Source organism: Ceratotherium simum, chromosome 3 (genome assembly GCF_057802395.1).
Source record: "Ceratotherium simum simum isolate JZ-2026a chromosome 3, ASM5780239v1, whole genome shotgun sequence".
NCBI lineage: Eukaryota > Metazoa > Chordata > Mammalia > Perissodactyla > Rhinocerotidae > Ceratotherium > Ceratotherium simum.
In genome coordinates, this window is record NC_141902.1 from 47,265,304 (window position 1) to 47,528,953 (window position 263,650).

Genomic DNA, 263,650 nt, shown 5'->3' on the forward strand with positions numbered 1-263,650 from the left:
TATATTAGTCTACTTAGCTTATAGAAAACTGTTTAGGATAGATAGCCTTTATAAAATTGGCCATTTGCCTATAAGTACCCACATCTGTATCTCTAAAATCCTTTGAAACATCTCATTTTCTTGAGAATATTTTACACTTTTTGAGGGAATAATGAGCAGAACATGTTGACATTTTGGAACCCTAAAAATTCTTTAATTAGTTTTCTACTACAACTCCCTATCTATATAAAAAAAAATAGTAGATATTATTTGATGGTTTTCAGTCTTACTTTTCCTTCCCTCTTACTCATTTAGGTGTGGTATATTGGAGCTGACTCATACAGGCTTATCAATTATTGAATTTCAAGAATTTTGCAAACTAGTTGTAAACACAGCCATTATTAAAAATTAAATGACATACGCTTACAGTTAAATACGTTATGTTAAAAACAAAAGTAATACTTAAAAATACATTTTACTGTTTTCTGTGCTCTTGAGATTATTTGCATCTATTGTGTCTGTATGGCAGAAATACTACATAATGGTGTACTATTGTACATCTCTTCCCAACTCAGAAGTTCAGCGCTTCTTATTGGTAGTTTGAAATTGGCCATGGTGGGAGTATTTATACCATGGAAATTAGCAAATGTTACAAATCAGGGCTTTCGCCCCCTCAGGTTGCTGCTTGATAAACATTCATTAGCACACCACTGGGTGAAATGTATACAATTGTTTTTTTGTATACGTTTTGGTTACCATGTTGCCAAAGGGAAGAACATTTCTCTTAGGTGTCTTTCTTCTCTGCTTTAGATTTGTTGCAGATATGTTTCAGTGCTGAGTCCCTAACATGCCCCTCCAAGTAAGGCTTCTTCCTTTCTTTTCTCATTCACTCTCTTTCTTGCCTTCATCCCTAAGAAACCTTGGATCCTACAGAGTATTCTTTACAGCCCCACGGTGCTGTGGACTGGAGCTAAAGCAGTTACTACCTAACAAACCCTGGCAGAAAGCAAGGCAAAAAAGTCAGAATTGGATAGTGACTGTACTGCAGTTGTTAGCAGTATTAAAACAAGATAATGGGGCATTATCAAAATTTAGCGCTGTTTTTAGCTTGTAAAATAGTTGGGTCACATGTAATAGAGTCTGTGAAATCAAATATTTATTGCTAATCTGTTTATCTTATCGTTATCTGTGTTTTTAAAGTAGCTTCAAGGGTTGCATTTCCACGAGTATTCATATATATATATATATATTTTTTTTTTTTTTTTTTTTTTGTGAGGAGATCAGCCATGTGCTAACATCCGCCAATCCTCCTGTTTTTTTGCTGAGGAAGACGGCCCTGGGCTAACATCTGTGCCCATCTTCCTCCACTTTATATGGGACGCCGCCACAGCATGGCTTGCCAAGCAGTGCGTCGGTGCGCGCCCGGGATCCGAACCAGCGAACCCCGGGCCGCCGCAGCGGAGCGCGCGCACTTAACCGCTTGCACCACCGGGCCGGCCCCACGAGTATTCATATATTAAAGATAACTATTAGGAGACCAACTTACATTTTTGGGAGCCTATAAATCATTTAATTAGCCTAGGACTTAATTTCCCCATCTGCCCAAAACGTGTAAGTGGAAGCTCTTTCAGGATCGTGAGCATGACTAATCCTTTACCATCCATCATGGTGGGGCATAATGTACATAAAATATTTTTATGTGTATGCATTTTGCCAAATACTATGTCGAGATATTTGGCAACATCTGTACAACGGATTGAAGGGAGATCTTCTCTCCCCAGACCATCTCCTTTCCCCGTTAGACTTGTACAGGTCCACGCTAAGTGTGCAATCACTCGCCTGGACTCGCAGGCTCATATCACCAACACCCATCACAGCGTATGTGGAAGATGACTTTTAAGAGGTAAATTTTGGAAGTCTAGAGATCATATAATTAGTCCAACACTACATCTCCCCATCTGCCTGAAGTGTATAATAGAGGCTATTTTATCCTCATCAGCATGATTAAATCCCTTCCTTTCATCTTGGTAGGGCATAATGTAAATAAGTGTGTATGTGTGTGTGTCTTGCCAAATATCTAAATAAAGAGGTATTTGGCTACATCTGGACAACTGATTGAAGGGAGATGCTATCTCCCCAGCTCCATTTCCCTTGTCCGTTCTAGAGTTGCTGCAGGCCCAGGTTAAATGTGAGATCACTCCCTGGAGTTTGTGGCATTGGTAACCAACCACCAAATTTCACAGAGTATATAGAAGATAGCTCTTAGGGAATAAATATTAGAAGCCTGGAAATCTTTTCATTGTTCCAGCACCAAATCTCTCCATCTGCCTAAAGTGTATAAGGAGAAGTGTTTTCATCTTCATCAACATGTTTAAGGCCCTTCCTGCCATCTATGTAGGGCATGTTGTATATAAATATTTTGTACATAAAGATCACCAAATACTGTAAGGAGGTATTTGACTAAAGCTGGACAACTGATTGAAGGGAGTCTCGCAGTCCCTCTTCCCGTACCCCTCTCAGAGTTGCTGCAGGCCTAGGTTAGATAGAGAATCACTAACCTGGAGGGGCACATGGAACTCACCCATCGTAGAGCATGCAGTTCATCTTACAATAAAAGCCCATCTCCATTTAAAAATTCAGAAGTCATCCCAATGCCTATACTCCTCAGAACAATTTCCCTAAGGGAAGCCTGGTGCACCAAACCAAAGAGAACAGCTGCTTCTCTTCCAGACAGAAATGTGGCCCCTGGCAGGGCACCAGCGTCAGAGAAACCAGTGTGCTCTGAATAACTGCCGTGAGAACATTTCAGACACTCACACTTGAAACTGGTGTTAAGTGTCTGCGTGCTTTAAATGTAAGAGAGCCCTTTAAATTTATGAGAGTTTGCAGATATTTATTTTTTTGTGGATATGATGTACTTAGCCCTCTCCTAGGCACCGTGAAGGAGATAGGAGAAGTATAAGAACTGTGGATTGATATAATTTCTGGATTTGGGGGTAGAGTGCCTTTTTGCAAAGTGGATACCATCTTTAGTTCAAGTATTGATAGCATCAGCAAAAATGGGCAGGGGGCAGTAAGTTGTGAATACTGGGTTCTGTGGTATGTGGTATGTTACCTATGCTCATTTGGAACTGTTTCTGGAGTCGGGTTTTAAGTCATGATCCTGAAGCTTCCTTCCTCTCTTCCACTCACGATGCAATAATAGCTATTTTCATTTTAATGAGCGGAGAACTAAGAGGAAATGTTTTGGCTCTGCCTTGGAGTAGCAGTTTCCCCTTACTGCTCCTAATTTCAAATATCCGTGCCACTCACCAGGCCAACCTCAAAGCTAAAGGACTGAGCCACATGCAAAAGAAAGGTGTGAGAATGCTTGGAAGCATCAGGCTGAGCCCTCTGGATGAAAAATCACATGATCAGGCCTCCCAGTAACAAGCTGGAGAGAGAAAAGTACCCAGAACATCATGGATGTATTCATTGTTTTCTTGCTCCCAACTCTACATCAGATTGGATCTTGTTTTGTGGTTCAGGAGTTTAGTAAAGTGGAGGGGCTGAGTGATGTGGGGAAGGAAGATGGAACTTAAAGGTTTTCATTTGCTTAAGGGCAGAAGTAAGCTCTGCTCAGCTTACCTCTTTCCCATGTGCCCATAACAGCAATGATTAAACATTTAGTAGATGGATGGAGGAGGAGTTCCAAGGTTTAAATTTGTAACCTGCCTCTGCGTACTATTCTAGGAAGGCCATACATTACCAGAGGTTATCCCAGTTTTGTGATGCGTCATTGACTTGGGAGAGGGTGAAGGAGGCTAGACTTTTCTCTGACATCTTCCATGATAGTCATTCTGAGCACATTGGTTCTGCTAGTTGGTATGGTGGAAAGGCACCATACTGACAGATTTGGTGACTGACTCCTAATCCCATCACCAACACTTAGCAGGTATATGATCATGGGCAATTCATTCAATTGCCTGACAATTATAGACTATATAGGGGGAAGAGCACTGGATTTGGAGTCAAGAAACGTGGACACTTGGCTCCACACTTTCTTAGCTGGGTGACTTTGGGGCAAGCCACTTAGTCTCTCAGGCCTAAGGTTCTTCAGCTATATTATAATGGGAATAATATCTTCACTAACTACCTCACAGAGTTGTGTTGAGAATATCATCAGATAATGGGATGAAAACACTATACTGGAAAGGGCTATACAAAAGTGGGAGATCATTTTCATTATCTATTCACTAATGTTTTCCACTGCCTCCTGAATCTGTTGTATTTTCTTCTGACCAACAATTACATCTCTCACATCTTTTCGAGTATGGGGAATTGAAGCATGGGTATGGCGTAGAGGACTGGAATTATTTTACTTGCAACATAGAGGCGGGAGAGGTGGCTGATAGGGGTGGTGAGTATTATACACCGGTGATATGAGTGGTAGGGCATTTTCCTGGGACATGGTGAGGACCCTTGCAGATAGCCTAAGGCTGGACACAAGGGGGAAGCAAACAGTGATTAAGAATTGAGGGGAGGGTCTGGGGTACTGCTGCCCTCCTGTCCAGCTCTGTCACCCCTTGGGGGGTGGGGTAGGCTATGACTTGAGGTGTGACTGGAGGTGCAGGTGAGGAGACTGTCCTGAGGGCTCCAGCAGCAGTGTAACAGGCTCGAGCCCTGATAGAGAAGGGGCGAAAGTGTCAGTTGCCTCTCCTGGGCAGCAGCTGCCTCGTTATCACCAGCAACCTTAGCCCTAGTCAGTATTATTTTCTGCTAAGAAAGATATCAAAACATGGCCTCATAGGAGTTTCATGAGCACTTGGAGGCAGGGACTGTCTCATCAATCTTTGTGTCTTCAGTAGCATCTAGTAAGGTGCCTTGTACATAATAGGTGCTTAATAAATGTTGCTTGAATTGAATTCTCCTTCAGCCTCACAAGAATTATGCTCCATTTGCCACCATGTGATATTTTTAGAAAACAATGCTGATTTGGATGTCAGCTGTGTGTGACTTTAGGCAAGACTTTCCATCTGTCATGTCTTCATTCATCTGCAAAATGAAGTGAGTGGATTAGATGCTCTCTAAGGTCCGTTCCAGCTCCCAAATATTACAATCCTGTAATTCTAAGAGGTTTCCATTGCCTCTGAACATGGGTGAGTAACGCCTCCATTGCAGCTCCATCTCTCTTCTGAAGGCTTTGTTCAGAGAAAGAGGTCTGAACGTTCCACAGACAGACTTATCTGTTCCTCTTCAGTGGTTTTTACCGTCTTCCGAGTATTCCTAGAGGAGCAACCTTTTCTGAAAGGATATTTTAAAATATATAATATTTTCTCCTCAAAATTGGTGGAGGAGGAGAGGAAGAAATGCAAAGAAAGAAACTGAGCACAGTAAACACAGCATGTTTCTCGTAGGCTTTTATTTAAAATGTGTGTGCGTGTGTGTGTTTCTGAGCACATATTGACTGGATCACAGAGAGAAGCCCATCAGAAGTACACTGTGCAGTTGAGAGAAGCTGGCCCAGGATTAAAAATTTCCCATGGTTAATCTAAATGTGGATAGATAGGAATTGGCCATATGGTGAAATGAGATGGATAGAAAATGTGCTTTTTAAGGAAATTTTATTTTAGTACCAAACGTTGCCAGTGACAATCTTTAGTTAAGAAAGAAATTATTCTGACCTAAAATTCTTATCTCTGCCACTTTGGTTTAAAAAAAGAAAAAAAACCCACCATATTCATGGAATAATATTTACATTTGGATTAAACCTTTATCTTAATTCTGTTTCATCTATTCAAAGAAAACAAACAAGCAGCATTTTTCATTGCATTTAAAAATGTAAAATACTTGCATGCCACGGATCTGTAATGTTTTACCGGTTCAGATGCCTGTGATGCGTGACCTTATGTGTACCTGTATTGTTTTGAAGAGAACAAAGGAAATAATACTTTGTAAACTGTTTAAACTTACATTGGCAACATTTATTTGGCTAAGCAGTTATTGGAAAATTCCACCTAGTTTCATTTTGAAACTTTTCGATCAAAGGTGAACATTTATTGTATTCATTAGGGAATTAAAGACTAATTTGCCTTTTAAATGTGAAATTGAACATTGTATGGGAAATAAATGTGTAATAAAGCAAAATGTATGAAATGTGGAATACTTTTACCCTTCTACTTAATAAAGATCCCAGTTGGTACAAATAGGTGCAATGTTTGACCCTTTGGAATTAGCCAGCCAGACCTAATGCTAAGGTAAATGTATACTGTTTTAACTAATCAAGATCTTTCTGCTTTCAAAGATATAATGTATTCATTGTATCTGGAATGCAGTTTCCAAGTGAAAATGTACAGAACATTAGGAATGAATAAACTTTCCTTTTAAAATGAAAATGAAAACTGACTTAATCTGGCTAACTTTTAGACATATTGTCTCCTTAAAATAAATAGTTGGCACCATTTCTCATATTAGATGACTATATTTGCAGAAATATACTATAAAGGACTATAAAGTGCCCTTATTATGAAGAAGATAAGAAGTAGATAGACAACAGGAAGTAGCCAGAGGGGGAAACGAGAACTCATTATTAAAACAAAAATGCACACATTCAGCTAAACAGTTAAAATTTGTTAGAATAAATGGGAGCAGGAATACAGATAACCCAAATGGGTTAATTTTTTTTACCTTGAGTTTTTTGTATTAACTTTGGACTCCCTTTTTTTTTTTTTTTTTTTTTAAGCTATGCTAGGATTGATAACACAGACGCTAAAAATCATAAAGTTACATTGTAAAGGTTTGTCCTGGAAAAACAAGAAAACCTACTCTTCCTGCCCTCCTGCTGAACTCTGCCCTAACTCTTTGTCACTTAGGCTGATGACGAGGTCCAAGAAGCAGCCTAGGAGGCCTGTGTCTAATTTCTATATTTGCTATTTCACACCCTCTCATGGACAAGGAAATATAGTAATTGTTTTCTTTAAAGGATTCTTTCAGTCTATGGGGCTGTAATGAATAGGAGTTACAAGTGTGCACTTTGGGGTCAGACTTGCCTAGTTCAAATCTCACTTCTGTTAGTTGTGTGAATTTCTGCAAATTACCTAGCTTGAGTTTCTTCATCTGTAAAATTGGAATCGTAATCATACTTCCTAGTCGTACTGTTATGAGGATTAGTGTGTAACACACTTAGAACAGTGCCTGGCATGTAGAAGGCACTTAGGTATTGCTATCCTAAATTCTAACCTAAATAAATGCCAACAAAGTTCTCCATTTTATGCTGACAAGGTCAGGAATTTAAGCAGGACTGAAGGTGACTCATTTTTGTGTTTCCACTGTCCATTCCCTTCTGGCAGACCAGTCCTCCCCCATCACTCCAAGAATTGAATATAAACAAGATAAAGCTGACCCAGGAGTTCCTCCTGATCCACCCTCTCCTTTAGCTTGGCTCCTCATGACTTTGCTGATGTTTCAACTTGTTTGTTCTTGCTCTGCTTTCTGGGTGCCTCCTTTGGATTTGGCAGTCTGGCTTCAGGAGCGACTCCTTGACTTTAGGGTCTGTTGTGTGTTAGCCCTGACTCTGTTATGGACCACCTCTGTCCGTTTGATCATTCAGCCTTTCTCTGTGGCTGTAAGAAGTTGTTCCCCACAGCCTATCTGCCCCAGCTACCAACCCATTTCTCAGTCCTACCAGTCAGGGAACATGATCAAATGCCGACAGCCTCCAGCAAGTGTCCCACACGTCAAAGGACCAGAATTAGATAAATGTGTGCTTGAATAAGGTAGGGCTATGCTTTGGGCACAATCAACCTAAGAAGGGAGATGATGTAGGAAAACCCGGCAGGTGCATGACTCAAAATTTTGGCTGATGGTGGGGGAGGGGGAATAGGAATTCTCCAAATTATAGACCACTGAACTCATCAATCCTCAGCAAAATTTTAGAAAGGCGTATTTTTGACTCTTGGTAATAGGTAAATGCTGATGTACAGAAGAATTTCAACCAGAAGGGCATAGTAGCCACCACAGGGCTCTTTCCTTGACATGTTTTGATCAGCAGTTTATCAGTAATTTGGTTGTGATACTGACAAACACCAACCGAGTCTTTAGCTGATGGGCACTGGGAGGGACAAGGAGTACTTTGACAGGTTGAAAAACATCTGCACAGGCCAAAGGACAAGCCTGTATCTAATCAGATAAAATTCAATAGAAGTTACAGTACAGTATTCTACTTTTAATCCAAAAAAACAACTACAAAAGATAGAATGGGAAAAATATGATTTAACTGCCATCTGTGTGCATAAAGACTTTGGTGCTGACAAAAACTTAACTGTGAATAAGAAGTAGAATGTGCCTGCGTAAACACTAACGCCATCTTAAGTGACATTAGACAAAGAGTCTTGGTATTTGGCCAAAAATCTGCTATTTGGCCTGGGCTTTGCGCCTCAGCCTTTGAAATGTCTACTTCCATATTATCTTCATCATCCTTGAACTTTGGTACGGTTGGTGTTTAGGTGTTTATAAAGGTTATTCTTATATCTAATCAGTCAACAGTGTCACTGATAAGAACAAAGTGTGTGATTTAGACTTGCCTTATTATATGAATACTCATTCATACTCATATTCATTATATGAATAGCTCCCAGAATGAAATTCTTACCTTTTAGTTTCAAGTGTATGTCTTCAGTTTAAGTTTTCTCAGCTCTCCTATAAAATACTTGGTTAAAAAAAACCAGCTTAAGTATATGAAGGAAATTATTTCCTAAAGGAAACTTTTAGTAACAAGAAAACTGCTGCTGGCATTGATTTGCAGATGATGATTCAGTGTGACATGCTTTATTTGTTACTCTAGCTGGAAGTTTAAAGATAACACTAATTAGGGCTTGTAATGTATTAAATATAGTTACAGTGTTATTTTATCAATCACTTTCACTCTAACCAAACCCTGAAAACTAACAAGAACTGTACTCTATCCCTTATTCAGATATTTTACCTAACAGTCTCAGATTTCTTCTCTGTAGTAGGTTGAACTTAAACTGTCTCCCATTACTTTAATCTTGAAGTGGGATTAAATGCATGAAGGAGGGGTGCCACACCACTTCTGTTTCAGAGGATGCCTTTCACTGAACAGGCACTGCAGTAGTCAGCTCTTGCTAGGTCAGTCTACAGTAACAAAAAAACCTAAATCTCAGTTTACTTCTTGCTCACATTACATGTCAGCACCTGTGTTTGGCTGAGGTGCTGACCCATGTGACCCATTCTGGGACCCAGGCAGAAGGACCAGCCTCTATTTGGGACATGCCATTCTTTCGGTGGAGGGAAAGAGTAAGCACTATGCTGGGAAACAGCAGTGACTCTTAAAGCTCCCACTTAGAGCTGTGGAATTGTCACTTCCACTCACATTTCATTGGCCAAAGCAAGATTCATGTTTGGAAGCTTTGTGATTACAGTAGGACAACAATTGTGTGAAGAAAGAAGGAAAAACCCATTACCAGGCCATAGCCAAGCCTGAAAATGTCTCTGGGAAGGCACTGCAAGTCACAGGGCAGTGGGTAGGGTGTCTTTTCCTCTAGAGGAGAGCAAATATTTGGGAACAATATTTCAATCTTCTACAGGCATTTAGTGGATTTACCTTTTCACTTATTTACGTAAATGCAATTTTCAGGTTTTTCCTTTTTTTATCCTCTTCAAGAATTGTGTTCTTCTAACTATAAGCTGATAATGGCAACTCATAAAGTATAGTCTTTTTAAAAGAGAGCTCTATCCCCATTTCAGGATGCGTTTCTGTGGGTCTCGTTGTCCTGTGGTGCCAACCCTCTTGCAGCTGGTGTGTCTATCTGCATCAGGTCACTGGCTGGCATTCACAGGCGAACCCTCTGGTTCTGTGTCCCAAAATGAGAGGAGGAGGGGGAGGGAAGGATTCAATATTTGTTTATTTACAAATATTTATTGAATTCCTACTGTGTGTCAGGCATTGTTGCAGATGCTAGAGATAGAGGGGTAAACAACGCAAAGTCCTCCTTGAGCTTACACTAATAAGCAAGACGATGTTAGGTAGCGACAAGTGCTATGAAGACAAAGTACAGAAAGGGGAGAAAGACAGGGTAAGATGATCAGAGAAGGCCTTTCAGAGGTGACACTTGAGCAGAACCTTCATTAAAACGAGGGCATGAGCCATGAGTATTGGGGAGGAAGAGCATTCTCCCATGTAGTGCAAAGACCTCGAGAGGGGAATACACCTGGCAGGCCTGAGAAACCTGCTGGAGGCCGGTGTGACTGGAGCAGAGTGAGAGTGTGGTAGGAAATAAAATCACGTAAGGACTTGGAGAGGTAGTAACTTGGGATTTTATTTGAAATGTGATGGGAAGCCGTGAGTGGTTTGGGACAGGAGGGTGACATAATCTAATTTGTTTTAAAAAGATCATTCTGGCTGCTGGTGTAGAGAACAGATTGTAGCAAGAGAGGGAAAGCAGCGAGGAAGGTTCTATTTTTTTTACGGTTTTATCCAATACTAGGATATCATTCTTAACACCTCTGGTCCCGTATGTGGTATTGAATGTACATGGGTTTAGGAGATTCATGTTTGTAAGCCTCGTGATTACATAATGATAACATTTGTTGGAAGAAAGGGAAAAAATCCAGCACCAAGTCACTCTATTTGAGAAAAAAGAAACTAAAATAAGATGCAGACATTTGTTAGGAAAAACTTAAAATGAATAGCTAAAAGAGAAAATATATTGCATGTATGCCTAACACTCCATATTGGAAGGTCATGGAGGAAACATGTCATGGATTAAATCAGTCATTCATTCATTTAAAAGCCTTTCTGCCTAAAAAGCAAAGCAAAAGAAGCCATATTGCAGAGGAAAGTCCTTCTTAAAACAAACCATTTCTGGATGGCCATGGTCCTCTGTTCTGCTTGCTCAGGAACTCCGTTCTGTCAGTTTCCCCAAGAGTGATGCCCCAGAGGTATAGCAGGAATTCACAAGAGACTTGCTGGTAGGCCAGAATACCTATATATTAATTGATAATAAAATATAGAGCTATCAAATGAATCCAGATATGCATCTCCTCCAGTTAGAGTACCATCCTCCTGGATTGTGTTAGAGAATTTTTTTCATGTACCACGGACATGGTCACAGATTATCTCACTTTAAAGAATTTGATGAAATTTAGGAGAAACATTAGTCTGATCAACAGTGGAAAGCACACTAGAATTTGAGTGAGGGTACCTAGCTTTATTTCTGGATCTCCAATACTGGCTGCGTGACCTCGTGTAAATTACTTAACTTTTCTGAGTCTTAGTTATCTCATCTGTAGAAATGGAGGATAGTAATATATTCTCTGTAGGGTTACTTTGAGGATTGGATGAGATATTATAAATGAAGTGTTGGCACAATGCTTGGTGTGGATTAAGTACTCAATAAATATTAGTTGAACCTGAATTCTGTAGGAAATTGCTCTCAGAAAGCTGTTATCTCAAAGAATATTCGAGAAATTGATTCACGCTAAGATGCTATAGAAAATAAGATGCAATGACCACAAGATTTAATGTTGATGGTCTTCTAAGAGTATTTGCAATTTAGGAGGGTTTTTTTTTCTTAAAAACTCCAAATCATCAGTGATCTTCATTGTTGGGATTAGTGGGTGCCAGTTGCTTGAAATTCCCGAGTGTTTACCTAGGGTGCTCCCTGCTCTGAGGGGAAGAAATAGATGCCAGGAGAGGTTTAACCATTAGTCGGCTCCCACACTGGGTGTAGCTGGAATGTACCTCAAGCAGGAACTTCAGTCCTCTTTCTGGCTGCATTTTTGAAAGAAGATGTATCAAAGCTGAGCATTATCCCTGGGCATGGTTTACCCCTGAAGAGAAGGCCAGGAAAATTCCCAGTGACTGACTAAATGAATGAATGGAAGGCAATCGCTGCTCCCTCTCCTCAGGGCCCTGCACAAAAGTCAGCCATCGAACTGTCCTCTGAGGTGTTCCCATTCTCTTCATCCTCCCCTGCAGACTACCCATCTGTCCCAGTCCCCTTCTTTGAGCAGCGCCCGCCCACATTAGCCCAGCTCCGCCGCCTGGTGTTGAGCTTGAAGCTGGAATGGAAGGATGGGATGGAGCCGAAACTGCCGGGGAATATAAGGGCTATCGCTGCGACATCATCCCTGGTTGCATGCCTAAGGAAATCACTAGGGTCACCATGCCTTTGAGGTGACATCCACCTGATTTATGCCCCTTTTGGCCTTAGCCTATATTTGCTTACTTTTCGATGGCTTTTCTTGATAAGTTTAAAGGGCTTGATGTCATGTCCTCGCATTAGCAACCAAGGGTACAATACAAGCCCTGCCTCGTATGCCTTTTTAGTGAAAGTCAAAGTAAAGAGGAAATCTATACCAAAGAGCTTCTAGCTGCTGTTTATAGCTCCCAGAGGGTGAGGATAAATATTTCCGCGAGTAGAGAGCGTGATCTCAGGCTGGAGTAAGTCTTGGTATCCGCAGCTGCTTCCAAAGTCCTGCAGATTGTAAAGACCGGGGTCTTCGCTGAGCTTCCCCCTCCTCACTCGAACTACAACTCCCAGGATGCTCTGCGACCTGGGAGTGCGCACGCGCGTCGGTGGCGGAGGGGGAACCAGCCGCACGGACAGCGCCGTCGAGTTAGGGGAGCTGCTGGCGGGTGGATCCGGCAACTCCCTGGGAGGCAGGCGCGGGCAGACGAGCGGGTGCTGGGAACCGAGCGGCAGGCAATCCACGCGGGTCTGTGAAGCAGGTCGGGGACCCCAGCAGGCGCCAGTCAGGTAAGCCCAGCCCGGTGCTTTCCAGGAAGTCCGTCTGCGGGCGCGGGCAGGGAGTCGCACCGGCCATGGTGGCTGAGGAGGGAAAGGTTGCTGTCTTCCAGCCGCCCGGCTCCGGTCTCCTTCCCTCCTGGTCCCTCCCGGGGAGCGAGGGGACGCTGGGGGCTGCCTCGGGGCGAGCGGGCCTGGATGGGGGGCCGTGGGGCGCGCTGGGCGTCGCCCGCGGTGGAGGCGCGCGAACCCCGAGTCGCTGATGAATCACTACGGGGCCCGGCCTCCCCGGGTTCGGGACCGGCCCCTTCCCCTCCCGCCGGAGCCCGCGCCCGCCGCGGCCGTGCGAGCTCGCCCTGCCTACCCGCGCTTTCCACCGCACCGAGGCGCAGCCGGGACACGATCGTCTAAAGGGTTTTTTCACCACGACTCCTTCAAAGACTTCTGCTTGTTGAAAATTGGAAAGGAGAAAAACAAAAACAAAAAACCTTAGGGGCACACCCTTTTTTTTTTTTTTTAATTGAAATCTGGCTTTTCTTGCATTCGCCGTTTTTATCTTTCTGCCCTGTCTTAGAATAAATTCCTGGCTCCCGTGCAGCACAGCTGGATCCGGCTGTGAAGTTTTGTGTGCTGGTTTGTTTTGAGGACGTGACTGGGTCGTTTTATTTTTGCTAACAGAGCTTGTGTGTTTCCTCTGCAAGCCTGCATTCTGATTACAAGCAAATGGGAAACAGCCGCAGATTTATTTATTTATTTTTTATGTTTAGTTAAGAATCGCATTTCCAACTTGCCCTTGGCCTCTCTTAAAACCAAAAGTCGTCTGGTAATGAACAGTGCAGTAAAACTTATCCCAGGAGGTCATACTTGAACAGGAAACAAGCCTGTGGAGATTTAAGTTCGTTATGTGCGGTCTCCCTTGGTTTGTAACATTTTCATGCAGCTGGTGTTTCTTTTTCTGAGAATCCTACAGATTAATTTTTCGGCAGATTAAGTTCATTAATTAATTGGCCTGTCAAAAAAAATATATTAGGCTTAGAAAAATTGTTTTGTCCAGCCTCATTTACCTTTGCCGGTCTCTTCTTCCTCGTGCTTGACACCTTTTTACCCTCTCATTTCTTTAAGAGCCCACAATCGTTCTACTGTAATACTTAGAATACTCTTTATAATGTAGTCCTACAAAAGGAACAAAAAGGGAATTAAAATGTGAGATCCAATATATTCTAACACTTTTAGCTTGCTTACTTTTGAACCTCTCAGGATTTCTAGTTTGCTCATGTTTAAAAAGAGGTTATTGGACCAGATGACCCTGAGATTATTCCAGCCATAAATATCTATGATTTTTAAAATTCATTTATTTTATTCATTTAGGAAATGTTGGCCATATTTGTCGTTCCTAGCCCTGTGCTAGGCATAAAGGAACAAAAATGATTTTCTGAGGATGTTACTGACCTAATGCTCAATTTCCTTTAATCATATTTTTATGACTAATTCCAAAGTTTTGTGGTATACCTTTTAGGCCAAATTACTCTGTAATTAATAACTTCACCTAAAGTTAAATAGGTACAGGTCAAATCCCCCGTTACAATGATTGGTTTCACCCTAATCAGATTTTTCAAGCCTCAGCTCCTGGTCCATTTAAATAAAACATAGTTTTAGCACAACAGAAAGTACTTGAATGGTGTACGGTGATGCTTCTCAAACTTCAACACGCAGAGATCACCCAGGATCTTGTAGGTTTGAAGTGGGGCCCCAGAATCTGCAAGTCACATAGGGAATGCTGTAATTGCTATGGGAGACCACACTTTGAATATCAAGGGTTCGGAGATGTTTTAAGGTGTTTATAATGACAGTTTCAAGACTGGTGCTGATAGCTGTGATATTAGATGCATAGTGATGGCTTTTTCCAGCTCTCAGTTTTTAAAGATAATTCTGTTCACTCTAACAAAAATAATTGCTTTCACAACAAGTTTTTTCTGTTCTTTTCTTTTTTCTCCTCTTTCTTTCCTTTCTCCTTTCTCTTTGCTGTTTCCTCTCAGCTTTTTTATTTCTTGTCCTCTTCCACCTCAGTTGTTTTCATTCACATTTAGTCAGTAATTCAGCATGTGTTTTATCCCATCCTGCACGAGGCACTGTCTTAGGCTCGTGGTGAACACAGACATACAAGACATGGTTTCTGTCTGGGAGCTTACCCTCTCTGAGATAAGGCGTGTGTACTTCTTTATAGTTCACAGCACTGCAAGAACCATCTGAGGGAATACAAACGTGCAGCAGGAGTTCAGAGGGAGAGGTCTTTTACAGTTGTGGAGATGGGAAACAAATGAAGTCATGTTTTCCCCACTCACTGGTCATTTCTGTCCCCCCAGGCTATACTCTCTATTCTGTTTGAGTGTATATGACATATCTACATAGAATACCGTACAATTTTGTAAATTTATTTATTTGGAACCTGGGGTGAGCTGGGTATAGGAAAATCAGTCAGATCTGAGCAGTATCATAGGGAGGGTAAGAGGTGGTGGGGATAAAATGTACCTGCATAGAGACCAACAGAGGGAGGAGACAAGGTGAAGAGGAAGGAAGACAGAGGAGGACCTAGTAAAACAGTAGGAGAAAAGGGCTCAGGTTTTCAGGCGTCAGTTTGATGTACACTGCTTTTGTTATTTTGGCTGTGTTATCATCTTTTAGAGATCAAATTAGCTGGCAAACTATTCTTCATGCTTTTCAATTTCTCTTAAATTTAAATATCTATCGGCTCACTCTTGATTAAAATAGTTGAGGAGGACATTATTCTCTAGGCTGTAATAGTGGCTAAAGCACTATCCTCCTCCTGTCATGACCTGCCTTGCTGACATTTGATTTACGTGCCTTACTTATTCTTGTTTTATCTCAGATTCTCTAAAATCACAACTATAAAATCATATTGAGGGGAAAATGGTATAGAAAACAGAAAATTCTACTGGACCTCTAACAGTCTGTTAGGTACATATTAAAATCGTGAAGAATCAAACTCAATTTGGTATTTATGAAAAATTAAACATGAACACATATGCTTATATCTGTCTACCTGTGTCTATAATCCATTAGGTTATTTACAGTAATGAAGGACTACAGATCTGAATAATCCAAAGTGGTGAATAATTGAAAATGTATGTGTGGTATTCTAGAATTTCATTTGAAACAAAATCATTAACCTATGTCTTGAAGCAGAGTGCTACTTTGTATTTTTTTATTGAGGTATAATTAACATTCAGTGAAATGCACATATCTTAAGTGTCCAGTTCAAAGAGTTCTGGCAATTTTATATACTACTACCAACAGGATAGACAACATTTTTATCATCATAGTAAGTTCCCTCATATCCCTGTCCAGCCATTTATTTCCCTCACCCACCCTCCTCCAAAGGCAGCCACTTTCTGACTCCATAGTTCGGACATCGTAGATTTGTTTTGCCTCGTCTTGCACTTGACATAAATGGAATCGTACAGTAGTATGTGCTTTTTAGTGTCTGGCTTCTTTTGTGTAACAGTGTTTTTGAGATTCCTCTGTGTTGTTTATAGCAGTGGTTTGTTCTTTTTTTATTTGTACAAAGTATTCCATTGTATGAATATGCTTCAATTTGTTTATCTGTTTTCCTCTTAATGGATATTTGGGTTATTTTCAGGTTTGGGCTATTAGGAATATGGTTGTTATGAACATTCTTTTACAAGTCTCTTGTGGATATATGTTTTCCTTTCTCTTGATAAATACCTAGGAGTGGAATTACTGAGTCATAGGGTAGATGTATGTTTAACTTTATTAAAAAACAGCAAAACAGTTCTCCAAAGTGGTTTATATATGAGTTCCAGTTGCTCCATGTTTTTAATGTTGCCAAATTTCAGTTCTGTCAGCCTTTTTTATCTTAGCGGCACTAGAGGATGTAAAATGGTACCTCATTATGGTTTTAATTCGCGTTTTCCTGATGACTAAAGGTGTTGAATGCTTTATCTTGTGCTAATTGGCTATACTGTATCTTCTTTTATGAGTATCTATTCAAGACTTTTGCCTGTTTTTCCTTTGGGTGGTTCATCATTTTACTGCTGTTTATAGGAGTTCTTTATAAATTCTGAGTACAAGTCTTTTGTCAGATATATGTGTTGGCAATATTTTTTACCCAGTCTGTGGCTTTTCTGTTTATTTTCTTAATGATGTTGTGATGAGCAGAAATTTTTAATTTTTATGAAGTCCATGTATTAATTTTTTATTTTATGGTGTTTTTTATCCCAGTCCTCAGGGTTGCAAAGATATTCTGTTTTCTTCTAAAAGCTTTCTTGTTCTAAGTTTTCCATTTAGGTCTGTGATCCATTTCAGATTAATTTTTGTGTTATGGGAGGTAGGGGTTTAGGTTCATTTTCCGTCCATGCAGCTATCTAGTTGTTTCAGCAAGATAGGTTAAAACAACTTTCCTTTCTGGGTTAGAATGATTGGCATCTTAGTTGAAAATCAACTGAGCTACTTTGTATTTTAGTTGTGCTTATATTGTCAGTTTCTTAAGCACCCAGCCTGGATCTTTAACAAAAAAACAAAAAAACTTGTATGCACCTCTTTCAGACTGCAGCTAAGCTTGATCCTGGACTGGTTACCGCATATTTCCTGATGGAGGAATGCTAATAATGAATTTGAATTTTAAATGGCTTTTCTGTGGATTGAGTTAATGAAGGCAACCTCATTTCAGTAGCAATTGCACCCTGCCCATAAGCCGGGCAGATTTTGGGGAGAAGGAAGAAGATTCCAGCCTGGAGAGATCACCTAGGACTCTGTTAGAGCAAGCTATAGACACTTTCATATTGTCTTGTTTATTGCCTTGGTCAAAATAGATGTAAATATCTATAACCTATGAGTTTTAGTTTCCATCTTCTACTACACTACTCCAGTCCAATCCTTTGTGACACACAATTCCTGAATTAGTCATGGAACGATTTCTAAGGAGACAGGTTGGTTATTTTTTCTTGCAGATTTTATTGGCTGATAACACAATAAAATGATAATATTATCTTTAAAAGAACATCACCTCATCCGTATTACATAGTCTAATGTAACTATTTTAATTTTTCCTCATTTCCTTCCAGGGTTTGTTCAACCACATACATATCTTTATACGGTTGTAATCATAGTGTACGTGTTCTTTTCTGTTCAGACAGTGAGTGGTACCCAGTGAATGCTGTCTCCCATATGTGGGTCACCCTTGTTAGGAAAGACAAATAAGGCCGGAGACAGAGGAGAGACCACTAGGGGATTAGCAGTGGGAAATCTTGAATCTAAAGCTTAATTAAAATAGAATCAGAACAAAGTTAAGATTTTCAAAGACAGAGTTGCCCTTCTGTGGACATGCAGGACAACTTTGGTTTCCTTATTCTCTCTCTTTAATGTATAACTACTTTATTGAAATATAATTCACATACCATATGATTCATCCATTTAAAGTGTACAAGTCAATGGATTTTAGTATATTCACAGAGTTGTGCAACCGTCACCACAATGCATTTTAGAACATTTTCATCACACCAGAAAGAAACCCCTTACCTATTAGCAGTGGCTACCCGCCTCCCCCAACCCCCCCCCCACACCCTAGGCAACCAGTAATCTGCTTTCTTTCTTTATGAATTTGCCTATTCTGGACATTTCATCTAAATGGAATCATACAGTATGTAGTCTTTTGTGACTGGCTCCTTTCACCTTTTACTCTTAATAGTTTGTTTTGAGAGTCACTGAAATACAGGCAAGGTTCCTCCACAGCTGTACACACCTTCTGACCTGTAAAGATATACGCTCCCTCAGGGACATATGCTCTAACACCTACGCCCACTCACTAAGGAAGAAGCACAAACACACCAAGACAAACTCACCTACTGAGGTGACTGCCCCACAGAGATAACCCTTTACAAACAGACAGCTTCCTATCTGGGCATATCTAAGCACTGATATCCCTACAAGTACGTACACATCCTGAAGCGGGTGTGAGAAAATGGGTGAAAATGTGGTGAGCTGGGAGAAGACGAGGACTGAGTGGACAAGAGTGAGTGAGAGTGTGATGGCAAGTTGAATTTATTTAAAGTGTGTTCTCCTGGTGTTTAAAACACTTCCTAGAGCTTTTGGTTAAATTTTTTTAACCAGTAGCAATTGGCTGATATTTATATATTATTTAATATGCATATAGACTTGTAGGTAAGATTGTTGTAGTTCCTTAGCCTATTGCATAGCAGTCGCTTTGAGCAGGATTTTTTTTTTTTTTTTGAGGAAGGCTGGCCCTGAGCTAACACCTGTTGCCAATCTTCCTCCTTTTTTCCTTTTTTCTCCCCAAAGCCCCAGTAGATAGTTGTATGTCTTAGTTGTACATCCTTCTAGTTGCTGTCTGTGGGACGCCACCTCAGCATGGCTTGATGAGCAGTAAGTAGGTCCGTGCCCAGAAACCAAACTGCCAAAGCGGAGGGCGCGAACTTAACCACTGTGCCACCGGGCTGGCCCCTGAGCAGGATGTTATTAATCATAATTATAAGGTAGGGGATTTCCATATGAAAAATCATAACCAACAAAAATATTTTGGTTCCCTGGATGTGGTGTTATCATTTTAATGAGGAGTCATTAAGGATATTTCCTTGATATGCATACGAGTGAAAAGAGAGGAGCCCCCTCAGATGTATACATTATAAGTCTGGCATCTAGTCAGGCAGCCCTTACCCTGGGGCAAGCATGGCAAGATTTGATATATCCCAAGAGTTATTTTTGTTCATGGTGGGCGATTATTAACCCAAGTTAGTATTCTTCAATAACTGTTTTGTTTTGTTTTGTTTCCTCTTCAGTGTGGCCCTGGGGTGCTGGACCTGCCTGGCTGGAGGATGGGAGTGGGTGGGTGGGGGTGGCATACAGCGTGGGGAAGTAAGCTTAATTTGATTGCAAAATATCAATAAGTATGTGATTATTTGAAAGTCAAGCCTCGCCCCTCTCTGTTTTTCCACTCTTTGTCCCTAAGATCTACAGTTTCTTGAAGAGAATTCCAGAACCATACACAGAAATGTGTGGCAGATTGGCACATTTTCTCCTCTGCAAGGCCTTCAGTGCATCTTGAACCTTCTCTAACCTTCTGTCAGTCATCAGCACACCCTCTACACCTGCCCCTCCTTTGCCACTTTTTTTTGAGCCCCCATTATTGCTCGCTCTTGTCAAAGGATCTCAAGTCCTACTCTCCAACAACATCTACTCTCCAGTGACATCAGGCGACATCCCAAGTGAACTCCGGTAGGGTTTGCTCTCCACCAGAGAATATTGCTTGTCACTGCCTTCAGCCCCTTAGCTTTCCCTCCTGCAGTAGCCTCTTTCCTTTCTACTTTTTCCCACTGCCCAAATCTTAGTTCTGACCTGTATCTCCTTTTGAGTAGGATACCAGGGAAGCCTGTTCAAAGAATTGTTGTTTGAACTGGTCCCTGAAAGATGTGAAAGGATTTGAACGTGAGAAAAGGGGGAAAAGGGTATTTCAGGTGTCGTGAGCGGTATGATGGAGGGCTAGAGGCATGGAGCTGTATTTACTTCTTTGGCTGTAATCCCAGGTGTGTGAAGATCACTCCTTCCTCTTTACTCTCTTCCTCTCCTTTCCCTGGCTCCCTTCCTGACTCTCCCCCACCACCTTTAGCATGTACTTTGATCTCTTTGCTTGGTATATACTTCTCCTCCCCGAGATCTAGCTAAATCTGTCCTTCTCTGACCACCCACAGTGATCTCTGAACTTCTGCAGCACTAATTGCCAGTACCATTCTTTTGTCACTTAATTATATATTGCCTTGATTTTTTTTAAAAGAAATAGCTTTATGTGCATGTCTCATTTTCCCAAATAGAGTGTGTTAGTCAAGGTTCTTAGGTCTCAGGGAACACAGCCCACTTAAGCTAGCCAACGAGAAGGTGTGGTGGCGGGGCTGGGAGTTGCAGGGGGTTGTTTTGGTAAGGCAACTGCCCTCTCTGAAATGAACTACAGCTAGACCCAGAGCAGGCACTTGAAAAGCCCCTGTTCTCCCTCCTCTGCCTACAGCTTGCGTGGACTCTCATCGGCTTCTTTCTATGCCTCTGCTCCATTCCAGGACATTAATTTGGATTTTTAAAAATACCATGCATTGGGGCCGGCCCGGTGGCGCAAGCGGTTAAGTGCGCGCGCTCCGCTGCGGCGGCCCGGGGTTCGCTGGTTCGGATCCCGGGCGCACACCGACGCACTGCTTGGCAAGCCATGCTGTGGCGGCGTCCCATATAAAGTGGAGGAAGATGGGCACAGATGTTAGCCCAGGGCCGTCTTCCTCAGCAAAAAAGGAGGAGGATTGGCGGATGTTAGCACAGGGCTTATCTCCTCACAAAAAAAAAAAAAAAAAAATACCATGCAGTACTGTATTATCTATCTTGATTACTGAGTTTTTTGGCATTCCCTTAAATCTTGCACCTGAGGTAAGTGCCTCTCTCCCTCACCCTAACTCCAGCCCTGCTCCATTCTCTCCTTTATGGACTGGCTTTCTCTTGGCTTCTGCTTTCCCCTTAGCTTCAGCTCAAATGTGACTTTGGCTGGCTGTGATGCTGCCTCAAGACTGGATGATATATGATCTCTCAACTTAGGTTTTGTCTCCCAGCTCTCCAGATTCCTGGAGAATAATTGGATTTGATATATCCTGCTTAGGCTAGGGGTGCCCCTGAGCAAACATCAGTGAGGGCGGGGGCATTGTTATGATTCCTTAGGCTGCGTACTTCACAGAGCCTTGGGTAAGCGTGGTCCCAGACAATGGGGTTTAGGCTTGGTCATCCCCAAACATGCTTATTTTGGTACCAGAGGTCAGAGGAAAGTTACCGTTCTGTATCTTTTTTGTATCTGCACTGCATCTAGCAGATTAACAGCTAAAAAGTAGGTATGTCTCTTATTTAGTATCTGTTTATTGCTCTGACTCTGACCATTTGACCATTAGAATTAACTTTTGGGCATGAGAGGCTAATCAGAGCAATATTTTTAATATTTAAAATAATTTACTAAAATTTGTTTTATCATTTGAAAGATTTCTAATTTTAGAGCAAATTAACAATTTTTTTAATGTTTTTCAAATTTATTTCCTAGTTCAGAGAGAATAGGGGAATAGAATATGGATAATCAGTTAAACAAAAAGTGGTACTAGGTCAAGCCAGCCCTGATGGCCTGGTGCTTAAAGTGTGGCGGCTCTGCTTCAGTGGTCGGGGTTCTGTTCCTGGCGCAGAACCACACCACTCGTCTGTCAGTAGCCATGCTGAGGTGGCTCACATAGGAGAACTAGAAGGACCTACAACTAGAGTATACAACTGTGTACTGAGGCTTTAGGAATTTAAAAAAAAGAGGGGAAGATTGGCAATAAATGTTAGCTCAGGGCGAATCTTTCCCAGCAAAAAAAAAAAAAAAAAAGTGGTAATAGGTCTTGACTGCCTCTGCCTCTGCCCTCAGCCCAATTAGGATATGGTAAAATCAGGTATTCCCATCCTTGATCTTAAAGCTTACTGATCCATACATTTATTTAGTATGCAGTATGTTGCAGGCACTATGTTGGGCTGATAATATAAAAATAAGTGCCTGCCCTCAGTGTTCACAGCCTATGGAGAAGATAGATATTTACACAACTGATTATAATACAGTGAGACAAATGATAGAAGTGTGGGCAAAGTGGTGACTTAACACCTCTCTTCTACTGTTCTCTTTGTGTACATCCATCTCTCACTTTTTTATATTCTCTTTTTTATTCATCTCTCGGGGCCGGCCTGGTGGCGCAAGCGGTTAAGTGTGCGCGCTCCACTGTGGCAGCTCGGGGTTCGCTGGTTTGGATCCCGGGTGTGCACCGACGCACTGCTTGTCAAGCCATGCTGTGGTGGCGTTCCATATAAAGTAGAGGAAGATGGGCAAGGATGTTAGCTCAGGACCAGTCTTCCTCAGCAAAAAAAAGAAGAGGAGGATTGGCAGATGTTAGCTCAGAGCCGATCTTCCTCACACACACAAAAAATAGTCTTCATCTCTCTCACCCAATCTCTGCAGTTAATTGTCTGCATTATATGGATCACAGTATAGTAATATCTCATTTACTTAGTATGACCTAATGAAGTATTTCTTAAAAATGAAGTTTGAAGATAATGATAATGAATTTATTCGTTGATAATGATAATAATGAATTTATCATAATCATTATTCATTTAATGAATTAATATATCAGCCCCATGAGATAGGTACTGTTATTATTCTCATTTTACAGATGAGAAAACTAGAGGGACGAAAGATAGTTCACTGAAATCTTTGTGAGAAGATTGAAATCTTTTTTTTTTTAACGCTATTTTAAATGTCATTTTTTGTAAAAGGTATTATAGTTTTTCTTGGTCTTCTTAAATGGAGTCTTCCGAACTTAATGTAACCTGGATGATTTGGAGGATATAGAAGTTAGCCTTCATTGTGTGCATCAGGTGTGCTGTGCTGTTGACTTGCCTGCTGATGTTGTGGCAGTTCATAGGCTGTTGGGAATTGCGTTCAATTGTCCCACACTTTTGTGTTTTAGTTACCTCATAGTTTTTCCTTCTCTTGCCTCCAGCTGTGGCTTTTTGTTGCCAGTTACTTTCGCTTCGCTAATTCACTTCTGTTAATGTGTAGTGTGTAGTTACATCAAAGTAAAAACATGGTAGGAAGTGAGTGTTTTATAGAAGTAGTGTGATGTAGTGTAAAAAGCATGAATTTTAGCATCAGGTTCAAATCGCAGATCTACTGTTGAGAAAGAAGTTATATATCCTTAGGCAGGTTCTTTATCCTCTCTGAACCTCAGTTTCTTCCTCTATGAAATGAGATAGTAATGTTTTGCAGAGTTAAATGAGGAGATATGTGGTAAAGTACCTGACATATTACAGATATGCAAATAAAAATGGATTCCTTTCTTTTTCTCTTCATTATATTGGAATATGGCATGTGATCGCTGTTAATCTTGAGAAACTCAGGTAAATGAAAGAAATGTGTTTCTAAGATGTAAGTAAGATATAGATAGCTTTATTCTATCACTTAAAAATAATAGTTTACAGTGGGTGTCGTAAGTGTTAATTTTAGAAATATTATCCTGAACTCCTGTTTTGGGTCCTTATACTAAACTCTCAGCAGCCTCCTTCCTTCTCTGCCTTAAGTGGCATTTTACTTCTGTGTGGCTCTCTTGATTTCCCTTGTTTGCTAATAAAGGAAGAAGGTCCTTTAGCCCTTGTTAAAGAACCTATGCCAAGGCAGACTTACGACCCTGGGCAGTAAACCAAGCTTCTTGGCCAATAGCAATGATTTCTAAGACTTCCTTTCTTTCATCAGTTCTGCTTTTTTCAACTCTTACCAGTCTTAAATATTAATTTGTCTTTCTTTCCACTTCCACTCCCTTCCATTTCTCTTTTCCTAGAAACTATCCCCACTAGCCGCATGGTTCTCATTATTTCAGTAGATTTATATGGTTTGTTGTATGTGTATATGTATTTTTCAAAGGCTATATTTTGGTAGTTTTCATTATCATTTATAGAGAACTCTCCTGTCTTAATGTCATGAAAAATATTAGTTTTTGTACCAGAGGTTTTATGCCTTTTGTCTTGAAACTCCAATAAAAACCTGTGAATGCCCTCTCCTTACTGGACTGTCAGATGCTTTGCCACATGCAAATACTCCAGCTCAAGTCACCAAATTACCTTTTTTTTTTTAAAAAGAAACAATTTTAGTGAGGCATAATTTACATACCATAAAATTCATCCATTTTGAGTGTACAATTCAATAATACCAAATAACCTATCAAGAACTCTTGTACACCTGAAGTTACACAATGTTATAAATCAATATGACCTCAATAAAATAATTGGGAAAAAAAAAAAAAACTCTTCAGTGCTGTCTTTGGTCTGTAAGAGGATAGTCCTCTTGCCCTTTTCCCTTTTTGTTCCCAAGATCACTTATGGTGGGTTGTGTGGATGTTGCTCCTGGCTGCCACGTGGTTGCTTACAGGTACCTCATCTGTTGGTTATTCTTCAGTTATTCATTCTGGATATCGTAGTACTTCATTAAGAATGAGGTTCTCCATAGTTGGGTCACAGGGTCAAGGAGTAGTGGGGCAGTGCCATTTTCTTGAAGGATGGCTCCCCTTTCCCCAGCTGTTAACTGAGGGAACTCATTCTCTCTTCTTAGGTATTCTCCACTTGATGAGAATTATACCCTAACTCCAGGGCCTACCAAATCTCTTCGATTGGTTCTACATTCCTCACCTCCCCCTTGAGACATCAAGACACATTATGCAAATTATAAGCGTGTCTCTCTTCCAACGTTTTAACTGCTTCTCCATGTTAGTCTGAAAATTAATTTAATTGCTATAGTGAAGCTTGTTATGTCCCCAGGCCCCTGAAATTGATTAGAGTACAACCAGTGGTATCCCTAAAAGTCACAAGTATGCTGTTTCCCTGAAGGTGTGTATGAAATGACTTCACCCTGTAAGAGTGAGGCATGGTCCACTGGGGAGCATGCATTCACATCAGTCAGGGCACCAGACATCTGAATCAATGACAAGTCTTGGGGCTACATGATGTGGTGCACCCTGAGCATTGTTAACCTTCAGAGGAGAAAGGTACTAAGTAGGGTTGGAGGAGCTAGGAAGGACTTTGGAGAGGATGGACTTGAGCTAGTCTTTGAAGGATGTGCAGAGTTTGGATAGGATAGTGAAGTGAAATTTGGGGCTGGGGTAGGGAGGATTGTGGAAGAGAAGTGTACGCCGTTGTAGGAAACAAATGAGGCAAAGAGGTGAAGGTGAACTTAGGATATTTGTGAGACCCTGAGGAAGCCAGCGTGATTAGAGCAGAGGATTCCTAGTAATTCTTAGCGAAAGTAGGAAGGAGGAGTTTTATCAAAATCACCTGAGAAACTGTCAAAATACAAACACTGACAAATAAGAAAAACTTCTAAGCAAAGGAATGAATGTTAAAAGCACTGTTTCAGGAAGCATAATCAGATGACTATAAGCAAGATCATTAGAGCAGGAAAATGAGCTTAGAGCAGGCAAGGAGTTTGCTTGACCCTGGGAGAGAGGGCTTGGCAAAGCAATGTTTTTACTTTATGAGGCTCCAGAAATGTCTCTGGATACTGGAACCTTTCCTGGGAAAGGACAGGGCCCAGAGACGCAAGGCTTTGAAGGCCTGCACAGAACTTCAGGAAAATTAAAGTTGTTTCTCCTGATGTTTCCTTGGGGAAAAGGAAAAAACACCCCCAAACTGGCCCTAATCCCAGCTTTAGAGTTTCAATATGTACGGCCTTTGGTTCCAAGCTGTGAAACTTGAGAGGGTATATAATTGTATATCTGTTTAAATGATTTTTACTATTGATCTCATAGATTGTTAGTTTTTTTTAAATTAATGTTCTGAAAGTCTTTTAATAGAATTCTTTGATGGCTAATGCTTGTTGTTGTTTTGCTTTTCCACCAAAGCACTTTTTGCTTTACCCGGGTATGGCATGCATAATTCAAAAGTCAGAGACAATATTTGTTACTGTTTTTTCATACACAGCATCAAAATGCAACAAACGATTGAGTTGTTCTTTAAAAATAAAATAAATGCATCTGATACAAAATTCAAAAGGGACCACTGGATGTATAGTGAACACCGAGTGGACACTCTCCCTGTATCTTCAGCTCTCCAGTTTATCTCTGTTTCTTGTGGATCCTTCCAGAGTTATTCCCAAGGTTGGGTGATCCTAGACTTATAGATTTGGAAGGACCTTGGGGGTCATTTGTTAACCTTTACGGTATCTTGTGGTAACAGAGAAAATTGGGCCAGATTTGAGGAATGGACAAGGATGAATAATACAGTTGGATGATCCCTCTAAAATTCCTTGGAATATCACCATCTGAAACTAAAGCCTTTATGAAGGCTGTTTCCGAAAGGCCTCTCTCCTAAATTCCAAATCTATTTTCTTTGTTCTAAAGTCTTTTTTCTAATATCTTCCAGTATTGTCCTATTCTTAAGTGTCTTGGTTTTAAAATTTAATTAAAAGAGAGACAATAGTTAGATACTTTAAAATTTATTTTAAAAAGAGAAAATGAAATAAAGAACATGGCAGAAATAAATGTGCTACTTTAGTATTTTTACTGTATTAATAAAGTTTATATTTAATTTTGTGATTAAAACTTTTTTGCATTCATTCATATGGTTTATGATGCATTGGAAATTTATGTTTTCATAGAAACATGTCTAATTTTATGGGAAAATAGGAAATGATCTGCAGAAATTTGCTTTATTCGATGACTTGACAGGAAAGCATTATTAATATGGTCATTCCACTTTAACTTTTTTTTTCTCTAGTACTTAACAACACTGGCCCATGTTTGACTTCATCATTTACTTTTTTCGTTGTTTAATCTATCTGTTCTGGTTTTTCAAGTCACTTTCCTGAAGTATTTTACTTTATTGTTTTTGTGCTTATCTAGCATGATTCAGCTTTCATATTTTTCCTTTCTACTCGTACATTGTTCATCTTGGCAGTGATGAGGGCAAGCTACTATTTTTTCCCAAGGTTGGGTTAAACAGCGTTTCCTTAAGATCATAGACTATCAGAGCTAGAAGAGACCTGAGGCATTGAGCCCAGGGATAACGCAAACAGGCTTCATCTTTTTGCCCCCTCACTTCTCATCTACTGGGAGTGGCTGCCTAAGGACTGAGGGGGAACCTGCAACTCACTGGGGAAAAGGCTGTTTGATTTGCAGTGTCTGTCGGAGGTGGAGGAGTCATTGTCAGAACCAGTGCCATATTTTGGCTATTCCTGTTCTAGCCCAGGAAACTGAGAAGTGGAGTGACTTGCTCTGAGTCACAGAGCCCGTAAGTCCATAGGTTTACTGACCTCCAGTTCAATGCTAGGAGCTCAGTGCTAGGCTTTTTCTCCCTGAGAATTTTGGTGTTCCTTCTGGATTTTGTTTGTTTTATCCTCCTTGAGTGACAATTGAATTCTATTAGATACTTAAGTTCGTCACAGTTTGTCATATCTTTGGGAAAGACTCAGAAGTATTCATCAGGCAGTCTAAAGATACAGAGGATTCTCCTTATTCTAGCAAAGAAAAGGGCTTGAGTTACATAGTCTAGCTAAATTGGGAACTTTCTTTTCATTTATTTTTAAGACTGAAGATTTTTCCATTAAATTTTAAAAACTTGTTACTATCTTATCCCCATTACAATCCAACCAGACCCACCCTCCCAAAAAAGGGGAAAAGTACAATTTTATTAGAAAGAATGAATTTTATTAGAAGAGAGATTGTTAGTTCAAAAATCTGGTCTGAAAGGATTTAAACACTAGTAGAAGGAGACAGAGTAGGGAGATACTTTAAGAACTTTTCATTTTAGACATTTGCCCACTGTACTGTTTGACGTTTTGGCCAAGATCAGGCATTATTTTGCACTTACAAATACAAATAACACAATATACAACACAAATAACAGTAGTACCTATACACTGTGTGTATGTTAGTATTTATTTTTTGATCACCGATTTGGGAATCTTCCTATAAAAAATATCCTCTCTGACATTTTCCACATCTTTTGGAACTATTTTGGTGGTTTAAATTAGTTTTGGTGATCCCTTAGAGCACTTTCTCCCATATTTTATCAAAACTTTACCTTTTTAAAGTCTCTAGAATGCTGAGACAGCTTTCATACAAAATATTCTGATGCCTTATTAATTGTTAATCAGTGGATCTGCAGGTATTGCTCAGGACAGTCATGGACATCTTCATCTAGGCACATTTTGTTGAGAGTAGTTGATTTCTCCCAGGATAGTTTCCTCATTTGGAGGTATATTTTTCTATATAAAATATAAATTTTCAGTTGAACAGTGATGTACTTCTTAATCTTTATTGTGGCACAATTGTTGATATATAGCATTGCTGGAGGATAGGCTTCTGCATACCCGTGGATATAAAAAGGGAGCAGAGAAAGGAAAGAAGAGACATCTCAGTGATGGATTCTTTTCAGTGCGCCACTTGGGCTGTACTCTTATGATGGAAAGTGGCAAAAGATTTACTTTTGCTCCATGCCCAACTTTGCTGGTCACCACTTTTGTAAATTGAGAGAGAGCAACAGTATATCAGAAGAAAATTAAAAGGATTAATTTGTACCTACATTTAACATTAAATCTACGATTGAGTATTACAGTCTCTGTGCCCTATTTGTGCCATATCTTTGATTCTTGTGATCTCTTAAATTCCAGTTTGAGAAACATTTTAAAGTGGGGAGAGAGAACAAGAATCTGTTCCATGCAATTTTCTCAAATTCTTTTCCTCTCATTTCCATGGTCCCTTTCCTCTCCTCATGTCCTACTCCTCTAGTCCAATGTCCCCTCCCCAGGGCAGTACATTAAACGTAATAGGCCCTTAATAAATGTATACAAATATGTATTGATTTGAAGATGGGGAAATTGGTAAGGTTGAAAAAGGAGAGCTTTTCAGAATGAAGAAAAAAATGTGGTCTGAAGCCTAGGAAATTCAGAAGGGATGAAACTGAGGAAAGATATTATTGTTTACCTTTCGTTCACTGCATAAAATTCTACTTGTTATGAGCATGATTTCTTTTAGACCTAGCCTAGTTTATTTTAGGATTTTGTATATAGTTCAGTGCTTACTAACTTGGTGGATTAAGAAAATTCTTACAAGAGGAAGAATGAGTCATAGCGATACTTCCCCTTGGGAGAGAAAGAGAAATAAAACTCTCAGATTAGTTTCTCCATTATATACTTGGGATGGATTCAGCATTTTGATTGATGGCTGAGCACTGATAAGCTTTCCCTGCAAGCCACCTCATATTATATTTGGTTGTGTCCACAGTATGGCTGGTAGAGGGGTCTCTTAGGTTAATCAGCAGAGATAAAGAGCTCTATAACCTTATTACCCCAAGAGACTTGTTCATATGATGTCATTTCCATTTTAAGATTTTTTGAGTTTGCAACAACTTTTAGAAAAGCTTCAGCATTTCGTAGTCTACCCAATTTATTAAACAAACCAAAGAGAAGACTGAAAAACATTTGATACTGAGAAACTGGGTATGCTAAGGGTGTGGCTGTTGTGGGTTCATCTTTGGTACGCGCAGAGTGGATTCTGCTCTGACCTTGCCTTGTGTCTCTGATGCTGCACCTCCACCAAGAAGAAAAAAAAAAAAGGAGGTGGGATAGGACTGGGAGCTGGTTTGGCTGCTTTGAGCCAGAAAAGGAAATGGGGTACTCACAGGGGAACCACAAAGTCTCTCAGTAGAATCTTGTTGAAAGATTGTTTTTGAAGTGGTATGAGTAACCTATGAAGTATTTTCTTGTAATAGTCACAGAAATGATCTGGCTGCTTTCTGCTTTAAGTTTGCCCTCAGTAACCTACTTCCAGTTAAATCTCTTCTTTGTTCTGGCCCTAACAAGTTTTTCTGGGCTGCCCTTAGACTTCAGACTTTATTTTATTTTCCTTATGCTTTTGAGATCTATAGATCTGATTTTTAAAAATTCAAGGTGGCAGGGCCGGCCCCATGGCATAGTGGTTAGGTTTGGTGCATTCTGCTTCGGTGGCCCCGGGTTTGAGGGTTTGGATCCCCAGCAGGGACCTACACCACTCGTCAGTGACCCACATATAAAGTAGAGAAAGATTGGCACAGATGTTAGCACAGGGCTAATCTTCCTCAAGCAACAACAATAACAACAAAAATTCAACATGACATCAGTAGCAATGGTGGGAAAGACAGGGATACTTAGCTAATCTCACACTTGGGTTGACTAGTTTCCATGGAACTTGTAGAATAATCAACCATCATTTTCTCAAACTTCTCTGTGCAAAGCAGCTACCTCACTCAGATGTGCCCACATCTGGGTCAACCGTAGCATCCCAAGATCAACACAAAAATCATTATTTAATGTACTGTCTTTTAGGCTTCATTGTATAGAAGAGGCAGTGAACTGAACAGAAGGACGTATTTCACATCCAATTTATTTCCTTTAAAAAAAGTTTTATTTACTATAAAAGTAATACATATTATATACAACTAAAATAAAATGTTTTTCAGTTTTTAGAAGATCAATACTGTGTGCATGGTGCTTTGGATGTGGTGGACACTAAGTACATTTTTTGGTTATAATTAGTGTTATCTAGAATCATAAGCTCATAAAAAGGAAATGACCTTATGAAACTTTTAAAACTCCCTTGCAGTTGAGGAATCTGCTGCACACTATCCCTGACAGATATTCATACTCAGCCTCTAGCTTTAACAATGCAGGGTATAAATAGATAGCTTTCTTTGTTTCTCCTTCTCCTCATACCAGCAGAGATGAAACTCAAGCCTAACATTAAATAAAGAGCATTTAGATGCTTTAAATGTTAAAATCTCCAGGCAGAGATAACTTATTTTAAAACTGTTTTCAGATTAATTCAGAAGCCAGGTCCAAACACCAAAGGGAAAAGAATATTGATTTGAATTTTTTTAACCAAAGCAAATTGAAGCAGATGCTTATGAAGTTATTGGATGGTGAACCATATCCAGTTCAAAAGATTACATGGTTATTTATCTAGAGGGAATATTTTGATCCTGACTACTATTATCTAATATGTATCAGCTTGAAATACATTTATTTAATAGTAAACGTATGTAATCACTTAAAGTTTTCTTTAGCATAAAAGAATGATGAGATTACCAATTTCTGAAACAAAAAGACTGGGCTGAATTTAATACTCACTATAATAAGGGAGAGCTATGCTGGTGTGGCACAGTCTCTATGAGCAGAGGAGACCAATTTCTTATAGAGGGTCTTTGGGAAGCATGGAATTCAGGGCCTGGCAAACTTTCTGAGGCCTTAGTGACATCATCTGTAGAAGCATGAGGTTTGGATGAGTCTGTTGATTGGCTGGCACTCAGGAGTGTTACTGGAGAGAGTCTGTTCCTAATTGGCTGACTTGCAGAAGTGAGAGACTGACAGTGACTGATGGGATGGCAAAGGCAGATTGTTGATCATTTTTTGATGACTACTTACTACTATCACTACAGAAAAATCAGTCTTTTCTAAGTTTGTGGAAACTTTAATTCTCAACATCAAATACATATAATTACTTCCACAAAGCAAGCATATATTTTAAAACTTTTTGAGGTATAACCTAGAGTAAAGGGAAAAAATCTTAAGTGGACAGCTTAATGAATTTTCTACGTATGTATATATCTGTGTGACTACCACCCAGTTTAAGATCTAGCACATTGTCATCACCCCGGAATATTCTCTGGTGTTCCTACCTAGTCAATACCCCCCAATAGCTGTTCTGATTTCCATGCCCATGGATTAGTTTTGCCTGTTCTTGAATTTCATATACATGAAAACATATAGTATGTACTGTTTTATGTCTAGCTTTTTATAGTCCTTTCAACATGATGCAGGTGAGATTCATTCATGTTTTTGAACATATCAGTAGTTGCTCTTTATTACTATGTAGTATTCTATTTTATGCCTATACCACAATTCATTTGTGTATTATACTGGTAATGGACATTTGGGTCATTTCCACTCTGGGGATATTATGAATAAAGCTGCTGTGAACATTTTTGTGTGTCTTATTTTGTGAACATAATTATCTCAATAAAAACCTCAATTAGAAAGAATAAGATACTTCTGGTACTTTGGGAAGATAGACTATAGACTGTACAGGCATTGCAGTGGGACCAGGGTCCCTAGTCGAGAGGCTATTGCAATAGCCCACGTAAGAGATGATGATGACTTGGACCAGCATGGAAGCAGTGGAGATGGTAAGACATGATGTTTTAAAGATAGAGCCAACAGGATTTGCTTGATGGCTCAGATGTAGAATGTGAGAGAAGTCAAATTAACTCCAAGATTTTTGACCTGAGCCTCTAAAGGAATGGAGTTGCTGTTCATTAAATGGGAAGGACATGGCAAGAGCAGGTATGGGGAGAAAATTAGGAGTCTGTTTTGTGCATTAACATTTGAGATATCTGTTAACCATCCAAGTAGACATGTTACATAGGTAGTTAGTTTTAAGTCTGGAGTTGAGGAGAAAGGTCCAGATTAGAGTTTTAAATCCAAGAGTTGTCAATGTATGAGATCACGTAGGAAGTATAGAAAGAGAAGATGTCCAAGAACCTAAATCCTGGGGGCACTCTGACATTTAAAGATAGGGAAGATGAGGAGGAACTAGCAGAGGAGAATGAGATGGGGCAGCTGGAGAGATAAGGGGGACCAAGAAAAACTAAGATCCCTAAGGCTAAGTGAGGAAAGTGTTTTAGATGAAAGGAGTGCTCTATTGTCAAATGCTGCTTCTGAGAGGTCTCATAAGATGAGGACTAAGAATAGACAGTCGGATTTGGCGCTGTGTAGGTCATTGCTGACAAGATCAGTTTGGGTGGAGTGAATGCTGGAGACAAAAGCCAGTTTGGAGAAGGTTTGAGAGAAAAAGAAGGAGAGGACGTGGGGTACTGAGTTTTTCTTTAAAGGAGTTTTGCTGTAAAGAGGAGCCAAGAAATAAGGTAGTGCCTGGAGGGAAATGTGAAGTCAAAGGAAAGTTTGCTTTTAATTTGGGAGCTATGTTACAGTCTATATGCTGATGGGCATGATCCTGTAGAGAAAAGGCACAATTGCTGGAGCAGTCTTGTATAAATGAGCAGGGATGGGATCTGGTCATAAGAGGTAGGATTGGCCTTAGATAAGAGTCTGGATAGTTTATCTAGAAAAGCAAGAGAGTTGGTAGAGTATATGGGTACAGGCACAGTTTGGTTGGTAGAGGTAGCTTAGATGTCCTTTTATAATTGCTTCTATATTCTCGGTGAAATACTAAGATAAGATCTTCATCTGAGAGCAAAGCGTAAGAAATATTAAAGGTTTGAGGGAAAAGAAGAGGTAAATTAGTCAAATAAGAGAGTGGGAGATTGACTGGACTAGAGAAATGCAATTGGTTTACTAGGCAGCACTCGCAGAACTCAGAGACTAGGTATTGGAAGGGACAGCTATGTGGATCTTGAAATCACTATGATTGCTGGTTGCTGAATTCATGACCATCTCTTCTTCAGCAGTTTGACTGTAGGCATTGAAAATATTGCAAAGAAAATAAGTTAGAAACAGTAATTGTATAATATTTTTCTAAAGTTATGACAAGTTATTTGCTTGTTTTGCTTTTTAGACTCAGCTCTTTGCAAAAGATGATACCAGAAATGGTATTATCAAAGACACGTGCTTTGGTTCAGCCTGCAAATATATTAAAGGCCATAGCCAGCAGTTGTTTTAGTTAGTAATTTTTAATTGGTTTATTCTCTTGTGTAGTTAATTGGTTGTTATCAATGGGTTTGTTCAAGAATTGTCATATTAGAACAGTTGACTTTGTGAATCTCAAAACAAACCATTATGAAAACATTGAGAAACTTTTTTTTAATCAAATCTAGAAATATGTGGCATAGGACCATGTTTAGCTCTTCAGAAAAAAATAGGTCTGGAACAAAAAAATATTATTAAATACTAACAAATTAATGTAGGAGTCATTCCTTAGTGCATCTCTTGTCCTTGTCCCCTCACAACCAATCTGTGAACAAGTCCTTTTGGCTTTCCTTCCAAAATATATCACACGTTTATCCACTTCTCTCCATCTCCACAGCTACAACTGCAGGCAAAGACCCTGTTTCTCACCTAGATTGCTGCTGTTAGCACAGAGTCCTGTGAGAGCTCCTAGGGACCTTTAGGTCCTGGCTCAAAAGTCACCTTTTCAGAACAGTCTTTTTTAACCACTTAAAGTAACCTACCTGACCCTCAGCTGCCCCATAGCTTTGTCCTGGTTGTTTTCTTGTAGTATTTATTGCTATCTGATATTATCTTGTTCCTTTGTCCATTGTTTTTTGTCTGTATGCCACCTTTAAAATAAATTAGAGCAAGGAACTGGTCTGTCTTGTATGCTGCTTATGAACAGGTCAATTCCTGGTATAGGAAATGTTCAAAAATATTTGTTGAATGAACAGTAAATATATTGGAAAACAAATATTCATCAGGAAGTCTTGAGATAGAAAAAAAATCTCTGATCTGGTGGGTCAGGTTGGTTCAGTAGCCTGGGGTCCTAGGAGAAGCCAGCAAGGAGAAGACACACAGTCTTGAGCCCCGCACATCTGAAGAGTGAGGCTTGGTGTCTCCTGAGGAGAAAATTCATTTCTTTACCCAAAAGAAAATCAAATTTCCATCAGGGCTTATATTTCATTTCAGAGGTCTGATGACTGATAATCAGATGTTTTTTTCTTTTGTTTTGTTGTAACTGGGGAAGATTAGACAGCAGAGGACTCTGAATATTGAGCCAGAACGGGTTGGCATTGAGGGAGGAAAAGGTGATTAATGCAGAGGCTGCAAAGGATTAGCAGAAATATCAAAGACTAATTATCAGTGCCTTGTTAGTTGTGCTAAAGGGAATAGAGTTAGAGAGCAAGAAGGACACTAGGTATGGGGGACTAGGGGAAGAGGGAACTACTAAAGAGGGGAAAAGGGAGACTGGGATGTGATCCAATTAAATCAAATTTGGCTTAACTATGTGCCACCAGGTACTGTCCCTGGTGATGGCAACCCAGTAAGGAATGAGATCTAGGAGAGAATCTCTGCTCTTCAGGGGGCTTATAGTGTCTAACAAGGGAAACATACAAAAGATGACCTCTAATCCAGTGTCATTGTTGGTTTGACATGAGATAGAAGGTGTCTTTAGGAGTAGCTGGCCAGCCAACTCTTGGATAGGATTTCACATCCTCAGGTTTGCCTGGGCAGAGACCTGATTTCAATCCACCAGTAGGTGCCTACTCTCTTAAAAAGTGGCCTATACTAACCACATTCATAAAAGACTGGTACATAAGGCAAAATGTCGATTTGTTACTTTAAAGTGAGGAAAGCTATGTGAGTAGCTAAGTGTTAATTAGAAGATTACTTGGTGAGCATGGAGAAGAATAAGAGGAAGTAATTGGGTGACGTAAAGGTTGAGTGACATCAGACTTTGGTCACCTGATGCTTCTCCATACCAGGAGTGCAACTGCAGTGGGAACCAGCCAGTCACATCTGCTGGTCAGGACACCATGCCACTCTTGTGCTTAATGAATATGGCCAACTCTTGATGAACCCCATTTTCTTACACCTGTATGCTTACTGCCTTCTTTAGTTATGTCACCATCATTCTACAGTAGTTTGTTCTATCTGCTTCTTTGGGAAACATTCTTTTCCCATTGTGTGTTGATGTTATCAGTTACACCCTTAAGTTTTGAAGATACTAATATACAACCTGTGGTTGTAAGGGAGGTATGTACAAGGATTATGGCAACATAGATAAGGAAACCATTAATCTTGCCTAGGGGTGGGAATGGAGACCAGGGAATTTTTCAGGGAAGATATGTATGACATTTCAGCTAAGCCTTGAAGAATGTATAGGGGCTTGACTGAGGACAGAGGTAGATGAGAAAGAATGCCTTCATTCTGGAGAGAGGAAACAATAAGCAAAGGAATAGAGACCTAAAAGTTTTTGCCCTATTTGGAGTATAGGCTGTGATGGGGAGCAGCTGGAGATAGTATTGAAAAGCTAGCTAGGATGAGGTTGTGAACTGCGTATCTCATGCTGAGGAATTTAGACTTTAGGGTCAGGGGTTGGGAAACTTTTTCTGTAAAGAGCCGGATAGTAAATATTTTAGGTTTTACAGACCATCTGATCTCTTGGATTTATTCAACTTTGCCATTGTAGCACAAGAGCAGCCATCAACAATACATAAATGAATGAATGTGACTATGTTCCAGTGAAACATTATTTACAAAAGCAGGCAACAGGCTGAATTTGGTCTGCTGACGCTGTGCTTTGCCTATCCCTATTGTAGGTCATATGAGTCTCTGAAGGTTTTTGAACCAGAGAGCAACAGGGTCACGTGTGTACATTAAAGAGAGAACAAATAAGTCTGAAGACGCTAAGCCTGCCTGTTGAAAGAGTGATGAAATGGGGGTTAACACCTTGTGTATTGAGGGAATATATCTCTGAATCATGTAATTCCAGTTTGTTTATTTGGTTTTTTAAAAATATAGTCAGTGTCAAGAACTTACTCTCTATAAAAAATGTGAATCTGGAAGAAAATAAGTGGAGATTGGTTAAATTGAGTAGAACAGTGTTTCTCAACCTTATGTAATTTATAGGGCCCTTTTAAAGGAAAAAAATTATTGTGGATCCTAGTGTTAACTGATGATTTTCACAAAACTAAATTGCTCTTGAATGGGAATATGGTGCTGACTGCTTCCGTGAAAGCTCTCTTTGAGTTCTGTGTGCCTGTCCTACCATCTGCCATGTGCAAACTTAACTCTCCCACCACTTTTCTATGTTTGAATCTCAGGGAAACGTTTGGTTACGTAGTGGTTTGTCTCCATTTGTGCAAATGCATCTCTTAGGTATTAAGACTGCCTCTGTATTCGTTTAGAACAATTAAAGCACTTCTGCCCAGTGCTGGTGCAATGATAAATGTAAATGTAAACATGGCATCTGAAATCTCACAACAGTGCTTCATTTTAAGTGATCCAAAAGATCTAGAATATGGCTATTAATTTTTTTAAATTGTCCAAATAGAAAGCTGAAATGTAAAACATCTCATGAAATGAGATGGCTGAGAATCTATCTGAAAGTTAGCAGGGTCCTGGAAGTCCAGTTTGAAAACTAAGGAGGATTCTAAAGATAAGTAATAAATGGAAAGGAGGTTGGTTAATGGAATGAAGGCTTTTGGCCCAGAATATTCCAGGAGTTTCCCGATGCCCTGAGTATAGTCTCTATTAACTGAAGTCCAGTGAAGCAGTGGCAGAGTGAAAAGGAAAGCATACCATGGCAACAGCCCGTAGACTTTGGGGACTATCTTAACAAAGTTCTTCAGCCTGTGAGTAGGACAAGATAGACTGCCACAGAGTGTTATGAGACCTAGTTGTCAGAACTTAGGAAGTGAGCTCCTCCAGAGCAGTTGCACTCAAAGCCTACTTCCTGACCAGCCACATCAGCACCCCCTGGGAGCGTGTTAGAAATGCACATTTTCAGTCCTGCCCCAGACCTTCTCAATCAGGAAACTGGGGGTGGGGCCCAGAAGTCAGTATCCCAACAAGCCCTCCAGGGCATTCTGGTTCACTCTAAAACTTGAAAACCACTGCTCTAGAAAGTGAATTAAGGATGAAGAAGTAAACAGTCTGATCATACCACAATTTCAAATTAAATTTTTTTCTACTTCTTCCTTAAGGTTTGCCTGGCAAGCCTTATCTGGCAAAACTAAGTTTTGCTTATATACACACTTTTTTTTTATGACTATGAGAGCATCATGCTTAAAAATCTATTCCTGTGCTGTGTAAATTATCTTTGTTGCTTTTTATGAAGTATATTACATTAGCTTGGGGGTTAAGAAAAATTCCTGTGGACACAGTGTAGATTTAAAATACTTTTCTAGGGCCGGCCCCGTGGCTTAGCGGTTAAGTGCGCGCGCTCTGATACTAGCGGCCCGGGGTTCGGATCCCGGGCGCGCACAGGCGCACCGCTTTTCTGGCCATGCTGAGGCCGGGTCCCACATACAGCAATTGGAAGGATGTGCAGCTATAACATATAACTGTCTCCTGGGGCTTTGGGGGAAAAAATAAATAAATAAAATTAAAAAAATAAATAAATAAATAAAATAAAATAAAATACTTTTCTAGCACACTGTTTTCACCTCTTCACCATTCAGAATTTTTTCTACTTCCAGTAGACAGATGTCAAAGGACAAGCAAGAGAGAAGGACGTGTTATCCCTAGGACAGAAAGCACCACTTCCAGAGCTTCCCTTCCTAGGGAGTTTCTGAGCTTCTCTTGCTAACACTTGGAAGTTTGTCGGTATATGGATATTCCTCAGTAAAGGATGAGTTGAGAGGGAAGGTATAATAAACTAGAGACTCTGAGAATGTGAAGACCTGCTGAAGGAATGCTATTGGTAAGTTTTGAGCAACATTAGGTGGGAGGAACACCAGTTGTTGGCTTTTTGTTGAAGCAGAATTGAAGCATCTGGGAAACTTTGGTATATTGCCTGGAAGTTCTTGCCTCTTGGCAAAATTTTATAATCTGAATCTGAAGAAAATGCCTTTCCATTGTTTTGAAAAGGAAAAAATAAGCCAAAGAAGTAAATTTCTTAAAAAATTAAATGAAAAACACTTAGAAACATTTCCCCCTAGAAAAACTAGTAGGAGTTGAGAGAAAATGAAAGAAGAGATTTTTTCCATATAACTGACAAAGATTAGTATCCAGAATATAGTAAGAGCATCTATTAAAAAAAAAAAGATAAACAACATGATATTGAAATGGGTAACAGATTCTTTACACGAAAGGAACACCATCGGCCAATGAACATATGAAAAGATGCTCAACCTCATCATCATTCAGCAAAATGCAAATTAAAACCACAGTGAAATAACATTTTACATCTACCAGAATGACCAAAAATAAAAAAACTCTGATAATACCAACAATTAGCAAGGATGAGCAACATGAATTGTCATGTCCTGAATCTTCTAGGAATGTAAATTGATACAACCACTTTGAAAATAGTTTGTTACTTAGTAAAGTTGAGTAGTACCCTACCCTTTTCCCAGCAATTCCATTTCTAGGTTTGAACAACTTGGAGAAACTCTTGCACGTGTATACCAGTGTGGGAGATCAAGATTTGGCCACCCTGAAATATATCTCTTTACCTTGATTGTTTTCTCTGAAGGACATTTGACCTCCCCCACTAACTGCCTAAAGAATTTGACATGGTGGCTCCTTCCTGGAACAGATTTTCTATCATGATGGCTGTAAAGATAATGTAGGATAGAGGTTACAATAGGAAAGGCACCAAGCCCCTTTTATCAAAAACTCTGTCTCTCCCTGACCACATTATCTATAGATGACCCTGAAAAGAATTGTCCTCCTGCCCTCTGAAGTCCCAGGCCACTACCCACCCCCAACACGCTCCTCGCCTTTAGCTGCAATACTTAAGCAAACAGCTTAGACAGAGGGACGAGTTGCTCATTTCTGAGTTTCTCCCATGTATACATGTTATTAAACTTGGTATTATTTTCTCCTGCTAACCTGTCTTGTTAATTATTTGGCCAGCCATAAGAACCTTAAGGAAAAGGGCAGAGGGAGATTCTCCCTCTTCCCCCGACACCAGGAAATAGGTAACAGGATTGTTTATAGCAGAACAATAGAGAGGGACAGACTACAAGTAACTCAAATATTCATTTATACCATGGAATATATAGAAATGAAAATAAGAGAAGTATAGCTCTAAGCATCAACTGAAAACAATGTTGAGTAAAAAATAACAAGTCACAGAAGGATACATACTCTATGAGTCCGTTTATATAAAGGGCAAAAAAAGGGCAAAACTAGAACTGTTAAGGATATGTACATTTAAGGTAAAATTGTGGAGGAAAGCGAGAGAATGATTACTTCAAAATTTAGTACAATGGCTACTTCTCTTGGGGAGGGAGATGCAACTGGAAAGGGGAACATGAAATAGTACATATTAGTAATGTTTTCTTTCTGCAGCTGGGCAGTGTGTTCATGGCAATACTATAAACATGCTTTGTGTGACAGATTTTACTTTGGGATAAAGAGCAATCTATTAGAGTAAGCTATTTAGTCACTAAGGAATGTCATATTCCAAACCTATAGAACCTGGATGGCATATCACATTGCCTTTGCTCTCAATATCTCATTCCTATCATCTTGTCCATTATAGTAACTTATTAGTAGGATGACCATTGAAAGTATGGCCTGTACTGGAATACTTTCGAGAGTAAAGGGAGGGGATACTCAAAATAATTAAAATAATATGTATTTTTTTGAAATTTTTATTAACTAAGAAATTAGCTTTATTATATACTATAAACCTCAAAAATAAATATTAAACCACATTAAAAACTTTTTATATTGATCATCCAGTCATTAAAAAATAGCATAAGCTAAATAATTGCTCTTGGTATGTATTCATATATTTATATCTGTCTCAAATACTGTATCATTGGTATTTTTATGAAGGGTGTGTTTTTTCAAAATGGTCTTATTTTTTATTTTTTCCTCTAAAATTGCCTGCCATCTTCTTTAAAATTGCATTTTATGGTTAATATATTTGAAAGTGCTGATAACATCTATTGAATCTTCTCTGCAGACTGTATTATTTTTAATTGAAAAAATACACTCTCAGGATACTTGGTAAACTTACTGTCCTAAAGTTGGAAGTAAAAAGTGGGGGTTTACCAGACTAAATAATGACAATGATAAGTTGTCAAAAAAAAAAAAAACCTAAAAATCCAGGATAATTGCTAAACCAGATGAGATGCCATGTAGAACAGGTGTAAGCCAGACCTGTCTTGGGCAGTTACACAAAATACCTGCAATTAGCATCTGCATAAGCACAATTCTGTTAATTTGCTTATTATTGGACCCAGGTGGTCGATAGATCACTAGCTGACAGACCCCTATGGTGAGCCTGTCTTTCTTCTAAGGAGATGAAAACACATAAAAGGATCCATAAAATGTTACTGGTTTGAGGAGGAAAATATGTGTTAAAATATTAAGTTGGGAAAACTTGGGAGAAGGGGGTAGTAAAAGAAATATTGGAAGTACTGGGTGCTTTGCAACCAAAAAATATTGAGCCAAATCACTAGGTCTAAGGATTATTTCTTGTTCACATGAGAACATTTTATGAAACAAATAACTCACATATATGGCTAGAATTTATAGAAATACTTTATTTTTACTTCACACTTTTGGTAGGACTTATTTTAAGTATCCTTTCCTGTACAACAGTCCTGCTCTATCTGGAAAAATGCTGCTTGTCGAGTCATCTCATAGCTGTGTGGAAGAGGGCCACATGGAATGGGGAAGGTCCTTTCCTGTAATCAGACCCTCCTGACCAACATTGCCAATCAATGGGGGACATCTCCCAGCATGGCTTCAAGTCTTTCACTGAAACATTTTCAGAATGCCATATTTTTTCCTTTAAAAACACATATTATAGTTTCTTTCCTCCTAAAACTCATATATCAGAAATTCTCAGTTCTGTGAAGTAGTTGTTCTAATGGATTTGAATTTTATTCCCTCCTCCCCCATTTTTCCTCAATTGATTTTTTTGGGGGGGGGTCAACAAAAGACAAAAGGTAAAGGGGTTGAATGATCCATAGACAAAGGTAGTATGGATATATAGCCAAAGAATATATGACACATGGAAATTACATTTTATGTAACCTAATAGATCTAAGTAGGGGGTGATGACTTAATATTTAAATATGTTTGTTTCTTCTCTCCATAGCTTTAAGAAACAGTAAGCACTTCTGACTGTACTGAATATAGAAAATTAGGTGACTTCCTACACTGCAAATCATGGCACTACCATTCCGGAAGGACTTAGAAAAGTACAAGGACCTCGATGAAGATGAGCTCCTTGGCAATCTCTCAGAAATAGAACTGAAACAACTGGAAACTGTTCTGGATGATCTTGACCCTGAGGTAGGTGCTAGCTAATGCCGAGAAAGGAAATAACTTTTCAAACCCTTTGAAACTAAGTAGCTCCCTTTGAGCAGTTAGCTTTTTCCTGACTTTTCCCTGGCACCCCCATCCCCTCCTCCTCTTTATCCAGATGAACTTTTTCTTCCTCTCCAGTTCCCCCACTTCTGCCTCTGTACCTCTACTGACATGCCTGTTCTAAACTATTTTCTCCAACATCCTTATTTTCAAACATCTCCAGAAATTTTCTGCCCTGTAAGAAATCTTTTCTCTCTGGGCAAGGAGGAGTGCTTTTAGTAAAATGCAGCAGATGGTTAGCTCTTTGTGTGTGTGCCTCTTCGGAGCTTCTATATATACCATGATGGCTACAGTGTAGAATGTCTCTAGAAAGTTCTTTGTGGCCTTAAATCTAATTATTACCTTTCTGAAAGATGCTGACCGAACTGAATAACTTTCTGTTTGACCCTTGAATTGTTATTCTCTGGTATGTATGGTCGTGGGTCCGGGGGAGGCAGTTAGGAGAGAACTCTAAGGTTATGGCTACTTAACCTGAAGGTAATGGTTATTTGCTAGCCTTCTTTTCTTTACCACATGTTTCTTTATGCCGAGCCACTGATTTTTAGTGCCTTTTAAGGATTGAGCTAGAGTTTATTTTTTAAAATTATTTTTGTTACTACTACACATTTATTTCCTGCTGGAAAGTTTTTTGAATTTTTGTTGAGAATTATACTCCTATTCTCAGCATTACTTTAGCACTTGGATCATGTGTCTGTACCATAGATCAAAACCCTTAACTGTGATTGTTATTATAAGGAAAAGTTTTCAGTACACCTAAGTCTGGGGGATAACTCAGAATAACAATGCTGTTTTGATCCTGTCACAGCAATATCTTCTACTGGCAGTTCAACCTATTAGACCTATTTGAATCCAGTGGTTGTAGAACTGGGAGGAGCATAAGAGCTCATCTATTCCAGAGTTTCTCAACCTTGGCGCTTTTGACATTTGGGGCTGGATAATTCTTTGTTGTAGGGGGCATCCTGTGCATTGTGGATTGTTTAGCAGCATCCCTGGCCCTACTCACTACACCCCCCTGTTTTAAAATGTACCTGGGATTTTGTTTTAATCAGGTATGGTAGGATTACAGACATGGAGACAACTGCCTTGAAAGAAGAGTTTATTACTTATGGTTCCCAAGAGTAGGAAGCACACCATGCACACAGGGCCACATGGGGAAGCACCAAGGTTGGTCCAGAGGCAGAAGGAGTGAGGAGTAAGCATGGCCCAGAACCCTGATTGTGGTTTCTGAGGGAAGGAATGGGCGAAGCAGGATAGGCAAGTCTGAGCAAATTTAGTATTGGATGGCTTAAATAATTTCAGTGGGCTCTAGGCTACAGGAGGAGTCTCTAGTTGTCCAGTACCTGGCCCTGGGTGATTTAGGGCAGGGCAAATGTTGGCTTGGTATGTGAGAGATAAAGGAGGTGGTTGGGGGTATGGGCTCTGGATTGGTTAGTTTTCATGTAAAAGGCACACTAGTGGTGAGGGGGGGTTGTTTGCTATCCTTAGGAATTAGCTAATCTGGGAGGGGCAGTCTTTCCAAGATTAGCAAGGCCCTCAAGATGTCAAAGCGTCGTAAAATACAGAAAATAAAAAACATGATTAATACCCTCTCCCCCCAGTTGTGACAAGCAAAAATGTTTCCAGACGTTGCCAGTTGTCCCCTGGGGGAACACCCCTAGTTGAGAAACATTGATCAAGCACTTGCTTTTTGTTTTACAGGTGGAAAGCAAATTTAGGTGACTTGCGTCAGTTATTACAATTAGGGAAAGAATTGAGACTAGATCCCTCACTGCCTTATTGATCCCTGGCAGAGTCTAGTGGTCTCTCTGTTAAACTACAGTGAGTCCCCTATTAACACAAGTGCTATGCTATGGATCTAAAAACTGGTGCTGTATATTTTCTTATGTGCAAATCCATGGCCTGCTTCTTGTGTGGGGAGGCTCACGTTCTAACCTCTGGATATATTTTGCTGGCTCCCCAACCCCAGCTGCAACTCCCCCAACCTCAGATACTCCTAGTTGAGGCTGGAAGAAGGGTGATGTTTATGGACAGTGTGCCACTTGTTAGGTGAAGTTTTTGGAAAGCATGCTAGTAAGGGACCAGGAAAGACAAGAGGCAAGGGTAGCAGCTGCTTCAGCCAGAGAAGCACCATTGTGTTTACAGTCTCAGAAGGGAGATAAGAGAAGAGCAGAGGAATGTTGTTTATGGTGCCTTGTTGTATTTCGTAGGGCTATTGTACTTTCCTTATGCTGCACTCAGTATATTTATTTGCTAACTGACTGCATTTTCTCAAAGCATCAATCTCCAAAAGACAGCCAGTCAGCCTAGGCAAAGCTATTTTTTCATTTCCAAGCCTGGGGATATATTATTACATCAAAATTCCACTGCAAGGGAGAAACATGTACTTTTTAGTGGCAATCATTTAAATGAGATTTTTATCTGTTTAAGTAGTTGAGATCCATTAACTTACTTAATTGAAGTGTACTTCTAATAAAGCTTGATTCATGGGTTTATAGCCTCCAAAGCCAGTTAGCTGTCATTTATTTTGTGGTCAGAAACTGTATTTAAGGAGCCAGAATTCCAGCTAACATATCATTTAAAACCTGTACATTTCCCTTGGGCTTGAGTGAGGGGGTGGAAGAGTGCAGCTCCGACACTGCTGCTGTGGAATAGCGGTGTGTACACATGTGCCTTATTGATGATGAAGGAAAGTAACTTATTAATTTGCCTTAATGAGAATTTTTCTTTAAAAGCATTCTCAAATATTTATTCAATAAATATTTGGGGGGCAACCTATAGAGCCCAGGTACTATGTTAGGCTTAGGGATACAAGAATGAGCAAAACAAATGTGGTCTTTGCCCTCATGATGCAGCTGGTAGGAGTGGGGCGAGTTAGACATTAATCAAATAATCATGCCATATTAATATAAGAGCATATAATGGGAGGTCAGGAAAAGCCTCCCTTGCGGGAATGGAGCTGCGGTCTGAAAAATGCGTAGCAAAAAAGTATGAGCCTAGCATTCCAGGGAAGGCCTTGTGGTTGAAAGAGGTATATGGCAAGTACAAGGGAGGAACAAAGGTGAGTGTGGCTAGAATGGAGAGGGTGAGTGAGATGAGGCTAGGATAACAGATTGTGGGGTGGGAGTGAGAGATGCAGAGTATCAGGCAACTGATCCAAGGAGACCACTTGAGAGGCTAATGTAACATTCCATGCCAGCTTGGATCATAGTTTGGACCAAAGTATGGTGTTGGAGATGAAGACAAGTAAACAGACTAGTGAGTTTTTTGGGAAGTAAAATGGATAGGACTTGATGGTTGATTGGGAATCAATTCTTCACGTGTAGTTCTTGTCTTGATTTCAAAGTCTGTGGGTAGAAATCTTATGTCTCTTTTTTATGTTCCCATAGACAATTCTGTGTAACAAAAACATTCTTGATGCAGGGTTAGGAACAGACCTCCTTTGTGTTTAATCTTTATAGGTGAGCTTTCTGTGTAATGCATACTATTACTTGAGAAGAACACAAAGGTGAGTTTTATGAAAATTACTATGGATCTTAGCAAATGGCCAAAGTTGAAGTGCTAGATTTTCTAGTTATAAAATGAATATTTCCTATTATCATTATTTATATAAAATCTCCTTTTGTAATAAAAAATTGTAACATCCATGAGATTGAGCATCACTGCCAATATTGGGAGGTATTGCAAAAGAGAGTTGGCCCTTTTGTGTGCCTTCTCTGGCTGCCTCCCATTTTCAAAGCAAAAGAATACTCAGGAATAGTGAGACAAGGCAATATCACTTCTTTGGCTTTTAACGAAAGGATGGAGCTCACATTGTCTAGTCACTGCTTGTCATTCCCGGGCTTAGTGAAAATACAGAGTAGGGACTACAGGAGACAACTTTAATCCATTGCTTCCCACCATTGCCCCACTCTCAGTCAGTCCATGCACTCAAAAAAGACTGTACCCACGTGGAAACCCAGAGACAGCTCTTGCTGTGAGTATCTTGGGGTGCCTTGGTGCATGAATAATAAAGTGGTTGCTGCAAATACGTCCTAGCGCTGATGTGTATATACGTACATACACACAGAAGTTGAACCTTTCACATTGTATTTAAAGACAAACAAGTAAATGTTAATCTCCTGATATCCTACTGTATGGTATGCGTGTTTTTATCATGAGAAAGTCTTGACAGTGAAATAGAAGTCATTATGAAGGAATATGATATATACGGTCATTTAGCATTCTTTGTAATAGAATTATTTTCTGTGTACACATATATGCTGAGCAGTTATTAAGCATTAAGAAAAATATTTATTACCATCCCAAGACATTTAAAAAGTAAAGAGTGTTTCCTCCTAGTAGAATACTTTCTGAAGAAAATGTGTATGTGCCTGTTTTTATAATATAAGTGAATTCTACCTAATAAAAAAACTTTGTTTGGAACACTTTTACATAACTGCCCTAAAATCCTGTGACAAATTGTTTAATGCCTGTATCACTTTCTAGTCGATAATTCTTTCTTATATGGGTAATCTGTGAAAGCCTATAGCGTTGGCATTCTTGGTGGTCGTAATGGCTGATTCATTCTCTCTGGCAGAATGCCCTTCTGCCTGCAGGATTCCGGCAGAAGAACCAGACATCCAAGTCCGCCACGGGGCCGTTTGATAGAGAGCACCTCCTTTCGTATCTGGAGAAGGAAGCGTTAGAGCATAAGGACAGGGAAGACTATGTGCCCTACACTGGGGAAAAAAAAGGTAAACACAGACTTTTGAAGTCATTATTTGAAAGCACTTGATTTTTCTTTTTATGGGTAGGTCTGGAGAAAATAATATTTTTTGAGTTGCATCATTGGTAGCCTTAGAGGTTATGACACTGTTGACTTAAAAATTTGTTAGATAAATTGGCACTTCATTTATGTTTTTCATCAACTTGGCTAATAAGTTTCTTCTTAATGATTTGTTAGTGAGGTTTTCTTACACCATGATTTTATGTAACACTCTTTGGTTCTCTGTTGTAACAAATTTAAAAGTGTGCTGAGGTAAAATTTTAAATTCACAGAATGCAAGTGATGTATAAGCACTGCTTATTCTAGCTCCTATCTTTAAAGTGGAATGCCATAAAATAATTCAGGCCATATTTTCAAAGACTCTTTAAAGGATATCCTACAGCCTTCCTTAGTAATTCATAGTTATAATCGTCAATGCTTCATAGTCATTACGTTTGGGAAATTTTTCTAGTCCAAGTCCCTCCCATTGCAGAGTTTGACCTTAGGTAGCCTCAGTGGAGACTGAGTACAACTATGTTTTTTTAAGTTCCATGTATAAAAACACTTAGATGAAGTAGGTTAAGATTCTCAGCTTTCAATACAGAGTGGCCTAAGAAGCCAGATTCTACTTGCACTCTTATTTAGGATATCATGCGCGGAACACTGAGGAATGGTGGCCGCAGTAGTAGAGCTGAAGATCAGCTCTCCCAGGTACTGTTGTTACTTCTGAATCCTTAGTAGTCTAGGCAGGGAGAACAGTTAGAGCACAGTGCTTTCTCCTAGTGAATTTAGCTTTTTATTTAGGAAGGAAGCCCTTATCAAGAATTTTGGCCACAACTCTGTCACATGGTGACCCCTTAGTTGGTAAAATTTTACCTTGCCCTTAGTTGCAAGGGAAGCTGGAAAATTCATTTTAGCATTCTAGCCTCTGTAACAGAGGAAGGTGAGTGAATGACTTGTGAGTAGGTATTCCGCAAAGTCTGCACCAGGCCTTTTCAAAATTATCTAGCATCCCCAACCCCTCTGCTCTTTCTGTAGACCCCACCTCCCCTCATCTCTAGCTGAGCATCACTACCTTAGCTACTTGTATTAGTCAGGGTTCTCCAGAAAAACAGAAACAGAGCCAAAAGGATGTGTGTATTTGTGTGTGTATAGAGAGGAGGGGGGAGATTTATTTTAAGGGATTGGCTCATGTGATTGTGGACACTTAGTAAGTCTGAAATCTGTAGGGTAGGCTGGCAGGCTGGAGACCTAGGGAAGAGTTGCAGTTCAAGTCCAAAGGCAGTCTGCTGGCAGAATCCCTTCTTGCTCAGGGGAGATCAGTCTTTGTTCTATTAAGGCCTTCAGCTGATTGGATGAGGCCCACCACATTATGGCTTCACATTATGGACCACTGATTTAAATGTTAATCTCATCCAAAAAACACCTTCACAGAAACATCCAGAATAATATTTGACCAAATATCTGGGCACTATGCCCAGCCAAATTGGCACATAAATTTAACCATCACACGACTGTTAGAGATGGGAATGTCATCTCCCTCAGGTGTTTGGGGCCAGAAAAAGGACTGAAAACCAATGCATAGTTTTGAAGTATGGAGAATCACAAAGATAGGCAAAAGCATCACTTCATCAGTATTTGTCATAGAGAAGACTGCTGGCTATATTTCCATCTGTACAGCCATACCTGTAACACCATGTTTATAGTTTCAATCCTGATTATATAGGAAAACATAATTTTATGGGAATAAACATTGGTTAATGACCTTTTACTATTATGTATGTTTAAGGTGGATTCTGGGGGTATAGTTAGGAAGAAAAATGTAGGTAGAAACAAGAGGGAGAGATATGAGAAAAAGAGATAGCAGAAAAAGCTATGGAATTTGAGGACAAGAAGAGAAAATAAGTGATGTGAGAGAGCTGCATTTGTCCTAAGCTGACCCAGGAAGCCTCCCACTATGCTCGTTTCATAATCTGCAGCTACCTAGGAAAAGATGTTGGAGGATTAGAGGAGGTGGGAAAGAAGGTAGAGAAGAATTGTGGAAAATAAGAAAAAATCAGAGGGGAGAAACAATAGAGTGAAGAATATGGATGACAGTAAGGAGAAAATGCTATATTCTGAACTGTAGTGTAAAGGTTTTTGTTTCCTTTTATATATTTAAATCTTTTTTTCTTATTTCTTAGTTTAGATTTTAGATGAGTGTGAAATAAGTGAAAGTAGTTGAATTAAAAAGAAGGTAATTTTGTGGCCGGCCCCATGGTGTAGTGGTTAAGTTCGACCTGCTCCACTTCAGCGGCCTGGGGTTCACAGGTTTGGATCCTGGGTGTGGACCTACACCACTCGTCAGCCATGCTGTGGCAGCAACCCACATACAAAACAGAGGAAGGTTGGCACGGACATTAGCTCAGGGTGAATCTTCCTCACCAATAAAAAAAAAAAAAAGAGGTAATTTTGCATTCACAATGAGTGGTTTTCTTTTTTTAATACATTCAGTATTTTTACTGCCTTTTTTTGGCTCTATATGTCTGTTAAATACTATTTATGGGCAGCTATGATGCAGTGATTAAGACCATGGCATTTTTAAAAATAGTGAACTTTGTATTGAAGTGTAACATGCTTAGAGAAAATGCACAGATCAGGATACAGATCAATGAATTATTTAATAAGCACACATATGTAATCATCACCCAAGTCAAGACATTATCAGCACCTCCAGAAGGTCCCTTCATGCTTCCTCCCAGCCACTTTTCTCTTTCTTCTTCTCGAAGGTAACCACCATAATAGCTTCTAATACAATAGATTAGTTCACTTGTTTTGAAATTTATATAATGGAATCATACGGTCTGAGTATCTGCCTTGCCTACTTCATATAGTTTTTGTGAGCATCAAATTTGTTAACAAAATGGATATAGTGAAATCACTGAAAAATTCCTTTATAGTGTAATCATTGTAAAAGATCATATGGCGATGTTATTACCAAACAAGACATTTCCGTTCTCTGTCATGGAGTGGTTCAGAACTACAGAGATGAGTTTTTGAGTTTCAGCAATCCATCTGATGGAAGCAAATACTACCACCAGAGCCTGGGTGGGGTCAAGCCCTAAAAGCCCTGTTACAGTGCCGTAGACCTGAAGAAGGGCAAATTCATCTTCAACAATTGGGGAACTTTGGTTGTAGAGCTCTACTTTGAAATATAGCTAAAAGCCAGCTCTAATCTTCTCAAATCCACCCTAGCCTTTCATCCTTGAATCAGTTAGCCTTGGTTACTTTTAGCCACTAATATGCCTTCCTTCTTTGGGTCTCATTCCACAGATCTTAATCACATTCCAAAAGGCAGAATAATTCATCTACATCTTATTAGCATACTTCCCAATTAAGCTAAATGTGAAGTCCCCTCCTTAGCTCTGAAAATTTAGAAGCTTGTTTTTTTTTTTTTGGTCAGAAGGACTGGCCCTGAGCTAACATCTATTGCCAATCTTCCTGTTTTTGCTTGAGGAAGAGTGTCCCTGAGCTAACATCTGTGCCCATCTTCCTCTATTTTGTCTATGTGGGACGCCACCACAGCATGGCTTGTTGAGTGGTGTAAGTCCGCACCCAGGATCTGAACCTGGGAACTCCAAGCCACTGAAGCAAAGCACGCTGAACTTAACTGCTATGCCACTCAGCCAGCCCCAAAGCTTGTTTTTTTTCAGATGCCTCTCCCATGATGCTTTACCCTGAACACCTGGGTCAAGTCCCAAATTTCTTACTTAATAGATTATTTCAGAGGCAATAGACTTTCAGATTGAGCATGCCTTCCCAGACAGTAGAGGTTCTCCTAGTTTTTTGTAAAACAGTTGGCAAACCTACCTCTGTTAAGAAATAAAAGCGTTATACTTTTTTTGATGTACTTGGACTAGTTAGAATCCGTAAAATGTGCCATTAGTTTCTAAACTAAATCATTTTTCATACTAAGATGTCTGGTCTCAGAGTTAGTACTGATGGCAGTCTTAGCTTTCTGTGCCAGAGAATGTTGTAGTGATGTCACTTAGTTCCTTGGACTCCTTCCAAGTTATATGCCAAAATCACATAGTGATCTCACTGTAAATTATTTTTAAAGACTGATCAGATGACTACTCAGTTTTTTTCTTTTAACAAAAAATTGGGAACCACTAAAAGGAATAGTTATCCAATCATTAAAGTCAACTACTTTCTCATATTCTGAGACTAATTAAATGATGAATAATTATTTGTTATTCTTTCACTTAAAGGCACACCCTCTTTCTGGAGCTAAAATTACATGGAACTGGCATGACAAAGGGAATCCTACATAAAACCGAAAATTAGATATTTCAGGATTTTTCCTTTTGACCTCAAACAAAAACTATATACTCTTGCCAAATTTCATCTTTCTAGATCATCTCTCAATGTTTGAAAAAGACCTGTCAGGGCTGGCCCGGTGGCTTGGCGGTTGGGTGTGCACGCTCCGCTGCTGGCGGCTCGGGTTCGGATCCCGGGCGCGCGCCGACGCACCGCTTCTCCGGCCATGCTGGGGCCACGTCCCACGTGCAGCGGCTGGAAGGATGTGCAACTGTGGCACACAACTGTCTACTGGGGCTTTGGGGGAAAAAATAAACAAATAAAATTATTAAAAAAAAAAAAAAAAAGGAAAAGACCTGTCAGACTAAGGACACTTGAGAGTTTTATATATAGATAAATCAATAATTTTATTTTGTGATTTGTGAAATAATTGTTTATAATTGTACATTTTACAGACTTGAAAGCGTATGTCAACATCTGAGAAGGAGGAATTAATCCTAACTAAGTGAAGTTCAAGGCATTGTCTTTGATGCATTTTGGGGGACATTTTATCATATACTAGTAAATGTTCTGCTTTTAATAGTGTAGTTTTATTAACAGCAAAAAGAAGGTATTAGGCATCTAGTCAGGCACAGCTGACAAAAGATGTATTAAGGATTATTTTTAAGTGCATTCTTTTTTATTTTTTTTTAGAGATTTTATTTATTTATTTTTCCCCCCAAAGCCCCAGTAGATTGTTGTATGTCGTAGCTGCACATCCTTCTAGTTGCTGTATGTGGGACTCGGCCTCAGCACGGCCGGAGAAGCGATGCGTCGGTGTGCGCCCGGGATCCGAACCCAGGCTGCCAGCAGCAGAGCGCGCGCACTTAACCGCTAAGCTATGGGGTCGGCCCTAAGTGCATTCTTTACAGTAGAGTACACAATATATATACATCTGTTAAGTTCATCTAAATCCAACAAACTCATAGTAGGAATGGTATCGTGGTATTGAGTAATCTTGGCAAAGATGAAAGGAAATGTCTTTCCTCTGAGTCTACTATGTTCAAAATGTTGAGAAACTAAATGTTTAAGAAGATTAAAACAATAACATAATTCTAATATACATTCTTTTTACTTGAAGATATAATATTAAAATGTTAGGAAGCTTTTTACCTTTTTCTCCTTGAAATTTTACAAAATATTTAACTCTGAGGCATAGACAAAGACAAGGGTAAAAGAGCATCTTCATTCAGCTCTTTCTCATTCCTAAGAATAGTGAAGATGCAGAGTGATGACTATATAGCTGGTTATTATTTCCCATCATATTTTTACGCATCTTGAATATTCTTTCTCCAAGAAGATAAGGCATAGAGCCTTGCCATGAATTTGACACTGGGGAAATAATTTGCCCTAGTCTTTAATATTTTGTGTTGACTATCCTCTTGCTTTGCTTTGCTTTGCCAGGAGTCTTCCTGCTTGTTTCTAGTATCACACTTCATCCTTACCTAGCCTAAGTAGGGTTTTTTTCCTGAGTGTCCCTTATTTTATGGATGGATGAGAGCCGTGCTGCACCTTGTACCCTACACTCAGGTGTGCCAGCGAATTCCATTTGAGCTGCTGACTCACCCAGGCTGGGCTCTTCCCTTCCTTGCAGAGCACACGTGTTCTCCCTGTTGGCCCCGGGGCTAGAGCCAGCTATGCTTTTTGTTGTTTTCCCTTCCCCTCCTTGAGAAAGGAGTGTCCTTGAGTTTCCTTCCCTCGAATCTCATATGCCCCACCCTGCTTCCTAAAGGTGAATTTAACTAGATTGTCTTAAACTAAGGATTTCTCATATACTTTCCAACTTATTTATTCACAATTACCTTAGCTTTCCAGAAAACTTATGGTAGTCCCTCTTATACTAAAAGAAGCTTCCCTCACCTTGCTGAGTACATGATTTCTTTGAAGGAAAGGCAGAGCTGGTTTACTCTCAGTAAACCAGAAACATTGTGGTTATAACCTGCCTAAATCTACAGGATTATATAACTGCTAGTGGGCAATTGATTTCCATTAAGTTCAAGGTAAAGACTGGCTTTTATTTTTGTACTCATAGCTTATGAATTCTTTTTTTTTTAAAGATTTTATTTATTTATTTTTTTCCCCCCAAAGCCCCAGTAGATAGTTGTATGTCATAGCTGCACATCCTTCTAGTTGCTGTTATGTGGGACTCGGCCTCAGCATGGCCGGAGAAGCAGTGCCTCGGTGCGTGCCCGGGATCCAAACCTGGGCCGCCAGCAGCGGAGCGCGCGCACTTAACCGCTAAGCCACGGGGCCGGCCCATCTTATGAATTCTAAATGTCCCTTTTATACCTCCAAAAAGTGGTCTTCCGAGGTGCTGAAGCTATTTGAAATGGGCTACTTAAATTAGTCATGCAGATCCCAGCATCTCCTTTTCTGTCTGGTCACTGTGTCTTTTGAATGATTCACTCATTCCTCCTTTGGGATAAGGAGTCAGCCAGATGGATTGTTCATCACTCATGTTAAGACCTTGTTTTATGGGAAACTGTCCCTGGATAACCATACCCACTCTGAATATTCCTTTCCCTCCCACATCTCTGTGTATAATTTACATACTATAGAATACTGCTTTTAATTGTTCCACAGTCATATACTATGAGGCTCTGTTATTAGTTTTTATTCATTTAGGATTGTTATGTCCTCTTGATGAATTGACAATTTTGTCATTATGAAATGACATTCTTTATCCCTGGTAATAGTCTTTACCCTGAAATCTACATTGTCTGATGTTAATATAGCCAATTTTGCTTTCTTTTGATTAGTGCTAGCATGGTATATCTTTTCTCTTTGTCCCATCAGTTCTTTGTTCCCTTTTTCTTCTATTTTTTTTTTCATATCATCTGTGTGTCTACTTAACTTTTTGAACATAGGGAATATAATTATAATAACTGTTTTAATATCCTTACCTGCTAATTTTACACCTGTCATTGCTAAGTCAGTTTTGATAGATTGATTTTTTTTTTCTTCCCTATGGATCGAATTCTCCTGCTTCTTTGCATCCTGGTAATTTTTTATTGGATACAGACATTATGAATTTTAATTTGTTTGGTGCTGGATATTTTGGTATCCCTATAAATATTCTTGAGTTTCATTCTGCGACACATTTAAGTTCCTTGGAAACAGTTTGATCCTTTAGGTTCTTGCTTTAAGATTTGTTAGGTGGGACTGGAGCAGTGTTAGGTGGGTCTGGGGCTAATTATTTCTCCACTGCTGAGGCAACCTACCTAGTGCCCTGTGAATTATGAGGTTTTCCTGTCTGGCTGGCGGGAACAGGTCCTATTCTCAGCCCTGCATGAGCACAGGCACTTTTACCTGTAATCTTTTCAGATGGCTTTTTCCTTGGCCCAAGGTAGTTTCATCACAGACATGTGCTTATGAGTACTCTGCTGAATACTGAAAGGCAGCCATCTACAGATCTCTAGAGCTCGAGCTCCCTGTAACTCTCTGCTCTCCGGTACTCTGTCCTGCAAATGCTGGCCGCCTTGGTCTTTCTGGACCTCAGCTCCGTCTCCTCGCTTCAGAATGTTCACCAGGCCCTGCCTGGGTTCCTGCTCCCGGTGCTACAGCCTGGACGCTTTCTCCAGGCAGTATCTGAGTGATCATAGGACTCACTTTCATTTCTCATCTCTCAGGGATCACTGTCCTTTATTGCCTGATCATCAGTGTCTTGAAAACTTCTGTCATATATTTCGTCCTTTTGAGGATTGTTTCAAGCATATGTGTAAATCCTGTTCCTATTACTCCATCTTGGCCAGAAGTGGAAGTCTCCAGAATTATATCTCCCCACAGTAGTAAAGAATCTCTTATCTTCCTTAGTGTCTTTCTAGCTCATTATCTAGTGTACACAAACCCGCTAAACATTTGTTGAATAAATAAGCATTTATTGGTGGTCATATTGCAGTGTTGAGCAGGTATCATGTGTATCATTGGGTAAAAACAAAAATGCCTTTTCAGGCTCTGCCCCTTACCCTTTAGTTTAGTTGATTTGAGGTTTGTGTGCTTCCTGTCAAAAGGTATATCCCAAAGCCCTTTGGAGGTTATTTAAGGCCTGGTTGCCTTAAATCTTTTCTGGAACAAGGTAGCTTATAAACAAACAGTAAAATTAGCTAGAGCCTTTCACCTCTGTAGGAATGAAATAAATAAAAGCCATCTCTGTTTCTTGTTATTATACTTTTTATGTACTCAGCAAGGATGGGAGCTATGACTAAGATAATTCTTAACATTTGCAGTAGCTGTAGCTTGATATCAGAGGAGAAGAGATGAGGACTGGTGAAGAAAGATTCTGGCAATGAAATTGTTAACATGGTTCACGGTATCTCTTACTGATTTTGTGACAATAGCAAGGATCTTGGCAAGATATTCCTTTTTTTTTCCCCTCTTGGCACAAACATGGGTTTGGATAAATGCCATGCATTTAAGTTACTGTTCTATGAATTCATATCTTCGTTTCTTCTATTTCCTTAGCTGCCATTTTGTAGTTTCAGAAACATTGCTGAACTATTTTAACATTCTTAGCAACCAAGAGTCATAGCCCTGTTTCTGTTTGTCTTGTTTCACTTGGGAGGCGGTAGGGGGGTGGCATGTCATTTCATACTTGTCTGAGAGATTTTTTTTCTGGTCTAGTCATTGCTTATTTTCTTATTTTGCTACAATGTGAAGAATTGTAATTTCAGTTTAAAAAATTTCCAGTTTTGGACTTTGCTGTGTTAAATAAGGATATTAAAGTCATTTAGATAGATTGCTGTCTACTGAAGGATAAAAATGAGTAGCTGTTTTCTCAGACATTATGTTATTTGAAATAAATACAAATATTAAAAGTTATGTGGGGTTTTTGACCGTATTTCAAGGAGAAGAAAAGTAAAGTTAGATCAGTCCAGGATAGTTCATCCTAATCTTTTCAGAACTATGATTATACAGATTAGTGCTTATCAACCTGAGTAGGTAAGAATCAGAATCACCTGCGGAGGTTTTTCAGCCATATCCATGTCTAGTCAATCCTCATTCCCTGAGTTGAAGAACCACTAATACAGATAGTTGGGACTATGTGGTTTTCAATCTTCTTGGGTTGTTTGTTTTGGAAAACTCTCTCTGTCTCTATGTCTCTGTATCTGTCTCTGTCTCTCATGCAAGAAATTCCAGGAGAAATAAGAATAAAGAATTGACACGTATCTATTATGTTTACGATATGCCAGTTCCTTTATATTTGTTAAATCATTTTATCAGAATGAGATTGAGTTATCTTTAAAGAAATAACCCATGATTTTAAAAAAAAAAACCACATCAGAATCAAGATGATCAGGGGCTGGCCCCGTGGCATAGTGGTTAAGTGCCTGTGCTCCGCTGCTGGTGGCTGGGGTTCTCATCCCGGCGCGCCACCTACACATGGCTTATCAGGCCATGCTGTGGCGACCTCCCACATAAAAGTGGAGGAAGATTGGCACGGATGTTAGCTCAGGGCCAGTCTTCCTCTGCAAAAAGAGGACGATCGGCATGGATGTTAGCTCAGGGCTGATCGTCCTCACCAAAAAAAAAAAAAAAAAAAGAATCAAGATGATCATAGTAAAGTGAACTACTAATAAATTTGTTAATAGATGGTTATGGATAAAAGTAGTATCCAATTTGTTGTGCATTTCCCTACTCTCTGCAAAACAAACACACACCCCCTACAAAATATTTCTGCATCTAATAGAAGCCTGACATTTCACCCATCCTGCAAGACATTGAGGGCACAAACCAAACTAACCATTATAAAAGAGATCTATTATAGTTGTCAGCATTCTATAGTCATGAAGATTTTAAACTTAAATCTAACTGATATAAGATGAACTTAAATTAGGATACATATTTAGAAAGGCATTTTCTGTTATATGGAATCAATCCAGCAGTTTGCTAATTTTGTGTTTCTCAGAAAACAGCTGATTTTCACTAAGAAGCACAAGCGTGCTGTCTGACTCAATGTACCTCAGAAAATCATCTTTTTTTTCCCCCTTACATTTTAGGGGGCAATTATAAATTTTGCTCAGGAAGACAGAAAAACCTATATTTAATACATTAGCCTCTTAGTGGTTTTTTGAACATTTTTATTAAGATGCAATCCACAGCATAAAATTTACCCATTTAAAGTATACAATTCAGCGGTTTTTAGTATATTCTCAGAGTTTGGCAACTGTCACCACAATCTTCAGGTTAGAACGTTTTCATCACCCCAAAAAGAAACCCGTACCCATTAGCAGCTAATTTCCATCCTCACTCGATTTCCCAGCCCTTGGAAACTACTGATCTATTTTCTGTCTCTCTAAATTTGCCTATTCTGGACATTTCATATAAATGGAATCATACAACGTATATTTATGATTGGCTTCTTTCACCTAGCATAATGTTTTGGAGTTTCATCCATGTTGGAGCATGTATCGATGCTTCATTCCTTTTTATGGCTGGATCATATTTCCTTGTATGGATATACCACATTTTGTTTATCTGTCCCTCAGTTGATGGACATTTGGATTGTTTCTACTTTTTAGCTATTATGAATAATGGTGCTATGAACATTTGTAGACAGGTTGTTGTGGAGATACATTTTTCATTTCTCTTGGGTGTATATACTTAGGGGTGGAATTGCTGGGTCATATGGTAACTGTGTTTAACAATTTGAGGAACTGCCTAACTGTTTTCCAAAGTAGCTGCACCATTTTGTATTCCCACCAGTGGTGTATTAGGGTTCCAATTTTTCCACATCCTCACCAACACTTGTTGTCTGTCTATTTGATTATAGCCATCTTAGTAGGTATAAAGTCGTAATGCATTGTGGTTTTGATTTGCGTTTCCCTAATGACTGGTGATATTGAGCATTTTTTCCTGTGCTATTAGACATCTGTTTATCTTCCTTGGAGAAATGTCTCTTCAAATCTTTTGCCCATTTTTAAATTGAGTTTTTCAAAATTACTGATTGGCATCAATCAGTCAATTCATTTATTATTGATAAACTTTATATAGTCTAGATACAAGTTCCGTATCATATATGTGATTTGAAATAATTTTCTTCCATTCTGTAGGTTGTCTTTTCAGTTTCTTGATGGTATCATTTGCCTCACAGAAGTTTTCAATTTTGATATAGTCCAATTTATATATTTATGTAGTCCAATTTATTTTTTCTTTTTGTCACTTGTGCTTTTGATGTCATACCTAAAAAACCATTGCCTAACTCAAGGTCATGGAAATTTACTCTTATATTTTTTTTCTAAGAGTGTTATAGTTTTAGCTCCTTACCTTTAGGTCTGTAATCCATTTTGAATTAATATTTGTGTATGGTATGAGGTAAGGGTTTGACTTCATTCTTTTGCCTGTAGCTACCCATTTATTCCAGCACCATTTGTTGAAAAGACAGTTCTTTCTTCATTGAATTGTCTTGGTACTCTTGTAGAAATTCAATTGACCATAAATATAAGGGTTTATTTCTGGACTCTCAATTCTAATCCATTGATCTAAATATCTTTCTTTATGCACCATAACACTGCCTTGATTACATTTATCTTTGTATTAAGTTTTGAATTTGAGAAGTATAAGTCCTTCAACTTTGTTCTTCTTTTTCAGGATTGTTTGGCTATTCTGGGTCCCTTGGATTTCCACATGAATTTCAGCATCACCTTGTCACTTTTTGCAAAAAAAGTCACCTGAGATTTTAAAAGGAATTGTTTGAATCTATAAATCAGTTTGGGGAGATCCTCTTAGGTTTTGTACTCATAATACTAAACTTCAGTTCTGCCTACTTTATCCTTTCTTACAAAATTAATTTTCCTTTCTTTTAGCTTTCTATAAATAGATTTTGTATATACACATTACAACATATTAGTGTTAAACTAGTCATGAAGAAATATGAAGTAAAATTACTTTTCATATTGTTAAAAACACAATACTGTATAGGCTAAATACCTCCACAATAAAAATCTCTACATACAGACAAATCATCATAAAGATGAGTGCCAGAAGAGATACCAAAGTATGTCAGAGCTATGTAAAATAGAGCAAAATTCTATAATCACAGAAGAATTTTCATAAGCCCTTGGAAATTTTGTTGTGTTTTGCTTTGTTGTTTTTTTCTGATGAGATTTATTTTGTATTTGTAAGTATTAGCAGAAGTTTGTGTATGGGGAAAAATTAGATTTGAACAATGCCTTTATGGAATGTAGATGAGGATTACAAAAATAAACATTTAAAATTTTTATAATGCTTTAGATTCCATTCGTCCCTAGAATAAGGCATGGGCAGCTATTTGATAGCTTGTGTAGTTTTGTTTAGTAAGTGAATACCATAATCCAGTGGTTCTCAACCTTAGCTGCTATGCATTAGAATCCCTAAGGAGCTTTTAAGAAATCCAGATGTTCCGTACAGCACAGCAGACCAATTAAATCAGAATCTCTGGGGATGGGACTTGGACATCAGAATTTTTTTAAGGTTCCCAGGTGAATCCAATGTGCAGCCAATTTTAGAACCACTGCCATAGACAGTTGAAAATGCGGTGAGATTGAGCTCAGGAAAATGTAATTATTCTGAAATAGCAATTAAAGGCATGCCACCTGAATTGTATGCCACTTTAATTTTAATATCAAGCACTGAGAAAAGTACTATGGAATTATTATGATGTAATGATTTAGATTTGCCTTAGTCTGTGAACCAATAATAAAAGATTATCTAATAATCATCAGAACTCCAAAATTTGATACTGACTAAAGAGATCAATTATGCACACCACCATTTACATAGGTATTTGTTTGAGAGGAAAAGTCCATTGCTAAAATGTTAAGTTTGAAAACCACCAGTTTATTGGAAGGAGCATTAGGTTAAGAGTTTAGGAAGCTGCCTTCTAGTGTTAACTCTGCTGTGTAACTTTGAACCAGGGTATTTAAATTATACGTTATAAAATGAGACAGTTGAACTGGAGGTGATCACCAAATTATTTATTCAACAAATTGGATTGCCTACTGTGTGCTAGGCAAGGATGCAGGGATGAACAGAACATAGGCCATGCCCTTGAAAAGCTCACAGAAGACAAACATGCTGAATGTGTATGTGGAGCTATAGTGAAATGAACAGGGAATTAAGAGAGCACAGAAGTGTACTTACTTCATCTGGTTCAATACTGGGACAAACTCTATAGTTGCCTATTCAGCAACAGTTCACAAATCCCTTCTTCCTTACTGGAAGAACCTCTCTCTGAAACAGACTGAAAATGCTAGGTGCTTGTCTTCCTCACCACCGTTGCAGCTGGGGCATAGACATGTGACCCAGTGCTGGTCCATGACACCAGAGGAGAAATCTACAGGACAGTTTTCCCTGTAAAAGTTGACAGTTGAGGGGCCGGCCCCGTGGCTTGTTGGTTAAGTGAGCGCGCTCCACTGCTGGCGACCCGGGTTCGGATCCCGGGTGCGCACCGACGCGCTGCTTCTCCGGCCATGCTGGGGCCGCGTCCCACATACAGCAACTAGAAGGATGTGCAGCTATGACACACAACTATCTACTGGGGCTTTGGGGGGGGAAAAAAAAATAAATAAAATCTTTAAAAAAAAAAAAAAAAAAAAAGTTGACAGTTGACAAAGTGCCCTTCCTTCCTGTCCTGACCTTATTGAGTGAGGACTTGATACTTAGTGTTACAAAGGTCATCTTGAGACTGATGGACTGAGGAGCAAAGGCCTCCATGCTGATTGTAGCCAAAGTGAAAAATGGAAAGAGCCTGGATCCTTGATGTCAACATTGAGCTGCTGAACCACCCTACAACCACCTACCAGTGGACTTATTGGGATTATAAAAATGCTTTTTTGAACCTTTGCTACTTTAAAAGTAGTCTGTGGATCAGCAGTATCAGCATCACCTGGAAGATAGGTTAGAAATGCAGAACCTCAGATCCCATGTCAGACCTACTGCATCAGAATCTGTACTTTCATAAGATTACCAGGTGAATAAAATGCACATTAAAGCTTGAGAAGCACCAGTTTAAACCACTTTTAGTTGGATGCTCTGTTATATGCAGTTAAAAATACCCTTACTAATACAAATACATTGTGGATTGACCAAGTGCCATTTTTTAAATAAGAGAATGCTTGACCAGAAAGACTTCTGATTGAGATGTAGAAAGTTGTGAGAGACTATTCTTCTCACCGTAAAAACCAAAACAAGCAGTATAAGTGTGTGATCTTAGTTTTTTAAAAAAACAATCAGACATAAAACAAAACATAATGGAGACAAAACATAAATGACTCCAGAAAGTGACAAGCCATCCGTGAGAAAGGTGATCCACTCCTACTCTCTTTACTGACTGAAATGTAGGGAAAAGGAGAAAACCACCATAGAGAGGAGTAAGGAGAAATCAGCCTAACTTTTAACAAACTTTTGATGACTGTGTGTGGGCTCACATGATAGATTAGAATCCAGAGGAGCCCTAGACCAGTGCTGCCCACTAGAACTTTGTGCCATGATGGTAATGTTCAATATCTTTGCTAACCGGTTTGGTAGCTACTAGCCAAATGTGGCTATTGAATACTTGAAATGTGCCTAGTGTGACTGAGGAACTGAATTTTTAATTTTAATTAATTTAAATAGTCACATGTGGCTAGTGGCTACCATATTGGACAGTGTAACCCTAGAGACAGAGTGAGACTGCACTACCTGTCCCCCCCCCGCCACATTCTTTTCTACAAGTCTTCATTTAGTGCTAGGGATACTACTCCAAGAACAGAGGCAGTGAAGCAGAGCTGAGAGAAAATTCCTGAGGCATAGGTTTTCAGCTGGGAGAGACTGAAGGAGATGCAGGAGAGCTGAGAGAAATCCCCTCCAGGCCATCCCCAACTTCACAGGGTGTAGAGCAGACAAGGCAAGAGTAGGGCTGAAAGATCTGTCAAAGCCTAAACATCAAGGACTGGGACTGGAAAACAAAGAGAGCTCCCTAGTCACCCAGAAAGCTGGTAGCCTGGGCTACACATCAGAAGAAATCTCTCACACTTCACATCAAAAAAAACAGGCAGCTCAGGAGATCTCCACAACTCGCACCAGGGTTCTAACCCCAGGCTTTGCTGGAGAGAAAGTCCTGATCTGTCCTCAGAATGTTTGAAGCCATTGAGGAACCGCATCAAATAAAGTTGCAACCAAGCCCAGATGCAGCTCAACTGTAGAGCGTTATTGATTCAGCCCTGACTTAAGGAGTGTGCTCCTTTCTGCGAATAATATCATGTCCTCCAGTCTAGGCTATACTTTAATACAAAAATGCCCCGCACGCAGTCACATATCTTAAGACCCATGTGACCCTAGTCAAGAAAATAAACAGTCAATAGAAGACTCAGAGATGACTTAGATATCAGTGCTATCAGTCAGGGACTTGAAAATAACTATGACAAAAATGCCAAAGAATCTGGCGGACAAGGTGCACAGCATGTGTGAAGAGATGAGGAATTTCAGCAGAGACATGGAGACTCTTTTTTTAAAAAAGAACCAAATGGAAATGCTAAAAATAAAAAATATAGTATCAGAAATTAAGATCCTTTATATGGGCTTAGCAGAAAATACCTGACCAGCCTTTGCCAAACTCCTGGGGGCAGTCTGTATTATGGAAGGATTCTTATGGTTACACTGATTGATATTTACCTTGAACAGGAAGTACACAACACTCGATACACTAATTATAAGCCCACAAACATTTCTTTTGACAGAGCACTCCATAGGTTCATCAAGCCACATATTCTCACTAAATCCCCTGGTAGTTTCCTGATAGAAAAGAAAATAATTGGCGCTTCTGTGAATCCATACATAGGCCTTTCCGGATCACTTAGTTAGAATTTTCACCTGTCCTGAGAGGGAAACCAGAGGCAATCTTAGTCACCCCATCCACACTGTGTGCTTGTTTGGTCAGCTTATGATCATTATCATTTTCCATTCCCTTCCATTCCCAAAGCAAGATTGAACATATGGTAATAAAATACTGATTTTCACATAATAAAGATTTTAGGTTTCTAGAATAGCTACTTTCTTAACAGGTAACCTTGTTAGTGTCCATTGATGCTTAGCAGAACAGTGATCAAAAGTTTCAGCATACCACTTAGGACATACAGGAAATTTTTGCAATTAGGACTTGAATTTCTGGAATCATAATTGCCTCTGCCATCCCCCATGACTGTAACAGTTTGTTGCTTAAGAATAAGAAAGTAGATTCTGGTTTTTTTAATCTCTTTGAAGTTTTATAGATTTTTTGTTCATTCCTTATGTATCTTTTAATTCAGTTTTTGTAGAGCAACTCATAATTACTCTAAAAAGAGCCTATTTTTATTTCCACAAATAGGAAAATTTCTGTTGATTTTTTTTCTTCGTTCCAACTTGTACAGCAAAGTATTGCCCAAGAAACTTATAAATATGGATTGAAGATGAAACAAAATTATTGTAGTTTTTTTTTTTTTGAGGAAGATTGGCCCTGAGCTAACATCTGTTGCCAATCTTCCTCTTTTTCTTTTTTCTCCCCCAAGACCCAGTACATAGTTGTATATCCTAGTTGTAGGTCCTTCTAGTTCTTCTATGTGGGATGCCGCCTCAACATGGTTTGATGAGCAGTGCATAGGTCCACGCCCAGGATCCGAACCAGCAAACCTTGGGGCCACCGAAGCAGAACGCACAAACTTAACCGCTACGCCACCGGGCTGGCCCCTATTGTAGATGTTTATATTGACTTTTTCCTTCAGCTTCAATTGTACATACTTTTAATACTTTTTGTTAGATGAGTAAAATGGTAATGAATTCATTGCAGTAGTAGTGGAATTAACAAATTGCTTTATTTTACAGGGAAAATATTTATCCCTAAACAGAAACCTATACAGACTATTACAGAAGAAAAAGTGTCTCTTGATCCAGAATTAGAAGAAGCTTTGACAAGTGCTTCTGATACAGAATTGTGTGACCTCGCAGGTATCTCCTAAAACAAATTAATTTGTGAATGAGTGTGGAGGGGAGGGGGATACCAGCCCACACCTGTATAGTTTATACAAATGCTTTCTTTGCCTAGCAAAGTGCTGTTGAATCAGTGACCCCATATTTGGCTTCGTATAAATCTGACATAAAGGATTTCATTTCTTTAAATTTTCTCAATGGTGAAACTTTTATATTAATGGAATTTACTGTATTATTTGACATCTTTCCCCATGTTGCCATATTTGAAAATCTTTATAAAAATCTTTCATCAGCTGAGGCTCAGCTGGAAGCTGTCCCATCTGAGGACTAAAAAAAGATTCTCCAGGGTCCACTGCTGTCCCATTTTATCAGGAGACCCCAAGATGGGTAACTGGAAAGCTGATGAAACAGTCAGTCCTGAGCTGTACTCACCACTTTCCCAACTTTTTGGAAGTGTATATGGAACACTCCAAACCTCCCTGTTATTCTCTTCATTGCCTGCCCAGTATCTCCCCCACCTAGCTCCACACACACCCATTTTCCTAGACAGAAAAAAATATGATGCATGGGGAGATCTTAGTACCAAGCTACGCCAAGAAGTAACATGTTCGAAAGGAGCAATGATGGTTCTACAGGAAGGACCCAGGAAAGGGACAGTCAAGGTGTGGTACCACAGCAAGAGCAGGTGTCTTTTTCCTTGGGAGGCTGAGGACTGATGGGTTTGTAAATGGTGCATTCATCAGAGTGGAATGGGCCAGGGGCATGCTGTAGCTTCTGCCTCATTTGTGCAAAAAGGTAGCAGAAACAAAAACCAAATTTGTTTCTCCTAAGTGTCATTTTTGAGGGGTGCCACTTTAATCTTAAATATGAGAATTCAACTGTACTTTTAGTTTTCTACTCTTAGCTAAAATATGAATGTAAATTAATATGAGAGTTAACAAATGTAAAAATAGTGAAGGTTAAGTTGAAAATCTGCCTTTTATCACATCGTGTTCCTGAAAACCTTGTGGGAAGGATGAAGAGCAAAAGGAGATCGTTTCAATTTTCTCTTAGCCACCAGATGGAGCTAAGCATGGATTTACGTTTAGGGTTAGGCTGGCTCCAGCTATGTGTCTGAATTCAGAAATGTAGGGAAATCTAAATTAACAAATGTGGGGGAAAATAGCAAAGTATTGATGAGAAAGAGATTGTAGATGATTTTTTATCATGTTGTCTCCTTCTTTTGGCTGCAAAATCTCTGTTTAGTGAAGTAGGAAAATGTCCCGAGAATGTTAAAACCATGGATAGAAAATTTGGTTGTAAAATTAATTCTTTATGTTTAAAAGTGATGGAAATAAAAATTAACTTTCTTTTTCTATATTTATAGCTATTCTTGGGATGCACAATTTGATAACGAATACACAGTTCTGTAATATAGTGGGAAGTAGTAATGGTGTCGACCAAGAACATTTTTCAAGTGAGTACTTATAATGCTTTGTGACTTTTAATTCTTTGTTAAATATATTTTGTTTTCTCCATATAGCAACTTCACTATATACATACCAAATGTGTTATGTATATGTACTTGAAACCTAAGATTCCAGTTAGATGATATTGACATAGAAAATCTTTGAAAATAGAATATTAAATATTTTATGCTTAATGTGTCAGCAAATGTAATAGGAACAACTCTTATGTCACTAAATAATACAATGGTAAACAATATAAAAACTAATCAAACTTGGCTTCTGTTGACATTTTATTTTCAATGTTACTGATTTTCAAGAAATCCATAACAATGCTGCCAAAGTATATTATAAAATCAGATTCAGGAAAAACCACAGAACTATTCAGCCCCTAATGCTTTTATGCAAAGTATTAAATAGCCTAAAGCAAAGCTTTTTTAAAAATTTGTTTATAGGGTGTTTTAAAATTACCAAAACAATACATACTTTGGTGGCACACTTAAACAATACCTAAGTGTATAAGGTCAGAAGTAAAAGTGTCTCTATTCACAGACATCATGCCTTCTGCCCCTGCACCTCACCCCCACCCCTAACTGTTAACAGTTTGGTATATATCCTTCTAGATATTACACTATGTTTACACAAACATATATGTATACATGTTATACATAAATAGTCTTGTTTTTTACAAAAATGGGATCATACTATAAGTATTTCTTGCAACTTAATTTTTCAGTAATAATACTATTGGCTGATTTTTTGAATGCTGACTATGGGCCATGTTCTGTACACAGCTCTTGAATGTGAATTGTTCTCATTTAATCCTTACAACAGTTCTATTAATGTGAACTTAATTTGCATGTGAGGGAGCTGAGGTTTTAGAATGATTAAATAACTAACTTCAGTATCACACAAAGTCAATGGTGAGGATTTTAATCCATGCTATATAGTATATCACTTAGCAATATATCATGTCACCAATTAGTACGTATAGATCTGCCTCATTCAGACATCTGTATAACATTCCATTTTTTGAATGTTCTATAATTTGGCCATTGCCCCTATTTTTTTGACTTTTTATTGTAGAAATGTTCAGGCATACATAATAGGAGAGAGCACGATATATCCATCACCCAGCTTCAGCTGTTGTTAACATTTTACCAGCCTTGTTTCATCTATCATCTGCCTCCCTCCCCACCCCTTCCACTATTTTTTCCAGAATATTTTAAAGCAAATCTTGTTCACCTGTATTACTTCACCCATAAATATTTCCAATGTGTCTCTCACAAATAAAGGGTGTTCTTTTAACATAACCACAATGCCATTATCAAACTTAAATATTAACAATAATTCCTCCATATCATCTAATACCCAGTCTATGTTCAGATTTCCCCTATTCTCTCAAAAACGTCATTTCACAGTCAGTTTGTTCAAATCCGGATCCAAATAAGGGTCACATATTGCATTTGGTTGTCATTTGGTTTCAGTTCCTCTTAATTTCTTAACAGTTCTCCTCCTCAACCTCTTTCCCCTCTTTCTTCATGCCATTTATTTCTTGAAGAAACTGGGTTATTTGTCATGTAGAATTTTCCACATTCTGGATTTGGAACCTTGTGGTATCATTTTACGTGTTTCCCTATCTCCTATGTTTCTATAAACTGTTATTTTCTAGAGGCTTGATCAGATTCAGGTGCAGTTTTTTGGTTTTTGGTTTTTTGGCAAGAATGCTTCCTAGGTGGTGATTGAATCACATTAGGGAGCATATTGAGTCTGGTCATTCCTCTGTGGGGAATGTGTTAAGATTCATCAGTGAGTTCAAATGTCGGCAGCCTGGTCCATCCATTTAAAGTTCCCCATGAACCTTTCTTAATGATTTCAGCATGCTGTTGACTGGATCCATTATTTCATTAGGGAACAATGATCTTTATTTATTTATTTATTTATTTATTTATTAACAATTTATTTATTTATTTATTTTCTCCCAAAGCCCCAGTAGATAGTTGTATGTCACAGTTGCACATCCTTCCAGCCGCTGTATGCGGGACGCGGCCTCAGCATGGCCGGAGAAGCGGTGCGTCGGTGTGCGCCCGGGATCTGAACCCGGGCCACCAGCAGCGGAGCATGCACACTTAACCACCAAGCCATGGGGCCGGCCCATCAATGCTCTTTAAATACACACATTCTGTGGAGTGAAGAAAGAAATCTTTTGGTTTTTTAAAATTTAGAATTGAGGAAGAACTCATTCAGTTTTCCATTCAATGAAGAAGCTCTTCTCCAACCCCTATGATCTACCATCTTGAAGAAGATTGCCTTGCTAAGCTTACGTGAGAGGGAGCCCGCTCTGTCCTTTTAGCAGAGCTCTGTTAGGAAGCTTTTTCTTGTATCAAACCAAATTCTGCCTCCTGGCAATGTACACCTCTTTTAACCCAGCCTTTCAGAACAATATGAACTTTCTCTCTTCTCTTTCTACAGGATAAGTCTGAAAACAGCGGGCATACTTTCTTTTAACATATACTTCCAGGTTAAATATATCTAGATCTTTCAACTGTCCTCAGGAAAATAATTTTCAGACCTTTGTCTAAGTTGATCTCCTCAGCATGCTCTGTGTGTGTGTGCATGTGTGTGTGTGTGAATTTGAAAAGAACAAAGTACTCTAAGAGGGAATTTATTGGATGATTATCAATTTACCTTGTCTTAGGATGAGTTTTGCTCCTAAAAGCTCGAGGAGGGCAGAAGGGAAGAACTAAGCCAGACAGTGACCCTATCAGTCTTTCCATGTTAGTTGCTCTTAACTTTTTTGTGGTCATTCGCCCCTTTGAAAATCTGAGGCTAAAGGTGTTCTCCTCAGAAAATTTATCCATAAAAGTTTGCCTGTTATAGATATTCATAGACCGCCACACACATCAAAGTGCACTTGTATCTCATTAGAGGGCTCAAGGCTTCCGGGTCCTCGTTCAGCTTTGCATAGTTGTGTGCTGGCTACATGAGGGTGTAATATGGTGAAGGATTGGGGGTTGGAGTGAAGGAAGGCAGTAACTTTTGGACTTTGTCTCAATCGCTCTTCCAAGCACTTTATCTCTCTGTCTCCCCATTCCCTGGTCCTACTCTTTTCCTAATAGTCCCCCCTCTCCCCACTGCATAGTGCTCCCCATAAGAGGAGGAGGTAATGTGTCCTTCCATCACCTTGCTCTTCTCATTGAGGCTGCGTTTCTTCAAGTCTGTGATTCTTACTGCCTTTACAGTCAAGTACAGTCAAATCTCAGAGAAAATGGAGATACGAGATGTTAGTTTTGATCATATTAGAAATTTATCTTAAACATTGCTAAAAATAAATAAGATCATTAGCTTCTGTTATCAAATATATTTTAGTGTAAAGATATCTCGTAATACACCAAGAGGTAATGAAAATATTTATTTTTGAAGGCTGATACATTACAAACAAGTTAAATGTTGAATTATGTTTGGTGTATAGTCAATAAAATTTCATTTGATTTCTATATGTGTTAATGCATAAAGGATATTTTAGAAATTGTGGGGAAAAAACTTTTAAATTAGCTCTGCTCTGTGTGTGTGTGTGTTTTTTATGTGTTACCAAGTTAATATATGCATCCACTGTAGTAGTATCAACCAATGGGACTCTTGCTTTTTTCATTTGTTACTACAGATGTGGTAAAAGGTGAAACGATTCTTCCAGTATTTGATGAGCCACCAAATCCAACCAACGTTGAAGAGAGTTTAAAGAGAATTAAAGAAAATGATGTTCGTCTTGTTGAAGTTAATTTGAATAATATAAAGGTAGGTGTGCTAAGCACATAATAAAGTTTTAAGTTGCTTTCAGTCAGCTGGATCTGAGATGAGAGCCGGGCAGTTTTGATATAGTGTAATTCTTTCTACTTAAAGGTAAAGTTTTTGCTCCCAACAGTATGCTAACATAGATTCCTTCATGTTTTAGAAATTAAAGTAGTATAGTATTTTTCTGACACGCTTTTTAAAGAGTGTCATATAAAAATGTAAATGCTACAGACTGTTAGCGTAAATCTCTCTGGCGTCCAAAGTACTGCCTACTTTTAAGAGCATTTAGTCTTTTGGGTTTTGTTTTTTTAATCAGGTTTCTTGAAGTACAATTTATACGTAGTAAAATTCTCCCTTTTTTAGTGTACAGTTCTATGAATTTTGACAAATGCATACAGTTAAACAAACACCCCCACAATCAGATGTGGAACATGTCACACCCCTTTGTCATCATTCTCTGCCCCCAGCTCTAGCCCCTCACAACCACTGATGTGTTTTCTTTCCCCATCATTTTGCCTTCTCCAGAATGTCATATGAAGAGAGTCATATAATAGTACATAGCCTTTTGAGTGTGGCTTCTTTCACTTAGCATAATGAATTTGGGATTCATTGTGTTGTTGCGTCAATAGTTTGGTCCCTTGTATTGTTGAGTGATATTCTGTTGGATGGATATGCTGCGATTTGTTTCTCCATTCAGCAGTTGATAGACATATGGGTTACCTCTAGTTTGGGATAATGATGAATAAAGCCACCATACACATTCACATGCAGTCATATGTTTTGTGTGAACATATGTTTTCATTTATCTTGAGTAAACACCTAAAAGTGGGCTTTCTCGGATCTTAGTGGGTTATAAAAATGCAGTTCTTCCTTGGAGTAAAGAAAGAAGAAACGAGTTCAGAGGGCATAGGGACAATTACCAAAGAGTAAACTCAGATTATCTCTTGGGTATTGGCCATTATATAATAGCTTCATTACAAATTCTTCATTTTAAATCTTGATTTATCTGAATTGGGGGTAGAAGGAGCATCTGGATTACAAGAACCTAAGGAATAAGACCTCTGTGCTCCTTTAGTGGGTGTTCCCTCCTGTGAGTGGAGGAAAGAAAGCCTTGGAAAAAGCTAATATCCCTAGTTGATTGCTAATCTTCTTCATTTTTTAAAAATTAGGTCCTCGTGTATCTCTGTCTCTAAATCAAGAGTAATAATCTGAAAATAACCAGGCTACAGGGAATTGAAGTCTTGGTACTAAAGGGAGAAATTAGTGCCTTCTAGAACTGTACATGTCTACATTTTAAGTTGTGTAGGGTTAATCTCTCTTAATACTTTGTACTTAAACTAAGTGACTAAGAATAGTATGTCATCTCCCTCAGGAATCATACTCACTAGAGGTGGCTCCCCCATCTCTCTCTTTGTAGAAAAGTGGATCCACTTTGAATACTCAAGTGTTGAATTCTTGTAATACAAATAATTAAAAGTAGAATAGTGAGAGTTTCTTTAACCTAAATAGTAGAGAAATGGTAATATATACTCTGCTGTAGGTCAACAGTTTGTGCAGATGTACCATAATGGAGAAATCAGATAGGGAGGAGGCTGAATTGTTTTCATTTGTAGACTAACTGTTGTGTGTTTATATAATTTCTGAATACATTTTAATGAAAAAAAGTAAGTACAAATATATTTGATTAATGGACTGAATTTCCTGAAAACTAAAATGTAATAATGGTCCACATTATTTGTCTTTCAAGAACATCCCAATTCCAACCCTAAAAGATTTTGCGAAGGCTTTGGAAACCAACACACATGTGAAGCATTTCAGTCTTGCAGCCACCCGGAGCAATGACCCTGTTGCTGTTGTAAGTAAGCTGCTGTTGATAACATGGAAATTATGACTGTGCACCAGCGTATGTTTCAGAGGGGGCTAAACTGTGATTTATGAACAAGATGTACTCCTTTTTTCTGATTGATGTTTAGCTCATTATTTACCACCCTTTTATGTTTACTTTTCCTGTATTTTTTTCTATGAGTTTTTAAAAACATAAATGGAGTCATGTTGTTCTGCAACTTAATTTTTCACTGAACAGCATATCTTAGAGATCTTTTCATATAAGCACATTCAGTTCTACACCATTCTTTTAACATCTGCGGAAGATTCCATTTGTGGATCCATGGTGGTAGGGTGTTGTCAAATGCTTTTTCTGTGTTATTGAGATGATCTGTGGTTTTTGTCCTTTATTCTATTAATATGGTATGTTACATTGGTTAATTTTTGTATAAATCAACCTTGCATTCCTGAGGTAAAACCCACTAGATGGGGCCGGCCCCGTGGCTTAGCGGTTAAGTGCGTGCGCTCCGCTGCTGGCGGCCCGGGTTCGGATCCCGGGCGCGCACCGATGCACTGCTTCTCAGGCCATGCTGAGGCCGCGTCCCACATACAACAACTAGCAGGATGTACAACTATCTACCGGGGCTTTGGGGAAATAAATAAATAAATAAAATTTTAAAAAATAATAAAATAAAGTGTTCTATATCTTTAAAAACTCCACTAGATGATGGTATGAACCTTTTTCTTCACTTGGCTTTGAGGACATCATTCCCTTTGATTCTCCTCCTGCCTCACTGGACCTCCCTTCTCTGGTCCCTACACCAGTTCCTCCTTATCTTCCCAATCTCTGAACATTGGAATGGCCCAGGGCTCAGTCCTAGGCCCTCTTCTTTTCTCTATCTTCACTCACTTTCTGGGTGATCTCATTCTGTTTCATTGCTACCTCTTATTTACGTAAGCTGATGACTCCCAAAGTTATCTCCAGTTCATACCTCTCTCCTAAACTCCATACTCATGTCCAGCTACCTACTTAACAGCTTTACTTGAGTGTCTAATAGACATCTCAAATCGATGTCCCAAACCAAACCCCTGACTTCTATCTCGTACCTGCTTCCCTCACCCTCGTTCTTCTCTCACTAAATAACTTTATTCTTTCATTTTTTCAAGCCAAAAAACTGGAGTCATCCTTGACTTCCCTTTCTCATAACGTTAAATGTATATCCAGCCCTGTCTTCAAAATATTTCTAGAATCCAACCACTTCTCACCATTTTCACAACTACCACCCTGGTCCAAACCACTGTCTCCTCTCTTCAGGATTATCGTAAGAGCCTCCCACTTGAGCTGCCTGCTTCCATCTTACCCACCCCAAAGCCAACTCTTTACACAGCATCAAAAGTGGTTCTTTTAAAACTTAAGCTAAATGATCTCCTTCCTACACTCAGAACCCTCCAGCAGCTCCCTATCTCACTAAGAGTAAAAATCAAAATCTTTCAGTGGCCTCATAAGGCCTTCCATAAGCAGACCTCCTCTCCTTTGCTTGCCCTTTCATTCCACTCTTAGCCATACAGCCTTCTTGCTCTTCCTCACACATGCCAGGCATGCTCCCAACTTAGGGCCTCTATACTTATTCCTCTTGCCTAGAACTTTCTCCCTAAAAATATTCCACACAGTTTCACCTCATCACTTTATTGGAGTCATTGTGCAAATGTCAACTTGCAGGTGAGGCCTTTCCCAACCCCTCATATGCAATAGCAACCCCATCCTTACCCCCAGCACTCCCCATCTACCCTACTTTGCTTTTTTTCTTCCTCTATAGCCCTTTTTACCATCAGACATTACATTTTCTTGTTCATTATTTGGGCCCCCCACTAGAATGTAAGTTCTATCAGGCAGGGACTTGTAGGTTTTATTTCTGAATCTGCAGAGCAGTACTTATCAAATAATAAGCCATCAGTAATATTTGAATAAAAGTTTGTACAGATGGATGGATAAGGGATTTGTTCCAGGCCACATAGTTGATTGTCGCTAATAGAAAGTACAAGTGTGTAGATACCTATCCCAGGTTCTTTCTAGTATCCCTGCCCCCATTGCCTTTTCTTTAACTTGACTTACCTTTAAGCTTGATCTTACCCATATTTTCTGGAGTTTGACCTTGCTTTTGACCCCTCTACGGAGCTGTTTTATATAAATTCACACTCATCTTCTTCCTCCTCTCTCTCTCTCTGTCCCCTCGATCTCCCCCTCACTCCCTCTCCCTCCCCCACCCCCTGCTCACTTGCAGGCATCTGTTAATCAATATGGTGTTTAGTAAGCACTGGGTCAAATGCTTAGCACTACCATACCCTGTGAGAACTGTAATGGGAGCAGACTGAAGATATACCACTCCTTGAGGAATTGAATATTTAGTTAGCCCCTACTCTCCACAGTCTTTGTGCTCTTGTAGGTCTAGTTATCTGTGATCTTTTCTGGCCTTCTGCCCTAGGCATTCCTTTTGGTCTCTGCCTTAGAAATTAGTCCGTAATTTACCCTCATTTTGGCTTCTTGGTAACCTAGCTGCAAAAGGACCCAAGTAAGAAAAGATGTTCTAAAGTGGCATTGATGAAGTTAGTCCTACACAGAAACGGAAAGTGTGAGAGACACAGGAGAAAGAAACATGAAGTAGAGTATGAATGAACATAAGAATGTGACTAGCAGTAGAGAATGTTACCAACAGAGAATTACATGTGACCAAAAATCTAAAGATTGTGACAGGTACATGTGAAAAGTAGATACCTGTGAGACCTGAGGTAGTGTGTGTCAAGCTAAAACAGTCTAATGAGAAACATTAAGGCAGTTATGTTGGTTAGTGTATTTGTTCATGGCATGTACAGTTTGTAATAGGTGCTATCAGATTTTAATCTCCAAATATTTTCTTTAATTTTTAGGCTTTTGCAGATATGCTGAGAGTGAACAAAAATTTGAAGAGCTTAAATATGGAGTCCAACTTTATTACAGGCGCTGGGATTCTAGCACTGATTGACGCATTAAGAGATAATGAAACCCTGGTCGAGCTCAAGATTGACAATCAGGTCGGTGCTCTACAGCGGCAACTCTGAGGAAGCTACAGCCCCCACGGCTGTGTAGGGCGTGGGGACTCAGGAGGCAGGTGGGAGGAGGGCTTCCAGAGAGCCCTTTGGGAAGGTGGGGACCTGAAAAGGGATGAGAGGACATTTGAGGGATACAGAATGTTAATATTTTTAGTGTAGGTTTTTGGTATATTCATAGAGTTATGCAACCATCACCACTGTCTAATTCCAGAACATTTTCACCACCCTGAAAAGAAACTCCATACCCATTAGTGGTCACTCCCTATTCACCCCCCCACCAGCCCCTGGCAAACACTGATCTGCTTTCCGTTTCTATGCGTTTGCCTCTTTTGGATAGTTCATATAAATGGAACTATATAACGTGTGGTCTTTTGTGTCTGCCTTCTTTCTCTTAGCAAAATGTTCTGGAGGTTCATCCATGTTGTAGCATACATCAGTACCTATTGTTTTTTTATGGCTGAATAATGTTCTGTTACATTTGGGTTGTTTCTGCTTTTTGAATATTAGGAATAATGTTGCTAAGAACATTCATATACAAGTTCTTATATGAACATGTGTTTTCATTTCTCATGGGTATGTACCTAGGAGTGGAATTGCTAGGTCATATGGTAACTGTGTGTTTAACTTTATGAGGAATGACCAAATTGTTTTCCACAGCAGCTGCACCATTTTACATTCCTACCAGCATGTCTGAGGGTCCCAATTTTTCCACATTCTTGCCAACACTTGTTATTGTCTGTCTTTCTGATTATAATCATCCTGATGTGTATGAAGTGGTATCTCACTGTGGTAATCCACACTTTTTGATGTCTATATGATCATATACCAAACTTTAAAATTTTGTTTCACTTATCTATGTTGTAAGAATTGGGAAAATTTTTTTGTGTGTGTGTGAGGAAGATGAGCCCTGAGCTAACATCTATGCTAATCCTCCTCCTTTTTTTTTTTTGCTGAGGAAGACCGGCTCTGAGCTAACATCTATTGCCAACCCTCCTCCTTTTTTTCCCCCCAAAGCCCCAGTAGATAGTTGTATGTCATAGCTGCACATCCTTCTAGTTGCTGTATGTGGGACACAGCCTCAGCATGGCTGGAGAAGTGGTGCTTTGGTGCGCACCTGGGATCCAAACCCGGGCCGCCAGTAGCGGAGTGCATGCACTTAACCGCTAAGCCACGGGGCCGGCCCCAAGAATTGGGAAAACTTTTGAAAGACCAACAGAATCAGCATATACCTGAACATCTTAGTCTGACTTACCTTGAAAAGTATTTTGATCTAGTTTATTAATACTATTCTTTATTTCGATTATTCCAGAGGCAGCAGTTGGGGACAGCTGTAGAATTGGAAATGGCCAAGATGCTTGAGGAAAATACAAATATCCTAAAATTTGGATATCAGTTTACACAGCAAGGACCCCGAACCAGGGCAGCTAATGCTATAACAAAAAACAACGACTTAGGTAAGACAAATACAGTATCAAATCGAATTTGTGAATTGTATCATTAAGCTAATGTATTGGAGGAACTTTTTTTTACTTTTAAAATAAATTTTAACAGAGAGATTACTCGGCCTTTGTTTCTAAAGTCTGCACTGTCCTTTTTATAGTGATTGAATTCGAGTTCAGTTTAACTGTGGTTGTGGTGATTATTGGGTTAGTGGTAAAATCTGCTGCCTGTGACAAACACAGCTTGAAGTGAACAAACATTTTTCTACAACAAACATTATAATAAGTGCTTCCTATAACAAATATTTTATTCTCAGTTACAACTCACCCCTTGGAGCTATTAAAACAAAGATTTCAACATTACAGGAAAGTTTTTTGCCCTTTTTATCAAACAGGCCTAGATGGAAATTCAATTTTATGTGATAAAATATAAAAAATTATAGTTTTAACTGAAGTCTTGTAGTCAGTGGTATGTAAATGTTGGCTCTGTCTACCAGTCTCCCTACCACAGCTGTCACTGGGCAGTGAGTCCTCTCTCGGCACACGCTGCGGGCACTCGTTTCCCTTCTTCCATGGCTCCTATTGAACTGCTGAGGCTTGTGGCTTCTGTTTGAAATAAATTTTCCAGCCAAGGCTGAATTAAAGAATATGATACTTATAATTTTGTTTCTACATGTTTCCAAAAATTGACTCTTCTTTTAAGTTTGGTGATTGTCACTGAAATATTTTAGAATATGCATTTAGACAAGAATTTAAATGAGATTTTTTAAAGGGAGGAACATTTCAAAGTGATGCAGTTCTTTCAAGCTTCAGCCGTATCTGAGTTTGCGTTCTTTAAACGTTTCTGGAGCAGAAAAAATACAGCTTCATTCTTTAACTGAGGTCGCTGTGAAAAGTATTAGTTCAAACCCTTTCTGTCCTTTGATGACTGTAGTTTCCCATAGAAGAATTTAGCCTCTTGCTCTTTAAGAGAAAATTGGTGTGTTTTGGTGTATTATTGATTCTGGACATAGTCTGCAAAGTCATGCTAATTGTTTTAGTTTTGGTTCACTAATTGGCTTCTATTTTTTTCCTTCAGGTATTTAATTTTTCTTTTTTAGAGCACTGTTTCTCAGGTCTGACTGAACTTCACAAATAATTGGAGAGTTTTAAGGATACATAGATTATTGGCTCTAATTAGTGTTTTACTTAGTAAGTTAGTTATACTTCATTGTAATTGTCGATTTTAAAGACTCCAGGCTATTTGAGGGCGGGCGGGGGCCGTGACTAGGTGTTTTATCTACAACTCTCTTAAAAGCATGCCTGACAATAGTAGGTACTTAATAAAGATTTATTATGTGAATAAAGAAAGTGATGGAATTTGAACCCTGCTCAAAGTACAGTTTTCTGGTAACTGATTAGCCATAAACTTAAACCAGAGGTATCCTCCATTTTTCCTCTCCTCTGAAACTGCCTTAGCTCTCCCAGGATCTCACCAGCAAATTTGTAGCCCCACCCGTCTCTGTCATCTGTGTTCCTCTCAGCAGCGGTCATGCAGGAGCAGCACAGCAAGAGCCTGTGTCAATGACAGGGACCCCAGCCTTTGCGAGGCCTCAGCCGTTGTGATCTTCTGCCGAGCCGATCGTGGCAGGCACTTTGCCCAGATTTCTGGGCAAGGGAGATTTTGGCAGATGGAAGATGAGGGGACAGATGAAAACTATCTGCTAGGCTGCTTTCTGCTGACATGGAGCAGTGGAGTAGCTGTCCACGGCAGCATGTAATCAAGGATGGGGAGGCCATGTTGCAGAAGTTGTGGTCGGACACGAAGCAGAGTGGAGAGAAAGTAAACAGCTTTGTGCTGGTGGCTCTCTAGATATCTCCCCTGCCACCCCATCCCCAGGGCTCTTTCATTCTGATGCAAACTAGATTTCTAGACATGGGTCTCAGGCATGAAATGAGAATAAGGACATTGCTGTGTGGGGAATTACATGGATAAAAGCTCAAATTTTGGAGCAAGCAAGTTATTTATATGCTGAGGACAGCCTGCAGATTTTGAGAACTGCCTCTCATAGCAGGGTGCTGCCTCCATAATAAACTTTCAATAAGTACTTGCTGCTTGAAGCTAATGGAATGAAAAAGTGATGTCAGCAGATTAAGAGGAAATGCTGGTAGAAGGCACTAAAATTACATGGTGAAGAACTTACATTTTATGTGGGAGGCATTTGAGAGCCATTATAGGCCACTGAGTGCATGATTAAAATGATACTTCAAAAAAACTATTCTTATTACTCTTCTAGTGATAGGATATGAGGTTAGTTAGGACTTATTCGCAATTGATTGATCATGAAGTCTTGAGAACTTATATTAGTGGAGTGGGCTTTGGAAATAAATTGCCAAAGAATTGTTAATATGCCACATTTATAAGCCTCTCATTTGGAGGGTGAACTGAGGAATTGCTGGAAGGTAGCGAGTGGGCACCAGGTGACAAAGAGGAGTCGGAAGTGGCCCTTTGCCCTATCTTCTGCTGTGTTGTGCTCACGGCCCTCTCAGCTTGATCTTTGTTTTTCAGCCCTACACTTTGATCTCTGCCTATAGATCAAGGGGGCAGGCCTGAAGACCATGTTTTCTTACATGCAGTTGAATATGTAGTCACTGGAAAGAGATATCAAAGAACGAGACTTGCAACTTGTACATACAACTTGGGCATATTTTTCTTCACCTCACAAATGGGGCTGTATCAGATCTTTAGTGTTCTGATTTTGATAGCCTTTCCCTCTTTCATTGTTTTCTTAGCCTCAACTATTCACTGAAATAATCTTACCTACTCGCCATCTCTCCAGCTAAGATGTGTCACAGCTGTAAGAGCAAAGAGGTTATATGGTGTTCATGCAACATGCAATTGAACTTTGAGTCTCATTTACTGTCTTTACAGCAGCTAACCTCATCATCAATTTTCTACACCTTTTTTGTTTGCCCCACTGTCCTATAGGTCTTATTTATAACAAGTATCTTTTTATAACATGCATTTTAACACCTGAAATGGTCTGCCAATAACATCCAAACTCTGCTACAATTCAAAATTTTCTTGGAAATCTTCTACCCTAAAGAATTATCTGGGTTGTCTTTCAGATATTTCTATATTTTTCAGAGATCTCTATACAAGAATTAGGTTTGTATTTGAGGACTCAAGTCTCCATTTGATTTTTTCCCTTAATATTTCAGTAAACACATGAAACTTGTTCTTTGTTAACATGGACTAAAATTAGAGTTGGGGCGTCCTTAATGAGATAAGTATAAAAATGTTCATGGGAACTTGATACTTTAGTCCTCCTGGTTTTTATTTTCTAGCTAGCACCCAGCCAGTGGCTAGACAAGCTTTTATGCCCATCACTTGAATGTCGGGGCTCATCTACTGAAGGCCAACAGACAGAAGCCAGCATCAGAATAGCATGAGAGCACCAGGAGGCCTGTGCCCCTGTTGGCTTTTCATTCCTCTGTTCAACAGCCAGTTCAGGCTGAACAAAGGCAGTTGCCTTCCTACTGCTTCCATAGACAGAAGAGAGTATAAAATTAATAGACCAACAATCTAACTTAAACAGAGGAACTTAGTGGTAAGAGTGTCAAAACCAATAACACGTAAATGCAAATCCTCTATAAAAGCTAAATTGGCTTTCCTCATCCCAAAATGGTGGCTGACCAGGGCCTCAGACCATCTGTAACCCCACTGTGGTGAGTGATGAAGCTGAGTCTTGTAGTGAATGCTTACTGTGTTCTCGGTACTACACTAGGCAGTGTGTCGTGCCTTTAATTGTACAGCCGTGAGGAACAGAGGTTATTATTCTGCTGTTACAGAGGATGAGTTGAGGCTCAGAGAGGTTCACTTCCTTGCCCAAGAACACCCTACAAAAAAGTGACAGAGCCATGATTCACGCTCTGTTTGTCGCTGACTCCAGAACCTGTGCGTTTTGTCCTCCCTAAATAGTTATTGGCCACAGCGCTGAGGAGCCCCGACTGGTGGCTCTCAGTGAGTGGTCTCTGGTGGCTGATCGGTGAGCGTGAAGGTAGCAAGATCCTGAAGATGAAGACCTTGCGCTGCTACTGGTGAGCGTAGTGGTTCTCGGTCACCAGTCCATGAGGAGGCTGGGGGGGGCCTGAGATATCCGCGCCTTTCTTTACTCCATCAGCTGAACTGGTTGGCTGGCCCTTCCGGCAGCCACAGTGTATGGTAGCCAATGGGACCTCACCACATTACCAGGGTCTAAGATTTTCATCACTCTGCATTTGTTGTTTTGTCAGAGCCCTGCACCGGTTCATTTTGTAGGAGACAAGAGAAGGAAATTTTGGAGAGCAATAGCAAGTCCTTTCCCTGTAAAAATGACAAAAATGTTTTTAGTTATGTTCTTTCACAGACTAAGGAAATACCTTGTAGTGCCTAATCAGAAGATCATGCAAATAGTTACTTTTAATACTTTCTTATCCCAGCTGCCTGAATGTCATTTCAAAATTTAACACAGTAATTTATTAATCATTTTTTTAATGGAGGTATAAATTATTTTAATAAGCAAATGAGACAGGCACTATGACTTGAAGCCGATTGCTGACCATTCTGTTCTAGCTTTCTAATGGAAGTTGCTGCTGTGTCAGCACAGGTGAGCTCAGGACACGTAGTTCCCATTTGGAAGCTCCTCAGTTTTCAGCAGGTAAATGACAGTGATGAAGGACAGGAATTTTTTTTTAAATTATTTTATTGAGGTCATATTGGCTTACAACATTGTATAAATTTCAGGTGTACATCACTATATTTCCATTTCTGTGTAGACTGCATCGTGTTCACCACCAATAGTCTAGTTTTTATCCGTCACCATACACATGTGCCCCTTTACCCCTTTCACCCTCCTCCACCCCTCTGGTAACCACCAATCTGTTTTCTTTATCTATGTGTTTGTTTTTTTATCTTCCACATATGAGTGAAATCATATGGTATTTGTCTTTGTCTGACTTATTTTGTTTAGCATAATACCCTCAAGGTCTATTCACGTTGTCTCAAATGGGATGAATTTGTCTTTTTTTATGGCTGAGTAGTATTCCATTGTGTATATATACCACATCTTCTTTTTCTTTCTTTCTTTTTTTTTTTTTTTTCTGCTGAGGAAGATTAGCCCTGAGCTAACATCTGTGCCAATCTTCCTCTACTTTATATGTGAGTCCGTGCCCAGGATACGAACCTGCGAACCTGGGCAAGCAGAACATGGAGAACTTAACCACTACGCCATGGAGCCGGCCCTGATACTACATCTTCTTTATCCATTCGTCTGTTGATGGGCACTGGCTTGCTTCCATATCTTGGCTATTGTAAATAATGCTGTGATGAACACAGGGGTGCATATATCTTTTTGTTTTGTTTTTTTTGTTTTTTTTTTTTTTAAAGATTTTATTTATTCAGCTTTTTCGCCCCAAAGCCCCAGTAGATAGTTGTATGTCATAGGTTCACATCCTTCTAGTTGCTGTACGCGGGACTCGGCCTCGCGTTGGACGGAGAAGTGGTGCCTCCGGGCGCTCCCAGGATCCGAACCCAGGCCGCCAGCATCAGAGCGCGCGCACTTAACCGCTAAGCCACAGAGCCGGCCCGCATATATCTTTTTGAATTATTGATTTCAAGTTCTTTGAATAAATACCCAGTAGTGGAATAGCTGGGTCATATCATATTTTTATTTTTAATTTTTTGAGGAATCTCCATACTGTTTTCTGTAGTGGCTGCACCAGTTTGCATTCCCACCAGCAGTGTGTGAGGGTTCCCTTTTCTCCAAGGATGTGAATTTTTAATTTTAATGGCCATGTGAACTAGAAATGGACATTTCATTTTCGTACAACCATAACTGGATTATACAGAAACTTGTTTGTTACAAGCAAGTTAACACTGTACAAACTAACAGGGATTTCTAACATACTTTCTTTTATTTTTCTCTTAGTTCGCAAGAGACGAGTTGAAGGAGACCACCAGTAAATCCCACCAAGGTCTACTCTTTGGGAGACTTCGAAAGGTCGCCAAGGGCTTGTGTTGGTGATATCAGATGTAAAATTTTCCTGGGTAGAAGGGAAAAGACTGGAAATCTATCTTTCTTTCTTTTTTTTTTTTTTTTAACTACATGTATCTTTTTTCTAGTTTAACTTGTTACCAGTTTCAAATTGTAAAATCAATAGTAGGTGATATTTTGTATTTTAAAGCATTATTTCTACTTTCTGCTAAAATCAATTTTAATTTAGCTTACTTGAATGATTTATGATGAGTCTTGGGTAAAAAAATGCAATTGTAAAAACGTTTAGGAAGTCATTTATGTAGAATAATATGAACATTTTAAGGACCAATCTTTTTTAAATCAAAAAGGGACATGGCTGATATCAGAACTGCTGCTGCACCTCTTAGGTACAAGGCACGTCAGAGCTTTCCTTATTCCATGACATGGAGACTTTTTAGAACATTTGAACTTGGCAAGAGTGTGCTTTTTGCTTCCATCAAGAAAGCAAAATACCAGAATTTTAAAACAGATGACTCAAAATCTGGTCATCTGTTTAGGAGTAAAAGCAGATCTCTAGGACAGAGAAAATGGTCCTCTGCACATTCCAGGTCACTGCGCTGGTCTGATATGTCTCAGCAACACCTCGAGTTTTTTTAAACAAAGTCATCAGCTTGGCCAGGTTACGTGCTTTGTTTAAAAGTATAGTTATGTCTAAATTCATCACAGTTTTTCATGTTAATAATGTGGGCATTGTTAAATTTTTGTGAAAGCTGATAGTAAAAAGCATCTGAGTAGGAAAGCAATTTTCCTCCCTGTAAAAGGCATACAGCCAACTCTCGGTTATTTAGAGTAAAAGGAAAAAGAAGACTTGTTAAACACATGAAATCAAAGATGATAAACATGATGGAGTTTAAGTCTGAGGAGCGTGCAAAACGGTCATTTAAACTGATAGTTACTGTAAAGTAAATTAGAAAATGACATGAGTATAAATTAAGTGTTGCATAGGATAGTGAGAAGTTCCTATATGCAATGCAGAATTGCTTAAACGGTATTTAATCACCACTGTCTACAAATTTTCCAACCAACAAGGAAATTGCTATTCTTCATAAATCTAATCTGTTTCCTGTCATCTTGTACTTCTTTGTCCGTATTGTATAAAAGTAATTTCTCATAACAAAAGTTGTCTTCCTATTGGTCAAAGTATTAAAGTGGACAATTGAACAGTGGTGGGAAGACTGACTCTGGAACCAAGAGTGCAGTAGAGGATTTGGACCTGTATATTCATGCCCTGTTTCCAGGCACCCCTGGAGCGGGAGAGGGCAGAGGCTTTACAGCTACAGAAGTCAGTGGGGAAAGGAATCTGAGTAATCCTAGCCTCAAAAATTCAGGCCTGACTGTATCATTTACAGGAAGATTTCTCTAAAGGGAAGAATCTTATTTCAGAGTAGGAGAGAGGTCTGCTGTTAATTTTTTTTAAACTTGGTGAAATTGGATTACAAAAAGTCGGCTCCTTCAGCTTGGGCTGAATAGTTTATCTAATGAGCTAGGCAGCTTCTTATAGATGATGGTAATAAGCCTTCTTAATAGGCGAAAGCTTCCGTGATGAGACCTGGGTGTATTTGTCTTTTTGAATCGGTATCCACTGTTTTTAAAGGCGCCAAAGATTGACTTTGCACTATTCCCTTTCAGTTATAGGTCGCTGATTTTTTTTTTTTTTCAAGTTAGCAAGTGTTGCTCTCCCGCTCTCTCCCGCTCTCTCCTGCTCTCTCCTTCTCTCCCTCTCTCTCCCTCTCTCTCTCTCTCTCTCTCTCCCTCTCTCCTCTCTCTCCCTCTCTCTCTCTCTCTCTCCCTCTCTCCCTCTCTCTCCCTGTCTCTCCCTCTCTCCCTCTCTCTCCCTGTCTCTCCCTCTCTCTCCCTCTCTCTCTCTACATTACAACTTTGGAAATGTACTTGATTTTAGAGACTGCATGGTTCCAGCAGGGTGGGGAGTGAGCACGGGCAGGTCTATAAGGCTACCGTTACACTTTGAGCAAGGCTTCCTTGCTTGCACTGTCCTGTAAGTCAATAAATTAAGTATGTTACCCCTTCCTCCCCTAAGTTTTTTTAAAATATAAGTAAATGGGACCCTCCCTAGAATTGTGTGTCATACTTATGGGTGGTGTCTTTTTCACTTATTATTTATCAAAGTATGAAGAAGTTGAATGTTTTGCTTGTACCATTCCAGTTCTGAGCTACAATCGTTCATTATATAATTGAAGAAAAGATTTCTTCATAAATAACTTTAAAGATGAACATTCATTCAGTTGAATACAGAAAAATCTTTCACAAATTGTAATTACAAGGGAGAAAACTGGTGTTTACTTTGATCTTAAGAAATCTGGCACCTTTTGATAACTTTCAGTATTTCTATATTGCTCTAAAATTTTATAATAGATTAGGGTTGTGAAATAGTCTTGATTTTCAAACCAAAGATTTTCTAAGACCTTAGGTTTTGTAATCTAACCAATTTAAACTTATCTGGTTATCTAATCAAAGAATATTCTTTGCATTTTTAAATTGCTGTTTTTAACTTCCCATTTTATAAAATTTGATATTCATATTTGTCTGGAGTTCTCATTTTTCCAGTATGTCTACATGAAATTGTATGTATTAAAAAATCAATATTAATAACTAATATTGATATTATTAAAATGGATTTTGGTGCTATAGACTTGTAGCCGTCTAAAGTACAGGTGAAATACATTTTCTAAGGGTGCCTGTCATTTAAAAGACCAAGTAAACATTTTGTGTTTAAAAAAATTAGCAGATTGTTAGAGATTTCAAGGAGAATTACCTTGGTCGCTAAACTGCAAATTCTTGTTATTTGAATGAAATAACCCACACACTTGCTTTGTGCAGTAGGTGGACTCTGGAAAAGTTACATGTAAATAGAACTTTGTAAATTGTTTTTTCATTGACAGTATCTGATGTGTTTTCATTTAAAAAGGGGATCCCATGGTATAATAAAAATTATAAAAGAAAAAATGTTTTGATAAAATGTTAGTCATATTCTATTGTACATTATATTTAACCCTTGCTGCCATTAAAATAAGGTGAAAAGATTCATGAGGTTTCATAAAATCTTATATTTTGGGCTCTGTGTTTCCGGGGCTGCCTCGCTTTTTCCTCATAAAATCAGGAAACACCACTACCTCCCAGCAGATCGGGCTTTTTATGGACTCCATAGCAGCTTGTATTCTCTGCACGTTCAGTGCTGTCCAACTTTGCTCATTCGTTACAATGCTACTGCACTTATTAAAAAAAAATTTTTTTTCTAGTTTTATTGAGATATAATTCACATATAACATTGTATTAGTTTAAGGTGTACAACATAATGATTTGATATGTGTATATATTGCAAAATGATTACCATAATGAGTTTAGTCAACATCCTCACATAATTAAAAAAATTTTTTCTTGTGATCTACTCTCTTAGCAACTTTCAGTATACAGTACAGTATTGTTCACTATAGTCACCATGCTGTACATTATACCCCCAGGACTTCTTTATCATATAACTGAAAGTTTGTGCCTTTTGACCCCCTTCACCCATTCCCCCTGCCTCTGGCAGCCACCAATCTGTTCTCTGTTTCTGTGAGTTCAGTTTTTTTAGATTCTCATATAAGTGAAATCATGCAGTATTTGTCTTTCTCTGTCTGACTTATTTCACTCAGCCTAATGCCCTCAAGGCCACTTCACTTTTGAGTAGTATTAACTGAAGACGTGGCACCCACGAGAACTGAACACATGGAGGTGCCAGAGCAACTCCTGCTGCTGCTCCCAGACAAGGGCTGTGAGTCCTTGGGTCTAAACATCTATGGAACTGTCTTCTCATCAGCTCTCACGGAGCATGGTTTCTAGATATTGCTCACCATAAGACTTGCTTACCAAACAAATCAAAGAAACTCTTCACGAATTATTTTTAAATTGAGAAAATTATATTTATAAGCAAAGATTTTTATATTCTTTTGTCATTTTAATTTGGTCATTTCTTATGTCATATTGATTTTTCTGCACTATAATTCAGTTCCATAAGTCCTTCCCTATAAAAACTAAACAAATAGGAAAATTTTTATAATAAAACATTTATAACATTTTATTCATGTTAAACTCGAACTTGCAGTCTGATCATTCAGAGGAGCCAATCTTAGGGGTTATCTAGGAAAAAAAGACGTTACTAAGTAAACTACTTATAAGCCATTACCAAGTATTTTAGAAAGCCTTCATTGACATATAAAGAATTTTACTTAGGACACCTGCTCTAGTGGCTAGAAAAGAATAGATTGTAACACTATGAAACACCACCAGCTATGTTTCATTAACATCAATGTTAATGTTTTAATTGCTGCAAAGCAATTAATTGGCCTAAAATTTTTCTGTCAGATATTGTAGTCCGTAGTTATACATTCAGAGAGTAAAGTTTAAGAACAAATTCTGGGAGCTTCTTGGTGTGTATGCATAGCAATTTTTAGGAGTTTAAATTTCACCTCCACTCAAAAAAGAAAGATAAGGAAATTTTTGATTCAGCTGTTTCAACTTTTTAGATTTATCTGATTAAGAATTGTAAAAAAAAAATTGCACACACGTGCACACAGAGATAGCATAAAAACTTTTGTAATTTCAAATAAATGCCCACTTCATTTTTTTCCAGTCTTTTAGATGAATTATATTTGGTTTTAGTTATGTTTAAGAGCTTGAAAATCACCTTTGCAAGAATGCATCATTCTCTGTCACATGAAATCAGGTATTTAAATTCATTTTTAATGCTAAAATATCCAAAATGCTGTAAATGCTTTATTTTTTCAATTTTTATAAAAGCAGTGAATTTTATAATACTGATATTTAGATATTACAAAATATTATTAACCTGGTTCATAATAGCACAGTGAAGTTTCTTTTGAAAAATATGTACTATGGGCATTTAGAACTTACCACTCCATACTGGAATAAATAATTTCAATAAAGTTTATCAAATATCCCATAGACTTGGACTTTTTGAAAAATCTCTTCAGTTCCTATGGTCTAAAGTTCATTCCTTACATAGCTCTTCAAGAACAAGCTTATTAATTTCTCTGAGTTATTCTATCCTACCTTGTTAAACCATATAAAATTGTCAATACTTGACCATTTTTACCCATAAAAATAGTAATTTTATATGGTTCAATCTAATACCATCAGCACTCGGTCAGGTCCATCCACGAAATTGAACTGAGCTAACCAATGTGAAGCAATGGGCTCCTCTCTACAGCGCACTCTGGACCTGATGGGAGCCAGTCCTGCTAACGAACTAGAGATTATTTTTACAGTAAAGCAAAGCCATCTCTTATCAGTCACCGATATCCACCAACCAAAAGGGAAAATCAGTGAAACGTGTAATGGATTTGAGGAAACTTTTAGGGATAACTTCAAATAATTTAAAATTTTCAGAGTTCTGAAACAAGGGAATAAAGAAATTCCCCTTGAGTCTTTAATGTTGGCTGGCCTTCAAGGATGGCCTTCAAGCTTCAATGTTGGGCTTCCATTCGCGTACAGGAAGCCTTGATGCCTGTCCCCTTTGGTGAGTCGCAGGCTCAGGGGCTAGAGCTGTCAGGTAGCTCCAGCTCCTGTGAGTCCGAGTGGACGTGGCGCCAGGAACTGGCCGGGGGGGACAGTACCCTCGTGATCAGCCCAGTGGCACCCTGCTCTTTTAGGTACCAAATAATGGGGTGGCTGACCACATGTGGGTGCACAATCACTAAACATCTTTTGTCCTTCACGTGTTGAGCTTTCCTGCATGTCTGCAGGGTTGAGGGCCTGGAGATCCCAGCCCGACTCCCCCACCCCAGTCCTGCGGGCAGACAGAGCAGAGCCTCAAGGCCAGCAGCCCGTGTGAAGAAGGGCTGACCCTACGATTAAACCGTGCTGGTAGCTCGCAGTGTTCCGGATGGATGAGTCTCGAACTTGTCTTGCAGGAGCTAGTGCTAATTGTGGATGTGTTTACTGCACGACCACGAAATTATGCTTTACAAGTATAAAAGGGAGGGAAATAAATACAGTGTCAATCCAGGTTTTCTGCGTGGTGAGATGATGGGTCATTTCTTTTTCTCTGACCATTTCTATTTAACAAAAAATGTTTTAAAAACGTATCTAATTAGTATTCCACTCTCAGAGGTAGAGAAATATAAACATTAAATCATGAAGGACTTACATGGTCAAGTCCAAACCCCACCGACTTGAGGAAACTGACTTCAGAGAAGTTGAGTAACTTCCCCAAGATAATCCCATTGGTTTGTTCATTCAGTAAATATTGATTAGGTTCCTCTTAGGGTCCTGCTCCTGCACCAGCCACAAAGCTAGCAGTCAGATCTAGTATTTGGCTTCCCACTGTTCTCTGTGAACCTCTTGGTGACTTTATCTCAGGAGGATATTTTGGGTGTCTTTCTCTGTAAGGTCACTAATGTACCTGCCTAGCATTGTGATTGTGTGCAGGTGCCTGACCTTTGTCTCAAAAATGCTTATTCTTTCACTTGGGAAGAAAAAGCTTTGGACAGAGGTCTTCAGTTTGTTAAACCTCAGCTTCCACGTCTGTAAAATGGGAATAACAGCGCCTGCCCCTCAAGCCGTTCTGAGGCTTAGCCCTGGTAAGGCCCGCACACCACTTGGCGAAGCACCCCATATCCAGTGAGCTCTCCTGTGCTGTCCCCGCTCTGACAAGGTCACAGGGCCTTGTGGTCACTGGAAAGTTGGCACCATGGCAACAGAGACAACAGAGCACAGAAGGGCCCCGAACCCAGCTAGGCAGGACAGGGGGGACATCCCGGAGGAGGTGATACCTGAGCTGCACCTCAGCCTGCCTCAGCCGGGCCAGGGGGACGGAGTGGGGCAGAGCAGCAGGAATGCGTGAACACCCAAGACCCAGAGCAAACAGTTACCAAAATAAACCTCTCGTTTGGGAAAAATGGATTTTCTAAAGTCACCGACTTGCTTCTGAACATTTTTTATTCACAACTAGGATGATGCAAAAGTAACTCAATTCATCGTTTCAGTCAAAACAAGGCCTTTCATCATTGTTTTAAAACAAACTGTTAAGGACAATATATACGAGTGCACGTTTTATGCTTCAGTCGTCCTCTTCCTCTTCACGCCCTGCTTTCCTCTTTCTGGAGGGTTCACCTCCTGAACAGATTGAGAGATACGATGTAAAATTCATATGGAAGATTTCTGGAAATTTTGCTCAAGGAGTTCTGAGCTGACGGGGGAGCCAGCCCTGCATGCTAGAACCCGACCCCCCGCGGCGACCTGTGTCTCAGACACGGCTCTAGAGGTCAGGCAGCGAGCGGCCAGGGCGGAGGCACACGGCCTTCTCCCTCCGCACTGACTGGCAGTCCTAGCATATTACTTAAGATACATTCTTCTGCTTCCTCAGTACTTCACTTTCTCCAGCTAAAATTCAGTATTTTAGAGCCTGTCAATTTTTAAAAAGGACTGCTTATGTTTTATGTGCTTTTTCAGTATGCTTATATATTTTATATGAAAAATGAATGCCTCCCTTACACAAGTGACCACTGCTTAATTGAACATTTCTGTTACTGCGATGTTTACTCTGACCTGTGACTCCAAAATCTAGAGTGAAGCATTGAATGAATTCGTATGGCATATGAGCAATAACATAGTGATTCACATATGATTAAGACTTAAAATTTCTTTTCACTTGTGGTCTTATAAGTGGAAAAGGAAATAATTAAAGGAAAAATATTTTAATAACATAGAAATGAAATAACCCTCAACTGCCATTAGACCCAAACAATAAAGACGTCCGGTTACCACGATGAACAGGACAGACCCCTTGCTCTGCCACACTGGACTATTTGTAGTTCTCCAGGGGAGCCTTGGTGTCTTGGAGCCCTGTGCCTTTTCTCACAGGCCCATCCATCCACATGGCATGCCCACTCTGGCCGCTGTGCCCTGCAAACTAACACTTTCTTCAACACCCAGTGAGGTCAGCTTTGAACAGCCCTCTAGCACCCACCCGAGCACGGTGTCAGACCCTCCTCGGAGCCCCTCCTAGTCCCATTACTGCATTTACCCCACCAAGTTTCAGTGAAGTGTGTAGACATCAGCTGTGTTCCTGAGCTGTGAGCTCCTCTTCAGTCCAGGAGTCGGCTCCTGAGTACAGGGCAAACCCCTTAGAACTGAATAAATGTGGTTTTTACCTCATCACTGGTGAGTTTCTTTGCTCTCAGTAATCTTTGACCCTTATCTTTTTCTGATCCTTCATCATTGTCTGAAGAATAGATTCTAGCCCATTCCTCTGAAAGCAAAGGAACTTGAGACATGGGGTTGACCTTCAAAGATGAATACCTGTTTATTACTAAATTTTTCTTCTGCTGAATATTGTTACTTCCCACTGTATATTTTTCCTTGAGGAGTCAACAATTTTTATTTTTTGGTGAGGAAGATTGTCCCTGAGCTAACATCTGTGCCAATCTTCCTCTATTTTGTATGTGGGACGCTGCCAGAGTGTGGCTTGATTATCAGTGTGTAGGTCCGCACCCGAAATCTGAACCCGTGAACCCCAGGCCACTGAAGCAGAGCGTGCAAACTTAACTGCTATGCCACCAGGCCAGCCCCAGAGGAGCCAACAATTTTTTCAAAGTTTTGATGAAAAGGTACATATAACTTTCAGACATGCTGAAACGACTTAAGTTGGATTTTGTTCTCAGAGAAATTGTGTGATCACTTTTAAATACCCAACAAGCTTTATGCACACATTTTAAAAAACTACAAAGTTTAAATATTGGGTCCTTAATTATACAAGCAGGCGAACTGCCTATTACATATTTTCCACCATAAGGACATAAATTATTTAATTGATTTTCTTTATTTTGCAGGTGCCTTATTTTCCCAGCTAAGTTTTTCTGTGGGAAAGTGGCCCGAACAAAAACAAAGTGAAAATAAAAGGCCTTTGTACTGTTGTCCCAAGTAAATAAGAGCAGGACAGGGAGTAAGAGCCCGCCAGAGCAAGAGCGGGCCCTGCGGCCCAGAGGTGATGACGTGTCACCTCTCCCCAACTCACCTCGGAGTTCCCGTTGGTCGTGGTTTTTAAGGCTTCATCTCCTTCCTCCTCCTCCTCGTCACTGCTGGGGGCCTGGTAGGGGGCACTCGGCCCCTGCGGGTTCTGCTTCTCCCGCAGATGGACTGTTTCCTGGCGAGTAGAAGCCTTCAAACGTTCCTCTTCTTTCTGTAAAGAAGCAGATAAACTATTTAAGTTTAAAAATGAACTAGCTTAGTGCCCATGTGAACCTACGTTTACCGTAGAGACCACGTAAACGCCCAGCCCAGGATAACACCTATTTCCTGTCTTCAGAGCGCACTTCTCTCCATTCCACACCTGTGACCACACACAGTGACCGTCACGTTTAGTTCCAAGGCGTGAAGGCAACACCAGGGTGAAGGGGCAGAGGCTCCCTCACACGAAGTGCTGATCAGAACAGGCACAGGCCCGGCCTTGGGAGCTGCAGCGTCCCCTGTGCTGCCAGTCAGAGTCCAGAGAGCAGCGACCAGCCCCAGGAAGGCCAGCCATGCCCAGCGGACGCCGGAGAGAGGCTGTTTCTGCTCACTCCTGAGACCGACACCTGACTTGCCCAGGCTCCACCAAACCACCATGGTGCCCAGATATTCCTGTCCCGGCCCCTCAACCCAGACAGCTGCCTGCAGCTCCTGACGACAGGATGGGGAGGTGCCGGTGGGACGGTCCCGGAGCCCCAAAGTAGACTCCATTTCTCTCCGTCTGCCTGGCATTCCAAACATTGGGCTTCACAAGGCGGGGCCAGTGTTGAATGAGTCAGGAATGTCCTTTTGACCGTCCTATATCACTTCCTATCTGGCTAACACAGTTTTCTGATATCTGTCAAAGGTTACATTTTTTAAATGATCAGTTTTCCTCTGAAATCTCATAGATTGGAGAGAGAGCACCTGAGTGTCTGGTTTGCTATGTCTCACCAGCAGCCATTGACATACTATGGTTAATCACACGCTTAGAAAATTAAGCTGGCTCCCTGATAACTACAAGAAATAAATGGCTGTGGCAATAACAAACGGTGAATTAATATTCTGGAAAGCACAGCTCTTTATACCCAAAATATCTCAGGATAAAGCCCAGCCAACATACCATAATCATTTCTGTGCGCTGGCATTCAGGATCACGACCAGCTATTGGTAAGATTCTAATCTGTGTCCTGGAGCATCTGTTAGCAAGTGGCAGGGTCATCTTTCTGTGTGTGGCGCTGTCTGTAGAGTGAGGTCTGCAGGAAATGAACAAAAATGTCTCATTGTTGACTAAGAACATTTGGAGGCAATCATACCAACAGCAGAACGGCTGTGGACAATGAGCACCTTCCTTTCAGCAGAGCCGGGAGGCAGGGCCACGGGTCCTGGCGCTCCTGAACCTTCCTCATTCTCTGGCTCCCCGAGAAGTTCCTCCCTCTGCACCACCTCCCGGGGAGAGCTGATGGGGGGAAGTGGGAATGGAATGGAAGGAGGAGAGGCAGGGCAAACGCTTTTACAAAGAAAACCCCTGACCAACCAGAGAGAGGAGAGAAAGGATATGAAATCTCATTTCCATGAGGGTAGAGCAGAGGCTGAATGGCACAATTTAAGAACTAAAGATGAGTCCTTCCATCCGAATAACATTGAAGGTCACACAAGGAGGCAGGTCACAGTAGCAGGGGGCCTCATGACAGCCCAGGGCGACAATAACAGAACAGGAGGCCCCGGGGCGGAAAGCAATGCATTCCTCACTAAAGGAAGGTGGATTTTAAGTACATCAGAGAGAAGAAAAGAGCACTCTCTCTTCCTCAGGAGGGCACAGCTGCAGAGAGATGGGACGTAAGGAATGAAATGCTGCTGGGTTGGGCGGCCCCCCGGCTTAGCGGTTAAGTGTGCGCGCTCCGCTACTGGCGGCCCAGCTTCGGATCCCGGGCGCGCACCCTCACACCGCTTCTCCGGCCATGCTGAGGCCGCGTCCCACATACAGCAACTAGAAGGATGTGCAACTATGACATACAACTATCTACTGGGGCTTTGGAGGAAAATAAATAAATAAATAAAATTATAAATAAAAAAAAAAAAGAAATTCTGCTGGGCAGTCAAATATTATCAATGTGGAGCACGGGGCACCGTGACAAAAACGCAGCGTAGAATCGTTGATCTTTTAGGTTGCCATTCTAAAGATTTTATTTATTCAGTTTTTTCCCCCCAAAGCCCCAGTAGACAGTTGTATGTCATAGGTTCACATCCTTCTAGTTGCTGTACGTGGGACCCGGCCTCGTGTTGGAGGGAGAAGTGGTGCCTCGGGGCGCTCCCGGGATCCGAACCCGGGTCGCCAGCATCAGAGCGCGCGCACTTAACCGCCAAGCCACAGAGCCGGCCCTAGGTTGCCATTCTAGAAGAGATCATTAAGCGGGTGGGTTTGAGCAGTGTTTATTGTGCCAGGTCTCTGCACAACATGATGTTTTATGTATTATTTGCCTTAATTGATACAACATCCCTGTGAGGTAAATGTTGTTATCTCCATTTTACAGAAAAGGAAACTAAAAATGAGTGAGGATGAGACTCTTCCTCAGGCTTACACAGACAGAAGGGAAACACCCTCAGAGCTGGCCAGTACAGTCTTTAAAACAGAGCAACAGATTTATTGAGTATAATTTGCATACCATAAAAGTCACTCATTTTAATATGCAATTAAATGATTTGTTAATTTACAAAGTTGTACAACCATTACCACAATCAATTGTAGAACATTTCCATGACCCCAAAAAGAAACCTTGTGCATACTGTTACAGAGTTTCAAGTGCTCCACTTCTCAAGGAAAGCCGCGTGGGCGTGGAGGACGGCAGGGCTGTGTCCTTCAGAGGGAGGGGATGAGGAGGGGAGTGTGTAGCGTCCAGAGAAGGGGCCGCAGCATGGATGAGCACGGCACTGGGCCCCGTCTGCACGGGGTCAGGCCACAGCCTGCCACGTGTCTCCGTCTTCCCTTTCCTCTACTGCGTGCACACACCCACAGCATTCTCAGGACTTGCCAGCTTCCCAGGGAGGTTTCAGCACAGGGAAAGGACACGCTGACCAGCAGAGGGGCAGAGACAAGTCATTTGGGCCTCTACCAGGTGCGCTGGTCAATGTGAATTAACACACCGGCCTTCTGGTTCATACAGCCATCTCAGGTTGGTTCTGACAGCATGACTGGCTCCCTGAGAAATAGCAACTTGTAGTAAAGGTGAAAAAATAGCATAGGAACCAGATCATGGTCCCTGGTGAGCTGCACCTCGAAATTATGTCAGTCAGGGCTGAGTGGGGCATTTTGCTCAACCTCTCTGCCTTGTTGCTCTTTAACTGCAAGTCACAATCCGTCAGTGTGAATAGTTACCTAAAGGTGAGTTTGGATTTAAAGACGGCTTGTCCCTGTAGACCAGTGTCCTCTCTCACAAACAGGTGGCTGTGATTGTCCTGCAGCGGGGCTTTGTAGACGTCAAACACTTCACTGCCCAGATGCAGGGACAGGCTGGGAATGAGAGAGAGTTCAGTTAGGAGGGTGGATATTTAGTGAATCCTACAGCTTCCATTCCGCCCTGCTGGCTTTACTCAAAATGCTGTGGAACTGCAGACCCTGTCCTCATCCTGAATTCATAAGGAAAACAAAGAAAAGATACTGTAAGTAACTAACCTATCGCCTTTCAAAGCAAAAAGTAGTAAAATCCATCCTCCTTTCAACTTGAAATAGAATTGTTTTGTCATTTTCCCAATCCCTACCACTTTATCAGTAAAACAGAAACAATTTTTCAAAAATGTCAATTTATAATATCTAATAGCTCACACATGGGAGCTAACATTAGGCTTTCACCCCAATAAGGTAAATGCGAGGCATCTGATCACACCTGGGTCCATTTCTAAAGTCCCCCACCAGCCCAGCAGTATGACCCCAACCCTATTTATTTCTCTCATTTCCCAGGTAATGCCAGAGGCCTAGATTTTGTCAATTCTTTAAGGAAAGATGACCCCGGAATAGGTCGTACACAGAAAACTTCACTTATCCCGGGCCTCCCTCTGGGTATTTCAATACTCTCCAGCCAGTGTGTACTCACCTTCCGTCTGACCACTTCACTACCCGAGCGTTGCTCTCTTTGATTTTATTTCCTTCTTCATCCTGGCGCATCCTCCAGCGTATGGTATTTTCTACCTGGTTCAAAACACAAAGGCATTAGAAACCCAGTGTAACTAACTGCATGTTCTTTTTTCTCAAGTGACTTATAATCACATGCCAAGAGTTCACAGATAGTGATAGAATAAGCTTACAACCAAATAGCTGATCAGGCAACACTGAAACCTCCTGCCACAAATACCTAGAGATGGTGGTTAACGTCTGGTGTTACTAACCAGACGTTTCATTTAAATCTTTTCTGGGCTCCAATTCATAGCAGTGGAAGCAGAAGCTACACACGATGCAGGACCAGGGTGTTATCAGACAGAGGAAGAGGGCCATAGGAGAGGGGTGGGGCTTTGGGCCCACACGAGGTGGGCAGTTAAAACGGAGACCCCTGCCTACTGCAGGGCCACTTGAAGGGCTATGAACCCAATGACAGAAGGACTGAAAAAGTACCCATTAGCCATTAGTAAGACAGGGACGCTCTGGGCATTAAATTAAAAAAAAATAAAAGAATAAACAATTAACTAATTGATAACAAATTAAAACCTGAGACCTGTGTTTTGCCCTGTTTTTTAGTTCAAATTTACCCTATCCATATGGTAGGGAACTCCAAATCATAAAAGTAGCACAAAAATGGATCCTGCTCTCTGCTACCACTGGGGCCCCTGGCAGAAGCTCATAGAAACCCCGTTAAAGAAGACATATGCCTGCGAGAGCAATGGTAGTGCTCTGCCATCCCAGGCCTCCTCGAGAGGAACTGCCCAATGACAAGGCCTCTTTTTGTGCACAATCTGAATTTCCACAAAGAGCCTGAGATATTTCTCTTGTGGGAAGTTGCTAGGATCTATCCACTATAAAATGTGGAGGCAGTCCCATATACCCGGCTACATTGTATTTATCCTGAAGGAAGTAACTAACAATTTTCAAGAATTTTTATCTTTACTTCTGTCAAAAAATTACAACTGCAAAAAAAAAAAAACAAAAGGTTAGAAAGTGACAATTCTACAGGGGTTAAAAGAGGGTATGTACCTTCTCCCCTAAAAATGTTCTCAAAAGACATTTAATTCCTTGTTCTAAACAGTTATTTGTTGATTGAAGAGTAAACATAAAAGATCATTTCCTAAGCTCAAGTTTCAAGTTGTTATCCCTGTGTTTTACCTGATAAAATGAAAAACTTAAAAAAAAAAAAAAAGGGGGATCAAGTGTGGAACGGTACCTTTAATTTTAACCTGGTTCTGTCTTCCTCGTCAAGCACTTTCTCATCTGCAAATTCATCTTCATAATACTGAGGATCAAAAGGTCTAAAAATTGTTTTTTAATGTTGTATTAGCCATAGTTAGTAATCAATATGATTAATATTATAAAATTATAATCTTTACAACACGCACCAATATGTTGAAAAAATCTCAGTGGACAAATAACTTCATGTAAAACTTCAAGGAAGTTTGAGAATTACTGGACTTTCTTGAAATTTGATTTTAAAACACATTCCCTGAAATAAAATCCAAATGTGACTACTAATTCAAAGCCCTCTTTGTCTGAAGAAATACGTCTTCTAAAATATAGGTGACACATGATCTCTCTCTCTCTATTTTTTAAGAAAAGTGTCATGTTTAACTGCACAAGAGCTTGCCCTCCTGCACCTTCGTGAATAATACCCATCAACATTGTTTTGTTGTCCAAAGTCATTGTCTTTTCTAGATTCACAATGGCTTTTGCACCGAACATTTGTGATTTCTCTAGAAAACTTTCTCACTCTCATTTTCCAATTTTTCAGCTTTACATTGGTGAAAAATATCTTCGTCAGCTGTATGTCTATTTATAAGAAGGTGCCAAAATGCTAGAATTATTATTAGCATTAAAAATCTCTCACATTGGTAATCCATCATTTTTCAACCACAGCACATCCTAAATTTATTTTTTCAGAGTTACATGAGAAATCCCCCATCTTTGTGATTAGCCAACTCATGATAAATAAGAAAAAACATTTACATTCCACATAGTTTTTTTAATATCTTGGAAGAAAAACTTTAATCAGTCTTCTTACTTTGGTTCTATGCTGAGAAATTTGGGTAGTTTCACAAAGTATAATTCATTTCCTAAATCAGAGTGGATATTGGGAATTTCTACTTCTATTCTGGTTTCAGAAATTGGCTCTTCCTCCTGCTGGTCCTGAGGCATCCCACATTCATCCTAAGACAAGAATCAGATTGTGAAAGCTTGAAGTGACATTAGAAATGCTCTAGCTCTCCTCCTGCACTAGGCAGATGTGGGTTTGACAGGAAGTAAATTTAGACTCCACTTTAGGGATAAAGCAGTCAGCAACCTTTCCAGGCCTCTCCCTAAAATTTCATCCTCTCCCGCCTCAAAAAAACCACCATGGGAAACAAGATCTGTTAGCCTGAATTACCAGAAAAAAAATATCTATTTTGTTGACATATCTAGTTTGCATAAGATATTTAGCAACAGAAGTGTGAAATTATGCAACCCCTGAATACTAAGTAACTACTAAAATCAGAGAAGAATGTTAAATAGCACACACTTCTTGGCAGAGGTTGAATAAGAAAAACTTATAAATCAAAGGTTTTCAAACTATGAATCCTCACAGTCTAACTCCTAAAGTTTGGTATCAACCTCATTCAGAGCAGTTCCTTCTACGCCATCTAATATCCAGAAATGCCCAACAGAGCTAAGAAAGTCTCCCATTCATCAGATGTTTCAGAATGCTATTCACGTTATCCATGTCCTTTCTCCACATAAGTCAGACCTATCAGCCTCTGAAACTTTTTTCTTAGCTTTGAATAATGCGACCAGTTAGATTAGTGATTGTACTTACAACAGGCTGTCCTGGAACAGGTGGTTGATTGTCCCCATCACTCTCTGAAGAAATGTCATCTATGTCTCCAAACAGATCCATGGTCCCACTATAATCTTCAATGTTGGAGGAAAATGCACAGAATTTCTCTGACTGAAATTCTTCACACAGTTCTTAGCCCATCACTTCAACATATTCCCAAGATTCATAAACCAAATCTCCACTAAACCAACCTCATACTGGCTCCCTGAGCCTGGCCCTCAAAGAGAGTGTCTATGAAGAAAGAAGGCAGCAGAGTTGGTTGGTAGAAGGCAACGTCGCTGTGATAGCCAGCTTTCGAGATGTTCCCCAATGATTCCTGCCTCTGTTTTTCTTGCTCTTGTGTGGTCTCCTCCAACATTGCAACATGGTTGGTCTATGTGATCAATAGTATACAACCTCACTTCCAAGGCTAGGCCATGACATTGTGGCTTTTCTGCCTTGGGTCACTTTCTCTGGAGGAAGCTAGCCGCCCTGATGTGAAGACACTCAAACTGCTATGGAGAGACTTATGTGGTGGGAAACTGAGGCCTCTGGCAAAGGGCCATGTGAGTAAGCCATCGCGGAAACATCCTTCAGCCCCAGGCAAGCCTTTAGATAATGCAGTCTCAGCCAACATCTTGACTGCAGCCTCCTGAGAGACCCTGAGCCAGACCCACCATACTAAGTCATTCCTGACCCTCAGAAACTGTGAAACACATTAAATGTTGCTTGTTTTTTAGCTGGCCCTCTCAGGGAATGTAGTCGGAGAAGGTAAGGGGTGGTATGCAGGTCACACAAGATATGTCTACTCCAATTCTTCTATCTCCCTGAGACTTTGGATTCCCTCCACATGCCAGGGAAGCTCTGGCATCTCAACTCCATTAAATGTAGGCCACCACTGACTTTGTTTTAGTTAACCAACCAAGTATAGAGCCACGCCCAGCTAAATGCACTAACACATCAAATCCAAAATATATGATAAGTGCACCCATATCAGTAAATGTGGCCCAAGCTAGTGTTTTGTCTGTCCTTCATCTCACATTTTTGAGCCCACTTCCACACATATTCCCCAGGCTTCTGCCTATACTAATCAGCAAAATCTTGTAATTCTTTTGGTGTATAAGCTATTTCTTCTTCTTCTTCAGAATTTATGCTTTCTTTGCCAGAGTATGATGAGTTCCTAGTGATGAGTCTACTGCTAAAAAGTGGGTCAGACAGCACTCAGTTGGGTGAGTCTTGAGGAGAATGGAAATGGCCCCAGGTGATACTATTACAGTGTTTTCAAGTAAGAAAAGACTAGTCTCCTCAGACATAGGGAGAAGTTGCTTCTCACAGGCAAGGGAGGCTTGAAGTGACTAGGAAATTTGAGTTTTTCAGCTTCATCTGAGTCCAGACAGACATTCCCATTCTTAGTTTCTTTCTCAATCAATACCCTTTCCCATGAGAGACTTGAAGAGGCTGTGAATTCAACTGATGTTGTAATTCTGCAACCACACAAATAAATGTGTTTGATTTGCAGCTACCTCAGCCCTTTGACTACAAGATATAAGAGATTCTTTTAGGGCTGTCATGAAAGCTCACTGGTTCTCTGACAATGACTTGAGCTGAACATTTAAAAACCTACATTTGTTGGGCCGGCCCTGTGGCTTGGTGGTTAAGTGCGCGCGCTGCGATGCTGGCGGCCCGGGTTCGGATCCCGGGTGTGCATCAAGGCACCACTTCTCTGTCCAGCCTGAGGCCGAGTCCCACATACAGCAACTAGAAGGATGTGCAGCTGTGACAGACAACTATGTACTGGGGCTTTGGGGGCAAAAAATAAATAAAAATCTTTAAAAAAAAAAAACAAAAAAAAAACCTACATTTGTAATTTTCTTTCTGTAAGTGGTTCATGGCACTCAGAAGTATCCATCCCATACCAGAGACCTTATAGTCATCATTTCTGTCTAACAAGGGTAGCAGCCATTTGAGCCCTCAACCATAGGAGAGAATCTGATTCACCATGATACCCTGCACACCATGGATCACTAGCATCCTGTTTCCCATTGGTGAGGAGCTCAGACCTGCATTCAAACACAAAACAATCTACAAATCTCATCTTTGAGGATTTGTTTCCTGGACTACCCAGTCAGGTCCTAGTTGGGCAACAGAAAACACATCAGTTGTCTATACTGATAGAATTTAATATTAAAAAAAAATTCTAACTAGGTTTAAAGTTGTTGATTAGGTTACAAAAAGTATAAAAAGAGAACCGTAGGGGCTGCTCCCATGGCATAGTGGCTAAGTTTAGTGCACACCATTTCAACAGCCTGGATTTGCAGGTTTGGATCCCTGGGGCAGAACTATACCACTCATCAGCCATACTGTGGCAGTGACCCACATATAAAATAGAGGAAGATTGGCATAGATGTTACTCAGGGCTAGTCTTCTTCAAGCAAAAAGAGGAAGATTGGCAACAGATGTTAGCTCAGGGCGAATCTTCGTCAGCAAAAAAAAAAAAAAAAAGAGAGAGAGAGAGAACTGTAAAGGAACACAGAAATAGCAAATTCAGAGAGCAACTTCCACCCCTAGGGATGAGGGAACAAAGGGAAGAGGTGGAATTATTAAAAACATAGAAAGGGCCCCTTGGAGCTGAAACTCATACCTGAGGAAGAGAAGTGTCCCGGTGGTACTGATGTCTCTCAGGGGACTGTAACGAAGCTGGCTCTCCAAGTGTTGGTAAAACTGCAAATTGGATTGAGCTGCTGCTGGGGTGAAGAAGTGTTGGTGGGCCCCCTTTAGAAAAACTGCAAGTCAACAGGAAGCCCCCAGAAAGTTCCATAAGTAAACAGGAAGGAGTAATCCCTTTTTTTGTTATCCAGGCTTCCAGTCGTTCTCTAGCGCCCCCTAACAGAGGGCAGCTGGCAAAGCTGAAATGTGGTTGTGGAGTGCTGGCCCCAGCACCGCCAAGCTTGGTATAGAAGGGTTTAGAGATGAGAGACAAGAGCTTAATACCTGACACACAAGGGTCTACTAGTAAAAAAACCCAAAACCCAAAACTATGTTGCCTTGGAAAGGACAGGTTTTTGAGTTAGGAAAGTGACACAAGGTGATGTAGGACCTCCTTCTCTTTCCATGTCACTTTTCTTTCTGTGTAACCAGGCTTCAGGGTAAGCCTCCTGTAGCCACCACTCCTGGACTGTACTAGCAGCACTAGGAAGGAAGTGATGTAGAGTCCGTTCATAAGGGAAAGATGAATTAGTGTGTGTAGAAGCGTACCGCAGAAAAGACAAATATGTGCGTGGTGGATTTAAAACATCTGCAAATTCTTTGCCATTCCTACCATCAAGCAGTCAAATTTCCTTCCCTTTGAATATGGGCTCACATTCTAATGAACAGAACGTGGTGGATTTCAATGTGACTTTTGATGCTGGTCATAGAAGGTAATATCAAAAAAAGGTCACACCACTTTCACCTGCTCGCTCTCTCAGGGTGCTCACCTTTGGCACCCAGCCACCATGCGCTGAGAAAGCAGGGCCAGGAGTAGGATGCAACAAGTAAGCTACTCACCTTGGGCGAAAAACATAAGGGGTGCTAAATCTCAGTGATCAAGATAAATAATATTGCAATACAATATTTTTTAAATTCCATGCAAAATACCCATGAAAATATGAAAATTTTAAGTAACCAGAGGACCCACCCAACCCTGTACTTGTGCAACTCTCCTCACCTGCCTTACCCTAATCCCAGCCCTGTCAGATCCTGTCTTTATGTAAAATTTTGACATTTTGTTCATCATGGATTTTTTTTGCATTAATTTTATTTTTTTTAAACATTATATTACACTATTATTTATCTTGATTACTGTAGTGGGCTGAATAGGGACCCCCAAAATTCATATCCACCAGGAACCTCAGAATGTGACTTTAATTGGCAATAGGATCTTTGCAGATGTAATTAATTCAGATGAGGTCACACTGGATTAGAGTTGGCCCTAAACCCATTGATTGGTCTCTTTACAAGGAGACGGAGACTGGAGAGACACAGAGACACAGAGCAGGCACACGGGGAAATAAGCCTCGTGAAGACAGAGGCAGAGACTGGAGTTATACTGCCGCAAGCCACGGATTGCCGGGAACCCCCAGAAACTAAATATGTGGCAAGGAAGATTCTTCCCTAGAGCCTTCAGAGGGAGCATGGCCCTGCCAACATCTTGATTTAGGACTTCCAGGCTCCAGAACTGTGAGAGAATACATTTCTGTGGTTTTAAGTACCCAGTTTGTGGTACTTTGTTACAGCAGCCCCAGCAAACTAATACAATTACGGAGGCTTTTTTGAGCCCCTTTTTACGAAGGCTTTTTTGAGCCCCTTTAAACTCTGCACTGCAGAAGCATGCCTCACTCGCCTCACCTGCCCTGACCAGGGGGCTTCTTTGTGGGGGAGGGGAGAAGGGGCTGGGGCATAGCAACAGGAACTCACTAAACCTAAGACTGTGTAAAATGTTAACAAAATCAAGTCGCTTTAGGAAAAGTCGATTTCTTGAACAGACTTGCTTTTTAAATTTTTTTATTACAATTAAAATTACACAAAAGCAAATCAATTCATTTCAATCAAAATAACTCATGTTTACATCATATTTATAAAACAAACTGTACAATAAAATATATAAAATGTTTTCACTTCATTTTGTACTTCAATCATCATCTTCTTCTTCTTCATCACTGATCACATACTTCTTGTGCTTTTTATTTGCTTTATCATCATCTTCTGCTTTTCTCTTTCCAGAAGGTTCACCTTCCTAAACAGATAAAATTTTTAAAAATCTAAAAGTCAATAGAGACTATTTCTAGGAAAATTTATCAAAAGCATCTCTGAGCTGAATGACCCTCTGAAAACCCAAAATAAAATAACTTTTAATAAGAACATTCATAAGATGAATAAAACCAGTGGTCAAGTTCACGGCCAGTTTCCAAACCCAACGTCAGGACTGCAAGGGAGAGCTAAGCAATTGTAACCCCACCTCTCAGAGGGAAGCTGTTGCACATGGAGAAGGGCAGGCAGGAAACTGGCAACAGGGTTTGCTCTGGGAAGAGCCGGGCTCTCCCAAAGCAGTTTGCCTGTATGTCTACCTGTTCTGTTGAATATTGTTACCAGGATCAGGTCATTACTTAAGCTTTTTTCTCTGCTTTCTCAGCATTTCACCTCTTCGTTATCTAAAATTCAGTATTTTAAAGACTGTCAGTTTTTTAAAATAACAATTTCTTGTTTCAGATGTACTAAAAACTCACATCAAAAGATTTTTTTAAAAATATTCAAAGAATTTAAAGGCCTTCCATTCTCAAGTTTCCACTGCTTAAAATCATGTTGTATGATGTTCTAATAGAAACAAACAATTCAGAAAGTTATCTAAAACCAATTTTTACAGATAGAATTTGAACATATCAACATGTAAATGATATCAAATAGTGATTAAAATTAACTGATACCAAATACGGACACCCCAGAACTGCCTTAACTAGCCTCCTCACCAAAAATTAAATAGGCTGAACAAATAGTTTGAAGGTTGAGACTGGGGAAGGCCAGGCATCTTGCTGCTATGACCAGACAATGCTTCTGGAGGTAGAATACAAGCCAGTATACCTACTTTTTCTGATGGTCCCTATGTCTGGCCCTCTGAGGAGCAAATACCATCTCACACTTGTTTCCTGTCTTACTGCCCCAAATGCATCCGCACAGACCTGAAGTGTCATAGGAGAATTCAGAATTATGAATCCACAGTAGGAGATCCAGAAGTCCTCCTGTACTTACTTCCCAGCTGGTAGCAGTCAACTTACTCAAACAGCAATCCTGGAAGATGGATCCTGCCCCAGGGTGTGACAAGTGCTCCTTTCTACTTCCCAGCCTGGAGCAAACCCAGGTACTTCTCTCCCAATCCCCCATCAGCAAAGGCAAAGAGCCCAGTCAATCCTACCACTTGTCTTTTCACTTATTTTCAACCAAAGAATCTTTATTTTAAACACTTTACATGCAAGCCTGTTTGTGGCAACCTTGCCCAAGTCTACCTCAGTGTGTATGGTCTCTTTAGCTCTAAAATTCTTTAATAAGTTTAAGTTCGAGTGAATAAAAGAAGACCTGGCATGGTACTTCTAAAAAGTGGTAGAGCCTGTCCTAAAGGACCCTGGATGGGTGCAGGACCCAGAAGATGGTCATGGTTCTCCCAAAGAAGTCTGATTGGCACCAATCCCACTGCACTGTCCGGGGTAGGACGCTCCAGAATTCCGCTTTGGAAATCCTGCCAGGACTGACTTCCCCGGCAGCCACAGGCAAGCACAGTAAAGCACAGCAAAGGCCCGCAGGCCTGGCACTCCCAGGATGTAGAAAGTGAGTGGCATCCTTCAGGAGACCTCATTCTGTGAAATTAGGAATGTGGGATTCTGCCTTACTGAATCTAGCTGGAATAAATCCCTGGGCCATGTACAAATGGAAGGAATGATAAAAATATTCATATTACACTAAACTAAAGCTTGCTAATATAGCCATGAATACAGGTCCCTATAGATATAGGAACAGGCAGCCTACAGTTCTGAAGGAGCTGTCTTCCAACAATTTATTTTTAAGACTAACTGTAAAACTCACACAGTTTTTTCCATGCTAATAAACCAGCTCCCAGAGCTTATTTAACCCAAAATATACCTAAGAATATACATAAATAAGGGAGTCAAAGTAAGAAACCAGTCAAGGCTTCTAGAGAAATAAATGCAGAACCCCAATCATGGGAACCGCCACACTGGAGGGGAGCTGGGACTATCTTGGTTCCAAGGTGCTGACGGCTCCATAAACAGAGGGGAAGGGACTCTAGCAGGTAAGGCAGGGCTGCCAAGCGGCGAATGGAGGTTCTATAAGGGAGAGCTGGGAGAGGAAAGAGAGACACAGAGAGGAACCAGACCACTGGGCACCACGTTCTAAGTAATCCTTCTCAGCAGGCCACCTCTTTCTTCTAAGAAAACTGAGGACGGGCCCTGACACCTTTCCTTCCCATTGTCTTCATGTTTTTTTCCACTTGGGTCTTTCCCTTTTCTATAGTCTCTTTTCCTACCTATTTTTCTACCTTTGAAGTAATTTAGGTTTTCTAAAGTTTTTACTGCTTACGAAAATAAGAAAGGATAAAAAGCTCTATTTTTCTCCTTTTTGTAACTTAGACCCTATGGGGAAGGGAAGTTAGCATTTCCTATTCAGCTACTATGTGTCACCCACTTTCATATCTGTTATTTACTATAATACAACTTCACAGGGCAGCAAGCATGAGTCCCACTGAACAGACGAGGAAACAGACTCAGAACCGTGGGAAGACTTGCTCAAGGCCACACAAGTGGTAAAGGGAAGCCCCAAGATTCAATAATCCATTTTGTTCTAATCCAGACTCGTGCCCCTTCCCCCATATCAAGGAATGCTCTGGTGATAATGGTGGTTCGCTGGTATGGGAACTTAGGGTCTGAAAACTCCCCTGTATCTCAGAGGCGTACCCAGGCTCAAGGCGCTTGGGTGGGGTTTAGTGTGCAAATGAGGAGAGGACTAGAGCAGGTACGAACCCTTCCTCCTCTCTCCCATCGTAACCCATGGCCAGGACTTGAACTGGGGTAATATGAGGAGGCAGTGGCAGGCGTTGGGAAGTCCAGGCAGAAGTAAAATCTTTGTTGTCAAGAAAGGGGAGGGGACGGGCACAGAAAGACCTAACAGAGTATTTGGGTGAGGAATAGGGAGTAGTTCCTATTATAGATAGGAGGAATTCACAAGAGGTATCTTTAAGTCAGGCAGTTACAGGTTTGCAATTGCTCGGCCTAGAAGAAGGCTATGTGATGGATCACATTTAAAAGTATTCTCATTTCTAAGAACACTAGGAACAAACAGAAGTCCCATGGCACTTCTCAATTTCATTCACAGTTTCCGCTTGCCAAGAAATAAAACAGCATCTGCTTAGATGAGGATGCCCATTTGCCAACAGTTCAACACACTGTAAATGCATCATTAAGATGTTTCCTATCTAATGTGAAACAAATATGTTGCAGCATAATTTAACAATTTCTGTCTAGTTATCTTGCATAGCATGCCACTTCCAAGAATGACTGGGAAATATTAAACACTGTGATTAACAAACAGTAACTCAAGAAAAAAATTCTGCTTCACATGAGAAAAGAGCTCAGGAAGCTCATAGTTCATAGAAGGTCAAAATGATCAAAGTACATTAAAATCATGGACAACGGGAACACAACATCTATTTCCTACAATATGGCAGAACAATCCTTTGAATAACCCTCTCGCTGAACATAACTATGATGGGAAAATATAAACAAAGCAATGTAATGGCAACAAAATAAGGTATAATCAGAGGCCAAAAATTAAGTGAAGGCAAGAACCCACAGAGATAAGCAGAGCACTAAAGCAGGCTTTCTCCCTGAAGACATTTACCAAACTGTGAACATGAGCCTTGGTTTTCCTGCCTTTCAGGGTGCTGAGGCCAGGAGACAAGGGCCAAGTGGAGCAGATTAATAGCAGATCCCACAAGACTACATCTTCAGTGTAAAGGGAAACCAGAAATAAGCCCAGGCCCATTTCTCTGAGGCAAGGGTCAGCAAACTTTTTTGGTAAAGGGCCAGATAATAAATGTCTTAGACTTTGTAAGACACACGATTTCTGTTGCAACTACTCAACTCGGCCACTGTAGCAGGAAAATACCCATAGAGAATAGATAAACGAATAAGCTTGGGTGGGTTCCAATAAAGCTCCACTTGAAAAAACAGGTGGCAGGCCAGATTAGGTCAGTGGGATGTAATTTGCCAACCCCTGTTCTAAATGACTGCAAGGATAATTTTGAACCTCATAAATTAGAACTAGTTGGCAGGGGATTAAAAACAAAAATTAAAAATTTCTAGAAAAACTCATAACCACAAGTCAGAACTCATACTTTCAGGTAATCTAAAAAGACCTTATTCCAAGAATATAATTTAAAGTGGTCCCAGACAGCTGATGCCCAAGGCACCTGGCAGACGCAAATATAAACCATCTTTGGAGGAATCCATCTATCTAGGCCTCAAAAATTCCCATTGATCTGAGCTAAGTAAATCAATCCTTTAATCATAAAACATACAGAGAAGTCATCACGAAACAGAGCCAGCAGAAGTAACAGGCAGTAAAATCACACACATAAAGATTTCAGACATTGGAATTATCAGACATAGAAGACCCTATAAGTAGGTTTAAAATATTTAAAGACATAAAAAGGAGAAATTTAAAATATGAGTTAGGAGTAGGAGTTTTAAAAACGACCAATTTGAAAAAGAAACTAAAACTAAAAAATTTTTAAATGGCCAATTTGAAAAAGAAATTAAACCTCTAGAGATGAAAACTAAAACAAAGTAAAAACTCAGTGAAAGAGATTAACAACATATTAGACACAGCTGATGAAAGAAGCAGTGAAGTAGAAGAAGGATCTGAAGAAATATCCCAGAACGCAGAGACAAAGGCATGGAAAATAGAAAAGAGAGTTGAAGAGTCATGGAGGATAGAGTGAGAAGGAATAACATCCATCTCATCAGAGTTTCATAAAGAAAGGAGAGAGAGAATGGTACAGAAGTAATATCTGAAGAATTGACGGATGAGAAATTTTCAGAACTGGTGAAAGATACCAATCTACAGATTCAGTCTAATGAATCACGATCCAAAAAATAAAAATACAAAATAGATACCAAAGTAAAATTTAAGAACACCAAAGATAAAAAAAAGGATCTAAAAAGACTTAAATAAAATAAATAAGTCCTGGGGATGTAATGTGCAGCATGGTGACTACAGTTAACAATACCGTATTGTATATTTCAAAGTTGCTAAGAGCATAGATCTCAAAAGTTCTTATCACAAGAAAGAAAAATTTATAACTATGTGTGATGATGGATATTAACTAGATATTGTGGTGATCATTTCACAATATACACATATATCGATTGAATCATTATGTTGTACACCTGAAACTAATATTTTACATCAATTATATCTCAAAAAAAACCCACAAAATTTCTCAGCAGCTATACTCTTATAATTTGAAAATGATACTGTTAAAAATATAAATTAAAATATTTTAAAATTACTTTGAAATAATTTTTTAATTATTTCAATAGATACATTTAATTTATTGAATTATTCAATACTATTTCAAATACTATTTCATCTAAATAAAAAGAAAACAGGTTTTTCTACCATAAGAATAATTTCTGTGAATTTCTGTGAATAATTTCTTTTAATAAACAAAAAGAAAGACGAGTACACCCTCTGATCTACCCACAATGAATTATTTCTAGTTCTCTAGTCGAGCCTTGGTATCTCAGGGCCATTTGTCTTTTCTCATAGGCCTTTCCAACTACCTGGAACATCCACCCTGGCCACTGTGCTATGCAAGCTAATACTCTTTCTTCAACACTCAGCAAGAGGTCTCCTTCTCTGAGCAGCCTTCCAACACCCATCTGAGCAGAGGTATCAGAGCCTCCTCTGGGCCACTCCTAGTCCTGTTACTGCATTTATCTCACTGAGTTTCAGTGAAGTGTGTAGACGTCTATCAGTGCCCCTGGGCTGGGAGCTCCTCTTCATTCCAGGAGGTGACTCATGGGTACAGGGTAAACCCCTAGAATTGAATAAATTTGGTTTTACCTCATCACTGGTGAGTTTCTTTGCTTTGAGTAATCTTTGAGCCTTATCTTCTTCTGATCCCTCATCACTGTCTGATGAATAGATTCTGGCTCGTTCCTCTGAAAGCAAAGGAATAAGATTTGTGAGTGACTTTCAAAGACAGTGATCTATTCATTCCTGGATTTTTCATCTGATGGATATCTTCAGTTCTTTCTATACATTTTTCCCAAAGGAAACAAATAATAAAAATTTTCTGACTTAAAGATAAATGTAAGTTTAGATACATTGAAATGAAGCACTTACCTTCTCAAAATATGAGAATGGTTCACCTGACCACTTTATATATTAAAAAGGCTTGTGTGCAAGGTGACTAAAGAGACAGAGACCACTACTCTTCCAAAATAAGCTATTAAAGCCCTAGTCATTCTTTCTGGGATGTAACAGTTAATTCCAAAATAAGCTTTGAAGATAAAACCAAGAGGTGGTTTCCTGATTCTGTAAAGACCGTTTGTTGCCAGGGGGACATTTCCAAGGGAGATGTAGAATCTATCCCGATGCCCCAGCCCTGAGCCTCAGGGTGGACAAAGAGCAGCTGACGGTAGACCAACCCCTCGCCTCAGAACCCAAAGCCTTCCCCTTCCCCCACTGCCTGCCATCTGACTACTGGACAGGACTGAACGCTAATGAACTTGTCCCTTAGGTTTTTCATCTCTGGTGAACGAATATTATGTAACTCTTTCCCTAAAGGCATCCTCAATTTTTTTAGTTTTTATGTGTTTTTTTTTCACAATTAATCTTTTCTGTGGGAAACTAGCACTAACAAAAAATAAAAGGTCTCTGTCCCCAAAGAGGTAGGTAGGAAGAGTATAGCAGCTCACCAGAACAAATGCAGTCACTGTAAGAAAAGGAGAAAGGAGTTTCATGGGATGGTCAGAGAAGTGGAAATACGGGTGTTCTCAAAATTTCTCACTCTACAGGGACAAAACTAGGATGCATGGTCACCCAAGGTATATCTTACATTGTACCGTGATTCCCAAAGCTCTGTCAAAGCTAATCTGGGGAGAATTAGAGCCTCCTTTTACAGACGGGGAACACGACATTCAGAGATGTGAAGTCACGTGCCTGAAGCTGATGAGTGGTAAGAACAATCACAATAGTTTTAGGTAACATTTATTTAGTACTTGTTATGTGCCAGGTGCTGGGTGAGTACTTTATATGTATTATATCATTCAATTCTCAAGACAACCTCATGTTGTAAGTACGACTGTCTTTTTCATGATGAGGTAACAGAAGGGAGGTATTGTAACTTTCCAAAAGTCATCCAACTAAAAAGTGGCGGAACTGAGATCAGAGCAGGCAGGATCCAGAGTCCAGCTCAAGTCTTCTACCTTCTGGCTCAGTTTGCTTCTCAGCATGCCACCTTGCTGCTGGCTGTGGGGAAACCTCTGGATGCAGTATTGTGGCTGAGACAGACACCTCAGAAGGCAGAGGACCTTGGTTCAAGAACTGTCCACTTAACAACTATGTGTCTTTGGGCAAGTTACTCAACCTCTCAATGTCGCCATTTCCTCAATAAGAAGACAAAAATGGACTTTGAGGGCATTATGCTAAGTGAAATAAGTCAGACAAATACAGTATGATTTCACTTATATGTGGAATCTAAAGAAAAAGAAAAACAACAGCAACAAAAAAAACCAAGCTCATAGATACAGAGAACAGACTGATGGTTGCCAGAGGCACGGGTGGTGTGCGGGAGATGGGTGAAGGGGGTCAAAAGGTACAAACTTCCAATTATAAATTAATAAGTCATGGGGATGTAATGTACACCACAGCGACTATAGTTAACAATACTGCAATGCATATTTGAAAGTTGCTGAAAGAGTAGATCTTAAAAGTTCCCATCACAAGAAAAAAATTTTCTAACTATGTATGGTGACAAAAGTTAAGTAGACTTACTGTGGTGATCACTTCACAATATATACAAATAACAAATCATTATCTTGTAAATCTGAAACTGATATAATGTTATATGTTAATTATACCTCAATAAGAAAAAAAGAACAAGACAATAACAGTAACTTGGTCATAATGTTGTTATGAGGATCAAATAGGATGTATGTAAAGTGTTTTGAGTGTTTGCCTGGGATTCGGTATGTGCTGAATAAATGTTAACCATTATAAATTATGTCGTCTCTCAGTACTTGCGGAAGATTGGTTCCAGGAACCCCTGTGGATAGCAAAATTCACAGACGCTCAAGCCCCTTATATAAAATGGCATAGGACAATGATGCGAAACCCACAGATATGGACGGCCGACTGTACTTGTGAAAGAAGGGAACACGCGAGGGAGAACTGTGAAAGGAAACGCCATGTATTCTCTGAAAAATTCAACTTCTTGATTCCCAATTAGTAATAAAAAAAGTTGGGAAAAGTTCCAAACATAATTGGCAGACTCTCAAACCAGAAAGCAGAAGCTCAAGGGACAAGTCTGAAAGTGGGAACAATAGCAGTTTCTCCCTCTCAGGCTCACCTGAAAGAACTCTGCAACGCCTAGCTCAATAGACCTTGACACGTATCATTCATTAACCCTGGTTCCTTAAAAATAAAACGCCAGTGACTGGGCATTCAGAGTAGGCCGAATGCAAAGATAAATTCCTGAACCCTGAAATGATGATACTTAATTTCTGCACAAACTCACCTCGAATGCCGCCTTTGTATCGGTTTTTAATGGCAGCCAAGCTGATGGACTCCTCGCCCTCCTCCTCCTCGTCATAACGATCAGGTTCTAGGTAACTGGCACTCAGCCCCCGCTGGTGCTGTTTCTCTCTCATTCGGCGCTGCTGAGACTCCCTACGAATAGAAGCCCTCAAACGTTCCTCTTCTTTCTGTAAAGAAGCAAATAAACTGCCAAACTTAAACAAATGAACTAGTTTAGTGCCCATGTGAACCTACTTTTACCGTAGAGACCACGTAAACGCCCAGCCCAGGATAACACCTATTTCCTGTCTTCAGAGCGCACTTCTCCCTATTCCACACCTGTGACCACACACAGTGACCGTCACGTTTAGTTCCAAGGCGTGAAGGCAACACCAGGGTGAAGGGGCAGAGGCTCCCTCACACGAAGCGCTGATCAGAACAGGCACAGGCCCGGCCTCGGGAGCTGCAGCGTCCCCCGAGCTGCCAGTCAGAGTCCAGAGAGCAGCGACCAGCCCCAGGAAGGCCAGCCATGCCCAGCAGACGCCCGAGAGAGGCTGTTTCTGCTCACTCCTGAGACCGACAACTGACTTGCCCAGGCTCCACCAAACCACCATGGTGCCCAGATATTCCTGTCCCGGCCCCTCAACCCAGACAGCTGCCTGCAGCTCCTGACGACAGGATGGGGAGGTGCTGATGGGACGGTCCCTGAGCCCCAAAGTAGAGCCTTCGTTCCCTTCCCTTTGCCTGGTATTCCACATGCCAGGGTTCACAAGACAGAGACAGGATATGAGAGGTCAGAGATATTCTGGCATTTCTTTGAATTCCTCATTTAATTGTTCTGTATTACTACATACAACTCGAATTCCTCTGCTAGACCTTCTGTGCAGCAAATTGTTTCATTAAGTAGTACGTGCTGGTACTGAGTACAGAGTAAAAATCACTGTCGGTAGGACAGCAATTAAGAACAAACTAGCTGGGGCCCGCCCAGTGGCGTAGTGGTTAAGTGTGTGCACTCCACTTCAGCGGCCCAAGGGTTCGCAGGTTCGGATCCCAGGCGCACACCGACGCACTGCTTGTCAAGCCATGCTGCGGCAGCATCCCATATAAAGTAGAGGAAGATGGGCATGGATGTTAGCCCAGGGCCAATCTTCCTCAGAAAAAAGAGGAGGATTAGCATCAGATGTTAGCTCAGAGCTGATTTTCCTCACACACACACAAAAAAGAACAAACTAGCTGGGGCCAGCCCAGTGGTGTAGTGGTTAAGTTTGTGTGCTCTGCTTTGGTGGCCCGAGGTTCGCAGGCTCGGATCCTGGGCGTTGACCTACACACCACTTATCAAGCCATGCTGTGGTGGCGTCCCACATACAAAATAGAGGAAGATGGGCACAGATGTTAGCTCAGGGCCAATCTTCCTCAGGAAAAAGAGGAGGATTGGCAATAGAGGTTAGCTCAGGGCTAATCTTCCTAACCGAAAAAAAAAAAAAGAAAAAACCCTAAGAGCAAAGTATGGAGTCAATACAAATGTTCTTTAAAAAAAAAAAAAAAGAACAAACTAGCTGATTTTTGGTGCAATTCCACGGAAGCTGGGGAAGTGGAGGAGGGCTTAGTGGATCTCCAAAGGTGGTCCAGAGGGCTCTTCCAATAATGCTGAGCCTGGAGACTGCAGGTCCCTCTGGTTCCCCTAGCTTGAGGAGAAAAGCAGGAGAAATGGAGCAAGAAGTCAGACTCCAAAGCCAACGTGCTACACACCACTGGGTTAGGCACGGCTACTGAATCTGGCTTAGTTAACCTGCCTCCAGGAACAAAACACAAGCAGAAGGAAAAAGCAGGGGCCAAACCTTCAGCAGAGCCAACAATGGGATTAGTCAGAAAGGCCCTGAGGCAGCCAGAGTGTCTTAGCCTCACTGTACCTGTTGCACTAAGGACTGAAATCGCGTGAAGCTGGCAGTGCAAGGGCCGCGAGATCTAGCAGGGATCAAAGACGACGGAGAGGAGAGAGAATGAGACTGTACCACCGCATTCGGCTTCTCAAAGCGCCTGCTGCACGAAAGGCCAACAGTATTGATACAAGCACACGCTCCATCCTTTGGGGACAAGGCCCCAGAACTGAATCTGAGCCTAACAGACAGTTGTGTCAAATCTGGAAACCCACCAGGTAGAACGTTAGAAAACTGACCTTAAAAACCACAAGCTACTTTTTGCCTGATGCTCCTTTAGGCACTTTCCCATTCAAACTCCTGGTCTACTTTTACGTTATTTTAGACTAAATCTCGAGCATTTTCACTGATTTTTGACATGGATTCTAAGCCAGAAATAGATGATTTAATCATCTTTGAAATTATCTGTGAAAGCTCAGATTCTTTCAGTCACCAGTTTGTTGCTGAACTCTCAGGACCCAGTGGGAGAGAACCTGGCCCTTCTGTCTGCTTTATGACCATCGCCCTATCACCCATTGTTTGGCAGATGCTTAGGAAATGAATCCAGCTTCCTGTTCATGCCAGCTGGAAAGTGAAAAGGTGGGTCAATAAGAGATGATGAATAAATGTTTTGGGAAATGCTATTCTTAGTATACCAAAAATCTCAGGATAAAGCTTAGCCAACATACCTTAATCATTTCTGTGCGCTGGCATTCAGGATCACGACCAGCCATTGGTAAGATTCTAATCTTCTGCGTCTTTGAACATCTATCTGCAAGTGACAGGGTCATCTTTCTATGTGTGGCACTGTCTGTAGAGTGAGGTCTGCAGGAAATGAACAAAAATGTCTCACTGTTTACCAAACGCATCTGTGAGCCAGTCATATTAACATCACAAAACCAAGAGGCCAACGACCACTTCCTATTCTCTAGAAAAAATAGGGAGAGGCACTAAACTGAATATACTAGGTGGGGGATTCTGAACTTTGTTCATTCTGTGGCTCACTGAAATAGTCTTACCTCATGAATAAAGTGAAGAACGGAAAGCTAGAGTGAAAAAAGCTTTGCAAAGCACGATCACCCTCTAGAAGCAGTAAATGGATAGGCTCAAGCGGCATTCATTGAATGCTAAGTGCCAAGTACCACGCTTCATGTTTTACACGCTATATGACTTCATTGTCACAGCGACTCTAGGAGATAACTGTTACATTTTATACACTAGGAAACTGAGGCAAAGAGAGGTTGAGAAAGTTGCACGAGGTCACACAAGTGGAAATGGGACTCAAATACAGGTCTGATTCCAAAGCCTATGCTTCTGACCATTATGATTCTCAAAAAGCTAAGTCATACCCAAGATTATTGTGCCCTCTCTAAAGTTAAGCATTACCCAAGGAGGATGGTCTGCTTAGAATCAAGAAAAGAGAAACATGAACATTTCAGTGTAGAACCTACATGATCTAGAGAAGCAAGAGCTCTCGCCAGCTGACCTGAGTGTTCTGGGCTGCTTGGGGGACACATCCCTGGAGTGGTATTGGATGAAGCAGCCTCAGGAACAGGATGATCCCAGCCTTTACACCCACCTCCTCACTGCCTTTCCTCTGACTGCATGCACACTAATAACTTCTAGTTATGAGTTAGTCTCCCAGATCAATTTCACTAAAAAGAAAAGACACACTCACCAGCAAGCATTCTAGGCCTCTTGGCAGTTATAATAATCACTGGAATTAATACATTGACATTCTGGTTTACATAACAGTCTCTTGTAAGTATAGTTAGCACGACCTGGTTCCCTGTGAAACAGCAACTTTTAGCGCACTTGACAAAATAGCCTTTGAACCTTCACAGCTGAGAACCAGATCCTGGTCTTTGGCGAACTATACCGTGAGGTTATGTCAATCAGGAGTCAGACATTTTGGACAACATCTATACTTCAGCGCTTTTACTGTCACAAATAATAGCGTGTGTTGATAAGAATAGTTACCTGAATGTGAGTTTGGTTTTGAAGACAGCTTGTCCCTGTAGACCAGTACCTTGTCTTATGAAAAGATGGTTGTGATCGCCCTGCAGTGGAGCTTTGTAAACATCAAACACTTCATTGCCTAAATGCAGAGACATGCTGGAAAGAAGGAACACCTCACATATTAAAGTCATAAAGCTTTCATTCCACCATTTTACTTCACTTAAAAGGTGATTCAACTGCTGCTTTCTCCCCTTGCATAGAATTCAGAAGGAAAGAAAAGAATAAAGAAGGCATGGTATGAAAAATAACCTATATACAAGTAAAACATGCTGTATGTTTATGGTTAGTAGTAAAGTATGCTTACAACTAAAACACACTGTGACATTTACTCAGCCTCTATTACTTTCCCAGTGAAAAGCAGTTTTTCTAAACTGTCAACTTACAGTGAGCAGTATGAAATGGGGAGGGGAGATGGTCCAAACTACTATGCCATAGCCGAAGAGGGTGATCACATTTTCGGCCTACTTTTAATGTCTTCCATCAGCCTATATGACCCGCAACTACCTATTTATTTCTCTCAGGTTTTCTATGCAATGCCAGGGACTAAACAATGGAAATTCTTTAATACGAGGTAGCCCCCAAATAACGTCTTATTCCAAAACCCGATCCCTCCCAACCACATTCTGGGTATTTCAATACTCTTCAGGCATTTTGTGCTTACCTTCCATCTGACCACTTGACTATCCGAGCATTGCTTTCTTTAATTTCATTTCCTTCTTCATCCCGGCGTATCCTCCATCTTATAGTATTTTCTACCTGTTTTAAAACACAAGTGCCTTAGAACACTGTAGTTTATGCTTCTTTTCTCCTCAAAAGATACATAATCATAGAATAAGCATGCATAGGTAGTGACAGAAAAACAGACAACATTGAAACCCTCTTGTTTTAGTTACCTAGAGATGTTGGATAAATTAATAACAGGAAAAAAAAATGCTTAAGTAAATTTCTGAGCTTCTAGTGCTGGAATCACAGAGCGAGCTGAGTGCCAAAGCAGATGCTAAATCTGTAGCAGTTCGGAGATGTTTTAAGACACAGTAATGCTTGAAGCTACGTGAGGTAGCAATTTAGAATTGAGACTCCCTATATACAGCAGGTTCTCTTACAGAGCTAAAAACCCTATAAACGTGACATCAAAAAACTCTGCCTACTGGCTTAGGGAGACAGGGAAGCTCCCCACATATGGGTAAGGAAAAAGAAGCACTCTATGAAAATTAAAACCCCAGGTCAGAGCAGGTTTAGAGTCTAACTTTATCTGAACTGCATCAGGGGGAAACACCAGGCAGATTTGGAAAACATTTAACAGCTTCCTGGGGCCGGCCCCGTAGCATAGCGGTTAAGTGCGCGCGCTCCGCTACTGGCTGCCCAGGTTTGGATCCCGGGCGCACACCGACGCACTGCTTGTCCGGCCATGCTGAGGTGGCGTCCCACATACAGCAACTAGAAGGATGTGCAACTATGGCATACAACTATCTACTGGGGCTTCGGGGGGGGAAAAAAAAAGGAAAAAAAGGAGGAGGATTGGCAATAGATGTTAGCTCAGGGCCAGTCTTCCTCAGCAAAGAGGAGGATTGGTATGGATGTTAGCTCAGGGCTGATCTTCCCCACAAAAAAATAAATAAATAAAATAAATAAATAAATAAAAATCTGTAAAAAAAGAGCTTCCTAAAAACGAAAACCATTGTTATTGAAATTAAAAACTCAATGGGACTTCTGGGAAAATACAGCACACTAAACACGTGTAGTTTATCACTGTTGCATCCTGGAAACCCACTAAAATGACAGTGAAGAACTAAAAAGGGATACACTCACAAGGATAAAGAGAAGGTGAGTTAAGATAGCAACAAAGAGAAGCCAACATTTTGAAAACTGACAGAGCTAAGCCCATGCTTCCCTATGCCTATTCTCCCACCACCAACCCTAAAAGCAGCTGCTCCCATTCCCACTTCAATTTCTGGATCTCCACTGTTAGCTGTGACTGTCTTTGCAACTGGGTCCTAATGGTTCCCTTCTAGTTTTTCCCCTTTTCTTCTTTATTCCTCACTAAATAAACAAACAACTATGAAGCCAACTGATTAAAGAACTCTATAATATTCATGAATTAAACATGATGTCATAGCTGAAATTTTTCAAAACAGTCTGGGTAAGGTGGGGACTATACATGAAACAAGATTGTTCCACTTGACAACCACTGAAATGAGAGATGGGTACGTGAGACTTTATTATACTGTTCTCATTATATTTGTGTATATTTAAAATATTCCTTAATAAAGGAAACAAAACAAAATAATCTGTCACTATTCCTGCCTTCCCTCTCACACAAAATAGGTTAGCTACATATAAATAGGGAAACACATATGGGCCATTATTAACTGAGAAGCCATTTTGAAAAATGCTTTCTATTATATAAGGTGATTCAATAACGATGCTATAAGAGGATACACTGCTAGGTCCTACCCTACTGGGATGAAAGACACATTAAAGCACTTCTAAAGACAGAGGACCTCATAGAGGTACATAAACTGTATCTGGTTCCTTGTTCATTAAACAATTAATTACACCACCAACTGACTCTTTAAGAATGGTCAGCTTAGTCTCAAGAAATAAAGAGTCCAGGGTTTTAAATCAAGCTTTTCAAGATAGCAGTCTGACATACACCAACATTTTGTACTCTAAGCACCAAGGTTTTAGAGTAAAATATTTATTTCTAAACTTTGATACCTATACTAGAGTCTGGTATTACATGGTCTGAAAATATAATAGATATATTGATATTTGCTGATGCATTAATAGGAATCAAGTAAATAAAAATCTCTCCTAATAGTCAACCAAAGCAATCGGAAGAATACAAAGAGAGCCATAGAGTGAAGCGTCAGGTACTCGGAATAAATTCTCCTTTTGTATATAACTTGCTTATCCATAGATCAAAGAGCCTGATGAATTTCCTCTTGAAGGAAGTTGCTAGAACTTAACCCACAGTACATATGGAGGTAGTTGTTCTAAACAGCAAACCACAGTATTACTTATTCTGAAGGAAGTAGCTAATCATTTATTAAAAGCATCAAAAAAGTATAACTTGGGGCCGGCCCCGTGGCTTAGCGGTTAAGTGCGCGTGCTCCGATACTGGCGGCCCGGGTTTGGATCCCGGGCGCGCACTGACGCACCGCTTCTCCGGCCATGCTGAGGCCGCATCCCACATACAGCAACTAGAAGGATGTGCAACTATGACATACAACTATCTACTGGGGCTTTGGGGAAAAAAAAGGAGGAGGATTGGCAATAGATGTTAGCTCAGAGCCGGTCTTCCTCAGCAAAAAGAGGAGGATTAGCATGGATGTTAGCTCAGGGCTGATCTTCCTCACAAAAAATAAATAAATAAAAATAAATTTAAAAAAAAGTATAACAGTGAGAAAAGTGATAGAAAAGTGACATTTTTACAGAGAAAAAGCTATATATTTTCTTCCTAAAAATATTCTGAAAAGACAGACAATTCATCTGTTGATAAAACAGGAAACATAAAAAATCATTTTCAAAAGCTCAAGTCTCAAGTTGGTATCCCCAGGTTCCTTATAAAAGAAAGAAAGGAAGGAGTAAAGCATGGAATGGTACCTTTAATTTTAACCTGGTTCGACCTTCTTCATCCAGCATTTCTTCATCTTCAAATTCATCTTCATAATACTGAGGATCAAAAGGTCTACAAATTGTTTTTAAAATAAACTATTAATCATATTTTGTAAGGAATAGTATAACTGTTATGTAATAGCATCTCTATTAATACACACCATTACACTAAAAAATCTTAATATAATTAAAAATCATAATGGTCAGATATCTTTATGTTCAACTTCAATGAAGTATTCAAATTACTGCACCTTGAAATGGTGTTAATATAATATTGCTTGAAATAAAGTGCAAGCAAGGTTAAATATTCAAAATATTCTTTATTCTTACATGAGTCTTCCAACGAATAAGCCACACAAGCTCTAGCTTTCCACCTTATTTTGCTTGGGGAAAAAAATTTAAATCGCACAAGAGCTTTCGTGTTACTTAGTGAATAATTCTCATCAATACTGTTCAACTGTCCAAAACCACTAGTGTTTCTAGATCCACAACAGCTGCTACAGGACATTTGCAGTTTCTCTAGCACATTGCACCACGCTCAATTTCAGCTTTTTCAGGGCTGCACTAGCCAAAAATACCCAGACTTATGATGTCTGTTAATTCATAAGAAAGTATCAAATTGCTAAAAACAATTATAAGCATTAAAAGTCTCCTTTACCAATAGTCTATACTTTTTCTATCATAGGATATGCTTGATTTATTTTTTCAGAGATACATGACCAGGTTTTCATTTTGTGATTAGTCAACTTATGTAAAATAAGCAAAATATCAATATTCAACATATTTCTATCCAACATCTAGAAACACTTTTTACTGATCCCCTTACCTGGGCTCTACACTGAGAAAGTTGGGCAGTTTAACAAAATACAAGTCGTTTCCTAAATCAGTGTTTACTTTGGGTATTTCTACTTCTATTCTGGTCTCAGGAATTGGCTCCTCCTCCTGTTGGTCCTGAGGCAATCCGTTTTCATCCTAGTACAAGAATCATGGAGTTTTAGAGATTGATAGCACCTTAGAAATAGTCTACTACTTCCACACTTAGGTAGACAAGAAGAATACTGAGACACCACTTTAGGACTAAAGCAGCCTTCACTCCCCATCCCTACCCACCCAGCCACCCAAAAACCTCATGGGAAACAAGATCAGTTTGGAAGCATCGATATAAGAAAATAAGATTTTGTGATAAATCTATCTTCCATATATTCACCAACAGAAGTGTGAAATTAAGCAACACTTCAATATATGAAGTCACTCCACCAATTAAAATCAGAGAAGATTATCAACACAGCACATATTTCTTGGCATGAACAAGAAAAACATTTAAATCAATGGTTCTCAAATCACAAGTCCTCGAAGTCTAATCTCTTAAGGTGTGGCACCAACCTCATGCTGAGCAGTTTGTTCTTTTTTTTTTTTTAACCCAGTTTCCCCCAATGGTAACATCTTGCAAACCTATAGTACAATATCACAACCAGCAGACTGACCCCAATACAGTCAGATACAGAACATTTCCATCACCACAAAGATTTATGTTGCCCTTTTATAGCCACGTCTACTTCCCTCTTGCCCTCATCCCTCCTCAATCTCAGGCAACCATTAGTCTCTTCTCCATTTCTATAATTTTGTCATTTCAAGAATGTTATATAAGGAGAATCATACAGTATTTAACGTTTTAGGATTGGCTTTTTCACACTCAGCATAATTCCCTGGAACTTCATCCAAGTTGTTGCGTGTATCTACAGTTCATCTTTTTTATTGCTGAGTAGTATTCCATGGTATGGTCGTGCCAGGGGGTTTATTTCCACTCTCCCTTATAACCAAGAGTTCCCTACATAACTGAGAAAGTCATCTGTTCATTTTATTTTCATACTGCAATTCAGGTATCAACTTCCTCTTCTCGGCATGAGACCCTTAGTCTCTGAAACTTTTTACTTAGCCTTGAATAAGGGCCCAGTACACAATGGTAATTTTACTTACAACAGGCTGTCCTGGAGTAGGTGGTTTATCTTCTCCATCACTCCCTGAAGATATATCATCTGCACCTCCAAATAGATCCATGGTTCCACTATTATCTTCAATATAGGAGGAAAAGTGCACAGTATTACTATCTAGAAGAGGTTCTTCAAAGTTATCACTTCAACACAGTCCCAAAGTTTCTGGACCAGGCACCAGGAAACCCCCCAAACAGAAGCCTGAGCCTGGCTCTCAAAGATCTGAGCAGCGTGTCTGTGGAGAGGAAAGGGGGCAAACCCAGCGACAGGCAGAGCTGCACAGGAGGCACTTCTTTCTCCCTCCACTTACTGCCTCCTTATTCTTCCTCTCTCCTTTATTCCCAGGAGCCCAAATGTCCCCCTACATTCCAGATGCTCAAGTGTGGGGCTTAAGCACTCCATAAAGGCCTATTCTTTACACAGTCCCTCAAGTTTTAAAGTTACACGTCCACCCAGCCCCCTCCTCTCAGGCAGAACTTCACCTCAATATAGGCAAAACCACCACCACAATAATCTGTAATAAACCAAGGTAGGGTAGTAGAGGGGGTGAATAGAAAGATAGGAGGGTGGTCAGAAAGCAGACTGCTGAAAATTCAGATTACAGAAGAGTTACAATTACTGGTAACGATATGGTCTAGGATAAAACTATGAGAGTGAGTTACTGTGACAAGGCAGAGGACAGATCACTGAAAAAGAGGCGGCAACCTATTAGAATGGCTAAAATCCAGTCACTGAAACACCAAATGCTGGCAAAAATGTGGAACAACAGGAATTCCCATTCATTGCTGGTAGGAATGTAAAATTGTATGGTCACTTTGAAGACAGTTTGGTGGTTTCTTACAAAACTAAACATATTCGTACCATACACTCCAGCAACTGTGCTCCCTGGTATTTACCCCAAGGAGTTGCAAACTTATATGTGCACAAAAACTTGCACATGGATGTCTGTAGCAGTTTTATTCATAACTGCCAAAACTTGGAAGCAACCAATATGTGCTTCAGTAGATGAATGGATAAATTGGTACATCCAGACAATGGAATATTATTCAGTGCTAAAAAGAAATGAGCTGTCAAGCCATGAAAAGACATGGAGGAAACTGAAATGCATATTACTAACTGAAAGAAACCAATCTGAAAAGGTTACATACTATATGATTCCAACTGTATGACATTCTGGAAAAGGCAAAACTATGGAAACAGTAAAAAGATCAGAGGTTAAAAGGGAGGGACGGATGAACAGGCAGAACACAGAGGATTTTTAGGGCAGTGAAACCACTCTGTATGATACCACAATGATGAATATATGTCATTATACATTTGTCCAAACCCACAGAGTGTATACTGCCAAGAGTGAACCCTAAGGTAAACTATGAACTTTGGGTGATTACGATGTGTCAATGAGGGGTCATCAATTATAACAAATGTACCACTCTCTTGGGGGATGTTGATAATGGGGGGATGCTGTGTGTGTATGGGGGGCCAGGGGATATATGGGAAATCTCTGTACCTTCCTCTCAATTTGCTGTGAACTTTCAACTACTCTAAAAAAATAAAGCCTTAATGATAATTAAAAAAAAAAAAAAAGAGGAGGAGGAGGCAAGGAAGGTCAGGGTATTAAAAAGTTCATCTATATGACAAAATTACCAAAACTACAACCCCACCCACCAATATTCTCATGTCTCTTCTTGATTTATTTTCTTAGTTCTTATCACTATCCAACATACTATATATTTAATTTACTTATTGTGTTATTGTCAGTCTCCCTACCCTACCCTGACTCCACCAGAATGTGACTTCTACAAGGGAGAGGGATCTTTATCTGTTTTGATCACTGCTACATTCCCAGTGCCCAGAACAGTACTAGTACACAGCACATTCTCAACAAAGAACTATGAACAAAACGAAAGGATAAACATATCTAATTCTCACAACAACTCTGTAAGATGGTTAGCATTATATCTCCCTTTTACAGACCAGAAAATTGAAGTGTAGTAATTTGACCAAAATCATATAGTTGGAAACTGGAACCACAAAGATTCTAACTTGGATCATCTGATTCTGAAGTCTGTGCACATAACTATTAGTTATAGATCCAAAGATCTTTAAGTAAATCCCAGAACTTGCTGTTCTGTCCAACTCTCTCCTTTTCTCTCTAGCTGACCCTCTAAATGTTTGCTTTAGTTATAATGATACTTATAATCCTTTATATAAGCTATTTAACATTAATGCCTATTTACCATTCAGCACAATAATGGTTGTGCATAACCAAACTATCAAAATTATGCTTGCTGTAACTTTTTTTTGTTGCTGAGGAAGATTCTCCCTGAGCTAACATCTATGCCAATCTTCCTCTACTTTTTAATATGTGGGCCACCAGCAAAGTATGGCCACTAACAGAGCGGTGCAGGCCCACGCCCAAGAACCGAACCCAGGCCGCCAAAGTGGAGCATGCTGAACTTAACCACTAGGCCACTGGGGCTGGCCCTGCTGTAACTTTTATACTAACACCTTTATTGCATGGTAATTTGCCATTTGAAACACAGTCATATATAGAAACGAATAGATGGATCTTTTATCCTTACAACAAACCTACCTTACCTAACATTGTTTTTATGAACTCTTGGTCTAATCCACAGCTCAAAGAACCAAGTTCTTCATCTGATATTAACCTGTTAAGAACTTAAGAACAAGCTGCCCTGGAACTCTCATTATTCAAACTCAAGAATGGATTGCCACCTCCACTTCAACCAGAGCCTCAGCCCCCTAACAACAGACTCACCGTAACTATAAATGAAGAAGCAAGTTCTTCTTCACCTGATTGAGCATGAGATTTTCTCATATCCGCACAACTTCCCTGTGTATACTAACTGTATCCCTGCTCTTTCTGTGGGTCTTGCAGTCTGGAGTAAACACCCAGGGTTGGGATTGCACTACAGTTAAATGCAGAAAGAGGGTTGGAAATATACAAATATATAAAAGAAGTAATTGGAGTACCTTTTGGTACCTCAGTGTCACTATCCGCTTCTGAATCAGATGCAATTGCATTCTTGCGTTTCATTCGTAAAACTTCATCTTCACTATCACTGCCTCTTGCAGATTCTGTAAGAGTAGAATTAAAGGTTCTCCATAATCACAGTCATATCATAACCCTGAATTTTGTGTTTTAAAGCAATGTTAGGGATAAACAAACTGTGGTACACCCCTACAATGGGAAACAATTCAGTAGTAAATAAGAATGAACTACTGATACATGTAACAATTTGGATGAATCTCAGATGCATTATGCTAAGTGAAAAAAGACTAAAGTGAAAGAAGAAAGGCTACATACTGTATGATTCCATTTATATGATGACATTCTCGAAAAGACAAAACTTTAGTTAGTGACAGAACAGATCAGTAGTTGTCAGGGGTGGAGACAGGATGTGACTACAAAAGGGATAGTATGAAGGAGTTTTTTAGGGTGACAGAACTGTTCTGTATCCTGACTGTGGTGGTGGTTACACAAATCTGTACACACATTAATATTAATAGAACTGTACACACACACACGATTTTCAACTTAACGTAGTAAATTTAAAAACAAAATTAGGGCCGGCCCTGTGGCTTAGCAGTTAAAGTGCGCGCGCTCCGCTACTGGCGGCCCAGGTTCAGATACCAGGCGCGCACCGACGCACCGCTTCTCCGGCCACGCTGAGGCCGCGTCCCACATACGGCAACTAGAAGGATGTGCAACTATGACATACAACTATCTACTGGGGCTTTGGGGTGAAAAAAAGGAGGAGGATTGGCAATAGATGTTAGCTCAGAGCCGGTCTTCCTCAGCAAAAAGAGGAGGATTAGCATGGATGTTAGCTCAGGGCTGATTTGCCTCACAAAAAAACAAAAACAGAAACAAAAATAAAAACAAAAACAAAATTAATAAAAGGAACATCGGTTTTTGTAAGCAGAAAAGCTTGGTAGAATGAGAAAAGTAGTACTGAAACTTACAATTAAATTTCTATATGACTCATTACAGAAGGAAAAAAAGGTAAAAATATTGCAGTGGAAGAGACAAATATGTCATTATTTCTGGATGGTACAATTATTTACCTAATTGTAAACTTCAAGATAATCAACTGAACCACTGTAGAACTCATTAAGAGTTAAGCAGGATGACCAGCTACAAGATTCCCTACCATGACCCTAGTCTTATGTTAGTCTGCTAGTACTGAGGAAGTAGTGCATAAGCCTTAATGATTCTGGTTAACAGTACAAATAACCACCCAGAACCAGTTACTGAATACTCACTGCAGTCCTATAGTCTATATAGACCTATATCCATCTCTGAAAATTTTCTGACCTCCTCTCCTAAATAATGCCAAAACGTGGTCTTGAATGCTATCCTGTGAGGTACGTATTACAAGGGAAAAGACTCCCTCCCCCCGTATTAAAGCTCTCTAAGAAGAAAAGATCAATATGTAATTATAATCAATCACCTATAGAAATGAAGCAATCCAGATATTACTTCAGGAAGACTTCCAACCTAATCAAGATGACTTGCACAAAATACAAAGAAACAAGATCTCTAAAAATTTTTAATATTCTATATGAACAACATGTTAACTTGAGCAGAACAGTGTCAACGGCTATTATAAACAAGGATCCAGAAGCCAAAGTTCAGCTGTGAGTTTCCTGTAGTGTTTAGGGAATGAATATTCTGACCCGTGCACATCTCCCTAGGGCGAGGATGCATGCGTCAAGCTATCACAGCTCACTGAGATCATCCAGCCATGTTTTCATTTCCTGGATGATATGCTTCCCAGGCAACCTCCCGATTATTATAATTTGGCATCCAATGTAGATTTTCCCCAAGGGAAAGAACACACTGGTAAGAGAGAAATAACTGATCATGGGGATGTTTCAGTGTTACTGTTTTTCTTCTCCAGGTAAATCTATTCTCACGTGAGACATGCTCTTCAGTTACCTTTAGAAATGGAACCAACTCTATTCATTATCTAGCTACTTTAACACCATACATCTTTCTCTGAGACCGTCCTCTTCAAATTTTTTTCTTCTTGATCTATCACCAATCAACAAATGGAAGGGGAATAGATAGAAATAATATATGGATTAGGAAAATTTTATTTTTTATTTTTTTAATTTTTTTGTGAGGAAGATCAGCCCTGAGCTAATATCCATGCTAATCCTCCTCTTTTTGCTGAGGAAGACGGGCTCTGAGCTAACATCTATTGCCAATCCTCCTCCTTTTTTTTTTTCCCCCAAAGCCCCAGTAGATAGTTGTATGTCATAGCTGCACATCCTTCTGGTTGCTGTACGTGGGACGCGGCCTCAGCATGGCTGGAGAAGCGGTGCCTCAGTGTGCGCCCGGGATCCGAACCTGGGCTGCCAGCAGCAGAGCGCGCGCACTTAACCGCTAAATCACGGGGCCGGCCCAGGAAAATTTTTGAAAAGAAAAATGTATAGAGTTAGACAAGGTTGAAATGGACAGACAGAAGAGAAAAAACAGGGTACTAAAGATGAGAAAGCAAAAAGAATGAATGGGCACTGCTGTATCTGGATGCTTCTACTAAACCATTTTGATTCTCATAACTAGATTACCTGACTTATGGTCCTGTTCCTCTTCATCATCTGAATGCCTACGTTCTTCATCTGAGGCCTGTGGTCTTTCATCATCAGAATTTTGCATTTTCTCCTCATCAGACATCTGTGGCCGTTCTTCATCATCAGAATTCTGTTTCTCATCATCATTATCAGAAGCTACTGGCTGTTCATCATCAGAATTAGCCTTCTCCTCCTCAGACAGTTGTTGTCTCTCATCATCTGAAAGCTGAGGCCTCTCCTCATCATCTGTGTTCTGCATTTTCTCATCATCATCAGAATTCTGCAGCTTATCTTCATCAGATCCTTGTGCCCTCTCCTCATCATCAGAATTTTGTATCTTTTCATCATCTGACTGGTCACTTTTATCTTCTCTGCCCCATTTTTCATCATCTGAATGTGCTTTTTCAGAACCTTCTGCTTCTGAGTGATGGCTCCCTCCATCTGATCTATGACCTTCATCTTCATCGTCATTATGGGCTTCTGATCCACTGTGCTGATCTACATCTGAGGGGTCATTGTCTTCATGGTCAGAACGCTCAGAAGCTTCTGATCTATTGTCTGATCTTTCAGAGTGATTATCACTCCCACTGTGATGAGAAGCTCCCTCATCCTCACTGTCATCTCCAAACAGTTCCTTATTACTTGGTTTTCCTGAATCACCTCTTTCATCTTGATCACTTTCACTTCCAGAGCCGTTACTGCCAGAAGCAACATTCTCTTGGTCAGAATCTGAGTCTGATCCAGAATCGGAATCTATGGGATCACATAAACACAAGGCTATGTCACAAAAAAGGCTGTGTAAGGAACATCAAAAGTCCATTCTAACATAAAAACAATGAAAAATCTGTCAAAGACTGTCAGAATCAATTTTCTTGGTACTCTGGAAACTAACCAAAAGTTTCAGCAACGAGAATGCTGAACAAGAAAAACCACCTGAATCTCAGTAAGAAAATAGAACTTTGTGGTGTTTTAACTTACCCTGGTCCCCCTCCCTCAACAATCCACCCCCCAGCTCAATGGTGCCTTAAAGATAACAGCCTGAATTTCTGGTATATGTATCACTACTGGAGGGAGCAGAAGGGACCTCATTCACAAAGAATAATGGTTGTTGGCTTTGATGTGTCTGGTGGATCACTGAAGGACTGGTTCAAAGGGCTTGGCTTTAGCTCACCTGACTTGGAACTCTCTCAGTGCTGATGCAGCTACCTGGGGGTGTTTGTCAAAAATATTTACAGGTAAATGTATTAGTTGCCTCTGCCTGGGACAATGGACAGCAGTTGGGGCAAACAATAAACTAACCAAAAGCTTGTGAGGAAAGGCTGGGAAATGACATAATATAGGGAGTAAGGGCTTTTCAAAGCTCCCACATATTCCTAGAGATCTGGAAGGCCACACACTTGCCAAAGGCTGTGCATATGCTCAGGAAAGCACTGAGAAGGCCCAAAGCTCTCACTTCTGGCTGACCTTCAGGCTCTGCGCAAGCAGGAAAGGAAGGCCAAGACAGGTTGTAAACTGCCTAGTTGAGTGTTGAAAGCATGCCCCATGCCCCAACACACACACAGAGCCAATCTGCAAACACTGGGAGGTTTCTTTTTTTGGTTCTAGGCATTTAAGGAAATCTCTGTCTAATCACTAGCTGACCACTAAACTAATGTAACAGGGACTTCAGTGGCCACACACAACAAAGACTGCAAACTTCACAAAATTACTTCAAAAGAGTCACTAAACAATAACTATTATAATAAATAGTAACAACAAATCCTGGGGAGAGGGAAGAACATGATTTCCTGAGTTGTCACATGATAATATTCAAAATGCCCAAGTATTAACAAAAAATTATTAGGCATGCAAAGAAACAAGGAAGTACAGCCCATACCTATGAAAAAATGCTAGAAACTGTCCCTGAAGAAGCCCAGACAATGAAAATGAAAATAGGGAATATCAATGAAAAGACAGATATTATAAAAAAGAACCAAATAGAAATTCTGGAGTCGAAAAGTATAATAACGGAAATGAAAAATTCACTGAAGGAGCTAAACAGCAGATGTGAGCAGGAAGAAGAAAGAATCAGCAAACTATAACATAGGTCAGTTGAGATTATCCAGTGTGAGGAACAAAAAGAGAAAAAAATGAGGAAAATCTAAAAGATTTGTGGGATACCATCCAGTGTACCAACATATACATATTGGGAGTCCCAAAATAAGAGAAAAGAAAGGGCAGAAAGAATATTTGAAGAAATAATGGCTGAAACTCCCAAATTTGATGAAAGACATCAACCTACACATCCAAGAAGCTCAATGAATTCCAAACAGGATAAATGTAAAGAGATCCACACCCACACACATCATCATCAAATTGTTGAAGACAAAGAAAGAATCCCGAAGAAAGCAAAAGAGAAGAAACTTGTCTCCTGCAACGGATCTTCAAGGGCCAGCCCGGTGGCATAGTGGTTGGGTTCACGGGCTGCACTTCAAATCCTGGGCACCAACCTACGCACTGCTCATCAAGCCATACTGTGGCAGCATCCCATATGCAAAATGGAGGAAGATGGGCACAGATGTTAGCTCAGGGCTAATCTTCCTCAGCAAAAAGAGAAAGAGATGTTAGCTCAGGGCAGATCTTCCTCACCAAAAAACAAAAGAAAACAAGGGATCCTCAATAAGGATAACAGCTATCTCTCATCAGAAACCATGGAAACCAAAAGGCAACTGGATGACATATTCAAAGGGTTGACAGAAAAAGACTGTCAACCAAGAATTCTATACCCAGCAAAACTATGCTTCAAACTGAAGGTGATATGAGCAAGAAAAGAAAAAAATAGATAAACTGGACTTCCTCAAAATGAAACACTTTTGTCCAACAAAGGACATTATCAGAAAGTGAAAAAACAACCTATAGAATGGGAGAAAATATTTGCAAACCACATATCTGATAAGTATCTAGTATCTAGAATATACAAAGAATGTTTACAACTCAAAAACAAAAATACAATCCAATTAAAAAATGAACAAAGGATCTGAATAGACATTTCTCCAAAGTTACACGAATAGCCAACAAGCACATGAAAAGATGCTCAACATCATGAGCGATTAGGAAATGCAAATCAAAACCACAATGAGATACCACTTGACACCAACAGGGATGGCTACATTAAAAAATGAAAAAATGTAAAAATAAGTGTTAGCAAGGATGTGAAGAAACTGAACCCTTGAACATTGCTGGTGGTAATGTAAAACAGTGCACTGTAGAAAATGGTTTAGTTGCTCCTCAAAAAGTTAAACAAAGAAATACCACCACTCAGCAATTCTACACGTATGTATATAGCCACACAAATTGAAAACAGGCACTCAAACAAATACTTGCACACAAATGTTTATAAGAGCCCTATTCAAATAGCCAAAAGAAGGAAACAACTCAATGTCCATCAACAGTTGAATGGATAAACAAATTGGGATATATATATATATATATATCTATCCACACATAGTGGAATATTATTTAGTCATTAAAAAGGAATGAAGTACTGATACACGCTACAATGTAGATGAACCATGAAAACATCATGGAAAGTGAAAGAAACCAGACACAAAAGGCCACATATTGTATGATTCCACTTATATGAAATATCCAGAATAGGTAAATCCATAGACACAGAAAGCAGATTGGGGGCTGGCAGAAAGAAGAAATTGGAAATAAATAACTGCTTAATGAGCATGGGATTTTATTTTGGGGTGATAAAAATGTTTTGGAACTAGACAGAGGTGGTGGTTGCACAACATTGTAAATGTACTAAATACCACTGGATTGCTCACTTTAAAATGATTAAATTTTTATGTGAATTTTACCTCAACAAAAACAAATTGGCAGAATTAAGACATTCTCACATAAACAAAAACAGAGTTTGTTGCTAGCAGACCTGCCCTACAAGAAACGCTAAAGGGAGTTCTTCGGGTTGAAATAAAAGCACAACAGACAGTAACTTGAATTCATATGAAGAAATAAAGAACACCAGTACAGGTAACTAAATGGGAAAGCATAAAAGTCAGTATTAATGTATTTCTGGTTAGTAACTCCTCTTTTTCAATTACATTTAAAAGAGTTACATAAAACAATAATTATAAATCCATGTCACTGGGCAGACAATGTATAAAGATGTAATTTGTGACAACATCATCATAAAGGCAAGAGAGGATGGAGCTTATATTGAAAAAAAGTTTTTGCAAACTACTAAGTTGGCATTAATCCAAACTAGATTGTGATAAATTAAGATGTTAATTGTAATCACCAGAGTAACCACTAAGAAAAAAATCTTAAAAGAAACAAGAAGGGAATCAAAACAGTACACAAGAAAATCAGTCATAAAAGAAGACAGTAATAGAAGAATTGAGGAACAAAAACAATATGATATATAGAAAATCAACAGCAAAATGGCAGAAGTGCTTTCTTATTAGTAATTACTTTAAATGGAAATGGATTAACCCTCCAACAAAAAGGCAGAAATTGGCAGAATGGATTTTAAAATTAAGCCATCTATATGCTATCTACAAGAGACTCACTTGAGAACCAAATACACAAATAGGTTGAAAGTAAAAGGATGGAAAAAGATATTCCATGTAAACAGTAACCAGAAAAGAGCTATGGTGGTTATACTAGTATTAGACAAAATAAATCTTAGGACAAAATTTTTACAAGAGACAAAAAAGGACATTATAAAAAGATAACAGTCAATCCATTATAAACATATATGCACCTAAAACCAAAAACTGACAGAACTGAAGGGAGAAATAGACAGTTCAACAACAATAGTTGGAAACTTCAATACCCCACTTTCAATAATGGCTAGAACAACTAGACAGAAGATCAATAAGGAAACAGAGGACTTGAACAACACTATAAACTAACCAGACATAATAGACATCAACAGAACACCCAACAACAGCAGAATTTACATTCTTCCCATGTGCACAGAGAATATTCTCCAGGATAGACCATATGTTAGGACACAAAACAAGTCTCAACAAATTTAAGAAAATTAAAAACACACCAACCATCTTTTCTGACCACAATGAAATGAACTGAATAACAACAGGAAATGTGGAAAATTCACAAATACGTGGAAATTAAACAATGCACTCAAACAATCAAGGGCTCAAAGAAGTAATCACAAGGAAAATTATAAAATATTTTGAAATGAATGAAAACAAAAACACAGCATACCAATACTTAAGGGAAGCAGAGAAAGCAGTGTTCAAAGGGAAATTTGTACCTGTAAACACCTACACCGAAAGAAGAAAAATCCCAAATTGATAAGATAATCTTTCACTTTTAAGGACCTAGAAAAAGAAAACTAAATCCAAAGCAAGCAGAAGGAAAGAAATAATAAAGATTAGCAAGGAGATAAATGAAATAGAGAACAGAAAAATACAGAATCAATAAAACCAAAAGTTCAGTCTTTGAAAACATTTGCAAAAAGGACAAACCTTCTGTAGACTGACCAAGAAAAAGAGAGAAGACTCAAATTACTGAAATCAGGAATGAAAGTAGAGACATACTATCAACCTTACAGAAATAATAAGGATTAAAAGAGAATATTGTGAATGATAGTATGCCAACAAATTAGATAATTTAGATGAAATGGATTAATTCCTAGAAACACACAAACTACCAAAACTGACTCAAGACAAAATAGAAAATCTGAATAGACCTATAATAAGAGTCTGAATCAGTAATTGAAAAATTTCCAACAAAGAAAAGCCCAGGACCAGATGGTTTCACTGGTAAATCCTATCAAACTTGTAAAGAATTAATGCCTATGGGTCAGCCCAGTGGCGTAGAGGTTCGGCCCAGGGTTCCCAGGTTCGGATCCTAGGCATGGACTGACACACCACTTGTCAAGTCATGCTGTGGTGGCATCCCATATAAAGTGCAGGAGGATGGGCACAGATGTTAGCTCAGGGCTAATCTTCCTCCCCCCCCCCCCAAAAAAGAATGAATGCCTATACTTCTCAAACTCTTCCAAAAACTTGAAATAGAGGGAACACTTCCTAACTCATTCTATGAGGCCAACATTACCCTGATACCAAAGCCAGACGAAGACATCACAAAAAAAGAAAACTACAGACCAATATTCCTTATGAATACAAATGCAAAAATACTAAACAAAATACTAGCAAACCAAATTCAGCAGCATATTAAAAGGACAAATAGGAGTTATCCTAGGAATACAATGGTGGTTCAACATCTAAAAATCAAAGTGAAACACCATATTAACAGAATAAAGAAAAAAAAGTGATCACCTTAACTGATGAAGAAACGGGATTTGACAAAATCCAACACCCTTTCATGATAAAACCACTCAACAAATTAGGAATAGAAGGGACTTTCCTCAGCCTAAAAGGCATCTGTGAAAACCCCACAGCTAACATCACATGTAATGGTGAAGGTATGGATGCTTTCTTCCTAAGATCAGAAACAAAACAAGGATGGCCACTCTCACTGTTTCTATTCAACAATGAACAGAAAGTTCTAGTCAAGGCAATTAAGCAAGAAAACAAAATAAAAGGCATCCAAATTGAAAAGGAATAGGTAAAAAACCATATTTGCAGATGACATGCTCTTATATATAGAAAATCCTGAAGAAGCCTCAAAAAAAAAACTATTAGAGCTAACACAAGCAGCAAGGTTACAAGATATAAGATTAACATACAGAAATCAGTTGTATGTCTATACACTAGCAATGAATAATCCAAAAATGAAATTAAGAACACAACTCCACTTGCAATAGTATCCAAAAGAATAGAATACTTAGGAATAAATATAACCTAGGAGGTGCAGGATTTAAACAATAAAAACTATGAAACATTGTTTAAAGAAATTAAAGACAACCTGGCACATTTATACATAAAAGAGACACCCTGGGCCTAGGTAGGGATTCTACCCATTGTTATGCCAAGAAATTTGTCAGGTGTAGTTATTTTCCACAACTCTCTTAGCAAGGAGATAAAGAAACACGCTAGGCAGAAGAGGAATTACCCTGTCACATCCATACTACCTTCAGGACCAACAGCAACCTTCAAGGACAGATTTGGAAGTAAATCCTATAGAGTCCTGTTATCTAATGGTAAGATAGAAGAAAGTAGCAACCGACTTACAAGAAGGTAAAACATGAAGCCCAGAGAAGCAACCATCTCCATACATCACTTCCCCATACACTCACTGAGTTTGCGATGGGAAGAAACCGCAGGGCATACCTTACTAAACTATTGCTTCTACCCATCCAATTATTTATTAAATATGCATTAAGCACCGAGGTAAACTGGGGGTTGGGGGGCAGAGACGATCTTTTCATCATTATATCCCCAACACTTAGCAGACTAGCTGGAACATGATAGGGGATTGATAAATATTTATTGAAAGAATGAACAACTTCATGGAAGGAGTCATGCAAGGGTTCACACAGAACTGTGCCTTGAAAGGCAAATGGGATATGGACAGGAAAAATGAGGGGAAAATGAAAACATTAGCAAAGGTAGAGGAACAAGAGTTAGTATACAGGACTCAATACTTCCAGAGTCTTCCTGACTAGAACCTTCTGGATACCCATCCCGACAGAGCCCTCACTTTAGATGTACACCTGGTGCTCCCCTGACTACACTCTAAACTATATGAATTGGAGTTGGAGAAAAGAAAAAAAAACCCCACAATAATGCACTTCGCTAAGCAAAAAAGTAGATACGTTACTTTGAGCCTGGAGGGTTGCAAGAATTATGAACTTGGTCTGGGGACCCTTCTCACTTCAAATAACTCCTATTCATATTTCAAACTCAAATATCCGCAATCCTCATGCCAGAAATACTTCCATGCACCATAAACATTCATTCATTCATTTCATCAACAAATCCTTCATCTCTCCTCTCCAAACACAGACCCCATATGCCCCCCAATCTAACGTCACAGACTCAAGAAATTCTAGAGTTTCTGCACAGGCTCTCAGAGATCACATTCTCTCCGGTGCCTAACGCCTATGTATAGCCCTATGCCCGTATCCTTCCCAGACTCCTTACCTGGACCTCTCAAACTCCCCATCAGGCCATGCTCTGGTTTCACTCAAGAGGGCATTCTGAGCCCCTCTGTAAATTCGTCCATCCCATCCCCATATTCCTCAACACCTACTTTTCATTCATTCACAAACAGCTCTTAGTCTGCGCTCGCCTGTGCAAGACAGGACAGAGCAAGACCCCAAGGTTCCTCCCTGGGCTGCGCAGGCTCGCCCGCGCCTCCACCCCTGCCCCGCGCCCCCTTCGCTCCATACGCTCCCAGACATCGGCTCCACGAAGAACCTCGAGGCGCACCCTCTGCGTCTGTCCCTGCGTTCCCGCCGCCGGGGAGGCTGGCACCGCCGGGAGTGCAGGGGGCGCTGAGGCAGGAGTGCAGGAAGCGCCACCACTCGCCCCCGGCGCCGGAGCGTTCGCAGACCCGGAACTGGACCGCTGTCGGGCTCTCGCCGCAGAAGCCCCGCCACGCACCCCTCTCCCGAAGCCCGGCCGATCCCACCTTTACGCTCAGCATCACTGTCGGCGTCGCTCCCGAAGAGGTCCTCCATATCCGCCATTGCCCCGCGCCTTCGCCGCTGTCTCAGCTGGGGGCTGCCCCGCGGCTGTCTTTACGGCACGGAACCAACGAAACGCGACAGTGTCGCAAAGATTTGCTAAAAGGCTCCTTTCTTTCTGTGACCTAGTTTTCGCATACGTCATGAACCTATGCCTGTCAGCTCGTATACGTCCGCTCGAAACCCCGCCCTTTCGTCAATATCTGTTATTCGCAAGGATTCTCACTGGGAGTGGGACGTTCCCCGTCTGGGTGTTCGTGGAGTGGGCGGTGCTTGTGGCCTGCCATGAATCAGGCCTGAAGTCCTTTGTTTCATACTGACCCGCAGTTCTCAGATTGTCAAGAACTCCAAAGCGCTTTTGATTATGTGGGTTTACATCTATTGCTATTTACCGTATTAGTAATTAAAGCAGAAATTTTAAAAATTCATTTAAAAATAATAGGTTAACATAAATAGCATTTAAAAATTTTAAGTGACTAGATTTTTTCTAAAACAAGGAAATTAGAAAAGTGGAATTGTTTTAGTTTTGAAAATATCTTTAATGTCTGGCTTAAAAGAAGACAGCTGAAATTCTCATACCTGCCTCTGCATTCAGTCTGTTGAGAAATGTTTTGGTTGAAGCATATGAAGAAAATCTGGCCTCACACAGGTATGTATGTAATGTGCAAAGGGAGGACGTCTCAGACCCCTTGAAAACGTCTTCCTCAAACCACGACGGCAGCTTTAGAGCAGTGTATCTCAAACATCATAAATTTTTCATCCTAACCCAGTATACACTTTATGTATAAAATTGAAATAAATATTTCACAAAACAATATTTCCCTTACTACTAAGATGCAGTCTGACATTTCCTATTCTCTTCTATTTTATTCTATTTCAGCTTTTGTTTTGTTTTTAATGGTGGTAGACTGTGCACTCACTAAATTAATTTCATGATTGACTAATGGATTGCAACCTGCTGTTAGAAAAACACTATTCAGAGGGTTCCATTGGCTTATTTACTTTGCTGGGGAAAAGTCTGATTTTGCTAGGAAATGCGGCTACAATTGTACATTGTAAAATCAGACAGTACAGTAGTCCCCCTTTATCCAGAGTTTCTCTTTCTATGGTTCCTCTTACCCATGGTCAACCGAGGTCTGAAAATATTAAATGGAATATTACAGAAATAAACAATTCAAGTTTGCAATTGCACGCTGTTCTGAGTAGCTGTAATGAAATCTCATGTTTCTCGGGATGTGAATCATCCCTTTGTCCAGCATATCCACGCTGTATATGCTACTTGCCTGTTAGCCACTTAGCTACCTCAGTTATCAGATGGATTATTGAGGTACTGCAGTGCTTGTGTTCAAGTAACCCTTGTTTTACTTTATAATGACCTCCAAAGTGCAAGAGTACTGGCAATTTGGATATGCCAAAGAGAAGCCTTAATATGCTTCCTTTAAATGAAAAGGTGAGGGCCGGCCCCGTGGCTTAGTGGTTGGGTGCGTGCGCTCCACTGCTGGCGGCCCAGGTTTGGATCCCGGGCACTCACCGATGCACTGCTTCCCCGACCATGCTGAGGCCGCATCCCACATACAGCAACTAGAAGGCTGTGCAACTATGACATACAACTATCTACTGGGGCTTTGGGGGAAAATAAATAAATAATTTAAAAAAATTAATAAATAAAAAATAAATGAAAAGGTGAGAGCCGGCCCCGTGGCTTAGTGGTTAAGTGGTCGCGCTCCTCTGCTGGCGGCCCGGGTTCAGATCCCGGCGCGTACTGGCGTGCTGCTTCTCCAGACATGCTGAGGCGGTGTCCCACATACAGCAACTGGAAGGATGTGCAACTATGACATTTGACTACCTACTGGGGCTTTGGGGAAAAAAGGAGGAGGATTGGCAATAGATGTTAGCTCAGAGCCGGTCTTCCTCAGCAAAAAGAGGAGGATTGGCATGGATGTTAGCTCAGGGCTGATCGTCCTCACAAAAAATAAATAAATAAATAAATAAATAAATAAATAAATAAATAAATAAATAAATAAATAAAAGAGGTGGGGGCCTTTGGGAGGTGATTAGGTTGTGAGGGTGGAGCCCTCATGAATAGGATTACTCTTATTAAAGAGATCCCACAGAGCTCTCTAGCTGTTTCCACCATATGAGGACACAGCAAGAAGGCTCTGCTATGAACCAGGAAGAGGGCTCTAGCTGGAATGCAACCATTCTAGCATCTTGATCTTGGACCTCCCAGCCTGCAGAACTGTGAGAAATACATTTCTTTTATTCATAACCTACTCAATCTGTGGTATTATCTTATAGCAGTCCCAACGGACTAAGACAGACAGGATGATTCAAGCTAGATCAATGAAGTAATGGGAGAGAACCCAGTTTTGGGAACATAAAATTGAACAGAACCTAAAATTCAACCAAGAAAGACTTTGGTTAGTTTATCAAATCTATTCCCTGATTCACATGAAGTTTTAGAACATGGCATAAAAAGAGCATTTTAAAAGCCTCTAGAGAGAAAAAATCAGCTGATATATAAAGGATTTGGAATTAAAATGACATTGGACTTCTCAAACAATTCTGAAAGTTAGAAAACGAGAGAACTGTCAGAAAACAAAAGATCATTGGAAAATGATCCATTCTAGAATTCTATGCCCACTAAACTATCATTAAGTACAAGAGAAGAATAATGATATTCCAAGGAAGCCAGCCTCTACGTAAGCAGTCTAACTGCCCTGAGGCTGCCATGCTGTGAAGAAGCCCAAACCAGACCAGACCAAATGGAGAGGCCTGGAGACTACATAAAAAGAGATGCCTGACCAGCTCTCAGCTGCTGTAGACCTCCTGTCATTCCAGCTCAGTCTGAATGCAACCTCAGTGAGGGACCCCAGGCACAAGTGCCCAGCTGAGCGTTTCCTAAATTCCTGTCTCACAGAAATCAGGAGAAAATAAGTGAACATTGTGGCATAATGCCACTAAATTTTGAGGTGGTTTGTTACACAGCAAGAGCAATTGGAAAAGGTACTCAAAAATTATACAATCTATGAATCATGACCCACCGAAATGAGGGGCTAAACCGAGGAAGAGAAAAGCTGTAGAGGCAGGAAACTCAAGATTAGAAAGAGGCAAAAAGAATTCTCAGGATGAGAGTTGGGCCTGCAGGCCTCGAGGGCCGCTGGTCCAGACTAGAGCAAGAGGACAGAAGGCTCCAAGAGAGAGCAGGTGGAGAAGGAAACGAGGCTAATAGAATACCGGCTACATCTGCTCATCCAATAAGGATTTAAGTGCCTCTCTGTGCCAGAAACTATTCTAGACACTGGAGATACAGCAGAGAACAAAATAGACCAAGTGTCTGTTCTCAGAAACTTGCATTTTGGTGGAGGATGAGACACAATAAAGGAATATACTAATAAATTTATAAATATATACACTTTAAGCTTTGTATATATACATATATCTGATGTGCTTGAATATTTCTGAATGGGTATTTTTCTGTAATTAGTATATAAAAATTTGTAACTGACACACTAAAACTAAGGAAATGGAAATCTAAGGCAATTATTAACTCCAGGAAAAAGAAAATGAATGTACGTATGGTATACTATGTGGCTCAGCTGATAATAATAACAGCTAATACGTAATACCTTGTGCCAGGCACTGTTTTAGGTGCTTTTTATATACAAGTCCACAGTCCTTTATTCAAAGCCCCTGGAGCCATATGTATTTAAAAATTCAAATATTTTCCCAGATTTTAGAAAAGTAATACAGTGCATATGGTCTTTATTACCTAACACATCCAGTTGGGTCTGAGCAGTATCCTATAATCAAAACGAAATTTCTATGATAAAATTTATGAAAACCCAAACTAAGAGGGATAAACAAAACTTTAAACAGTTTTAGATCCGTTCTGGGCAGCATTAGCCACCAAATGAGTTATGAAAGAATTTTTCATTTCAGAGCTTTTTGGATTCCAGAATTGTGGATAAGGGCTTATGGACCAGAACTAACTTACTCAATCCTCTATAACAACCCTCTAAGATAGATCGTATTATACTCCTATTTTATACATGAAGAACCTGAAGGAAGCACAGAGAAGCTGACTGGCTTGGCCCTATGTCACATAGCTAATAAGACTTGTAAACACTGAATATTTTAAGTTTAGTAGTATTATTTGAGTTCTAAAATGTCACATACACATAATTTTAGTGAGGAATATTTTTATGTTTTGATATGGAAGGATCCAAGATACATGAGCAAGGAGAAAAAAACATTCTGAATAGTGTGTATATAAAGCTACTATTAAAATTTAAATGTGCATGTGTGTGTGTAACAGGTGAATGGATGGACTATCTCTTGAAGACTGCAACAGAAGCTGGAAATGGTGGTTGCTTCTGAGGAGAGGAGCAAGGGAACTAGAGGACAGGAGTAGGAGAGAAACACCACTTTGTACTGTGCACCTTTTTGTACTGTTGGAATTTTGTACCAAGTGACTGTACTCGAAATTAAATTGAAAAGTAGTAAAAAGAAATACCAAAATGCCAGTACTGCTTAGTTAACTTTGGATGCTTTTTATTTTATTTTGTTCTTTTCTATGTTTTCTAAATTTTCTACAATGAACAAGCAACAGTTTTAGAATAAGTGGAGAAAAAACTTTCTTTAGGGAGTATATCCTTTATTTAACTGTATTTTTCCTACTAATTTGGTATCTAGGATTCTCTGATTATAGACGTCTTCAGATTCTGAAGAATGAGTGCATCTGGGGTTCTTGGGCTAATAAATGAAAAGTATTGTTATTGTCATAATCCGTGGTGGGCCTCAAATAATTTTTTTAATAGGAACTCTGTTTACTCAGTTGGAGTTATAAAAGCTATTTGAATGTAAAGCCGATTACCTCATGGAAGAGTTTTCAGGCCATCAAGAAAAAGACAGAACTATACATCTCACAATAGAATTTAAGCTGTTTTCCAAAACGAAAGCAACTCCTTTTCCTAAATCTCTTTCTTCTCACCATCCTTAATCTCACTTTTATACGACTCAAGTATCCACTCCAAAGCCCTGGTAAATAATTGTTCCCTATGCAAATAAGAGTTTGGACAGGCAAATCTGAGCTTGGAAAATGTCCCGGTACAGTTCTTATGAAAATTTGCATTTATGTTGAGAAAAAAGGACAGAAGAAAAGTAATGAGTCAGAAGCTATTTCTTAGGATTGAAGCAAAGGTTGTCCTTTTGAAACCTTTCCCCTTGAATCTAGGGTTAGGTTTAGGAACTGGCTTCCTTGAATGGGTAGGATTTAGGTTCCTCCCTGAAGCTTCAGGTTTACCAGGGAGCTATGTCCTTAAAAGACCTCTGCAGCCGGCCAGATGAGGTCAGTGCACTCAACACCAGAAGAGCCAGAACATCAGCTTCCCGGGGAAGGAATTAGAAGGAACAAAGAAAGGAGGACATAGAAAGGGGAGGGTGCTGCGGGTGCGGCCATTAGTAGAGAAAGCTAAATAAGTAAAGTGATTTGAAGCCAGGATACCAAAGAAACTGAAAATGAGAAGTATGACAAAGGAGAGAAAAGAAGGAAAAAATAGATTAAAGAAATAAAGGGAAAGGAGGAACTATCCACAAGAGAAGAGGATGGAAAAAACATTTTTTAAAAAGAACATAATAAAATAGTACTAAAGTGGGAGAATATTGAAACAAAAAAATGAGAAAACACTCTGACAGTATAACCAAAGAGACAGAAAAAAGTTAGGAGATTTACAGACACTCATGCCAGCCAATATTTTTACAAATCAAAAGGAACCACTAAAACAGATTGGGCTCGAACACAAAACAAAAGGGAAAATTTCACTTTACAATAAAACTACTCTGATTAAATCTCTTCACTAGATTTCCTTGTTCAACTGGTTGTTTTGGAATCAAGTGAGAACATAGCATTAATGCAGAGATAACACCTAGCCATAGGGTGGGAGCCCCAGCATGCAGGCTGTATCTGGCCCTCAGCATATTTCACCTAATCTACAGAGAGATTACCAAAAGGAGATACACTGAATTTCATGCGGCCAATTGCAAAAAAGCATTATGGCGTTAAAACCCTTAACGGCAATATGGCAAAAGGCCACAAGATGGTGATGGTATACCCCGAAGCGACTTCGTTCATCTGCAAAATGAGACACACACACACACACACACACCCTTATCAATTTTTCCTTAGCAAAAAATTGGCTCAGGGGAGTGGGGGTAGTGTGAAGGAGAGAAGAGATTTGAAAAACACTAACTTTAGATAGTAATCAAAACACTTCTTATAACAAAACTTAGAAGTATTTATCCATTTGGTTACTCTTTTTTCCCAATTAAAAAGAAAGCAGTGGCAAACACTAAGGAAATATTTTTCAGCTATATGAAATTTTATTTTTATCTACTGATAAAGTGATACATTTAAATAAAGTAACTGTTACCTTTTGGGGAAATGTAAATTTTTTCTTAGGCTCCATAAGATGAAATTTCCCTAAAGAGTCCAGTGAAGATTTTATTTCTTTGATTGCAATTTATTTCCTTACTCATTAAGGAAATGACAGGCTAAGTTAATCCCCTACCTTAAATGGGTGTGACATTTTAGGTTAATAATGACTCATGTTGATGTATGGATACATTTCACTTTCCAACATGCAAACACACATACTTTTAATCTGCTGCTTAAACAGAAACTAAATTTGGATGGGAGAATAGGGTAGAATCTTGGGCCTAAAATGCCAAAGAAATAACTAAAGGGAAAACAACCTATAGATTATTCGAGAGCCGTAAGACTTTACTTCCAAAAACAATATTAGTCATTAGAAATATATTTTTTTCTATTTAGCATAAAGTAAACTCTTAAAAACAACCTTAAGTTTTAAATATTGGCCTAAAGCTGACAATATGTATCAAAATGTCATAAAAATATTCTTACCTTTGACTCTGTAATTCCATATCAAAGAATTTATCTTAGGAAAATAAGAGAGTCACATGAAGATGTACAAAGGTGTTTATTATAGCCTTATTTATAGAAATGAGAAATATTGGAAATACCATAATATAGAATTGATCAAATAAATCATCAGACATCCATAAACTGAAATACTATGCAATCATTTAAATTATGTTTTTCAGGGTATTGTAATATTCTAGTTAAGGGAGTATAAAAATAAGACAACCTTTTGAAAGGGCAATTTGGTATCATCTGTCTAAATTGTCAATGGGTATACTCTTTGATTCAACATTTGTGTGTCTAGAAATTTACCCTGAGAAGATAATTTGACAGATATGCAAATATATATGGACAAAATGTTCACTGAAACTTTGTTTATAATAGCCAGAAATTGGAACCAATCAAAACACCCATCAATGGAGAATTGTTCAAATAAATTATAATGTAGTCATACAGTGAAATACTAAGTAGCAAGGATTAGGTAGATGAATGTGTATTGAAGAGAAGAGTATTATATATTGTTAGCTTGCCAAAGCCAGTTAGAAAATTGGATGTTTTCTACAGTATGGAGGTTCATCAAAAAATTAAAAATAGAACTACCATATGATCCAGCAATTCCACTTCTGGGTATATACCCAAAGGAAATAAAATCTCTATCTCGAAGAGATATCTGCATGCTCATATTCATTGTAACAGTATTTACAATAGCCAAGACATGGAAACAACCTATGTGTCCATCAACAGATGAATGAATAAAGAAAATGTGGTAAATATGTACAATGGAATATTATTCAGCCACAAAAAAGAAGGAAATCTTGCCATGAACAACATGGATGAAACTTGAGGGCATTATGCAAAGAGAAATAAGTTGAACAGAGAAAGACAAATACTGTATGATCTCCTTTATATGTGGAATCTAAAAAAACAAAACTTACAGAAATAGAGAGTAGGGCCGGCCCCGTGGCTTAGCAGTTAAGTGCGCGCGCTCCGCTGCTGGCGGCCCGGGTTCGGATCCCGGGCGCGCACCCATGCGCCGCTTCTCCGGCCATGCTGAGGCCGCGTCCCACATACAGCAACTGGAGGGATGTGCAGCTATGACATACAACTATCTACTGGGGCTTTGGGGGAAAAATAAATAAATAAAATTATAAAAAAAAAAAAAAAAAAAGAAATAGAGAGCAGATTGATGGTTGCCAGGGGCCGAGTGGGAGTGAGGGTAGGGGTGGGGGCTGGGAGAGAATGGGTGAAAGTGGTCAAAAGGTACAAACTTCCAGTTATAAGATGAATAAGTCCTGGGGATGTAATGTACAGCATGGAGACTATAGTTAACAATACTGTATTGTATATTTGAAAGTTGCTAAGAGAGTAAATCTCAAGTGTTCTAACCACACACACAAAAATTGTAACTATTTGAGGTGATGGATGTGCTAACTAACCTTATTATGGTAATCATTTTGCAATATATACATATATCAAATCATTACATTGTACACCTTAAACTTACACAATGTTAAATGTCAATTATATCTCAATAAAGCTGGGGAAAAAAAGAAAATTGGATGTTTTCTATATTTATGTAAACAAATATTCAAATATGCAGAAAATGTCTAGGAGTCTATACATAGTGATGTACCGGTAAAAGTCTAACAACCAGCTCTCCGGGAAAAAAAGCCCTGATAGGTGGTGTTTGCCAATTTGCATGTTGTAAATACTCCTGCTGTGACTGATTTGAAGCTACCACTGTGTAGTTATTTATTTATTTATTTATTTATTTATTTTGTGAGGAAGATCAGCCCTGAGCTAATATCTGTGCTAATCCTCCTCTTTTTGTTGAGGAAGACGGGCTCTGAGCTAACATCTATTGCCAAACCTCCTCCTTCCTCCCCTGCCCCCCTCAAAGCCCCAGTAGATATTTGTATGTCATAGCTGCACATCCTTCTAGTTGCTGTATGTGGGACGCAGCCTCAGCATGGCCGGAGAAGCAGTGTGTTGGTGCGCACCCGGGATCCGAACCCAGGCCGCCAGTAGTGGAGCACGTGCACTTAACCACTAAGCCACGAGGCCGGCCCCAATGTGTAGTTATTGAACATGCATTTGGCAAGAGATACACACAGTTAGCTCAATGAGCCAGTGTGAGCAGGCTCCAGCACTTTTCTATACTTCTGGGAGATGAGATTATGAGAAGACTTTCATCTTCCACCTTACATACTTCTGTGTTTCTTTGCATTTTTTACAATAAAATCGTATCTGTTGTAATCAAGAAAAAGAATAAAAATGCCAATTTGGAAAAACAAAGATTTAAAAAAAAAAAAATTAAAGACTTGGTTAGTTAGCACATCCATTATCTCAATTTCATTTATATATATATAAATACATATATATATATACGTATATATACGTATATATACACACACACATATATATATATGTTCCTTTGCACAGGAAAATGTCTGAAAGGAAAGAAGCCAAAATGTGCGTGGTGTGGCTATAGCTGTGTGAGGGAATTCTGGGAGATTTTACGTTTTGTTTTTTGGGGTTTTTTTTCCTTTGCTGAGGAAGATTTGCCCTGAGCTAATATCTGTTGCCAATCTTCCTCTATTTGGTATGTGAGCCACTGTCAGAGCGTGGCCACTAACGAGTGGTGTAGGTCCACACCCAGGAACTGAACCCGGGCCGCTGAAGCAGAGCATGCTGAACTTAACCACTAGGCCACTGGGGTTGGCCCGATTTGACTTTTTGTTCTACTTTTCAATATTTTCCATGTTTTCTACAAATGCTTTTATAATTATGTAATGCTTTTATAATCAGAAAAGACATCATTATGTATAAAATACTTAGGCCTGCTGTCACTACTTAAAAGGCAAATTTCTGGGCCGGCCCTGTGGCTTGGTGGTTAAGTGCGCGCACTGCGATGCTGGTGGCCCGGGTTCGGATCCCGGGTGCGCATCGAGGCACCACTTCTCCGTTCATCCTGAGGCCGAGTCCCACGTGCAGCAACTAGAAGGATGTGCAGCTACGACACACAACTATCCACTGGGGCTTTGGGGGGAAAAAATAAAATAAATAAAATCTTTAAAAAAAAAAAAAAAGGCAATTTCTTCTCTTTTGGATTGCTATTACTACAATCAGAGTGTATGACTATCTTAAAATGTGGATAAGCAGAATCTTTTATCTTTTTTCCCTCTCTCAAAAGTAAAAGGAGAAATTAGTTATTATTTATGTGGCCCAAGATCTTGAAATATATATATGTATTTCCTGACCCTTCATAGAAAAATTTCCCAGTCCCTTACTTTATCAGTTACTGCCATAGACTGTACCCTAATTTTTGCCCAGACTATTGTAACAGCCTTCACCTACTCTCTCTGTTTCCATTTCCCCTCAGTACAGTCCGTACTGTAATTAGAACAGATTAGAAAGACCTACCTCGGCCGGCCCTGTGGCTTGGTGGTTAAGTGCGCGCGCTGCAATGCTGGCGGCCCGGGTTCGGATCCCGGAACCCCGGGTGCGCATCGAGGCACCACTTCTCCGTCCATCCTGAGGCCGAGTCCCACATACAGCAACTAGAAGGATGTGCAGCTATGACATGCAACTATCTGCTGGGGCTTTGGGGGGAAAAAATAAAATAAATAAAATCTTAAAAAAAAAAAAGAAAGACCTACCTGCATGTTGCCGAAAGATTAAGCACCTTAAAATGTTTTTTTTTTTTTTCATTTTGCTCAAAAGCCTTTAATGGCAGGTTGCAAAAGAATGTTTACAGCATGATCCCATTTCTGTAATAATTATGTAAACATATTACTGTATGTACAGAAAAAAAAATCTGGAAGAATATATACCAAGTTGTTAGCAAAGCTTCACTCTGGGAGTAGTGGAATCACAGGGGAATTTTACATTCTAACTTTTATGTCTCTGAAATATTTTAAGAAAAGCCTAGATTACTTTTATACTGCAAAGAGAAATAACAGCGAGGAGAGAATTCTTCACTGAATTCCCACTGCCCAGAGGATGAAATCTAAACTCCTCCCCTTTTGTCAAAATGTCTACCTTCAAAATCTACCTATTCAATAAAACTCACCCAATCTATTCCAGCCGCCTCACAGATTACTCACTTTTCTGAATTTCTATAGCACTTCCTGACTTTAGTACTTATCTTTGCATTCTATCACACATTGGGTCATAACATTATACAAACTGTTTCTTAATTAATTTATACATACTTAAGGATGGAGTTTATGCTTGTTCTTTATGGGCCCCCAAAGTCTTTAAATAAAAAGGACACATAGCAGATGGTCACTAAATGCTTATTAAATTGTTTTGAAACCCAACATCTAAGGAAATTGAAAAGGACGTGAAAGGTTGTTTTCTTAGAGACATCCACAGGAAAAATCTATTAGGAAGAAAAGAAAGAATAAAATGGGAGTTAAAAAATATATATAGTCTAAAGAAGGGGGATAGTAAAAAGAAAGTATAGAAACATTTGAAATACAAGATACTGTATTAGTTTTCTGTGGCTGCTATAACAAGTTACCACAAACTTGGTAGCTTAAAACAACAGAAACTTATTCTTTCACATTTCTGGAGGCCAGAAGTTCATCAGTTTCACCAGGTGAAGAAAGGCATCAGTAGGGCTATGCTCCCTCCAGAGAGAGTAGGGACCGTCTGTTTCTTGCCTCTTTCAGCTTCTAGAGGCTGCCAGCACTCCTTGGCTTGTGGCCACATCACTCCAATCCCTGCCTCCATGGTCACATTTCCTTCTCCTCTTCTGTGTGTCAAATCTCCCTCTGTCTTTCTATTCTAAGGATCCATGCAATTGCATTTAGACCCTACCAGGATAATCCAAAATAATCTCTCATCTCAAAATCATTAATCACACCTACAAAATTCTTTTTTGCCATACAAAGTAACATCTACAGAGTCCAGGAATTAAGATGTAGACATCTTTTGGGGGGGGGGGTCATAATTCAGCCTACCACAGATATATGTCAGGAAGAGTTCTATTAATATACAGGACAGCTCTTCATGGTCCCCAACCCTTCTTTCTCCATGCAGTTCTTCCAGCTTCAAGGCATGATACAGAAAGAGAAGCTTAAAATCCTTTAAACTGACAACTTTAAAAACTTGGTGCAATATCTATCAGGACACTAGGGACAAGCAGAGGTCTAAAAGCAGTAGGATTAAGCATGAGAAGAACACCAAAAGTCCACATTTTTGGCTACTGAACACAGCAAGATTAGTAGTGACAGCCTAGGGAAGTGAAGCACTCAAGACTAATTTGGTGAAATCATTCATTGCACATATATAGTGTGCTGTTATCACACATAAAAGAAGGATACAAAAGAGTTAGAAGACACCTCTGAGTCAAAGAGTTTACAATCAAATGATTACCCTTGTGATAAACAGTTAAATGGAGAAAAAATATGACAAAGCAGCCTAGATTTTTGATAACGCCCTACTTTGGAACAGATTACAAGAATCAAGGCTAAGACCAACACAAAAGAAGCAGGTCGGTCTCCTATTGTAGCTACATAATTCCTAAGGGGAGTGAGGAATTGGGGCCATCTCTCTGCAGGTAAAAATATGATTTTATTCACTATGCAAAGTAACGCATGTGTTCTAGAGACAATGTCAATATTTAATAATTTCAAAAGTTAGAATGGTGTACCACTTGGGCAGGATGAACATATAGGCTTCTATAGGCAAATAGGAATTTGCTTTGAGAACAGATTTTATCTCTTGGGATACTAATAGAACCTATTGCATCATGTTGGGAAAAAGATAAACACCTTCACTTTCTTGTCCTTTAGATGATACAAGTAAACATCTTTCTCTTCTATGAGGAAGAAAATTTAGGTCTCATACCAGAAAGGACTACTAGGAAGTTTAATTGTTTTAAAGAGTGTACTATGTAAAGAAAAATTAATATAAAATATATAAACCTTTATTATGTTTCAATTCAATGAGCATGCATAGAGCCTCTACTATGTGCAAGGCCTCCAGGGAGTAGAGATGAAAAAGAAATGGTACCTGTACTCAAGGAACTAGTTTCCAAGTCTCCTAGGAATGATAATTAGAATATGTCAGAAAAGGATATACGTCATGGATGCATACAAAGTTCTATGGGGGTCCAGAGTTGGGGATATTGGCAAAAACTTGGGTGGGAGGTAGCATGTGAAGCATACTTTGCAGAATATAGGGCTTTGTTCTTTGGAGAAACAATGAAAGGATGGACCAGGCAGAAGCACCAGCATGAATTAAGGCACATAAGTAGAACAGCTTGGGGCATATTTGAATAGAAGAGAATAATCCATTCTTACTGAATCTGGGGTCCATACAGCTTTAGGACATTTGAAGTATCTCCCTGGGAAAAAGTCTAGCAGAAAGTTAGAGGCAACTGAGGTTCCATTTAAACTAACTTGGCAAGATTCACAAAGTTCTGATAGGAAGAGGAAAAAGGGAAGGAAGTTGGAAGTGTTGAAGCAAGATACCCTTTTCCCAAATATGCATGCCCATATCTATATGTTATCCCGAAAACCCCACTGAGAAGAAAGATGAGAAAGGGGAATTTTCAGTTGAACACACGTATTGTTACGTGTGAGCCATACTGGTTCTGGGAGAGGAGATGGTGGCCATCATAGATAAGGAATGGGCTGAGCAGGTACTTTGGCTCTCCCAGCAAATATAGATTTAACAGACATGATGACAGAAATAGATCTAGCCAAAAACCAAAATGAAAGTGAATCTCAGAAAAATGATCCTATTAAAAATTAACTAAAAGAGGGCCAGCCCGGTGGCTTAGCAGTTAAGTGCGTGCATTCCGCTGCTGGCGGCCCGGGTTCGGATCCTGGGCGCGCACCGACGCACCGCTTCTCTGGCCATGCTGAGGCCGCGTCCCACATACAGCAACTAGAAGGATGTGCAGCTATGACATACAACTATCTACTGGGGCTTTGGGGAAAAAAGGAGGAGGACTGGCAATAGATGTTAGCTCAGAACCGGTCTTCCTCAGCAAAAAGAGGAGGATTAGCATGGATGTTAGCTTAGGGATGATCTTCCTCACAAAAAAAAAAAAATTAACTAAAAGAATGAAGCAATAGTTTGCCACCCCTTCCTCCATTTTCCCATTCTCTTCCCTCCCCTTCCTGCACAAATCAGTCCAAAAGCCATTACATGAGGCCAAGCGAGGTGGGTACCTGTGGTCAGGGTGTGGAGCCATGGTGGTCAAGAGGTGTGAGGAGGGCATCTGGGTAAGAGGTCAGCCTGGTGCAGGTGTCAGAGCCCAACGGGGTGAGAAAGGCATCTGTGTGGAGGGTGGCCTGACTGGGATGAGGAGGGTGTCCCCATAAGGAGGAGGATACCAGGGTGGTATTCTGAGCAGAGTGAGAATGGAGTCCCTGCAGAGGGGCAGCCTGGTGCCGGGTGTTGGAACACAACAGGGGGTAAGATAGCTATCCAGATGGGGGAGAGGAAGAGAGGAGGCCTACTGTGGTTGCAGAGATCAAGCCAGGTGAGGTGGGCATCCATGAAGGAAGGCCATCTGGCACAGAATGTCAGAGTCAGACCAAGGAGAGGAGGGTGACTATGCAGGGGGTGGTCCAGCTTGGGGCATTGGAGCCCAAGCAAGATGTAGAAGGTATCTGGGCAGAGCAGCAGCCCAGTGCAGGGTGAGGAGGGTGTCTACACTGGGGGGAATGGGCAGTCACAGGAGATTGTTTATGTACAGAAGGATTGATCAAGTAAGTATTCATATTAAGGATAACGGGAGTCAGGTTTCTCACTGGTAGAGATGGTAGTTACATAAATGAAAGGTGAAAAAACTAGAACGCACTAGTTGGTGTTGGATTGGAATTGGAGGTATGAGTGTGAACTCATGATTCTGAATATGTATAGATGTGGTTACATCTTGATAAACCCATTATAAGTTGAACATATCATAAGTTGAAAGTGCATTTAATACACCTAACATATTGAACATCAAAGCTTAGCCCAGCCTACCTTAAACGTGCTCAGGACACTTATATTAGCCTACAGTTGGGCTAAATCATCTAACTTAAAGCGTATTTTATAATAAAGTGTTGACTATATCATGTAATTTATTGAATTCTGTATTGAAAGTGAAAAACAGGATGGTTCTAAGTGTATCAGTTGTTTACCCTGGTGATCGCGTGGCTGATTGGGAGCTGTGGCTCGCTGCTGCTGCCCAGCATCACCAGAGAGCATTGTACCGCATATCACTAGCCCAGGAAAAGATAAAAATTCAAAATTCAATGTACGGTTTCTACTGAATGCATATCACTTTCACACCACCGTAAAGTCAAAACATCATAAGTCGGGGACTGTCTGTAGGTACAAAAATAAATAGAGATGTAAATGTGTGTTTGTGTAAACATATATATAAACTTATATACAAATAGAAATATATGTGTATTTATGTACATACAAACATATATTTCACATAGTCCCTAGCTCTACTAAAAGGGCCCAAGAACAGTGACACCTCAATAGCAATGAGCACACCTAATGCTGAGATCTTCGTTTCTAAATGTTATCCTCCACCAAAAGGAACAAGAGTTTCTTGGAAAAATGGCTGTTTCCAGGGCTGGGGCAGGGAAAGTACAAAATAAGCTTGGACTATCTTGAGAAGCAAGCAACGAAGTGTAAAAAGAATGATGGAGATATGTCAAAAGGATTAAGCATTTGAAGGGGCTCTCACTGGCCAAATGTGGAACAGTTTGAGTGTCAAAATAATGACAGTAATGGACTATAATCCACTGAATAAAATAGGAATTCCTTAGCCAATATGGATGTAAATAAATGGAAGAATAAATAGGAAATTTGATGAAGAATGGGATATTTACATAGCTTCAAAGTATTTCCCCAAAGTATTTAATTACAAACAGGAAAAAGAGTAACTTTGCAGTGGAGAAGCCTGGCAGACACCACCTTAATCAAGTGAACATCACCACTGATGGGACAAATTGAAGTCATGTGCCACCTGATAGGATGCAATGAGAAGAACATGGCGTCACTTCTCTAATAGTTCTGCCAAAGATGCATAACCTGAATCTAATCATGAAAAAACCTCAGACAAACCCAAATTGAGGGACATTCTACAAAAATAAGTGGCCTGTAATCTTAAAGAGTGTCAAGGTCATGAAAGTAAAGGAAAAACTAGGGAACCATTCAAGATTGAAGAAGACTGAAGAGACAACTAAATATGATGCATAATTTCTGGACAGGATCCTTTTACTATAAGAAGGACATTATTGGGACCATTGACAAAATCTGAATGGGATCTGAGGATTAGATGCTAACATATCAATGTAAATTCCTGATTTTGATATTTGTACTGGGGTTATCTGGATGAATGTTCTCATTAGTAAGAAATACACACTAACGTATTTGGGATGATGGGGCATTGCATCTCCACAGCTTAGGCTCTGCAGGAAGAAGATTCTGAGTCAGAGTTTAGTGTCCAGGATGTTTATTAGGAAGTGCCTTTGGGGTCAACACCTGTGGAAGGGAAGAGAAGGAAGCAGGCTTAGACAGAAGGAAACAACAAGCTGCATGTAAGGAAGGCCCAGCAGCCTCAACTGACCCCATGAGGAGCTCTGGAGCTGAAATGGCCCTTCAGGGCCGGCCCTGTGGCTTGGTGGTTAAGTGCGCGCGCTGCGATGCTGGTGGCCCGGGTTCGGATCCCGGGTGCGCATCGAGGCACTGCTTCTCCGTTCATCCTGAGGCCGAGTCCCGCATACAGCAACTAGAAGGATGTGCAGCTACGACATACAACTATCCACTGGGGCTTTGGGGGGAAAAAAATAAAATAAATAAAATCTTAAAAAAAAATCTTGAAATGGCCCTTCAGCATTGTCCCAAACCAGGCTGAAATGGCTGGGCTTTAAAACTATGCCTTGATTGGTCATTGGATGTGGGCTGCTCCCCAAAGGGCATGAGCTTTGATGAGGCGCTCTCTGTGGCTGTAGGAGCTGATAACTGAAGGCTATCTGCTGACAGTACTCCAAGCAGCTGAGAGAAGAAGTCCTTCTGCAAAGGGAAATCTCTGTGGCTCATCTCTATGTTCATTCCCTTTTCTGGTCTTGGATCCATGTCTTTGTATATGTTGACTAGCAGCTTCTCCGGGTTTCTGATGAGCCCCTCCTCTTGGGGAAGCTTAAAAGAGGAACGTCTGTAGGACAAACTACAGCCTTTTCTGCTGCAGCTGGTCTTGGGGCTGCAAAGGAAACTGACAGCCTCCCTCCTCGATCATCCTTTCTAAATTCCTCTTATTCTCAGCTACCATTTCTCCTGGCCTCAGGGTCTTAGCCGGGAGCATGATCTAGATTCTTATCCCAGAGAGGTCTGAGTTTCTGGTCACCATGTCCTCACTGCATTATCCATTTACCATTGCAACTGGGCAAGGGAACACAAAAAGCATCCAAGTTGGTCGTCTGGGTGCTGAAACATCCCTCCCTACCCTGAGTGGATAACAGCAGACCTAACTCCTTCTGATGAGCAGGGTTAATACTTCTGCCAAGATTGTTCCTCTACCTCCACCCCACTTGTCCCTGGATGCTAGGAGCCCAGAGCGCCCAGGCAGCAGTTCTAGCTAGTAATTCAAAGGGACTTGGCTGTATCCTCTGGTGGAAATATTCTCCTTTTAGGAACCAAGCCCTCTAACTCTGCAGAGTCCGGAACAGCAGGAATGGGAAGCATAAATTCCCCAAGGGGTCATCGGGAGTGATGATAAGCAGGATCACTCCTACTTCCATATTTTGCTTCTCAGACCCATGTATTCTTCCTGTTGGGGACACAGCACCATAGACAGATCTTTGATGCAATGTGTTTAATGTATCCCAGAGGATGGCACTCACAGAGCACTGCATCTGAGCTAACACTTCAGCTCTGCCTTCAGCAAGGCATTCCAATGCCCTGTCAGGCCAGGCGCTTTAGGGTGCTGCAGTAAGTGGTAGGCCCAGCAGATGCCATTGTCATGGGTCCACTTTCACACCTTTTTTGCTGTAAATTGGGTCCCCTAGTCTGATGCAATGTTATGTGAGGTCCCCTGCTGGTGGACCAAACATTGTACAAGCCCAGGGGGAGGCCTGAAGGTAAGACACTTAAACTCTTACTCAGAATATGTGTCCATTCCTGCCTGAATGAATCATCACTGGCCCTTTCAGGGCAGAAGGATTCCAAAGTAGTCAACTTGTAGAAGATGAGGAATGGTGCCACACCAGGAGCTCAGCACTGATCTCCTTTGCTGTCAGGTGGACATTTGGCAGTGGCAATAACTAGATCAGTCCTGATAAATGGGAATCCATGCTATTGTTTCTGGAATAGCCTCAATCTCTGCCACCATGGCCACTTCCTTCATGTATCCATTGTGCCAGTGATGGTGTGGTCAGTGACAGAAGTGGAGACAACTGGCTGAGTCACGTTATATGTGAGGGCTTTACATCTGCCATTTTGCTTTCTTTTCTATATGCCATGTCTCTTTTGTTCCTCTATGCCTCTACTGTTGCCTTCTTTTGTGTTAAAAAGATATTTTCCAATGTATTATTTTAATTCCCTTGTCATTTCTTTTACTATATATATATTTTGAGTTATTTTCTTACTGGTTGCCCTGGGGATGACAATTAACATCTTAGTTTACAACAATCTAGTTCAGATTAATACCAACTTAATTTCAACAGTATACAAAAGCTTTGCTCCCAAATAGTTCCATTCCCTTCACCCTCTGTTTTCTTTTGCTTATACAGACTGAGTAGTACCCTTATTGGCTATCCAGCTATTTTTCAGTAGGTGACACCATGTTTTATTAACTATCTCCATAACTCTCTGCAGGTCATGTGCCCCTGGTTGCCACTTTGATCTTGCCACTCATCATAATTGCGTCCACATGGTTTCTGACAGTTGTGTGATGCCATCTGGCTCAATTATCTTTGGGTTGTATTATCTCCATTGCTAATAAGGAGCTCAGTTTTATAGCAGCATCTCCTACCATCAGTCTGGCCTGCAAAAGAGAGCCACCACTGAACTTCATAATGATTCTGGTGCCCCTTCTTCAACACATTCTTTGTTGCTTTGGTAGATGGTGTGTCCTCTAGATCCTCCCGTGGAACAGTCCCCAGCTGGGTTACGCTGTCACTTAACCCTAACCATAGATTTAGTAGACAGGAGGGTAGGTGGGGGCAGATCCTGAGGGGGTCACATGTTGTTTTGTAGGGAGAGGCCTTGTCTCAAGCAAAGGGAGTGTGTAGCTCTTGGTAGGAAAATGTGGCTCACTTCTGCAGGCTCAGAGGGTCAACAGACATCTGGGAATTCAGGATTTTGGGGGCAACTCAGATGTCCCCATCCCGTGTGTCAGGGTCTCTAACCACAACCCTGTCCTTGGCATAGGAGACCTAGTTTAGTTAGTAGTTTAACCTTCTCTGGAGCTTGGCTACACCGATGATTTAGTTCGGTCTGGTCCTCAGCTTTCTCTGCCCTCCCGCTGCAGGTTATGAAAGCCTCTTTACATGCTACCAAAGAGACCCTCTGGCTTTCACACTTGGCTTTCAGTTGCCTGCTAGTCACTCTCTCAGCTTTCTGTTTTCTTTTCCTAGAGCTTCAACAGAGCTAAGCAATAACCATCCTATCCCATTGTCCTTATAGTTACTATTTCCTCCAAATATTGCCCCAGCTGATACATTTTTTCACCAGTATACCATTCCAATTCACCACTGGTCAAGGTTTTAATAACTGGACTGCCACCTTGTGCCAAGGACTGTCTGTGCTCCATCTGTCACTGAGACGAGGTCCTCTTACCAGCTGGGTGGTGAGTGATCAGCTCCAAAACCCCATCTTATCATCTGCTTTCTCAGACCTCTCTGGGCTCCAACTGTGGCAGTTTGGGTGTTCCAGGAAGCAAACTCTGTGACAGACCTTAGTGTTCAGGATAATTATTAGGGAGAGCTCTTGGGATCAACATCTGTGGAAGGGGTGGAAAGAAAACAAGCTTGGGCAGAGGGAGAAGTTGATCTGAGATGCAGCTGATAAAGCCTCAGCTAACCCCACTGGGAGCTCTTGAGTGGAAATAGCCCATTGAAGTTGTCCTGCACAAGGCTGAAATAGCCGGGCCTTTCTATCCTTGCCTTGATCCACCATTGAATTTGGGCCACCCAGGAAAGGGGCATCTCCTTGGACAAGGTGGCTGTCTGCCAATGAGGCAAACCCTGAAGGAAATGACAGCTGACAGCCGTGTGCTGACCGCAGTCCCCACAGCTGGGCAACAAGTCCTTCTTTGAAGGGCATCAGGTCAATGCATCTCAATGTCCACCACAGGTATCATGTCAGCAACTCACTCTCAAATCATTCAGGTAAAAAAAAAAAAGTTCATTATGCTATGTGTGCAACTTTTCCGTAAGTTTGAAACACTTTCAACATAAAAAAAACTTTAAAAAAATATACTTACATAAATTAAATGCGATTAAGGACATACCTAAAAAAAGAGCCACTTGTTGCTGATACAAGGAAAGAATGATGTTGAAAGACAAAAATTCCTTTGAATGAGTAAAATACAGATCACCAGAAGAATTCGTGACAAGGCAAGTTGAGGCTTCATCCTTGCTGACACAACATACTTCAGAATAGGGCAAGAACAGAAAATGCCTATTTCATCACAGTTAGACTGGCCTTTAATTTCACCTCACCTCTTCTGAGTAGGTAAAGTCTTTTCCGGATTATCTTTAATAGTTACTGTGTCCTATCTCCCTCCTCCTTTTGTTCCTTTCCTCTCCAAGGCCATCATGGAACTTGTAATGTGGAGATGTGAGTCTCGGCTCAGCTTCTCCATACTGGGATGAAGATTATTTTTAGGATTACTCTCTGAGTCACAGAAGGAGGAGGGAACGAACCATTTTAATCTCTTCCTTTTCCCTCCTTCATAACCTGCTGTACAGCTAAATCATTTAAAAAAAATTGTCCTTTTCCCTCTTCCCCAAGAATCGTTTGCCTTTTACTTTTCCTTTGGAAACAGTGTCTATAAACCTTCATCACAGGCTTTTAAACACAGAAGTTTTTCTTTGCTGAATGGACCACAGGCTAAATTAAAGGAGATTGCCTTAAGCTGCTTTCATGTAAGTAAATCTATTTATTATAATACTGCTTGTTGGGCTCTGAGAGGTTGTATACAGTTACTCCTCATCCCCTTCTCACCGTCCTCTCAGCTGTGCCCTGCTCCGGCCCTTCCCTTCTGTCTCTCCTAGGCTAAGGGTAGAAGGCACTCCTGCTTTCTGTGGGGAGATGCAGGCAGAGATGGTGTTCTGGTCTTCTATCTTTGCAGCCACATGCTTGAGCATGTCTCATGCTTCACTATTTGACTGCATTTCTTTGAGGGATAAATAAGCACGGAAAGAGTGAATGCTACATTTTTGAAAAAGTTCCTACCAATGTAGATATTAAACATTGAAAAAAGCCCTACCCAAATAAATTACCAAGAAAGTGGGGAGAAAGTTCTATCTTGGGTAAAGTAGGCGCTTAAAGAATACCTATGGAATGAACTGAATGAAAGAAGAGAGCTGGCTTAAGGAAACCGTGGTTTAAACAGGCAAGCCTCTGGATGGAAATATTAATAACATCCCTTATTTACACAGTCCTTTAGCATTTTCAGAGTGCTTTCACACACATTATCTCACGTAATCCTCAGAATAACCCTGCAAGGGAGGTGAGGCAGGTGTTATTTATACCATTTTAGAGATAAAATTAAATGACTTGCCTGGAGTCGAACAACTAGTAAGTGTCAGAACTGGGGCCAGTACCCAGGGCTGCTGACTACTCTTGGTGCCAGGATACCAGATGGATTCTTCCGATTCCAGAGAGGAGCCCTCAAGGATTCCTGCTGGGGGACTTGTCTTATTTAAAACTTTCATGGACTGTCTGAAAGCAGGCTCATATAAGAAAAGTCACTGGGCTGAGATGTCCTGAAGCTCTCCAGAGTAGTAAACACCAAGCAGATGGATCTAAATTGAAAAAAAGATAAATTGCACAAAGTGATGTGAGTGGTCAGAAGTATGGCAAATGAGTTTCATTCTGTACTGATTTTAGATAATGCATTTAGGCTTGTTAGTCTGAAGTACACTTAAAAGAAGATGAGCTTGGAGCTACGTTTTATTTCAAGAAAGAGAACCACGAGTTGTTGACTGTTTCCTAAAGTCAAGTAACAATAAAATGCTAGGCCTCATTGCTAAGAATGTGGAAAACAAAACTGAAAGCATTGTTTTGTGCTACATTCAACAAAATGGTAATGAACTATACATGGAGTCCTGCATCTAATTCTGCCCCGAAACCTTAAAAAAAAGAGCCTAGGAGATACACCAGGTCACAGAAAAGGGCAACTAAAATAATCAAATAGATTCCCTAAGAAGAAAGTTGCTCTAAAAACAGGATTAAGTAAGTGGATATTTGGATGAAATCCTCATTCACCTTTCCGAAGTTTATGTCATAGAGGGCAATTACAACATTCAAAAACACTCTCATTTTCAACATTGAGAGAATATTATATTCAGCACTATGCTCAACACTAGAGTTTATAATAAACAAAACACAGAAGCTGACAATCATTGTCAGAGGATACCAGACAGGATGAATCTTTAGCCCAACTCAGCACAGCTTTTCTTGTGTTCTTAATGGATTGGCATCTGGTTTAAGGTGCAGTCTCTTGGGTTTGTTTGGTGTGTGTTGGTTGCCAGAGACCAATCATCCCTGATGAACCAGCAATCAAGTTCTTCAAGTCGCGAATCTGAAGGACTGGACTCTTCATACCACCCAGAGGATAAAGTGAGGTTATTAGTATTAATAACCTTCTCATTAACGTTTAGTTGTTTATCTGGAACTTACAGATACCATCATTCTCTGTGGTCTCAGCATTTCTGAGAAGGTACAGAAAAGTACAGGAAAGGTACAGAAAGTCCCTGTATGACTGAGTTATGTTTCCAAAAGTTGATTTCTAATTTGGTTGTTTGAAACTGAAAATGCATTTTCCCCAGAGAAACAAGGTGACAAACACTGGTTAGGTCCTCAGGCCAACTTGTAGAAGCCAATTTAGCCCACATATAGCTGACTGTGAGAGGATGAGAACTGTGACCCACAACATTATTTCCACGGGAAAACGTGCCCCAGCAGTGGAACAAGGCCTTCCTTCCTTCCCCACTTCCTACCTCCACCAGCATGGAAGCCAGCGTTTACTACAGGAAATGCAGTTGCCACGCGTGGGCGGCTGGGCTCTGCAGCAGCCTTGGATGCCTTATCCACCAGCACAGATAATTCTTTGCCTCTCCTGCTTCAAGTTAGAGAAGACCTTGGACATTATCACCTCCTTGCTGACTCCTTTTCTCCCCAGCAGTTCCTTTCATAGCATCCCTGACAGGTGGCCGTTGTTTTCGGATTGAATGTTTCCATTGATGTAGAGCTCACTTCACCAGGAAGTCCTGTCCACTGTGGCTCAGTTCCAATATCCAAAACTGTCCTTTCTTATGCTGAGCCAAAATGTTCCTCTCGGTAACAGCCTTCTCCATGGCCTTAGATCTGAACTCCAGAGGAACATGGAAAAAATATACTCTCTCCTCTGCATAGCAACCTTTAGCAAATCTCTTTTCTGCAGGTTAAGCAGACCCAATTCCCTCTTCTTTTCTTCAGAGAACATGGTTTCCACACTCTTCAGATGTCTCTTCCTAATGAATTCTAATTTGCTATGTGTGATATCTCTTTTTATGCGGTGTCTATCTTTGAACACATAAGTTCAGAAATCCTGAGCTGAACAGCACAGGTCTGGTACTGCTGTGACTTCAACGCTGTTTTCCATTAACACAGTCTACATTATACTAGTTTTCTGGTGGCTGCTCACACTGCATGAATATCTGTAACTTATTGTTACATTATCAGGTCAAGCCAAGTCTGCCAAATCATGGCCATCTTCAAATGATTTTTCTGAAAAACAATACTATATTTTATATATATTGCAGTCAAAAGTCATCTCTTTTTAAACAATGATTTTGAATAATTATTGTCATCTATCATATTCTGATCTGAGTTCTGCACCTTCCTTAAATTTGCTAAGTATCAACTCAAAACATTGATAAAAATATTACTCAGGACTGGACAAAAGGGGAAAAATCTGTATAGCTTGTGTTAAGAACTCAAGGCCTCCAGATTAGTGTCACTCCATTAATCAGCACTGTTTGAATCAACCTTTCTTTGCAATAATCTCAAATCGTATCTCTTCATCTTATCCACAAAGGTGTCTTTATTTTTTAATTTTTTGTTTATTGCAGTAACACTGGTTTATAACATTGTATAAATTTCAGGTGTACATCATTATACTTCTATTTCTGCATAGATTACACCATATTCAAAAAATATGGAACGCTTCACGAATTTGCGTGTCATCCTTGCGCAGGGGCCATGCTAATCTTCTCTGTATCGTTCCAATTTTAGTATATGTGCTGCCGAAGCGAGCACCACAAAGGTATCTTGATTTTTTGAAATGAGCAACATCTTGGGGCAGCGTGGTGGCATAGTGGTTAAGTTCGAGCACTCCGCTTCGGCAGTCCAGGGTTCACGGGTTTGGATCCTGGGCGTGGAGCTACACACCGCTCATCAGCCGTGCTGTGGCGGTGTCCCATATACAAAATAGAGGAAGATTTGCACAGATGCTAGCTCAGGGACAATCTTCCTCACTAAAAAAAAAAAAAAAAAAGAGATGACCAACATCTTTGTTCAGTAATGTAATAATCCTATCAAGAAAGAAAGAGGTATTTCTTTGTAATGACTTACTTGGAAAGAATCTGTGATGACTCCTGTTAACTGTTACATTTTCCCTAATACACTGTTTTCAATGATTTCTATTAGAAAATTTCCAGGGATTGGCATCAAGCTTAGTGGTCTATATTTCTAAAATCTATTTTTTCCTTCCATCTTGAAAATCATGATATTGGTAGTTTATCTTCATAGAAAGATGGTAACTAAATTGTAAAAAGATAAAACAAGTAGCCTAAGGAGAGAATTTAAACTCAAACAGGCAACAAGGGAGCAACTGGGTGACCCAAGACTTACCCCTCACTCATCTAAGCATTCACCAAGTCCAGCTGATTCTGCTCCACGAATACTGCTTGTATTGTCAAACTCTTTCTGTGTCCACCAGAGACGCATTCTCTCTCTCTCTCTCATGCTTAAACCAGAGTTTGGATTGGGTTTTCTGTCGCTGTAACAGAAAGAATTCTGACTTACACAGGAAAGCGTGGCTCCTTAAAGGACATCAGAATATTGTTACCAGAATAAGGCAGATTGGATGCAGGGCAGACAAAACAATGGATTCTCCTACCCTCTCTCTGTCTCCAATTTCTTGCTCATCTAACCTATCTTCCCATCCATGCCAGAACTATTGTTCTAAAATACTAGTTGTATCATCTAAATTCCTCTGCCTTTAGCATCAACCTAAAAGTTTTGGCATCCAATCAAGGCCTTCTAAATCTGGTGCTAACTTGTGTTCATTCCCCCAAGCCTGTCAAACTACTCCCATTTTCCAAAGTGTGCCTGGCATATTCATGCCTTTGTATATATATTTTTTTCATAATTTTTATTTATTTATTTTTTCCCCAAAGCCACAGTAGATAGTTGTATGTCACAGCTGCACATTCTTCTAGTTGCTGTATGTGAGACACCGCCTCAGTATGGCCGGAGAAGCGGCGCGTCTGTGCGCGCCCGGGATCCGAACCCGGGCCACCAGCAGTGGAGCGCGCGCACCTAACCGCCAAGCCACGGGGCCAGCCCCATGCCTTTGTATATTCTGCTCTCTTACCAGAAATGTCTTTTTCCTGATACTTCCTGATGGAATCAAGCCCAGCTCAAATACTCTTTCTTCCATTTGAACCTTTCCCACCATCCCCAGTCCTCCTCCATTGTTCCTGCCATCATAGTTAACAAGAGCAGGTAATTTGCATCTCTGCTCAGGAAGCACTCATCTCACATTGCCTCACGGTGTGCTTACCTGTTCCTCTCCTGCATTCCTCCACTACAACAGTGGCTTTCAAACTCTTCTACCAATAGCAAAGCTCATGGCAAGTGAGGAATAAATAGAAATACTTTTACATTGTGATCTAATTGGCACATTTATATATATCTTATATTTCATCAATTTTAAGAAGTACTTCCTCCATTTTAATCTCTCTGAAATCAAGATGTAGCAATAGTGTATCATATTTTGAGAGTTTTCACTTTCTTAATAGTACATAAAATAATGGCATGTCAAAGTTGATTTTAGATTTGTTGAAAAATGGCATATAACTGAAACAAAAGTTTCACAAAACAGTGTGTACTCTTTGTTATGGCCAATGCTCTCTAGTTTTTTGCTCTATTTCATTAGGAAAAAATGCAGGTCATAATCTACCAAAATGATTTCACTACTCATTAATGGATCATAACCTACAGTTTGAAAGACTACTGAGAACTATTTACAGCCATACAATAGGATTAAGAACTAAAATCGACTGCATTAACATGACTGTACAACTCCACTGTCTGCATAAACATGACTTTAATTCCAAGAAAGTCTTGCTCAAGAAGATGAAGTTGCAAATAACTTAACTGCAGCTTCAAGAACTTCCTCAAAGTCCATTTATCTGAACACCAGACTACTGGCTGACCTACCATGCATCAGCGTTAACAGCCACCTCCCCAACAAGATCTATTGGGCTTATCAAACAACTGTGTACTCTTCTAGGCTTGCTTCAAAATTCTCCCCTCCCTGTGTCCACTCATCCTAAACTACTATATCACAAATTTAGCCCAATCTCAACCATGCTCTTTCATTGAAAGACCTGTCTTAAACCCGATCCCCTGAATCTTTTAACTATCCTACCCTTGACCTTTCTCTTTGAGACACCTAAGACTCTGTCAACATAGTGGTCTCTCCTACTGCTGTAAGCAATATACGCGGCTTTGCTTGATCTACAGGTTATTTTGGTGGTATCTGCTGGACCTGTGCTTGTTATTTATTCTCCTCCCCCTCCTCCTGGGTGATCAAACATTGATGGATGGGGGAGGAAAGGTGTCTTAGGAATCTGAGAGGAGCCTAGAGCAGGGCAGTAGGGATGTACAGTGGTCACAGGTAAGGAGATCTTGATCTCCTCTGCATCCACAAATTTGAAATTTTGGGGTTGGAACATGCCTCTCCTTTCTCTTAGGTTTATCTACTCACCATCTCCTCTTCACACCTGGTACTGATCGTATTGTTTTAAATCTAAAAAATACAAAACATTCAAGCTCCACCCCAACCACTTAACTTCAAGCCACTACCGCGGTCTTTGAAGTGGCCTTTTCTTCACACTTGAAGCTTCAAGATGTGCATAATAATGGATAAGGGGCTGCCAAACGTTTGGTTCTCATCAGGAATGGTGATTAAGTCATTGGAAAAGAAATGTTTTCCTGAGTCTCTAATTTCATAAATACCTACATAAATTTAGACTCAATAAGCCATGATAAATAAAATAAGTTTGCTTTTCATCCGAGTGGCCCTAGAAGGCACCCATCTACGTTTCCCACTACACTTCACAGTACACCCCCTCCCAGATTCTACGCTTAGGTCAAATTGGCCTAGTCCCAGTTCCTGCAACAAACCAGGTGCTCTCCTCCTCTGTCTTTGCTCACACTGCGGCCTCCGCAGGAACACCCTCCCCCTCACCTCCTCTGGTTATGTCGGCTCCTGCTGATCCAGCCGAAAGGTCACCCGTGGCGACCTCACTTAGAAGCCTCCCTCCATACCCTCGGGCAGAGTTAATGACCTTCTTAGCACTTGGCCTCTAACGCGTCTGCCTAGTAGTCGGCTGTTGCCTTCTAGCCAATCCATCTTCAGGTCCAGCCTCTTGTTCCCGGCCCATTTCCGGGGACAGGGACGAAGGCCTATTCGTCTTGGATTGCCAGCGTCTTGCACGTAGTAGGTGCGCAGGAAACGTTCGCGAGGAGTTCGGGCACTGCGCTCTAGCCCTGGGGCAGGAAGCAGAGCAGGGCAGGCCCGTGTACCCACCCCCCTGCGGGCCCCCGGCCCAGCGACCAGAAGCGGCGCACGAGCCCGCGTGCCTCTCCCGCCGCCCCCGCGGCACGCGGAGCCCAGTCACAGGCTTTGGAAATTCCGGCGCGTGCTGGCGCGCGGGGCCGGGCGGGGGCGGGGGAACCCGTGGAGTGAGCCTGTGACGTGAGGGGGCGTGGCCCAGGAGGCCCCGCCCCATCTCCCTCGCCCTCTCTCTCGGGTCGGGGTTACATGGCGGCGACTGCGGCAAAGCGAGAGCCTCGGAGACGCCGCTGCCGTCAGCACAGCCGGAGACCTGAGCCGACACTGGGGGCTGTCCGCGGGCCCCGCACTCCCTCGATGAGTCGGAGAAGTCCCGTGAGTGTGTGTGTGTACGTGTGCGGGGCGCGCCGGCGGGGCGGCTCGGGAGGGCGCCGCGGCGGGCCCGGCCGCGGCGGAGCCGGCTCCCTCCTCCATTGTGTGTGACCCTCCGCCGGCTGCCGCTCAACAAAGGCGCTTTTGTTCCGTCTCCCGCCCGCCCCCTGCCCGCCCGCCGGCCTGCCTGCCTGCCCGCTCGGGCCTGGCCGGCGCGGGCCGGCGGGCGGCGGGCCGGGTCCCCGCGTGGGGCCGGCGGAGCGGCCGGCGCGCCCCTCCCACCCGGCACGCCCCTCGCCGGCCGCCCGGCCCGGCCGCGCCCGCCGACCCCGGGGCCCCACGCCGGCCGCCGCCCGCCGGCCCGCGCCCGGCTCCACGGGTTCGAAGCCGGGCCGGGCCGGCGGGCGAGGGGCCGCCCGGGGAGCGGAGGTGGCGCGGAGTCTCGCCTTCCTGGCACGCCGCCTCCCGAACTGCTCCCGCGTCTCCTCCCCCATCCCGCTCGGGTGACTCGGCCTCAGCTGACTCCGGCCGGGCAAAGTCTCCCGCGGACTCGGCACATTGCGTAGCGCGCCGCTTCCCCGGCTCGTCTCCGCGCCCTGGAGTCCTCTGCCCAAGTTTTGAGTCTAGCCGCAAATGAGGTACAGAAGACTCGTCGGAGTGGGAATTCCTCATTTCCTGCCCCCTCTCTGCAGCCTCCTTCGCTGCTTTCGGGACGTGGAGCGGGGGTCTGTGAAAGTACCCACAGGAAAACTTGTTCTGTCAGTTTCCTAAAAAGGGCCTCCTCGCTTCGCCGTGCGTTTCTATCTGACTTGCCGAGGTGCATTGAAAAGTCAAGGTGTTTTGTTGCCTGGCTTAGTAAGACTCGACTGGTTCAGGTGTTATGTGGAGGCTCTGTGAGGCCGGATCTCTTCTATTCCTTTCCTGTTTTATTTTTTCTTTTGCTTGCTCGTTGGAAAAGGTCCAGTGAAGGGAACTGGTGAGTTGGAATTAGAAGCCTACTGCGTTTGCAGCAAAATTCATGTTCTTTCCTTCAATGCAAAAAATGCCCTGAAGTCAGGCTCAGTATTAACTTTTTTACGGATACAAGATGGTTTGTCAAGGAAAAAAATTAACAGGGAATAAAATGGAGCGCAAACAGCTTTAGAGTAATTTTATGATGGCTTGGTTCTTCTAGTCTTGTTATTTTTTAAAGTTCTGATCGGACGTACCCTCTCTTTTCAGCGTTGGGAAACTGAGATGGAAAGAGTAATCTGACTAGAAGAATGTAGGGTCCAAATAGGATCTAGCCCTGAAAGGGAAGTGCCTCTAGAGTTTCTTCTTAGAAATGTCAGATTTTAAGATCTGGGAAAAAAATTGAATTGGGTGGAGGAAACTTGACATGTCTTTAATGAGTAGTTGTTCAAACATGATTATGAATAGCTTGCTGTGTGCTGAAGAGTGTAATGTCCTTTCACGTATATATGTTACATCGCTTAATAAGAATTGCTTTGTGAAACGTGTAAAACTGCTTATGGATCCTAAATTCAGTAATTGCAGTCATCTAGGAAATATGCCAGATTTGAGCAGGACATGTTTTATCACCTAAATATTACTATTCAGAAAAAACCTCTGGGAAATGGAGAATTGTTTATCAAAACTTTATATATGAACATATTTTGGAGATCAGTTATTTGCAGAAGAGGATTAAAAGAAGTGTCTGGGTACTTTCTGTGATTAAGAAAGAACCTAGAGAACATTGATTTGAAGATCAGTTAATTTTGCAATAGAAAAAGCACATGTTCTCATGACAGGTATTAGCATTGAAAGTATTGCATTGTTTTGCATAAGTTCATTTAAACATCGTGAGAATTCATAACTGACAAAATAGTCAGGTTTGCTGACTCAGGGTAGGTTGCTGAAGAGAGGATGGGGTCGGGTAGGAGGAAGCTTAGAAGTGCTGCAAGTTTTGAGTTGGATGATGACTCATCCTGCCCACGGACTGCTACGTGGCCCTTTTTTTTATACACTGTATTTTTTTAAATGATAGGCTAAAATGTTTCTGTCCACATTATAATTCTGTCTCAAGAGGAACCACAGTCTCTCTAAAAGAGCAATGGCTTCTTAGAGTGCATTTTAAAAGGATATCATATATCCTACAGGTGGAATTTTTGTAACATTTGTTGAGCGGAAAGATAAAATTATTAGTTACCGGTTAGTTGCTGCAATTAAATGTTTGATACTAATAGTTCTTTGGTTATTATTGAGAGAGACTTGTTACAGATTATTTATGAAGGACAAATAGTACTTTTATAATGCGGGTAGAAATTAATCTTATGTTCTCATTGGTCATGTAAAAGTGATCCTTATAATATCTAGAAATTAGTTTAAATAATTGTTGTAAAGGGGCAGAAATATTTGATCAGATATAGCTGTGAACATGAGCGTTTCACTCTGATGGAATTATACATAGTGCTTTCTCCTGATCTTTATGAATTTTCTGTTTTAATAAAGATAACTGGAAATGGGTGTTGTTATAGGCACGGTTTTTCAGCAGTCTTTTTTTAAGATAAGCTGAATGTACAGTTCCAAATTTAGGACTTACATTGAAATTTGGTAATAAGATAACTGACTTAAAAAAGCCACCGTTTAACAGGTTGGTTTAAGATAAGACTGAGAAAAAAAAGATTGAGAATAGCAGTTTGTTTTAAAAGTGAGAAGAAAAGAAAAAACTCCCCATTCCCTAATTTTTCTTTGTATGCTCTTTATCTTCCCAAAGTGATTCCTTTGAAGAATTTTGTGGGCAGTAAAGTGTATTGTTACTGTGAATTAAATCTTTGGAGAGATTTTGGAAGAGCACTGCATAATTTATATAGAAGAACTTTAATAAAGTTTAATTCAAACTTTAAAATATATTTACTACTAAAGAAAATATAAAAATACAAATATAAAAACTATTGTAGATTTTCAAAGCATCCTGTCACTTAGAAGTTGAATGTGTATTTTCAGTGTTTTTTTTTTCTTTAAGAATATAGGTAATTAGCTGTCATTCGTAATTTGGAATTTATAAACCAGCTGGGTGTCTTAGTCTGTTTCCTTTCTGTGAGGTATTGCCTTATGAAACGGTGAGCCTCACCACCGCTATCCAGTTCTTTGTTCGCATTGCCCACTAGAACCAGGTGTTACTCTAGGGCCCCTGTTAAAATAGAAAGATGCCTCAAAAGTACATTGTGTGTGACGTTGTTGGCTGCCCCCATCAGCTCCTTCAGCCAGTTTTGTGGGCTGTTACACTACACTACACTACAGCCTGCTAGTGGCATCGGGATTTTGGTCAATTTTATTGCTCAGAGCCCCGACTGAGACTTTACAGAAGCAACAATAATGTTATTGTAGTTAATGGCTTTTTTCAGGGAGTTGCTTTTCACGTGGAGCTGATGCTTTTAAGGTAACAGTGGTGTGGGCTGCGGCCAGCATTGGTTTCCTCCATGAACTGCATATTTGGAAAATATAGAGTGCCCCTCTGATAGTTTTTAAAAGGTTTGTCTTTCGTACGTGTCAGTCTTTTAAATCCATTTCCGAAAAGTTGTACAGAGAGTGAATGCTTATATAGCAGATCACATTTTCCCATTAATTTTCATTTAAATTGGATATGTCTTTTCATGGAAAAAAAAATGGTACTGCAAAAATTGTTAGAATCCTGGCATTTACTGCAGGGAAGAGTCTGTCTCTGCAGAGCGTGTGAAATCTCTGTGCATTTAATTCTGTACAACCATAAACTATAAAATGTTAGTGTTTACAGAGGGGTCAGGGAAATTATCTTGCCCCGGGTACATCATTTGACTAAGCTAAGGAAACCGAGGCCTAGAGAGATCTGAGACCATGGTACTCAAAGTGTGATTTCTGGACCAGCAGTATTAGCATCACTGGGGAATTGGTTAGAAGTGCAGAATCTCCACCCCATCTCAAGACCTACTGAATTAGAATCTACATTTTAACAAGATGCTCAGGTGATTCAAATGCACATTTATTTCTAGAAGCATTGCTAAGTGATATATACATAGTTGCTCATCTGGTTAGTGACTGATTTGGAAAATGCACATCGTCCTAGTTGCTCTTTCCATTGGCCCTCCTGAAAAAAATCAGAAGGAAAATTGAGGATCTAATCACTGCCAGTAGAACTTTCTGTGATGATGGAAGTGTTCTATTTTCTGCTGTCCAATAGGTAGCCACTAGCTACATGTGACTGTTGAGCACTGGACAGGTGGCTAGTGCACCTGAGGAACTGAATTTTTAATTTTATTTAATTTTAATTAATTTATATTTAAATAGCTGCATGTAGCTAGTGGCTACCATGTTGGACAGCACACATCTAGATGATCTTTGCCCACACTAAATTTAAAATAATCTAAGCTGTAATTTAATAACTAATTAGGCTCAGTTTAATAATTTCTCTCTTCATTTACAAATTGGTAGTTCTCTAGCTACCTACTTTTCTAATATGCCCAGATATTATTTTAGTAGTTATTATAAAGCAGCCAATTTTCTCATTGATACTCCTGTGTTCAATAAAGTAGGCAATCTAAGTTGCAAGAATGTACATTTTCCCGTTTGTCTCAATAAAGATATTTTCACTTGGATTAAAAAAAATTAAAAACAGCATTAAATAAGTGTTCCTTAATTATCTTGTGGATAGCAGTGAGGGGATAGTTTTTGTCTCTGGCCTAGTACCTCCAGGCTTGTTGGCACTTGTTGATAGTTGCAGGATTGATCTGCCATTTGTTATGTTATTTCCAGGTGCAGAAACATTGAGTGGTTTTTAACTTCTCACTTTATGCAGTGGGAAAATTCTAATCCTAGAGTAAGTCAGACTGGCCTGTGTCCAAATCTTGATATTTATTCTATGTGTGATTTCAGTGAAGTTGCTTTACCTCTCGGAACATCAGTGCTCTTGTTTGTAAAATGAGACTTAAAAGGTAGTACTTCTGAGTAACAGAAATAATTTGTCACTTAGAAAATGCCTGACACTTCATAGATACTCAGTATATATGAAAATCCTTCCCTCCCCCTCCTGTTTAGCTTTTATAGCCTTCTGTAATTTAGTCTGAGGCTTAAGATTCCCACCAGGCTTAAGACATACTCTGATTTTAAGTCTTGTTGGTTCCCACCAGTTATAACTTCATGCCTTGCTTCATTCATGTTGTATCCCTTGTAGATTCCTCCACTTGTGCTCTGGATTCCTTCTCTTGACTTCGTAAAGGACTCGTCTCTTGCCTGCATCATGAATTTTTCCCTTTCTATTGGGTCATCTCTATTAGTATACAAATGTGCTCTAGAGCTATACTCTCTAATATGGTAGCCACTAGTCACATGTTGCTATTTAAATAAAAATTAATTTTTTAAAAATTCAGTTCCTTGGGTTGGCCCCGTGGCATAGCGGTTAAGTGCACGTGCTCCGCTGCTGGCGACCCGGGTTCAGATCCCAGGCACGCGCTGACACACCGCTTGTCAGGCCGTCCTGTGGCGGCGTCCCATATAAAGTGGAGGAAGATAGGCACAGATGTTAGCCCAGGGCCAGTCTTCCTCAGCAAAAAGAGGAGGATTGGCAGATGTTAGCTCAGGGCTGATCCTCCTCACAAAAAAAAAAAAAAAAAATTCAGTTCCTCACTCACGCTAGCCACATTTCAGTTGTTCAGTAGCCATGTGTAGCTGTTGGCTACCATATTGGACAGTGCAGATATAGAAATCTCTTATAAACCCTCTCCTGATTCCACATTCTTCTCCTCTAGCCACTGCCTCATTTTTCTGAGCCTCTTTCAAGTAGATTTTCAAGCGTTGTCTTTGTATGCTCTCCCCACTTTCCTTTGCTCTTCAGCCTACTCCAGACTGGCTTCTGTTAGCATCTCACTCACATTGCTCCAGTCAAGGTTACCTGTGACTTCCACTTACCAAATCCACCTTACAGGATCTTATAGTAGCATTCATTATAGTTGACCACTGTTTTCTGCCTGTTCATCTGCTTCTCTTAGCTTATGAGACACACATTCTTGTTTTTCCCCTACCTCACACCTCTTCGTACTTTTTCACAGGCTTCTCTCCTCTACCTGCCGCTAGGTATTGACGTATCCCCGAGTTTAATCTTGGGCTTTTTTCACCCCTCTCTTTCTAAATTCTTTCCGCAGGTGGTCTCATTCAACTTACTGTTGTAAATACTATCTACATGTGGATGACTCTCAAATTTATATTTCTGGTTTAGACTTCTCGCCCAGGCTCCAGACACGTTCTTCAGCCGCCTGCTTGTTATTACCACTCAGTTATCTAAATAGACATTGTCTAAATAGACTTAAAGTGTCCAAAAAGAACTCTTTCTCCCATGTTGTTCTTCTTGCATCTGTCCCTTATCCCCCACATCTAATCCATCACCAAGTTCTCCTGGTCTCCTATTTTACATGTTCATTTCTGCCAGACCAGTCTCAGCCACCATCATCTCAGCCGGCCTACTGAAATAGCTTTTAACTTGTCTCTGCTTTTATTCGACCATCTTCTTCCATCCATTCTCTTTCCAGTAGCCAGAATCATCTTTTTAAGATGTAAATGAAACCATGCCAATTGTCTGCTTAAAATCCTTCAATAGCTTTCCTTTGCTCTTAGTTATGAAATTCAAAATCCTGCCTTCTGCGTCCTTTCTACCTCTCCAACCTTATCTCTACATCAGTCTCCACTCCCTTTGCTCAGGATACTGTGGCTACACTGGCATCTTTTCTTTTCCTCCAAGATACCAGTTCTGTCCTGCTTTAGATTGCATTTGCTGTGTCCTCTGTTTGGAATGCTCTTCTCCCATCTCTGAGCAATGCTAGTACCTTCTTATCAAACAGGTTCAGCTCCTTAGATGGCCAATTTCCACCCAATCATAGCACTTGGCCAAATCTGAAGTTCTGTTATTAGTTTACTTGTTTGTTAGTCTTTCCTCCCTAGAATGTAAACTCTCTGGAAGCAGAAGAACCTTAACTGTCTTATTCTCCACTGTATCAACGAACAATGCCTAGTACATGCCACGTGCCCAGTAAATTTTTGTGGACTGTGTAACATGTTTGTTTGATTCCTTTGGACTTCTAAAGGGAAAAAGTATGTTAAAGATTGCATTGTCATCAATGTAACATGTGATTCTGGCCTGGGTCCTTTAGCTCTCAAGTATACTGTTGGTACAATTGCAGAAAGTTATATGGGATCTGAGTATTAGATAGTAGTACTGTACTAGTGTTAATTTCCTGATTCTGATTATTATATTTTGGTTATGCAGAAAAATGTCCTGTCTGTAGGAAATACACTCTACTCTCGAAGGCTTGGGGGGATGTGTACTGTACTTGTCAATAAAAAATTACATTATTATTTGAGAGAAGATCATGGGCTTTGGTTTATAAACCTGAAGTTCAGGTCCTGGCTCTCTCACTGATGTGTGATCTTGAATGCATTATTTAAATTCTCCGAAGATCTTAAGACCCATTTTGCAATGTTGTTAGGAGGATTTAGTGTAAGAGTATATGCCCAGAACAATGTTTCACACATAATACGTTCTTAATCAAGCTTGCTGTTGTTCCTTATAGTCTCTTAAAATTCAAATATTAAAAAAATTCTATTCTCATGTTCAGTGCTATGAATTTCTTTATAATATAAACAAATACTTTTTTTCATTAGTTGCTTTTATAATAGTTGATAATATGGGATAAATATGTACCAAATATGTTATTTATATTCTCAAATTAGAACTTTTGGGCCATATTCCATAATATAATTTTTTAATATCTTAAAATTGTATACTTTTAAAGCAGAAAGTAGAGCTTTCAATTAAAGTGTGTATATTTATCTTGGTTAACATGCTTAATTTCCATTTCCTTTGGAATTGTCAATGAATCTGTGTTACTTAAATGTTAATGTATTAGTTTGTATTATTATGATGTAAAAGTACACAAAAACTGCTTGGCAAAATAAGACATTACTTACAATTGGTGATTTATTTAGTTTCCTTCCCTTTTCTCCCCATTGATGGGCATTTTATTAAGTAAACATAATGACCAAAAAGGGAGGAGGTGTTTAAAGATTGGCTGTGAGCCTTTCATTAGTTATCACAGTCTATTTTAAATGATATAAACGACTTCACCACTACTCTGAACCTTACAATTGCATGAGTCAGTTTACCCCCTTCCAGCACACTGTGCTCTTATTGTCTTATATTTTACTTATACATGTGCTATAAACCCCGCCGTACATTGTTATTATTTTTGCTTTAAACAATCAGTAGTCTCTTAAAGACATTTAAACATGTGGGTAGGTTTTTTTTAAAGAAAAGACTTTTTCTATTTTCCAGTTATTTACTCTTTCTGGGGATTTTGTTCCTTTCTGCAGATCTGGGGTTCCATTTGGTGCCATTTCCTTCAGCCTGAAGAACTTTTAGCATTGCTTATAGTGAAAGTCTACTGGAGACAAAGTCTTTCTGCTTTTGTCTCTTTGAAAATATCTTTATTTCATCTTCATTTTTGAGATATATTTCCCTAGATATAGAATTCTAAATTGATAGCTTCTTTTTTCTTTTGGCACTTGAAAGATGATGTTCTATTGTCTTCTGGCTGTCCTTGTTTCTAGTAATAAATCAGCTGTCATTCCTATTGTTCTTCTCTGCTATATGCTTTTTCTCTTTTCCCTGGTTGCTTTTGAATTGCTCTTTTTTTTTTCTTCCCCATTTTCAATAGTTTGACTGTGATGTGCCTAGGTATGGCTTTCTTTGTATTTATCCTGCTTGCAGGTCATTGAGCTTTTGGGTCTGTAAGTTGGTGTCTTTTATCAGTTTTGGAAAGTTTTTGTCCATTATCTCTTCTTATACTGTTACTCCATCAGCTTTCAGAACCTTGGGGCTCTCTGCTTTTCAGCCTAGCTACCAGCTTTTTGGACTGCTGGGACATTTTCTTTGCTTTCCAGTATCACCTCAAGTTTTCTTTACCTCATGTTTTTGCCCTGTTTCTTTGCCTTAGGAAGAATATCTGCGTTACACTGGAATGCCTTGAAGGGATTTATGTCATGCTTCCTATCTTGTCCCCCACCTTCAGAGGGCAGCTGTCTTGGGCACAGTGGGTAACTACTGTCACTCATATGCTTTATGATTTTCTCTCTCAACTTTCCTGTCTTGTCCTCAGACTTTTGCACTCAGTGAATACCCATGGGAAAGAGTTGGCAGGTGGGGCTTGTAACTGGGCCTCCTCCAAATTCTACTCTGTTATCTGAATCCACATGCAGCCATTAAAAGTTGGTTATAAATTTGGCTAGTTTCTTCTTAATCCTGTCAGTGGAAAATTCCTTGTTCTTCTGCTACTTTGCCAGGAATGAGAATAGCCATGGTTTCTCTCTTATGAAGGGCTTTACATTTTCTGGAATTTAATTTATTTAGATTTCTTTGCATCCTTAGCTTTCTGTGGTTTTTTTTTTTTGTTTTTTTTTTTTTGCTTCAGAAGATTCACCCTAAGCTAAACATCTGTGCCCATCTTCCTCTATTTTACACATGGGATGCCGCCACAGCATGGCTTGATGAGCAGTGCGTAAGTCTGCGCCCGGGATCCAAACCTGCAAACCCTGGGCTGCCGAAGCAGAGCACGTGAACTTAACCACTAAGCCACCAGGCCAGCCCCTGATGGTTTTTTTTAAAACTATGATTTTATAGCTTATCCTGCTTGTCATGGTTCATAGGGTGAGAGTAATGATGTCTTGCAGCTTTCTGCATTCTAATCAGCAGTGGAAATCCTGAACCTTTCATTAAAATTATAAAATTTTAGAGCTAGAAGAGACCATAAAAATCATGTAGTTTAGCTACATCTTTTTCCTGATGAGGAACTGAGACTAGAAATGTGGAATGCTTTGATTGCACACGTAAGTTAGTCACAGATCCATGACTAGACGTCAGATCTTTTTAACTCATGTTCTTTCTTAATATGGGCTTAGTGAAATCAGACAGGAATTTTTCAATAGTGCCAAACTCCAGTGTGAATCTGATAGGAAACTTACACTATTTTTTATCTTGCAAGCTTTGTTCAGGTCTGGAGAAAATGAAAAACAAAAGAGAAAGGATATTCTAGAAAAGTTACATGCCATTCTGAATAACTTTTTAAAAATTGGACTCTCCAACCAAGCACTTAGTTCTTTCCATTTGGTGAGAGTACAGAAATGTTTTGTATAGCCTTGCATAATGTGGCCTTCTTCACCCTCACCAGGGTTAGCCCAAAATGACAGCAGTTATATTTGATGTGCAGTCTGGAAAGCTGTGGTGCTAGATGCCGTATACCCTGCTATGATGGGCTGAAGAGTAGTAAAATCAGAGTGATGTCAAGGTCTTGCATATCTTCATGATACCTACTTGGTATTACATGAACTGGTAGGCCTTTTTACGGAATCCTGCTTGTCTGGTTTGTAGGACACCATCTCAGTGGCACAGTCCCTCCCCACTACCTCAACAAAACAAAGGAGGAGCTATAACAAAGCTGAAGTGTTTTTGTTTCTTCAGTCTGAGTGGGTTGAAGTCACCTGCTTTCTTTATTTGTTGGCAGACCTGTGTGTTCACCATAGGGTGAGGTTCCTGGGGGAATGCCTGGAAAGGAAAGTACCATATCTAGGAGTTGTCACTAATATTCCCCAGGGTAGGTCAGATTGTGATCAGATTCTTTTTTTTATTTTTTTGTGAGGAAGATTAGCCCTGAGCTAACATCCATGCCAATCCTCCTCTTTTTGCTGAGGAAGACTGGCCCTGAGCTAACATCCTGCCGATCTTCCTCCACTTATGTGGGACGCCGCCACAGCATGGCCTGAGAAGCAGTGTATCGGTGCGTGCCCAGGATCCGAACCCCGGGCCACCAGCAACGGAGCGCATGCACTTAACCACTACGCCACAGGGCTGGCCCAGAATGTGATCACATTCTAAAAATTGAGGGTAGAACTTGTCCTCTCCAACACTTCCTATTATCAAGTAGTATGTGCTATTTACATTAATTCATTCAGTACAGTTTTTAAGGTGCCTACTAAGTACTAGGTACTATGCTCAGAAAATGTCAGTAAAGCTACTTATTCTCAAATCTTTTATTTTAAAATAGAGCTACAACAAAGGGGAGGTGAATGGTGCCCTGGAAAATGTAGAGTAGAGGATCTGAAGAATAGACATCAGATTAGATTAGATTGGGGGAGCATGGCAAAAGACAAGGGAAGGAGAAGGCTATCAGAAAAGAGAGGCATGTTAGTGGGACAGGGAGGAGTCTACTATAATGCTCTAGGAGTTTGCGCTCCAGGAGGTCAGGTTTTTATGTTTTTGTTTTTTTTTTAACTGTTTTGACCCCTGCTATACCTTAATGCCTAAAATAATGCCTGGCATGTGGTAAGCACTCAGTAAGGTTTTGTCGAATAAAAATGTAATGGATGAATAGAAGAATTGAAGCTGTTTTAGTCAAAGCTGTGTAACACATTGGTTCTCTCTGCTTCGGGGACCATGTGGGGATTGCATTTCCCCAGTCTCTTGAAGTAGGTGTGACTATGTGACCTGCTTTGGTCAAGAAAATGTGAGTAGATGTAAAGTATATCATTAGTGGATGGAAACTTTAGGCACCAGTGAGATATTCCCACATCCTCTTTCCCTCTGGCACATTGAGTGGCGATACTAGCTACTTCGACAGCTTGGATGACAGCTGTATTGGACTTTTTGTTGCATGAGCAAGACTTAAAACAAATTTGGTCACTGAGATTGGGGGTTATTTGTTACTGTAACATTATCTAACCTATCCTGACTGCTACAGAAATTTATATCAATTTTCATCTGGTTGGAATCCTCGGATGTCCAAAGATACTTGAAGAAGGAGGCTGCCCACATGTCTCCTGCTTATATATTTGCTCCAGTGTTTCCTTAATATTGGTTGGGAGAGGAGTCTTAGAAATGAGGGCTCAGGCAGGAGGAAGATAGGAGAGGGGATGAAGGGTTATTATAATTATTTAAAAATTTCCAACCATAAATTTGTAGAAGGCATTGTGTTTATTTAATGTTCAATAAACAGCAATTTCGAACACATTTCCCCCATTCTGGGCATACCACCATAATAAGTGCTTGGGAACAAAAACCAGTGAAGTAAAAGACTGTGCTGGGCTTTCAAACATCACAGACTTTTGGAATTGGAAGGGCTTTAGACTTTCTTTGACTAGTTTATCTGATCTGTGAAGTTCCAATATTCCAATATGAATACCCTAGAGTAAATAGCAACTAGAGATGAGCATCAAAATAAACATAATGGCATTTATTTTATAATGGCTTTTTAAATGGTGAAAGGCAAGTGAAAATCCCTAATGTTAAAAAGTATTTAGGCCAAAGATCAGACAATTTAAGAACAGAAGTTGGGAGTAGAAGAGGAGTTTTTTAAAAATCGAATACTTGTTAAAAGCTATGTGATCATCTGCCTTTGACTTTGAAAGTTTGTCTCTGTAGCTAACTGATAAGCAAAGCCTGTTAAGCTTTGGTGTTTTCGTTTTAATGTCCTCCCTCCCACCCCAGGTTCCTAAAATCATTCACTGAGACTAGTTTGCACCATGGGTCTCCTTGAGGTCCTCCCCAGGGATCCTGAGAGGGGTCCCTGATAACTCTTAAAGCTACCCTACATTAGGAGCAAGGGCTTCATCAAGAATGCCTGTGAGCAAGCAATTAAGCTGTAGCCTTTGGCCTTCTCTGCCCTAGAAGCTTAGTAGCTTTGATGAGAGCTTGAGACCTGATCTTAGGGAAGGGTGAATTTGCTATAACAACACCTCTCTGTGCCAGGGTTAGGAGACAGTCCTAGGTGAATATAAGTAGAGCTTAACCTTTCCCTTCTCTCCAGAAGCAGCTGGGTTTTGGCTGAGGAGATGTGAGGCTGGCTGGATTCCAGGTAACTCAAATTACTCACTTGACCCTGGAGAAGAGCAAAATAGGCAAGAGCCGTTGGGAAGGTGGGAGGGGGAGAGCTGTCAGTGAGTGGGATCAGGCCAGATGACCCATGTCAGCATTTAACCCGAGAAGCAGCAGAGTGGAAGATGGAAGAGAAAACCAGAAAAGTAACCTTTATGTTTAAGGCCCTCACCTCAAACTTGCTTTGCACATCCAGACTCCCTTTCTGACACAGGCCCAAGTTGTTCCTGGATAAGAAGGGAAAGAAAATCCAGTTTCTGAAGGATGGGGAGATGGGGCAGAGTGAAGTTATTCTACTTTCTTTCTTTCACGTTTTATAACTTTACTTTGTATACTTAGTCTTGACTCAGAGTACTAGTATCTCTCTTGGCACTGGGGTAGCCTAAGTGGCAGAATGCAGGAGGTCATTTAGGGAAGAAGAAGTACTTGAGGAGACAGTTGTGGCTGATGCAGTTTCAGAGAACTGTCTTATAAACGCAGGAAGCTCCTACCCAGCCTGGGCTACATAGAGAGCTTTTACTTCTGTATTATGGTGGATCACTGAGAGAAGACCAGAGGTAGAGCATAAAACCAACTTCATTCTTACAAGTCGTTCTCTGCACTTCATTTTATTCACCAAATTATAGTTAAAAATAAAACAACATTGACCCAGCTAATTAAACCTTAATTAATGATCCGTCTCCAAGCAACACAGTATTAGCACCGAGGTCAGTAGGAATGGGTAATGTTTGGAGGCAGAAAAATTGGAAGGATGCTGGAAAAGCTCATTTTAAGTTACTCTCCCATCTTAGTTCTCCTTTTTCTCTCTTGAAGTGTATGGAAAGTGCAAAAGGAATATGGATCTTTCCTGAGTCTAAACCTTGAACTTTGCTTTTATGAAGTTCAACATGAAAGATGGTAGAGAAAAGGATATAAATGAGGCATTTCAAGAGGTCGTTGATATGGATGTAGGATGCTCTGACCAGTAGTCTGCTGGTCCAGTTGAGTTGTACCTGTATGCTTTAGTCAGGCAAAGGAGTTCCATGATTGATGTGAAAGATGGAGGTGGCCGGAGAGATCAGGATTTGGACTGTAACTGCCATAAGGGTCAAAGTGGTAAGGAGGAAGCTGTTTTCATGGTCACTAATAGTGAGCATGGGAGGCCTCTGCCTTTTTATGGCTTACAGAAGCACACATCCTGACCTCCCTAATTAGGGCAGATCACCCAGTGTGTAGGCTCTCATTGCGTCTTCTGCCGTTCCTTGATACCACTTGTCCCCTTTGCATCCCCCTTTTTCTTTCTCATTGTTAGTTTATTATTGTTTGTCTCCAACCATACTCTGAACTCCATGAGTGCAGGGCTCAAGTGTGTTTTTACTCACCGTTTTATCCCCAGTGCCTAGTACATTGACAGGTACATAATATATAATTAGCAAATACTTGCTGAATGGAGCATGACTGAATTGGAAACATTTACTGGATCCACTTTATCATGCAGAGGTATAACATTACCTCTAACTTCCTGAGTAAGGTGGGCTTACTTTCCAAGCTTCAGGATGAAAACATGCTCCAATAGCTTTTGGTCTAATGGATATTGAATGACTGAAGAATACTACTCACAGAGCAAGGAGGCAGATCACTGGGCAAGTACTGCTATTGTAAATAATGGATTCTTATTTCTCCAAGTTTTTTATTGGTGCAATCCTCACTGTCTAGTGGAATTAGTTTTGTTGATAAATATTACCTTCTCTCTTTAGAATGGTCTTGCGTTTCTGGACAGTCAATTCCAGACTATATAGTCATAACTGAATCTACAGTGAGGACTCTGCAGTTCTCAACCTAGGTACAAGTTCCTACCTTCCTCAAGATGAATTTTTACCCGCTCTCTACCCCTATAAGTGCTGCCAGTCACTGAGGTTTCTGAAAAGGCGTTCTCATCCTTGTAGTTGTTTCTGGTCTGTGATGCTTCTTGGTCTCGCTAAAATTTAAAGGGAGCAGATGTGGGTGGAGGTCTTGAGTAGAGATTTCTCATTCTCATGGCTCTCTAATAATCTGGCTGCAATTCCTACTACAGTGCTATTCTGTCGGGTAATAGTGGTGTCATTTTTGGCAAAGCATTATGTGTGCTTGACTATGATCACTCTATTAGTGAACTAGAAGCTTAAGAGAGTACTTAGAGATTTTGCTGTTCTCATGTTAAGTCTATAGAGCTGACTTCAAAATGTACATTTATCAAAAACTTGAAATTTGACTGAGCTTTAAGGAATTGTCTACGTTGGGGCAAGAAGGTAGGTGTGAGCAAACATTCTATTTCAGGTAGAGACTAGAAATGTAAAATTTCAGAAATACTGGAGCCTTTGAAAAATACTGTTTTTCTAGGATATTTGGTAGGGAACCAGAAGTATCAAGATGTATATAAATAGAAAAAAGTGGGTGGGAGGAAGACATAGTATTAATTAGAGCCCTTTAAAAATCTGAATTTTTTTTTTTTTTTGTGAGGAAGATCAGCCTTGAGCTAACATCCATGCTAATCCTCTTCTTTTTGCTGAGGAAGACCGGTTCTGAGCTAACATCTATTGCCAATCCTCCTCCTTTTATTTTTTCTCCCCAAAGCCCCAGTAGATAGTTGTATGTCATAGTTGCACATCCTTCTAGTTGCTGTATGTGGGACGCGGCCTCAGCATGGCCAGAGAAGCAGTGCGTCAGTGCGCGCCTGGGATCCAAACCCGGGCTGCCAGTAGCAGAGCGCGCGCACTTAACTGCTAAGCCACGGGGCCGGCCCCTGAAATTTTTTTAATTCAAAAGTTTATTTGCAGTCTTTAATTTAGCTTTTAAGTGTTTTACTACAGATAGACTGATAAGCTATAGAATTATTAGGAGTCTTTTTTTTTTCTTATTTCTGAGAAGCAGACAAAAGCTTGCAAACAGAAGAAACCATCTCTGTTATAGCAAAACAAAGCAAGCTATGATGCTGTTAATGTCCTTCACAATATTAAGCAGATACAAGAAGTGCTCATATTTTTAAAAAGAACTCAGGGATAGTAAATATCAATTTTTATTAAATAAAGCTGTTGCCATAGGGATCATTTATCTACTTAGTCTCTGAGTTATTAGTATCATCAGTTTCTCTTTCTTTCACATATTATTTTTAATGTTTGTGGATTTGATAAAATTGAAGATTTTCTCAGGTCGAGGCAAGCGCTGTTACCTTACTATATTTTTCAGAATCTTATATTTCCACGTGTGAAGTATGGAGGAATATGAAGCAGACAGGAAATAAAGGCAGATTCCCTATTGTACAGCATCTTCACCATTGTGAAACAACTGATGGCTTTGAGAGTCCTGGCGGTTCTCTTAAGCCACATTTGAAGGTGATTGAAAGTTGTCACATCTTCAAGTTCAGAGTGGGCTGCCTTATTTGATACACTGGCACAGTTTCTCGTTGCCTTTAAATGATTGGCCCTTTGAATAAAGGAGTATTGCATCTGTCTCACTTCAACCCCTTCAGACCCATTCAGAAAATAACACTGTTTATACACCTATACCAGCTTTTAGATCAAAAGTCAGCAACAGGAAGCCTTTCCATTTAAGCATTAGGCTGTAATATTTGCTTATAGGTGTATACATTTAAATGAGCTACTACATTGGTCTCCTAGTTGTTTTTCAGACATGAGATGCACACTTGCTCTCAGTGGCTTTCAGGTGCTAGCCCTTCTATCTGGAGTAGTTACTCCTACACAGCATTGCTAAGGCCCATTCACTCCCTTGCTTCCTCTTTAGAGAGAGAGGCATCCCCTGACCACCCTCCCTGTCCCCTCTCTTTTATTTTTTCCACACCTCTTATTGCCATCTGACATCTGTGTGTTTTGCCTTTTTGTTGGCCTGTCTTCCCCCACTATAATATGAGCTCTTCATGTACATACCACCCGGCTCTGTAAGATTCTAATAATTTGTCATACTTTGGTTTTTTCAAAAGAAATAACATATTAAAGATATAGTTGAGGCATACTGTGTAACCCATCCTGATCCTAATCCCTTCCCTCTTTCCTCAAGGTAATTATTGTCATGAATTTCTTATTTATCAATTTCATATTTTTTTAATACTTTTGCTACATATGTGGGCACCCTTAAAATAGTATTATTTTGCTTGTTTATGAAGTCATAGGTATGTTATTTATTTATTCATTTATGTATTTATTTATGCCAAATTGCTCTTTGACGTTCTTTTATTAAACTCCCAGCAATGTTGTATGGAAGTTCCTGTTTTTCCACATTCCTCCTCAGACTTGATAACAGACTCTTAAATGATATTCCAATCTGAAATGTTATCTTCTTGAGGTAATTCGATTTTTCTGATTATCAGTGAAGTTAAACACCTTTTCATAGGTTTATTCACTATTCAAATTCACTCTTTTGTAAATTGTAGAGTGTGCTCTGTAAATTTCTTATTTGTACTGTTATATTTTTGTTCATTGGGTATTGATAGGCATAGTTAATAAGTAAATGTGTTCTTTAACGAACTGACACATCACAGGCTTATTATGTCTTCTTTTAAAGAAATGTTGCTAATGTTTTACCCCTCAAAAAATGCTAAAGAATTCTGGGGGCTGGCCCGGTGGCGTAGTGGTTGGGTTCACGCGCTCTGCTTCGATGGCCCGGGATTTGCAGGTTCAGATCCCAGGCGCAGGCCTGCACGCCGCTTATCAGGCCATGCTGTGGCAGGCATCCCACATATAAAGTAGAGGAAGATGGGCATGGATTTAGCCCAGGGCCAATCTTCCTCAACAAAAAGAGGAGGATTGGCAACAGATGTTAGCTCAGGGCTAATCTTTCTCACCAAAAACAATCTAAAGAATTCTGTAAAGATATTATGAACCTTCCTTCCTTCGCTTCTTGGCGTTTAAGAAATCATACAACCTAATGGACCTAAATATTATAAAGGATCTAGTGTGGTGGGATCTGGAGTCTGAATCAACATGTGAATTGCTTACAACATGGATAGCTATTTTTAATTGGGGGTAATCTTTCCATTTAGTGACTATAAATAAATGTTTACTACATTAATTTACTACTATTGGTAGTACTGGTAGTACATTTAATGTAGTACTACTACCGGTAGTGGTTTATAGCTAAATACCTAGTTCGTGTCATTTTACAAAGTTGAGGAAAAGAATATTTCCTGTGGTGGTGACTCTTTTCCTTTTTTTTCCTCATCCCCTAGGTTGTATCTGAGTAAGATGGACGGTAGCTTTGATTGTGATTGTGGTGAGCTGGAGCCACCTGATCACTAACAAAAGACATCTTCTGTTAACCAACAGTCGTCAGGGCTTCCTGTTGAAATATATAGCAACAAAGGAAGAAAAGAAGCAAAACGGAAATAGTGCTTACCAGCACCTTAGAACGATGCTGCTCAGGACCAGTCCAACACTGAATGTATCTGCACTGTGAGGAGAATGTTCATAGAAGCCTGTTGTGTGCATATTTATTCACATTTTTGTTAAATGTTAAATTGTTTAGCACCGTAAATCTGAGTGCATAGTATGTCATTTCATTCCGTTTGAGTTCCTTGAGTGTTTTCTTTAAATGTCTGCAGAGTTGCTGCCCCTTTCTTGAACTATGAGTACTGCAATCTTTTTAATTCTCAACATGAGTAGAGCTTTTTGAGCTTTACATCTAAGGGGAACTCAACGGGCCTGGTTGGCGTATGCAATGAACATCAAGAAACCATCTTACTGTAGAAGCAAAATTATTTTTGTTCTCCCTTTTTGAAAGATCTTTCCTTTTGATGTCAGTTTTCCTCCTTGTTTACACAAGTTCAATAATTCGAAAGGAAAAGGCAATAGTAGGGGTTTCAAAATGGCAGAGAAATTTGAAAGTCTCATGAACATTCATGGTTTTGATCTGGGCTCTAGGTATATGGACTTAAAACCATTGGGTTGTGGAGGCAATGGCTTGGTTTTTTCTGCTGTAGACAATGACTGTGACAAAAGAGTAGCCATCAAGAAAATTGTCCTTACTGATCCCCAGAGTGTCAAACATGCTCTACGTGAAATCAAAATTATTAGAAGACTTGACCATGATAACATTGTGAAAGTGTTTGAAATTCTTGGTCCCAGTGGAAGCCAGTTAACAGACGATGTGGGCTCTCTTACCGAACTGAACAGTGTTTACATTGTTCAGGAGTACATGGAGACAGACTTGGCTAATGTGCTGGAGCAGGGCCCTTTACTGGAAGAGCATGCCAGGCTTTTCATGTATCAGCTGCTACGTGGGCTCAAATATATTCACTCTGCAAACGTACTGCACAGAGATCTCAAACCAGCTAATCTTTTCATTAATACTGAAGACTTGGTGCTGAAGATAGGTGACTTTGGTCTTGCACGGATCATGGATCCCCATTATTCCCATAAGGTACGTGGAAAGCCAGCTGAGCTAGGCCTTTAAACTGATGTACGTCATCAGGAATAGGTACTTGTATTTCCTTTGTATATTATGGCAGAATTTTTAGTTAATTGTATTAAACTTTACGTTAGTCCTTTTTTTTCTGATACAGATCTATTTTCATTCGCGGTCTCCCTGTATTTGAAATGAAGGTGGAGTGGGATCCTAATTAAATACAAATTCTTAAAAGTGTGTGGTTATTTATTATAACTGAAATTCTCCCTTATTTAAAAGTGGGATATATTCCTATGTGTGGGGCAGAAGTGTGGTCCTGTCTGAAGGTAAGAGGGGATACTGTTTCAACTTTTAGGTCTTCTTTTGTCCCTTTGAGTCTATACTATTCTGTTATGCCTTGTTTAGGCAAACTTAATTTAGTTTGAAATCTAAATTTGCATAAAGATAAAATAGGCAGTAAGAAAAACGAAAAGAATTCATGATAACTTTGCCTTACATAACAACTTGCCTTTGTTCAAGAAGTTAATAATATTTTCTGAGCCGAACCCTGCTTTTTTTAGTTTTCAGATTAAATCATATATGGGACCCTGATATTTAAAATATAAAAGTGGAGCTTCTTTGGTTATAAAGAACCCCTAGGAGCCCCGCTTAGCACATGTCTAAAACAAACAAAAAAATCTTTTCATTCACGTCTATCATCTCACATTAGGTATAACTTAATTTTTAAAAAATTTTAAGAGAAATTGAGTACTAAAATGAAATGGATGACCACATCCTCTTTATAGGTAACAGTGAAGTATTGTGGATAAAACACTAAACTAAGTTACACTGTCTAAAACTGAGTTCTATTTCTGTATTCAACTAAGCTATGTGACCTTAAGCAGATACCTTCATCTATTTGAGAGTTATTGCTCCTGTAAAATGGAGTTAATATTTACTTTCACAATTTCTCAGGGTCGTTTTGAGGATGAAGTAAGGCCATATATGTGTAACTGTTTTTGTTGAACACTTTATAAGGAAATGTAAAGTAGTAAAATTGATTAGGAATGGAATATGTAGTAGAGTCAGGTCTCCTGGGTTGGTTGGTTGGTTTTTTTTAGATCAAGGATTCTTTAATGAATCAAGTTTTATGTACTATCATTCAGTTAAAGTAAAAAAGTATGTTTTTGTTCTTTTTCAGGGTCATCTTTCTGAAGGATTGGTTACTAAATGGTACAGATCTCCACGTCTTTTACTTTCTCCTAATAATTATACTAAAGCCATCGACATGTGGGCTGCAGGCTGCATCTTTGCTGAAATGCTGACTGGTAAAACCCTCTTTGCAGGTTAGAAATTTAAAAATATATGGAAAAAAATTTTCCTTTAGAGAAATAATTTTGTATGTATCTATGAAGCAAGATTTATATAAGATTTAAAATAATTTATTGTGGTCGGGAATATTAAGATGAAAAGATAAAATAGTGGTTTTAATATTTAAAAAATTAATAAAACTTATTCACATATTCACTGAGTTGTTCACTCAAGAAATTTAGTCAGAATTCTAGTGTTCTTTTGTATATATCTTATTTCTTAAACATAATTTCATATTTTGTAGATTCATAATACTGATTGGTAATCTATGTTAAGTGATACCCGAGTTGCCTAGTTCTGTCAGTTTGTCACTTTTTAGCTATCGTTGAAAATCGAATAATTCTTTCTTTGCTTCCCATCATCCCAGTTAACTGAACTGCCATCTCCTGTTGCCTGACTGCTGTGGCCTTTCAGAAACAACCAAACAAGTTATTTTTTGCTGAGTAGTCTGTGAAGTAGTCTAAAGAAGTGTGAGACAGAGAATTTAGTCCAGATGGGAAGAGGTGAATAATCCATGAAAAACATCAAATATCATAAAGCAAAGTATAAGTTAGTATAAAGTTATTTAGTACAGGTCATAAGAGCTGCAAACTTAGAGAGGCTCTATCAGCAACAGCTGGAATGGGAGGCATGAAGGAGTCAAAGGCTTTTTCACTACACAGGAATAATGAAGAATTTTGATAAGGGGGACCAAGAGAGGAAAAGTGGTATCTATTTAAGAGTATCTATAAACATAAAGGCATAAGCCTGGTACATTCATGACTCAGTGAGAAAAGTTTGATGAAAACAAGGTGCCAAATAATAATGAAGATATTTCTGACTAGTTTAGATGGGACCAGAATACTTAGAAAGTAGACAGAGGAGTTTCCATTTAAAAAACTAGGAAAAGGGGCTGGCCTGGTGGTGTAGTGGTTAAGTTCGCGTGCTCTGCTTCAGCTGCCCAGGATTCGTGGGTTCGTGAGCGTGGACCTCCACACCACTCATCAAGCCAGGCTGTGGCAGCGTCCCACATACAAAATAGTGGAAGATTGGCACAGATGTTAGCTCAGGGCCAATCTTCCTCACCAAACAAACAAACAAAACTAGGAAATAGTAAAATACTGAAGATTTTTTAATTAGAGAAGTGGTGTGATGGTGACTTAGGTCTTTTTCTCTCTTTTGACGTTACTTTTTTTCTTCTCTAACCAGTCTTAGAGGGGACTTCCCACCACTCCCAGATTGTGCTAAGAGCAAAAGGAAGGGAATGGAGCAGGGTGTGCTTGCAAAAGAAAGATTAGGGTACATAGGAGAGCATTGTTGAAGAAAAGATGGTATGTGTAAATACCCTTAAATTTTTTTTAATGCCAATACTTCTTGTAACACTCAGCTTACATAACATTAGGCAAGCCTTTGTAATTTTTTCCCTAAATTTATCAGAAAGTTCTTCTATGATGTATGATAGTGATTGAATTTCAATTTAGAAAACAATGAGAAAATACCAATGATTCTTGGAAACTAAATGGTTAAATGGATTGAAGTTTTTCCTAGGAACAATCCTGTAGTTGGAGGTTATATTCCTGATAGTCAAGTACTTCCCAGCATATATAAAATAGTTACTGTATTATTTGTTGCTCTGTGACAAATTACCTCAAAACTTAGTGGCTTAAATAACAAACATTCATTATCATAGTTTGTATGGGTCAGGAATCTGGGATCGGCTTAGCTGAGTGTTCTAGCTCAGACTTGCTTAGTCAAGATGTTAGTTGGGGCTACAGTCATCCGAAGACTTGACTGGGGCAGGAGGATCCACTTCTAGATAGCTTACTCACATGACTATTAGCAGGAGGCCTCAGTTTCTCACTGTGTGGACTTCTCCATAGGACTGCTTGAGTGTCTTCACAATATGGCAGCTGGCTTCCCTCAGAATGAATGATCTAAAGGAGAGAGCAAGGAGAAAGCCGATGTATCTTTTTTTAAAAAAAAGTTCTGACAAGATATAATTCACATGCCGTACAGTTCACTCGTTTGAAGTGTACAGTTCAGTATTTTTTAGTATATTCACAGAATTGTATAACCATCTAATTTTAGAACATTTTTGTCCCTCCTAAAAGATGCCCTGTAACCATTAGCAGTCACTTCCCATTTCCCCCTTCCTCTAGCTCCTGGCAACCACTTATCTACTTTATGTCTCTATACATTTGCCTGTTTTGGACATTTCATATAAATAAATCATTTAACGTGGCCTTTGTGACTGGCCTCTTTCACTTAGCATAATGTTTTGGAGGTTCATCCGTGTTATAACGTGTATCAGTACTTCATACCTTTTTATAGCCAAATAGTATTCCACTGTATGGATATACCACTTTTTGTTTATCCATTCCTCAGTTGATGGACATTTGGGTTGTTTGCCCTTTTTGGCTATTATGAATGATGCTGCTATGTACATTAATGTACAATTTTTGTGTGGGAGTATGTTTTCAATTCTGTTGGGTGTGTATATACTGAAGAGTGGAATTACTGTGTTATATGAAAACCTATGTTTAACTTTTTAAAGAAATGCCAAACTGTTTTCCAAAGCAGTTGTACCACTTTATATTCCCACCAGCAATGTATGAGGATTCCAGTTTTTCCACATTCTCACCAACATTTATTTAAAGTGTAATTTGTCTTACTGTCTGTCTTTTTGGATATGAAATAGCATCTCATTGTGGTTTTGATTTGCACTTACCTAATGACTAATGATGTTGAGCATGTGTTTATTGGCCATTTGTATATCTTCTTTGGAGAAATATCTATCCAGATCTATTGCCTATTTTTTAATCGGGTTATTTGTCTTTTTATAATTGTGATGTAAGAGTTTTTTACATATTCTGGATACAAATCACTTACCAGATATATGATTTGCACATATTTTCTCTCATTCTGTTGGTTATCTTTTCACTTTCTTGATGGCGTCTTGAAACACAAAAGATTTTAATTCTAATCAATTTCAGTTTATCTATTTTTTCTTTTGTGAGTTATACTTTTGGTGTTATATCTGTGAAACCATTGCTTAACTCCTAAGAGTTTTATGATTTTAAATGCTTTTAAATTTAGGTCTCTGATCCATTTTAAGTTAATTTTTTTGTATATGATGTGAGGTAGGGGTCTAACTTCATTCTTTTGCATGTGGATATCTAGTTATCCCAGCACTGTTTGTTGAAAAGCTTATTCTTTCTCCATTGAATTGCCTTGACCTCAGTCAAAAATCAGTTGACCCTAAATGCAAAATATCTTCTTGTGACCTAGACTCAAAATTGTGAGACACACTATCACTTCAGCTTTATTGTGTGTTGGAAGTGAGTCACTAAGTACACCTTACACTCAAGGGGAGGGGAATTGGATTCCACCCTTTGAAGGGAAGAGTATCAAAGACTTTGTGGACATATTTTAAAGCTACCACAATAATGAATATTGTATCAGGAAAACAAAAATTTAATTTGTTTTATTTAAAATTGTTAGATCAGGGCGGGCCCCGTGGCTTAGCGGTTAAGTGTGCGTGCTCTGCTGCTGGCGGCGTGGGTTCGGCTCCTGGGTGCGCACCGACGCACCACTTCTGCGGCCATGCTGAGGCCGCGTCCCATGTCCAGCAACTAGAAGGATGTGCAGCTATGACATACAACTATATACTGGGGCTTTGGGGGGAAAAAATAAAAAAAAAATTAAAAAAATTAAAAAAATAAATAAAATAAAATTGTTAGATCATACTCCAAGTCCTGTGAAATGAAATCAAAACTTACTGCTGTATTGATTATACAAAGGTACTTAACATATTTTTAAATGTTTATTTGGCATATTCAGACATTGTTCGATATAGCAGTAAAAAGAATTGGATAAAAACAGCCACCTCTAAATAACACAATGTTTTTTGTTTTCTTTTTTCTTTTTTTCCAGGAAGATCAGCCCTGAGCTAACATCCGTGCCAATCTTTCTCTCTCTCTCTTTTTTTTTTTTTTGCTGAGGAAGACTGGTTCTGAGCTAACATCTATTGCCAGTCCTCCTCCTTTTTTTCCCCAAAGCCCCAGCAGATAGTTGTATGTCGTAGTTGCACATCCTTCTAGTTGCTATATGCAGAACGCAGCCTCAGCATGGCCGGAGAAGCAGTGTGTCGGTGCGCGCCCGGAATCCGAACCCGGGCCGCCGGTAGTGGAGCGCGCGCACTTAACCGCTAAGCCACGGGGCTGGCCCTAAATAACACAGTTTTGATCCTAAACCCATGTAAGCTTAAACATTTAATTAATGGGAATTGTTTGTGAAATGATTTGAAAGATCCAGTTATAGTTCCCTTCTAATGCTTTATTGGTAGGTTAGTGAACTATTCAATAAAAGCAGCATTAGGGAGATGTAAGTGTTTATTAGGTATAGATGTCAAATGAACAGAGCAATAAAAGGCAATGACTAAGCATTCATTGGAAATCTGTGTATTTTTAACCTATATTTTTTGGTTCTATTTAATATCTCCAGTTGGATATCTAATTGCATCTTGGATTTAACCTATCCAAAACTGAACTCCTGATTTTTTTTTCTCCCTCATACTTTCCCTTTCTGCTGTCTTCCTCATTTAGTAAACCTGATCCACTCTTTAGTTACTCAGGCCAAAATCTTGGTGTCGTCCTTCACATCTGTCAGTACAGATCCTGTGGGCTCTTCCTTCAAGATAAAAGCAGAATCTAACTGATTGTTATTATCTCTATTGCTACCCTCCTCCCCTCAGTTCAGTCAGCCATTATGGCTCTCCTGGTCTAATGCACGACCTTCCAACTGGCTTTTCTGCTTCAATATTTGCTGTCTGTAGCGTAGCTACCACATACTAGCCAGAGTAGTTCTCTAAAAACAAATCAGATCATGTCATTTCTCTGCTCAAAACTCTGTAATAGCTTCCCATTGAATTCGGGATACAGCAAATCCTTTGTGTTCTGGTACCACTCTGACCTCGTCTCCTACTACTTCCCCCGCAGCCACTCTACTTCAGCTACACTTATCTAATTGTTGTTTCTTGGAGACACCAGGCCTGCTCTCTCCTTTGAGCCTTTGGGCCTTTGCCCATCTTCCTGGAACTCCCTTCTTCCATCTGAATGTATGATGTGTTTCCTAACTTCCTGAATTTTCAGCTTCTCAGTGAGGCCTTCCTTGGTCATTCTATATAAATTAACAACCCTACCTTCAGCAGTGCTCTCTGTCTCCCTTAGCTTACCGTATTTTCTTCATAGCATTTGTCACTATTTGATGTAAATGTTTACAGTTAATATCTGTCTTCCTCGGGCCGGCCCTGTGGCTTGGTGGTTAAGTGCGTGCGCTGCGATGCTGGTGGCCCGGGTTCGGATCCCGGGTGTGCATTGAGGCACCACTTCTCCGTTCATCCTGAGGCCAAGTCCCACATACAGCAACTAGAAGGATGTGCAGCTACAACATACAACTATCCACTGGGGCTTTGGGGGGAAAAATAAAATAAATAAAATCTTTAAAAGAAAAAAAAAATCTGTCTTCCTCAACACAGATTGTAAGCTCCATGAAGGCTGGAATTTGGTCTCTTTTGTTTTGCAGCTGTATTCTGAAGTGCCTTGCTCATAGTAGGCGCTCAAGAAAAATTTGAATATTCAATGAATTTGTAGAAACGAATGGAAAAGCAAACAATGTTTTTTTTCAGTTGCCCATTTAGCCTAAAGTTTCCTCTTTTATTTCTTTAATAGTGGTCCTGAAATGCTAACTGAACCTAACACATAACTATAAAACTTTTTGTTTCACAAGTCTAGTCCAACCCTCCATTTTATTGATGATGAAATCAAGTCATCACCATGTTAAGTATTCCCAAAGTTGTAGTCAGTTAATTAGTGGTACCGCTAACACTAGAATCCAGGTCTCTTGAATCCCAATTCATCGCTTTTTCACTATTTTGTGATACCTTAGTAGGAGGCTAAACGTGGAGAGTCAGTTTCTTATGGAAACAAAGCAGCTAAAAATGTATCAGTGATGGGGGCTAGCCCAGTGGCACAGTGGTTAAGTGCGTGTGCTCTGCTTCGGCGGCCCAGGTTTCACAGGTTTGGATCCTGGGCGTGCACCGATGCTCCACGTGTCAAGCCATGCTGTGGCGGTGTCCCATATAAAGTAGAGGAAGATGGGCACGGATGTTAGCCCAGGGCCAATCCTGCTCAGCAAAAAAAGAGGAGGATTTGGCCTGGGATGTTAGCTCAGGGCTAATCTTCCTCACAAAAAAAAAAAAAGTATCAGTGAGCAAAAATTGAAATAAAAACGCCTTTTGAGTAGATTGATGATGTTCAAAGCAGTGAAATCTGCTGGTTAATGATTCAGTTAAAACCATTTTCCCTGTAGTGGTCATTGCAATATTTAAGGTAGTTTCCTATAGCTTTAGAATGTTTATTGCCAAATAAGTAAACATTGAGGAATGTGTTTGTTTATGTTGTACTTGGTATTTTTTTAATCTCACTCAGGTGCACATGAACTTGAACAGATGCAGCTGATTTTAGAATCTATTCCTGTCGTACATGAGGAAGATCGTCAGGAGCTTCTCAGTGTAATTCCAGTTTACATTAGAAATGACATGACTGAGCCACACAAACCTTTAACTCAGCTGCTTCCGGGAATTAGTCGAGAAGGTATTGTGACTCGAGTAACCATCCTGTAATGGGGTGTGTGTGTGTGTTTGTATATGTATGTGTGAGCAGGATCTGTGTGGGGAAGCTTTAGCTTTTCATCCTTAGATGTGCTTTCCTTAGTATTAGTCTTTAGACCGTTAAGATATACCTAGAACTTCAGCTGTCACTTTTCCTTTTTTGGCCTGGCACTTAGGCTGGGATCTGTTTCTTTGCTCTTCTGAATAATTTTCCAGATTCCGGAAAGTGTACCCCTCTCTCCTGGTTCTAATTCCATGTACTTTTCCAGCTGACACCTCTGATTATCTACTATAGGTGAGCTTATTGAATCACTGGCTCTCACTAAGCTGGAATGGAGTTGTGTGAGGGTTATATGATGAGTAAGTGTGGGTATGAAGATGAATGTGATTAAGAAATGAGAAAGCGAATTGAGTCAGGGGGAAAAAAGGCTTCAGGGCAAGGAAGAGATGGAAGAAAGAGCAATATTCCATGTGAGCTTATGGATTAATGTTAGGGTATTAAGTGCTAAATGTGAGCATTTGTGCAAGCTTAAAAGTAGTAGGAACTTGGAGAGAATCAAAACTTCATTGACTACTAAAGCAGTTAATTTCATGTCTCAACATAGAGTGACATATCTTTAGGTTTTGCTGATATAAATAAGATACAAAAGTCTTTAACTCCTGTAGTAGTTATCTGTAATAAGATAACATTTTTTTTAAGGAAGAGCATTAGACATGAAAAATAGCTTTCTTGAAAGTTGATAGTTTTATATCTTTAAAAATTATAGCATATTAATAAGATACATTGGTGTCAGGATTGTATAGTTCTCTCATGAATCAAAAAGTTAGGGATATAGGGGCCAGCCCGGTGGCATAGTGGTTAAGTTCACATGCTCCGCTGTAGCAGCCCGGGGTTTGCAGGTTCTGATCCCAGGCGCGGACCTACGCACTGCTTATCAAGCCATGCTGTGGCAGGTGTCCCACATATAAAGTAGAGGAAGGTGGTGGGCATGGATGTTAGCCCAAGGCCAATCTTCCTCAGCAAAAAGAGGAGGATTGGCAGCAGATGTTAGCTCAGGGCTAATCTTCCTCACACACACACACAAAAAAAGTTAGGGATATATAGTTTCCTAAATGTCATAAACTTTCTCTTAATTATATATCCATTGTTCATATCACCCACTCTGATCATTATATGTGGTTCAGGTTAGTTTGTATCAAAGTGTTTTAAAGTAGCAAGTGTTTTGAGAAGTAGGTGCTGGATGGCAAAAGTCATGATGACATGGTCTTCCTTTTTTTCCTCAGATAGAGTAAATGCCTCAAAGGAAGCAGCTGTATTTAATTTTGCAGCCTTCCTTTTCAATAGTTCTACATTCCTCACTAGTCTTCGAGTCTATCTTCACAATCAGATTCCATTGCTGGCTCTCTTGCTCCTAACCTTGTAGCCACTGTCATGACATCCCTGTTCATAACTGGACAGCAGGCACATAGCACTTGCTTATGCCTCAGAGTCGTCTGTGGGAGCTCTTTAAAAGTGCAGACTATTACGTCAGAATCCAGAGGTGGGGTAGGGAGCAGGGCAGATGTCTGTGTTTTTAAAACCTTCTACAGGTATGACCCTGCTCAGATAGGTTGAGAGACACGGCTCAGGAATAACCTGGATCGGCTTTGGAGTCATTGTTGCTACTGCTGTGTCTTATCAAAAGAGACAAGCTAGTAATATAGGACACTACTGTTGAAGCATTTGTAATCTAGCTAAATTTGAATCTTCCTTTTCCCTACCCTCATTACGGTGGGGACCATGTCTTAGCTATGAACCAACCTGAATATTGGCCGATGGCTGGGATTTATTCATAATGTGTTGAATGAATGTCTTTGATAATGGATTCATTAAATTAATCATTGGGCAAAGATCCTTGGTATTCATAAGTGGCAGAACTGTGCTCACATACAAGTGCAATGCAGAGTATTTAAAGTTCCTGGGATTGGGGGCCGGCCTGGTGGTGCAAGAGATTAAGTGCGCACACTCCGCTGCGGTGGCCTGGGGTCCGCCGGTTCAGATCCCCAGGGCGCACCGACGCACTGCTTGTTGTGCCATGCTGTGGCGGCGTCCCATATAAAGTAGAGGGAGATGGGCATGGATGTTAGCCCAGGGCCAGTCTTCCTCCGCAAAAAGAGGAGAATTGGCATCAGATGTGAGCTCAGGGCTGATCTTCCTCACACACACAAAAAATAATAATAGAAAAATAAAGTTCCTGGGACTAAAGATTTATTACATAGAAATGCTCTACACCGATTTCTTCTTGATTAACATTGGAGTTTTATTTTTGGGCAGAGCAAGTTCTGAGGCAAAGGGGGCTTAGTAAGAATAATATGTGTTCTTTTCTCACACTCTGTTCATGAACTTTGGAGGAAAAAAGCAAACAAGCTTAAGTACATATGAATTACACGTTAAGACTACTAAGAACCTTACTCTGGTTAATGTCTCTAGATAAATACCCTCTTTTTCATTTCCCACCATACTTACCTCTCATCCTCCCTTTTCCTGTAGTTCACCACGTATTTCTATGTCTTAGCACACTTCAACACCGTTGTAGCCAATAGACTGATTTCCTCTAGAGCAGTGCTGTCCAGTAGGACTTTCCACAATGATGGAAATGTTCTATATATGCATATACTTGGGAGCTCGGCCTGACTAGTTTTTTTCTTACCTCTTCCTCTTTCCACTTGCTGCCTACAGTTCCCAAATGCTAGGGATTTTAGGGTATATTCCTCTTGTGTAGTTGGGTATATATTCCCCTTACCCCTGAGAATAGTGATTATGCTGAGTCGACCATCCATAACTCTGTGCCGTAGAAGTCTCTCTTGCCTTGAGACACGTGGGCCCTGGATTAGTTAAGACTGACTCTTTTGCAGGAGAACCAAGAACAGTTTGATATATTGTGAAATGACTTCCTGTATTAGGGTAATATAATAGGAGTAAGGGAAAAAGGAGGGACCACAAGAAGGAACCCCAGCCCTGGGCCACTGGAGGACATGAGTAGCAATGAGCCTTAAGTTTCTTCTCTTTAGTTTTTATTGGACTGATTTGAGGATTGAATGAGATAATGTATGTGAAAGCACTTTGTAACATATAAATGACTATAAAATTGTCAGCTATTGTTCATGTTAATGAGAGACTGGGAATTGAGAATAGGGTCTTTTCTAGAGTACAGCTTCGTTTTAGAGAGAAGGGCACGGGCCGACCCCATGGCTTAGCGGTTAAGTGCGTGCGCTCCACTGCTGGCGACCCCGGTTTGGATCCCGGGCGCGCACCGACGCACCACTTCTCTGGCCATGCTGAGGCCGCGTCCCGCATACAGCAACTAGAAGGATGTGCAGCTATGACATACAACTATCTACTGGGGCTTTGGGGGGAAAATAAATAAATAAATAAAATCTTTAGAGAGAAGGGCAGTCTTTTTCTTTGAGACAGAAGGTAAGGATAAGAGGATGTATGATAGACCATAGAGAAGAATTGGGATTGAGATAAAGTGAAGTGCGTTTATCTGTTGAGAATGATAGAGAAGATTGAGAGCATGAAGAGATGGTGTGAAACATTACTGAGCAATAGCAAAGGCCAAATTGAAATTCCACAGTGTGAATTCTTAGTGAGCCAGATATATATGTGATTTTGCGTCTAGCTTTCGTCAGTACTGTGTGCTAGGGAGCAGAGAAAGTAGATGGTGGAGATGATTCAGAGTTGAAGCTTGGTATAAATCATAAGGCATACAAGTGTGTGGTGATGTAAGGGCAGCCTTCAGGTTGATGACAGCGTGATTCGGGCTGGGTAAGGGGCTTCAGAAGGCCTAACAGACCGAGTTGGTGGAAAGAATTGGGTGTGTGGTAGCTCCACCAGAGCTCTGTAATGATCAGGTGCATTGTGTGACATGCTAGAGTGTGATGTGAAACAGAGATCAACAAATTAGTACAATAGCTGGTCAGTGAGATAATGGAAGGAAAGGGGAGAACGCCTTTTATTAAGCACTAGACACTATGCTTTACATTTTAGTTTTAAAGGTAATTATTTATAAGATATCTGTATCTATCCATATATCCATTTTATACATGAAGAAACTGAAGTTCAGCAATTTAAGTAATCTTTCCAGCTCTACACAGCTAGTAATTCAGTTAAGCTAGTGGGTTGCAGAGCTGAGATTAGGACCTATGTATTAGGTTGAGCCATATGAAATTGTTGTTATTTGACCATTTTTGACTGACAAAAATGGAAGTTTCATATGGTTCAACTTAATATATTCCTTTTCTTTTAATAACTGGCCATAATATGAGATTGGGCTACATTTCAAATATTGACTATGTTTATTGAATAAATGTCTTTTCTTTTTAATCTATAAATCAGGTAAGTTAGTTTTATTTCTCTGACAGAACTTAACTTACCTTTTAATTGTACATGTGTAGTCCCTTTGTTTTCCTTTATGGGTTGGTCAACCTCCAGTGCAGTTAAGGTGTTTGATCCTTTTCTTTTGCAGCACTGGATTTCCTGGAACAAATTTTGACATTTAGCCCCATGGATCGATTGACAGCAGAAGAAGCGCTTTCCCATCCTTACATGAGCATATATTCTTTTCCAATGGATGAGCCAATTTCAAGTCATCCTTTTCATATTGAAGATGAAGTTGATGATATTTTGCTTATGGATGAAACTCACAGTCATATTTATAACTGGGAAAGGTAAATGGATCCTAAATTAGAAAAATATCATTTATTGTATTTTCAGTAAACCATAATGCAGTGTTTTATTTTTAAATTATATATGATAAAACAGTGTAGAAGTATTAAAAATTTAGTAATGATCTCTTAGAGTTTCTGCTAAACTTATTAATATCTTTGAATAGCCTTTATACAATTTAAGTATTTAATAGTTACTGGTTAGGATATGTGTAATGGGAAAAGTTAAATGCTACTTTGAAACATTTTCAAAGCAAAATGAACACCTATTGAGGTATGTTTAGTTAATAAAATTATAGGGTCCTTTAAATGTAAAGGGTGAAGGTTGGAAATCTGAAACATTGTAAACTCTTAGGAATATCACAAAATTTTTTTTTAAATGTTGGATGATAAGACTCAACGTTATCCAATAAGGTATCTCCAGAGTGTCTCAAATTTCTGCATATAATCCATTATGTCTTAGGATAGAAATTATTTTTAATTCATGGTATATGCTATATTCAAATCTGTTTTCCTAATGACATAAAATTAATTTGGGGATGCTTAACATAGGTTCAGTGTAAGGAACTTTTCTAGTCTGAACAATATAAACCATCAAAAAGGATAACATACATTTTAGTTAAAGAATTTCTTCCCTTAGTTTCCCTTTAGGATTTCTAAATTTCTGGGGAAGTTTAGATATAATTTGGCTTCAAAGTAGAATGGTAGCATATACTAATGAATCAATATTATTTAAAATCTGCAGATAATTTTGATGTTTAGCTAGCTTTAGGAATCACTAATGACAATTTAAGACTTTAGGATTTCATATATTTCTGTGTTTAAAGGAGACATGATTGCTAATTAATAATTAAGTAGTTAATGGTGAAATTAGCTTGTTTACTCATTGCATTTTTTTCCTTCTAAAATGTTGAGGTATTTGTGAGTGTGTTTACCCACATCTGCCAACCATCTGTTTTTTCCTCCACACGAACACTTCTAACACCTTCGTGTAATTTTTTCCACACATACCCAAACATCTTCCAGTCTCTCCATTTTCTGTCATACTTGTATAGTGAAGTCGTCTAATCTCTTTTCTAGTACCTCCCCATCCCCCAACCATTTGCTTGTGTGTGTCACAATCTGCCTCTACTTGGGCGTGGTGTGGTCACCTTGCTGTGATGTGTCAGTAAGAGGATGTCACATTCAGTAGCACATATACATGGAGAGTTTTTTTCTATTCATGGTGATGAGTTCCAGCAAGGCTTCCTCTTTTTCTAGTCTGTCTTATACCAGTAGAGTGAAAATCTGTAAGAGACCTGGTTGAGATTAGAGATCTGCCTTTTGTGGCCATAGAGTGTTTTTTCTTTGTGTGAAACTGTGTTGGAATTGAACTATAGATGTGCCAGCCACTCAGATGTTTATCTGCAGTTGTGTTTGAGGTGGATGAAAAATAGAGTAGAGAAAAGAGGGAATAAGTGTGAAATGATGATTGGTCTTACTTGAGAATGGAAGACTCAGAGTTTTATTATAATTATATACTTCATTGGTGATTACCAAGTATTTCCTCATATTGCTTTATATAGTAACAGATCTTACCTCTCCATTAAGATGATAAGTTCCTGGAGGGCGGGGAACGCTCATGACTTATGCTCCTATTATCTCCTCGTAGACTAGCACAGTGGTTTCACCTAAGAGGCATTTAGTGAATTTGAAAATGAAATCACACACCTGACTAACACTAATGTATTAATTTTTTCAGGTACCATGATTGTCAATTTTCAGAGCATGATTGGCCTATACATAATAACTTTGATATTGATGAAGTTCAGCTTGACCCAAGAGCTCTGTCTGATGTCACTGATGAAGAAGAAGTACAAGTTGATCCTCGAAAATATTTGGATGGAGATCGTGAAAAATATTTGGAGGATCCTGCTTTTGATACCAGTTACTCTACTGAGCCTTGTTGGCAGTACCCAGATCATCATGAAAACAAATATTGTGATCTGGAGTGTAGCCATACTTGTAACTACAAAACGAGGTCATCATCATATTTAGATAACTTAGTTTGGAGAGAGAGTGAAGTTAACCATTACTATGAACCCAAGCTAATTATAGATCTTTCCAATTGGAAAGAACAAAGCAAAGAAAAATCTGATAAGAAAGGCAAGTCAAAATGTGAAAGGAATGGATTGGTTAAAGCCCAGATAGCTCTAGAGGAAGCGTCACAGCAACTGGCTGAAAAAGAAAGGGAAAAGAATCAGGGATTTGACTTTGATTCGTTTATTGCAGGAACTATTCAACTTAGTTCACAACATGAGCCGACTGATGTTGTTGATAAATTAAATGACTTGAATAGCTCAGTGTCCCAACTAGAATTGAAAAGTTTGATATCAAAGTCAGTAAGCCGAGAAAAACAGGAAAAAGGAATGGCAAATTTGGCTCAGTTAGAAGCCTTGTACCAGTCTTCTTGGGACAGCCAGTTTGTGGGTGGTGGGGAGGACTGTTTTCTCATAAATCAGTTTTGTTGTGAGGTGAGGAAGGATGAACAAATTGAGAAGGAAAACACTTACACCAGTTACTTGGACAAGTTCTTTAGCAGGAAAGAAGATACTGAAATGCTAGAAACTGAGCCAGTAGAGGATGGGAAGCTTGGGGAGAGAGGAAATGAGGAAGGATTTCTGAACAACAGTGGCGAGTTCCTCTTTAACAAGCAGCTCGAATCCATAGGCATCCCACAGTTTCACAGTCCAGTTGGGTCACCACTGAAGTCCATACAGGCTACATTAACACCTTCTGCTATGAAATCTTCCCCCCAGATTCCTCATAAAACGTACAGCAGCATTCTGAAACATCTGAACTAAAACACTCAGCAGACATTTCTCTTTGTATTCTTCATGAAATGTGTTTTGTCTTTTTTATTACTGGTGTTTAAATCATTTTTTTACTTGAATCAGATGGTGTCATTTAGAAAGGATTTTATTAGTTCTTGGTTTTTAAAATCCAGACTTTTTTTCTACATATGAGACGGTTTTCATTTTAACTGGCATGTCGTTTGCACACAAAAGTAAAGAATAGAGCAAAATAATGCAATGCAGGAGGAGATAAAAGAAATGCACTAAGACAAGTAAAAAACATTCTCTCATAGAACAATGATCTGTTTTACAGGAAACAAATCTTGCCTTGAAATTTACACAGTGAGACTGTACATAATTGCATGAAAATATCTATTTTTTTCCTAAAACGTTTTTCATTCATGAGTATTTTCAAGTTTTTCATACTGTACACATTTCTTAAAACACATGATACCAGCAGCAACTGAAAATGAATGCCGAATTTGGTACACATGTGTTATCTACCTCAAGGTAACAAAAGTATGTGGCAAAACATATACCACCCATAGTGCTTCACAATATGCACTTCTATTTAGCCAGCGTTTATTGTAGTAAACTATTCTTAATAAGATTCACTCACTGTTTATAAATGTTCTGGTATGCATTCTTTATAGTGAAGTGTTAACTACATCACATCTTATTTATTTTAGCAAATCAGTATGTTTTCTGTATTTAATTATAAAAAGTTACCTTAGTTTTTGAAATTTATTTGCAAATACACTTTTTCCATTTGGCACTATGGTTTGTTGCCTACTTAGCTGAATATATAATGTCAGCTTATTCTAAGGCTGTCCACGTACTTAATTTACTTAAGTATTCATTTTAAGTAAAGCGCTCACTGTGTATAGGAATTTGTATTTTGGAGGTGCTTGATCTATCTACAAAGAAAAATTAGGAATTACTTTATTATAAAATGCTCCTAGAAGTCTTAATTGTGTTTATTTTTAAGAAAAAAAAACTGTAATGTTAGACCTTGTGTGCATGGAAGTAATTAAGGTACATCATTATTGTAGTTTAAAAGTTGTACATGATAAGACATATTTTGTTTTTACTGTATGTTTTTACTGAATGATCTATTCCCCATCCCAAGGCAAGCATGAATAAAATTAGGTTAAATGTAGCATGTGGTATCGCAGTCTCTTAGAATTTGTTTCATCTATTTTATTTTATTGAATACTGTCTGTATCTTTGGTTATCCTGTTTGAAGAAAAAAGGACAAATAAAACATGGCCAGCAAATATGGCTCCTGTTTAACTCTTTAGGTAGTGAAAATTACTGCTAGAATGAAAATTACTAGCAGAATCTTTATCTAGTTCTAATTTTCAGCATCTTTGAATTGTGGGTATAAACTGTGTTAGGCTAAAAGGCTTAAAAGAAAAAGGTTATCTCCACATAAAAATCTCTTGTTGACTTACCTTCACACATTAAAATAGAATAAGGCTTTATATATTTTGAAACTAATATATGTGTGTGGAAGCTTTGAGCTAGCAGTCAGAGGACTCTTATTTAAATGTATTTGCTCTACAATATATCATCTTTCCTTTGCTCAAGAACTTAATCCTTTTACCTAATATCCAGATATAAAACCATTCTTCTTTTAACCTCACTTTTCTGTTTGTCTTCCCTCCTGTTTTGTACAAAGCCAGTTCTATTAATATCTGGACTTCTGCCTTCCCAATGACCTATTCATTGACTTCATCTGGATCACAAAGCTTTAGAAAATGCAAATATTTTCTGGATGAATATCACTGTCACATGTGGATTTAAATAGATACTCAAGTTACCTTAAAAAGGCAAGCTCTTACAGGGGAAGCTTTCAGTTTTTCACCACTGAATATGATGTTAGCTGTGGATTTTTGTATATGGCCTTTATTATGTTGAAGTAATTTCTTCCTGTTCCAATTTTGTTGAGTATTTTTTACATGAAAAGGTGTTGAGTTTTGTCGGATGCTTTTTCTGCATCAATTGAGATAATCGTGTTTTTTTTCCTTTGTTCTAATAATGTGTATTACATTGATTGATTTTCATATACTGAACCATTCTTGTATTCTAGGAATCCCACTTGGTCCTCATGTATAATCCTTTTAAGGTGCTGTTGGATTCGGTTTGCTAGTATTTTTTTTTCTGAGGAGTTTTGTATCAATATCATCAGGTATATTGGTGTGTATTTTTCTTATAATATCTTTGTCTGAGTTTGTTATCAGGATAATGCTGGCCTCAGAGAATGAGTTTGGAGGTATTCTCTCCTCTTCAATTTTTTGGAAGAGTGAGAAGGCTTCGTGTTAATTCTTTTTTAACTGGTTGACTTCTCTAGTGAAGCCATCTGGTTCCTGGGCTTTATCTTTGTTGGGAGGTTTTTGATTATTGATTCAGTCTCCTTACTAGTATAGGTCTGTTCCGGTTTGTAATTCTTCACAGTTCACTCTTGGTAGGTTACATGTTTTTCGAAATTTATCTGTTTCTTCTAGGGTATCCAATTTATTGGCATATAATTGTTCTTTATAGTCTTTTATGATCCCTTTTTATTTTTGTATCGTAATGTCTCCTCTTTGATTTCTGATTTATGTTGAGTCCTCTTTTTTTCTTAGTCTAGCTAAGGGTTTGTTGATTTTGTTGATCTTTTCTATTCTCTATTTCATTTACAGATCTTCTTACAACTTACAATGGGGTTACGTCCCGATAAACCCATCATAAGTTGAAAATATCGTACATTGAAAATGTATTTAGCACACCTAACCTACCAAAGAACATCATAGCTTAGCCTAGCCTACTTTAAATGTGCTCAGAACACTTAGGTTAGCCTACAGTTGGGTAAAATCATCTAACACAAAGCCTGTTTTATGACAGAGTGTTGACTATCTCATATAATTTATTGACTATCATATGATTTATTGAATACTGTACAGAAAGTGAAAAATGGAGTGATTGTAGGGGTACAGAATGGTTGTAAGTGTATCAGTTGTTTGCTCTCATGATCACAGGCTGGGAGCTGTAGCTTGCTTCCACTGCCCAGCGTCACAAGAGTATCATACTGCATATTGCTAGCCCAGGAAAAGATCAAAATTCAAAATTTGAAGTACTGTTTCTACAGAATGCATATCACTTTTGCACCATCACAAAGGCAAAAAATCCTAAGTTGAACCGTCGTAAGTTGGGGACTGTCTATACTTCCACTCTAATTTTTATTATTTCCTTCCTCATGTTAACTTTGGGTTTAGTTCTTCTTTTTCTAGTTCTTTGAGATGTAAAGTTAGATTGTTGACTTGAGGCCTTTTTTTTAAAGAGACTTTATTTTTTAGAGTAGTTTGAGGTTCACAGCAAAATTAAGCAGAAAGTGCAGAGATTTCCCATAAACCCCACTACCCCCCCACTTGTATACCCTCCCCCATTATCAAATCCCCCACCATAGTGGTACATTTGTTGCAACTGGTGAACGTACATTGACATGATTAATACCCAAAGTCCATAGTTCACTTTAGGGTTCACTCTTGCTGTTGTACATGCTATAGTTTTGGACAGATGTTTAATGACATGTAACCACCATTGTAGTAACATACAGAGTAGTTTCAGTGTCCTAAAAATTCTCTGTATTCTGCCTTCTTATCTATCTTTCCCCCTAACCCCAGGCAACCACTGATCTTTTTACTCTCTCCATCGTCTTGCCTTTTCCAGAGTGTCATGTAGTTGGAATCATACAGTATGTAGCCTTTTCAGATTGGCTTCTTTCACTTAGTAACATGCATTGGTCCACTTGATTGTGTCTCATAAGTCTGTTAGGCATCCTTTACTTTTGTTCATTCTTTTTTCTTTTTGTTCCTCTGACTTCATAATTTCCAATGACCTGTCTTCGAATTCACTGATTCTTCTGTTGGATCAAGTCTGATGTTGATCCCCTCTAGTGAATTTTTCAGTTCAGTTCTTATATTCATTAGCTTCAGAATTTCCATTTAGTCCTTTTTTTTGGTTTCTATATCTTTGTTGTATTCTCATTTTGTTCATGCATCATTTTCCTGATTTTGTGTAGTTATTTATCTGTGTTCTCTTGTAGCATGTTGAGCTTCTTTAGGATGATTATTTTGAATTCTTTGTCAGGTAGTTCATAGATCTCCATTTCTTTTTGGTCAGTTTATGGAGATTTATTTTGTTTCTTTGATTGGGTCATGTTTCCCTGTTTCTTCATTTGCCTTGTTATTTTTTTCTTGTGATTTTTGCATTTGAAAAAACAGCCACTTCTGCCTGTCTTTACAGATTGGATTTGTACTGGGGAAGACCTTCACCAGTTGTCCCAGCTAGAGATTCTGGGGGCATCTCAAACCTTTTATGGGGATGTGTCATCTCTGTACTTGTGTGTGTAATTGCCCCCACCCCAGGTTTTATAGTTTCTTTTTCAGGAGGTGTTTTTTGAGGAAGATTGGCCCTGAGCTAACATCTCTTGCCAGTCTTCCTCTTTTTTCTTTTTTCTCCGCAAAGCCCTCAGTACATAATTATATATCCTAGTTGTAGGTCCTTCTAGTTCTTCTGTGTGGGATCCCGCCTCAGCATGGCTTGATGAGCGGTGAGTAGGTCCATGCCCAGGATCCAAACCAGCGAACCCAGGGCTGCCGAAGCAGAACACGTAAACTTAACCACTCTGCCACCGGGCTGGCCCCTTTCAGGAAGTTTTAGTGTTATGCTTCGTGTGGTGTCTGTCTGAGGTTCTGCAGGTTTGGTCTGGCGTACTGAAGGTTCTCTGGTGCTGCAACAACCTCCTTAGCTCTCTTTTGTTCTGAGCGTCCCCCAGGCATCCAAAGTAGTGCTTTGGGTCAAGCCAGACTGAAATCAGTCTCTTGGGCAGCGCCCCAAAAGCCTGGAGCATTGGTTGATGGGGCTACTCTTCTCTCTCCCTCCCAAGGGAGAAGCAGTGAGGTGAACTTTTCCTCCCAATCATGAGCTACGCTGGCTGGGGGGAGGGGCTGACATGGTTGAAATGAAACAGCTTGTCTGACCCATTTCAATGCACCTGTTCTTGGCTTCGAGGTTGCCTGGGCTACTGTAACTTCTAACTGGCTTCTGGAGTTCTCCGAAAGGCTTTTTGGACCATATATTGTTAAGTCAGTGTTTCTGTTGGGTAGTGAGGTGTGGGGCTTGCTATTCTGCCTTCTTATGTCCAAAAATAATTTACTTTTTAAATGACTGATTCTGACTTAGAGGAATGTTCCAGCTGTGGTGCAGCCTTCAGACTTTTGGGATGATCTTTGTCATTAGATTTGTCACATCTCTGAACTGATGACTTAGCATCACAAGCTATTTCTGAAGCTTAGATATTAGTCTTAATTTAGAGCCAGTACACTGCCCCTCCCCCCACTTTTTTGGTTGTTTTTAAAATGAGATTTCAAGCGTATAGAAAAATTGTATAGAATTTTTAAAAAAACATGTGTACTACTAGTTTTGTCAGTTCATCTAATGTTGATTTGCATCAGATAAATACCTACAGATACAATTGAATCCCTCCATTTAGCCCTCATTTCCCTGCCTCTCTCCTCAAAGGTAGACACTTCTGAATTTTATCATTCTCATGCATAATTTTATACTTTATATGATTTTGTAAACATGTAAAAAGTATTATTTTGCATGTTTAAAATGTTATGACGTTCATATCTTTGCAACTTGCGTTTTTCCTCAACATGTCTCTAAAATTTAACTGTGTTGATAAAGGAGCTCTAATTCCATTTTAATTGCTGTGTTGCAATGTATTTATCCATTTTTACAATGACATTTGTTTTCAGAATTTTGCTACTACAAACATGTTTGCAGGGGGATTTTTGTGAACATGTGTAAGAGTGTCTGTAGAAGTAGAATTGCTGGGTCACAGAGAATGTGTATCTTTGTCTATGAGACGCCATATTGCTGTCCAAAAGTGATTGTACTAATTTACACTCCTGCCAGCAGTATATGAGCGTTCCTATTCATCCACATCCTCCCAAACAAGAAACCAAATCCTTTCCACTCAATCCTACCAGGCTTGCTGTGTTTAGTTTACTTTAACTACAGTAGGAATCGGAATTTCTAATTCCAAACAACTGCAGGACAAAGTCATGACTACGCCTTAGGGATCCTTACACAGCCACTTCAATGATGATGAGATAGTCTTGTTTCTTATTTCCTGTTGTAGTCGCTGTAGCTTGGGAACAGGTGGTTTAAATCTTAAAGGCTGAGCCAATTACAGTCATGCATCGCTTAACAACGGGGATATGTTCTGAGAAATGTGTTGTTAGGTGATTTTGTCATGTGCACATCGTAGACTGGACTTACACAAACCTAGATGGTATAACCTACTACACACGTAGGCTGTAAGGTACTAATCTTTTTTTTTTTTCTTTTGTGAGGAAGACCGGCTCTGAGCTAACATCTATTGCCAATCCTCCTCCTTTTTTTTTTCCCCCCCAAAGCCCCAGTACATAGTTGTATGTCGTAGTTGCACATCCTTCTAGTTGCTGTATGTGGGACGCAGCCTCAGCATGGCCGGAGAAGCGGTGCGTGGGTGTGCGCCCGGGATCCGAACCCGGGCCGCCAGTAGCAGAGCGCGCGCACTTAACCGCTAAGCCACGGGGCTGGCCCTGTAAGGTACTAATCTTATGGGACCAACGTTGTATATGCAGTCCGTTGTTGATCGAAACGTTGTAATGCAGCACGTGACTATATGATTTACACTGGAGCCTATAAGGAGTAAAAGTGGAGCATCATGAATCAAATACTCTTTTCAAAATAAAATCCAATGTAGTATCACCTTTGCTTCTAGGTTAAAATAGTGTAGGTTCTGCATAGTATTGCTCCTTATACAATTATTTTATTTAAAAGTACCATTTTCCATCAGATGCTGTGGTATGTATTATATGGCATGTTTAATTAGTGGGCTGGTCATCATGTTCTTTGACTGCCTGAATTGCTCACCTCCTAATCTCAGCCTTTTCAGTTCCCATTTACTGTTGAATTCAAAACCAATAGAGGCTCTACCCTAAATGGATTTATCAGGTATCTACTATTAGTCAATTGTAGTTTTACCCTATGCCTGTTCATATTAGGATTGCTTATCATTCAAGTCTAGTATCTCACATTAAAGTCTTCTGGATAGAGAAGAAAAAGGACAAACTGGGAATTGAGAGATCTGAGTCCTGGATCCAGTTTCACCACTTACTCTCTGTCCCTTGGGTGTCACATCTCTCTCTGGGCCTAAGTTCCTTATTAACTAGAAGATGCAAATTACTTAGGCCTAACAATACAGTCTACCCAGGACAACTTCTGAATAGGACACTGCCTTGTTGAATTCTAACCCACTATAATAGTCACGTTGATTAGCCCTTACCAGTAGATACTGCTTAGAGGAATTCTTTCTATAATAGCTATATTGGACTGGGTGCATTAGTGTGCCTTTTAAGCAGATTGAGAATGAAACTTTTTGTTCAGTGTACCCTTACCATTTGACCGGTAGAGGAAAAGAGACAAAAGTATTGGAAGCCTAAGGTTGTTTACCTTTGAACGAGCAGTGTGAACTCACCAAGCTCCTTCCCCATAGTGCTGGGGCAGTCTCCTTAAATAAACCAGGTGAAGAGAAGGATGTTTGTGAGCTCTTCCAACATTGGTATGTAAGAATTATTTTACAGAGGACAGGGATGTTTGATCACCATGTTGAAGCACTGTCTCAGTTCCAATGCAGAGGTCTAACAATCAAATTCCATTGGATTTCCATGTTTATCTTTGATGTCTTGGTATAATGCAGTGGCGGTGTTACAAATCTAGCTAAGCAGAATACTTACCTTCCATTACAACTGTCAGCATCTGCAGTGCCTTGCCTGGCTCTTGGTGCTGCTGCAGTAGGGTAAGTGTGTGCTGTGCCAGATCCTGGGCTCCTGGTTCAAACTCCGGTCCAAGCCTGTTTCGTCATGCGCAAACGTGGATCCATATTTGTCCACAGACAAATATGGACTCTGCTTCTACCTGTGCTTACCACTCCCACACCACCTAACTTGAACCTCTGAGATGACTTCAGCTGCCAACTGGAACATTGAACCTTGCAGTATTGCATAGTCTTTAAGTACACATGCTTCAGAGTCAGGTCTAAAACTAGGCTTAAAACTGCTTTCTACTGCTTACTAGCCTTGTATAGGTTATGTAATCTCTGATTTTCCTCATAAAATAGGGCTAATAACATAATTCATGAGGTTGTTATAAGTATTAAATGCGATGCTGTACACAAAGCCTTTTAGCATAATGCCTGGTATTTCATAAATTATCTTTCCTCTTGTCCTGTTTGAATTATTGCCCTTGCCTCCCAAGTAGGACTGAGACTGAACTCTGACCTTGACTTTGTTTAGTATTGCATCCCCTTATCTAAGCATCTTAACGTCTGGCCTTGACCCACAGATGGTTTTCTGTTCTAGCCAGACTGCTTATCAGCTCTACCCAACTCCTGGCTCCAGTTTTCAGTCTTTCCTCATCAGCCCAAACCCTTGCCTGAACTACTTCAGCATAGGCAGCTCCCTAAAGACTAGACTGTGTTCTTGTCCACTTGCTGTGTTTGCTGTGAGTAGTCTACATTCCCTCCCCGACCCCACCCTGAACAAGTATCTTCATTTGGAAGCCAAAACCCTGGGAGTCATCTTGTACTCCTTTGTCTGAAAACCCACATCCAATCCCTCTGTGAATCCTGCAACAATATCAGAATCTGACCACTTCCCGCCATCTCCGCTGCTGCCACATGATCTAATCCACCATCGTACTAGACTGTGGCAATATACTCCTATTGGGTCTCCCTGGCCCCCCTACAGTTTATTCTCAATACAGCAGCTGAAGTGGTCTTTTTAAATCATGTCAGACCACATCACTCCTCTAGTTACTCAAAATCTGAACAAATCTGCTCCTCAGAGTACATGTAAAAGTCTTTACCAAGGCCTACAAGGTACCCTTCCACTATTTCCTGAGCTCATGGCTCCAGACACAGTGGCTGCCACTGGCTCCCACCTTAGGGTGTGTACTAGCTCTTCCCTGTGCCTGGAAAGCTCTTGGCCCAGAGAGCTGCATCATCTTCTCCCTCCCTCCTTAGAAGTCTCTGTTCAAATGTCACCATATCACAGAGGCTGTGCCTGACCAGAGTATATAAAAAACACACATCTGTCACTCCTATACACCTGCCCTGCTTGGTTTTTCTTTCCAGCACATATACTGACATGTTATATCCTAATTTTATGTTGTCTCTCTCCCTCCACTTGGAGTATAAGCTCCTTGAGGCAGGGACTTCATCTGTTTTGTTCACTGCTGTGTTCCCAGCTGTATCCCCTAATGCAGTGCTTGGCACATAGTAAGCACTCAGTGTTTGTTGAATGAATGAAGGCATGAAGGAGACTAATGACCACTGCTGTTTTCTAAATTCCTTCTGGATCGATGGGGCTCAGGAGCAGTGAGACTCTATCGGTGGTTCTGGGGTTTGCTTATTAAGTTGATTCTCTAAACTTTCTATAATTTGCAGGGGGCAGTCTGTAACTTTGGGGTTCCTTAGGTGTGACTCTCCAGAACCAGCAAGCTCTAAGTTGCAGTCCCAAGAGCAGTTAGAAATTCTCGGAAAATATATTCTGGTTCGGCAGGTTTATTATCCTGAATTGTGTTGTCAAACGTGGGTGCAGTTTAGGTTAACGACTGTATTGCTCCTGACTCAGCTGCTTGCCTGTTTTCCGATTCTCTTTGTTGGAATGACTGTACCTGTCAGGGTTGCACAATATGTTCGTGATCCAGTTAAGACGGTGCAAGGTGGTTTGTTTTTTAACTGCCTCTGTACTATTCCTGTTAATCGTAACCCTGCCAAATGAGCCAGGCCTAGATTACCTGTTTAGTTAAGGAGCTTTGGCAACAGAAACCATCTCATGCTAGCCTTTGAAAAAAGGGGAAATTTATCAGGATTCCAGAGTGACTCATGGAGCCCAAGAACTGAACCTCAGGGAGAACCAGAACCAGGCCTGAGGGCACTCGGGCCAAGGAGGATTGGGCTGTTTCTCATCTCTGCCTTATTCTTCCTTGACCAACCAGGTTTCCTGGTCCACAGATGGCTGCTCATAGCTCCAACTTAAACGTAACTGTCCCAGCTATATAGAATTCTTCTGTCTGGCTGTCCATCCCTCTGTCTATTTCTCTCTCCCAATTCAAAGTTTCTCTGGAAGGAAATAATATTGGCCCACCCCAGTTCAGTTAACTGTGGCCAGGTGGCAGGGTACTGTTGAGGAAACACTGCCGCTGGGAGTCAACCCTTGTTGATGGAGAATGGAAGACAGGTAGGAGAGTCATTTTTGGCTGGCTGGCCTCAAATGTATCTGCAACACATGGTAATAAACTCTTTCCTCTTATTTTTCAGTCACATGTCGACCATTCTGAAGGGCACATCTTCTCCAACTGGACCCATTGGGGTCCTCCAAGCATTGATTCCACTGACTTGTCTCTTGTTGGGTTCATCAGGACAATCTATAGCTTTATCAATCACAATTCTTTAACTTGTGTATGGTGTTTGATGATTTTTAGAGCATACATCTACACTTAGTGTGAGTATCAGAATAACCCTCTGCGGTCAAGTAGACCAGATATTATTACCCCCATCTGCAAGTTAAGGATACATAAATAGAGAAATTAAGTAACTTGCCTAAGTTTGGGCAGTGGTGGAATCAGGACTAAAATTCAGGCCACCTAATTCTTAGGTGTTTTTTCAGTTTTCTTATTAGAATAAAAATTTACTTAAATGTCTGCTAAGTATCACACAATTCAATATATTTATTTTATGTTGTTGGTATTAAATTCTAAATTACTGGTTTAACAATTTTTTATTTCTAATTTAAAAATATATGTATATATTGGGGGGGTATTTTTGTGTGTGTGTGAGGACGATTGGCCCTAAGCTAACACCTCTTGCCAATCTTCCTCTTTTTGCTGAGGAAGATTGGCCCTGAGCTAACATCCATGCCCATCCTCCTCTATTTTGTATGTGGGATGCACCGCAGCATGGCTTGATGAATGGTGTTTAGGTTTGCGCCCAGGATCCGAACCTGCGAACCCCGGGCTGCCAAAGTGGAGCACACAAACTTGACCACTATGCCATGGGGCCAGCCCCTGTCTATATTGTTTTAATTTTTATGTATCTATCATGTTATAATTAATTAAAATTCTTGAAATTATATTTATTCATTGTGAAATAATAGAAAAAGTATATATTGGTCTCTGCCCCTGGTTCCTGGCACAGAGCTCCTAAAACCCTTTTAATTCCCTGAGTGATAAGAGCACTAGGAGCATCTTTTGTTCCAATAATTGGTCTTTGACCCCAGTTCCTGACACAGAGCTCCTAAATCCCTTGGAATTTCCTGGGTGATAGTGGTGTCTTTTGTGCTAATGAAGTGACTCTTGCTGGTGTCCTGGATGGGGGCTGGTCACCAGAAAGACCAAACCATGATTAGAAGCTTGGAACTTTCAGCCCCACCTCCCATTCTCCAGAGAGGGGGAAGGAGCTGGAAATGGAGTTAATGATTGATCATGCCGACATGATGAAGCCTCCATAAAAATCCCGATAGTTTGGGGTTCAGGGAGCTTTCAGGCTGGTGAACACATCCATGTACCAGGAAGGTGACACACCCCGACTCCACAAGGACAGAAGCTCCTGTGCTCGGGACCCTCCCAGACCTCTCACCCTATGTATCTTTTCATCTGGCTGTTCATCTGTATCCTTCAACATGTCCTTTATTACGTAATAAACTGGTAAACATAAGTAAGTGTTTCCCTGAGTTTTGTGAGTTGTTCTAGCAAATAATCGAATCCAAAGGGGAGGAAGTCATGGAAACTCCCAATTTGTAGCCAAGTCAGACAGAAGTTATGGGTAACCTGGAGACCTGCTACTTGCGATTGGCATCTGCAATGTGGGGCAGTCTTGTGAGACTGAGCCCTTCACCTGTGGGATATGACACTATCTCCAGGTAGATAGTGTCAGAATTGAGTTAAATTGTAGGACACCCACCTGGTATTGGGGAATTGCTTGGTGTGGGAAAACCCCCTACACGTATGGTGTCAGAGTGTTGTGAGTGTGGTAGAAGTGTGAGAGTAAAGGAAAGACACAGAGGAGAAGTGGAGGTTTTCTACTCATTCATTTAATGCTTTTATTTACTTAATTTCCTTATACACCACCACAGTTGTGTAATTTATGATTTCCCAGCATATCGTGTCTATGGTTTATTATCGTCTGGAATGTAAACTCCACAAGGGTAGGGATCTTTGTCAGAGTTGTTCACTGATATATCTCAACACCTAGAACAGGGCCTGCATATAGTAAACCCTCAAATATTTGTTGAATCTGTTTTTGATATAACAGAAATGCATAAATGTAATTTCACACATTTTTAGTGCATTTTATTTTCTTTGTTTGGTTCTCCCCAGTTGTCTTCTCCCGCTCAGAAAGCCCCACCATATATGCCAGGTAATCATATGTATCCTTACATATGTTCTGATTTTACATATGCATACATATATACACACAATATACACACACACACACATGCATCTATACTTTTTAGATTTTAAAAAATGATTGTTTTTCAAAAACGCCATATTGTTGGGAAAAACTTTCTTGTACATATTGCTTTAAGACAGGGAATCTATCTGACTCATTGATTTAGCTACCTTTATGCACAACAGGAGAAAAGACAAAGGAGTTCTAAGACTTCTAACAAATTAAAATGTTAATTTTTATACATCTGGGTTTACAGATGTCATTTGAGTTCCCTTGTCCATAATGATCAATTAGCATAATAGAACTTTAGAAGTTCAAGTCCATGTTTCACAAAATATACATTAAAAATCTGAAGTCCTGATGTCTCAAAGAGACACTTTCATGATTACTAAATATATGATGTAGGATTTCATTCTTGTCAGTCTTTCCATCACCATCTCTCTGAGCGTTATCTTCTAAATGGCCTCATTGGGGGCTGGCCCCCGTGGCTTAGCAGTTAAGCGCGCGCACTCCGCTACTGGCCGCCCGGGTTCAGATCCCCGGTGCGCACCGACGCACCGCTTCTCCGACCAATCTGAGGCCACGTCCCACATACAGCAACTAGAAGGATGTGCAGCTGTGACATACAACTATCTACTGGGGCTTTGGGGGAAAAATAAATTAAAAAATAAATAAATAAAAATAAATGGCCTCATTGGTTAGAATCGGTCTTCTTTTGCACCCACATCACCAGGCCTTTCTTATCTGTCCATTGGGTGAACAGAAAGGCATAAGGACGTTTTTTTATTTCTAACAATTTTTTTTTTTTTTTTGGTGAGGAAGATCAGCCCTGAGCTAACATCCATGCCAATCCTCCTCTTTTTGCTGAGGAAGACCAGCCCTGGGCTAACATCTTTGCCTATCTTCCTCCACTTTATATGGGATGCCGCTGCAGCATGGCCTGACAAGCAGTGCATCGGTGCACGCCCAGGATTCAAACCCAGGCCGCCAGCAGCAGAGCGCACTCACTTAACCACTATGCCACAGGCCGGCCCCTCTAACAATTTTTTTTAACAAGTAATAAAAATGCATTGTTGAAAAACTAGAAAATGCAGGTAAGCAAATGGGAAAAATTCCCCATCACCTAGATGAAATCACTGTTAAACACTCTTTCTATATTGTACCTTCCCTCTCTCCCTCTCCTTCCTTCCTTGTTTTCTCCCAAGCCAATTGCTTTATTTTTTCCATATTTACAAAAGTGTAAAAGTAATTCAAAGATGCATAAAATAATTTCCTCTTTTCCCTCTCTCTGTTCTCTCTCCCCTCCAAATATGCCAGTCCCCACAGGTAACCACCATTAATAGTTTGTTGTGCGTTTATCCAGAATTATTTCTATGCATATAAAAACATATATACAATCATTTTTTCAAAATTGGGATCATATTATACATACTGTTCTGCAACTTACTTTTATTCTCTAACAATGCATTTCAAGCACCTACTATGTCAGTAATAATTGAGCTGTGTCATTCTTTTTAATGGCTATCTCGAATCCAGTGGTGAAGTTGCATCATTTATATAACCAATTTCCAATGAATGAACATTGTTTACTATTACAAACATTGCAGTAGTAAACATTCTTTTTCTGTCTTTAAAGCATTTCTAAGGTTACAATTCTAGAAGTAGAAATGCTAGGACAAAAGTCTGTTTACACTGAACGTTCTGATAGGTCCCCACAGGGCTGGCTTTCAGCCTGTCTGCCTCAGGGTGTTAGGCCGGTTATTCTCAGCTGGTTTTCTGACTCAGACTTTACCCGTTGGAAATGTTTTGCAGATCACTCCTGGATACCAAATTGCCCTCCAAATGCCTGCACCAATTTACACTCACTGTTTCCCAACACAAGCGCTCCTTCTCCTCACTCTGGCCAGCACTGCATATTCTTGGGGAGTTGATCTTTTTCATAAGGATTATTTTTTTGTCCTTAGGTTTTTTTTTTTATTGCGATAACATTGGTTTATAGCATTGTATAAATTTCAGGTGTACATCATTATGCTTCTATTTCTGCATAGATTACATCATGTTCACCACCTGAAGACTAATTATAATCCATCACCACACACATGTGCCGAATCATCCCTTTCGCCCTCCTCCCTCCCCGCCTCCCCTCTGGTAACCACCAATCCAATCTCTGTCTCGATGTGTTTGTTATTGTTGTTTTTATCTTCCACTTATGAGCGAGATCATACGGTATTTGACCTTTTCCCTCTGACCTATTTGGCTCAGCATAATACCCTCAATGTCCATCCATGTTGTCACAAATGGCTAGATTTCTTTTTTTTTTTTTTTTTTGTGAGGAGATCAGCCCTGTGCTAACATCCGCCAATCCTCCTCTTTTTTTTTTTTTGCTGAGGAAGACGGCCCTGGGCTAACATCTGTGCCCATCTTCCTCCACTTTATATGGGACGCCGCCACAGCATGGCTTGCCAAGCAGTGCGTCGGTGCGCGCCCGGGATCCGAACCAGCGAGCCCCGGGCCGCCGCAGCGGAGCGCGCGCACTTAACCGCTTGCGCCAGCGGGCCGGCCCCAAATGGCTAGATTTCATCATATGTTTTGGCTGAGTAGTATTCCATTGTGTATATGTACCACATCTTCTTTATCCATTCGTCTCTTGATGGGCACTTAGGTTGCTTCGAAGTCTTGGCTATTGTGAATAATGCTGCAATGAACACAGGGGTGCATGTATCTTTATGCATTGGTGTTTTCGTGTTCTTTGGATAAATACCCAGCAGTGGAATAGCTAATCGTATTTCATAAGGATTTTAAAGACCACTCTCTAAATATATTTGTTACACATGTTGCAAAAGTCCTTCATGATTTATATATATATATTTAAATTTTATAATGTCTTTTCACACTAAAGGTTGTTTATTTCAATGTACTCAATCTGTTAATGTTGTCATTTATATATTCTGAGATTTGTATCATATGTAGAATGGCCTTCTCACACCAAAATTGTTGAACCGATCTTCTATATATATATATTATTGTTATTATTATTTTTTTTTTTTGGTGAGGAAGATTGGCCCTGAGCTAACATCTATTGCCAATATTCCTCTTTTTGCTGAGGAAGACTGGCTCTGAGCTAACATCTGTGCCAATCTTCCTCTATTTTTTGTACGTGGGATGCTGCCACAGCATGGCTTGATGAGCAGTGCGTCGGTCCATGCCCAGTATTCAAACCTGCGAACTCTGGGCTGCCGAAGCAGAGTGCATGAACCTAACCACTATGCCACTGGGCCAGCCCCTATATTTTCTTTTTTTTTAGGCTTATTTTATATTTATATCTTTAATCCACCTCAGATGTATTTATTTATTTGTTTAGCAGCTTAACTTTGTTATAATTTACGTACTATACAATTCACCCTTTTTAAAGTGTACAATGAAATGCTTTTTACTATATTCACAGGGTTGTGCAACCATCACCACACTCTAATTTTGGAACATTTTCATCTCCCCTAAAGAAACTCTGTCCCTTTCCATTCCCCTGCAACCACTAATCTACTTTCTGTCTCCCTAGATTTGCCTATTCTGGATATTTTATATAATAAATTCATATAATATGTAGTCTTTTGTGAATGGCCTCTTTCATTTAGCATAATGTTTTCTTTTTTTTTTAATAATTTTATTTATTTATTTTTTCCCCCAAAGCCCCAGTAGATAGTTGTATGTCATAGCTGCACATCCTTCTAGTTGCTGTATGTGGGACGCAGCCTCAGCATGGCTGGAGAAGCGGTGCGTCGGTGCGCGCCCAGGATCCGAACCCGGGCAGCCAGTAGCAGACCACACGCACTTAACCGCTAAGCCACGGGGCTGGCCCTAGCATAATGTTTTCAAGGCTCATTCATGTTGTAGCGTGATCAGTACTTCATTAATTTTTTTCACTGAGTAATATCCTATTGTATAGATATACTACAATTTGTTTATCCATCCATCACTTGGTAGACATTTGGTTTGTTTTCACTTTTGGCTGTTGTGAATGGTGCTGCTATGTATATTAGCGTACGATTTTTGTGTGGAAGTATGTTTTCAATCATCTTGAGTATATACCTAGGAGTGGAATTGCTGGGTGATATGGTAACTCTATGTTGAATTTTTTTGGAACTGCCAAATTCTTTTCCACAGTGGCTGCACCATTTTACATTACCACCAACAATGTATGAGGGTTCCCATTTCTCTGCATCCTTGCCAATACTTGTTATTACCTTTTTTTTTTAATTCATTATAGCCATCCTAGGAAATATGAAGTGGTGTCTCATTGTGATTTTGATTTCCATTTCCCTAGTGACTAATGATGTTGATATGTTTTTACGTGTATGTTGGCTTTGTTCATCTTCATTGGAGAAATATCTATCCAGATCCTTTGCCCACTTTTAAATTGGGTTGTCTTTTTATTATTGAGTTGTAAGAGCTCTTCACATATTCTAGATACAAATGCCTTATCAGACATATGATTTGCAAATATTTTCTCCCATTCTGTTCATTGTCTTTTCATGGAATGAGTTGTGAAATATTTCTTCCTTTTCTATTTTTTGGAATAGTTTGTGAAAGATTGGTGTTAGTTCTTCTTTGAATGTTTGGTAGAATTCATCAGTGAAGTCACCTGGGCCTGGACTTTTCTTTGTGGGAAGTTTTTATTTATTTATTTATTTATTTATTTATTTTTAAACTTTTTATTTATTTATTTATTTTTTTCCTCCAAAGCCCCAGTAGATAGTTGTGTGTCATAGTTGCACAGCCTTCTAGTTGCTGTATGTGGGGCGCGGCCTCAGCATGGCCAGAGAAGCGGTGTGTCGGTGCGCGCCCGAGATCCGAACCTGGGCTGCCAGCAGCAGAGTGCGCGCACTTAACCGCTAAGCCATGGGGCCAGCCCTCTTTGTGGGAAGTTTTTAAATTAATTACTAATTATCAGATTTATTTTTGTGTGTGATGTTAAGGTGAGACTTTAACTTAATTTTTTCTGATTAGATAGCCAATTGTTCTAACATCATTTACTGAATAATCTACCTGTTCCTACTAATTGTAAATGCCACAAAAATTCCTTTAGACCGTTTTGGATTTTGATTGCAACCTTACTCCTGATGAGTCACAAAACGAATTTGCTTTATAAGTGGCTGTAATGTTGGAGCCTTGAGAAATTCTTTGTCCTGTAGTCATCTGAGGTTGGAAAACAGACGGGACCACAAATGGCTCATGATGTGTCAGTGTGGCCTGGACTGTACACAGAGCCCACCAACACCCCCAAGCCTTTGTCCCTCAGGCTGGGAGCATGTCCTTGGATGCCTGCCTGCCCACACTGCAGCAGAGCTCCAAGCCAGGCTAGAGGCCACCACCCCGTCTGCTGGCTTTGCTTTTGTCGCCTGGATCCTTGCCTTCAATGACTTCCTGGACTTTGGAATCAGCATGCCCTGTTGGACCTACCCATCTTTCCTGCACCTCCCTGAATTCGTGTTCTTCTCAGACCTTGGACTTGGTCTTTTAGCACACATGACAGCGTTCACCACTCCCTCCACACTTGGGAACAGTGAGTCCTGGACTCTGCTTTCTTTCAGATCCAGGAGACTGACTATACTAATCAGCAACTCTCTTCCCCCTCCAATACATGCCTCTGCTTATCCCTGAACTCCTCATTCTGACCCTCTCTGCCCTGACTCATCCTGCAATTGCTCATGATTCAGCATGAACATGCTCACTCAGCCATGACACCCAGGAGATATGACCCTAGGCTTGATTCTGGACCCTCCCTTCTCCCCCGATACTGTTATATATAATAGATACATGTGAAGCCACGGGAATAAAGGAGGTGGTTGAGAGCAAGAGTGAATGGTGAAAAGGGACCAAGACAGAGCCCTGTAGAACACCAACATTCAGAGGCCAGAGAGGAGAGGAACAGGCAGTGTGGAAGCTGAGAAAAAGTGACCAGAGAGGTAGACAGAAAACCAGGAGAAGATGGTGACTGAGAAGTCAAGTCATGAGAATGCTCCAGGATGGAGGGAGAGGGCAGCAGTACCAATTGCTACTGAGAGAATTCACATAATATGCAAATTGAAAAGTACCCAATGGATTTGGCAACACAAAGTCATTGGTGACTTTAGCCAACTTCCATGTCAATGATCAGGTAACTTCACTGTTTAAAACCCTCAAGGCTTCTCAGCGCCCTCCAGATAAAGTGGCCCCACTTCAGCATCGCCTCTCACCACTTCCACACGCTCACCCCAGGCTCCAGCCACGTGGAGCTACTTGCACAGACGAATGCCACATTCTTTCTTGCTCCTGTGCTGTTGCCTCCGCCTGGAACCCTTTCTTCCTCTCGAACTGCCATAGGTCCTTCCTGACTAGCTCAAGTACCATCTCCTCCAGGAAGTGTTCCCAGGTTCAGTTGGGTGGTCCTCTTCTTTCTTCCCATTGCATCGTGTGCTGGGATGAGTAAGGTACATTTTGCCCCAGGGACATCTCTTGTCCATCTTCATTCCCAAATCCTCTGGCCAGGGCCTGCCCCACTGTGTTCCAGAGCATGCAGGGAAGCAAGCCTTGATGATAGAGAAGTGGGGTGCATCCAGCTTCCCTCTGACCAGATAAGTAAACACTTACAAGCCAAACTGACAGGCAGTGACCAAGTGGCTGTGTTAGCACCGTTAGCCACAGACATCTCTTTACTCTTTGGTTTATGTAGGTCAGGTTTGCTAAGAGACCAGGGCCAGGAGTGCAATTCTTGCTAACCTGGTCCTCGGGGTCATTAGGTTGCAAAACGCCCAGTGCTGTCCAAGTCAGAGGCTTTTCACAGCGCTGCTTGTGCCTCCACCCATACCCTGACTTCTGCCTCTCTCTCCCTCTCCACCTGCCCTCCTCCGCCCGGGGCCCTTCCCTCTTCTGTACACCCATCTTTCAAGCATCTGATAACATCCCACTGATGTGCTTCTGCATCCATTAATCTCTGCCGGATCTTCCCTTGCCCCGCACGTCTCCTCCTTCCCTCCCAGCACTTACACTGTGAAAAGGTAACTGTGGGTTTGGTCTTTCTGGTTGGGTTATTAACTCCCCAAGGACAAGGAGCATGCTCTTTCTCCTTGTGTTTGCTGAGCCCAAGCCTTGCTAAACTGTACTTGCCAGCTGATTTTAGGGAAAATGGACTTTTGTATTATTACTGACCAAGGAGGTAGGCGTTAGAGTGCCAGAAGCTGTTGAGGAACTCTGAGTATGGTGCTGAGGTGTGGAGGCGGTATCATGCCAGATGGGCCCTTTACCCTTCACGCAAGGCTCCCTTAGTATTCAACTCCCCTAACTCAGGGCTCAGCCGGCTCCTTACTTCAAGGCAAGGCGCCCCCTTGTGGAAGAAAACCATCTCCTCAGAAAGGTCAGACACCTCGTCACCTTTAAACCACAGCTTGCCCCTGTCAGAAAACCCTCCCTTGCGTTGAAGGGTAGATTAACTCTTTTTTAAAACATGTAATTGATACTGGCTCCAGACAAGGTTGACATAAGGGAAGCCATATTGTAGAAAAGAAACCCTATTGTAACTTTGAATGACCGCTGACAAACTAACCCAGCTGGGTAGGCACCCTCAGGAGATCTAACTGCTCTGTCGATTTTATGACCCCTGCTTGTGCATGTACCTCCCAGCTGTGATAAGATGATAACTTTGTTCTTTTGAGTTCCTTAGGAATGTGATGACCTCCGAACAGAGAGTCTATGCTGATAGCCATCATCAATGAAAACTGACAGACCTGGTGTGGCGACTCCCAGTCTGTAACACCAGAAGGTCAACATTCCTAACCCCCTCCTCTATAGCCCACTGGCCTATATAACTGCTGTAAGATTTTGTGCCCCCTTCAGATGTTTCTTTGAGACATTAGTTGGCTATCTTCCCCCTTGCTAGCAAGCTGTAATAAACTGCCCTTTCTTTTCCACCATCTTGCCTCTTGACGATTGGCTTTTGTCTCGCAGTGAGCAGATCGTGCCCTTTGTGCGGTAACATAATATCCTATATTGTTGTAAAACTGGGACTACTCGTGTTATAAAATTTAGCGAATACAGCAAACTACAAAAAAGGTAAAAAATCATCACAATCCCACAACAGATAGCCACTGTTGACATTTTGGTGCATTTCTTTCCATGAAAATATATGAGATATGTAAAGAATTTACATAAGGATACATATGGAATATAGAAGTTAAAATATAGATTTAGCAGGTGAGGTCATAGATGTACTTTTGTACCTGGATGTACTCATCCTCTTGACATCAGCATGGCTAAGCCCTAGCCTTCAAGTCCTTGAGCCCCTCACCCCTTGTTAGCTTTGCAACTCACCCTCGCCCCGCCCCTCAGCACTTTCCGCTTTCCCATCCTGCTCTCGTTTTGTTTTCTTCAACACATTACCTTCAGCCTATTATACAATTTTCTTATTCTCATGTTTATTGTTTGTTGTGTGTGTCTCTTTCATCCCGTGAATGTAATCTCCCAGAAGGCAGGATCTTGTCAGTTTTTTTCAATGATGTCTCTCCAATGCCTAGAGCGATACCAATACATGTTAGGTGCCACATGACTCTGTGGAAGGATGACTTAAGGTTATATGTCTTCCATTTTTCGTTACTAAAAATCATTTGTAAATATATGTAATAAACAAAAATGTATAATATTCAATTCTATGGTTATATCGTGATTTATTTAACCATTCCCCTATTGTAAGTCATTTAGGCTGATTATAATTTTCTATCATGAATAATAATATTTTGGTAGACCTTTTTGTACTTAAATTCTGTTCATATTTTTCATTATTTTCTTAGAATCCATTCCTGGAAGGTTAATTTCTGGGTTGTGTGGTGGTAATGTTTAAAGTTTTCCTGATGGCAGTACCTAGTTGGTTTCCACAATGCTTATCCTATATGATAATAAACACCCAGTCTCACCCAAGTTTTGCTGGCTTTAAATATATCCTCTTTTTAATTTTGGCTAATTTCCAGGCAAAAAAAAATTATTATTATTATCTCATTTTAATTTGCATGTCTCTGATTTTTAAAGAGGTTACAAAAATTGTCACAGGTATTGGCCATTTGGTTTCTTCCCCCTGTGACATGTCAATTTATATATTTGCCCAACATTTTAGGGGTTTGTTTTCTTATTAAACCATCTGAGCTCTTTGTATTTAATATTAATATTTATGTCTTTAGGTATTACCATTTTTTATAATTGTCACTTGTATTTTGCCCAGATTGTTGTTTAACTTTTAGTTTAATTATGGACTAAAAAAAAATCCAGGAGTTAAAAAGTGTTTTTGTACTTTGATCTATCAGCATTTTTCTTTGGTATGTGTTTCACTGCTTTTATGCTTAGAAAGTTGTTCTAAATGCAGAGGGTTTTTTTTTGTGGTCCTAATCCTTACATTTAATTCTTAAATTGATCTTGGTATAAAGTGGAAGGTGGATATCTCAGTTGATTTTTTTCCCCAAATGATTAAGTTTCCAATGATACTTATTAAATAATTAATGCCTTTCTGATTATTACATTATTTTTTATTAAGTACTTAAGTATATTAGGACTTATTCTTGGGGTAGTTATTGATTTGCCTGTTGGTGGCAGCACTAGTATTATACTGTTTTGATTATTGTAGCATTATAATACTTTTGATATTTGTATTTTCAAGTTCCTCTTTATCTTTCAAAAAAAATTTAGCTACTCTTCATTTCCCAAAATTTTAATGAGATACCAAGGAGGTGATTCAATTCAATTAATCTGACACCTACTTTTGAACACGTTCAGGCTTAATGACACTTCCCATTTGCACTGCACTTTGCAGACTACAGCTCATGGCCACTTCAGTGGCTTTATTCTTTCTATTTTAAAGATGAGAAAACAAAGGTGGAATTATGTCAGGTCTAGCTCCAGGAATGTCCCATTGAGCTATTGGAGACTGGATGGTGGGTGAGTGGGGGAATCTGGCTTCCGAAGCCACAGGTGTGCCTCTGGTTGCCACACCAGAGGGGGCCGTGGACACACCCTCATGGATTTCCTGAGTCAAGTCCTCAATTGGGTCAGTTCTCTGAATTTTCTCTCTGTTTTTGCAGAGAGGTTTGGATACAACTCGCAAACATGTTTGCCAAACTTGGAAAAAGAATCAGAAAATTTCATGTAAAAGTCCAAATTTCCAACTTTTCTTGAAAAAAAAACCCAGAAGATGTAGGCGTTCCCACCTGGCAAAACTCAGTGGGAACTGCCCTTTTTTGATGAGTCATGTGTTCCCTGGCCCACTTCACTTGCTTATTTCCTTGCCTGGCCTTGTAGGCGTCTGAAGGGGTAATCCCAGAGGCTTGGGGACCAGGAAAAGAGCTACAGTTTAGTCCCCACTTCATTGACTCCATCAGTTTGAACAAGGGGACATGCATCTTGCAGAGAAGTGCCTTGTGACGTTGTCACATCTCCCGCCTCTCCTTCCCTGGGCGATGCTCTTGGTGGCACTCCAGCTTCCCACCCCTGGCCTTTGCTCTGCTCTCCGCTAGACAACAGTGGGTGGGGTCCCAGGAAACACCCACATTCCAAGTCGGGGTTTTCTCTAAAGGAAAGCGGTGGAGATGGCTGCTGATGTACCACAGGCCTTTGGATATTTCCACAAAAGCAAGCATCTACTCCTCATGAGGGGAAGGGGTTTGGGTGTGACAGCTGTCCCTGACCCTTAAACTCATGGAATTCCCTGGTATAAAAGTCCTCCCACTGGTTCTTTGGAAATAAACAAAGACCACCTAAATGAGAACAAGCAAAGGTTATACACTCAGAGCTTGCCATAGAAGGGCGTCAGCCACCATCACGGCCCCCAGGAACCCAGAGAATGCTAATGTCAGTCTCCCTGGATCAATCAGAGATCTTTGAAGCTAAAAGGCTCCTTAGCAGTTATTGAAGCCAATCTACTGTCATTGTATAGATGAGGAAACTTGAGGAGAGAGCAAGGTACAAGTCAGCTCCCCATTACCCCAAAAAGATGTAAGCACAAGGCTTTCTCTCATACTACTATTTGCAAAACGCTAGAAATAACCCACATGTCCATCAATAGAGGACTGGTTGAATAAACTATGGCAAATCTACTAGCATGTGCTAATGATGAATAACTCCATATAATACCATAGTGTGATCTCCAAAATACATTAAGTGGAAAAAGCAAGGTAAAAATGGATAAATAAAATGTGGTATATTCGGGCCGGCCCCGTGGCTTAGCAGTTAAGTGCGCGCGCTCCACTGCTGGTGGCCCGGGTTCAGATCCCGGGCATGCACTGACACACCGCTTCTCCAGCCATGCTGAGGCCACGTCCCACATACAGCAACTAGAAGGATGTGCAACTACGACATATAACTATCTACTGGGACTTTGGGGAAAAAGAAATAAATATATAAAATTATTTTTTTTAAATGTGGTATATTCATATAATGGAATATTACTTGGCAATAAAAAGAAATGAAGTACTGAATGAAGAATGAAGTATTTATATGAAATATCCACAGCAGGCAATTCCATAAAGAGAGAGAAAGTAGATTAGGGGTTGTGTAGGGCTGGAATTGGGGAGTAGGGGAAAGTGCGGAGCAACTGCTAGTGGGTATGTCAATGCAAAATAACCAATAACCATTCTATACATAAGAGAAATAAGGTGAGTTTTACTTGAGTCAGAGTGAGGATTATAACCTGGGAAGGGCTTAGAAAGTGTTCCAGAGAAGCATGGTTTTCAGTACAGTCTTATATCTTTTTAGAACAAAGAGCATACATTAAACACACCCAGGATACATTTTCATCAAAGTTTCAAAGAGGTATTTAGTTGCAAATTAGCAGGTCAACATGACCCTGATGTCAGGGAAAGGGACTAATATGGGTGTGGGCATTATCAATAGGGTGTTACCAACAGGGTGTAGGAGGGCAAGTATGCATTCTTAAGAGAGTGCATTCTTTACTTTAATGGTTAAAGCAGATGTATAATGTATATTTGATAGGCCATAAATCAGGCTTCTTTAGTTCAAGCTGAATCAATTTGAACCTGAATAGTTACCCTATATACCTCAATATGTGAAAATCTCTTGACAGGTACATGGTTTTTTTTGGAGTAATGTTCTAAAATTGATTGTGGTTGCACAACTGTCTGAATATACTAAAAAAATCATTGAGCTGTACACTTTAAATTCAAAGGATTTTGAATTATATGAATAAAGCTATTATCTTGCAAAATTGAATTTGAAAAAAAACAAGATAGAGAAGTATATAATACGCTACTGTTTTCCTAAGAGGGAGGCTAAAACTACAGTAAAAAAATTGATATTGAACCTCTTAATCTCAAGTTTGTGTGCCCAAAGCACAATAAGCCAAACACTGAGGCATTGGCGCTGGAGATGGAGAAAGGTTTGTTCAAATTGGCCAAGATGAGAAGGTGGGAGCATGGGTTCTCTCAAATCCACCTTAACAAGGGAAGAAGGCAGGGGGTGTTATAGAGCTAAGGGGTGTGGCAGGAAGAGGTTTGGAGAAACAAAGGGATAATCCGTGTTTCTTTCACTCCAGATAAGCCCTTGGGCAATCTGACTTCTGGTGTCAACAGCAGCCGGGGGCCGGGGGGTGGGGGAGCTGGTTATCTAATGATCCTTGAAGGCATTCTCTTTCTTCCATAAAACAAGCTCATAAATCCTTGTGACCATTGAGTTACCCCTCAGGTTAAACAGAAAAACAGAAAATTGACAAGATTAACTTCTTTTCATAGCAAGCTCAAAAGGTAATTTTATTGAATGTTTACAGTAACCCTCCAGTACTCAGCTTCAAAATCACAATGGAAGGATAAACTATAAAATAAAAATAAATTGGGGGCTGGCCCAGTGGCGCAGCAGTTAAGTGTGTGTGCTCCACTTTGGTGGCCTGGGGTTCGCAGGTTAGGATCCTGGGTGTGCAGTGACACACCGCTTGTCAAGACATGCTGTGGCAGCGTCCCATATAAAGTAGAGAAAGATGCGCACGGACGTTAGCCAAGGGCCAATCTTCCTCAGCAAAAAGGGGAGGATTGGCACTGGATGTTAGCTCAGGGCTGATCTTCCTCACAAAAAAAATAAAAATAAATAAAAATAAATGGTTACCTATGGGGAGAGAAAGGAGATAGGGTTGAAGGGTCAGAGGTAGAAGCTAGAATTCTCTGAACAGACTTTGTAAATCTGGCTTTGGAACGATGAAAATGCTTGTATAATTATAAAACAAATTTAAAAAATAAATCCCTAAACAATTAAAAGCAACATAAACTTTGTATCAAGTTTTAGTTCTTTACAACTATATAAAGAACCCTTCCTAGTGACTTTAAAACAGAGCTGTTTGATTTTACATCCCTAAAGACAAAAAGAACTGCAAAAATATCAGAAACTGTCCTCAGTAATCATATCACTAGTGATAGCATTAGTATTCTTATCTCGACTGTTGGATATATGTTGTGTGAAAAAGTAAATGAGTGTTTGTTTGTATGTTAAGAACTGGGATTTTTAGCACTGGAGAAAGGAGGTGGAGATGAAGATCAATAAAGTTAAATAAAAACCTTATAATCCTGTATTGGAATTGGAAGTATCAATATGAACTCATAATGTGTTTTTTTAGTCGATTATCTATCAATCTCTATATCTATGAATCATCTTTATCTATCCATCATATCTATCTATCTATCTATCTATCTATCTATCTATCTATCTATCTATCTATGATATTGTGATTTATAGTAAATATATATTTAGTCTTCATGCCCTTTTCTGGTACAGAGCTTCTAGAACACTTGGAATTTCCTAAGTGATGAAAGTGATAAAGGTGTCTTTTGTTATGTTAATGAGGTGACTTTTGGACTCCATCCCTGGATGGGGGCTGGTTGCCACGAGACCCAACCAAGTGATTAGAGGTTTGGAACTTTCAGTCCCATCCCAGACATCTGGGGAGGAGAGAGGGGTTGGTGGTTGAACATGTTGCCAGTGGCCAATGATTTAATCAATAGTGCCTATATAGTGAAGCCTCCATAAAAACCCAAAAGGATGGGGTTCTGAGAGCTTCTGAGTGGTGAACATGTGGACATGCTGGGAGAGTGGGATGCTCCAAGAGGGCGTGGAAGCTCCTTGTCCCTCCCCAGATACCTTGTCTCACGCATCTCTTCCATCTGGGTGTTCCTGAGTTATATCCTTTCATAATAAACCATTGATATAGTAAGTAAAATGTTTCTCTGAGTTCTGTGAGCCACCCTAGCAAATTAATGGAACCCAAGGAGGAGGGTCATTGGAACATCTGATCTACAGCTGGTTGGTCAAAAGCACAGGTGATAGCCTGGGCGTCTGAAGTGTGTGTGTGTGTGTGTGTGTGCGCGCGTGCACGTATGGGCTGGGAGGAGGTGGCAGTGGGCGTCCTGTGGGACTGAGCCCTTAACCTGTGGGATCTGATGCCATCTTCAGGTAGTGTCAGAATGGAGTTGAATTGTAGGACACCCAACCGGTGTCACAGAGAATTGCTTGGTGTGGGGAAAAACCTCCACACATTTGGTGACCAGAAGCGTCAGAAGTGAAGTGTTTTGTGTGAGTAGTAAAGGAGACACACAGGAAAGAGAGACAGTAGGGGAGAACTGGGTTTTTCCCTACACAGGTGGAAAACGGAGTTTTTCCTTTACATTATCTTTCATCTATCTTTCTCTATATATTGTCCTAGCTCTGACCACTGAAAACGCTGAATATGTTGCCAATGGCCAATGATTTAATCACGTAAAGGGCTAAAAAAAAAAATCCTTTCTCACTCTCCATGGAATTTACTTTCTCTAGCTCTGTTCTCCTGGACATCTGATAAAGGTGGAACGTCAGCTGTATTACTAGGCAACATTGCTTGTGGTAAAAATGACCCCAGCATCTGGACAGTAAAGACAGAGAATGAATTAGAAAGACCTGGTGGGAAGCTGTGGCTTTGGAGGTTCCCTGAGAATTATGACTCTTGGAACTAGACATGTCCCCTCAGGGGACATGCAAGCTAGTCCCATAAAATTGTTACTAGAGATACTGTTTCGTAATTGGGATATGAGGCTTTTATTCACTGATTATCTACAATTCAAGTTTAACTAGGCATCCTGTATTTTATCTGGCAACCCTATGAGGGGTTCACAAACCAGCCTCCCTGCCCCCTGTACACAGAGGGCAGGGAGAGACCCACGAAAGAGGCAGACCACTCGAGATTGGTAGGTTGCAGTTTTAATAAACAAGGGAACTTACATATGAGGCTTGTCTTGGGCAGCTGAAAGACAAGTAGATCTCCATACCCACGCGCCAGAATCTTAAAAGTTTATATAGAGGCTTTATTTGTGCTCAGTCAGGTATACTGTCCAGATGGCCTCAGAAACACCTTGCTCCCTCAAGACTACAACATTGGAACAGCTCCCACTGTGGGAACGGTAGGCAGAGCACACATTCCAAGGACAGAGGAGGGGGTGAGGAACCTCTGATTGCCTGGGTCCAGCTTGCAGCCCAACCAGTGGTCATGTCCTCTCAAGACCTCCTCCAACAGTGTGTGTTGGGGGTGTGCCTAGAGAAATGCCTTCTGCTGCCCGGCTGGTGTGCTGTGTTTCCTGTCCTAAGTGAAGTCGATGCCAAGTGTGGCCTATTATAGTTGTGTGAGTCCGAATGTCCACTAGAGCCTGAAAAGGACAAAGTGGGCACTGTAGCCTAGAGACAGTGACCAGCACCCCACGAACCCAGATTGTGGTCTCCAAATACTATTTCTTATTTCAAGGAAATGGTTGATTCCATTGGGACAGCAAAGGTATAGGATGAACCCGGAACATCTTGTCATACCAGAAAGCAGGATCACGTGAAGACCAGTATGTTCATGTCAGAGAACTCAAGAGCTTGCCTGGAGATCCTGGTTTATACGAAGAGATAGGGTGTAAGGGAGGGTATAGATGAAATAAGATTGACTGTGAGTTTGTAATTGTTTAAGCTGGGTATTGGGTATGTGAGGATTCATTGTGTCATTTCCTCTAAATTTGTATTTTTGAAATCGTCCGTAACAAAAATAGTAAAATAAAAAGTGGCTGTGCCAGTTTGTATTCCCTCCAGCAGGAGTTGTAGAATCATAATTATAATTTAAAATGGCTACATAGAGTTGAAGTATAAAAATAATTTACACATCCTTATATTATTTTAAACATTTTAAAAGACAAATTGTTATTTAGGCTGGGAGTTGGAAGACTTTGAGTTATAAAAAGGACCAAGCCATAAAAAATGCAGGGACCTAATTGTACATAAAGTTAAATGAATAAGTAACTGAAATATCTAGGTTCAACAGGTAAAAAGCTAAGGTTGAGAGAGAATTTCAATTCTATTCAAAAGAAGACAAGGCAGAGGAACCGCACTGGCAATCGTGGGATACAGGACGCGTGCGCCTCTGTGCTCCCTTATTCTCTCCTCCGGGAGCAGAAAGGAGGCAAACCCAGCACCCTGGGTCCAGAAGGCCAATTCTGTGAGTCTAGAGACAAAGGCAACCTCCCTGGTTCTGCATATCCAGGGCTCCTGTAGGCAAGTCATTGCTCCGCCTCATTGCAAGGAGACTCTCTAAGCAACAGTCTAGGGTGAGTTAACTGAACCCCGACGAAGAGAGAAGCCAGGATTACCAAGAATTACTGTTCGAGAGCCTCGTCTCATCTCTTCAGTACCCACGAGGAGGTCATCTTGGGACACGGGCAGACAGCAGGGCTGTATCTGAGTGCCTTCCTCAGCAGCATAGATGCTGGCACGCCCCACACTGTGGCTCAGCCTGCGCCAGGTCACCTGGCGGCCCTTAGCCCACAAAGTACCCTCTGCCTCCCTCACTATAATGCCACTTGCTCTCTTTTGGGCCCCTCTTTTATCCAGCCCACCCCCACCTTCCATCTCCTTGTGGAGCAAGCCCTGGGCCTCAGCAGAAGGGTCTCTGTGGTTGCAGGCCTCCTGGGACAATTGCCAACCTTGAGGGCTGCTCACAGTTACTGGAAAGCAGCTTTAAATATATAAATAGCTGCGGTAAAGACTGTGGTCAGAGCTGTCAAACCACAGTCAACCCAACTTTTCTCTCCTGAAAACTGATTTCTGAGAAATAGTCTTCTCCCAATGAATGGCTGGTCTGTCTCCAGTGGGGGAACTCTGGTTCCTAAAGGTACAGAAGATCCTGTGGTGGATGATGGGCCTGGCCCCCCTTTATCTGACCCTGCCTGACTTGTCAGAAAGAAACCAATTTCAGAGCCAAATTGGGCCTTTTCTGGACGTGCAATTGGTGCTTAATATATATCTTTTAAATCAAGTTTACTCTTGCTTTAGCTGCTTGATTTTTGGGGTGATGGAAACATACAATTATAATCATGCTGAATGCATTTGTTTCTAGAAAGCTTCAATGTCTGGTTTTCAGAATGAAATGAGCTTTATTTTTTATGCCATTATTTGCTCCCTGTGAAAACACTGATTCCGGGATGGTCTCTGTTGGGAGCACAAATTACAGTGTAATTATTATTTTGGTTCAACATACATAACAGGCATGAAGCACAAATGGATATGCCTACATTTTAGATAAAAGCAAGTGTTCCTCTGCCAGATCTTTTAGGTCTTTTTCTTCTCTTGCTGCTTTAACAAATGCCCCTTTTTACTCTTCAAATACTATAATTCTCTAAGCTCGTGAAGAGAAAATGTGGTTTTGTGTGCGGTGGGGTTTCACACGCTATTTCACCGCCGTGACACTGGTCTCTTCTCGTTCTCCTCAAACTCCTTTGGTTTCTTTCTCTGCTTATTTTGACCGAGTTCCTCTTGGTCCTCCCAACCCTTTTCTACAGATGTTCTGAAGACACCAAGAGGGATGTGGGTGCTTTCCTTTATCTTCTGAGTTTTCTCCTTGGAGAAGACATAATTTCACATGTCATCTATGAGCTCAAATCTCTCATCCCCTCTATAGAATAAGCAAAACAAATATTTATTAATCATCTACTGTCAGCAGAAATATATCAGTTAGCAATAAATTTGGTTGCAAGTAACAGAAAAATCAATGTACAGAGGTTTAAAAAAATAGAGATTCATTTTTCTCATGTAGCAAAAATTCAGAGAATATGCAGCTTCTGGTATTGGTTCAGTGGCTAAAAAATATCAGTGATAGCATCTGTGATTACTTTGCCTTTCCCTCATGGGTTCAAGATAACTGTTACAGCTCCATGTTCATCTATATGAATCCATTTTTAAGGCAAGGAGAAGGAATAAGGGGCCATGCTAACATTGTGCCTTAATATTAGGAAAGCAAAAGATTTCCAACCTCCCACCAGAGCTCATTGGCCAGAGACATGTCACATGGCCACTTGTAGCTGCAAAGGTAGCTGGGAAAGCAACTATTTAGCTTTTCCAGTTCCAAATGTAGAATGCAGGATAGACGGAAGCTGGGAATGGGCATTGGGAATGGGCATTGTCAGCCAAACTACAGTGTGTGCAATAGACCATTCCAACTGTATTTGGAAAAGTGGATGGCACCAAGGAAGTCCAACATCCAAATATTAGGAATTCTAGAAAGAGAGAACAGAAAAACAGAGAGGAGGAAGTCATCGATGATACGCTCTAAGAAAATCTCCCACAACTGAAGGACACAAGTTTCCAGATTGAAAGCACTCACCTAAGTGCCCAGCAAAATGGATGAAAATATACCCACATATCATTGTGAAATTTCAGAACCCTGAGGTCAAAGAGAAAATTCTACAGGCTTCTAGAGAGAAAAAACGGGCCACAAAAAAATGATCAGGAATCAACAGTGGAAACTAAAAGAACATGGAAGAATGCCTTTAACACTGGAAGCTAGAAGAAAATGGAAAAATGCCTCTAAAATTCTGAAGGAAAATAATTTATGATCTAGAATTTTATACCCAAAGTATTAATCAACTGTGAAGGTGGAATAAAGACATTTTCAGACAAACGCAAATCTTCAAATTTTTTACCTCTCACATACTCTTTCTGAGGAAGTTACTGAAGGATGTATTTCAGCAAAATGAGGGAGTAAGCCAAGAAAGAGAAAAGGCAGGGATACAGAAACAGGAGCTCCAAGAGGGGAGAAAAGTGAAGGGAATCCAAGGATGATGATACTGAAAGGATATTGCAGGATGACAATTGTGTTCCAGGTACAGAGGACAACTAGCTTGGATTTGAGCAGGTCAGAAGGCTCTGGGAGACAGTTCTTCAGGAAGATGATATTTATAAAATACTTGATATGAATAAATGTCTTGAGAAGAGATTTAAACAAATGGCCAAGAATTTAAGGATGAATTACTGAAAAATTCATAGAAAACTAATAAAAAACTAGTCAACTGAAAAATTAAGATAATTATTAACTCAAGAAAATAAAAGAAATGTACAAGAAAGGAGAAGTAATCATAGTTTGTTACATGGCTCAGCTCTGAATGGCATACAAAATCATAATAATGTGAAAAATGAATATTGGTTTAAGCAAAATTATGATATAACTATATTGGGTAGGGTAGAGGGACAAATCTGAGCATGGCAGGAGATGGGAGGATAAAAGAAATAAATCTTCACCTATCATGCGAAGACAACAGATAATATCCCAAACTAAAAATTAAGAAATAGTAATCCAAGCATTCTATTTAAAGATATGGAGGCAAATACCAAAAGAATCAACTAAAAGGAAAAGAAGTTGTCTCTGGGGCTGGGAAATGGAAGGAGGGGGAGTGGGAACTGTTTTTTTTTTTTTGTAACAGATCTTATTGAACTATTGGACTGTTTAAATTATGACTGTGGGGCCGGCTCCGTGGCTTAGCGGTTAAGTGCGCGCGCTCTGATGCTGGCGGCCCGGGTTCGGATCCCGGGAGCGCCCCGAGGCACCACTTCTCCGTCCAACGTGAGGCCGGGTCCCACGTACAGCAACTAGAAGGATGTGAACCTATGACATACAACTATCTACTGGGGCTTTGGGGGGAAAAAACTGAATAAATAAAATCTTTAAAAAAAAAAAAAATAAATAAATAAATAAATAAATAAATAAATTATGACTGTGTGTAACTTAAAAAAAGAAAAAGAAAGTTGACACTCATCTAATTCAAGTGGACTTATTTTAAGTATCTTAAGATTTAATTGAAATCTTAACTGGGTCAATTAACTTGATTGGGCTCAAATAGAACTGCTTTATCATGAAAGGTTAACTATCAGGTATTCATTTAATGCAGTGGTTCTCAACCCTGGCTGCGCAACTCTGGCTGCACATTAGAGTCACCTGGGGAACTTTCAGAACCTGCTCAAACCATGTCCCACCTACGCCCATCAAATCGAATCTCCAGAGCCGGCAGAAGCATCCCGAGTTTTAAAAGTTCTTCAGATGGGGGCCGGCCCCGTGGCTTAGCGGTTAAGTGCTCGCGCTCCGCTGCTGGCGGCCCGGGTTCGGATCCCGGGCGAGCACCGACGCACCGCTTCTCCGGCCATGCTGAGGCCGCGTCCCACATACAGCAACTAGAAGGATGTGCAACTACGACATACAACTATCTACTGGGGCTTTGGGGGAAAAATAAATAAATAAAATCTTTAAAAAAAAAAAAAAAAAAAAATAAAAGTTCTTCAGATGATTCTAATGTGTATAAGGATTGAGAACCACCAGTCTAATGACAACCCGAAGAACATACTTTAAAATTTACCCTATTTCCTTTAAATGCAGCTCAGAGGATACTTAATCAGTGGCACAGAATCTAATGAAGAGTTTGGTCCCACTTCCAGAGGAAAGAGGCGATAGGGAAGACGTAAGTGCAGGCTGACATGCAGACCCAGCTTGGAGGGGGCGCTGGAGCATGGTATCTAGGCTATGTGGAGAAGTCAAGGTCAGGGTCACTACAATCCTAGGGTCAGGAGAGCAGTAGCCTCCACGGTCTCAACACAGGATAAGGGTTGCAGGGTGCAGATCACAGATTTATTTACTTTGTCCTTTTTATATTTTTAACTCCTCCTGAAAACCAAATGCTGGAAGATTTCCTCTTCATCAGGTGATCAGAGCACAAGTTAGCCAGTGACTCCCAAAAACACAAACACGTCAAATCAAGCCTTCAAGACGATTATTTTTAGCAGATGATAAATGCAAACTGATGACCCCTTTACAATCCCATCGCTCCCTTTGGGCTGCCAGACCATCTTTTGTTAGTCTTGGAGGCAGGATGACTTCATGATTCATCAGGTCTGCGTCCTATTTTTCATAACGCATTTTATGGACAAGCATTAGGTCAGCAGAAACGTCCTCCCCACTTGGCATTCTTTGTAAATGGAATGCAGAAAACACTTGGAGGCAAGACCATGCCAGGATATCCAGGGCTGTGTCAGGAAATCAAGGTCACTATCATTACAATCCAAGTCAAGAGCAATGGCCCATTGGCTCTCACCTCTTAGGATGTGGTTTCAGCAGGTACCGTGTGCCCTCACCTGAGGCATAGGATGGAAACTGGCTTGTCAGCAAAATGGAGAGTCCCACCTCTCTGAAACATAAACTTCCTCCCTTTTTCCCTCTAGGCGTTGCTAGATCTCTCTGTGGCTGGCTCTCGGATCAGGAATGGAGGTATAATAAGAGTGTTCTAAGTGCTTTGTGCATATTATCATCGCTGAGGTGTTTGGGTGAAGGACTTTAGGTAGTTACAAATAAGAGTCAGAATTCAAGGTAGAAGGTTCAAGCCAGGACAGCACTAGGTTAAATATCCACAGGGTGAAAGGGACTCTGGAAATGAAGCCAGGAGGGCTGCTGGGAGGTGCTAGTAGGTGAAGGTGATGGTGGTGCCAGGTGGCCCCCATTCTTGGCTTCTCTTTCCTCCTTCATTCAACCCTCCCATCCCCACTCATCTCTGCTGCCTGCTGTCTCATCCTGTCTTTGGAAAAAAAACACGGGGGCCAGGTGGGGCCTGGAATGCTCTAGCATTAGCACACCCCTCTGGCCTGATGTGTATGGCTGTCTCAATGTGTAGTGGGAGGCAAATGGCTTCCTCCCTGGTGCTGAGGGCCCTCAGACGGGCAAGAGGTTTGCTTTGCAATCGGAGTGCGCCTGAGCGAGGGGACTAGCGCAATGGGACCAGCTGCGCTCTCTGTACCGGTTTACAAAGCGTTGGGCATCAGTGGGAACTCGGGAAGGGTGTTAAAATGCAGCTCTATGATGTCAGTATTGCAGAGGAAGGCACTGTCCGGATCTGTGTGTTCAGACTTGGGATGCCTTCTTAAACTGGCAATCAAACTTGGAGAGCTATAGAGGTAAGTCATAAGCATATCACCAAGGGTATGCTGAACCAAATGGGGACAGTAATGCTTTGTCTCAGGGTTTTTATCAACTGCGGCACCCATATTTTCAATTTCTTTGAATTTCAAATGACATTAGAAAGGGCATGGCTGAGAAATGTAAACTGACACACTTTTTTAGCTCCTTGAGCAATACTTAGAACAGAAGCTGAATGGCATCTCTGCTGCATTTGTCATCAGGATGGAAGCCCCTGGGCAGAAGCAGCTGAGTGTAGTGGGTTAATAGAAGCACCTTTGGCTCCGTATGGGCTGACCTCCGACCTTGTCTAGGAGATGCGCCCTACCCTCCAGCTGTGGGGTTGGCAAGTCAGGCTGGGTGGCTGTGTGGCACTGGAAAAGTCAAGGGGCAGGATGCAGAGGTCACCAGTCCTCTCTGCATTTTAAAGGCACAAGGTGTATTTTCCTCAGATCGTCCCTGGGCAGTTCCTTCCTTTTCCTCTTTGAAACCCTGAGGTTTAAAAGCTGAAGAAGTTGGAACTCTCGTACGTGGCTGATGGGAATGTTCAATAGCACAACCGCTGTGGAAAATGGTTCTAGGTATTTTTGCTGTAAGAATCTTTGCCACAAGCAGTTTCCTTCACAACTAATTGGCGGGAAAGGCAGTTTTGCCGTAAGAGATAAAACAATTGGTTGATTCACAGTTTTGGTTTCATTTGGTTACAAGTGGTCTTCATCTGGTTCATATGGTTTTCATCTGGTTACAAATATGCATCCTAGTATTTGAATGAAACTGATCCCTCTCTAAAGAAGGAAGACATTTTAGCAAAAAAAACAAAGAAAGAAAGAAAGAAAGAAAAAGTGCAATGCCAAATGAGGAGATGAATCAACAAGCCAAAAAAAAAGAATGTATAATACTATGAATAAAAAATGGAAGACAAGGTGCTTAGGCAATAATCCACAAAATAAAATCAGCTCTTTCTGCAGTATTGCCATGAATCTATACACATTTAAATATTCAAATATTTGTATTCAAATATTTTGTATTTTTATTTTTCCCAGTCAAGTATTTTTAATTTTGTTATTCATTTTTCATGTTTCATTATGAAAACCATTTGTAGGGCCGGCCCTGTGGCTTGGTGGTTAAGTGCGCACGCTGCAATGCTGGTGGCCCGGGTTCGGATCCCGGGTGCGCATCGAGGCACCACTTCTCCGTCCATCCTGAGGCCGAGTCCCACATACAGCAACTAGAAGGATGTGCAGCTATGACATACAACTATCTACTGGGGCTTTGGGGGGAAAAAATAAAATAAATAAAATCTTTAAAAAAAAAAAAAAAGAAAACCATTTGTAACCAAATGAAACCAAAACTGTCAACCAGTTATTTTTATCTCTTACGGCAAAATTGCCTTGCGGCCAATTAGTTGTATGGTGAAAATGTTTGCGGGGAAACGCTTGAGGCAAAGATGCTTACGGCAAAAATACTGGACACACACCAGACACGTGGGAAAAACAGTTTGCAGATCCTCAGTGTTAAACGTTGAACCACCATATGACCCATTAATTCCACTCCTGGGAATATACCCGAGAGAACTGAAAATATATGTCCACACAAACACTTTGTAAAGAATGTTCGTAGCAGCATTATTCATAATATCCAAAAAGTGCAAATAACCCAAATGTCCATCAACAGATGAATGGATAAACAAAGTGTGGTATATCCATACAATGGAGTATTACTCAGCCAAAAAAGGAATGAGGTAGTGGTACATGCTACAACATGGATACACCTTGAGAACATGATGCTAAATGACAGCAGCCAGGCACAAAAAGCCACTTGTCATATGACTCCATTTATATGAAATGACTAGAATAGGCAAATCCATAGAGACAGAAAGTAGATCACAGGTTGCCAGAGGTTAGGGGAGGGGGAATTGGGAATGACTGCCTAATGGATATGGGGTTTCTTTTTGAAGTGGTGGAAATGTCTGGAATTAGATAATAGTATATGGTTGTACAACATTGTAAATAATTAAAAACCAGTGAATTGTACACCTTAAAATGGTTAAAATGGTGAATTTTATCTAAATATTGCAAAAAATAGTGGAAGAAAAAACAACCTTAAAAGATAACTTGTTTTTTTAAGTTATAAAAGTAATACCCAGCAACTTTATTTCAGTAATATTTTTAATTTCCAAGAACTTTTATCACAGGAAGATTTTGAAATGCCTAGAGATCCATCCAAATCTGAGGTGTTAATGTTTTTTAAAGTTTTATTCTAGTTTCTTCTTTGCTGCTGCTTCCTTGGGAATATTCTTTCTGCTGAGTTTGTTACTTCTGCCATGTAACTTAGAGTTTTCTTTCAGTGTTGGGTGATTCTTGAGGGTGAGTTAAGAGCTATTGAGCAGGGTCCAGATCAGTACTTATTAATTGTGGCTGGGACATGCTGTAGTTGGGACATGCTTGGACACCTGGGAATGCTGTAGTTGGCATGTAGACCAACTAGATCAGAATTTCAGGGAGGTGCAAGGTCTGAGCCCCTGTTTCCTGGTAGGAACTTTTGCCTTAGGTGAATGTGGGGGCCCAGGAAACACTAACTTAGGTGATTGTGGGGGCCCAGAAACCTTACCTTAGCTGATTGTGTGGGGCCCAAGAGACTCTACCTTAGGTGGTTGTGGGGGGCCCAAGAAACTATGTTTAGCTGATGTGAAGGAGGTCAGGAAACTACCTTAGGTGACTGTGGGCTCCAGGAACCAGTACCTTAGGTGTTTGTTGGGAACCAGGAAACTCTACCTTGGGTTGTGGGTGGCCATGAAATTCTTACTTATGTGATTGTAGGGGACTAATAACTATTACTTCAGGTGATTGTGAGCCCAGGATAATCTACCTTAGGTGACTGTGGGGGCCCAAGAAATTCTACATCAGGTGATTTGGGGGCCCTTTGATTTTGGGGGCAAATATATTGCTTATGGTATATGTGGGCCTGGGAAACTGTACCTTAGGGCATTGTGGGGCCAGGAAATTCTATCTTAGGTGATTATGGGGGCCCAGGAAATTCTTCCTTATATGATTGGGGGGCCAAAAACTATTACTTAAGTGAATTTGGGCCCAGGATCCCCTAGCTTAGGTGATTGTGGGGGGCCAGGAAACTATCTTTTGTGAAGATGGAATCCCATGAATCTCTACCTTAGGTGAGTGTCGGGGGCTAGGTCGCTCTAGCTCAAGTGATTTTGGTGGCCCAGGAAAACCTGCCTTAGGCGATTGTGTCCAGGAAACTCTACCTTAGCCGATGGGACGGGGGGTGGGGGTGGGGGGCGGGCGGCAAGGTAACTCTAGGTTAGGTGATTCTGGGAGCCTAAGAATCTCTACCCTAGGTGATTGTGGTGGGCCCAGGAAATTTTAGCTTATTTCATTGTGGGGGGGTCCAGTAAAATCTACCTCAGTGATTGTGGGAGCAAAGGAAAGTCTACCTTAGGTTATTGTGGGGGCCCAGGATACTCTACCTTAGGTGATTGTGGGGTGAGAAAAATCTACTTTAGGTGATTCTGGGAAGTAGGAAACTCGACATTAGAAGATTGTGGGGTCAGAAAACTCTACTTTAGTGATTGTTGGTCGCCCTTGAAATTCTACATTGGTTGATTTTTGGGGGCCCAGGAAACTCTACCTTAGGGGATTTAGGGGCCCAGAAATCTCTACCTTAGGTGTTTATGTGTGCCCAGTTATCTGTACCTTAGGTGACTGGGGGCCAGGAAAGTTCAGCTTAGTTGATTGTGAAGGGCCCAGGAAACTCTAACCGAGGGGATTGTGGGGGCTAAGCAAACTCTACCTTAGCTAATTGTGGGGGGCCAGGACATTCTAGCTTAGGTGAATGTGGGGCCTAGGAAATTCCTCCTTAGGTGATTGTGGTTGCCCAGGAAAGGCTAGATTAGGAGACAATTGGGGACCTACCTTATGGGATCGTTGGGGGGCCAGGAGACTCTTACCCTGGGGATTGTGGGGGCCCAGGAAACTTCCTTAGATGATTGTGAGAGGCCAAGTAACTCTACCTTAGGTGATTATGGGGGACCAGAAATGCTAAATTATGAGATTATGGGGGCCCTGAAAACTCTATTTTAGGAGATTGTTAAGGCCCGGGAAACTCTACATAATGTGATGTGGGGCCCAGGATACTCTACTGTAGGTTTTGGGTGGGGAGGTAAACTCTATGTAATTGTAGGGGCAACTGAAACTCTAGCTTGGGTGGTTGTGGGGCCAGGAACTCTATTTTAGGTGAATATGTGTCCAGGAAACACTAGATGAGGTGATTGTGGAGGACCAGTTAATTCTATCTAAGGAGACTATGGGGGTCCCCAAAACACTACCTTGAGTGTGGGGGGCCAGGTAACTCTATTTTAGGTGATTGTGAGCTCAGGAAACTCTACCTTTGGTGATTATGGGCCAAGGAAACTCTACATTCAGTGTTTGTGAGGGCCCAGGTTAACTCTATTGGGTGATGGTGGGGGACCAAGAAACTGACATTAGGTGATTGTGGGGGCCCATGAAATGCTCTATTAATAGATTTTGGGGGCCTAGGTAACTTTACGTGATTGTGGGGCCCCTGGAAATTCTACTTTAGGGGATTGTGGGTCTGGGAAATTCTACATTAGGTGATTGTGGGGGGCCTATAGACTCTACCCAAGGTAGTTGTCGGGGGGCCTGTAAACTCTTTCTTAGGTGATTGTGGGGGCCCAGAAACTCTACCTTTGGGGATAGTGGGGGCCCAGGAAACTCTACCTTCGGTTATTCTGGAGGCCCATGAAATGCTAGATTAGGAGATTATTGAGGCCCTGGAAACTTTACTTTGTGTGATTATTGGAGCAACTGAAACGGTACCTTAGCTGATTGTGAACCCAGAAAACACTAGTTTAGGTGATTGTGTGGGGCCAGGAAACTCTGTCTTAGGTGTCTTGAGAGGTCTTTGAAACTCTACCTTACATGATATGGGGGCCCAGGAAACTCTACCTTAGGTGATTGTGGGGGCCCAGAAAACTCTACCTTAGGGGATGGTGTGGGTCTAGGAAACTAGACTTTAGGTGATGGTGGGGCCCAGGAAATTCTACTCAGGGGATTGTGGGAGCCCAGGAAATTCTACCTTTGATTGGGGGGGTGGCCAGATATCTCTACCTTAGGGGATCGTGGGGGCACAGGAAACTCTACCTTATGGGATTGTAGGGGGACCAGAAACTCTACCCCAGGAAATTGTGGGAGCCCTGAAAACACTACCTTTTGTGATTCTGGGACCTAGGAACTCTACCTTAGGTGATTGTGTGGGCCCAGGAAACACTACTTTAGGTGATTGTGAGGGGAGAGGATATTCCTCCTTATGATTGTGGGAGACCAAAAACTCTTACTTTAGGCCATTGTGGGGACCCAGGGAACTCTACCTTAGGTGATTGTGGAGGGCAGGAAATTTTCCATCTGTGATTGTGGGGGACCAAAAAATATTGCTTTACATGAATGTTGGTCCAAGAAACTCTGCCTCAGGTGATTATGGGTGGCCAGGAACACTAATTTATGTGATTGTTGGGGCATAGGAAACTCTACCTTTGGTGATCTGGGGAGTCAGAAACCCTACCTTACGTGATTGTGGGGGGCCAGAAAACATTAAATTAGGGGATTATGGGGGCAGGAAACTCTACCTTAGATAATTTTGGGGGCCCAGAAAGCTTTTTTTATTGAATCAATTTTATTTTATTTTTTATTGAGGTAACATTGGTTTATAACATTGCATAAATTTCAGGTGTACATTATTATATTTTGACTTCTATATAGACTACACCGTGTTCACCACCAAAAGTCTAGTTGCCATCTGTCACTGTTCAAATGAACCCGTTTACCCCTTTTGCCATCCCTCCATCCCCCTTCCCCTCTGGTAACCACCAAACTATTCCCTGTACCTGTGTGTTTGTTTTTTATCTTCCATATATGAGTGAAAGTATATGGTATTTGGTTTTCTCTATCTGACTTATTTCACGTAGCATAACACCCTCAAGGTCCATCCATGTTGTTGCAAATGGCAAGCTTTCACCTTCTTTTATAGCTGAGTAGTATCCCACTGTATATACATACCACATCTTCCTTATCCATTCATCTGTTGTTGGGCAGTTAGGTTGTTTCCAAGTCTTGGCTATTGTTGATAATGCTACAATGAACATAGGGGTGCATATATCTTTTAAAATTAGTATTTTCATGTTCTTTGGGTAAATACCCAAAGTGGAATAGCTGGACCATATGGTAGTTCTATTGTTAGTTTTTTGAGGAATCTCCATACTGCTTTCCATAGTGGCTGCCCCAATTTACATTCCCACCAGCAATGTATGATGGTTCCCTTTTCTCCACATCCTCTCCAACATTTATTATTTCTTTTCTTTTTAATAATAGCCATTCTGACGGGCATGAGGTGATATCTCATTGTGGTTTGATTTGCATTTCCATAATAATTAGTCATGTTGAACATCTTTTCTTTTTTTTTAAAATTTTTTGTTTATTGCAGTAACATTGGTTTATAACATTGTATAAATTTCAGGTGTACATCATTATACTTCTATTTCTGCATAGATTACAGCATGTTCACCACCCAAATACTAATTACAACCCATCACCACACACATGTGCCGAATTATCCCTTTCACCCTCCTCCCTCCCCCCTTCCCCTCTGGTAACCACCAATCCAATCTCTGTCTCTATGTGTTTATTTATTGTTGTTATTAATCCAATCTCTGTCTCTATGTGTTTGTTTATTGTTATTATCTACTACTTAATGAAGGAAATCATACGGTATTTGACCTTCATCCTTGACTTATTTCACTTTGCATAAGGCCCTCAGTGTCCATCCATGTTGTCACAAATGGCTGGATTTCATCGTTTCTTATGGCTGAGTAGTATTCCATTGTGTATATATACCACATCTTCTTTATCCATTCTTCCCTTGATGCGCACTTAGGTTGCTTCCAAGTCATGGCTATTGTGAATAATGCTGCAATGAACACAGGGGTGCATGTATCTTTATGCATTGGTGTTTTCAAGTTCTTTGGATAAATACCCAGCAGTGGAATAGCTGGATCATATGGTAGTTCTATCCTTGATTTTTTTGAGGAATCTCCATACTGTTTTCCACAGTGGCTGCACCAGTTGGCACTCCCACCAGCAGTGTATGAGAGTTCCCTTCTCTCCACATCCTCTCCAACACATGTTGTTTCCTGTTTTGTTAATTATAGCCATTCTGAAGGGCATGAGGTGATATCTCATTGTAGTTTTGATTTGCATTTCCCTGATAGTTAGTGATTTTGAACATCTTTTCATGTGTCTGTTGGCCATCTGTATATCTTCTTTGGAGAAATGTCTGTTCAGGTCTTTTGCCCATTTTTTAACTGGGTTGTTAGTTTTTTTGTTGTTGAGATTCATCAGTTCTTTGTATATTTTGGAGATTAAGCCCTTATCAGACGTATGGTTTGCAAATATCTTCTCCCAGTTGTTAGGTTGTCTTTTCGTTTTGTTGATGGTTTCCTTTGCTGTGCAGAAGCTTTTTAGTTTGATGTAGTCCCGTTTGTTTATTTTTTATATTGTTTCTCTTGCCCGGTCAGACATGATGCTTCAAAATATGTTGCTAAGACCAATGTCGAAGAGTGTACTGCCTATGTTTTCTTCTAGAAGTTTCATAGTTTCAGGTCTTACATTCAAGTCTTTAGTCCATTTGGAGTTAACTTTTGTGTATGGTGTAAGGTAAGGGTCTACTTTCATTTTTTTGCATGTGGCTGTCCAGTTTTCCCAACACCATTTGTTGAAGAGACTTTCTTTTCCCCATTGTATGTTCTTGGCTCCTTTGTCAAAGATTAGGTGTCCATAGATGTGTGGGTTTATTTCTGGGCTTTCGATTCTATTCCATTGATCTGTGTGTCTGTTTTTGTGCCAGTACCATGCTGTTTTGGTTACTATAGCTTTATAGTATATTTTGAAATCAGGGAGTGTGATACTTCCAGCTTTGTTCTTTTTTCTCAGGATTCCTTTAGCTATTCGGGGTCTTTTGTTGTTCCATATAAATTTTAGGATTCTTTGTTCTATTTCTGTGGAAAGTGTTGTTGGAACTTTGATAGGGATTGCATTGAATCTATAGATGGCTTTAGGAAGTATGGACATCTTACCTATGTTAATTCTTCCAATCCAAGATCACGGAATATCTTTCCATTTCTTTGTGTCTTCTTCAATTTCTTTCACCAATGTTTTATAGTTTTCCATGTACGGCTCTTTCACCTCTTTGGTTAAGTTTATTCCTAGGTATTTTATTCTTTTTGTTGCAATTGTAAATGAGATTGTTTTCTTAATTTCTCTTTCTGCTACTTCGTTGTTAGTGTACAGAAATGCAACTGATTTTTGTATGTTGATTTTGTATCCTGCAACTTTACCATATTCGTTTATTACTTCTAAAAGTTTTCTGGTGGATTCTTTAGGGTTTTCTATATATAAAATCATGTCATCTGCAAATAGTGACAGTTTCACTTCTTCCTTTCCAATTTGGATCCCTTTTATTTCTTTCTCTTGCCTGATTGCTCTGGCTAGGACTTCCAGTACTATGTTAAATAGCAGTGGTGAGAGTGGGCATCCTTGTCTGGTTCCTGTTCTTAGAGGGATAGCTTTCAATTTTTCACCATTGAGGATGATATTAGCTGTGGGTTTCTCATAGATGGTCTTTATTATGTTGAGGTACTTTCCTTCTATACCCATTTTATTCAGAGTTTTTATCATAAGTGGATGCTGTATCTTGTCAAATGCTTTCTCTGCATCTATTGAGATGATCATGTGATTTTTATTCTTCATTTTATTAATGTGGTGTATCACGTTGATTGATTTGCGAATGTTAAACCATCCCTGCATACCTGGAATAAATCCCACTTGATCATGGTGTATAATTTTTTTAACGTATTGTTGTATGCGATTTGCTAGTATTTTGTTGAGGATTTTTGCATCAATGTTCATCAGTGATATTGGCCTGTAGTTTTCTGTTTTTGTGTTGTCCTTTTCTGATTTTGGTATCAGGGTAATGTCGGCTTTGTAGAATGAGTTAGGGAGCTTCCCCCGCTCCTCAATTTTTTGGAAGAGTTTGAGAAGGATAGGTATTAAGTCTTCTTTGAATGTTTGGTAGAATTCACCAGAGAAGCCGTCTGGTGCTGGACTTTTATTTTTGGGGAGGTTTTTGATTACTGTTTCGATCTCCTTACTGGTGATTGGTCTATTCAAATTCTCTACTTCTTCTTGATCCAGTTTTGGAAGGTTGTATGATTCTAAGAATTTATCTATTTCTTCCAGATTGTTGAATTTGTTGGCATATAGCTTTTCATAGTATTCTCTTATAATCTTTTGTATTTCTGAGGTGTCTGTTGTAATTTCTCCTCTTTCATTTCTGATTTTACTTATTTGTGCCTTCTCTCTTTTTTTCTTGGTGAGTCTAGCTAAAGGTTTGTCAATTTTGTTTATCTTTTCAAAGAACCAGCTCTTGGTTTTATTAATTTTTTCTATTATTTTTTTGGTCTTTATTTCATTTATTTCTGTTCTAATTTTTATTATTTCCCTTCTTCTACTAATTTTGGGCTTGGTTTGTTCTTCTTTTTCCAGTTCCTTTAGGTGCATTGTTAGATGGTTTATTTGAGATTTTTCTTGTTTGTTGAGATAGGCCTGTATTGCTATAAACTTCCCTCTTAGAACTGCTTTTGCTGTATCCCATAAATTCTGGCATGTTGTATTTTCATTTTCATTTGTCTCCAGGTATTTTTTTATTTCTTCTTTGATTTCTTCATTGACCTAGTCGTTGTTCAGTAGCATTTTGTTTAATCTCCACGTATTTGTGGCTTTTCTGATTTTCTTCCTGTAGTTGATTTCTAGTCTCATACCATTGTGGTCAGAAAAGATGCTTGGTATTATTTCAAACTTCTTAAATTTATGGAGACTTGTTTTGTGGCCTAATATGTGATCAATCCTGGAGAATGTTCCATGTGTATTTGAAAAGAACATGTATTCTTTGGTTTTTGGATAGAATGCTCTGTATATATCTATTAGGTCCATCTGTTCTAGTGTATCATTTAAGGCTAATGTTTCCTTATTAATCTTCTGTTTGGATGATCTATCCGTTGGTGTAAGTGGAGTGTTAAAGTCCCCTACTATTATTGTGTTACTGTCTATGTCTCTTTTTATGTCTCTTAATAATTGCTTTATATATTTAGGTGCACCTACATTGGGTGTGTAGATATTTACAAGTGTTATATCCTCTTGTTGGATTGTTCCCTTGATCATTATGTAATGCCCTTCTTTGTCTCTTTTTAAAGTTTTTGTTTTAAAGTCTATTTTGTCTGATATGAGTACTGCTACCCCAGCTTTCTTTTCATTGCCATTTGCGTGGAGTATCTTTTTCCATCCCTTCACTTTCAGTTTGTGAGCGTCTTTAGGTCTGAAGTGTGTCTCTTGTATGCAGCATATATATGGGTCTTGTTTTTTTATCCAATCAGCCACCCTATGCCTTTTAATTGGAGCATTTAGTCCATTGACGTTTAAAGTAGCTATTGATAAGTATGTACTTACTGCCATTTTTTAACTTTTTTTTTCTCAGTGTTTTAGTAGTCCTTCTCTGTTCCTTTCTTCTTCTATACAGAATTGATGGTCTCTTTAGTTTGACCTCTGTCTGAAAGCTCTACTCTTTAACTCCCCTCCTCCCTCCTTTTATGTTTTTGATATCATATCTAACCTCTTTTTTGTGCATTTGTATCCATTACCCTCTTATCATGGAAATAGATAATTTTCCTATTTGTGGTCTTCTCTTTTCCCCTTAAATCAGTCCCTTTACCATTTCTTGTAGCACTGGTTTCTTGGTGACAAACTCCTTTAATTTTTGCTTGTCTGGGAAATTTTTGATCTCTCCTTCCATTTTGAATGATAACCTTGCTGGGTAGAGTATTCTTGGCTGTAAGTTTTTTCCTTTTAGCACTTTAAATATATCATGCCATTCTCTTCTGGCCTGTAAGGTTTCTGCTGAGAAGTCAGCTGATAGCCTTATGGGGTTTCCTTTGTATGTAACTTGACTTTCTCTTGCAGCTTTTAGGATTCTCTCTTTATCTTTAATTCTTGACATTTTGATTATGATGTGTCTTGGTGTGGGCCTCTTTGGGTTTATCTTGTTTTGTGCTCTCTGTGCTTCCTGTACCTGGATGTCTGTTTCCTTCCTTAGGTTAGGGAAGTTTTCATCTATTATTTCTTGAAATAGATTCCCTGACCCTTTTTCTTGCTCTTCTCCTTCCAGGACACCTATAACACAGATGTTAGTGTGCTTGATGTTGTCCCAGAGGTCCCTTAGACTGTCCTCACTCTTTTTAATTCTTTTCTCTTTTACCTGTTCAGCTTGGGTAATTTCTTCTAGTCTTTTGTCCAGCTCACAGATCTGTTCTTCTGTATCCTCTACTCTGCTTTTGAGTCCCTCTAGTGAATTTTTCATTTCCAGTATTGTATTCTTCATTTCTGATTGGTTCTTTTTTATATCTTCTATTGCTTTGTTGACATTCTCACTGAGTTCATCTATTCGTTTGTCCACATCAGTGAGCGTCCTTAACACTCTTAGTTTGAACTCTCTGTTGGATAGGTTGCTCATTTCTGTTTCACTTAGTTCCTTTTCTGGGGTTTTGTCCTGTTCCCTTACTTGGAATGTATTCCTTTGCCTCCTCATTTTGTCTCTTTCCCTGTGCTTGTGTCTACGTATTAGGTAGGTCAGCTACGTCTCCTGCTCTTGGATAGGTGACCTTATGTAAGTGATGGCTTAGGACGCCTGCCGTGTGCTTCCCTCAGTTCTCAATGTTGCAGGGGTGACCCCTATGTGGGCTACGTGTGTCCTTCTGTTGTGGCCTGTTTGCTCTCCCTGTAGGCGCCCAGGGAGGCCGAGTTATGCTCCTGGCCAGCTGTTGTAATGCTCAGCTGTTTGTAGTTGTTGTGGGCCCTTCAGTCTCTTTATCAGGTGGGGGGAGCCCCAGCACAGTTGGCTGCAAGTTCTAATACCACATTTGTGTTGCAGTATTTCTTTTAACTGAGTAGGCCCCCATTGTGGCAGGTTGTTAGGCTCAGGGCCTTACAATTGCTATAAGCCTCCAGCCTTTACGTCTCTTGTCAGCTCTCTGAGGATTGCAGCTGGGTGGGGCTGGCCTCAGGCACGGGAGCACCCAATTGTTTCAGGCTTTGGAAGGTGGGGCAACCCCCTATGTGGGTCTTTGAGGAGCACAAGTCTTCTGCAGCTAACAAGCCCTGCCGCCCACAGGTCCACACACAGTCAACACAGTCCTGCCCCATATGCGTGCCCCGACCTCCCGAAGCAGACCCAGTCTCTCCACGGTGGGAGCCCCACACACTCTACCACTGCCCCACACTCTCCACCCGCTCCTTGTGCATGCCCTGCCCCACTGAAGTCGGCTCAGTTGCCAGGCTGCAGAGAATCCAGTCACCAATCTATGCAGGCCCACAAGTTGCCTGAGGGCTTGTTGTTGGGTGGGGCCAGTCTCTAGGGTGGGCTGCCTGCCCTGGCTGAGCTGGATTAAATCGGTGCTCTAGCGGGTGGGGCACACCCTGGGCTAGCAGGCCCCAGAGAGAACTCCAATGGCGTCTGTGTCAGCACGCCCACACCAGACCACAACAATGGCCACTGCCAATGTCCCAGTCCCTGGAGAGGTCTCACCTCTCACTGAGATGCACACAGGGCCTATTAGGTGAGTCTCTTTTCACCAAAGCACTGTGCACCTTTCTTTCTGTTGATTTTAGGTTGAAATGGGTGAGTTTGCATGTGGGCCCTTTAAGAGCTGGTTTTAATTTCTTTGTGAACCAGCTTTTCTGGGGGTTCTCCCCAATGTTTTAGTAGCAGGCAAAGTCAGATATTATGCCACTTGTCTCGATTGTGCTGGGTCCACAAAATGCCCACAGTGGGGGCGCTCCCCAGCTCAGGGCCCCGCACCTCCAGGGAGGGCTGTGGACCTGTGCGCTGCTCCCGGGCAGCCGTGATGTGCTGCAGCTTGTGAAGGCGGCGCTTTTCCTCTCCAGAAGGGAGTTTCTGCCTCTTCCACCTCAATTAGGATTGTCCTTTGTTGCAGAAGTTCCTCTTATCCAGTTTTCAGTTTTGTCTCAGGGGTAATTTTTCCACAAGTAGTTGTAAATTTGCTGTGTCCACGGGAGGAGGTGAGTTCAGAGTCTGCCTATGCCGCCATCTTGACTTCCCAACCGTTGAACATCTTTTCATGTGCCTGTTGGCCATTTGTGTATCTTCTTTGGAAAAATGTTCGGATCCTCACCCACTTTTAATAGTTGTTTGTTTTTTTGTTGTTGAGTTGTATGAGTTTTTAAATATTTTGGATATTAACCCCTTATCAGATATATGATTTGCAAATGTGTTGTTGATGATTTTCTTTGCTGTGAAGAAGCTTTCTAGTTTGATGTAGTCCCATTTTTCTTTTGTTTCCCTTGCTTGAGGAGACATATACAAAAAGATATTGCTAAGACTGATGTCCAAGAGCGTACTGCCTATGTTTTCTTCTAGGAGTTTTATGGTTTCAGGTATTACATTCAAGTCTTTAATCCATTTTGGGTTAATTTTTGTATGTGGTGTAAGCTAGTGGTCTACTTTCCATCTTTTGCATGTGGCTGTCCAGTTTTCCCAACACTGTTAATTGAAAAGACTTTCCTTTCTCCGTTGTATGTTATTGGCTCTTTCATCAAAAATTAGCTGTTCATAAATGTGTGGGTTTGTTTCTGGGCTCTCTATTCTGTTCCATTGATCTGTGTGTCTGTTTTTCTCCCAGAACCATGCTGTTTTGATGACTGTAGGTTTGTAGTATATTTTGAAATCACGGAGTATGATCCTTTCAGCTTTGTTCTTTTTTTTTCTCAAGATTACTTTGGCTATTTGGAGTCTTTTGTTGTTCCATATAAATTTTAGGATTCTTTGTTCAATTTCCATGAAAAATATCATTGGGATTTTGATAGGGATTGCATTGAATCTGTAGCTTGCTTTAGGTAATATGAACATCTGAACTATGTTAATTCTTCCAATCCATGAGCACAGAATATCTTTCTATTTCTTTGTATCGTCTTCCATTTCTTTAAATGATGTCTTATAGTTTTCAGTGTACAGGTCTTTCACCTCCTTGGTTAAATTTATTCCTAGATGTTTTATTCTTTTTGTTGCAATTGTAAATGAGATTGTATTCTTGATTTCTCTTTCTGCTGGTTCGTTGTTAGTGTATAGAAATGGAACTGATTTTTGTATGTTGATTTTGTGCTCTTTACTATATTTGTTTATTTTAAAAAATTTTTTGGTGGAGTCTTTAGGGCAGGATACTCTAGGTTTGGTGATTTGGGGAGACCAAGAGGGCTATCTTAGGTGATTCTGGGGCCCCAGGTAACTCTGCCATGTGATTGTGGGGTTCAGGAAACTCTATATTACATGATTGTGGCAGCCCAGGCCACTCCACTCTAGGTGATTGTGGGGGAGGAACAAACTCTACTTTAGAGGATTGGGGGGTGGGGCATGAATCTCCACTTAGATAATTGTGGGGGACCATAAAACTGTAGCATAGGTAATAATAGGGTCCCAGGAAACTCTACCCAGGTGATTGGGGGTGGGGGGCCCAGGACATACTAGATTAGATTATGGGGGCCCAGGAAACTATACCTCAGTGGATTGTGTGGGGCCCAGAAACTCTACCTTAAGTGATTGTGGGGGCCCAGGAAACTCTATCCTATGGATTGGGGGGCTGGGAAAATCTATGTTGGGTGATTGTGGGGCCCAGGAAACTCTACCTTAGGTGACAGTGGGGGCCCATGAAACACTAGTTTAGGTGATTGTGTGTGGCCAGGAAACTCTACCTTAGGTAATATTGGAGGCAGGGACAATCCTCTCCTCCTTAGGTGATTGTAGGGGGCTAAAACTCTTACTTAGGTGATTGTGGGTGCCCCGGAACACTACTTGGTGATTGCATGTCCAGGAAATTCTGCCTTAGGCAATTGTGGGCAAGGGAAATCTGCCTTAAATGATTGTGTGGCCAGGAAATTCACCTTAGGTGATTGCAGTGCCCAGGAAAATCTAGCTTAGGTGATTGTGGGAGGCCAAAAAGTATTACTCTAGGTGATTGTGGGCCCAGTAAACTCGATTTACATGATTTTCTACCCAGGAAACTCTGCCTTAGGTGATAGTGGGGGCCCAGGAATTTCTACCTTAGGTGATAGTGGAACCAGCACACACTACCTCAGGTGATTTTGGGGCCAGGAAACTGTACCTTAGGTGATTGCAGAGGGCCAGGAAACTCTTAGGTGATTGTGGGAGTTGAGCAACCACTCGAGGGGTCCAAGTGTCTGTCTGCACGTGGGGGCTCCTTGGCCTTCCTTGCAGTGTTGTCATCTCCAGCCCTGTTGCTTCTTAAGCTTTAGGACTCACTCTGGAAGGCTCCCTTGCCAGAACTCTCATTTCAGGAAGCTGTAATTCTGCCTTAATCCACCGGGACACAAGCTAGAATCAGAGGTTTGGTAGTGGGAGACTGGCCCAGCTGCTTCCCTCTTTATTTAATGCCCACCCACCTTCCAGCCACTGCTCCCTCCTTTGCTGCTTCTGATCTTGGCAGTCTTCCAGTTTGTGGGAGAAAAACCACTTTTTTTGGAGATGCTTTTTATTATCTGAAGTGGGCTGAAGAACTCAGCTCTGCTGGGTTCTACTGTCTTTTTTTTTTTTTTTTTTGTGAGGGAGATCAGCCCTGAGCTAACACCCATGCTAATCCTCCTCTTTTTGCTGAGGAAGACCGGCTCTGAGCTAACATCTATTGCCAATCCTCCTCCCTTTTTCCCCCTTTTTCTCCTCAAAGCCCCAGTAACTAGTTGTATGTCATAGTTGCACATCCTTCTAGTAGCTGTATGTGGGACGCGGCCTCAGCATGGCTGGAGAAGCGGTGTGTCGGTGTGCACCTGGGATCCCAACCCAAGCCTCCAGTAGCGGAACGCGCGCATTTAACTGCTAAGCCATGGGGCCGGCCCTCTACTGTTAATTTGTTCCCATTGACAGTAAATCTGGAAATTCCACACTGCTGATGGCAACCTCCCAAGTTTCTAATGCTACTATCAATTATTGCACTGTAATCTGTCTTTTCAATAGAATTTGGGAAGATAGGGGGAGGTTAATATATATGCAGTTGAATAATATGTCCTGAATACTATTTATGCTTTAAACTAAAGTTTCAAAATACATATTCAATTATATGCTAATAAATTTTTAAAACCTTGAATAGTTGCTTTCCTATTTTCAAAATTGATACTGTCAAGTAATTTGTGATAAAAATAGAACATAAAAGGATAAAAAGCTAAGTTTCAGCCTATTAAACTTAGTCTTGCTAAAAAAAATTAAAATTTTAAAAGTCAGATGAATACAAATATAAAAATTTAAAGTAAAATACAATTCAGCATGTTAGTACCATCTGCGGCTAAAAGGGAGGAAAGCCAGGTCTCCTTAGGGAAATAGCTTTCCCTTCTTCACTTTGTTATTTGTTTATTTATGCCAGCATGGGCTCATGGTTTTTCACTTTAGTCAACGGATTCTAATCTTTTAATATCATTGTTTATTTGATACTCAAATGGTCCCAAATTTGGCCAGGGTGGGCTTCTTACAGACAAGTGAGCAAATAATAAAGATGAAGATAACAGAATTATGGAACTGAAATTTCAACTAAGTAGTTTTACAGCTCTACTGGTTAGAACAATGCCTTTAAGCATTTTGCCCTCAATATTTATGTCTAAATGAAATATCCATGAAATAAAATATATAAGGAATAAAAGGACAATTAGTTTTTTTTTTTTACTGTTAACCACGTTGCCTGATTCATTGTTGGATCACACTTGAGTGAGGGAGAACAATTTTCTCAAGGAGTTTGGGCATATATGTTACAGCACAAATGTAGAAATGGTCAATTGTTTTCCCAAATGCCACAAAATAAACTCGAATTTCTTCCCATTTTGAAATATTAATGACAGGTAGCAACTTTGATATATGAGCTCATCTTACCTTGACAACCACCTGTGAGGAAACTGGCCCAGAGAATGTAGGTATACAGGTCAAAGACCCGGAGAAGTTGTCGGGAACTGATGAACACCATTAATTCTCTCTGTACCTTTTCCCCAGAGGAACCAAATTTTATGCCTTTGATTTAAAGATAAATGTCACTTTCAGATATGTTGAAATGAAGTAGACGTACTTTGCTCAAAGTACGAAACTCTTGAGCAATTTAAAGACCAAAAAGGCTTGTGTGCAAGGTGACTAAAGAGACAGAGACCAGTACGCTTCCAAAATAAGCTATTAAAGCCAGAGTCATTCTTTCTGGGGGGTAACAGTTAATTCCAAAACAAGCTTTGAAGATAAAACCAAGAGGTGGTTTCCTGATTCTGTAAAGACCGTTTGTTGCCAGGGGGACATTTCCAAGGGAGATGTAGAATCTGTCCCGATGCCCCAGCCCTGAGCCTCAGGGTGGAAAAAGAGCAGCTGACGGTAGACCAACCCCCTCGCCTCAGAACCCAAAGCCTTCCCCTTCCCCCACTCCCTGCCATCTGACTACTGGACAGGACTGAACGCTAATGAACTTGTCCCTTAGGTTTTTCATCTCTGGTGAACTGAATTTATATATCTCTCACCATAAAAACATTCTTAATTTTTTTTTTTGTTTTTATGTTTGTGTGGTTTATTTACAATTCTTTTTCCGTGGGTATGTAGCAATGACAAAAAAAGGTCTCTGTACTGTAGTCCCAAATAATTAATAGGCAGATAGGATGTGACAGTTCCCCGGAACAAATGCAGCTACTGCAAGAAAAAGAGAAATGAGTTCTGTAGGATGGTCAGAAAGGGAAATGTGGCTGTTCTTATAATTTATCATTCTAACAGGGCAAAAGCAGGATATACGGTCACCCACGGAATACCTTACATTGTACAGTGAGTCCCAAAGCTCTATCAAAGCACATCAGGCAGATATTAGAACCTCCTTTTACAGATGGGGAACATGATGTTCAGAGATGTGAAGTCGCCAGCCCGAAGCTGATGAGTGGTAAGAACAATCGCAATAGTTTTAAGTGACATTTATTTAGTACTTGGTGTATGCCAGGTGCTGGCTAAGTACATTATATGTATTATACCATTCAATCTTCAGAACACCCTTATTTTTAAATACTATTAATAGGTATTTTTCCCCCTGATGAAGTAACAGATATTATAAGAGGTTAACTAACTTGTCCAGCATTATTCAATTGGCAGAGCTGAGATTAGGGCAGGCAGGGTGGGAGTCCAGCCCAAGTTCTGAGTTTGCTTTTCAGCATGTCATCTTGCTGCTGGCCGAGACGAAACCTCTGGGTGATAACCAGGTGGGTGCAGTATTGTGGCCAAGATAGAAGTCTTGGAAGTCAGATGACCCTGGTTCAAGAACTGGCCACTTAACAAGTCATTCAACCTCTCAAAGCCTCAGTTTCCTCAAATGAGTACAACTCAGCATAGAGTAAATGCTGAATAAATGTTAATTAACCATGATAAATTGATACTTGTGAAAGCAGGCAGGAGTGAATATACAGAGGAGAGCTTAGATAAAAGAGGGAAAAGGAGAGGAAAAATCATGTACCCTTTGAATAATTTAATTTTTTGTTCCCAAATGGCCATGAAAAAGTTGAGGAAAATTCAAACTGATAGTGCACACTTTCAAATCAAAGCGGCAGCTGAGGGATAAAATGAAAAGTGGGGGCAACAGCAGTCTCTCCCTTTTGGGATCAGAAGAAAGACCAGCTCACTGGGCCTTGAAATGGAGCACTCATTAACACTGGTTCTTCAAAAACAGAATGTCCAGTGACTTGGCATTCCGATCATGTCCAAAGCAAAGATAAATTCCACAAACAATGAGGTTTTGCTTCTATACCACTTACCTCAGACGCTCCCTTTGTATTGTTTTGTAATGGCAGCCAAGTGGAGGACTTGCCTTCCTCCTCGTCTTAAGGATTGGGTTCTAGGTAACTAGTGCACAGCCCCCGCTATTGCACATCTTCTCCTCCTTCTCAAACCTCCAACGCCTTCTTTCCCATCCTTACTCTCAGATGAGGATCTTGCTTCTCATGTTAAACTGAGAAAATTAAGGCCCCTGAACAGAACCTCCACACACTCTCTCTACTGCATCCCCACGTGCTGTGCATCTGGGCGTACACTTAGCCTTCTCTCCTCTCACTGGGGGGGAGTGCTCTGCACCCACCTAAGGTCAGCTCCTCCACAAGGGCACTAGAGCCCATCTCCTCTCTTTCCTGCATCACCAGGTGTTCCACCTCTTGGATCATTCCCATCAGCGTACACACATGCTGTTGTTTCTCCCTTTAAAAACAATCCTCTCCTCTATTGGAAAAAGTTAAACACAAGCGAGATATTAAGCTATACTTTCACTATTGTTAATATTGCTATTGTGATAATGGTATTGTGATTATAATCTTGAAGTTCTCATCTATAAGTGCTACATACTAAAGTTATCAGAGGAAAAATAATGATTCTTTAAAATACTCCAATCAAAAAAGAAGTGTGGTGGGGCTGGCCCAGTGGTTAAGTTTGTGCACTCTGCTTTGGCGGCCCAGGGTTCGCAGGTTCGGATCCCAGACACGGACCTATGCATGGTCTGCTTATCAAGCCATGCTGTGGCGGCATCCTACATATAAAGTAGAGGGAGATGGGCATGGATGTTGGCCCAGGGCCAGTCTTCCTCAGCAAAAAGATGTTAGCTCAGGGCTAATCTTCCTCACCAAAAAAAAAAAAAAAGAGAGAGTGTGGTAATGGATGAAACAAGATTACCAAAATATCGATAACTGTTGAAACTGGGTAACAAGTACATGTGGGTCCATTACATTCTTCCCTCTATACTTATGAATGCTTGAAAAGGTGAAAAAAAAAGTCAATTCCACATCCTTTCCAGCTATCACATTCTTTCCTTCCCTTCATGGCAATACTCCTTGAAGTTTCTATACATGCTGACTCTGATTTTTTTTCCCTCCCGTTCTCTCTTGAATCCACTTTGTTCAGGCTTTTCCCCCTACTATTCCAGCAAAATTGCTTTTCTTAAGATCACTAAGGACCTCCACATTGTTAAATCCAATGGTCATTTCTCAGTCCTCATCTTACCTATCGGCAAGATTCTATAGCTAATCACTCCTTCCTCCTTGAAACACTTTCTCCACCTGACTTCCAGGACTGCAGCCTGGTGGGGGCGTGGGGAACTTACAGTTGTCAACGGTACTGATATTATTCTTACTTCATTAACCCCACTGAGTAAATATTACTTCTGAAACCCAGATCATACATTTGATTCCTATCTGGTGTTAGCTTTGTACGATGAAAGGATATGTTCCAAGGCAGAATGCAAATGTGGGCAGTTGGTCACAAGAGTGAGGCTGGGAGTGATGTCAGGACCATGGCAGTGTGAGTCGTTCCTTTTTACTCTCCCCTTTGACTTACAACTAATTGGACATCCATAACCTGACAAAACTGCTTCTGCACAGCACACCAAGACACCTGAGAGACCCATCCATCTGTGTATTTGAAAGTGGGTGGATTGGACCTCGGAAGAGGCCATGGAGCCAAGGGAGTCACAGCAGCAACAGTGGTGGTGGCAGCGGCCACTCTAGCAGAGGAGGTGGAAAGTGAAAGGGGTGAGTGAAAGTCTGCCAGGCCATGTGGGCTGTAGCTGGAAGGTCCCATTGCTCTTCAGCAACACCTGGATACCTGAGGAGAGACCTGAAGAACACAGACCTGAAGAAGGGAGACCTCTGTGACTGGGGGGAAGGAAAGGAAAGAGAAGAAGGCGGACAAAGACAATTGAAGGAACATGTTTCATGCTGTCTGCCCCAGGATTCCAGTAATAGGTCCATCCACAGACCAGTGGGACTCCCCAACTCAAGGATCTCCCTTCTGGGCTGTGGGCACACCCAAAGCCCCAAGTGCTAAGCACACACCTCCCCTCACTCTGCCACCAGCCTTTTTTTTTAAATGCCAGCTTTTTTATGTAAGTGCTCCCAACTTTAGGAGAAAGTCAACTCCAGTAAGAGAAACCAAAAACCTGTGCTATAGTGCCATCTTCTGGAAAATAAAAGAAAGGCTCCTTATTGCCAACCTGTTGAACTGTTAGAATCAAAGTAAACAAAGCCTTACCTAAATAAGAAAGGTGTTCATTATTCAAATGAGGCGGCAGAGGCACATTTCAGCAAACACTATGAAAAATCATGCTAATACGGTATTCACAGAAAGAAAATGACAATTCTCCAGAAATCAAACCCAAAGACACAAAATACTGAGATCTAATTGATAAAGAATTCAAAATAGTTGTTATGAAGAAATTCAACGTGGTACAAGAAAACTCAGAAAGGCAATTCAATGAACTCAGGAATAAAATTAATGACCGGAAGGAGTACTTTATCAAAGAGATTGAAATTCTAAAAAAGAACCAGACAGAAATTCTGGAGCTGAAGAACTCAATGAGATAAAGAATGCATCAGAAATAGAGCAGATCAGATGGAAGAGAGAATTAGCGAGATAGAGGATAAGAATTTAGAAATGGTTCAGGTAGAAGAGGAGAGAGAACTAAGATTTTTTTTTTTCTGGTGAGGAAGATTGGCCCTGAGCTATCATCTGTTGTCAGTCTTCTTCTTTTTTGCTTGCAATCCGAACTGTATCTGAAAGCTGGGGGTGCCATTAAAGGACTTAAAGCTGGGAAGCTTGACACACCAATAGGCTGGGGTTTTTTGTGTGTGTGAGGAAGATTGGCCCTGAGCTAACATCTGTGCCCATCTTCCTCTACTTTGTATGTGGGACGCTGCCACAGCATGGCTTGATGAGCAGCGTGTAGGTTTGTGCCTGGGGTCCGAATCTGCGAACCCCAGGCCGCCAAAGTGGAGCATGCAAACTTAACTACTACACCACTGGGCCAGCCCCTAGGCTGGGCTTTTAAGAAAGAGCTTTTTGGAGGAAACATGGAGGACTGTGGGTCCCACTTCGATGGGGATGAGGGATTGACAGTTGTTATGGACTGAATTGTGTCCGCCTAAAATTCATACATTGAAGTCCTAACCCCCGATGTAACTGTATTTGGAGATAGGCCTTTAAAGAGGTAATTAAGGTTAAATGAGGTCATAAGAATGGGGCTATAATCCAGTAGGATTGGTGTCCTTATAAGAAGAGAGATACCAGGGATGCGCACACAGAGGAGAGTCCATGAGAGGACACAGAGAGAAGATGGCGTCTGCATGCGAGCCAAGGAGAGAGGCCTCGGGAGAAACCAACATTGCCAACACCTTGATCTTGGACTTCCAGCCTCCAGAACTGTGAGAAATGAAAGTCTGTTTTTTAAGCCACCCAGTCTGCAGTATTTTGTCATGGCAGCTCTAGCAGGCTAGTACAACAGTGTTCACTCTCATTTTTAGAGGTTGTAAACTGATCATGGACATAGCTTGCAGGCCATGAAGGCAGAGCATACTAACCAGGGGAGTGTTTGACGCGTTGGTTTGACACATGGTTTGACACATTGCAAAATATGCACAATCATTTGTGTGCTGCATTAGGCATGGACTCTCAGAAGCCAATTTAGATGATTATAGTCAAATCCACTTTTTAATAGATTTTATTTTGTAGTTCTCAGTATCTATCTGCACTGAGGCTTGTTGGTTCTAAGATGTCTCATTCTCATCCACCACTTTTGATTTAAAAACTCATGTGGCCCACTAAGGGCTCCTTTCTCCTGCCCATCACCTATCCATTGATTAAGGTTCTTTCAGTTGCAAGCTACAAAGACCCATCTGATGAATTTGAAAAGGACCAAAGTTTTCCTGGAAAAGTCCTGGAGTCGCTCATTGCCTCTAGAGTAGTGCCAATAACTAAGGCTTGGGAGAAGCAGCACTAGGCAAGAGCACATCTTGTTTGCTCATGGTGGGCACACTCTGTCACTGAGTTGAACTTTTGTGCTGCCACCTGCAATAATTGATTTTTCTGCAGGCCACTCTACCCCATTCAGTACATACTGTCACAGTAACTGCTGCTGCCATGTGGCAACTAGATATAGAGAGTACACCTGGCACCTCACCATGTCATTGCCCTGCTCATGGAAGGAGCGATGGAGTAGGGTGTCCAGTCAAGAACCAGTGCGAGGAGAACAAGGACTTCCACTCCAGGCAGGAGCTGTGTGGGTCAATCAGCAAGCAATTCAGCCCTAGATTATTCCTGCAGTTTCCATCATGTAATGTAAGGAGTCCAGACTTCTTAAAGCACCACCACCTCTTGGATTCCATCACACTCCTGGTTTCCTCCTCGCTGCTCCTCAGGGCTCTCCACTACTCCTGGGACTCAAACATCACCTCTACAGGGAGGCCTTCCAGGAATCCTTGGTCTAGGTTAGCCCCGACTGTCACACTCTCATACCACAGCAATTCATTTTTTAGTTTTAAGTGCACAAAGAAGGAAAGGTTTGGGAAAGACCACAGAGCTAAATGCATTTGGGTCAAGGTCCCAGCTTTTATACTGTGTGGTGGGTTCATGGTTTGTATTTCATTAAAAATAAATATGAAGTCCATGCAGGCATGGGTCAATAATGAGTATGTGATGAACTAATGATTATGGTTAATGTGATTCTGTGCACCTGAGGGCCATTAAAAAGCTAATGAAAAAGAGGGCTCAAATAAACAAAATCAGAAATGAAAGAGGAGATATTACAACTGTTACCATAGAAATACAAAGGATCATAGAAGACTACTATGAACAATTATACCCAACAAATTGGACAACCTGGAAGAAATGGATAAATTCCTAGAAACATACAACCTTCCAAGAGTAAATCATGAAGAAATAGAAAAATCTGAACAGACTGATTACTAGTAAGGAGATCAAATCAGTAAACTCCCTACAAACAAAAGTCCAGGACAAGATGACTTCACTGGTGAATTTTACCAAACATTCAAAGAAGAATTAATACCAATCCTTCTCAAACTCTTCTAAAAAATAGAAAAGGAGAGAATACTTCCAAACTCATTTTACGAGTCCAGAATTACCCTGATACCAAAACCAGACAAGGACACTACAAGAAAAGAAAATTACACACCAATATCCCTGGTGAACATAGATGCAAAAATCCTTAACAAAATATTAGCAAAGTCAATTCAACAATACATTAAAAGGATCATACACCATGATCAAGTGGGATTTATTCCAGGGATGCAAGGATGTTTCAACATCCACAAAATCAACCATCGTGATACACCACATCAACAAAAGATAAAAATCATGATCATTTCAACAGATGAAGAAAAGGCACTTAACAAAATTCAACATCGATTTATGATAAAAAAAAAAAAAAAGTCTCAACAAAGTGGGTCTAGAGGGAACATACCTCAACATAATAAAGGCCATATATGACAAGCCCACAGCTAACATCATACTCAATGGTGAAAAGCTGAAAGACAAAGATGCCCATTCTCACCACTTTAATTCAACATAGTATTGGAAGTTGTAGCCAGAGCAATTAGGCAAGAAAAAGAAATAAAAGGCCTCCAAATTGGAAAAGAAGAAGTAAAACTGTCACTATTTGCAGATGACATGATACTATACAGCCGTGCATTGCTCAACAACAAGGAAACATTCTGAGAAATACATCGTTAGGTGATTTTGTCATTGTGCAAACATCATAGAGTGTACTTACACAAACCTGGATGGTATAGTCTACTACACACCTAGGCTACATGGTATAGCCTATTGCTCCTAGGCTGCAAACCTGTACAGCATGTTACTGTACTGAATACTGTAGGCAATTGTAACACAATGGTATTTGTGTATCTAAACATAGAAAAGGTACAGTAAAAATATGGTATAAAAGATTAAAAAATGGTACACCTGTATAGGGCACTTACCATGAATGAAGGAAGCTTGCAGGACTGGAAGTTTCTCTGGGTGAGTCAGTAAGTGAGTGGTGAGTGAATGTGAAGGCCTAGGACATCACTGGACACTGCTGTAGACTTTATAACACTGTACACTTAGGCTACACTAAATTTATTAAAAAATTTTTCTTTCTTCAATAATAAATTAACCTTACCTTACTGTAACTTTTTTACTTTATAAACTTTAACTTTTGACTCTTCTGTAATAACACGTAGCTTAAAACAAACATTGTACAGCTGTACAAAAATATTTTCTTTATATATACTTACTCTACGAGCTTTTTTCTATTTTTAAAATTTTTAATTTTTTTTAACTTTTTAAAACTTTTTTGTTAAAAACTAAGACACAAACACACATATTAGCCTAGGATACACAGGGTCAGGATCATCAACATCACTCTTTTCCATATCTACATCTTGTCCCACTGGAAGGTCTTCGGGGGCGGTAACATGCATGGAGCTGTCATCTCCTATGGTAACAACGCCCTCTTCTGGAATACCTCCTGAAGGACCTGCCTGAGGGTCTTCTTGAGGAGGTGTCACTCTTTTCAGAAATATGTTCATGGTGGTTTGCTTGGTTTGTTTGTTTTTTTCATCATAAATTTGCTTGTAAGCAGATAATGTACCGTGAACATTCCTCTCCATTAATGAAAACTTTTCAGTGTTGGGGTCCATGTTTTAAAACTTTGTAAGGAGCTTGCTGAAGTCTGCAAAAGCTTCTGCTAAACATTTCACTGTGAATTTTCTTAGGGGTTCTTCTTCTTTTTGTTTTCCTGCAGTTTCTTTTTCTCTTGCGTCTTCTTCAGCTATGCATTCCTGTTCTGGTTCCAACAACTCCTCATCAGTCAATTCCTCAGGAACTACCTCTAGGAGCTCCTCAATGTCATATCTATACTGGGGTTAAAGTTGTTTGCCATCTCAACGACAGCCTTGTTGATTTTTGCAACTTCCTTGTTCTTGGCAAATCCTTTGAAGTCATGGATGAACCTCTTGAGTGTCTTCTTCCAGATGCCATTCATACACTCCTTGGTAACATCACCCTAAGCCCACGCAAGGTTCTTGACAAAGCCATAGATGTAATCCTTCCAGAACTGCATCAGTGTTTTCCTCAGTAATACCAACAGCCTAGGCAAAGTCCTCCTCAGGCAGTAGGCCTTAAAAGCTGCTATAACTCCTTGATCCATTAATTGGATCAAAGAGGTGGTGTTTGGAGGGAGAAACTGCTTCAATATTGGGATGAAGATCACCAACAAAAGGAGGATGTCCAGGAGCATTACGAACAACAAGCAAAATCTTGAAAGGTATGTTATTCTTCAAACAGTACCTCTCCATTTCACTGGCATAGCAATTCAGGAAGGCATCTTGGAAGAGGAGCTGGGTCATCTATGACTTCTTATTGCTGCTGCAGTACACTGGCAGTGTGTGCTTACTGATATGCTTGAAGGCTCTGGAGTTCTCACTGTGCCAGATCACAAAGGGTTTCAATTTGTAGCCTGCAATATTGCCCCCGAGCAAGACTGTTATCCTGTCCTTAAAAGCCTTAAAATCTGGCATTGACTTAGCCTCCTTACAGATGAAACTTCTTTCAGGCATCTGTTTCCAGAATACAGAGGTTTCATTCATATTGAATATTTGCTCTGGCAAGTAATTTTCCTTCACAATCAGCTTAACTAGAGTTTCCAAAAATTCTTCAGCTGTCTTCACATCAGCACTTACACACTGTCACTCACTTTCATACGATGTAATGAATAACGATTCTTGAATTGTTTAAACCACCCAGAGCTAGCAGCAAATTCAGCATCGCAGTTGGGTCCAGCCTTTTCTTTCAACATGGCAAACGAAATTTTTGCTTTGGCTGTGATTGTCATTGTGTAGAGTGGGATACACTTCTGTGTCTGGTTTTCGTAGAAGTTTCTCCATGTCTGATATAGGCCCTTTTCAAATTTTTGTGTCTTGTTGCCTTCAATGAAGCAGATCCTTTAACAGCTTCCATCACTTTGTTCTTGTTCTTCAAGATCGCAGCTATGGTGGAATGGGACACGCCTGACTGACGAGTAATAATCGTCACTGATTTTCCACATTTGTAGTCCTTAATCACTTCATTTCATTTCCAGGTCAGTCGCTCAACATGGCATCTTACTGGCAACATTAGCAGTGGATTTTGTATGGTTAGGGGCTGTGATGAACAAAACAACATGAGACTAAATCAAGCACAAGAGAAAATGATGCAATCAAGAGACACGGTATACATGAGTTGTATGAGGCTACTGCTGGCCTAAGACGGGATACTGTTTTACATAACCTTTTTTTTATAAGTAGAAAGAGTACACTCTAAAATAATAAAAAATATAGTGTAGTAAATACATAAACCAGTAACAGTCATTTATTATCATTATCTAGTATTATGTACTGTACATAATTGTATGTGCTATATTTTTATATGCCTGCCAGCGCAGTAGGTTTGTTTACACCAGCATCACCACAAACACGTAATGCATTGTGCAATGTTAAGATGGCTATGACATCCCTAGGTGATGATAGGAATTTTTCAGCTACATTATAATCTTATGGGACCACTGTAGTATATGCTGTCCGTTGTCAACTGAAACATTGTTATGCGGCTATTGACTATACATAGAAAACCCTAAAGAGTCCACCAAAAAACTGTTGGAACTAATAAATGAATCAGTAAAGTTGCAGAATAGAAAATCAATATACAGAAATCTGTTGCATTTCTAGACACTAATAACAATTATCGGAAAGAGAAATTAAGAAAACAATCCCATTTACAATTGCATCAAAAAGAATAAAATACCAAGGAATAAATTTAACCAGGGAGGTGAAAGACCTGTGCAGTCACGTGCCTCATAATGCTTCAGTCAATGATGGACTGCATATACAACGGTGGTGCCACAAGATTAGTACCATACAGCCTAGGTGTGTAGTAGGCTATACCATCTAAGTTTGTGTAAGTACACTCTATGATGTTCACACAATGAGGAAATTGCCTAACGATGCATTTCTCAGAACATATCCCTGTCGTTAAGCAATGCAGGACTGTACACTGAAAACTATAAGACGTTGATGTGAGAAACTGAAGAAGACACAAATAAATGAAAAAGTATTTCGTGCTCATGGATTGGAAGAATTAATACTGTTAAAATGTCCGTACTACTCAAAGTAGTCTACAGATTCAATGCAATCCCTATCAAAATTCCTGTGACACTTTTCACAGATGTAGAACAAACAATCCTAAAATCCGTATGGAACCACAAAAGATCCCAAATAGCCAAAGCAATCTTAAGAACAACAGAGCTGGAGGTATTATGCTTCCTGATTTCAAATTGTATTACAAAGCTATAGTAATCAAAACAGTATGGTAGTGGCATAAAAATAGACACATAGACCAATGGAACAAAATCGAGAGCTCAGAAATAAACCTATGCATATATAGTCAATTAATGTATGACAAAAGAACCAAGAAGATACAATAGGGAAAGGACAGTCTCTTCAATAAATGGTGCTGGGAAAACTGGACAGCCACTTGCAAAAGAATGAACCTGGACCACTATCTTACACTATATACAAAAAATAACTCAAAATGGATTAAAGATTTGAATGTAAAACCTGAAACCAGAAAACTCCTAGAAGAAAACAGAGGTGGTAAGCTCCTTAACATCAGCTCCTTGACATCCTCTTTTTGCTTGAGGAAGATTGGCAATGGATGTTAGCTCAGGGCCAATCTTCCTCACCAAAAAAAAAAAAAAAAAAGCGCAGAGGATCTGAAAGATGTTTCCAGGGAAGACATACAGATGGCCAACAAGTACATGAAAAGATGCTCAACATCACTAACCATCAAAGAAATGCAAATCAAAACCACAGTGAGTTATCACCTCACACCTGTTAGACTGGCTATTATGAAAAAGACAAGAAATAACAAGTATTGGCAAGGACATGGAGAAAAGAGAACCCTTGTGCACTGTGGTGGAATGTAAATTGGTGCAGCCACCATGAAAACCAGTATGGAGGTTCCTCAAAAAATCAGAAATAGAACTATCATCTGATTCACCAATTTTACTTCTGGGTATTTATCCAAATAAAACAAAAACACTAACTTGAAAAGATATATGCACCTCCATGTTCATTGCAGCATTATTCACAATAGCCAAGATATGGAAATAACCTAAGTGTCCATCAATGGATGAATAAATAAAGAAAATGTGGTTTATACATAAAATGGAATATTATTCAGCCATAAAAAAGAATAAAATCTTGCCATGTGAGACAACACACATGGAACTTAAGGGCATTATGCTAAATGAAATGTTAGACAGAGAAGACAAATACTGTACGATTTCATTTATATGTAGAATCTAAACAACAACAACCACCAACCTCGTAGATACAGAGAACAGATTGGTGGTTGCCAGAGGTGGGGGGGTGGGCAAAATGAGTGAAGGGAATGAAAAGGTACAAACTTCTAGTTATAAAATACATAAGTCATGAGGATGTAATGTACAGCATGGCGACTATAGTTAATACTGTATTGCATATTTGAAAGGTGCTAAGAAAATAAATCTTAAAAGTTCTTATCACGTGGAAAAGTAACTATGTATGGTGACAGATGTTAACTAGACTTATTGTGATCATTTTGCAGCATGTACAAATTCAAATCATGTTGTACACCTGAAACTAATATAATGTTATATGTCAATTATGCCTCAATTTAAAAAAAGAGGTAATGAAGGTTCATTATTAATTATTCTGAACACCTTATGTGCTTGGCTTTGTGTTGGTAGTGAGTTGGGGTAGTAGCAGACACAGATTTGTGCTTCTTTTAATAATTTACAGGCCATTTGATGGAGACAAGAGAAGGGAATGGGAGTGGTAAGTAAGGTAAGATCTAAAATACAAAGCAGCAATTTAAGCCAACTGTGGAGTACAAAGAGTGCTGAACACTAAGAGGGAAAATGTTCCCTTGAAACTTCACTGAAGAGACAAAATTTAATATGGGTTTTGAAGCATTTCAGCAAGTGATGATGGTAGATGGGAAAGAGTGGTCTTGTTGGGGAAATGGCATGAAAAAATGTGGTTCAGAGACAGGACAGACAACCTGAATCCAGGGGACAGTGGGATAGACTGGCTGGAATGTGAGGGAGGAGTGAGGGAAAGCCAGCCTAGAGGATTTGGACTGGTTCCATTGGGTTCCACTCTAGGCCATGAGGAATCCACAAAGATATTTGAACACAGATGTATCCTTGGGAAGTGTTTTACTAGTTATTCCAGGCAGCAGAGTTGCAGATGGATTTGGTGTATGTAAGGATGGAAAGTGGTCAAAGAGAGCTGGGAGGAGGTTTTAAAGTCATAAAGGAATGTGGGGCAGGAAAGGGCTTCTAGAAGAAGAATGCAAAACATTTTGATTAAAAGACGGAAAGAATTGGGGCTGGCCCCGTGGTGTAGCAGTTAGGTGCACATGCTCTGCTGCTGGTAGCCTGGGTTCAGATCCTGGGCGCGCACCGATGCACCACTTGTCAGGCCATGGTGTGGCGGCGTC

The 263,650-nt window shown here is 40.3% G+C and overlaps 4 protein-coding genes, 1 long non-coding RNA gene and 1 other non-coding gene across 12 annotated transcripts; 2 read left to right on the top strand and 4 right to left on the bottom strand.

The window, feature by feature from the left end:
- Positions 1-12,572: 12,572 nt before the first annotated feature.
- On the top strand, positions 12,573-83,744 carry TMOD3 (tropomodulin 3). The gene is made up of 10 exons (XM_014780721.2): positions 12,573-12,737; positions 42,074-42,270; positions 46,922-47,078; positions 64,241-64,363; positions 65,712-65,801; positions 69,455-69,585; positions 71,330-71,437; positions 74,332-74,475; positions 75,803-75,947; positions 81,881-83,744. The coding sequence occupies exons 2-10, from the start codon at positions 42,145-42,147 to the stop codon at positions 81,913-81,915; spliced, it is 1,059 nt and encodes a 352-aa protein (XP_014636207.1). The 5' UTR covers positions 12,573-12,737; positions 42,074-42,144; the 3' UTR covers positions 81,916-83,744.
- A 4,880-nt stretch (positions 83,745-88,624) lies between these two features.
- LOC147917555 (RNA polymerase-associated protein LEO1-like) lies at positions 88,625-98,074 on the bottom strand. The gene is given in 10 exon segments (XM_087427280.1): positions 88,625-89,122; positions 90,160-90,257; positions 91,023-91,056; positions 91,059-91,187; positions 92,118-92,250; positions 94,371-94,505; positions 95,086-95,180; positions 96,364-96,448; positions 97,195-97,340; positions 97,984-98,074. Coding segments are annotated over 10 exon segments (999 nt in total). The 5' UTR covers positions 98,065-98,074; the 3' UTR covers positions 88,625-89,059.
- A 4,434-nt stretch (positions 98,075-102,508) lies between these two features.
- Positions 102,509-135,142, bottom strand: LEO1 (LEO1 component of Paf1/RNA polymerase II complex). Its single transcript, XM_004421589.3, has 12 exons — positions 135,029-135,142; positions 126,473-127,228; positions 123,869-123,973; positions 120,861-120,955; positions 119,710-119,855; positions 118,872-118,956; positions 115,927-116,021; positions 115,227-115,361; positions 113,936-114,071; positions 111,332-111,518; positions 108,655-108,752; positions 102,509-102,757 (listed from the first exon to the last, which is right to left on the bottom strand). Exons 1-12 carry the CDS (start codon positions 135,084-135,086, stop codon positions 102,653-102,655), a joined length of 2,001 nt encoding a protein of 666 aa, XP_004421646.1. The 5' UTR covers positions 135,087-135,142; the 3' UTR covers positions 102,509-102,652.
- A 16,210-nt stretch (positions 135,143-151,352) lies between these two features.
- Positions 151,353-163,165, bottom strand: LOC147917556 (uncharacterized). 4 transcript variants are annotated; one of them, XR_015550601.1, is made up of 6 exons: positions 162,734-163,165; positions 160,108-160,255; positions 159,829-160,016; positions 157,631-159,731; positions 154,825-157,016; positions 151,353-151,530 (listed from the first exon to the last, which is right to left on the bottom strand). It is a non-coding gene; the product is annotated as an uncharacterized LOC147917556 (long non-coding RNA). The 4 variants fall into 4 exon arrangements; XR_015550596.1 differs by lacking the exon at positions 151,353-151,530 and having other exon boundaries at positions 151,873-157,016; positions 162,834-163,150; XR_015550594.1 differs by lacking the exon at positions 151,353-151,530 and having other exon boundaries at positions 151,873-157,016; positions 162,734-163,150.
- Positions 159,407-159,513, bottom strand: LOC147917557 (U6 spliceosomal RNA). The gene has a single exon (XR_015551814.1). It is a non-coding gene; the product is annotated as a U6 spliceosomal RNA (small nuclear RNA).
- A 104-nt stretch (positions 163,166-163,269) lies between the features above and the next one.
- MAPK6 (mitogen-activated protein kinase 6) lies at positions 163,270-199,552 on the top strand. 4 transcript variants are annotated; one of them, XM_004421591.3, is made up of 6 exons: positions 163,270-163,435; positions 181,561-182,750; positions 183,916-184,060; positions 190,553-190,717; positions 195,243-195,444; positions 197,183-199,552. In XM_004421591.3, exons 2-6 carry the CDS (start codon positions 182,196-182,198, stop codon positions 198,282-198,284), a joined length of 2,169 nt encoding a protein of 722 aa, XP_004421648.1. In that variant the 5' UTR covers positions 163,270-163,435; positions 181,561-182,195; the 3' UTR covers positions 198,285-199,552. The 4 variants fall into 4 exon arrangements, with proteins under 4 accessions (XP_004421648.1, XP_014636208.1, XP_087283422.1 ...); XM_014780722.2 differs by having other exon boundaries at positions 163,286-163,449; XM_087427296.1 differs by lacking the exon at positions 163,270-163,435 and adding an exon at positions 163,920-164,070.
- The last annotated feature ends 64,098 nt before the right edge of the window (positions 199,553-263,650 follow it).

What these genes read in the sequence shown, in the direction of transcription:
- TMOD3 (XM_014780721.2), top strand. Translation starts at nt 42,145, where the DNA reads ATGGCACTACCATTCCGGAAGGACTTAGAAAAGTACAAGGACCTCGAT. An exon ending in AGCTCAAGATTGACAATCAG is followed by an intron (nt 74,476 to 75,802) that starts GTCGGTGCTCTA and finishes CGATTATTCCAG; the next exon opens with AGGCAGCAGTTGGGGACAGC. An exon ending in AACAAAAAACAACGACTTAG is followed by an intron (nt 75,948 to 81,880) that starts GTAAGACAAATA and finishes TTTTTCTCTTAG; the next exon opens with TTCGCAAGAGACGAGTTGAA.
- LEO1 (XM_004421589.3), bottom strand. Translation starts at nt 135,086, where the DNA reads ATGGCGGATATGGAGGACCTCTTCGGGAGCGACGCCGACAGTGATGCT. An exon ending in CTACTCCAGGACAGCCTGTT is followed by an intron (nt 119,856 to 120,860) that starts GTAAGTAAAATT and finishes TTCTTGTACTAG; the next exon opens with GATGAAAACGGATTGCCTCA. An exon ending in GTCAAGTGGTCAGATGGAAG is followed by an intron (nt 115,362 to 115,926) that starts GTAAGCACAAAA and finishes CCTTCTTTCCAG; the next exon opens with CATGTCTCTGCATTTAGGCA.
- MAPK6 (XM_004421591.3), top strand. Translation starts at nt 182,196, where the DNA reads ATGGCAGAGAAATTTGAAAGTCTCATGAACATTCATGGTTTTGATCTG. An exon ending in ATCCCCATTATTCCCATAAG is followed by an intron (nt 182,751 to 183,915) that starts GTACGTGGAAAG and finishes GTTCTTTTTCAG; the next exon opens with GGTCATCTTTCTGAAGGATT. An exon ending in TGGTAAAACCCTCTTTGCAG is followed by an intron (nt 184,061 to 190,552) that starts GTTAGAAATTTA and finishes AATCTCACTCAG; the next exon opens with GTGCACATGAACTTGAACAG.